Here is a 288,358-nt window from a genome sequence, read left to right as displayed (position 1 = left end):
GAAACATAGATAAAATGGGCTGTCTCCCCCATCTGCCTGAATAAGTGCAATTAAAAAGTAAAGCAGTGCTAATAAAACAGGAGAATAAAAAGGACAATTGAAAAGTGGAATAGAGAATAGCTTTGTTTTTTTAAGTCAGCAAGGGGCTTGCATGTTGAAAGTGTATAATGTCAAGTGAGCCAAATGAAATAAGTATTTATCATTGGCTAACACAGAGTGAATCCTGAATGGAAAGCAATTTTAAATTAACTGGTCATGCTGCACTTACCTGAGGTTATGTTGCATAATCAATCATGAAGAATTGTTATTTGCCTACTGTTTATGAGCCAAAGGTCCCAATACTTATTTTAAAAGTAAAATATTATTTTAAAAAGGAGGGGACTCAATTGCCAAATGTGACTTCCACTCCAAAAATTGAAAAAAAGAAGCCTGTCAATTATCTTAATGTAAAATTTCAAAATATTTTGAAGATAAAGATTAGAGATGTTGGCATCTAGAAGCAGAAAGAAACATGGTATTATCCTTCTGAACAAATTCCATGGTTACTTTTATAAAGAAAATTATTTCACTCTTGTTAATTGCTGAAGACTATGAAAGTCAAAAGAGGCCATTACAGTGGTATGTAAAGGGATGCATGTAGATGGTCTGTATTCCCTCTTTGTATGCTGAAAGATGATCAACAGTCCCCTAAACCAGCATTTATATTGCATCATCTGGTATCTTTTAGTGTGTGTCCTGAAGTGGTTTCTCCCCTAGGGGAACCAAAATTTCACTCCTCTGCTACATAGAACTCTTTTGCAATGCTGCTCTGAGGTTTTGTGTTGCCCAGCTCTCCATGACCTGAAATTTTATGGAAAAAAGGCATAAACTTGATAAAGGGTCTGGAGTGCAAGTCTGGTGAGGAGCAGTTGAGGGAGGTGTTTAACCTGGAGAAAAAGAGGTTCAGGAATGACCTTATCACTGTTCACAACTGCCTGATAGGAGGTTGGAGACAGGTGGAGGTCAAGTCTCTTCTCCCAGATAACAAGAATAAGACAGGAGCAAACACCATCAAGCTGTCCCAAGGCAAATTTATATTGGATATTATGAAAAGTTTCTTCAATTAAGGGTTAGTCAAGTATTTGAACAGGCTGTCCAGGGAAGCAGAGTCACCACCCCTGGGGATATTTAAAAGATGTGTAGATGTGGCACTTAGGGACATGGTTTAGTGGTGGACTTGGCAGTTTCAGGTTAACACCTGCACTTAAGGGTCTCAGAGGTCTTCTCCACCCTAAAGGATTCTGTGTTCTAAGATGGAAAGGCCCTCAGGGAGAGCCATACCTAAATTTGCTTTGCAGCAGCATAGACACAGTGCATGGCTGAGAGCAGCCATGGGTGCAGACACCACTGATGGAAGAGATGTCCTGGTACCACAGTGGGTACCCCACGCCCCACGAGGTGCTCTCACACAGAGGCAGATGTAGCTGCAGGCACAATATCACACATTCCTGTGCAACACAGACATAGTGTCCCTGCATCTCCTTCCACAGAGTCAAGCATGACAGAATCAAGATTTCTCAGAAGGTATCCATGATTTGGGGTTCCTCTTGAACATAAGATATAACTGTGCTAAGCTTGCTCCTTCCCAGATTTGAAGCATTTACAGTAGTAGGGTCAATGGCAATTTATCACTGAAGGTATGTATCAGACCTGATTCCTTTTCAGTCTTTTGAGCTTCTTTACTAGTCACCTTCAGATTTTCTGCCTTTTGCCTACTTTTCACTAGTTAAACAAACATATTCTGCACTCAGGAGTACAGAATGCAATTTATGCTGACTTTACCATTTCTTAGGGCAAAGAGGTTTTGTCTCCAAAAAAAGAACTCCCAAAACTTTTGTAATACAAACAAATATTAAAAATGCTCATGTCTTGGAGCAGTCTACACTTCCCATGCCAAAGTATTCAGTTAAAAATTGATATATGAATGAGGTAATGTGAGATGATGCTTATAATACTTTAAAGCATTCTTAAAATTTAGCTTGCTTCAAGTAATAAATATAATGGAAAATTGTATTATTTTGATTTAATAAATATATGTACAAGTGACTGTATTTGTAAAATATCAGAGAGGAATTTGGTTTTTCACAAACGTAAATATTCCAAATAAGTTGAGAGGAACTGTCCATGTACTTACTAGTAAGCATGTGCACAAAGATCTGAGGAATGATTGCATAGTTGGAGGCATTATTTCCAGAAAGCAGCAAAGATTTTTTTTTAAAATATAAACACCGAAACACCCTAGAATTTCAAGCATTTTATAAAAGCTAGTTAATTCTACTTCTTATTTACTGAACTCTTAATCAGAAAAGCTTAGCATCTTTTGCAGTAATTAATTAATTTTCTCTTCTGACACCACAGTGGGGTAGGAAAATGTTATGGTTCCCTCTTATAATTTGAGCAGTGCCTCTTTTCAGTGATGCTGCAGTCTGTACTGCCTCCAGCAGCTTTCTCGGCAGCACACTGAACACTGCCCGCTTGCCGTGTGCTTTCTGCAGGCGTTGGAACGTTTTTCAAGCAGTGATATGTAAGAAAGTCAGAAATAGCCCCTGACAGCGATGACTTTGAATGACTAAGCTAACCAGTAGGAGAACATTTTTGCTAAAGAATGTTAACTAACTTGTAAGGCACTTCTACGGTCTTTTTAGCAACATCTTTATTAAAGTCAGCTTCAGACACTTAGCAGTTGCTGTTAACCGAGTTCATTGACACCGAGGTGAAGAGAAGGGTGGTGCTAACAGAGACAAGATGTGTTACAAAGGGAACTGAGCCCTGTGAAATCGAGAAAGCAATTCCCCAGGAAGTGCTAATGGGTGAAAGACATGCCTGATCCCAGTATGTCCTGCGCTTGAAACCCTCCTGCCAACTAATGTTGTGCTAATTAAATAAGATGCAGTAAGTTTACTGGCATAGTTATTATGTATCAGATACCACTTATCTCAAAACTTATGCAAGAATTTCAAAGTGTAGTTGGCATTCAAGCAATATAGGAGGTACACAGGAAATGCAGTGTGCTGTGTTGGGCTTTTGTGATAGAACTGGAATAGACATTGTCCTCTTAACCCTGCCTGCACGTAGCCAAGGCATGAGCAGCACACCTCAGTGGTTTGGGTTACTGTGTGCTGTTCTTCAGCTGCTGGGAGTGGATTAGTGATGTGTCTGGTGTAACCTACAGGCACTGTGCCTGTGCATCCACTCACACCTGCTGGAACATCTTCAGGCAGGACTTAGGGGCTGCTTTACAGAAACCACCTTGATGACGCTGCTAATATGTTTCGTTCCCCATTTGTCCTTCTCTGCATTTTTCTACAACTACTACTAAGGAATGCCAGCAGAATTTGGGAGATGAAAGGAAAAGCAATCTCTACATTCCTGATATTCCTGAAAACACTAGTCAATCATTTGCTTATCTTCTGCTGTTAGCTGCCACCACAGCTGCCTAGACAACTTTGCAGGGAAAGGGCAGAAAATCTGACTTGTCTCACCTCATAAAATAGCAGTTCCTTGTCTTCTAACTTCTGTCCAAGGTCTGAGACAGGGAATATTTGATAAGAGTTAGTAATCCTCTCAGAGATAAGGATTCCCTCCTGCAACTGGATACTACAGGGGTTTCAGTGGCAGAAGAGGATCTCATCTGCTTTGTCTCCCCTATTTTTCCATCTTCCAAGAATGGAGCCATAAAAATAGCTCTGGATGCCTACAAAAATCCTTTGAACATTTCTGGGAGTCAATGGCTGATATGATCCAAGACTCTGTGAAGAAGAGAGAAAGTGTTTCCTGGGGTGATGTCAATCAAATACCTTTAGAAGTGGTGGCTTTGGCTCATGGCCAGCATGGGACAAAGTCTCTGTCGATGGCCCACTTAGATGGGGTCCATTGTTCAAGGTTGTCATTTACCTTTCTAAACTCTTTTATTAATCAAACCAACTCTGAACAATTGATACACTTTTCTTGCAAATACAGAATGGCATCTATTGAGGCATCATTGATGAATGTAAGGGACTTCTTTCTCTTCACATCCAAAAGTATATAAAGCCATGATCGAAAATATAATGCTATAGATATATATATAAAATAGAAAAAGAAGTTGGGGAAAAAAGATCTATAAGACTGTTTTGGAGCTTGACCCTCACCAAGTTCAGTCCTAGCTCTGCTGCAGAGTTTCTTTTAGGTCATGAAGAATTTTACAGTTCATACTGAATGAAGAAGTTTCTAAAAACTCTCTTCTATCAAGCCATTTACATTCATTTCAGAGAAATAATTTAAAAGGTTCTTAAGAGTAGAAGCTTATTCTATGTGCATTTACTAAGTCAATTAAATACACCACACTCATGCAAAAATAGATATATAAATGTTGCATATATGTATGTGTATATGTATAAGGATATGCAAATATATAATAGATATAATAAATAAAAATCACCTCTCTATTTCATGTATTCTAGTCAGAACACTCTAATACTCTGCTTTTCTTAAACTCTCCACTTTGAATTCAAAGAAGTGAAATGGAATTGCATTTCTTTTCAATTGTAAAGCTTATTCAGCACCTTTGGTTCCAGAGATAGGATTGGTACTTTGTCAGAGCAGTAATTTAATGCAGACCCACATGCAGAAGTTCAGACTAAAAATGCTTCATCAACAATGCACTCGTCCCTCCTCCCGCAGTGTAACTGCTCTTCAATTTACTGAAACCTGAAGGTGATTCACTGGGAAAAGAGAAAAAAATCATCTTGTCTTGACAGTTATTCATAACCCTAAAGATGGAGGTTATCTTAGGATAAAGATATAGGTAATCCAAAGAGATCTTAAGGACCTAAAACAGTCATTTGAAGGACTGAGCTACAAAGATACAAAAGTACTACACTGTAGTCACTTCAAGTGGAATTATCTACAACCCTTCTGTGGCAACAAGGACACCTAAGTGCATTGAAAGTCTGCAATAGGCCTAATTGTGTATTCTTTGAACTTGACTAACTATTAACTAATATTAAATATTCAGATCCACCTTCTATAATTCACCTGATAGTGTTGTAGAGAAAACTAGGTTGTGATTAAAAATAAAATAAATACTTAATACACAAAATCAATACTATTACTCTGCTACTTGTATTTAACCTGACAAGCTGTATGGTTTATTTTTCAGCCAGTAAGATTCATCTTTTAGCACAAAAAAATCTTTACAGAATTTACTGTTTCTACATATCTGAGCACCTTGCTCCACAATTCTTAGAGAAAAGTATGTACATGCATAGACATCAGCCTGTAATTAATTAATAAGTTTTTTTTTGGCAGGATGAATAAAAAAAAATGCAACGTAGGAGGAAGTATATATGGCTATTTCAGGGCCTTGATGAAGGAAAGGTCCTTTACTTTGTATTTGCTCACATGCATAGCAGAAGAGCTGCCCAAACAATTGTGAGAAACTCAGTTGTGAGAAACTTATATTTCTCTCACCACTCTCCTAATGTTCTCCTTGCCTGAACATATCTTTAGCTGGATATAAACTCTGTATTGTGACATAGCCTCTCAACAGATTTTCCAGAAGGAGACCTTGTTCCTGTGTTTAAATCCTCTCACTGGGTGTGCATGTTTAGGCTTAAGATTGTTAAATCCCTGGCTGAAGAGAATTTGTGTCTGGTTCACATCACTGCTCCTCAGGAGCCTTGAACTCATCAGTTAGTCAGCTCACCTTTTTTGCAGGCCTTTACAAGGTCCTTCCAGCCTGAGTCCCTCACCTGACTCTTCTGTCCATCAAAGATGATGCCCTCCAAGACACCTTTTGATGAGATTCCTCAGCATCCATACTGAAAACACCATGGAGGCACAAAGCAAATTTATTCTGTCACCACTCATTCTGTGAAGTGGCAGCACAGCATTTCGAAGACATGTTATCCACAACTTTATTCAGGGGCCAGAAACACATGGTTTTGGGAAGGAAAGGAGTTCTTCAACTCCTCCTGTGCCTGGATCACTGGGCTGGGAAGGCAGCCATCCTATCTGCAACAGGTTGGTACAGGCAGTGTTGTAGGCTGTGTCCAAGCCTTCTCTTCCCTCTACAGTGCATTGAATGCCTCTGGGGGAAGACTTAGCACTTTACAAAAATACTGATTTTCTGGAACAAGAACTCAATAGGAAAAGGCCCAAATTCATCACCCTGCTGGAAATGTGTTATCTATCAAGTAGAATCTAGTCACAAAAGTTAGTATTTTCCAAGGTTACATGGCACAGCAGATGCTTGTCTGCACCTTCAGTTGAAAAGACAGATTAAGGACGTATGAAAAGGAGAGTGACAGAACCATTCTGAAAGCTCCCAACAGAGGCAGTTCCTCTGTAAAGAGTACCCTAACAAAATCCACTTTGAGTCTCATTGAAATTTGGTCCTGTACTTTTAGTCTGGGTGCATTCAAAACACCTCATACAGCCTGTGTACCCACTTGACTCTGTGTGCAGCCATCAGCCAAATTAGTACCATAAAGTAGGTTTTTTTTTCGTGAGTTCTGGCTTTGAATCATAACAGAAATGTGTGTAATTCCAGAGCATCACTGAAGAGTATCAAGGAGGCCACTTTTGGCCAGATTGTTTTCAGAATGATCCTGTTGTTTGCTGAAAAAAGTGACAATGCTGTCGGAGCATCTGGTTTTCTTTCCAGGATCTTCAGGACACCTAAACTTCTATTACCACCAGTAATTAGAAAAGTGGTTTGCAGGACACTGGATGCAGTGGATTGCATAGAATTGGTTTGCAGTGGGAGGAGAGTGTGAACAGCAGATTGAGAGGCTACAACAAAACTTGGGACTGTAACAGGACTGTGGGCAAGCCAATAGAAATGGGTCAAGTGCTGGTCACCTTTGATACTCTCAAGCTGCCTACATGATCCTACTGCCCCACTGAAGCATCCTTTTTATTGTGGTTTTGTTTTTTTTGCTGCCTGTTGACAAATTTTCAAGAGAAAGATGAGTTTCAGGTGGGGGCTGGCCTGAGAGCTAATTTTTGAAACCACTGTGGCTAAAGCGAAAGTCAGACTTGGCTTTCCTGCTTCCTAAGGGAGCACTGGGAGCATCAGGCTATTAGTTACAATTAAATATTGCAGAAACTGCAGCCAGCATCCCCCATTTTTCTGTCTTATCCACAAAGCTGTGACTGAACTGACAGAAACACTCCAATACAGTTCACATATTTTCAAGGGGTTCTATTAACTGAACTTCAGGCTTTTGGGAAAGACAGGTAGGCCCATATTAGCTACAAGGTAGGCAATATGTGGCTGGATATGAAATCACTTTAAACCCCCTCACAACACACTTCAGTACACAGATACTACTGGAAGAAAGTATCAGGTGAAGTTCAGTATCCCAGGTACACACACTGGGAAAATTTAATCACCATTAAGCCTATGGCAGAAGACAGTTTTAATGGTTTAATTACAGTTAGTACAGCAGCTTTATTGATAAGCCACACACAGTTCACTAAACAAATTAAAGAAAAATGCTCTCTGAGTCACTGACCCTCCTGCAAATCCCACACTGTGATCCTTCATTTTTAGTAGTGTCTTTATGGTTTCTAATATAAATAGATTTGCTTTCATAAAGATTCCAGAATTTGGCCAGAATAACACTGTTGTAGGCTAAATAACAAGGTTGGATTTACCTCATCAGTGACATTAAAGATGGACAATTCACTAAAAAACACAGGGGAAAATACACAAAGTAAAGTCAACATTTTATTTGTGCTGAGGTAGCTTGCCTTATTGTGGAATAGTCAGCTGAGATAATTGCAGTTTGTATAGAGACATTTTTCAGTTTTATTGAGATTTTAAACAGTAGGAACAAGTAAATAGCAAGCAGCATCATTTACATGTCAGAGCACATCCAGATTACACCGAGGCAGCAGCAAATGGCAGCAGTTACAGTCTGAGCAGCTGCACAGAACCCAGAAGCTCCATCAGTCACACCAGCACTGCGAGTCGTGCAAGCACCAGGAAAGTGATGTGAGAAAGGTGCCTGGCAGGGGGGTTTTGGGATTTCATGTGAGCCCTCTCCTGACAAAGGGAAGGATGCTTGCCAGTAGTGAAAGGTGGATTATTAGATGGAGAAGTGGGTATTGGCAACATGTACCACTGGTTCTACTGGTGAATGGCTCATAGGTGCCACTGCTGCCCTCTCACAGAATCTGTGGATTGTGATTTTGGCCATCAAGGATGGGCTACGCAGCTCTGCTGGCTACTGGAGGGGGAAGGTGCTGCTGGGTCTCTTCAGGTGCTGAGGAAGATTTTGCCTCAGTTTATGGTCAAGACAGGTTCACTCACAGGTGGGCCCTAAAAGAGACTAAAGATGCTCTATGATGAAACAAACTCAAAACAAACACACTTTGAAAATGGACAGTTGAAACATCTAAAGAATTAAGAACCCAATGTGTCTTGCAGCTTCTATGGCTTACTGGAGGAGGAGAGAAATGAAATTAAAATATAACAAACAAAAAAGCACTATATTTTAACTCCTTGTTTAGTTTTATGCTTTGTGCAAAGGAAATGATGCAGTGTATATTAATTTAGTAGAATTAGAATCCACAGTGTCTAAACCATAGGACAAGAATATGCAATTACATCTGACTGCAGAATAAGAGCACACAATGATTTCTTCAGCTCTTCTTTATATTAAAGAAAGAGCTGTAATTTTAAGGGTTTTTGGGGGGTTTTTTTGTTGTTTTTTTTTTAGTTCTAGTGGATTTCTTCTGTTTGGAAAACAAAATAAATGGTTACAAATGAGCCATCATGTAATGTTTTTATCAGACTAAGCTAAATAGATAAATACTTAAATGTTCTTTAGCTTTCTGGTAGCAATTCTGGATAAGACAGATGGAGATGGTAAATTTGCTTTCAAAAATTTAGATGTAAGCATTGTTATGGGTCTAAAACCTCCTCTTTTCCTTCTATACTCTTTAAAAATATCTCTTCATTCAGGTGCATTACATAAACAAACTTGCTTATTCATGTAAATATGCATATCAAACAGCTCATAAGATGATTACTATAAAAACTACTAGGTTTTGTTTGCAAATTAGAGCTATAAATTAAGATGAATTCTTAAAAAGAGATATTGCAATTCCCTATGGCTAATTCTAAAATAAATAAAATAATATGGATCAATTTTTGAAAGGTTAAACAAGTCAAACAAGTTTGATCATACTTTCAAACAATTTGTGGATTGTTTGAAAATCCACACTTAGATTCCTGCTTAGGAAACTGATTTGGAAATTTCCCTAAACTTACAGCAATTGCTGATTGCTCTTAGACTACCACTAATATAGAAGTAGTACTTTTTGGTAATTTTGAACATATGCTTTTGATCCATATCTGAATGAAGGAATTCTTTGATGAGAAGCAGTGCAGCAAAGATGTAACATGGTCAGACTTGAAACCTCATCATTTATTCCTCTTATTAGTAACTTTTATCCTACAATATCCATTTCTCTGAAAGCAATGACACTTTGAGAACTCAGACATATTTTAAAGCTCTGGATGTAATCAGTGTGTTTTGCATGGAATTATCTGAAGATTCCAAAGGAAAGGGGATCTTCGTTGTGCTGGTGAGTGTAACAAAGTGCTGAGCAACTTGTCAACCTACCAAAAGTATCCAGTCCATCACCATCCCTGCAGGACAGGCCTTTGGGAATTATTAGTACCTCACTCTAGATTTCAAGATCAAAAGTACCATCAGTATCCTAACACACACATTGCAGCTGATGTTATCACATTGCACTCAATATTGGGAAAAAAAAAAAAAAAAACAAAAAAAAAACAAAAACAAGCTAGAAATTACATAAGTTGCCAAATTGGCAGAACACTACTTATAGGTGCACTGCCATCTTCTGGGAGACTTTATCCAATTTTTAGTCAGATGCATTTGCCACTTAGTCCTGTCTCTATCCAGTGAGTGAAGATGTTGATTTCCAGTTAGCCACCAGTACAGCTAAAAGCTTTGTATTTTGATTTTACAATCTCTTGCTTGAGTCAGCACCAAGAAATAATCACAGGCACAAACTAGAGTTATGAGCACTAATGCACCAGACCACTTAGAAAAATCTCTCTCATGCCCACAGAAGTCAAACAATCATTGTAAAACATTATTTTCAAACAAAGTGTTCAGAATTTTTAACTAGTGGCTCTCCTATCCAACAAACCAAAGGAAAACATAAGAAAGTATCTGGGTTTCACATTCAGTCAGAGATTCATTATGACTTTGAGACATATCAGCCAATCTTAAAATAATTGAAGTTATTTTTCTTGATGATGCACAGTGAACCTCTGGAGAAGGGTGTTGATGTACATTCTTGGACATATCAGTTGGAAATCAGCTTCATGAAGGGGTGTGTGCCTTTAAAAATATTTTCATTCTGCTAATAAAAAGTCGGCTTGTCTCAGATGAAAAGCAAACACTCCAGTCTTTTGAAACATTTTCTTTTCCTCAAAATAATTCTATTCCTTTTTTTAGAGAATGTAGAAAAACATTGCCCAAAATCTCTTGCAGAATTCACATTAATCTGTAAATTTTTAAAGAAAATATATACCAAGTCTCCACTTCCCTTTACTAGGCAGGCTACAGAAGGTCAATATGTCAGTCCTGCAGTGCAGATGTAAGGAAATAGAGAAAATAAAATTTTACTCCATCCTATCAGGTAAGTAAATGTTATTAAGTAAAACAACCTGTTTAACAAACTTAAAATATCCATTTTACTGAGCCTCAAAACACTTGAGTAACAATATATCTTGCTGCTTGTACTGATAAGCAATGAACACACCAGTTACTATCAGTAATACCAAAGGAAAACTAAAAATTTACAGCGGTCTAATTTGTTTACAATCACCAAGCTCACCAAGTTTCTTAACTCATATTCCTTCTATCTCCTTTAGTCACAGTGTGGGTGCAGGTCAGGTGAGTGAGAAGGAGTGCCACTAGCTCCTGCTGAATCCCACATCTGCTCTTCAGGCTAAGGAGCCATTCCCAGGGCAGGTCATCAGTCACTGCACTCAGAGTCTCGGCCACTCCAACAGGAATTGCACTCATCAAAACAGTTCTTAAAGGAAATGTCTTGTCTTGAAGTGAAATTAAATGTAGCAGCTAGTAGAGCTGATAAATGCTGGTAAGCTCAGGACAGGATGCAAAGATCCCAGAGAGGTCAGTGACTCCTCCTCTGCCACAGCTCAAGCTCTGACCAGGAACGAGGTTTCATTTGTTTAGTGGCTGTCTGCTACCAGCTGCTTTTTCCATGTCTCCACTAACTCTGACCTCCAGAGATGCTCAGCTGGGGTCTCTGCCCTGTGTTTTGAGGATAAAAGTAAATTACAACCCATTAGGGTACAATGATGGTGTCTAGTGAAAACATCCCAGTCAGGAACCTTCAGACTTTCTGTGACCAAGAATATCTGTGATGTTCAGAGATGTCAGCTAGAGGTCTGTTCCAACCACTGCTTAGTCAGCAACTTACTTTGACCATTTTGTTCCTAAAAATGGGAGTCTCTGGGAAGCTCACAAAAATATGTTAACTAATGGAAATCTGCCAGATCCAAATAGCAAACTCTTGTAAAATACCTTCTTATTCTCTGCTATTATCTACACAGTCAAAAGAACCTTGCAAAGAATGGCAGTCACTGGGCATAAAGAGAAGTTCACTGATAATATAAGGAATTAAATCCAACATCAATATTTCCAAGGAAAGCATATGCACACAAATAAGAATTCACTGAAGGAGGCATGTTTCCCTGAACAGTTATTCTGTGCCATAAATACCCTCCAGAAAATTTAGAACCAACAGCTACAGTTGAGAAGTACCAAAGTTTGTTTTGGAAATGGAAAAGGACTGGGATGAGTGGATTGGGATGCACAGACATGAAATTATGATCTAAGTGTCCATGGTCACTCATCCCAAATAAAAATGAGACAATTCAATTTGAAACTGGGACCAGATGAATTTCTGAGACCCAAGCAGGTTTCCAGGGCTGCAGATGAATGGAAATAATTTGCTGACCAGATAAAATAAATCCATTGTTTTGTCAAAGCCAGCTGTCGCAAAATAACAAAGTAAACAAAAATTGTATTTTTCTAATACTGATAGAGTGCTGCTATCTACAATCTCTCAGGAAAGAAGTTAAAAAAAAAAAAAAACTAGAAAAAAGAAAAGAGATTAAAAGGATTTAGAGACAAATTTCATTAAAAGAGGGATAGAGAAGAGTAGTAGATCTGGTTTTGTTTCCCAGACAGCATTACAGTAAGCCATAACACCCTTCCAGTGGAAAGGACAACATGTCCTGTGGAACAGCTTTAATATTCTCCTCTGCTGAAAGAAGATGTAGGAACCATGATGGCCGAGAACATAGGACCTTTCCAAAACAAAATTTACAAACACTTCCCATCCACAGGGATCAGAAACAGGACTGGAGTTGTCTGTAGTTTAGGGATTCTTAAAATGAGCAAAGCTATGACTACTTGGGCTCCTCACCCCTCTTGATTTCATCTGTAAATCTGTGATGGTCTTTGTACCAACAGTAACAGTTTTTCTACTGTAGATGGCAGCTACAAGAAAAGTTCTGAAAAGACTGCCGTTTATAAAATAATTACAAATTTATTTCCTTGTTCATGGATATATTAACTCCTGATATCACTCTATGGCTCCAGACTACTTGTGCCACTCTGAAGAGTTTACAGAGGAAGAAGTGCTTGAACAACTCCCTCCATCACCTCACTCCAGAACCTCTGCCCTTGCACCTTGCCCTCCTCTCAGCTTCAGCCTGCAGAGCTTTGTCCTGGGCTTCCCAAAGTTCCCCACCAGCTTTCAAGCGAGACCTCCTCTGGCTGGGCACTGCACAGCTGCCCTTGTTCACCAGTGACCTCCAGAGAACAAACACAGCTCGTTCCCAGCCTGGGAGGAGAAATCCTTCCCCCTCATCCTGCCAGAGGGCTCAGGCTGGGCTGTGGATTCTGTTTTTCTTTCAGCCCTAGTCCACTTGAAGCTCATAGACTTGTGTTGCTGAAAGAAGGACATCTGTCTGTCCTTCACAGCCACCACAGCTTCGGATTTCTAGTGTGCTAGAATATTTTTATGGATGGGTCAGTAAAAAATAAACATGTTTTGATACAAATTATTCTGAATTATTCTAATGCCTACGGTATTTATTAAAGATGCACATTCATTTGGCACACAATGAAAATTCTGGGGTTTAAAAATTATTTGAGCAATATCTACCCGAATATGTCAAAAGATGAAAATGAAGCATCAAAAATCATTGGATACTTAAACAAAAGAAGCTGCATTTTTGTTTTTTTGACATTATACTGTAAATGGCTTTCCAATATTCATGAAAGGAAAAGTTTTATGACTGAATAGGAATAGATGCTGGAAAAAAAACCCAGTTGTTTCTTTACACCTTCAGAAATTGGAAATGTCATTTTAAATGTTTACAAAGGCATGGACTGGAATGCAGTTTCACAGTTTCTAGTGAACTAATCTAGAACAAAAATGATTGCTCACTTTCCCACAGGAAGAAATCCTCATGTTTCACCCATGCTCCCTTTCCTGCATGATTAACGGATACTTCTGAACCAACAACAGATGACCTCCAGTAACCATTCACAAGGGGCTAAAGTCATAAATAGATACAGCCTTAAAAATATTTATCTAAAAGAAAAACAACTCTCAAATCAGCTGAGCAACATGATAGGTTTGCTTGGCACATATTAAGATATAAGGACTGGTTCTTCCCATAGCTTAGAGCCTAGGCTGTTTTCTCAGATAATCCATACAATAAAAGTAATAAAAGATCTAACAACTAAGAAAAACAAATCAGATATAGTTATAAATATCTATGCTGGTAATGAACACAAGCTGGTTATATTTCACTGAGAGCAAAAAATAAAATTACAGAGAAGTTTATCATGACTTTCAAACAGTAGTGCAGAGTGCATTATTAAGCTGAGGTCCCAACATTACCAGAAAACTCATTTGTATCAGAATCAACAAAGTCTATATAATATAAATATCTATTAATAACAAGCAACTACACCAAAGGCATGAATAAATATAGCAAAAGACTATAAATAAAAAAGACTGCATATAACTGCCCAAATAGGCAATGCTAGAAGTTAAATCTTATTAATGCTTTAATGAAATGAAAGTTACCTTCTATCACTACAACATTCTCTAAAAGTTAGGAAGCACCTGGAAGTGCCTATTTTGGGTACCAGCTGTCCTCTGAAGAGGCAATCTATCCCCAGAAGCTGCATTCCAAGCAGATCTGCTTTTTCAGTTTTTCCCTTAATAATATGATTAGGTGGCAAAGCAGAGTTCAAAGGTTTGCACTGCTCCATTAATCCACTCTAGGCTTTATCTTGTTGCCAGTAACTCACATGTCAGGGTTGCTGGCTCTTTTCTGCTTTATCAAAGCAAGGCAGGATGTAGATCTGCACAGGCAGGTGCTCTGAGTGCTGCCTTAATTTGGTTTGACAGAGAAGGGGAAAAGGGTAGGGAAAGGTTTGGGGACCTATTAGAAGTATCTTCCTCTCCAGTTAAGGAACCATGCATGTATCCCAGCTCAGCTGGAAATGAACTGAGCAAGAAAACTGGCCAGACTCCGAGAGGTACAACGGCATTTACAGCGTGATTCACAGATTAAATACTGGCTGGTGGGACACAGAGATGGAATTCACTGCAATGATGCTTGTAGAGGCAGCTAAACAGGCAGGCAAAGGACAGAAGAGTAAGACTGTCATGTCCCTGACTTTCTTCTATTCATTTTTCACATTTAAACTTTAGAGGTTGCTTGAATTTAAACCATGGATCTTGAAGCTTTCTAGTACTTAAGATAATTAGGTGGCACAGGTGACATCAGATGTTAAATACAATCATCATTTATACAGTGAATGATGAAGGTCTGCAAACCACAGATGTCTGGCAGCTATTCAGGAATTAATTGTAGTATTTTCTTGAAAATCACAGGAGACTCAGTGCAAAGTTTAATGATTATATAGCTGGCACTCTTCAAGCACACTCATGGTCTGGCTGATGAACATGATGATGTAAGATACATGAATTTATGCAAAAGATAACAAAGAAAGTTAGGTCCTGACTTTAAAATTAAAGTGGTTATATTCCACAACCTTGAAATTAGATTTGAAGTAAGTTCAGTGCTTAGAAATAATTTAAAAAGTAATAATTTCCTCTAAGGAAATAATTTAACTCCTAAGTATAAAATGTGGCTTATATTTGTGCTATCAGCACACTGAATCAAATGGTATCTAAAAAATAAAGAAAGTGTGGGAAAAAACCTGTCTGTCCTGGCTAAGGAAAAAGAGATTTCACAGAATTAAATGGAGTCAAGGGGTTAAGGACAGGGGTTCAAAACACTTGTGGGGGCAAAAATGTAAACTGACATATTAAAAGAGCCCAGGGAAATTAGAATTTTGTATTCAAACCCTGCCAGAAAACAAATTTTTCTGTTGCCATGGAAACTGAAACAAAACCAAGACCCATTCACGATCACAATGGGAGGACAGAATTTGGAAATTTCCTCTGGAAGAACGCTTCCAGGGGAAAACAATAAAAGATTAATTCAGAGCCCTAAAAATACATTGCTTCTGGTAGATAAAACATGTACAGGTAAGGCTCAGGATTTCCTTTCAGTAGTCCAGCTCACCTCTATTTATATAATTAAAATGTTAATAGCTATATGATAACAAATAAACCATAAAAAATTTCTCAGTACTACATGCAAATATGTGCATGAAAAATTGAACTGATCAAAAAGAAGGGGATTGCACTTTGACTTTAAAAATCAGAGAGGAAATAGGATTATTAGCAATTCCTTAAAACTGTGCTGAGGGCAAGACAAATCATGCCTGTGTAGTGCTCACATACCAAAAATCATCTATACCAAGAAACATTAGCAAATACATTGAAGACTACTAGTAGCTGTAGAATTCGCTCTCATGGCAGATTGCACAAGGCTGGTCCCATCATCCAGCTGTTTTATCCTTGGCACAACCCAAGTTCCAAGCCCAGGGACATCTCTGGACATGGGTAGGCAGCTCAGTAAAGTCCTTACTGAAGTTACTGAGTCAGAACCTCAGTGAAGCACATTTTCCTACCCACAACAGACTGAAAAATTATGCAAGTCATAGGTCAGACTCAAGGGTCCTGGTCAGAGTTTTTTTCCAACTTCACTGATTTTGATTCTGTAATTTGGACTGTTGCCAAAATATGGAGTCATTGAAAAAAGAGTTGGGTCTCTATCAAGAAGAGAGTGATCCAGGGCCTTTTCAACTGCTCCCTTCTCCCACTCAGCAAAGGATTATTATTGTTGTTCTAAACATGGATGATTGAAGCAATCTGCTCTACCTTTACACAGATTTGAATCAGCATGACTGAAGTAGTGAGCAGCTGGAGCTGGGGCTGAGCAAGGGGCCCCAGGCAAACAGGAGGAATTCTTGAGCCACTTCTACCACCAACCCTTCATCTTCATTCTCCTTGGCTTGAGCTCTGTGCCCTAAACAGTACAGGAAAAACCACAATCCTGTAGTTTTCTTGCAAAAGGCTTTCATATACAACAAGATGACTCTAACTGCCCAAGCCTTCTCTTCTCTAGACTAAACAGCATGAATATGAAGTAATAATATTATAACATTCCCTCTTGAGCTGGCACATCCATTTAAGAACACTACAGTTTACCAGCCATTAAGCAGTTACTGGTTGGTGCAAGTTTATTTTCTGAAAAGTACTCTATTCAAACATACTTGCTAATTATTGCAGAAGAACACACATACCCATTTGTAATTATTATTTAAAAGAAACAATGAATTTCTCTCTGATTCTCTCTCTGCCTTCAGTTAGATTCCCATCAAAGGAATCATATGAACAGATGGAGTCCAACAGGCTTTTCATGTGTTTCCTTTTTTTATGCTTTGTAATGAAGCTCTCCCTCATAAACTTGTTAAAATGGGCTCATTTCCTTCACCAGGATGTGATTTTCTGGTAACTGCTTTTCATTTTCTGTCTTGAACAAAGTAGATAATTAACTTTTCCTTTACCAATAACCTGAGTGATTGGTAAACTGTCACGCACATCAATAGATTCATGACAGCAATCATGGAAGTGACAAAGATTTTACTTTTTTTTCTCTGACTTCTCCGAAGAAAATAAGCATTTTCCAAAGAATACAGCTAAAACCAGATGAGAACAAATTTTTTTGTGAATAGAAAATTCATTGAAAAAAGCTGTGACAGAGAGAGAAACTTTATATCTGAATCCAGCCCACAGTTGGTGGGAATAGTCTACAAAACAAACTGAACAAAAACAAAACAAAAAAGGCAGGAGGGATTTTGGAACAGTGCATATTTCATTGTGAAATTTTCTGAGAGCTTCTTGTTTCCAATGATGCTGAAACCTTGAATTTCAACATATTCTAAAAAAAAATACTTTTTCATTGTGATTTTTTTTTAATGTCAAACCAGTCTAAGTTTAATTATGCAAAAGAATTAACTCCTCCAAATCAAATGAAACATTGAGTCAAATTAAAAAGCTCACAGGGTCTTAAATTACAGATTTTTTAAAATGAGTTGGTTCAGCAACCAAGTTTAAAAAATCTATTATTTGGTGTAATCAATTATATTATTTTTTATATAACTATGACAGGACAGCACGGGGGACAATTACTTTTCCTCCCCCTCAAACTAGTCGGTCTTCCTTTTTTTCATAGACACTTCATTAAAGTCAGTTCATGTTAAATAACATGCAAACAAAGCAAAAATCAGTTCTTCCAATAAGTGCTCAACGTTTTCCACTTCTCTACATTACCATTTTCCCAGTGATGAGGACTTCACCACCCCACTGTGGACCACCACACACACCCCTGCCACAGACAGAGCACACAGACTGAGATCACTGCCACCCTATGTAGCTCAAATGCCTCAGAAAGAGAGGCAAAAGATGTGACAGAGACCAGAAGTGCAGGATGACAAATGGCTGGCACAGGATCACATGGAATTTCAGGCAGGGCTGCAGTTTTGTAGCCCTGAGCTGTTTCACCACAGGAAGTGATCCTTGATCCAGCCCGGATCTGTCCCGATGCTCCGAGCCCGCTGTATTGCAATGCCCACTGTGGGCTCTTCCTGGTGGGAGTAGGATTGGCTGCTGATCCCTGCAGTACTCTTGTTCCCAAATGACCACAGCAAAATGCTTAGTGTCCACTTTCCAAGCAACTGAGCTGCCTTCACACTGCCAAAGATAATTTTAATTGAGGTGTAAACCTGACAAGATTGATCACAAAGGTGGTTTCCTCCATGCTGAGCTGTCTCAGGCTCCAAACTCCTCTTTCAACTACACCTTTCCACCACTTAATTAACAAGTGGTTCATCATCCGACTTGCTGAGTAAAATGAATATCAATCTCCACAAAAAGAGTCAGAGAGACAAAGGTCAGGAATTGTTTTTAATTTTCCTTATGTTTATGGTCAAATGTCTATATAGTTTCTTTTTTGATGAATTCACCAAATAATGATTACTTTGATAAATGTAACTACACAAATATTTTTGCTTGCCTTATTGCATCATGAAGAAGCCAAGAATTTTTCTTCTCTTTTTTACCTTCATCTGAAAATAAACAATCAATCAGCCCATGTAAGGCCTATTCCATTTTTTTTTTTTGGTATGGTGGACTAGATTTTTGATGGGAAAGTCATCTGCATTTTAAAGGAATGGAACACTGGAATTGTATGCAGAAAAGCAGGATTTTAGCAATACAAAGCATTTCTTCTGACCTTATTCCCTTCACCCTTTCTTTTAGTTTGCTGAATAGCTGGGAACATTGGATGGATTATAAAGCCTGGCACATGCTGCATGCATGGAAGAGAAGTGTTTGTTGCCAAAGCTCACTTGGATGCAAAGAACAGAATCAAAAGGAAAACAAAGACTACAAAGTAAGCTAGACTGTTCCCTTCCCAAGACAAATTTATCTCCCAGGTTACATTCCAGTGGTTTACCCATTCCATAATGACCACAAGAAGGGAGAAAGTGCTTTGCAAAAGCTATGCAGACACACAGTCCTTTTACTTCCAAGCACAAGTGCAGGCTGGGCAGAGACTGGATTTTGAATAACCCCAAGGGGAAGGACTTGGGGGTGTTGATGGATGAGAAGCTCAGCGTGACTCTGCAATGTCCAAAAAAAAAGAAAAAAAAAAAGCCAGTGGCATCTTGGGCTGCATCCAAAGCACTGTGGGCAGCAGAGAGGGAGGGGAGCTCTGCTTCACTCTCGTGAGACCCCACCAGCAGTGCTGCATCCAGCTCTGTGGTCCCCAGCAGAGGAAAGACGTGGACCTGCTGGAGCAAGTCCAGGAAAATCTACAAGGATCATCAGAGAGCTGGTGCACCTTCCCCTATGAAGACAAAGAGAGAGAGATGGGGTTATTCAGCCTGGAGCAAAGAAAGCTCAAAGGTGACCTTAATTGTGACCTTCAGTAGATAAAGGGGAATTATAAGAGAGCTGGAGAAGGACATTTTACCTGGGCATATAATAACAGAACCAGTGAGCATGACTGTAAACTGAGAGAAGGAAGGTTCAGATTGGATGTAAGAAAAAAACTCTTTACTATGAGGGTGATGAAACACTAGCACAATTTGCCCAGAAAACCTGTGGATGTCTCATCTCTGGAAATGTTCAAGGCCCGGTTTCATGGGGCTTTGAGAAACCTGATCTAATGGAAGTTTTCTCTGTCCATGGCAGGGAGTGAGAACTGGATGATATTTAAGGTCTCTTCCAACCTAAACCACTGTTTGATTCTCCACAGGAGTTGAAGAAAGGAAAAGCTTCAAGACATGGAAGATAAGATTTTCCAACAAAGCATCTTTTCAGCATGTTCTCTCTACAGATATGGCCCTTGCCATCAGCCCCTCTTTTCTACTTCATTACCTCCTTACAGTTGCCCTCATTACATCTCTTCTCTGTTTTCAGGTCTGAGGAAGCATTTTAACACTTGGAAAAATGGGTATTGGATTGAGAAGAACATTGTGGAGAGAGCACAGAAGCCTGCAGTCAGTGCCACCTCAGCAGCAGAAAGACACTGGTGCAGAGATGTCTTCTTCCCACTCATCACCCAGAGCACACCTGGAGCTGTGTGGCACATCCAGCACGCAGATCCCCTACCCCAGTCCCCAGATTCCTTCAAGGGTTATTTTTCATAAGGACTCTCAGTGGCCCTAAAGGCTCTTGGAACTCTGAAATGTGTTATGCCATTCCCATTCTTGCCCAGTCATTACTCCTATGACAAGGCACAAAAGCCAGGACAAGACACCCCTCTAGCCTCAGGTCAGTATTTGCTTTCAAGGAACACTTGTGTTTTATAAACCCTTTCTAGATAACAAAAATCTTCTTGGCATTAATTGACACGTTAAATGGAGATCACAGATGTTTTCAGCAGGTGACAAGACAATGAAAGCAGGACAACAAAACCCAGCAGCTCTGCTGCAAGTGCCTTTGGCAAAGCCCCACAGTCCCACTTGCCTGCTCTCCCTGCACACCTCTGGAATGCAGCAGCTCCTGAGCAGATTAGCAGAGGTTACCTTTGCTGACAGACAGCTAAAAGCCTGCTCAATATGCTCTGACAGCTGTCCTGTCAGTCTGTGTAAGACTAGATATAGGAAATTCCAGAAGCACTAGATTCCCAATTATAGAGGCAGCCTAAGAGCCAAGAGTACATTACTGTGCTAGAATATGCAACTACAACAGAACCAGATTAACACCTAAATTTTTATTAACCTTTCATTCACTGAACACTGCCAGGACTTCAGTTTTGTGGCTTGAGATACATTAAATGTGCCATATTTATGCATAAATTTGTATGTTGCTTAAGAATGCTTCTGGTGAATTTTTAAATTCACTGTCAAGACTGAAATGCTGAAATCTAACTTTTCCTTCACATTCAGTAGCCTAAATGAAATCTACAGATAAAGATTGTCTAGTATTTATTTTGATTCTTCATTCAATTAAAAAAATAAAGCCAATACAAAAGTGTGTGATGCCAAAGGCAAAAGCATAGAATGTAAATATAAATTATAAAAACTCCACACACACATACCCTCCCCTCCATCCTACCCATCAGCCAGTTCTCTTTCTACATCTCTAAATGGAGCTAATTTAATCTTTAAAATACCCAGCAAGGAAAACCAGTGCAATGGGCTTGGTGGCTGTGTTTTTGCCTTAAAAAAAAAAACTAGGAACAACATGAAAAATTACTGTCCCAAGGGAAGTGAGGTGTTTATGAAAAAGTTATGTTCCTGTTTAAACACCTTAAGTTCATTGTGCCCTTCATTTCATTCAATGTTCTCCATCACCACAGAACAGCAAGACTGTTATTCCATCCCCTCTGAAATATTTAGAGAAATAAGAATAAAAGAAGTCTTCCACAAAAGACTTATAAAGCCATATTGTCTGACACCAGGATCATTCTGGTTCATAAGGAATTCGCTCACTGAGCATTCAACCAGCTTTTTGGCACCTGGAATTATTTATTCAGCACTTTTTTCTCCAGAGATATAAAATCCAAATATATAAGATTGCAACTGTGTAAACTGAAGAAATGAATACTTAGTTGTGTACTTGAGGTTACACTGCCTGGAATAAAATTAAGTCTAAGCCACTCTTCAAATACTTTATTTTAAAAAATACCTGAATTCCTAAAGTACAAATTTCAGGAGCAGGGAAAATCTCTTTCCATGAAATCCATGTCACTTGATGCTGTCAAAAAATAATATTGAGCCAGGGAAACTACTTTGAACTCTTTCATGCTTATAGTTTCCAGGTTTCTAGGAAATGGGGTAGAAGCTGCAAGGACGATTTATGGCACGTGCAACGCTTCAGAAAATCCCAAATCCAATCAGCCTGAAAGGCAGCGACAGCATCACAACTAGAAACTGGCTCAGAGAAAAGCACATATTGTAGCTGTAACTCAAAGCCTGTGGGAAGACAATACATTATTCCACCCCATGGAATGGGTTCAAGGCTAAATACAAATTCTACCTGTGATTCAGTAAAAGCCCTTGGATTAACACACAAAGTAGCTTTCAAATGGCTGCTGTTAAATATCTGACCCTTCAACTTCCTCCTCATTTCTGCTTTCTCTCCCAGGTCTCATACAGGTATAGAAGGGTGGCAACACCAAATTCAGTGATACTATTTACCTCCCCAAAGGCTATTTCATACAGGTCTCATTATTTTCCTGCACAACCACATTCCTCTCTAGGGACAACTGGCTCCACATCATGCCCAGGAAGGGTCTGCTGAGCAGCCTTCGAGGCTACAGGGGTCCCTGAGCCTTTATGGTCAGTGTCAAATGGGCAAAGGAAGAAAGGGAAGCCTGCATACCACTGCTTGTGCATGGTCCCTTGCTCCTTCTCACCACTGATGCAGCTGCAACAATAAAACAGCAGTGGCAGCTAAACAGCATTTCTGCAATTTACCTGAGCCAAGAATTTTTTTTTCCATCTTTAATGCTGCAATTCCAGGCCTTGGCTCCATTATTCTCTTTGTATTAATGTACAGTGACAGATTTTACAACACATGGCAAAGTAAGAATATTTTATATGGCTTATAAGCCAAGAAATAATGCAAATTTGGTTTATAAAAGTACTGTCAGCATATTGTGCCTGCCTCTTTGCCAGCACCAGTTTGCTCCCTCTCATATTTTATTATGTGTTTTTTTGAAATTACTACAGGAGGCTGCAGTAATTTCCTACAGGAGGAAATTCCACTTGCAGGTCATTACTGACTCTTTACAGACAGCTAGCTTTTTGGGGGAGTCCAAATGAAATCACATAAAACTACATGGCATTGGTTCTCCCCCACTTAATGTTCCCCCACCACCACCAGCCCTCATCCTGGGAACCCAAATCCTTGGCTAAAAGTTCATGGATCTGTTGGGGACGCTGCAAAGTCTCTCCTTCCCAATGGCACATGTGATTTGGAGAAAACTGATGGGGGTGTGGATTAAAGAATCCTTGAGCCACAGCCCTTGACCTGATAAAAACACGAGCAAAGGCTTCTCTCTGCGATATATTAATTAAAAAGATATAAGATGTAGGTGCTTTCTCAGCAAATATCTAATCTGATATTATATACCTAAATGAACTCTGTCCAGAGGGCAGATACAATTACATATAAGTTACATCCATCCCCAAGGAGCCATCAGCCCATTCCACAGTGCATTACCACTCTGTGCACCACCTGAGTTGTGCCAGTGAGATGGGAGGGCATTGGCCTGAGTTAAAGTCAGTAAAATTTTGTAACTTGTCTAGAGACACACAGTGACCTTTTATTCTGCTAGACTGTGCTTAGAACATAGGTTCATCAAACAAATTAACTATAACCATGCGCAAAATTAAAAAGTCTCAGCAAGCTACGATATTTTGCTGTGTTTGGAAGAGATGCTGCAATTTTTGTGCAGCTGGAAAGTGCTGAGATGGTTTTAATGACATCTGCTGTCTCTTGATTGACAGAGCATAAACATTTCAGAAATACAGGCAAAAGCATTGCATCCACACAGCACCAGACAGCATTATTTACTGACTGCGACTGAGCAACTGCTATCAGTCACAAACTGCACATCCAACTCAGGGTTATTGTGATTTCATTTGAGAAATGTCCTCTTCTGGATGAAGTATTAGCAGCTTCACAAACACTGTCAGCTAATCAAAAAATATTAGAGAAGCTTGCCACAGCTTAGTGGTTTTTTGTCACTTGCTCTAGATGTTAGGAATATGGGGAAATGAATAAATGTATTAATACACAGCAGCCTGTCAGGAGCCCTTGGCATGCTGTAAGCCCCTGTACTGCATTTACCAGTCAAATTTGCCTGATACTCTCAGCAGTCCCCGACAGCAACCCATTCACATGGGAATCACCAAGAAGTCTGCTTTTAAATGATAATATCTGGCATTATCATAGAATCAGCTGAGTTGGAAGGGGTGCACAAAGATAATGAAGTCCAACTCCTGCCCCTGCACAGGACACTCCAGTTATCACACTCTGTGCCCAGAAGCATTGGCCAAGTGGTTCTTGAGCTCTGTCAGGATTGGTGCTGGGACCACTTCCCTGGGGAGCCTGTTCAGTGCCCAACCACCCTCTGGGTGAAAACCTTTTCCTGATACCCAACCTAAACCTGCCCTGACACGGCTTCAGGACATTCCCTCAGGTCCTGTCACTGTCACAGAGTAGAGATCAGTGCCTGCCCCTCCTCTTCCCTTCACAAGGAGGCTGTGGACTGTGAATTTCTACCTAAGCCGTAGGTGGTATTTCATTTACAGATCTGACACAAATGTGATGGTTATTTACCCCACACTTATGTTCCACAATCTGAGCAACACCGTGACTCTTACAAAAAGTGCTGCCTCTGGTTATTAACTACATCCCTGCTAAGTTCTGCTCGCTGATATCTGGGTGGGTGGAACATGCCTTTCTGGATTCACAAAGACCCTCATCTTTGAACATAAACACTGCTGGATTGCAGGCTGGTTGGGAAGGGGGGCCAGGATAGGAGCAGGAGGGGATGGAAGGAAGAAAGAAAGAAAGGGGAGAAAAGCAGTTGGTGAAAAAAAAAAAAAAAAAAAAAAAAAAACAAAAAAAACAGGAAATAAGTGAAAAAATATGAGGACTCTTTCTGTCAACTTCTTTTCCTTACTTCTGAGGTTCTCTCATGCTTCTCCATCACCCCTATTGACTGCTTGCTTCCTGCCTTCTCCCATTTCTCTTTTCTAATTCCTTTACACTGATTTTTTTTTTTCCTCTACTAACATACCCCAAAAATGAGTGCCAATGCCAGAGTCTGCCCCCAGCAAGGCAGGAGCTTTGGGCAGTGGAGTTATTCTCCTGCCAACTGGAAGCCTCTCAAAGAGAGCTGCAATGCAGTGCAGTGCTACCTTCCCTTTATACACCAGGGAAAGCCAGGCAAAGGTGGGTGCTCCTATGGAAATACGGAATATCAAAAGGGAAGAGTTTTGCATCAAAACAAAGAAAGCAAAAACATGTCAGTAAATTGTTTTGTATAAAAACAAACAAATCTTGCCTATACACAATGGGATGCATGTCTAAATGGAAATTTTCTCTGTGCTTTGGTGTCTGAAACAGAGCAGCCGGATGGTGAGAATATAGGAAGCATTTTTAAAGCAAAAAAAAATGTGGTTCAGACAAAAGAAAAACAATATCCAATATATTTCTGTTGACATTGATGTCACAAATCAACAATATGCTACTGTAGACCAAGGAAGAAGACAAATTCAATAAGAAACAGCTCCCTAGAATGTGCAGTATCCAGTCTTTGCTTTCTTCTGCTTCCTTCTGGCACTCGAGGCTTGTGACACTCTCTAGCAGCAGTGCAAGTCACAGCACTGCAGTTCTGCCCTGACAGGAGTATTTTTTGGCATGAAGCACAGCTCACATCTTGCTCACAGTCATGCCTCTGTGAAACCAAGGTGCTGGATTTATTCCAGCAAGGGGTAAGGATACAACAAAGCCATTTTTAAGATACAATTGATTTGAAAAAGGCCAAGATCTCATTACAGAAATCAAAACAGTGTACACTAAACGATATATGGGTATGTACTTCACCTTCTGATGTGTTCCAAAAGATATCTCACTCTGCTGCAAGCTGTATCAATGCATAAAGTCAGAGCACTTAAAAAGTGTAACAGCCTTAAGACTGATTCGTGAGATCAATCAAAAGCTTATCCATTTTAGGACATATTACCAGTCATAAAATTTAATCCATAAAGTTGTATAGTCTGTGATCCTTGAACAATGCCTGATGCAAAAAACTAAGTTTTTCAGTAGCACTTTTTCAATTATTTAATACAATTTCTTGCAGGTTTTGTTGCCTTACAGTATTTTCACTGCTTTTGATCTTCAGTGGCAATATAATATATATAAATACATGGACACCACCAAGAGATTTTCTTTGGACAGAGAGTAACTTTTTTCCTGTTATTCTGCTGGTTCCTTAGATTCATATGCACATGCATATTTAGTAATTTTTATCATTGCATCTTCTTAATGTTAATTGTTCATCAAGAACAAATCACATTTAGGCTAACTTTGCCTTTTGCTATTCCTACAAGAACTACTGGAAGAATTATATTTCATTGTCTGTGAAGCATCACATACCCTTACAACAAGTCAGCAAGTAACAAACCAAATTCTGAAGTTCCTCCAGAGCTCAAAATATTTTAAGTTCCACATCACTATATTGATGCACAGCAGTCCTGAGAGTCACATCTTTACAACCTATAGGTTGATCGTGTTCATTCTTGTTTCTCCATCTCAGAAAGAAGTTAGAGCACTGTGCCTTAGTAAATTTAAGTGCACCTCAGCTACTTACTTAATGCATTTTGCAATAGAAAATCTGGCAGATACATGAAAAATCAAGTTTCTGCAGTGGCTAGAGTCAATTGTCATTTTCTGGCATCTTACTCAGTTCTGAAGTCAATTCCTACAGAGTTTGATTTTCTCAAACAGAAACTCAGCACAGGCTGCTATTTGATCCAATAATATTAAAAATAATAAAACAGTCAAACCTCTCTTCAAAGCAAATATTGACATCACAGTGTCTTTGATTCTCCATTGCCCAGCATCTGATTTAGTCACTAGACAAATGAAAGAAAGTGATTGTTCAGAAACACTATGGACTACGTGGTCCACATAACACTCTAAGGTCCTTGAGCTTCTCCAGCAGTGCTTGAAACAGAGCAGAGCTAGCTGGCTGCTTCAGAAACCCCTGGAGAGGAGGGGAATGCACAGAGCTGCAGGACTCTGCCAAGCAATGAGCACTGCTCCAGCACACAGCACACACCAGGAAAGCTGCCACCACCAGCAGATGAACTTTAGAAAAATGAGCTGAAATAGTTCTGATACAGATGCCCAGGTGCAATTCCCACCCTACATCTCTGATGGGAACACGTGGCCGAGAAGGGGATGTGCTCCCATCTCCACTGCTTGGCACTTCAGCCCCGGACAGAGACCCAGCAGAGCAGCTGAGCTGCTGCTCCCACTGCTCCTGCCCCTGAGGCAGCAACCCCCAGCAAGAGCTGCGCTGGCGCTGGGGAGCAGCAACTCCTAGAGACCACCACAGATGTTTGCTTCAGTGCCCACAAATCCAAGCTCCTGGGGAAGCCACCGGGGTGGCCTTAATCACAGCAAGATCCCCTCCAGGCACCAGAATTGCTCAGGGTCACAATAGCAGGAGAGGTGGCTAAGTGGAACAAAAAGGTCCTATCCTGCTTACACCAGACACTTTATCCTGGGAATTATGACTAAAAACCTCTAGGACCTGATAGAGCTTAGCCATGGCTGGATCCTAGGAAAAATACAGGCACAATGGGAATAATTTATTTTAACAAACTAAAAATGTATTGTGCTTTTGGAAAGAAATTAATAAATATTATGCTTCCATGGAGTAAAAAACAGTATGTACCAATATATTCTCTGCCCCAACTTGGAAAATGGATTCCCAGCTCTAAAATTACATAAATGTGTTAGAGAGCACAGTTTTACATGTACATAATTCCTTCATTTATGTAATGTTTTTACAGGTGAAAACTTCACTAACTTGTGCAATAGTTCTTATACATTTTTAATACATCTCTACCTGAAAAGCAGAAAATTATAAAAGCAAATTCTGTGTAAGATATGAGACTGCTGCAGTGGAAAAAACAATGAACAAATCAAACAACAATACCCATGAAAAAAAAAACAAAAAAAAACAAACAAAAAAAAACCACTTATCTCACATGTAAAACTCTTTTCCCAATTTTTTGTCCCCAAAAATGCATAACACTAGTTGTGTAAAAAATAAACCACTATATGAGGCATATTTTAAAGCCTCATATAAACAATGAAGCTTTTATGGCATCCTCAGAGCAAAGAATGTCCAAATATGGCTGAGTTAAGAACCCTGAGAATTGACTGCTCTTAATGAATTCACTGAAGTTTGTCAGTCCACATTTACAAAGAATCAGAAGAGAAATAAAGAGAAGCAAATGTGATTCAACTCATTTTCCTGTACCATTCTCTAAAGATACTGTGTTATAAACATCCTCCATATCTTGGATACTGGAGGCATCTGTTGAATCTTGGTCACTGACTACAATTCCTACTGAAGAAAGGCTAGAAATGAAGGAGTGCATCTTTTTTGCATAAATATCCCTAATGTTAAAATAGGGTAGGTCATTGCTTTTCTCTTTGCGATCATTGTTGCACTGGTCTCTATCAATAGCTTTTTGCTTTTGGTAGTACTTAGAAAACTTATTGAAAATAATGGTGATTGGAAGTGCTACCACCAGTATCCCACAGATAATGCAGAGGGTGCCGAGCAGCTTTCCAGCAAGTGTGACCGGGTAAGTGTCCCCATAACCAACAGTGGTCATGCTGATGGTTGCCCACCACCAGCAAATAGGGATGCTCTGCAGCTCTGATGAGTCATCATCTTTCTCCACTGAGTAGACAAGCACTGAAAAGATAGAAATCCCAACTGACAAAAACAAAAGCAGAAGTCCAACTTCTTGGTAGCTGTGTCTCAAAGTGGCTCCCAAAGACCGCAGTCCTACGGAGTGCCTGGCCAGTTTCAGGATGCGAAATATCCTCATTAACCGTAGGATCTGAACCACTTTTCCCATGTTCTCAATATCTTCACTTTCTTCTTCCTTCGTGTCCACAGCCAGTGTGGCATAAAATGGGATAATAGAGACAAAATCGATGATGTTCAGTGGTTTCTTCCAGAACTTCTTTTGACTTGGAGCAGTGAAGAGCCTGATCACTAGCTCAGCAGTAAACCAGATGATGCACGTAATCTCCACAGCTTCCAGCACAGGGTCTCCAATCTCCCTGTCATTGGCATCCAGCCTTTGAAATTCTGGCATGCTATGAATGCACATGGCCACAATTGATGCCAGAACAACACTCAGGGATGACACGGCAATTAACTTGGCAGACAAGCAGTATGCAGGATTTTCCATCCTGACCCAGATCTTCTTTCTTATTTCACCAAAACACAGATTATCAAACTTTTCTAGCTCTTTATCAAATATGGATGACTCTTCATTGGAGGAGTCCATACTGTCGTTGCTCTTCTGATCCCAGTCTTTTTCAGGACCTTCCTCTTTCCGTTCTTGGTACCGATTGCTGCAGCAGGAATCAATAAACAGCTCGTTTATCCCCCAGTACTCTATTTCCTGGCAGAAGGAAAAGACACAAAGCTCTTCCATAACGTGAAGTTTGCCCGTATAGTAAAAGTTCAGAACATATCGGAACAAGGAAGGATTCCTGTCAAAGTAATATTCCTTGTCTGCCACACTATAATCATCACACAGCTCTAGAATAGCCTCTTCTGAATGGCACTTGAGAAGTTTTCCGAGTCTGGTATGGGGAAATCGGAGCAAGGTGCTTTGATCCACAGATTGCTTAAAGCCACCCACATTCAAATTGATAAGTTCTGCATCTTTGCCAGGTCTGCGGAAAAATTCACCATAAACCATTTTGGACAGACGAGTTCCACTGTTGTTGCCCAATGAGATTACATAGAACCTGAAAAGAACATAAGATATTGTTAGAGCATTTAATTCAGTTTTGCTCTTGTGACACATTCTTTTCTTCATCTCTGGTTACTGTGAAATGCTGTAACAAAACAAACAAACAAAAAAATTAAATTACAAATACCCTTATTCAGCAGTTCACAGGTGTAGTTTTAAATTAATTTGGTTTACAGCTTTAGCAAATTTGAAAGCAAGTTTGACCTGGTTTAGGTCTCCTTTTTACCAGGCTGAAGAAAGACTGCCAAATTCATCTGCAAATCAGTCTCTGTTTTACTACCACACTGAAATTAATAGTCACGAAATCCACTTCAATGATGCAAAAAATCTTTAAAGAGAAAACTTGTCAATCAGTCAAAACATTTAAGATAAAACTTTTGAGCAGGTTTCTCTCAATTACAGTTTCAGTTGAGTTGTATTAATTTATATGATGTTGCAATTTATAATCCACTAGTTCCAATGTTATTTGCTTGAATGTGGACTGCAATTACTTTTGCAGACATATCAATTCATTTACTTCTAGGGTAATTCACACAACAGTGTTCCATGCTCTTGAAAACATATCACAGCTGTATTTGAGGCTTTTCAATTCCTGACTTCAGAATGCTGTAGTATACATTTGGGTTTCTGCACTTCCTCAGGTATTTTCCTATCTGCCTTCCTACCCAACTGAAGTATCACAGCATCTTACAGCCTTGGTCAGTTCCAAAAGCAATTCCTATTCTGCCACAGCATAGCTACAACCACTACAGCAAAGCTGAGAAGTTGGAGTTGAAGTGTCATGTATGGAAACAGAGCTTTCAGAGATGGAACTTCCACAGTAATTTTTCCTCAACAACTAACTGTGGACACCTGCAGATGGACAGAAGGGCATTTAAATGTTTCCCTATTTTACTATAAATTCAGCTGAAACTGAATTCAAAAGGTAGTTATAATTACTAGTGAGTAAGTTAACTTTTACAGAACTGCTTTCTTGCTTTCCTTCCAAGGAGAAGCCACTGTAAAGCCAAAACTGGCAGCTCTTACACTTGCAATCAGAATATATGTTAACTTCAGATCATGAGGAGAGCAAATGTTTTTGACCTCTGACACTTAAACACTAATTGATGTACACTAAGCTAATTTATTTCAGTTTAGTATGGAAATCAATTAATTTTAAATGTGACAAGATAATAAAATTCTCCTGCCCGAAGAGATGACACCATATGGTGCCATGCTTAGCATGTAGAGCTGAGGGAAGAAGAGGGAAAGAGGAGCGACACTCAGAGTGAAGGTGTTTGTCTCCCCAAGTCACCATTAAATGGGATGGAGCCCTGCCTTCCCGGAGCTCTGCCTTCCTGGCTGGACACCTGCCTGCTCATGGGAAGGGGTCAAAGAATTCCTTGTTTTGCTTCACTTTTGCTTTACCTATTAAATACTTTTTATCTCAACACCCAAGTTTTCTCATTTTACCATCTGGTTCCCTGCCCCACCCCACAGAGAGTGGGTGAGCATGAGGTTGAGCTGCCAGTTGAGATTAAATCACGACATAGAAATGATTTTGCTCCTTTAAATTTAGTTTTAAGGCAGGTATTTGCTAGGTAATAAAGTGGTTGTAAGACACATTTGCTTCAGGCATTTCCCAAGGCTTCAGTTTTTAGGAATCATTAAGACATCAAATATGACCATTGATCTCTCCTAACAGAAGGGCAGCAAGACTCATCTGATAAACATCACCACACTTCTCTCACGATCTAGAGCCAAGCTCTGTTTTATAGCACTATAAATAAAAAAAAGCCATAAATCTGGACTGGAATGACTGGAAGTCAAAGTATATTCAGACCCAACAAACCTCTAGTTATTGATTCATTTTAGTCAATAAAATCTCCACTTCTAGCAACTCATTAACACGAGAACACTGGCAGTGTAAGTGAGCACTATAAAAACCAAGCAAGATCTCATGGAGTCATAGACCAGTAGAATAGTTAGGGTCAGTCTCATCCCCACCCTCTCTGACAGGGCCAGGGAACCTTCCACTAGACCATCTTGCTCAGAGGCCCATCCAACCCAACCTTGAACAATTCTGGATGGAGTAGGATGAAACATCCACAGCTTCTCTGGACAACCTGTGCCAGTGTCTCACCAACCTCACAGTAAAGAACTCCTTCCTAATATCCAATCTAAATCTACCCTCCTTCAGCTTAAAGCCATTACCTTCCTGTCTGGGGCACTTCTGGTCATGACAAATAATGACAAATACAAAGCAAGTTTTAGTCATAAATAACTAAAGCAAGAACTTAGTGCTCAGCAAATTCTTAGTACACTAGACTGACTTAGTGTTGAGACAGCAATATAAAACCATATCAATTATGCAAATGATATTCATAATGATGCCTCCATGAAATTACTCTGTATAATAAATTCAGTGGGCAATATTTTACTGCTTTATTTTGAGGGTACTGTAGTCATAATTTGTGCAAAATACAGAGAGAAAGTGGATTTTGCTTAGTAGACCATGGTCCAGAACCTGCTTAATGTATTACTACCATTAAGTGATTTTTAGACTACAGAAAGAATGTACATGAAAGATTCACAGTAACTGTATCAAGAGGAGCTTGATCATCTGAAGAATGTCATGTCTGACTTGCAGAGACCCTGACTCCTGAGCCATGGACCAGGACATTGTTCTGCCAGTTACTATCAGAATAATTTGCATCATTTTACCAAGTGACTCAAGCTACAGGGCAATGACCACAGATGAAAACTTCTGTCTCAGCACAACATTCCCTCTACTCAAGGAAACTCTTCACTCACTCAGGAAACTTTTTTCCTCAAGGGTAAAACTGTGCTCAGCTGGAAATGATATTTTCCTGGAGTGCCAAGGCCTGTGTCATGAACATTCTAAGAACCACAAGCTTTGCAAATCTCAACCTGAAGTGCAACATTAACCTCTTTGATCTTCTTCAAATACAGATAACATAATAAACTGATAACCATTCCAAATCACACAATTCTTGCCCTGGAGAGAGTATAAGAGAGCAAATAAACACATACCAGATGTTAGTTACTTGTTTGCTTTAATTGCTTCAGCTGTTTCAAGCAGCTACTGGCTAAGAATTAATACAAAATAGAAAATGAAACAAGACACAGAAGAAAGATGCTTACTGGAAGAATGAACATTATTTTTCAAGATAACCAAAAAATCCCAACAAATAGAAGCTCCAAATGTTAAGCTTCAGGCTAAATAGAAGCCAGCCATAAGGAAAGCTGTGTGAAAAGGATACAAACTTTAGAAAAAAGAACAGAATGACAGGATCTAACTCTTCCCAGTCCAATTTGGAGATGGGCTCTAGCCAGTGCTTCTGCAGTCACACATTGTTGGTGAGGCCACAGGCCCATTGTCTGGCTTGGAATGGGAGCTGCAAATTTCTGGGCTTTTAGCACTCTGTGAAATCCCTAAAACTCTCAAAAGGGGAGTCATGGAGACAGTTTGCAGATACAGTCCCTTTGAGACAGCTATGCCACAGATGTGCAACACATCCCAAAGCCCTGTGGTTTCCAACCTCTTCTGGAACAAACCACTAAGAGATTTTTAGTGACTATGTGGATCCCCATACTACACATTTATTTGTCAGCAAAGTTCCTCTTTCTCAGTTATGTCTTGCATAGTATTTACATAAAGTCACCATTCTCTGTGAGGTCCTACACCACAAGTTTCAGAACATTTTTTTTGACATGTTGAATTTTTGAGCATGACACCACCTTGGCCACCTGCAGCTCCAAACTGGGGCAGTTTCATCTTTTGTTAGCATTAATCTGTGATTATGCAGGCCCAATAGAAAGGAAGTTGAACTGCTTTACAACTGTTGTGCTCTGCTGCTTGAAATACTCAAAGAGAGCACATGCCTACAGATTTTCTACCAGTTTCCTTCATGGTTATGTTGTCTTAGCCTCACCTCCTGCTTCCTGCGCAGTTATACTCCATAAACCTCTCAAGATAAGGTTCACATTTTAGTATGGTTTCCTCTAAGTTGAAGGAACATAAAAGGGCCAAGTCCTGCTCACAGCGAAGTCACAAGGGATGTAAAACTGATGTGAACCTGAAAGGGCAAATCCCAGTAACTCTACAAAGTATTTCCAGAGCTCAAAGTCATTTTTTCCCAAGGAATCTGATGATCTTGATAGATTTCCATTTTAGGGTTCCAAACTCAGGAAATTCAGCTGTGAGTAAATTCCCTCTAAAGAATCTTACTTTGGCACTCAGCCATGCCCAGGAACCAGATTTTGTCTCCTAATGATGCAAACACCTGGGCTGTTACTTCTGCTAATTTCCTGACAGTTAAGAGCTTCTACCAATCATCCAAGCTACACACGTGCAGGTTCTGACACCAAAGTAATTCTAAAATGTTGTGGATAACAAACCATAATAACCTTCAGCTCAGGATCAACATTTCCCTGATTTTTTAAGTGTTTGAATTCCCACTCATCACAGGGCAAATACTTGTCTAATGCACCATCTAGAAGTACTGTCTACATTTCTGACTCACTGAGCAGAGAAAAACACTTAAATGCATGTATAATTTACTTGATCAATCACAATTAGGGATTTTGGACTGAAATCCAGTTAGCATGACTTAAGTTGTTGTCTGTCAGCTGGGCAGTAGTAACTGCTTTCGCACACCTAATTAAGCCTAGAAAAATGTAAGGTAATATTGGCACAGCCTCTTTCACTGTGATTTAAACTGCAACATTCAATTTGTTGCAATACTTGTCAGTTAAGTTAGTTGTAAAGTCATGCACAGTCTATGGAGGCAGAGGCTAACTTAAAAAGTCATCCAGCACAAATAGCAAGACCATCAGAAGAAACCACTCTGTGGTTATGGACACTCTGTGAAGCAAAGAGGACAAATTAATCAGCTAAATTGCTTTCTCAGCTGTAATTTATTTTTTGTATTCCACTGGCAGTATCATCCTCTATCCATAATATTGCATTAAAATGCCATGAAAATAATAGAATTATGCAACTACATTTCTTTTAAAATGGATTCAGTACAACCTCCCAGACCTCAGGTAAATAAAGTTTGAGTTGAATTTTGTTCTGATGCTACTCCCATGTACCCCAGTACAACTCTACTGTCACCAGGCCGTTTCAGAAACTGAGCTTGTGCCAAATGTTTGTGCAACTTTGCAATACAACAAAGATCAGAAAGAGATGATCATCACTTGTAAACAACTGTAGCTGTCAAAAGCACTACCAACATTCAAATGTAAAATTATTTAGATATTCTTACCATTTTATTTAAATATTCATACCTGTTGGGAAAACATCTCCTCCAAACGACTGATAAGGAAGAAATGAAGCTGTTACAACTGAGAGTAAAAGAACACAAGCAAGAATAGAAGAAGGAGCACCTCCAGCCCATGGCTCCCACCACTCAGCCAGGCACAGGTTTTCAGGGGTGAATCACCAGAAGTTGGGTCCATCTCTGCCATGACTAGATAAGCAGCCTATATGAGTAGTGCCCATAAGGTGTGTAACTTCCATGGGACTAATAAAATGTAAAACTAATCCTTCCAAAGTAAAATTCTGCTATTTTCACTATGAGGATACTTGTAAAGACAGAGGATATGCCAAGGGTTGGGTATGAGAAAGGGACAAGGGAAAACACACCAGCTGTAGCCTGCACGTGACAGAAGCTTCTTTGGGAATGCAGTGTGTGATCTGAACTCCTTTCTTATTTGCATAAGGAACAAGTAGCAACACCTAATACCACCCAGTTATCAGAATGTCACCTTGTAAAATGATTAAAGTGAAAAAAAAATTAAAGTTACTCTCTCTCTGACTTGAAAAGCCCCTGGAGATAACACACATTATGAGAGTTAACAAGGCTTGCACCTTGCAACATTCCCAATGGCTCTACAATTTATAGTCTGCTCATATAAATTAAAAGATCATTATCCGCAACTAAGTGGAAGTGACAGATTAAAATGTGCCTGCTTGAAAACCAACCTGTAAATCCCCAGACTTAAGCACAGTTAGAATGCTGCAGTTACCAAACCTGTTCCACAGCCAGCCCAGACAGACAGCTGACCACACTAAGCACTTCCTTGTGTTCTATTGTCCCAAGGGCTGAAGTTCGCAGAAATATTTGAAAAGACACCAAAGGCATTGTTACAAGCAGGTCAGCATTGCTGTGATTGATGGTAAAAGAAATTGTTTCTCTCCAGGTTATTTTGGCAAAAATCTTGTTTGACAGGTGGTATTAATGGCACCCATCAAGAGCACAGCTCCAAAAGACAAAGTACTATCTGAAGTGGACATTGCAACTTGTAGGTCTAGGTACTTCTGTAATGGGCATCATTTCTATGGATCCTTTCCCCAAATTATTTTTTGTACCCCATTTTCCACTGAGTTCCTCATTGTTTCCATTCAAGTACCTCTCTAGTGATTACAATTAACATAAAATCCTATTGTTACACTTATTGTGGGAATTTGTGGTACCACTAGTTGTCAAAAATATTTGATACATGACCCGCATGTCAAACACTTCCATATAGGAAAAAATTATGCAGAAGAAAAAGGTATCAATATACTTCCTAAAAATATTTCTGCATTCCCTATCATTGATTAATCTAGAATTTAAGAAGATCCTTGGTGAAGCTGTAATTCACTTATAAATGTTGCTTGATTTTGAAAGGTTACCTACCTAAGCAAGGAAAATAATGCAGATACCCAGACCCAGAGAGCAGTGTCCCTGAAGTTACACAGCAGATCAGCTGCCCACAAACAACCCCACATCCCTCTCACACCATTACCTCCTTCACAGTCTCCCCAAAAGCTATCAGACACAACTCCAGGTACTGGTACCCTGAGACGTGGGCCCAGAGCCAGCAGTCAAATGCATTCTGAGAGTTCAGCCCTATAGCAGCTAATAAAAATAACAACAACAAAATATTTATCTAGCATAGAAAAATCTAAATACCATTCCTGTGTTTACAGTGCAGTTTCAATGTCCATGGTTGTATCGAGGGGTTAGGATGGCAGAGGTGAGAAACTGCCCCACCTATCCCAGCACAACTCCTCCAGGTCTAACAAAAGGGGATGAACAATTAGACATGATCTATTTTATCTAATACACAGATCCATGAACCATTGAAGACCTTCCTCAGTTTTTAAGGAGGGTGCTAATGGTTCACAAGCACAGTGGCAAATCATAAAGAACCATAGCTATTCCATGTTTAGGAAAGAAATGCTGACCTTGGTGCAACTCAGAATACTCTTATCTCCTGTGGAAGGGGTACAGAGTGTTAAAACTAAGATTTAGCTCACTGCCAAGAAGACTGATCTGATACTCAAAAATTTTCTATTTGTTTGTCCATCCTACATTTTCTGACTGCAAAGTAAAATTAGTTATCCTCATTTCTCACTTTGGAGTCTGAGGACATGTCCTCCTATTTCTAGCACAGATGACAGAGCTGTTGATCATTTCTGCTCCCAGATTATCTCTTCCCACTCCTAATTTCTTTACTTTTTTTTCAATTAATTTTTTTCATTTTTGGAAGCAAGGTAATATTTTTAAAGTACACAAATCCAACCCCAACATCAGTTTCACTGGGTAAAAAAGTTGTTCTGAACAATCTAAAATTTATGCGCCAAATTAAGTAGGACTTTTCTTCCTTAAGCTGGGAAGAGATATGAACATAAACATCAGGATGTCGTAACACATTACAGCAGAAAAAAAATGTAAGGAGACCTGAAACCAGTCCTGTCTGCTACCAGCAACACTTTCACTATCAGCAGCCACAGGAGCAGCAGAGCTAAAAGGGAAATTCAGCTGCAGAGCACTCACCTGGCTACACATGACTTTTAAATCCATTATACCTTTATTTTGCAAAGTCCTGGCTTTGGGATAAGGTGCTTGAACAGAAAAAATTCTCTCCCCGCAATATTGTTCTGGGTGTACCTCAGCCCATTTGCTGGAGTTGTTTTAATTTATTTAGAAATAAGATGTAGTAATATACCACTGAACACAGACAACAGGCTTAGAATGAACCTTGAAGAGTAATATAATTCAGCTTCTCCCCCTCAAGGCACGATCTGCTACTTCTAGAAAAATTTTGGCAGAATGTTTATTTCACGTCCCATGATAAAGCCTCTCCAGATAGGTTGTGGAATCTGGTCCAGTGCTTGAATGCCCTTGTTCTCATGAAATTATTTTCCTAACATCTATTTAAGCATATGGTGCTGCAGTCTGGGCCCATGGATGTGTACATGTACAGCAGATTTGGAATGGGAGGGAGTCACTGAGGATGGACAGCAGAAACAGACTATCTACAAATTCTCCACAAGTAAGTTCTTTCCTTTGCTATATATTTAGTTTTACTTGACAGTCTGAGTAGATAAAGTTACATTGTATTTATTTTTTTATGTTTTGAAAAAATTCTATTATAAACAAAGGTTTTCTTTACCACAGTGAAGTTCTCCAAGATAGTCAGAGTCTCTTAGGCAACAACAACACAAGCAATTTTTATTGTGAATATTTTGAGTGAAACCTTCAACTGAAAAGCTGTAAAAACACTTGTGTTTGCAGCATATTAATCTCACTAAAGGAGTCAGTACTGCTCAATATAAATTCTCTTGACCCCAGACACTCTGAAGCAGAGCTCCAAATCTCACTTACGTATAAGTTCTGCAGTCATTCACTTTCAAAGCATCCAAGTAACTTTTACAATGTGCTAGTATGCGTGACTTGAGGCCACAGGCTAAGGAAGGATATGTAGAGGCAGCTGGAAAAAAATATCTGCAAGAGCCACAGTGCAAACCTTACCCACACTGAGGCCTCCAGAAGCCTCCATTTCCTGGAACACTCAGATTTTGGTACATGCTCACTGCTCCTACAGCAGACATCCTTTGGTTACACCACTCCTCTTGACTTTCCAGGTAGCACAACAAACTAATTTGTGATGAAAAGATCCTTTGGAGGTCATCTTGTCCCACCCAGTGTCAAAACTGGTTCAGTGAAAGAAGGCTGTTCAGGGCAAATTGGTTTTTTTAACATCTCCAAAGTTTCCCAAACTCTTTGGTAACCTGGCCCAGTCAGACCCCTCTTATGGGGAAAATATTTCTCCTGAAGCCCTGTTGACACTTTTCTGTCCCAGTCTGGGTTCAGTGACTCCTTCTGGGGACCTGCTGGCTACAGCCTTGCTGACAAAGCCCAGGATGCAGCTGGCCCCCAGTGAGGGCACAGTCTCACTTGTGTTCTGCACACCCATGTCCTTCTCTTCAGCTGCTTTCCATTCAATCAGCCCCCCAAACTGTTGCATGGGGCTACTTCCTCCCAGATGGATTTTCTCCAGATTGCTGACAGCCCTTTTAACAGCATCCCAACATTCAACCAGTGTATTGTTATCTCAGTCCTTAAAAAACAAAGGTGTTTTCCCTGTTTATTTCAACCTAGCTGTGCCCACAAATCATTCAGCAAGAAAGGACATTTGCTAGAAAATGTGTGAAGCGAGTATGTGACAGGCTAAGATATAGAATTGCATCACTGCATCACTGTTCAACTGAATATTCATAGAAGCTGAGGCATGTCATTGCACACACAAAGGAACAGCCAGCAAGTAAGTTCTTTTCACAAAATAAGTATCAGTCCTAACCAGTGCAATTCATTTCAGCACTTTTCAGCATTATTACGCATTGTTTTTTCAGGAAGTGTTGAGTAGACACCATCACCTGGATCTACATATGCACAGTAATATCACATATTGGCACAATTTGTAAGGTTCTGGGGTGTTACGTGTGTGGGCTGGATTCTGGCTAGTACATATGTTTGCACAGCCCATAACAATACAGCCAACTCAAAGTCAGACCTTATAAAATTACTCAGGTGCCATGTTTGCTATTGTCTTCCAATGACAGAAAGTTTGGAACAGATATAAAGCCCAACCAGATTAGAAGAAGTTTCAGAAGTCAGAATCCAGCCCTTTCTCTTCCTTACTTCTCCCACCTTTTTTTTTAAATTATATTGTTCTAACATTTAAGATGACCCACACAAATGTCCAGAGAAGGAAAAATGAAGGTGTGTAGCTGCATAAATCTTAATCCCACAAAATTAGCAAATGTTTTGTGGAAGACTTTAACAGGACAAGGGATTTCTTAGGTTTTTGCCTGGGCTAAACTTCAGCTAGATAGATTCATAAATTTCCATAACAAGCCCTCAGGATTTTGAAGACACCACATACTAAGAGGTCCAGAGGAATATCTGAGATCCTAGCTACATGTCTTCCAAGAAAGAAGAGTTAATTAAGTATATACAGTGCATTGGAAGAAACTAAGAGCAAAACAAATTTGGCTTGTTTTAGTAATTTCCCTTTATAAGCTGCTGCTTGAAGCAAAACAACACTGAACATCACTGTAAGCACAAACTTGTTTGGCCTTAAGGGCAATGCTAATCTTCAACTCTCTAGAAGAAAAAGAAGATACTTGAAATTATATATTTTATTTCTTTCTGTCTACTTTTGAATGAAGTACTTCAGCATGTGCTCAGTAAAACTCTGGAGAGAAAAATTACAATTTCTGCCTCTCACTTCATTTGTGAGGCAGTTTTACCACAGCCCTCAGACTTTTTCTCTGAATATATAAACCCTTGATATCATCTGAAATCTGTAATACTTATCTAAGAGAACATGTCTTGGGTCTTAGGCAATCAGACGTGTTCTCTTAGTCAGCTGAGACTCAGTCCAATTTTTTCAGAGAAGTTTTCAGATAGAGTTGAATACACACAAGCAAAAGGAGTCTTTTCAAGTCACCTTGGATTTCTTACAATCTAATGAATAAAACTGTGCTTGAATATTCCCTCAAACCAGGGCTTTGCTCAGCTCCAAGGCTAAGTGATAACTCAAGAAGGCTGAAACACATCCCCTGCCTCGAGCAGTTACAGAAGACCTCAGTAAAGACTGGCTTCACCACCAGGAAATGGATGGAGCATCCCAGAGAGACACAAACAAGTACTATGCCTAGCAGCTAGTGCTTGCAGATTAAGCTTTTCTCACTTTCAAAATTCACAGGTTTCCATGTGAATCCACAATAACTCTTATTTGAGAACCAAACATGTTATGAGCTAATTTTCCCTTTGTTTTGTTCTTTTCTGTCATCATATCAAATTAATCAATGTAAGTGGAAACACTTCTCTCTGCCTGGCCTAACATCCAGCAAACTGTAAAAGAGAATCACGACTCCCTAAAAAGAACAGCTTACAATGAGGACATAAACACCATGACTGTTTCCAGACTAACAGCATCGAGCTAAAATACCACCAAGAACTCATTCTATCCCCCTTGTCCAGCTCAAGCTTTTACCAATTTCATGGGTGAATTAAAAGAGCAGTATTGATCTATGCTGCCTGCCCTTTTCAGAGCAAACATTGCACTGGACAGGAAGACACACAGATCTTCTTAGCTTAAGAAGAATATACAAGGCAGCATCATTCTCAGCAGCTTATTCAAGGGAAAAGGTGTCTGCCCCTAAAATGTCATGCTGAAACCATCATTCAATGCCTGTCACTAGCTACAGCTAAACATGGAGGACTGACTTACATTTGTGCTGCAGTAATCAGTGAGCTGTTTTCAAAATGAAAACCTAACTTATGGCTCTATTTGCTCTTCTCTCAACGGGCAATAAATGCAGTTCATAAAATTACAAAGCAGCTTTGGAATCGTAACCTAATTAAGTCAGCAGTAACTGATTGAAATAACTGAAGAATTATATATATATATATAAATATATACACACATATATATATAAGATAAAGCCTTCAATAAAAAGAAGTCTCCTTTGGGATATACTCAGTCTTCCACCACCCCTGTTTTAAACATACTGAATGACAACAATTGTCCACAAAATTAATATTATACATTTATAACTGCATCTCATAAACTATGAGGTTGATTCTTTTCTCACTGAAGCCAGGAGTGAGAACCCCCTTGCTCCCTGGAACACATACCACCAGAAAGGTTTTACAGCTGAAGCCTCTACAGCAGTCAACACCACTGCAAGCAGCAGCAGCTCTTGTCTGCTGAAGGAGAGGAGGTAGAAGAGAAGCAAGGAGCATGGCAGAGCACTCAGAAGTGCTTCCAATTCTTATGAAACTACCCAGGCTGTGTTGTAACTCCTCCATACAAACCAAAGCTGTCATAGATTTTTCCTGAGATGATTATCTGCCTCCCACAGGTAACTGTCTGTACTTATATGAACATCAACAGTCAATTTGTTAGGCTCAAACGACAAAATAACAGAGAAATATGAAACTCTCTATGCCAAATTGCCAATACTAAGTTTTACAAGATTGATGTCCAAGACAGCTTTTGTCCATAAATCTCACAGCACTTTATTAAGTGCTCTGAGGCAGATACTTTGGAAGCTGGATCTGAGACTTGAGATGTGACCTTCTCAATGCCATGTAGCAGGTTAACATGCTTCAACATTCCCAAGTCCATGAATCTGCCTTTGCTCTGAGGAGAAGACAAGCAATCCTCTTCACAAGTAGAGCTCTGCACCTGTCATTAAGTGGCACTGGGCTAGAATGATTAAACATGTGGAAGAATCAACCAGTTTTTAAGGTATCATTTGGCATCTAAGCTGCTTGTCCAAGCTGATGAACAAAGGACAAAAATGTAAAAAAAAGGAAGAAAAAGGAAGAAGCAAAATTCTGCCTCAGATCATAAATAACCTGTCCCCCTTAAACCATCCACACTCCATTTTTGTCCATGTGACCTTTGCTGGTTTTTACTGGCAGGCTGGTAAAATTTTTAAAAGGGAAAACAGAAAAGTTCAGCTAATTTCTTAGCCTTTTCTTAGCTCCAGCTGCACAGGTGCACCTCCACAGCACAACACCTCACAGGGCAAGAAGGGACAACTGCATCTCTTGCTGCTGCTGGCACAGGTGAGGATGGTGCCAGGCTGCCTGTGGATTGATTCAGGATTCACCGCCCAGCAGCTCTCCCTGTCCAAGATCAACCTTTAAGATATAAACCTGCCTGAAGGAGATGGCAACAGACACTGAGCAAGCCAAAATCAGGCTGATGTCTGCAGCCAGGACAGGTGGCTGCTATGAACAAAAGGGAGTCTGAAGGGTTGAGCCATAGTGGCCTCTCTTGGAAAACCCTCCCAGAAATTCCTCAGCAGCTATCAGAGCTGGTACACCAAGACCTGCCACCTCAGTCCCCTCACCTGTCAGGGATGAGAAGGCAAAATGGGTAAGACACCTTAGTGTGAAAGGCAAGAAATGAGTTGGAGAGTTTATGGATAAAAGAAAGGAGAACAGAAATTCATGCTATGACTAGGGACATCAGGAATACCCAATAGACAGACAGCAGTGACATAAACAATTTAGAGAGGGAAAAATGAGTGAAACATTCTACATCTTTATATCAACATTACCAGCACACAGAGACCACCACGTTTATTCCAGACTTACCCAAACTCCTTGCTGAACAGTGCACAAAAATCGAGGTCTCAGGCTTTACTTGTAACATAGCAAATGGACCCAAAAGTGCAGCAAAGTAAGCAGAACAAAAACAGTGACCACAATGGGACCTTCTAATACAAATCATAAAGCTCATCTTGCCAGAAGACAGATGTCTCCTGAAAATCACTGTGGAAGGAGCTCCCTCAGAAACTAAGGACCAACACAGTCAATATCATCTCCCTCTGCAAGAGAGATAACTATTCTAGAAGTCATCTCCTTTAAAATAGAATGAAAAAAAAAAAAACAAAAGAAAACCATTACAAGCAACTGTCATATACGGAACACCCTTGCAAGAAAAACGAGCCAGTTATCCACAAATGACAGCTGACAGCAGCTTAACACAGTGCTGTTAGGATGTCAGGTACAATATGAATGAGACAAGATGAGCAGAACACATTCACAAAAAATGGAAAGTACAGTAATAAAGAAAGAAGCATCAGTAAAATATGGGAAAATGAAAAGGACCAGAAGGAAATGAGGTATAAAAAAGAAAAAAAGGTAAAGAATGGCGCAACATACTGAGATATTATCTTGAAGCAGACAATCCCCTGGCATTAACTGGTGCAGAACATTGTCTGGAACAGGTCAAGGACAGTTTCTGTCAGCTGAGGATTTGGTCCTCCACACAGAACCAGGCAATGGCAATGACAGCATCCTGCCTGGTTTCCTTGGGTTGCCTTCCCCCTCAGAAAGTGAAGAGGCAACGCAGGAAGACAATAAGATGATGCCATAAATTAAAAGGCAAGGCTTAACAGAAATCAAAAAATAGATTAAGAACAAGAAATAAAAACAAAGGGTTTGGGAAAGGCAAGATAAAAAGAAAATATCCACAGATTAGTGGAGTACATTTTATTTATTCATGATCTCTCTTTTATTATGTGTCCTTGGCAGATGTCCCACAACTGAAAATTTGCAAGGCAGATAGTGATGAGAGTTTAGAGACTTGAGCCTTGTTTCTGGTCATTAGCCTTGGGCAGAACTCTTCAATATATATGCCCCAACAGGAAGTAAACAAGTTCCTTAAATCAAGAGTCTTTGGACAGAAGACATGCTGCAAACAAATGGGCTTAGACGGGGATCCCAGGAGTTAAGACAAAAGCATGGTCTCGACCTGTTCTCAAGTAACCAAGCTGAAGGTCAGGCTGCTAGCAGGGATAATGCCCAGCAGGACACAGACTGCCTCTGACCAGCTCACAGCAGACTGCCTTGCACCCACCCTCCTTGTTAAGCAGCCTTTATTTCACCTGAGAGCATGCGGGCTCAGCCAGCCCAGCTGGCAGCACAGGGGTGCCACCAGCCATGGCAGCAGCCTCTGGAGCATCCCAGCACCGAGGCAGGACACGTCCAGCTCCGGCCTGGCCAGGGCTCAGCCAGAACAGCACACCTCTGGCAGATGCTGAGTGCTGAAAGCTCGGCTGCCTCACTCTCCAGGCAGGTTTAAGGTGCCTCTGCAGCTCGGCCCAGTCACTGCAGAACCTTGTTTTGCACTGGGGCTGAATGGTCTTGGCACTGAGTGCTAGAAGCTGATTTTATCCTGCCTGTGGCTGTAATTGCACAGCTAAGGTGGTACTGGTGGCTAAACACCGATTTGCCATCTTTTCAGGTTTGAGGTGGTTTTATTCTTCTTGCCCTGGGAAAGTTGCTAAGTCCTAGAGGGGGTGAGCAAAGAACTTCTCCTCCTTCAGGACCTCTCTGTTTCTACAAAGGACATTCTAGTAAAACATCTGACCTCACCTGTCCCAGGAACGATTCTAGAGGTCACACTGCAGTTTGCATCAGCTCAGCTGAAAGCTTATCATTGATTTTCTTTTGCCCACACTCGTCAATAGGAAGTTGAAGGGCTGCTACAAGGCTGTGGGTTGCCTTAGTGCTGAGACAGGTAACAAGACATAGACATTTACAGACAAGGAAGAAGGTCTCTTAAAAAGGAGCTTTTATGTCCTCTGCTACAAATACATATAGATGTATTCTTTTTATAATTTCAAGACCCGCTTAAATTTATCCAGACAGTATAAAGCAGATCTAACAGACAAGCAAAGAACTGTGATTTAGGAAATCTATATTATTTTGGACCTTCCCCATAGTTTAATTCCTGAAATTTTAAAAAAAATAATTATACTGTGCCCTCTTTTAAAAGAAAACTGTTCTGAAATCTACAGCTAAGAAGCACTGTTGTAAAAGCTAACAGACTAATGTCTGTTAAAGTTCTTTTATCATCATTTAGCTACCTAACTGTATTTAAATAATTTACACAATTTCAGAACATAAAATCATTTTTGTCTACCCACAGTGTTATCTCAGCAGAAGTTTAGATACAGAAACTAAAAGGTTTCTTCCTTATAAGCCTTATAATTGTCTTTCATTCCCCCAAATGACTACTGGTTTCAACACTGCTGCTATGGGCATCTTCCCCCCAGCAGCAGATATTAAATACATCATGCAATGTTAAAAATGGTTCATGGCTTAGGATATGAACTCAGATCAATTCCTACCAAAACTGTAGGTTATTTATTTAACCCTAACTGATTAGAGGAAAGATTTTGGGAAATGCTGCAATTTTGACTGAGGAAAATAAGAATGAGTGGTCCAGGACATGTTTCTGCAAAATGAGATCTGCCCCAGGTATCCCAAGTCAGACACCCAGAACTTGAGTCATACATCCCCTCTGAAACTCCTGGCTCCCGTACAAGCCTGCTCCCTCTGTCCCCTCAGGACGGTAGCTCGAGTGCCTTATGCCATCTATTGGCCTAGACCAGTGACAGGCGCTCGGAGGAGAACTTTAATTCTGGGAAAGCGACTGTGTTAAAAGGAATCTGTCGGTAGATCTGTAAATTCTGCTAATGGAATCAATACACTGCCACTGCTCATATCTTGAGGTCTACCTTGCCCAGCAGACACACGGAGTTCAGCTCCCAGAATAACCAGCAGCTGTGCTTTGCATTAGGCAAATATAAAATAGTACACAGCGATCTCGCAGGCAAGAAAATCCAGAAAATAAGCAGAGAAAACTTTCACTGTCCTGCAAATGAACATTTAAAAAGCCATTCATAAAAAGAGAAAGCTCCTTCAAAATCCACTTAGTTTTAAAGTCTCGTTAACTATCCCAAACTTAGTATAAGTCTACTTTAAACCGGACACGCATAGTGAAGAAACTTCTTCCACATTTCCTTAGCCACAAAGCCTACTGTAGCCATTCACAACTGCTTAAATCTAGTTTACTTTTTAACCTAAACGAGTTTCTAAAAGACGAGGAAGAGCTGTACAACGCAAAACGAGTCAGAGGCATCGCCACTAACCCTCTCCCGCTCAGGCCATTACAAAGCAGCCGCGGAGATCCCGGCAGGACGCGTCCCCTCCGAGGGCCAGAGCGGTGCCCGCGCCCGCTGCGGAGCCGCCTCCCGCACAGGGGCTGCGCTCCCGAGCCAAGACTTCGGCGGGGCAGCGATCGCGCCGAGGCTCCCCCTGCCCCGGGTGGCATCCTGGGCACCCCTCTTCCTCCTCCTCCCGCGGCTGTTTGCCCGCAAAAGGCAAAGAGAAGACATCGAACCTCCGGCACCGCGGGAGCCGCGCCGCACCCCGCGCTGTCCGCTCCGAGCCGCGGCCGCTGCCCCGGGGCCGGGGCGGCGCTGCCCACCTGGAGCCGCCGGCGGCCGCCCCGCCGCGCTCCCGGCCCCGCGGGGCCGCCCGAGGCGGGAGGGGAAGGCAGGCGGCTGCGGGCGGGCTCCGGCCATCCCCTCCCCGGCCCCGGGCATCCCCCGGCCCCGCGCCCCGCTCCCGTCCCGGCGCCCCGGAGGGTCCCGCAGCGCCCTCGGGGGACCCCGCTCCGCTCCCCGCGGTGCGCACCGAGCCCGAGCGGTGTCGCCTGGCCTCCGGGGGTCCCGGTCCGCTCGCTCCCGGGCGGTCGGTGTTCCCCAGAAGTCCCGCTCCACGCCCCGGGGATCCTGCTCTGCGGCGGAGTCCCGCCCCCACGGTTTCCTCTTCTCTCCGGAGCGTCCCCGCACTTTGCCTCTCGGTCCCGCACAGCATCCCCGGCGTCTCGCCCCGGGCCGGGGAGTCCCGCAGCCCCCGGATCCCGTGCGGACCTGGCAGCGCCGCTGCCCCGCGTAGGCACCTACCCGGCACGCCCAGGCAGTGCCGCCGTGCCGCGGCTCGGGAGCGGGGCCGCCCGTCCGGAGCGGCGATGCTGCCCCGGCGGAGCGGGCCGGGCCGGGCGCCTCCCGCCCGGGGCTGCGGCAGCGGCGCGGAGCGAGCGCCGGCCCTGCCGCCCGTGCGGCGCTCTGGGCTCGGGGCTCGCTGTCCCGCTGCTGTGCGGCTCGGGGCTCGCTGTCCCGCTGCTGTGCGGCTGCGGGTTCGCTGTCCCGCTGCTGTGCGGCTCGGGGCTCGCTGCGGGCTCGCTGTCCCGCTGCTGTGCGGCTCGGGGCTCGCTGTCCCGCTGCCGTGCGGCTGCGGGCTCTCTGTCCCGCTTTTGTGCGGCGGGGCCGGCGCGGCGCGCTCAGCTGTCAGCGCCCGGGGATGGATCTGCCATCGATCCCCAGCGCCGGTGCGCTGGAGTGGCGCATACGCGGCTTGATAAGCGGCGGTGCAGCCTGAGATGCGGAGATGCAGAGGGAAGTAATTTGGTTTCCGTGTTGTGCCCCAGAGGAGTTGTTTGCTTGTGTCAGGGCTCAGTTCTGCCCCAGCTAAAGTCAGAGGGCAACGGGAAGCCAGGCCAGCTCCCGGCGTAACTCGAAAGCACTATTGCGACAGCGTTCCGCGGTTAAACATTTTGTCTGTTTCAGTGGTGTCGTTTTGAAAATTACCGATAATGAACGGGGAGGGTTATTCCTTCATCACAAATTTTGACAGACTGTAAAGCATTTTCTGCACTTTTGCCAAACTTTTCAAAACTTTTCACTAACAAAAAGTACTCCAAAACATCATCATCATCATCATCATCATCATCATCATCATCATCATCAACATTGTTGTCGTCATCACTAACTGCAGAATTAAAGGGGGGAAATCTGTTTCATAACTATTTCTGCCAGTTATTTTCCTAATCAATTTTAGCTTGAAAAAAAAATTTTGCACAAATATTGCATAAAATTCTCCTCTGTTTTGAGCGGAGATTTCATTGTGGTGGATGTTTTCAGAATTCATTACATATTTTAAGGAGAATAATTCAACAACCTGTTTTTTAGAGGCAACACAAATTACTATGCTGATGTGTTCTTGTTGTGGTAATTATTTTTTAGTCTTGTAAGAGTCCTTAGTTGTGAAGACCGAGGAGAGGGGGGATCCTAAGAGAATACATTTCTCTCTATGTTTATTGTTATTCCCTTAAGATACTATTGCTCTGCAGAGAGGATTCATTTTATTACATGTTATGATGTATAATATAATTAATAAATTAAAAATTTTATCACATTTATCTTTCATTAATCACAAAAGTTTTAATCCCTGCAGAATATGTCTTGTCCAGATATTACATCAACCCTTCAATGTTGTGCACAGCAATATGCATTTATGATACACATCTTTTTCAAAACCCATAATTAACTAGGAGTACAGAATGACATTTAGTTACAGAAAGTTTGTGAGAAAGTCATGCCCTGAGTGCAAAGCGAGTTCCTCAGAACTGTTCAAATACAAGAATGTGAAGAATACTTCCTGAAGACAAATGAGGTCATCTTAGTGGGTCATTTGGAGATTTCAGCATAAAATTTGAAAGATCCTGCAGAAATATTGTTACTGACTTTTGGAAATGATACTGCAGCACTGCAGCCCATCAGATGGTTACACAACCTCAAGTCATCACAGGCAAGAATGTGAGATGCTGAAAATTGCCCAGGAAGGTGAGCTGCAGCTGGGCAGCAAGGACACACATGTTTCTAACCCACAGTGACATCTGCAGTGACAGAGGGGGAAAAGGTAATTTTATTGCCTGTGTGAACACTGCTGGTGACACTGGTGACTCTGTCCTCAGTGCCTGTTGTGGGCACTGGATGTGTCCCATGGTGCTGCTGTGCCTGGCAGGGAGAGCAGAAACATGCTGCCTTGGCTGCTCATCAAGCCTGTCGAGCTGCAATCTGCATTATCATAACTTGGAGCTCCTTACATCAGCATCATCCTGCACTGCTCTTTTCTAAACAACAGACCCAGTCCCCTGAGGGCAGCACATTTAGAAAAGCCAGTTCTTTCCTCCCAATGTTCTGCAGACCCAGGCATCTTCTCTGTTTTATCTGCATCAAGAAATACCACAAAACATAGGAATTTTATTTATTTTTGCACTTGATGCATCGTGGTTTCTTTTCACATAAGCAGTGTCTGAGAACCGAGATGTCTGAAGAAACATCTTTAAAAGCAGTTTTTCACGTGCTTCCTCCAAAACACAGCAACTCCCCTCCTGAGCTGTGATCATGCTTTTACATGGAGAGCTGACTTGTGGGTTTTGGGCAGGTTTTAGCAATTTCATTTTAAAATATGCCCTGGATTTTGCTTGAATCAGTCATCTGGAGAGATTTCTATCTTCCTGATGCAGAAAAACTTATTGGCAGCTGTTTATGGTGGGCATGAGCCTAGTTCCTGGCAGTGAGAAATAAAAAGGAAATCTAAGCTATAACACCATCATCTTCATTGCCCTGCAGTGGTTTATAATATTGCAAAATGGTATTAACTGTTGCTCACCAGCTTAAAAGGATCGTGAGACAAAGACTGTTAAGGAAAGTAGCATATATAAGACTGGCTCATAGTATCTTGTGCTGTAGCCAAGGGTCCATGAGAAATATTATTCAGGAACAAATAATTACAAAATGTCCAGATTAGTCTTTAAAATATTAACTCCTTAAAAGTTGCTGGTCATAAGTTAACTCAAGACAAAACTGTTGTTTTAAATTTCTCTTAAGAAGATTTTCACCAGTGGCATGAGGAGTGAACATATGGCTACATCAGAAGGGATTGTGACCCCCCATAAAATAGCTTGCATCCTTTTTATGGCTCTTTAAAGTATGCAGTGGGGCTATCCAAAGTCAAGCTGCCACTGGCTAATCTAAACTGGAAACAGCAGTGCCCTGAGCACTGTTGTGCATGTGTTTGTTGTGTTTGTGTAACATTTCCATCCCTAGGGACTGGCCATTATCCCCCCTCTATTTGTTTTCTTCCCTGAATTGCCTTCATCCAACCAAAATATGTCAGCAGTTACAGCAGGGGGACTCTATTAAAGACAAATGGACTCAGTGTTCTTCCCGAAGAAATACTCATAATTTAAGCTGCACAGCTGTGGGACAAATTTAGAGCAACTCTGCCTTAGGTACTTTCTTGGGGGAAAAGAAAAAAAAAAGTTATTTAGAATGGCAACCCTCCTGTCAGTGAGAGCTGAATCTGCTCTACTCTGCCTGCTGCAATCCCATCCTTTCCAGCCTGCCAGGGACACAAGGGACAGGGACTGAAACACCACCTGCAGCCCCTGCAGTGACCATCCACGGCCACCACAGCAGCCAGAACAGGGGTTTCCACTTGCTGCACAAAAACAGATACAAATCACAGCTTTTCACACTCCCATTGACTTACGTGTTCCTCAGTGCAGGACTCTGGGTTGATTTGCACCCTGTCTGGATGAAAACTGTCTCATTCAATTGACTTTTACATGGGGTTTGTACTACCTCCAAAAGCTCAGTCCTGCCTCTCATACAAATCAGAGGAACTACTCTTGCAATATTATGTTTTTGCATTGTCACGGGTAAACAGAAGTAAACTGAACCCTCTTGTATTTGCTTTTGTATTCCAGACCTGAGGACTGTCTTATGCTGTTTTGACTTAAGAAAGTCAGTGGGAGTTTTCAATTCATTCTATTCAGTTCAAGAAGATAAAATTTATCTGTGAATGGCAGGGCCTCTCCTTAATTATCCTGAAAAAATAACTTCATATAATGCAACCTAGTGCCTTCAATTCATTAAATAGAATATTTCTAATTATAAAAAAAGTATTACCAGAAGTTAGTCAAAGGGTTTTAAATGGTTTGTGAGGCAGCATGATCCATTAACTTGAGGAAAAACTGCATCTGCTGCAGAGCCAGGAACAGAACTTAGAGCTCTAGAGGTTTTTTTACTGTTTTTTAATGCTGAAATTGTTAGTAAAGTATGAATAGTCAGAGGAGAACACTGCATTTGAATTTAAAAGCATCTGCAAGTGTTGCTAGGAAAACGTGAACCATAACAGATCTTCAATTAAGCAGAAGGTAAGAAATTTATCAGTGTCAGCTCCCTGGTTACCAGACTATTGACAAAGTTCTTAGGAAGATAAGTCAAATGTACATTAAACATATTGCATTTCTGAAAATTATTTTTTCCATTAATTGTGAAAACATATTAACAGAGAACCTTGTTTAACAAAAGATAAACAGTAAATTACTGGATCACTAGTCAGCAAAGTAGGTAGGAAATTCCTGGTACATTTTCTAACTCAAAGCAATCTCAAATTGCAATGTGACGTGTAGCAGGATGTGTCTAACGTAGAACCTTGTGAGCACAATATATAAATGACAATTCCTGTGAATGTTGAATGCAGCAGCTGTCATTACACAGGCTACAAATACAGTAATTATACTTTGGATGTGTAACCTGGCTTGCCTGTCACAGCTGAATTTCTGTTTTCAACAAATACACTGGGGTTTACAGAGCTGAGCCTTTAAAAAAAATAATGGAAAACATTGTTCCTAAGGTAAAAGATGACAAGGTCTTTCAATGGGAAAAGAATGTCTGTAAAGAATGGTGAAAATGGTTTGTATGTAATCTTTTAATTTCTATTACAAGTTTATGGCAGGGGAAGGAGTGGGTGTCTGTGCTTAGGAAGCTGCAGGAGAAGGTGAGGCCTTCTTTTGTCAACCTTTTTTCTCTTATTTTTTCTTTTCTCCTTTGCTGTCTTTCTTCTCCATTTTCAAAACCATTACTATTCAGTATTACTAAGGTGGTCCCTTAGGAACCTCAGTCCAGGCACATAATTCCATTTGGATAGTTGGGATATAGTCAAGTACAAAGGAAGAAATTCTGAAGATTGAATAAGACAGGGCTATAGAAGAAACTGAAGATCAGGGTTTGGAAGGCAAGATAATACTAAAATGAGTAGAGTAATATAAAGCTACAGCAGAGTTTCAATTTTCCTTAATTATTTTCTTTTATTTCTCTTCAAATTTATAATACTTTTTCTTCTAGTTCTAGTTTCTTTTCATTCCTTTTGGGGATTTTTCATTATTTTGCATTTATGCTCAGCTCTGCAGTCCTTGACATGTCCATTTCTCTGACCTCCTGTCACCACCTCTGTGGGTGAAAAACAGGATTGCAAAGATTTTCTTTAGTACTTCAGAGAAAAATGGTCCAGGAATCAATATTGCTATACTGGCATAGTAAGGATATTTACATCTGGAGTCATTCTACCTTGCTCTTATCATGAATAATGAAAGAAATCATGTCATTCTTTTGGGGCTGGGGTAGCCAAAAAAAATCTTTGGAGAACATGAAGGGACTACTACATTTTAATTTCCATCTTTTGTTTACTTATTGTGTTCTGAAAAAAAAAATAGGGCACTAAAAGCTAAGAATTTCATCCCCATTTGGAATTTTGGAAAGTTTATATTCTGAAGAATCTGTGGATGCATACCACTGACACTTCTACTATAGAAGTTCCAAAGAGGTTAGATACAGAAGTTTTTCAGTTCTAGAGACACTGTATTTTAATAAAATGATAAGAAGTTCTCCTATTTGCATCTCTTCAAAGGCTAAGTCTTCAACCTAAGATAATCAGTGATAATTATTTTTATCAGCGCCAAATGGTTTGATGTATTCTATGTATCTTAAACATGCACCTGATAAGAAGAATTGGTTTTCTGGGGGGATGCTCATCTTCATGTGACTGAATACAGGACAAGCTTAAGCCTAATGGCTTGGGCTAGGAACTTAAAACCAAAGGATTGAAAGTAATGTAGAGGAAATCATGTTCTATGTGACTAAAGAACAGGTAAATCTATTTCTAATTAGGACAAAGGATATTTACTTGACATTTTTTTTTGTGATGAAACAGTTGCACAAGAAGCACTCCCCAAAAAAGGCAGCATCAACAAAATGCACAGCTCATTGCAGATGAGACAGTAAAGTGTTCTTGATGACAAAAGAAACACTGGCATTCAAGAAGGGATGCTTGTTCTGCCCTCAAAAGAATTGATAGTCCTCCTCATCCCTGTATCAACAAACAGAGTAAAAATGTAGATATTAAGTGGAGAAAATGGATTAAATGTCTTAATCTGCTTTGCCAAAGTCTTCTTTGGCTACTATCTAGTTTTCCATCAAACAGCAATATAATCTGTTGCATTATGCTTTACAGTCTCCCCAGAAATCTCCCTGAACCCAAGACATGAACATCTCTGAAACCCCAGCTTTAAACTTATGTCAGGTCAAATTCTCAGCAAAGAATGACTAAGCAGGACACAGGCTGGTGGTCAAAAGTAATTATGATTGGCTCACTTTTCATAGTGCACATGAATTTTTTGTGGAGCATCTCTGTCCCTTTTTGTGTAAACAAGCTACATTTCATATATCTTTATGTTTAGCACAGCATATAAAATATTTCTTACAGGTTTGTTCTGCTTGAAGGTGGGAACTATTTTACATGCAGCAGTTCAAATGCAATGAGTGGAAAGGCCTTTTAAGGAAACCCATCTGCTCAGAGTTTAGACTTGAAAGAGTAGAGAAAGGTGTCATTAAGGTAACTGGTCACCCCATGGCCATGAGCCATGTACAGAACATGACCTTAAAAATCCCAAGGTATCTTCAGCATAGATAAACTTTCCTGTCATTATGCACTGTTCTGGTAAAACCTCATCTGTGTTCTAGTCAACTCTATTACAGAGAAACATGCTACTAGGATGTTCAGATGAAGGGAGAATCAAGTGTAAAACAGGATGTGAAAAATTAGGGTACTTCAGTCCACAAAATGAAGAGTAGCAGTATGAGTTCTCCTTTTGGAAATGAGGCAAAAATCAGGAGGTGAATAAGAGTAAATTGGACTCACAACCTGTATTAGTACAACAAATCAATATAAACTGCTCCAGAACCCAGCCTAGATAAAAATTACAACATTTCCAAATGCCAATTAAATAAAGGTCTGGAACATTCTTTCATTAGAGAGTTCGGGGGAGGAAAAAACTTTAATGTTTTTTTTTGAGTGGTTTTTTGAACCTGGTGAAACTTATTGTCTAGAAGATTGCTTACAATATTGGGGTACTAAGTAGAGGGATTTATGGACTCATAAACTTCTGAGATTTTTAAAGATACCACTGCAAGTAAATGTGGAAAACCTCCAATTTAAAGTAGCACCATTTAGTATTTGCACAAAGGAAACTGATTTGTCAACATGATCAAAAATGCTTTTAATGCTATATCCAATTTCTTGTCCTGGTTAAAATCAGGTACTTTAAAAATTGCTTCCTTCAGCAACAAACATCTATTTATATTCCAGTTTGAGTGTGAAAGCACTAGATAAACATAGATGCAAGCAATACATCTGATGAGACTGGTCTTACCAAAGTCAAAACAGGCAGGCCAACAATAAATCAGCTATGGAGCAACCTGATTCCTTAATGGAAAGATAGATGAATTCCACAGTGAGCTTAGCTTTAATGGCACTGTAGCACCCTCCTGTACAAATGCAATAAATAGTACAGAACTCAGTAAAATATTTATCTGAATGAATTATGAAGGTTCTAACACGGTATCAAAACAGGAGCTTTCATACCCTACAAGTGTGTGAGAAATATTTTCCCTATAAAATTTGGATTTTTCCAGGTATCTGAGATGAAGAAGTTGCAGCAGAATCTGTTATTTTATTAATACTTACTTGAACACCAGCCACTGTTCATTGACTGCATGAGATTAAAAAAACCAAAACACTCATCACCTTAAGAGGATGAAGATATTCAAAGCACATTGAAAGAAAGTAAACATCAGTGCTGCTTCCCAATGCTGAGCTATAAAGAGACAGCAAAGGAATTTAAAACAAACTGCTTTCCAAACACAGGGTTCAGTTGCTACACACAGAAGCTCTAAAATCTGGGACATCATCTGGATTAACATGCAATATTATCAGGTTGATGGATAGTTACATCCTTACTCTGACACTGATGTCAGACTGCTGCTGTTTAATTTAACCATGGTATTGCATGGGGATTTCACCTTATGTAAAATTAAGTCATATCACTAACTGTAACATGATTTTGTTTTATTGCAGTAATCTTGTCTCTAATATGTATAAAATCTAGAATATAATATTTGTGTGTTGTTTAGGGCATGGCAATGGTACCATAAAAACATCAAGCCAGTACTCCCCAGCTGGAGCCCTCCCTGGCCAGGGCATTGCTGCTCTTCCAGCGCTGCTGAACTGGACAGGCTGGAACTGCAGTGGGAACTTGATCTGAAGGGACTGTGACATGAATGAGTCCTTGATGGAGTAGAGATCCACCAGATCTCTACTCCATGGAAAGTCCCCCACCAGAGCAGGTGGATGCCTGAAGAAGACTGTGACACTCAAAGGATGAAATGGGGATGTGTAATGAAGTTTTATTGAACAGTGTGGGACCTTGGGCATGATGCAAATGGTACTGAGGTGTGGAACATGCTGGTTTGGGCTGGAGTAGAGTTAATTTTCTTCACAGTGTCTGGTATGGGGTTGTGTTTTGGATTCATGCTGAACACAGGGCTGGTAATATAAAGATATTTTTGTTATTGCTGAGCAGGGCTTGCACAGACCCAAGGCCTTTCCTGCCTCTTGTACTGCCCTGCTGTCAAGGGGGTGAGGTGTACATGGGAGGGTGGGAGGAGTCACAGCCAGGACAGCTGACCCAAAATGACCAAAGGGATATTCCAGACCATATGGCATCATGTTCAGTGTATAAAGTGGGGTAAGAAGGAAGAAATGGAGGGATGTTTGAAGTGATGGAGTTTGTCTTCCCAAGTCACTGTTACCTTGATGTGGCCTTGCTCCCCTGGAGATGGCTGAACACTTGCCCACCATGGAAAGCACTGAATTAATTCCTTGTTTTGCTTTGTTTGTGGATGTGGTTTTTGCTTTGCCTATCAATCTGGTTTTATCTCAATCCACAAGTTTTCCAGCGTTACCCCACAGCTTCCCCCACCACATTTGCTCTGCCAGAAGGAGCCCCTTCTCCCAGGAAGAGAGTCCCTTTCCCTGCTCCCAGCAATGACGTGAGATGGTAGAATAACCTCCAAGTCCTCGCCATGCTCCCTCCTGGCTATTGGCCAGAGCCAGGACACTGCAAAACTACTAAGTGTCCATGGAATTCTGAAATTATTGGTATTGGTTTTCGCATTCTGTCATCACCTACCATGGTACCCTGTGGGAGCTGTGGTTCAGTTGCTGAATATCTTCAGTTTCTGTCCATTGAGAGGAGTCTCATGCCATGCAACAACTTCCAGGATGCAGGACAGACTGTTACTCATCCACACATCAGAGCCCATTGCAGCTGGTGAAGTCTGGCAAGGGAATTTGGCCTGCTATGGAGAGATGTGAGATCACAGAATCATAGTATTATTTAGATTGGAAAAGACCTTTACAATCAGAAAGTCCAATCCTAAAGACAGTTAGTCTATAATCTCTAAATATATATATATCCAGAAACTCAAGAGATTTTCATCCAACATCTAAGCAACCTGAAGAATAACTCCTAGATTATTCTAGATTTAATTTCTTCTGAATTCTTTTTCCCTCCAGACTGAAGTTCAGTTCTTTTGAACTTTCTCTTCTGCTAAGTATTTCATTATTTCTGCTCTCTATATCTGTTTTGGAGTAAAACAAATGTCAAACTTATTACCAGGACATAATGCCATTTTTTGACTGAAACTAATGAACATTCAATGACATTTATTGTGGAATCCATAGAGTATATGAAACACAGACCAGATGTGACCAGTATCTCATTAGGCCACAAACTTTCTCCTGTAAAATACATAACCTAGAGAACACTTCCCCTGTATTTGCCCAAATACAGTGTAAATCTAGATTGATTCAATTTAAAATAATTATGTTGCTGTAGATCATAAATGATCTTCTATTCTTACCTGGTCATTTTGGTGCATGTATTCTGTAGTGTAAAAGCAGTTCACAAACTCTTTTTGTATCTTACTTAGCAGTACTATGAACCATTACTACCCCTCTCTTATAAATGGAGAATGTAGGTACTGGTGTCTAATGAGACATCCAAGATCACTTAGAAAATCTGAAACAGACTGCCCAAACCTCAGTATAATGTTCTAGCTCAGCACAATGATTTCTGGTTTGTCTAACTGCTCAAGATAAAGAGGAAAAACTGGAAGAAGAGTTTGGAAAACCCAACAAGCTTTTGATTTGCACAGTATTTCACACATTCTGTGGAGTTCAGTTGGAAGTTAAGACCATTTTACCATTCTAGCCTTATTCATAAGGTGGTCTCCATATATGAGACTGGTTCCTTACATTTTCCATTGGACAAGATGGGGATATTCCCACACCTTATCCATGTGTTTCATAGTCCTGCATAAAGGTCATTCATAATTTGGCTTTTATTATTAGAGTCTCTTTCCACAGAAGAAGGAAAACTGAAAAAAAGACAGAACTGTTTCCTAACCATCATGAGAAAATGCAGTAAAATCTTTAACTTAACCCTGAACAGCTTCCAGTTCCAGGGAGAGGAGCTGCATCATCTGAATTTAGACTTCTGTTCTCCCCACAAGCAAAATGGAGCTCTATAAGCAATGCGATACAGATAAACACTGATGACATTGAAGACAGTTATTCAATTTATTCAAATTTTAAAAAGAAAACAACCATTAAATCCAAGTTTTTCACTGATTTCAGTGTGCTAGGAACATTTCTCCATATTTTAGGAGCTTAATCCAAAAGTCACCAAAATCAAAGAGGATCAGATTGTTTTCCACTCAAGATTGTAGTATCAAACATAAGACTTCAATAGATAAGCATAAAGGTGTATTTAAATAAATTACAGTTAGACTTAGAAGTTAAATTTTATGACAACATTTTGGGAGGATTACTCTTCACTTGCATATGTATGTTTTCATTTGAACTGCTAAGAAGAAATTGAATTACTGGAACAGATGGATCAAGTCTGTTTATTTGCAGGTGATTACACACATTACATGATTTTCACTTGCTATGTCTGTTGCTACAAAGTCTAATTAGTACTGGTGTATGGCTGCACACCAGAGAAAATTTCCTACCTTCTTACAGCACCAAAGACTTACTAGAGAAGTAAAAGATATTGCAAGGTCTCTTAGACTCTACATAAAGACAGGTTTCCAAATCAGTGAGATATGAGTATAAAGCCAGAGAAGTATTGATAGTCACCAAGAAAATCTGTCTGAAGAGGAGAAGGACTGAAGATGAGCTAAAAATACTAAAAGATTCTCTCTGTGTGACCCATCTGTATGACAGGAGCTACTTTATGTATCCATTACTTTGAGGGATATAAATGTGCAATAGCATTTTTAAATATGGACAGAGAGAGAATGGGAGGGAAGAGTAAAATGTGTTTGTCTATATTTGAAATAGAACTAGATCATAGATTGTATTTTCAATTTAAGAACGAGTCATTCTTTCCTTGTTTATTACACTCATCAAGTAACCATATATAACTACATATAGACAAAGAGAGGGCTGTATGGGGGCAGCAATTATTAATGGACATTACTGAATGATAAATAAAGAGCTCAGAACTGGTATTCATTGCACACAGATGTCTGGACCATGGGCAGATGTCTTAAATCGTCTACACAAAGCGCTTTTGTGCTATCACAGTAATCTAAATTGCTTTGCATTTGGTTCCAGGCATTTCCACACACTGCTCTCCACCACACATAAATTCCTATTCTCAAATCCCATCTAGGTTTCAAGGGCCAAATTACTTCCTGGTTTAACTCTTTGGCTTAATTTGCCTCGGTTTTATTGATGCAGACAAACGTTGAGAGGTGCTCTCAGTTACAGGAGATCTTGTACATAACTTAGGTTATGGTGCTGGTTCTGGGGAGGGCATCCCCTGCTCCATGTTGGAGGGGATGAAAGCATGAGCAGGAAGGAGGAGGGGTGATGCCATGGCTTCATCTGTGCTTTGTGTGAGCTATATGGCCATGACCAACACTCTTGAGGGGAGGTCCTGTTCAGAGAAGAAAGAACTGCCATAGCCTGCCTTCTAAAGCTTTAACTCAGGACCTCTGTCCTTTTAAATTCTGTCAATCGTCATACCTACTGCCCTGGGCTACAGGGGAGCTCTAAGAAAACCACTCATAACTCTGAGACAGGCACTTTCCTGACTCTCTGAGGTCTTAGAACTACTGCACACCCATGGCAGGACTGTGCTTCACTGCAAATCAAGTCAGTGATGATTTAGGAAATAATTTGTATCCCCAGAGGAGGCATATCTAAGAGCAGAGACAGCCCAGCATAAGTTGCTGAGTTTTAGTTAATGGCCTGAGTCTATCTAATGTGTCTGCTCTTAGAGATTTCACTTGCAGAAGAACTGTGTTTTTTATCTCCCCATTTGAATTAGGCTAGCACATAAACACACTGTCTAGGAACAGAATCGTGGAGGAGGAGTTAACAGAGAGAGACAGATGGAGTAGTAGTTTGAATATATTATTTTGCATTGCAACCCTATGAAAAAAATGAGTGATGAATTTCCTGATGGACATTTTACAAGGGTCACTTTACAAGGGTGAGATTGCAAAATCTCTCTCACTTTTACTATTCCTGTTAACACCAAATTATCTGTGATGTTAATTTAGAATACATTTTTGCATGCAGTCAGATTAACTTTCAAGGTATATTTAACAGCCATACTAGATTTTATGGACTGCCTTTTTTCCTTCTTGCTCACCTGCTTGCTGTGGGAGAGCTGTCAGTTATCAGCTGAAAGGCTGGTAATTTTAAGATACCTTGTACATAATTGTTAGCACTGAGAGTGTGCATAACACCACATCCTTTCTCCCTCCTCTTGTCCTGATACAGATTGAAAGGCCAAAAGGAATTATTTTCTGTTATACTGGACATTTTGACCATACAGGTTGAGTAAAGCCTTTTAGAATTCACTTAATCTTTAGCAATTAAAACTGAGACACAAGATTTCTTGCTTTCTTCCACAACTCACTAACATAGAAGTGTACAGAAATGTTAAAAAGTGTACAGAAACTGTAGATTTACAGTTGATGGTAAAAGAAAGTAAAATAAGGAAACTAAGAGTGACTGAGAGTGACTGTGTGGGTAAACTAGCTGTGTGATGTTTTCAGTAACACTGTGATAAGGCTGTGCTCTAGCACACCTACTGCAATTCTTCCATTCTGGTTGTTAGTTATTATGATACTGTTTAAACTGCAAGGAGTGAGTACGACACCTCTAGAATGCCATTTTGCCCTATAATCTCAGCCAACATCTGAATATTGGCAGATACAAGAATTAAGGGAAACATGGCTGGAATCTGGGGTGGAAAAGCATAAGCAACCTTGACACTGCCCTAAGCCAAGGTAACCATTACTTGTGATGTGCTTGTCAACAGTGTAGATCTTCAAATGTCCAGCGGAGTTCATGCAAACTAGATGAACTCTCAAGCACTTCCTTGGTGGTACCTAAAATCAAGTTAGAGAAAAATAGAATAACCCTTTTCTAATATTGTAAAAGCACACTGCACAGTGACATAAATCCATAACTCAAATGGTCTCAGCTCTAACATACTATTCAAGAGTCATACTATCCAATATTTAAACCCCGACTGCCTGATCATGGGCTTATTTATTATTAGAACCCATTATTGTATAATATCCTTGGTGGATAGTGCTTCTCAGGAAAATGCCTTCTACAGTTAAAAATCTATCGCATAGAGGATTTCAGAAGGAAAAACTGCAACACAAACCAGTTGGGAATAACACTGGAGTAAAAGCTAACATTTTGGAGCACGGCAAACTTTGGGTTTCACATTCAATTAATTTTTTTTTATACTCTTGAATATGTGGGAGAGGTTCAGTGAGGTTCCCCGCGACACAAATACACTTCAGTTTAAAGCGATCCTGTGCAATCTTTGTTAGGTTCAAGAACGAGCCCCGAGCAGCCCGGGCTGCGCCCCGGGAAGGCGCCGGGAGCGGAGGGAGCAGCCGGGCGATCCTCCGGCTCCCTCTCCAGGACTTCGGGCTTAACTACAAATAAATCCTCCAGCTCGGCGGCTCCTGCAGCCTTCTCAAGGGCAAATGGGGGAGCAAACCCCGAATGTCACAGGCATAAGCCTAGGACAGGAGTATCCCCAGTGTAAGGTTCATTTCGATGAGAAGCGCAGTGAGGGAGGGATGCAGGCAATTCTGAGCATCCCTGGGAAACACTGCCGAGCACCAGTAGTGCTCATCACTTACAGACAGTGTGAACAGACACCACATTAACCCTTTTGCTCACTGTGTGACCTGGCCACGCTCTGAGCATCAGCAGCTCAGCTCAGCAGCCCCAGGAGCATCCTGCTCACACACATCACTCACCTGCTCACATCAGCTCACCAGAGTGCACTCCTGCTCCATGGTGATACTGTCACTCACCCACTCGGGGCCCAAGGTGTAACTTCTCTGCTTTCAGCATGCAGCAAAGGCAGGGTCCTTTTCTCAGATCTGTTTCTGCTCAGATTCACTTCTCTGTTGGGTTAAATTTCTCCAAATTTGAGGATAATTCTGCTCCAGGTGTTCTACATATCCCCCAGTATGACAGTTTCTTCATTTAGTTTGTGACACCCATCAGTCTCTATCTATGTTCCCTTTTACTGTTGGTTTTGACCTCTTATATTAAAGATCAACAGTTTCTTCCTATTTTGTTAACACAATTGCCTTTAAACTGCATTTTATACATTTGCTTCTGGCAGACTTCAGCTGTCCAGGGAAAGCTATGCAAAATCCTCCACAGAGGAGACAGGATGAATTAGCTTTGGATAGTAACATTTTCACAGCAGGGGGACTACAGGGGTGGCTAAAATTGTGAGAAGATGCTAGAAGCTTCCTCATGTCCAACATCCAATTCCAGCCAGCCCCGGGAAAGATGTGTTGCTGACCAAGGCTGAGCCTATCAGGGATGATGACAGCATCTCCAGAATAACAGAGTTAGGAAGGGGAAAGAAAGCCCTATGCTACTGCAGCCAGGAAAGAGGAGTGAGCAACAGCCCTGCAGACCCAGGGTCAGTGCTGGAGGGGCAGGAGGTGCTCCAGGTGCTGGAGCAGAGATTCCCCTGCAGCCCCTGGTGCAGCCCATGGTGAGGCAGCTGTGACCCCAGAAGTCCTTGGGATCACAGAGATCCACCTGCAGGAGGATCCCACCAGAGCTGTGGGTGGCTGAAGGAGGCTGTGACCCTGTGGGAAGCCCCTGCTGGAGCAGGATCCTGGCAAGACCTGTGGCCTATGGAGAGAGGAGCCCATGCTGGAGCAGGTTTGCTGGCATCACTTGTGTCACTGTGAAGGACAGTCTCTTCCTGAAGGACTGCATCCCATGGGAGGGATCACATTGGAGCTGTTTGCAAAGAACTGCAGCCTGTGGGAAGGACTCACCTTGGAAAAGTTGAAGTAGGACAGTTTTCTGTGGGAGGGACACTGGAGCAGGGGAAGATTGTGAAGAGTCCAGTTTAGGAAGGACCTTGAGATGCTTGAGCATGTCCAGAGGAGGGCAACAAGGCTGGAGAGGGGCTGGGAACACAAACCCTGTGAGGAATGGCTGAGGGAGCTGGGGGTGTGTAACCTGGAGAAAAGGAGACTTAGGGGTGACCTTATCACTCTCTACACCCTCCTGAAAGGTGGCTGTGGTTGGGGGGGGGGAGGTGGGGGGGTGGTCTCTTTCACAAGGAAGTGACTGAATGAACCAGAGGACAGAGACTCAGGCTGTGCCAAGGGAAATATAGGTTGGATATTAGGAAAAAGTTTTTACAGAAAGGGGGATAAAGTACTGGAATGGTTTGCCCAGGGAGGTGGTGAAATCACCATGTCTGGATGTGTTTAAAAAAAGATTGGATATGGCACCCTGTGCCATGGTTTAGTTGAGGTGTTAGGGCATGGGTTGGATTTGATGATCTTGAAAGTCTCTTCCAACCTGGTGATTCTGAGTCTTCCTCTGAAGAGCAAGGAGTCACCATGAAGCCACCATTCTCTGTTGTCCTGTGCTGCTGGTGGAGAGGAGGGAGAAAAATTGGAAGTGGAGTGCAGAAAGAAGGAATGGATAGGGGGAAAGTACTTTTAAGATCTAGTTTTTATTTTTCATTATCCTACATTGATTTGATTGACAGCGAATTAGACTAATTTCCCCAAATTGAGGTTCTTTCCAACGATGGTCACTGATGACTGATCTCTCCCTGTCCTTATCTCAGCCCACGAGCCTTTCCTTACATTTTCTCTCCCCTGTCTAGCTGAGGAGGGCACTTGGCATCCAGCCAGGGTCACCCACCACACAAGAGCACAGGAGCTGCAAAACCATGGATGACCTCATGCTTTGTCAGAACAGCACCAACTTCACAGAATCACAGAATACTCTGAGTAGGAAGGGCACCACAGGGATCATCAAGCCCAGCTCTTAGGCAAATGGCCTATAGGGGGAATAAAACCCATAACTCTGGCATTATTAGCAACCTGCTCTAACCAAATTAGTCCTGAGAACCTGATAGTTAGGAGCTGACAAACATAAAAATAGAGAGCCCTAGGAACCAAGTAGGAGCAGATTTAATCTGTAAAGCAAATAAACAGGTGATGTGAATTACAGGTTCATAATTAGGAGGATAAACAGCTGAAAAAAAGGGTCTCATCAATATAAATATGGCAGTCTCTCCATTTAGCCCATGACTAAAAACCCAAAAAGGCTTACCTTTCTATGCAAAACTGAGAAAGGAGGCTTTTTTGAATTATTTTTTTTGGGGGTGTGTGTGGTGCTTTAAAGGAAAAAGCACCACACATAGAGGCTGAGCAAATGAACAATGGAGCTGTGCCTGGTACAGAGGTGAGAGCTCTATGGCTACTAAAGATAAATGATCTTACTTAAGGCATTAAATGTATTTACTTTTCTAGTTTATCTTCCCTAATTTTCTAGTGATGACTTAGGAAAATTCGTTTTTCCAATTGCCTAGTCTAGAACTGTTGGCCTAAACTTAAGGCTAATTTTTTATTCTGAGGAGAAATTTCTGAGCAAGAAATTTGTTATCAGTTTGTTACAGCTGAAGCTGCTGCTAATTCCTGTCTTCTCTTACAGGTTGTCACTAATAGTGATATTTTTCTCTGGGGTATGGACTCAAGAGACACCAGGTAATGCTGCTATAAACTGATTTCACATCAGTTTGCAGGCTTCTCTGTTGGTGTTATCTGGGCTTATGTGTGTCTCAGAAGAGTCTGAAGCTCTTGTGGCAGCCTTACTTGCACGTTTTTCTGTGAAATTTTAAACATACAAGGATTTTCTGGGAACTACATTCTTTAGTTTCATGTGTTACTAGATTAAGCAAATGTTTCTAGCTTTCCTCACTCTGGTAACAAGAACTGATTAATTAATAGGGCATTTATTCTCTTGAGTGTAGTTGTTGTTAGTCACCTGTCACCATACAACATGTAAGGTCTTTTATCATAGTTTAACCTAGCTAAGTACCAGACAGCTGTTTGCTCATTCTTTATGCCCTCCCATCCCAGCAGAATGGGGAGGAGACTCAGGAAAAGCCCCAAGGATTGAGAACAATATTTTAATAATTTGAACCAAGTAAAAGATGACAATGCTAATTATAATCGTAATTTTAATTTTTAATGTTATAAAACCTATGAAAGATTTGTGATGCACAATAAGTGCCCATTACAACTGGTGCCCAATCTGTCCCCAAGCAGTGATTGGTGCTTCCAGCCAACTCCCCCCAGTTTATACATAGGTCATGACAGTCTATTGTATAGAATAAACATTTGGCCAGTTCAGGACAGTTGTCCTGACAATGCTAACTCCTGGCTTCTTGTGCAGCTCCTCCCTGACACAGCATGAGCCACTTAACAATCTTTGGCTTGGTGCTAAGCACTGCTCAGCAGCAACCAAAACTTCAGTGTGTTATCAGCATAATTCTTGCACTAAATCCAAAGTACAGCTCTGTACCAGCTACTATGAAGAAAAATAACTCTATCCTGGCCAAAATCAGGACAAAATATTATAAAGAGAGCAGTGATTAGTCTCAGAGGAAACAGTTTTCTTAGTCAAAGTCTTTTCTTACAAAACAGAGCTGGTCCTGGAGCAGCAGATGCAGAGAACTGTTTCTAGGACTGTCTTCCCTACTCACTGTGGGTCCTGTATACAACACATTGGCTATCCCCAAAGATCAAAGTAAATATGTACTGGAGAAGGTTTGATCCAGCTTGGAGCAATTATCTATCTACACTGAATCCAATTGGTAGCTTGGAGTGTGGGTGGAATAGGGTCATGTTCACCAGCATCTGTCTGCTGCTCCTTAGTATGACCATCTCTGACATGGGAATTGCATCACCAGCAAACTTCAGCCTACAGTGCTGAACCCTATAGGAAAAAGAATCCTCTCAGCTCTTATAATGCACCATTATTGTAAAAGGTATAGCTGGTGTTAGCTCATGATGCCATAGAAACTCCTGTTTGAAGCAACAAATCCCCATTTATTAGATGTGCGTGTCAAATGAGAAACCTTCTGTGGTCTCTAGTCCTATACTTAGGACAGTGTGTACCTGCCTCCTGCCTGTAAGAGGTTTGGGAGCCATGGTCTGGTTTATGCTGTGGTGGTAGCTTGGGCCTGTGGCTTCTCAAGCCATTTTCTCTGTTCCTGTGTGGTCCTCTCCCAGTATGAGCCAGCTGGCTTCTGGTACTGGTACTTGGGCAAGTAACCCGGGTAGGTTGATGGACAGCTTATGTGGCTGCTCTCCATCCAGACCTGCTTTTGGCCCTTGTGAATAAAGGGGTACAGATGGAAGTTTATGGTTATTTTGTGGTTGGTTTTTTAGGGTTTTGTTGGTTGGGGGTTTTTTTTTGGTTTAGAGGTTGGGTTTTTTTCTCTTTCCAGGAGTGTTTGGGACCTTGACATTCTATTTTATTTCATCTAAGGTGTTCAGATTAGGGCAGCCAATGTAGTACCTTTTTGATCGTGTTCCAAAATCCTATTTCCATGACCAGCTGTTGCAGGTAGCATTGCCAAATCATCAGACGCCATTACTAATAGGATACTAATTTTGGAGCTAGCTTTTCTCCTGGAATTACTGCCAGTATAAGCACAACCTCTCACCTCTCGTCACCACAGATGTATGACTGTCACAACACTGACTTTATAAAGCAATCTGGGAAATAGCAGATTTGTTGCTATCGTATTTTGAATCCCCATCTTACCAGCTTTTCAATACAGGACCCATGAGTTCAAAGTGCTTGGGGAACCTCCTGAGGATAACACTGAATACAGACTACTTTGAAGACAAATACTTATCTTTTTTTGTTGTTGGTAAGTTGATGTAGAAGAACTCAATGAGAGAATTACACATGGTGAAATGTTTAAAATTATCTGAGATGCTTCTATGCTAGAATTGCCTGAATTATTCTACTATTATAGTGCTTAGTAAGTTGGATCTCATTGTAAGTGAACTGTTACCTTGATTTCTGTGTAACCACGACTTGTTTTTTGATAACTTAGCCATGACTTAGCAAACTTCACCAGACTTGATTTTGTTATCTTTGGGCTGAAATTGAAATGCACATGGTAGTTTCTAGGCGTGTTAAAGCTGGTGGATTCTCTTTGTGATAAGAATGTTTTTTAGTAATAGTACATACTGTTCTGAAAATTCACTAGCTGAAGATGGCACAACATTATTTTTGCACTAGTGGCTTCAGCTTGGTGGAGGCATATACTTAATGAAGTTTAAGAAAAAATAGCTGGGCCTTCTAGCTATGGACTCAGTAGTCAACAAGTGGTACATTTCTGTGAAAAGCATCACAGAATGTCCTGGAAGGGCGCAGTGATAATACTTTTGGCATATAAACACCTGCTTTAAGATTATATGTATAAATGTAAATTTGTCCTTGAAAAAGTTCTCCATGCCATCCATTTTTCTAGGAGTGGTTTTGTGTCAAAACCCACTTACAATGTGTTCTTTGCTCAAAGATCATCACTCAAACACTCTTATGCCAGAGCAGGTTTCTCGAGGAGCTAGCAGAGCAGGAGTTGTACTTGTTAGTAGAGTTCTTTGCTATCCATTTGCCTGCAGATCAGTCTGGCACAGCCTGGGAGCTGGAGGAGGCCATGGCAGCACAGTGTGGGTATATGGTAACTTACACCTCCTGGAGGAGCATTCAGCTCCGTGCTTCTGCACTGAGCTGCCACTCTCACTTAGAGGTAAGTCTGTTACAGGCACTTTGACTACAGTGCTCTTGTACACTGATTTTATGTGAGAAATTACTGAGTTATTAATGGACATTAACTAAGGTGTCATAATGTGTTGAGTATCTGTTAGCAGAGAATAATAATTTTCTTCAAATGTATCCAGAGGTCTGTGAATATTCCCTGGTACTGCCATTTGGAGGGCCTACAGATGAACACATGAAATGTACAACATGTGCCCTTAAAGGACAACTATTTTCTTGTGGATTACAATAGGGACTTGCATCTGGCAGCTGTGTTGCACTCTGCCCTAACAATATTAAGTGCCTTGAAACACATCAAAGTAAAAACTAAAACTTTGGTTGCTGGCTCACTGCTACTATGTCAAAAAAAAACCACAAAATCAGCTATCTCTTAGGTTTGTTTGCTTTCTTACTCCAATTCTGGGGCTATGTAAAAGGAACAAACCTGCTACCCAAAGTATTTATGTTGTTGTGTAGCTATACACCTATGTGCATATATCTTGTGCAGTTAATGAATTTGAAAGTGATAATACTTCAGTATGGAGTTGCTCTTCTGTGCAGAGTCTAGTGGGTGTATTTTGTAATTTAATTTAAGGTCACAAGGCTAGGTGGTGCCCAGCTAGGGAAAAGCAGTCTAACAGGCAAATACTCCATTTGCCCATGCAGAAAGATGTGTTCACAATAACTATACAAATCAAAGCATCTCATGCTCCTGATATGAGCAATGCTACAACTCATCTGGAAAGTGCAAGTTGCCACTATGGTCCATGGAGTCCCAGAGAGATAATATGTGAAAATAACTACATGGAGGTAAGTACTTATGGAAAGTGCTAGAAGTAAAATGTTAGGTACTGCAAGATGCTCTCTTAGATTGTGTTTCCAATTAATATTCCTAGAATTTTGTCCACTTCAGACTGCCCCATCATGAGCAGCTTGTTAGTGAGTGTGCAGTATGCATCTTAAGTGATACATTTGTATTGATTGTATAGCTTATGTTAGCAGTAATAGCTCATAAAGCTGTGAAATCATATTTAAAAGGCTAAGCTTGTAGCTTGAACTCACTGGATGTTGCCCCAATAAATCTTATTTGAGACAACAGGGAATGTATACCGCCTGAAGGAAGTTTCCCTGCTGGGGAAGAATGCAGAAGGGGAAATGGACTCCTCTTGGAAGAGAATGTTGGAGTCATTAACAATCTCTCACCTTAAGTGGAAATAGAAAGTGGAGGATAGGTGGAAAATAAAAAGAAACTGAAATCAAGCAGACTATAGGTGAATCGCCAGGCATGGTGGCATCTCCATCTAGGAAATGCTGGGTTCCCTTGCAAAAGGCTTGTGGGGTGTTGAAGATAAGGACATAAGTGCTATCAGCAAACCTCTTACAGATGGCTTGTCCCCTCAGGTTTCTGTCAGGAGGGAGGTTCCACAGACTATAAAAGACCTTCTTCAAGATGAACCTCGAGACTGGAGTCTTGCATTTCCAGAAGTAAAACTACAGGTTTTCTTTCTAGCAAAAGCTAGTGCTACCTCTGGCACGACCATCCTTCTTTTCTTTAACCATGCAATACTTTCATAAAGTACTTAAGCAGCAATAACAGAACTTCTGTATCAAGGGTTTTTAGCATATTTTTATAGATTAGACGTACAGACAACTGTAGGCTGTGTCTCCAAGGAAGAAATCAAGTCTCCCCCGGGCAAGAGGGGGAGACAAGTAAACAAAAAAAAATTCTCTAAAACCCCAAGGCCCAGAAAAAAGCTGTGAGGAGGCTTTTTTTCTTGGACTTTGTATGTGCAGAGTCTGCAACAGTGCAGTTAGTGCCATTAGTTATTATCTATTGCCCTTAATATGGAAAGTTTTCTCTATGTATGAGGTGTAGGAAGCTGGAGGGATTTCCCACTAGTAAAATTTAAAGTAAGACAACAAAACTGCTGGGCAACTCAACACAGTAAATCATTCAATGCAATAAGCCTGTTACTTTGAACATAATGTTTAACTATTGGTGAATTTCTCTGGGTAGGCAAAGGCAGAAGAAGCCTCAATATGGCAAATAGCATTTCATCAGCCAGAAGAAAAAAGGGCTCTGCTTGTGAGCAATGCTTGGAGTGCAGGCTATGGACTCAACACCACAGGCTCCAGGGTTCTGCTGCGAGTGCCATACACTGCTGCCCAAGTTCAGCTGGTTGAGGTTGGTGTGCTCCTTCTGGCCCAACAAGCTGCCAGGCTGTGCTGGTCTAACCAGATGCCTTCCTTACAGGATCAGGGGATTACCTTTTCTGTGCTGAGATCAAGTATCTTTTACAAATACCAATGGGTGATCCTGATGGTGGATACTGCTGTGGCATGTCCTGTAGGTAAGGAGTGTGGTACCATGATCTAATGCCAAAATGTACAGGGACAGACTCACAACTAGTGAGCTGACAGCTTTCATCTCTTGTCCCCAAGATGGTCTGGACTACACAAACAAAACAATCACCTGGACTGTTCCAAAGTATATTCCACCACTCTCTGCTGGAATGACTGGCTTTAAGGATGTGCTTGTAGAAGCTGGTGTGGATCTACAAAAACTCTCTGCCAAGAAAATGGCTTCCAGGAAATATGTGTTATTGAATGAGTTAAAAGCAATTACAATGAAGATTCCAATAGGTGCAGAAGGTGGTTATTACAAGGTTGGTGACTTCTGTTAGGTGCCATGCAAGCAATATTCTGGGATGTTTGTTTTCTGATGAGGAATAGTTCTTAATCTTGTGCCTTTTAAATGAAAGATGGGAGTGTGGGAGTGAGGGAGAACAAAGTATTTGTTAAAACCTCCAGAAGCCCTGACCGAAGATAGCATTTGTAATCGCCACTTTATGAAGAATTTCTTTTCTTGAAAGCGCAGGTAGACAGAATCCTACACAGAACTATTGGTTCATTATTTACTCGGGTTAACACAGAGCTTTCACCTATTAGTCCTTATGTTATACTCCTCAGAGATGGTTCTAACTGGATTGTAAAGCATGCATGGGTTCTGTTGTATTTTACACAGACCACTTAAGAGAATGGGAATAACCTATTAGTCCAGCAGACCATGTGCTCTTGGGATGTTGGGACTACACATCTAAATCTAACTGCTTGGGGTGAACTGAGTCCTGGAAAAATGTAGCAACTGAACTTCTGGTGAGGTTGCATAAGCAACCCTATTCACTGTGAAACAGTCCCCTGATGCTTTGAATCTTGGCTAGTGGGAGGTCACTTTCCAAAGGAAGTCTTCTGAATATTCTGAGATAATCTAAACAGGGATTCAAGAGTCCAGGATTCCTGAACAAAAAAGGCAATTGGTTGGGCTGTAGGTTTAGCTGACCTTGAGATGCTCCAACATAACTTTAATGCAAAATCAAGCCAAACTAAAGGGTACTGATTTGAATTCTAGACTTCTGTGAGCAATGGACAGCCTGGGGTAAAATACATCATCAACCTGTTCTTGGAACACCAGTGGGAAGACAACAAATGGGGACTAACCAAACATACTATCATCAAGGAAATAGAAACACCATTTGAACAAGTGGAAGTTGCTATAACCAGTAGTAAGTAGCTGAGTATTTAATTTACCAAAGGTTTTGGTACTGTTAAGAGCTTAATGATATTTTTTTCCTTTTCAGATTTACATCTGAGTGCAGGGCTAATGAATGTTACAGTGGGAACATTCCTCCCAGATGCTGAGCTTGTGAACTTAACCATTGAAGGGGTTGTTGTGGCTGTACCCGAAGCTGTTCAGCATGGCTACTTAATACACAGGACCAGATATGCTAATGAAAGCAAAGCATATGTAATTCAAGTTCCACTTGATGCAACAAGTGTTAAAAAAGAGGTGTGTACTAAACTGCAGCATCCCATGGTATAGAAATTGATATCACTTGGTGATTTTTCATGTCTAAATGTGACTTTTCTAGTACATGAGAGAGGACATGAGAGCATACACCCTGAATGTCACACTCACATTCATCACCTATCCATCAAGTGAGACCTTTGTTGTCCCAGTAACTGCACTGTTGGCTGTGAAAGATGCAGGTAAACTTTGTGGAACCTGAGTGAAAGGGCACCAACCTGGCTGTGAGCTGGGCTGATTTCAGCAGGGATCCTCCCAGTAATCCCAGGGAGCTGTTCAGCCAGGGATACTGCCAGTCCCAGGGAGCTGCACTAAACTGATGGCAGCTGGCTGACTCTTGGCTGTTTTGCAGTACTGCCCAGTGCAAGAGGGGTTTGTGATGGGAGGAACCTTCATCTCGTTATCACTCGTGGGAATGTGGACCAAAACTGGCTACCTTTCATCTCAGACTGGCACCTGACCCAAGAGGCTGCACAGAAGTACAACTACATTCTGAGGGACAATGGCACTCACCTGACAATCTCTGTCCCTTTCCTTTCTCCCCATGTGAGCTATGAGGTAAGGCTGCCAACATGTAGCAACTGAAAGACGTTCTAGCTATGAGATGCTGTATATTCTTGAATGCAAAATAGAACTTCTATTTGAGACAGTCTTCAAAGGTGTAATGGAGGATTATTTTATGCCCTTGTAAGAGAACTTTAATTCTTAGTTAATGTTGGCAGAAATAGGCAAGGAGAAAAAAAGAAACACATTCTGCATTTACTTTATGGCTGAGCATCTTTAAGGATAACTATATATGCAATGGAATTTGTATTGCATTATTTTGAAAAACAACTGAAAAAGCTTACTGTATGAGTTTCTGGATTAAAAACATCCTGTTTAAGCACATCCTGTGGATTTGACTTTGCTCAAGTACCATTATCTTTGGCTTGTGATAACCTGTCCCCTTAGTTTTTAAATGCTTTAGTTGAACAGTGTATCTTTATTCTCTTGTTTAATCTGTGATTGTCATCTCTAGGGCTTTCATACCTCTGAAATAAAGGCTACATTCTACTTAACCTTGAAGGATGACATCACCTTGGCTCGGAGGAGAGATTTCTCAGTTTCCTGCATATTTTCACCTTCAGAGCTAATACGTAATAGCATGTTGGGGATTACCTGTTAATGCTATTTGAGTTGCAAAACTAAGCCATGCAGTCTGAAATGTTTCTAGGTTTTAGAGTTGTGTGGAACTGTTTGCTTGTCAGATTTCCTACCAGTTAATATGCCACAAGGCAAGTCAAATTAAACATTGGAATGGCTATCCTGCCTAGTACAGGAACAGGGGACAGAAGTGGGAAAGTCCACTTCCCCAGACACCTCCAAAATCAATAAGCTTTTTTTAAAGGGTTTTTGTGGTTGTTTTGAGAGTTGAATGAGGTGGTGCATTTTGGTGGAATGTGGGGACAATCAGCATATAAAATAGTCATTCTAAAGGTGCTAGAACCCTAGCTACTAAGAGTTTTAACAACTCATCAGTATTAAATGTATTGAATATCTTGGCTAGAAAAATCCTTTTGAAGTGTGTGAGAGCTCCTTGTGAGCTGCTAAAAGAACTTGCCAGCAAATCCATTCAGAATATCTTTGTTAGGCTACAAAAGGAGGTTGAATCCTGATTTGTGTGAAAATGTATATTTCTCTTTCAGAGTGCCTGCCCAATGGCACCATGATTATTACTGCAATCAAACTGGTAGGTGGTGAAGACCTGGACATTTCTCTGCTTGTCTTGAGGGACAGACAGTGCAAACCCAGTCTAGTGACAGAGACGACTGCAACCTTCAAGTTCAATGTGAACACTTGTGGAACAAGTAGGAAGGTAAGGACTCAGTCACATCAAGTTTACTCTGCATTGGGGTAGGGTTATTTATTGCCAGACCTGGCAAAAGTTCAGCAGTGATCTCAAGCTGCGTGGACATCACAGCTGAAACCAGTACAGTAGTACATCTATACTCTTTCTAAGCTTACTTAATTCAGTTGAGCAGAATTTCTTATTGAGTAAAAGTGCTTTTTCAAGGTCAGAGGTACCTTCTGAAATTTGACTTCAGTTTAATACCTCTGAATTGTTTCATGGTGGGCTTGAATGGGAGTTTATGCTGGTCAGATATACTTGTACACCTTGCAGAAGCTCTTTGGGTATTGCTAATGACTACATGGCCAAAGACTAGAGTGGCTGCTATTCCTACCACCAAATACTGTACAAATAGAAAACAAACAAAATAACAAATAATCAGAACATGCCTAAATTCAGACCATCATAAATGCAGCTTGTTTCTGCATTCTTGCATTTCATTCTACCACTGATTCAGTAAATAAGTACAGCTGTTCTTGGGACCATGCACTTCCTTTCTAGGGTGTTCTGTCATATTCAAGCTAATAAGCTTTCTTCTTCACTATAGCATAGCTGTCACCTATGGTCAGCTTTAGTTCAGTGTGCATTGAGCTGTTGGCTGGTAATTTCTGCCTATTTCTGAATATACTCTGCTCAATGCAATCTGGCAGTCAAGCAGAGGGGTGCAGATACTGTGCCAGACACAAATCAGACTCTAATGTGACTGTCCTGTTTGTAATGATGTGCATCTTTCAGTTCAACAGCACAACTGTGGCATATGAGAACGAGGTACTCTATCTCAGACCTGGCAATGATATACCCATATACCAGTAAGTGTCATTCCCTAATGAAAGGTTGTATGTGTTATTTTGGCTGTAAAAAAAATCTAATTCTAAACCTTTTCTCTCAGACTGAAATTTCTCTGCTTTTATGCAGTCGAACAGACTGCTGATGTTCGATATGAATCTAAGAAGAACCCACCGCCCAGTATTCAGCCAGGGTCTGGCTGTCTCGCTCTCTCATTGAAGCTTTTCAAAGGTAACATCTAGGATTAGACTCTATAAAATCACTGAATGGCTGAGGCCACAAGGGACCTTATATTAATCTTACTCATCCACTCTGCTCAAGCAGGGCAGTTTAGAAAATGTTCCCCAACAAGGCCTCTAACAGGAGTTTTCTCTTCCAAAATGCAACATAAACTGTCAAATATCTGTAGTGGAACAGACTTAGGGTTGCTGACACATGTATGGTTTTCCTTCTTTATCTGGGCACGATGCAAGCTTTGTATAACAAATGTGATGCCAGCTTTTCTCTCCTGTGAACTCATGAATTGTTGCTAAACAGGTTCAGCAACTCACTGCAATGGTTGTAACCTGTGTCAAAGATGCAATACTGCTTTAAAGTGGTACCTATGCCAGCAGAAAGGGTTAAATGAAGTCTGAACCAAACATTCACAATGACTGGAATGACTATTATGATTTTTTTTTAATTGATTTTCCCTTCTCCCTACCTTTTGAGACAATTTTGAATAAAAATCTTAATGGCTTGTTACAGAAGGAGTGTTTAATTTCTGGATCCTCGGAGCCAGGGAATATATTTGAGATTTTTGCTTTCATTGCTGATCTTGCTTTCTTGCCAGTCTATCAATTCTTGGCATTTGTATGCTGTCCCAAGTTTTAGTATTATTGCTCCAGAGAAAAAGGTAAAAGAGTAGAAAAAAGAGTGAAGCAGAAAGTTTGTGAATACTTAATCCATAAAAAAGAAGCTCCTAATATCAATACTCTCTTGCAGAGAAATCCTATTCAGAGCCCTACCAGGAATCAGAATATCCTGTGGTAAAGCATTTGAGGGAGGCTCTGTATTTTGAAGTTGAACTGCTCCAGCCTAAAGATGCAAGACTGCACCTAAATTTGGGTGACTGTTGGGCTACCAACTCCCAAAGCCATGACAGCCTTCCCCAGTGGCACATCCTTGTACACGGGTGAGGAAGGCTTCCCTCCTCTGTTTGATAACTGCTCAGCACAAAGCGAGCTTTGGAAAAGAGGCAGAGGTGAAGTGGCAGAGATCATCTTGGAGGCAATTGCTGCTAATTTGTGGGGCATATGTTGGTGTCAGCAGAGTGGCTGTGCCTTCTGGGGGCAGCAGGCCATGTGAGTGGCCAGAAGTGCTTCTAGCCCACAGTTCTGTCTGGAAAGAAAGAGCAAGAAGTGACCCTGAATGTGGCCAAAAGCAGAGATCATGAATGGGGAGATACTATTCATTCCCCCATGGCCCAAGGAAAACAAAGGGAAGCTTGGCTGTATTTCATCTCTTTGCTGTGTTTGAAGATCTGGTTGAAAGTTTAAATCAAATATATTTTCTCTCACTTTCCCAAACAGGTGTGAAAACAACAAAGATTCCTACAGAACTGTTTTCCACAAAGTTAATTACAGCCTCAGAGTAAAATTTCCTCAGCACCTCAAGAGATTTGAAGTGAGGATGTTCACCTTTGTCCAGGGCACATCTCTGTTCCAAGAGCAGGTCAGACGTCTCTGTTCTGTCATGAGCTGTTGGCAGTGCCAACAGGTGAGCCCAGGATGCACCAGGGTGGGCATGCAGCCAATGCTGTGTAAGGGCTCAGCTGGCCAGTGCTGCCTGGGGCTACTGGACACCTCCTTGAAGGCATAATGCCCTGGGAGGAGTGAATAAAGGCCATCCACTTTTCTTCAGTTCACAGAACAAAATTAGTCTTATTCAGGTTGGAACAGACCCCCAAGATTCTCAAGTTCAGTCTTTGATGACCGTCATGCCCACTAAATAATACTGTGAAGTGCCACATCTACTCATTTTTTGAGCACTTCCAGGTATAGTGACTCCATCACTTTCCTTGGGAGGCTGTTACAATGCTTTGTCACTTTTTCAGTGAAAAAATCTTACTTAATACCCAACCTGAACTGCTCCTAGTGTAATTTGAGGCCATTTTCCCCTTGTCCTGTCACTAGCTGCCTGGGAGAGGAGGCCACCCCGCAACTTGACACCTTCCTATCCTTTGGGATTGGTATATATTGGATTCCAAATAAGACTTCCCTAAATAATCTAAATGTTCTTGTCTTATAGTTGTATTTCCACTGCAGTGTGGTGATCTGCAACACTAAGCAACACCCTTTAGATGCCTTTTGTCCAAGGAGATGCAATCCTGAGAAACACAGATTTGGTAAGAAAACAGGCATGGCTCAAGTCTCTCCTGTGTTTTTGCTCAGCAATTTGGTATGTGCTCTCACTAATCATGCCAGGTTGCAGACTTCTAGTCCTAGATTATGCTGTACAGGGAATTAAAAGCTGAAATGTCTTGCAGCCGACAGTGCACATCCACATGGGCAAGTGTCATCTGGACCAGTGCTTGTTAGGAAGAAAAACAATAAGTAGAGGTTGGTGTCAGTCTTAAATTACACTACTGGAACACCAAGTGTGCTGCTGCAAGGTAACAGATTTGTGTGTATGTCTCTTCTCTCTGCAGGTGAGTGCACCAAATTCTGACAGACTAAACAAGAACTACATTTTATGAAGTTGCAGTTAGGTGGACAGCACAGCCTGCTGTCCAGATTCACAAGTAAAATTGTTTCTGTGGTATCTGCTGGGAAAATCGATTATCAGAGTCTATGTTCCTCTACAGCATTAAACTCATAGTTTTTGTGCGTTCATCTGACCTAGTCTGCTCAGCTAACGTGTCTGAAACTTGTGTTGCTTTGCAGTTGGAAGCATCTGTTTTGGAGTAGGGGAGGAAGATGGCAACAAGTATGAACTTAATTGTAAATCACTTCAAGCTTTTTTTAAACTTCTCTATGAACAAAGAACGCAGAGAGCTGAATGTCAGTGAAAGAATGTGGGTTTTTTTGGAGTAAGATGGGATGAACATCCTTGATCGTGTAGTGGCTGTTGTCAGGAAGGCTGTAAACTGTGATTCTTGCAGGAGGTTGTGGCTCTGCAATGTCAAGTTGCCTTCCCTAGCTGGGTCAAATCACTCACAGGTAACATCAGTGACTGCTTAGCTGAGTATCCTCACTAAGGATTAGCTGAGGAAAAAAAAAATTAGCAAAGACTTGTGATAGTAATAATGACAGTCCATTGACTCTATCTGGAAAGTGTTAAGGATTTTTCCGTACTAGAGAATGTGATGCTTAGGGGCTCCTGTCAGATTTTCCTTTGTGTGTTTTGTTTTGGTTTTTTTAATGAGTAAAAAATTTCTTGGTTTCTTCTTTGCATCTGAACAGTGGTGTGAAGAGTTTGGATTCAATATTGCATTTTCCTGTTCCAATGAAAGCTACTGCTTAGCATGGATCTTGACCCCTTAGGGGTAAATACACAATAATGGATGTCTGCTTTTTAACTTTAGATTAAAGAGAATTATACAATAGAAATTTCTGGGAAAGCTAACTTGAGAAAGAACATGTTTTCTGACTCTATTAGCACTTTGTAGGACAGCATGGAGTAGAAAACAAATCTCTGTTGCTACCCGTACAGAGACCCCACTAAACAGTTTGTGCTGTAATTGCAGCTCATGTAAGTTTTGTTTGTTTTCTACTTGCCTGCTAAGCACATCTGTAGTAGATATCTTACTGTCATTCCTGGAAAAATCTGTGTGGGCTTTGTGATGAGAAATATATCAAGATTGTTTTCCAGTAGAGAAAGCTATTGTGATGGATTCATTTTGCTACCCTTGTTGTAGGTGAATACTAAAGCCATGGGGCTGTGATATGGAGGAATATCAACATGGGAATAGCAGGAAAATGCAGAACAGATAAGCCTGACAGCAGATTTGATGAGTCAGTGACTTGGTGCCCAGTGCTTTTTCCCTGTGTTAGCCCACTGGTCTGGGGAGTGAGTAATGCTCAATCTGCAGGCAAAATCCATTAAGAAATCAAGGGAGACACCTCTACTGTGCTGCCAGGGTTTTGCACCTAAGAGAACACAGCCACAGGAGCTTTATGTGGTGTGGTGACTTCCCCTGTGTCTTATATGGTGCTGATGGTCTCCCCAAGACATGAGACTGTTAAGCAGTATTTTCTCCAGCTGAGTGAGTGACAATCTTCATCTGCCTTCACCAGCACAGCACAGGCTGCCTTGAGGAGCCTGAGCCACCTTCTTTCTTATATTTGTGTGGGGGAAGAGTGCAACATTTAGAGACAGAGAAGAGAACGAAGCCTGCAGTTGGGCAGCCCATTTCAGTACTGTTAACTCTGTCTTGGTTATGGCTTCCTGGGTTTTCAGGTTTTGTTCTTCAAACCAAGACTCAAGGACATCATCAGGCATAGAAATCTAGTAATTACAATCTTGTATAAGACACATTCATTTATTTCCATAAGCTTAGCCAACACCTTGATATGCTTTATCTGTTGATGAGCTTTTAAGAGTTGTAGGAAAGCAGGCTTATGCCCAGGTACACTGTGGTGCTACTCTTCAGCTCTTCTAAAAGCATTGTTTAGTGCCATTTTGAAGGATGAGTGATGTAAAGAATCATCTTCTCTATTAACCTTTCTGATATGTGGGAAAATTCAAGGACATTTCCCTCCATGGCTGAACAAGGATTTATATAAAGCTTCTTGTCAGATGTTCCAACAGCCTGTGAGATATACAAAATCCATTTGAATATCAGTAAGATCATTTAAAGACATGACACTAGTACTCTCTACCTCAGAGGTGTCTGTTTATACTAAAATTCAGGAGCTGCCTTCCTGATTATATATATAAAAAAGAAAAAAAAAAAATCTTCAAGTGTTTTATCAACACCTCTTTGCCTTTTAAGTGGATATTTTATGACCACATGCTTTTCCCCTGGTATTTGGGGTGTTATTTTTATATCCCTGTTAACACAAGTTGAAAGCAGATCAATCTTCTTTGTTTATGCTTAACGTCTTCTGCAATTTCAACAGGTGAATGACAAAAGTGTAAGGGAAAAGAGAAGTCTGGTGTGATTTGTTTTTATAGGAAAATAGGAACAATAACAGAAATGTATTGCAGATAGCTATTTCCATTTCAAGTAAATGTTGATAAATCACTGCTAATAAGTAACCTCATATCTGGCCAATGTTAGGCAGAAATCTCATTTTCTATAATCTGTATACAATGACAGCCTGTATTTTAGAACTGTACTGTTTTGGTGACTGAAAGTAGCAAAAACTTATTAATATTGAAAAACTAAGAAAACTGACATCTACTTTTTGGCACAATTAATTTTCTCTCCCTGGCATATTCCTTTGCTTTTTTTTTTACATGCCAAACTCTTCAGTAAATGCTATGCACCTCTGTCCAGAGGAAAACATGTTCTGACAATGCTCTAATGATTTGGAAAGCTTAAGAAAGTCTAAGTCTTGGCTTCTGCCACAAATCTATTTGAGATTTTAGCCACTTCTATATAATTTCTTCTTTTATTTGTGCCTGTGAGCCTAGAAACACCTAAACACAGTATTAACTAGAATGCTGGAAGAGCATGTTCTTGGAGACAAATGCTTTAAAGCATAAATAAGGTGAGTCTTTCTCCTCATCGTGACATCAAGTACTGTAAGAGTGTAAGCCTAGGCTGGTGTTGGTGTATAAAGAACCAAAAAGTCAGGGAAGGGGCTCAGAAGAATCCAGATTCTATAGCTCATCAGAAACAGCTTTATTGGGATCTGTGAATTATCTTTCATGTTTCCTGCCTGTTCAAGGCAGTAAGATGATTTGTAGTTGCATGCCAGATAAGTTGGGAACAAAAGTGAGTCACTGGGCCCTTAGAAGCTAGGGGTGTATTTATGTTTCTGTGGAGTATTTTTTAGCTACTGCTAGGCAGAGCTAGAAGGGTAGCTCCTGGCTTCCCTAGTTGGAGGGGATATGGCAGTTCCCAGAGAAGCAGCTCTCCCGAGGAACTGGCTGAAGCCCATTTGCAGGAGGTTTTCTTTGTCCCAAGCACACCTATGTGCAGCCCAAATGTGTCACCATAAAACCTCTTGGCACCTACATGGTGCTCCTCAGCATAGAATTTCAAAGCCCTGTGTGTGTGCGGGCGGCCCCAGGCTTGCCTCTGCTTTGGGGGGTGGGGGGTGAGCTCTGTGGATTACAGAGCTGGGGTTTGCCTAGGGAGCTTCTTCCACATGTGAGTCTGTAACCACTGGGGAATATTCTCTCCAAGGTACTTTTTCTTGTCCTCAAGACGTGATTTGACCTCCTTGCCCCGCTCAGGGTCTATGTCTAGGTATTGCTGCTGCTGGCAGACAACACTGCTGCATCCCTGGTACCGAGTAGGTGGAGAAGCTCCTGGATTCAGGTGGAAAGCCTGCCCTGCTGAGTGAGGCTGTACAAGCCTCCTGAATCCTGGGCTAATGCCCTGCCTGCAAGGCCTCCTGCTTTGCATTGCTGTGCCTCCTGCTAAATAGAGCAGTTATGTTATCCTTCCAGGTGCCCCAGAAGGGTCCCTGAGGTAGAAAATGAACCCAGAGTATTTTGTCATATTGCTGGTACCAGCAACTGCTCCCTCCAGCAGCACCAAAGGAGTTAACTGGTATAAAATCCATTCTATGTAGCTGCCTGTTCTGCCCTGACTTTTTCTTGCCTGATAAAAGGTTTGGGATGGATGTGAGGCTCTTTTCCCTGGCTTCTGAAACTTTTAGCACTCTGTGGTTATACCTGGTCCCCCCCTCAGCAATTCCCAGAGAGGAGGCAGGGGCACAACTCCCAGCATGAAGAACAGCTCAGGACACAGCTGGTGGGCTCCAGTAGTCTCACCTGATTTGGTGCCTCTTGCTCATTTTTCTTGTCCTCAGCCTGCTTCTGCACTGTTTGCCTCTGGCTCAGTGAAAAGTGTGTCTTTTAAAGTATGGAAATACTTGTTTAAAATGCAGAAAAATGTATTTATGTGGTAATCTGTGATAATTTGATGGTAATCCCCTCATCAGTAAACTGAGAGTGAACAACTGATAGTTAAATCAAATTGCAAGGCCTTCTGTATCTCAAGGCTTCTCCTGAGGTTCTAAAATCAATTTCAACTAATTAATTTCTGTAGATGATCTTCTAATGTACTTTACCTGTTTTCTCTTTAGCATTTGAGGACTGTTCTACTGTCCTTTCATTTTTTATGGCTAAGATCACTTAAGAAGTATGATTTCATGTACCTGAGAAGATTGAATACAGTAAAAAATTATATTTTAGTGGTGATGGTTTCTTCTTTAGGATCCACATTCTGCTCTCCAAATTAGTAAGGAATTTCAACGACCTGCTACCCTGCAAAAGGGTGAGCTCTTGGGGACAGAAGAGTTAATTGTATAGGACTAACCCCAGTTCCCTCTCCTGTATGTTTTCAGCATGCTTAAATCTATCAGAGTATAATTAACTTCTTCAGTCATGGCCTTTCAGCTATTTTAGCTTTACTTCCATGTATATTTTTTAACATAGTGTGTTGAGAGAAGGTGCTTGTATGTGTGAGACATTCTCTACTTCTGTGACTTGTGCAACTTTTTCAGGCTGAGGTTCAAATTTTTTCCTTTCTACAGATTATTGTGGTGTTGTGTTAGAATTAAACAGTTTTATGGGCCTTACACTTCTGAAAGTTATAACCATAAGTGGGGAATCTCTTGATCTCTTTCATGTCACTTGGATATCCTAAACTCCTGGGCCTAAAGGAAAAAGATGAACCTGAACTGTATTCAATTTTATTGAGACTAAATTTTATTGAGTAAAATCCAACATTTAACAGCTGCAGGCCTCATGCCATATTGTACTGTGATTGTTTTCTCTGGATCAGTGAAATTTGTGTGTCAAGGGGAAGAATTACAAAAGATGGGGCTTATAGAGATGTTTCATGTTAGGCAGAGCAAGAATTTATTTCTTTCTGAAGGGGAGGAACAAATTTGACATATCCTGGGAAACCTCAGCCGTGGGCAGACACTACACCTACTTCTTCCTTCTATTCCACACCTAAGTTGGTCCCACCATCCCCACAGGTGAAAGGAGAGATCCCCTGAGAGGGGTCAAACAAATTAAATTGTGCATGAACAGAACCTATTCCAATAAACCATCTGCATTGTGGCTGTGGGCTTTGGCCCCACAGTGGCACAGGGTGTGATTTAGGGCAGCTCCTTCCCCAGGGTCAGCTTATGCAGCCCTGTCCTGCTGGAGCCTGGGGCACTGGGAGTACACACAGCCAAGGTCTGGCTCACTGATACAAAGGCAGTACCACGTTCTTCTGAGACTCACAGCCTTGCCTCATGGGTTACCTAGAGCTGTTGTTCCACCTTGGACTTGCAAGGAGAGGAACTCCTTGGGCATATAAAAAGTTGCAGTTCAGCTACTTCAGGCATTTACCTCCCCATTTCACTGGGCTGGTGGGAAATGCTGACTGAGCCACTTCTCCAAAGTGCAGGGTACCTCCTCCTGGGCCTTCCTCCATACAGCATCACCCAGCTTTGTGAGCAGCAGCTTTCTGAGGCCATTAGTTAGTCTTTGTTTGCAAATGGGTGAACTGAGGCAGCAATGCTAGATGAGCAGCCAAGGTCATGAATAAAATAACAATTAAAGCAGACCCTTTTAAGTCCTCTTTTCTCTGCTTTAACTGTGACCCTATAGGCTTCAATAGGTGGAGAACGTAGTCTCTACCTGTAGTTTCAGTTGTAGAACATTTAAAGGATGAGGTTAGAAGTCTTCCCACAAATAGGCCTTTGAGAAAGAATGTGGGATCAGGCTTTCAGTTATGGCTCTGTGCAAGGTCCCACTGGTATAATGCAGTTTCAATCCTTTGCAAAATATTCAGACTGACTTTCCCTATGTGGCAAATCTGTTGAAATCTGGATAAGCTGCACAGATTTATACTGAGGAATGCTCTCCTGACATCAGTGTTGCCACCTCATATTTCTAATTTGACAATTTTATAGGGCTTTAAAAAAATTACTTATACTCTTGCTGAAACATTAAAGCCTGTAACAAATCTAACATGGTTTAGTTACAAACTGAAGCATATGGGATATCTGAGTGGCAGTAGTACCTGCATAAATTTGAGGGTAGTTGCTTTTTTTGTGATAGTACTGCATGCTACTTGAGAAGAGCACTGAATCAGCTTAGGCTGATCCTTGGAGGAAAAATGTACAAAGATAATTGTAATTCCTTCTAAACAAACAGAGGGAAAGAAAAAAAATGGAATTAATTTTAGCTTTCTGGTTCTCTGCTACTGGATTTAGTCACAAATCTAAACCATCTGCCCCACAGAGACATGCTGATCTGTGGAGAGACAAACCTGTTACCTTCCAGCTGCTCTGCTCTCTATGCTTTACATCTCCCCCAGCAGAAAAAATTAATATGACTTCATTAGCTCCCTACAACTGGGGTTTGCCCCTCTCTGGCTTGTTTCATAGGCCAAGTCTTATAACTCAGTCAGGCAAGGAGATTTACAGAGCAGCACATACTTTCAGGGCTGTGGTGCCCATCAGTTGAAAGTCAAAGTTATTAAAGATTAAAACTACATCCCCAGTTTGTTTTTGTTTTATTTTTCCTCTTTTGTGTGTATGTGTTACAGGACTGTGGCTGTAGAAAACAGCTGATCTTTTATCAGCTTTTAATAAAATGACATGATTACCAGAGTCCTCCTAGCTCTCAGTACACCTTGAGACTAGAACTTCACATCTTTGTGACACTGGAAACAGTTTATTTCATGTCAGAGTAAGATATCTCAATCTAATCTTATTTGTTTAAGGAATTTGATGTAAAAGTCTTCCATCTTTTATTGGCATTGAATAAGGGATTTTTTACACATTAAATACAGAAAAAATATATACTTCTGTATATATTAATAAAGAAGTGAGGACTTAGCAGTTTATCTATACAAAATGTCAGTTTGCTTATATTTCATTTTCAATATTTAGCAGTCATCACTGGATTTTACTTATCTATCACCCAGATTTATAATACAGGATACAGACTATGGCAGATTGATTTGCTTACATGCAAAGATGTTCTCACTATTATTTAGTTACTTGATTTTTAGGTACAGTGGACAGGTGGATAAATGGACAATACATGAACTAAATACATGTTCTTCCTCATCCTATAATTAAAGTGCCTACAAATCAATAATACACTTAGTATTCTTATGAAGCTGTTGTCATTTTTAAAAATTCAGTTTAACACCTATGGATTTACTATTGTCCTAAAAAAAACAAGCTCAGTATGTAAATCCTAGGAAGATCAGCTGGCTTTTTTTTGTTTTACTTTTGTATCAGCCTAGATTTAATATTTCTCAAAAGCTTATTAAAACAAAACAAATAATAATAATAAAAAAAGGTAAATAGCAAGACTTCAGTCTCAGCAGGCTGCAGCTCAGGTTTTCAGGCAGTCCTACATCACCTTCCAGCACTGCCTTCCCGGTGGAGCGGCGGTTCCCGGCGGGGCAGAAACTTGGCTGTGTTGTTTGCGCAGACGCCGAGGGCCGGGGCGGGCGCTGCCGGGCCCTAGGCGCGCTTGCCGCTGTCGAGGAGCTCGGTCAGCTCGCCGATGTACTTGATGGTGTACTTGAGGGTCTGTATTTTGGTGAGGGGCTGGCCGCGCTGGCTGTAGACGGGGGGCAGGTAGTTGCGCAGCGTGTGCAGCGCGTCCGCCAGCGTCCTCATGCGCAGCTTCTCCCGCTCGCTGGCCTTCCTGCGGCGCTGCGCCGACATCCGCGCCTTGGGCCCGCGGGCCGGGCCGGGCCCGCGGCCGGCCGGCAGCTCGGCCAGCGCCAGCGCGCCGAGCGGCGCCTCGGCCGCCGGGCAGGGCGGCGAGCAGCACGGCTCCAGCGCCGGCGACAGCGGGCGCAGCTCGAGAGGCCCGGCGGAGCCCTTCCAGTCCCAGGGCGCCAAGCAGGCGGCGTGCTCCGAAGCCAGAGCGTCTTCCATGTGCATCAGCGCCTCGTGCAGCTTGTCCATGCCGGAGGAGCGCTCGGGAGGAGCGGTGCCCTCGGGCCAGCAGCAAAGGCTGGAGCCGCCGGCTGCCGAGGCCTTTTTATGATGGAGGGAGGAAAGTGACGGAGTGGGAACACGGGCCCGGTGCGAGGAGTTCAAAGGAGCGCCAGAAGTGCTAAGATGGAAAATGAACTCCTGATGTGCTAGTTTCTTCTCAGTGATAATTATCAACCTTCAGCTAAAAAGCCTTTAAGCTAACAGGCAACAGCAAGAAAGAGAGAAAAAAAGATTATCTTCTCGCAACTAAACCGATTAAGGCTGCGCATCATCCTGAGCATTGTGCTAGGGGGAAAAGTGCCGGGAGAGGAAAAAGAAAATTAACCATCTTACAAAACAATTTACAGATCTAGAATTTATTGGTTGCTAACACAGACCCTATATTTAAGCCATCGAGCCCTGGTTTATGGGTAACTGAAGCTGATGGCACTACAGCACTGAAGATGTGGCCCATGCTGGCTGCTGCTGGGCTAGTCTCTTTTCTGCATGTTAATTGTGAAAGTCAAAGATGGTTTGTTTGGATTTTTGTGTGTTACGGCTCTCTGGATTTTTCCTCTCATGAGATTGCAACTCACGAGAAACCAATCACTTCGGTTTTCAATATGAGAAAGGAGGAAAGAACTTCAATACATTCCCCTGCAGTTTGTAGCTTTATGTGCTATTTTAATACATGACTGGGAAATCAAAAAGGAAATCTGTAATTCTAAACAAGGCCAAAATCCCATTAAAAAATAGAAAAATGTAATTAAAAAGAAAGGTCTAAGAAGCAAAATATACAGTGTATAAACGTTGGGTCCAGACAAATATTTTCTATGGAAATTTAATTCAAAGTAATATACAGGTTATATATGTCCTAGAGGAGAGCAGAAGCTACTTCTGTAAAATTTTCTACCTCTAGGAATCTGTTTTTCTGGCAAAAAAAAAGCCCTTTTCCAGCCCCAGTTCAATGCAACAGTGGTTATATGTTACAAAGTTCAAGTGAAAATGTATAACTTATAAATTAATATCATTAATAACAAGCACTTTTCATCTCTAGGCTTCAGTAATGCTTACAGTGATGATTAATGTTCTCTATTACTCTGGGGAAATGGCTAAGTGGAGGCAAGGAGGAACTTTCCCTAAATCACACAGCAAAGCATTAAGAGAACCAGGAAAACTCCTGAGCTCTGCAGCTGTTGAGCAGTTTGGCTGCCAGCCATGACTTTGTGTTGGCACATAATGGAAGCAAAATGTAAGATATAATGAAAAGAAGGGGAGAAATAGCATCAACCTGGAGGAAAAATAAAAGTAGGATTTATTTTAGTTTCCTTCTGTGATGATCTCTGTGTGCTCCATAATCCACTCCAAACAAAGGCAGGGAATGCCTCAGAATTGCACACAGCCAAAGGATGCTGAGGTTTTCTGGAACATGCCACTTCTTTCTGTGAAATCCTCACTACAACCACACAGAAAAAACCCAAGCCAATACTCAGCATAGTCACTCAGAAGGCTTTTGTGAGTTTTTGTGACTTGGGTATCAAAACATTAGGAGGCATTTTATGGTTTAAGACTTACTGGGTTTATCCTGAGATGAATAAGAAAGTACCAAAAAGTGAAAGACTTTTGCATTTCAACCAAAGCTGCGAAAGTTTGACTATCATGACATCTACCCCATACAAGAGCTCAGGGCACTGCTCCCACAGACAGGATTGCTTTGTGTTTTATGGTTACCTTACCATATTCTGAGCTGTTCTCTGGTCCTTCTTTAAGGAAAATCAGATTAAACAGTCCTAAGAAGCACAGAGGTGCTAAAACTGCTAAAAACTAAAATTAAGACAAGATGACGTATTTTTTGTGACTTCAGTGATCTGAATGGTTTCATTAAGTACCCAGACAACGGCCACAATGTCACAAGTTAGACACAAAGTCTAATTCTGCATAATTAGGGAACTTGTTCTATCCCTCTCTTTTTCCTCCCTGTGTTTGTGTTTATAGTGTCTTTTCCGCTTGATAGGGCCCCTGCTCTTTTTTAATGTCTTTTTTTTTCCTCTAAACACAGCAATTAAAAGACTGCAAATACAGAAATATAAGGAGGGGGAGGTGAAAAAGGAGGTACTTTTGTCAGGATGTAAAAAGGAAAAGAAGCTTCCTAATATATGTATGTATACATGTCTACATGTACATAATATATACATATGGAATATATAAATATATTAAAAATACACATAGTATATATATAGGCTGTTCTGTACAGCAGTTTCATTTTGGAACCAAATAGCAATTTAATGCAGTCAAATTTAGAAGCAAAAACTTCAACTAAGTCACTTGTTTGCTGACTATAAATATTGTATTAATTTATGGGTAAATCACAGAAAGTGTCGCTCAGACACCAAGGGGGGGAAAGGATTTGTGAACATACAAGATTTTGTACAGATTTTTGCTGTGAATGAGAGATTAACACATTCTGATTTAATCTCTGTGTTCTTATTATATTGGGATTCAGAAGAGATTAGGCAGGGAAGAGGAATTCAAAGTATAGCAATAGCTATTTATTTTCTTATATTTTATGAGTAAATGTCTAGAGCAACCAAGGCAGGCTTATGAGAGTGTGGAGATGTTGCATGTGGTTGCATGAAAATCACTGGATCTTGTAAGCTTATGCTTTTGTGAACTGTTAACACAAGCAAGAAGAATGTACAGGCTTTTCTATATTAATAGATATTATGAGGCTAATGCCTTGCAGTTGTAGTGCATCCTTTTTTATGGCCATGGTGCTCCCTGACACTTTTATCTTGGGCATGCCTATTTATGTCCCAAAGGCTGCCTGGCTGTGGTCCAGCAGAGGCCACCGAGGGCACAGGGGTGAGCAAAGGGTTTCCCCAGCCTAAAGCAAGTGTTGCCTCAGCACGTCTTCAGAGCCAAAGAAGCGGCTGTGCCCTGTTTGCCCTGCTGGTGGAGATGCAGACAGAGGTTCTGTTTGGAAAACTAGCCACCCATATCTGGCCACAGCCCCCAGCTTCCCGAAAAAGACTCAAATGAAGCGTGCCTCAGTTTTGGCTGAATTGGGAAGCGTTGTAAACCTCTCCGTGATCCTGGTGTGACCCACAGCCTGCGCAAGTCAGCAGAGTCTCGTGGCATGTAGCTGCTCTTGGATTAATTCGTTTTGGACAGTGCTACATTTGCACCCACAAGAATGAGAATTCTCACTTAGGAGATTATCTTGCAAAATATTTAAGAAAATTATAACGTGCAAAAATCAATAGGAATGGTAGAACAGTTCTCAGTGTTATAAATAACGCTTTAAAAAGTATCATACAGAGGAAGGTAAGTCTACAGGCTGGATACCTGATTTATTTTTCTAAACCCTATGGCAACTGGATGGTCTCATTGAAGTACTAAGAAAGTCTAGTATTTCAGGTGGCCCCTTCCTAGACAGTAAATACACAGAAAAAGGAAAAGTTTTGCAATCTTTATTTTGTTCTGCCTCCTCCAAATTTTAAGAATTTCCTTTTTGTCCATTAATGTCAAAACATTGAAGGAAAGTGAGATACTAGGCTGACAACACCAATGAAATGTGAATTGACAAAAAATGATAAGGCATTTTCTTCTTGACTGGTAGTTTTCATTTCAATAATCTGTTCTGCAGTACAAAGGCTAATGTCTCAAACTTCATCTCCTTTAAAATGAAATGTTCCTTGCTCATATTTTTTAATTCATCACAGGAACATGGGTGCATGGAAGAGGCAAAAAAATTTTCTATTTAAAAAACCCAAACCACCCACAGTATAGAAAATTTCTAGAGCTTCAGGTTTTACATTTAAATTAAGAAGTCCAGATAATATGGCATGATTATGTATGGTATAAAAAAAAAAAGAATTTTTGTGTACAGCAATTTACAACTGATTTTTTTTTTTTTTTTTTTTTCTGTATTAGAGTGCATTTCCACCATGCTGTAATTTTGGTAGGAGAAACAGACAGTGAGTAAAAAACTCACTGGTACCAACGCACTGGTATAGTGGCTAGGAAGAAAGCAGGCTGAAACTGAGTAAACATGGATAAATGTGTTTAAATAACACTAATCTCATCACAGTCAGGACAGAAGTCTAGGCTTATTTTTCACAAGAAGCAGATCATACTAACGTCATTGTAGAGCACTTAGATGATACAGTCTTATCTTGCAGTTTGTGAGGTAAAAAAAAAAATACATCTCCCAAAAGCTTTTAAAGTTACTTCACCTCCTCTTTTACAAACAGTTCCCCAAGTATTGGCTGCAAGGCCGCCCGCTCGCTGTGGATGTGTCTGTGGCCTTCCTGCACAGGGAGTCAATCACCACATATAAAATGTGGGGCAAGCAGCTGCAGGTCTCACTAACTTCAGCAGACGCAGCAGGTGTTCAACACTTCTGAAAAACAGTGTTGAACACCTCTGTTTACATCCAAGCTGGCAATAAAGGAAGGAAAGGATCCACCACATTTGTTTTCCAGACTCATATTAGCCACCAGACAACGCTTCTCTCCTTTTTAAGGCTTTGCCTCATTTTGGATAGAATTCTTTTTTTTTTTTAGAACTTTTAGACCTTGAAGCTTCCTTCCTACTTGTAGAAGAAGGTTTAATCTGGGTCCAACCTCAACTGAAACAAATAAGGCTTCTGAATAAGCAAGCTGGTCAACAAATCCATATATTTGGGGGTTTTTTGAGGTCAGTATGCTGAAGAATGCAGATGCATAGTCACTTACAGTTTCTAGAGAGAAAAAAGGCAGTAAGAGAACAAGGACCAATTCTTAGTCCAGGCCTATAAGAGGGAGGTCAAAACCTTTATTATAGTCAATGAAAATAATGTGTAAATTAGATGTCTAATTGTTATTAGACAACTAAACCACCTTTGGTCAAGCAAATCTATGGCTAGCACAAAATAAACTGTTGTTATTAATTTGTAGTAAGATTGGAAATAGTCTAGTTCTAATGATGTTTAAAAAATCCTGCCATAAACATGTAGAATTTTTAATGTTCTCAAGGGTGCAACTCCAAAATACCCAAACTGAACCCTGCTCATGGAGAAGAAACAGTCAAATGAGTATCACTGATTTCTCCAGGGCTGGCAGGATCAGGACTTATCTATTTGCTTTACATCCTCAAATGTAAGTATTTGATCCTCCAAATAGTGTCAGTCCCCATCGACTGACAAGTGACATCAGCTCCGCAATTCATTTAAAACATCTGATCTCCAAGCAACTGGCTTCCCAGATGAAAAGCCCTACGTGTGGAATTTACACCTACCCACCTTTTAAGTAGAGAGTTTATTACCTAGTGGTTTTCAGCTGATATTTAGGAATGTCTTTTTAATACCCCTGTTAACAGAAGTTGAAAGGAGGTTCGACTATGTGGTTGGTCTTTAATGTCCACTGGCTACTTCAGCCACAAGCTGGGGGAGGAAGGAGAGACTAATAAGATTAATTTTGATCAGAAATGAGAAGTAACAGCTATTATCAAAATAACAGAAGCTGTTTCTGCAGGAAAACTCTGTTAGCACTTAGTGCAGCTAATTATGTCAGCTTTCACATTTAGTTTTAAAAACTGTTGTCTGCTGTGATGGAGTGGATATATCTCTGTTTTTCATGGGAGAGGTGGAGGGTGACCTGTTGCAAGTATTTCAAGATCAGCTATACCTCTTTTCCTACCCAAAATCATACATTAATATTTAATAAATTGTGAAGTACAATATATTTTGTCCCCAAGTGATTCTTCTACTGTCCCATGAACAGTGGGATGATTGCCTTTGCCATGTGTAACAGTGGTTTCACAGACCTTAATAAAAATATAGGTGCTGGAAGAGCACCTAAGGGTTTGTACTCCTGCTTTCCTGCTATTAAAATGGGCTTTCATGCATTCATTTTGCAACGTAATGAATTTTCCAAAAGAAGGTAAATATTACAAAAAATTCCAATAGCCAGGAAAATTGCTTTGGAAGCTCAGTTGTGATTGTCGTTGAGTGCAGAGCTGAAGCTGTGTGTTTATGAAGGGAGCTATTTTTCAATTTCTGTGATTACATTTCAGCTCAGGCTGTTTCTTTTTGTCCACTGAACCTCCTCATCAGTATCTGCTCATTTCTTCCTTCCCCACATCTTAGCAGTGATGTGCAGAATTGCTGTGTGCTGCTAACAGAAACCATGTTTCATCTCCATGCTAAATGAAGTTATGCTCTGGGCAAAGTCTCAGAGCAGTTAAATAATTATAAAATGGATCAATAGTCTGGATAAGAGACAACACACAAGTGTCAGATTACAGATTTTATTTAGCATTTACATATTTCACATTCTGAAGTAAAATGCTGTGTGTCTGAGCACCTTTCAGGACATGTGGTTAGCCTTGGGTAAGGACCATTGATTTCAAACTGCAATCATAGATTTCTTGGCAAGTTGCTAAATCTTAATTTTAGTCACATTCAATCCCACCAAAAAACCCCCAAGTCTGTCATTCAGGCTATTGATGAATCTGAATGGGATGTTAATTTGGGGATTTTTTTTTTTTTTTTTTTTTTTTGCATTTACTCAGATGCTTCCATGAATTTTGCCTACCAAATTAAACTCAGTCTCAGAAGAGTCCCATTAATACATTTGAGTAAAATTGTTCACATTTTTTGTAGGCAATGCTGCATATGCAGAAGTTTCCAAATGGAATTGAAGTGTGGGTAGTGTTTAATGTCTTGGAGAGGGACTGGAGAAAATTACCTGGGAGCAGCCTTGGGATGTGCAAAGAAAAGGCAAATCCCTGTGCTGGGATTTGCAGCACGAAATCCCATGCAGCAGCACAGGCTCATGGAGACAAGCCAGGAGGCACCTTCCTGGAGGACCTGGACAGCCCGGTGGGTGAACCACTGGAGCAAGTCCGGAGCAAGGTGAGCGAGCTGCCGGGGAGCGGGAATGCTGCGGGGAGCAGGAATGCTGCGGGATCAGGAATGCTGTGGGGAGCGGGAATGCTGCGGGGAGCGGGAATGCTGCGGGGAGCAGGATTGCTGTGGGGATCAGGAATGCTGCGGGAGCAGGAATGCTGCGGGATCAGGAATGCTGTGGGGAGCAGGAATGCTGCAGGGAGTGGGAATGCTGCGGGGAGTGGGAATGCTGCGGGATCAGGAATGCTGTGGGGAGCAGGAATGCTGCGGGGAGCGGGAATGCTGCGGGATTAGGAATGCTGCGGGGAGCAGGAATGCTGCGGGGAGTGGGAATGCTGCGGGGAGTGGGAATGCTGCGGGGAGCAGGGGAGCAGGAATGCTGCGGGATCAGGAATGCTGCGGGATCAGGAATGCTGCGGGAGCAGGAATGCTGCGGGATCAGGAATGCTGCGGGAGCAGGGGAGCAGGAATGCTGCGGGATCAGGAATGCTGCGGGAGCAGGAATGCTGCGGGATCAGGAATGCTGCGGGATCAGGAATGCTGCGGGGAGTGGGAATGCTGCGGGGAGCAGGGGAGCAGGAATGCTGCGGGATCAGGAATGCTGCGGGATCAGGAATGCTGCGGGATCAGGAATGCTGCATGTGGCAGAGGGCCGGGCGCTCCGGGCAGACCTTACCTCGCCGCAATTGCAGCGACCTGGTGCGAGGTGACAAGGAGAGCAGCCAAGCTCCTTGCAAACTGCAGGAAAGAGGCAACAAACACAATTTCCGAGTCTTAAAAGCCCTTGACCTTTCAGTGATGTATTATAGGTTTCCTGTTTGTGATAGAAGATACAGATATTTTTCCTACCTGATTATATTTTTGAGCTGTTGTGTTTTGGTTACAAGACCACAGGCAGAGTGTTCTCTACCACTGGAGACCCTGCTCATTTTCTTTACCTCATAACCAACTTTTATTTTCCACCCCTTCTCAATTTTTCTACTTATAGTTTGCTCCATCTATCACTACAGATTGTTCTTTTTCCTCTTTTCTTTGTAATTTAATTAATTTAATTTTTCTCTTTCTTTAAGGCTTCATCTACATGATTTTCTGTGTCTCACTCTTTTTGGTGCTTCTTGATACTGACAGTAGAAAATTATGCCTTTTCTTGACATCTGCTCATATAATCATACATCTCTCTTTACTCAGTTGCATGGATAAAGTTAACTTAGAAGCAGGACACATTTAATTATCCACTTGAAACAAGTTTTTTAGGCAGTCCTAAGCACAACCTATCAAATAGTTATATTGTTTTAGTATATAGTTACAGATAGGGACTCAGTTAAGGTTGTAAAGTTGAAAAAAAAATTACTTTAGGTCTCTGCTGTTTAGAAAACTATTTTTTCATTTCTGTTTTTAAACACAGAAGAGAGAAAAAAACCTAAACTCCAACCAAGAATACTTAAGTATAGACCAATAAGTCAAACTTATGAATCTATCATCAGGTCAAACAACGAGAAGGTAAAATGCAGAACTAGAGGGAAAAAAGGATTACCAGTCAAACCCTCAGCTTGCCTTCATTCTGCGAGCCCATTTAGCTGTGTGCTGCTGTCCCATCACTCTGAAGAGACACAGACATCTGCTTTGCACCCTGCCTGAGTTCCTGCTTAGTTCATGGTAATTGGGATGTGTAAAATGGTGCATGCATGAATAAGCAGGTAGGTCTCACAACAACAGGTATGCAAATCCGGGAGGCAGCTGGTCCTGGATCCCACTGCACTCCCTTGGCATCCACTGTGCTGCAGTCCAGAAAAATCAGTGAGGCCGGGTCTGTAGAGGTGGCACAGTCGGGTCACAGTCGGGACGGGAACTCAGGTCACCAGTGTCCCCTTCTCCGCCCTGCCACTGACCCGCATGATCACAAAAAGGCCCCGTTTTCTGCTCTTGCTCCCCAAATCTCTCCCTTCCTTGGGCAGAGGCTGTGCCAGGGGAGGCATTACCTCTCTGCAGGGATCTCTGTAGTGCCCACCACAGCTTAAAAGACTGTCTAAAATGGAGACGGAAATAGAAATCAATTACATCTAAATTCTCCGGTTGATACTGCTTTTAGCCACTTGAGCTTCCAGAGAAGTGATTTTCTGCAGTAAATATTGGCAAATGGGTTGTAGTAAAAATAAAAACAAAGGAAAAAAAAAAAAAAACAAAAAAAAAACCCAAAAAAAAAAAAAAAGAGGAAAACGTTGATTTCCCTGACATTGACCTGCCCTGTCAGGCTGGGATGCGCATTCATCAGTGTCTCGCTCTTATCTGGTATCTGACATTCTGTGATCAGTTGAAAGCAAAGTAACACAGATGGATGGCGCTCCCTTTTGAAGAACAAAGTGTACCCAGAACTGAATTTTCAAGTACATTTCAACGTGAAGTTAACTCTTAGCTTGAAGGAGCATCTTTTAAAGGAGAGGCTGGAAAAAAAAAACAAACCAAACCAAACCAAACCAAAACAAAACCAACCAGACAACCAGGAACTCAGAAGGGCTATTGGGAAGTTTCCCTCTTGATGTGCATCCAAAGTAAGCTAACATTTACATAGTCCCTGTTACCTTCAGTGTATTCCAGACAATGGTTAATCAGTACTCATTACACAGCTTTAAAAAGACCGAGTATTCTGGGGTGGTGACCTGCATCCTCCCAAATAAAGCATAGAGCCTGAGGCTATTTGGCCACACACCTCCATCCCTGGAGCTTTCCTGAGACCAGACTGGCTATCCTCTTCCAAGGAACCTACCAAGCCTTGTATTTCAGAGGAAAAGCTCAATTTGTAAAAATACCATTTGCTAATGGAACAGGAAGGAATTTCATCCAGGGAATTTTTTAATTAGTGAAAAGAGTACATTAGGAATCAAATCTGAGATGAGAATGAAATGGGGCACTGGCTCACATACCTGGAATTCATTTTTTTGTTTTCTTTTTTTTAGCAAAGCAAAAATTTAAATAATATTTAAGAAGTGACTCCATGGCTACCACAGCCTTTTCTTACTTGGTGTCAAAATGCTTCAAGTGTTCTGAAGCAAGAAGTTCTTTTCAATAATAAGTTCAGACTTATAGAAGAAACCAATCTTTATGGCTAGTGGACCATCAGACTGTATTCTTTAAAATTTTCCATAAGGACCTTCTCTAATTTAAAATAAACTCTAATAATAGAAGTCTCAATGTATTTTATTTCTTGTGTTATATAAAGGCCACTCAAATTCTACAATAAAATATTTTCTGGACACAAATAGTTTAATTATTTTTTTTCTAGTGTACATCTTTAGGGTGACTCTCAGAGCTGCTTTTGCTCCTAGATCTTCCACCTGGTAAAACATGCAGGTATGTGTCTGGCCAGGGGCACAAGCACTGAGGGGAAAAGATCAAAGGCCTATAAATGTGTCAAACTTTCAAATGCAAATCACCTGCCATAACGCTGCTGAGAACAAATCCTTCATTATCACCATTCTGTGAAAGGCTTAAATTAGCCTGAATTAGCTGAAAAGAACAAGAAAAAGAAAGCCATCTATCTTCCTGTGAGTTTTATTACCTTTAGATTTATTTGGCTAATGGTTTGATAGCCCACTAATCCGAATATCTGCATAACCAATTCTTCAAATAATCCATAAATAAAATATGTGATCACATAACGTTACTATTAAAGTGAGATCTGTGACAATAAATTAATAAAAGAGCACTTAAAATAAGCCACTCCTTTTCATTGCCAAACTATGAGCTATTGTGATTGATATAATAGCAATCATAAACTGGCTTCTTAGCTTGAATCACATTTAGAGCAATTTTTTAATGTGCACTTCCTATATTGTGTGTTCTCCAGAAAGATGCTGTACCCATCTTTACTACTGGCTGTCATTCTTCAGACATAGTTACTTTTCTAAGAGGCACTATGTGTTGGAGTTTTTTATTAATAGTTTTAGTGGTGTAATAGAATATTTGATCAATTTAATTGACTAGAAGAGCAAGAGTTATAACCCCCACAATTGCACTGTACTTTATTTATAAGGGGAAATCCTAGCAGTGTGTTTTGTTAAATGAAAAACTGCAGAGAGGTTTTGTTAAGTGAACTTTATTTGGAACTTGAAAGAGGATGGACTACAGTAAGAAAGCTCTTGGTTGAGCTGGACAAGACAAAGTCTGGGAGGAGTTGGCTGGGGACCCTGACCTTCACGAGGTGTCCTTGGCTGGATCTGGTGGGACTTCCCAGGATATCTTTGCTGGTAACTTCTGTCTCCACCATGGACACTTTGTACGTCAGTGGCTCTTCTGTTGGTCAGATTTTTAATATATTCCCTCTCTGAAACATTCATCCTGCCACAGTCACTTTCTTGGGTTGTATTCCAAGTTATATCACCAGTTAATCACAATATTCAAACTCGGGTCTTTTCCCCAGACACGAGTAGCAAGGTTGTAAGATTTCCATACAGGAGAGTCATACCAGGTCATGTGGATACCCACATGGATGAGGACCCCACAGTTTCAAAATCTCCCTGCTCACTGTCATGTCAGAGTAGCTCCAAGTCTTTGGCTTTTGTGGTGAGAGTGCCCTGGCTACTGGAAGTCACAATGATTGTTGATAGTGATTTTTTCTGAATCTGTAGCTTATTGGCTTCCTGGCACAGTTTGGTTTTGTAGTAGAAAAGGAAAAAAAACCTCACACTTAAATTACTGATATCTTACAAGGTAAATATACTATCACAAATAAGTTTTTGCAAGATAACACCACTATTATTGGAAGGAATATAATCTTGGTGGATTTGTTCAGTTCTCTGTAAAAATTCAAACATTTTCAATGCCAGAGCCACATATCCATTTTACACAGTTATTGTTCAGCTTATCAGTGTGGAGAGAGAAATATTCTGTTACACCTCATTGGAGAGCTGCTTAGAACAGAACAAACAAAGAATTACTGGCCTTTTAAATATTTTTTTATTAAATATGTTAAGTTGTTATGCAGAAATCAATAGATGATGACAGGATATTTTTCAGCCTGCTTTCCAAACCACTAGCGCCAGAGATTACAATGTGGAAGGTGCTGGATTAGAAGGTTCTGGATAAAGGTTTGTTTGGTGAATAGAAACCTGGCCTTTGAAGCAGATAAAGCCACCCTAACCCCAAATAGAAAATATCACTGTTCATCCTCCTTGCTTTCATTATTACATCTCAGAACCCCTTATCAATATGCTTATTTTAGCATTTTCTTCTGGTATTGCTAAAAGAAATATTCTTAAACCAGAACAGCAGAATAACATATTCTATAAGTTTTTACCATTAACATACTAAACACCATAGCAGTCAGCACTTGACTGCAATAGTCAGAAAAACAACAAAATGCCATCAACTGAAAACAGTATTTCTTTAGAAATCACAAACAAAAATCATGAGGCTACAACTTTTCACAAATATCTTTCCTGCAAATTTTAAGAAATCTGCAAGAAGAAAAGGGATTTTTAGAAGGGGAAAAAAAGGTGACATGTTCTTTGATGATGTCATTTCAGTAGATGCCAGAAAAATTGTGTATTTCTGCTTGGAGATGCATGAGCACAAACTCATCACCTTCCCTTGGACGTGACTGATAGGAAGAACATCTACAAATCCTACACATCTCATGATAAATAATAAACACAGCGAACACAAATCACTATCTGAAACCATGCTGTAAATCTTGTATTTTTCAGGTTAAAAGGTAATAGAAAAGCAGGAGTAGATGTTAGGCTGTGCATGACTCACTAAAAATCATTGTAGGAGCCATAGACAGGGAGGACAAGAGTTTGGCTGGGTTTGTACCAAGGCAGAGTTGCTGATCTGCATGCCTTGGGCTTTCCCAGGAGGCTATACCAAATCTGCCAACACAAGTGCTTGGGTATTCAGGATTCATATATGCCCTATGCCACCCCACTGTACTATTTCCTGCTATTCTGTTCTATTTCCTGAACTGCTCTGTAATATCAGCATCACCTTTCTGAGTTTTTTGGTAACTCCTCAAGGCCAAGCCTTTACATCCTCATGTACCACTCCTGCACCCTGGTATTCTTTGATGTGACTGACCGACAGAGACAGACCACATCACAGCTTAGGGCAGCTTGGGGCAGCACATGTGAGCTGGCTGCCCAGCAGACTGTCAGCAAACCACTGCTGATTTCTTTCCATCTGGAAGGCATGGCTGGCCCTAAATAGCAGAAATTAGACTCTATTCCACATTTCTAACTGGCAGGTCTGATTTGGTAAAAAAGTCATTCAATAATTAGAAAAAATAGCAACACATTAGTCTGGAGATGAAAGTCCTATGAAGCCCCTGTACATTAGGTATGCATGTGGCTGTCACTCTTTAAGCCCTTTGTTCCATTAAACTCCAGGTTTTGGGGATTCTGAGACCAAGTTCAGGGCTCTTTCCCACCCAGCTGTAGATGATGCAATGAATTTAACTCTCCAGTGCAAAAGGTTCAAAGAAAATGTTCACAACACACTGCAGTGGGCTGAGAGACAGGGATGCTTAAAGCCTAAGTGTTCTCTGGGATGTTGCATTCATGTTGGACTGAAAGACAGTCTGAATTCAACCTCAAAGGGGACCACAAATTTCACGGTTTTGAGGCAGTTAAAACTTGGACCTTTTCGAGGGTTGGCCATATCTTGTCTGTTGTTATGTTGTCACTGCCAGGGCAACACTGGGATTTTGGGATGGAGGACTAAGACAGCATGCAAGGGCTCATCTATTTGCCCCTGAAATTATCCAAAACAGATGACATTCACAGTTCCTTCTACCATGTGCCAAAGAATATCCAAAAATTACCACAGATACAACATTTGTGAAAAATATTTGGTGAGGCAACTAGCTGGGCTTCAAGTTTGGCTGCAGAGGTGCTCTAGCAAAGCAAATTGCATTTTAAAATATTAAAATAACAAATACTAATATAGAGCTACTTCTACACTATATTGGTAGTTAAAATACTCCTGATTAACTTATTTTCCTTAATTGTTTTTTATTCAGGCAGCTAATGAAAATTAAATATCCATCAGGAATTTTAGTAGGGCTAGCTGTTTTTTATGAACAAGAATTTGAAAGGTATAGCCCTTTCTCCAGTTGTGTTCAGTCTCTGACACAGCAAAACCTCTACAACTTGGTCAAGGGAAATTGGGGCAGGGGTGGAGACAAAGCTTGGGCTTAAAGAACTTTTAAAGTTTCCTGTGTGCTTAGATTAAATTCATTACTGATGGTAGCTATAATGCAGGATACATGAGCAGGAGAACTGTGCAGAGTGGTTCTGTCACCCCTTGTAATTTTGTTTTCTTGAAACAGTTAAAGTGTTTTGTTTCCTGAAGGAAAAAGCGCTAAATCTAGCGCCGAGTTTACGGTTTCGTCAGTAGCACTTGGGTTTACAACAACTCCCAGTAATATTCTAACTGCAGTTTCCTTTTATCTGCTCTTATAATATGGCAGGGCCTGACACCTTTTTAGACATGAAAAGACTATCTTGTCTCAAGTAACAGCTGCCATTAGTCTCTTTTGCCACTCCATTTCCAAGCATCTCCCTTGACAAAACAGCACAGAGCAAAGGCTGTGCAGGTTTCAAGTTAAATAAATCCCTTCTCATATTAGGAAATTTCTTGGCTAACTAACAATGGATTTATTATGTTCATCAAATTTTTGTGTTTGTTAGGCAGGTTCACACATGCATGAGTATTTCAGTAATCTCTACCAATAGAAAGATGACAATGGGATACAGAGACATTGAAAGGTGATGTTTTAAATTGTATTTTTTTCTAGCGCTCTATGTATACATTCCATGTGAACAGCATTTATTTTCCTTTCTTGTTGTTTGTGGACCTGAAATAGTGAGTTACAATCCTAAGGAATGCCAAGTAAATGTTTCCCTTTATCAAGCTATGCTGAAAAATGAGCTGTATTTAATGTTTAATACTGTTTATAAGTGGAAATAATATTTACCCTTCTAAGACAGAACCTATGACTCTGCTTTATATCTCTGTGAGCATCATTCAAGATAGAGGGATGCCAGCAAGAGTGACAGATCAGGTGAAGTACTCGGGTTGGGACAGCAGTTGTGCAGAAAACCTTTCAGAAAATTACTTGAAAAACCATGTGCCCCTTACCTGCCCCACCTCCGACGTAGCTACATTTTTATTACTTTGTATGAAGCACCCTGGTAGGGCCTATTCAGACAGATGAGGACAGATGATAAATGAAAATCTATTCAAGCTCATGAGGCTGATGCATCAACTGATTTATTCTTACAGGCAGTTTAACATAATCGTGGAGAAACATTCTCTGCAGAAGAAAGTTATGTTACACCCCCTCAATTTACTTAAACATCATTCTCACAGGTGTGAGAGGTTGCAAAGCAGTCAGCACAGTAAAAAGCTCCAAAGAAAAACCATCCCTAATCTTTAGACTGAGTAAATTACATAAAGACGAGAAACCAAAACAATTTAAAAACTGTAATTACCCTTCTGTAAGGAATCACAAGTTTAATTCAAGCAGTCACCCTCAATGATAAATGTTTTTATTTACTGCAATGAGCAGCTACAGCCTAAATAGGAGGGAGCATTCTACACAGTTGGGTTCCCCTCCCCCCCCCCTCTATTGCTGCTTCTAAAGTAGTGGCAGAAAATTGGCACAACATTTAGATGCATTATATATGAAAAAAATTGAGAATTTTCTGCTTTTCATGCTTGAACTGTACTTGTGAAACCAAATTAATTAGCAGGAAAAATCAGCAACATAATATTTTTTCCTCTGCAGTTCTTAATCTAATTTCTGACTTTTCATCATTAACAAAATCCTGACAGTATTTTCATCTACTCATCCATTATAGTAGCCATCTCAAACAGATTTGGAAAACCAAGAAAACTCCCTCCAAAATCCACTCCAGCCCCCCCAATTCTAAAGAAAGCTCTAAATCACAGACATCCACATAGTGTGGGTGAAACGGAATGACCCATCCAACAAAAGAGCACATTCCCACTCTGGGAGGGAACAAAAGCAAGTGTGTTCACATGATGTTGCCATTTTTATTAATGAAAATTTAAACACTTGATTTGAACTTTCAGTATTCAAAATCATCAGCAAGGGAAAAAAATCATACATAACCAAAACCAAAGTTTTTCCACAAAAAAAAGCCCACTCACATCCATTACTGACCACTGCATAAGGAATGGTTCCCTGCCCATAGCACACAGGGGTTGGAACTAGATGCTTCTAAGGTCCCCTCTGTCAGGCTATGAATCTCTCCCTTTAAAATTCCCAGGTGACTCTTATTCTCCTTTACAACACTCTTCTTCCAGCTACCTTCTCACATCAACTGGGTGCTTAAGAGGCTCCAGAAGACAAAGATCATCTTCAAAACTGAAAATAAGTTAATAAGTTCCCAATATTTTTTTTTTTCATTTCCAGACTACATCTCTCATTTGGAAAATGAATTACAAATAAAATGCTTCCATCATCCCACTTAGTTTATTAGAGTAAACTAAGAAATTACCATTTTGTCTAATTACAGACTGTATTAGCTACAGGCTACCTATGTCTTCCTTAAACACATCTGGAATTCAGCTTCCAAACTTGGTCCTTGACCATGATGAAGAACTGACATTTTCACTATGGCACAGATACTCTACATTTCTCTTGTTAACAATATGTCTTGGCAAGATTTGTCTTCCTTCTACCTGGTGCACAGAAAATGTTACAAACACTTAATACAGACAAGGAGGCATTCCTTCAATAGGCAACTGTTGAGGACAACTTTTTTGGTGAATGAACAGAGATTGCTTCTGCAATAAAGAGGTAGGATGAGCACTTCAAAGCAAACTGTAATTGTACTCAAGTTTCCCTTTTTTAAAAAGCCCAAACATTATATTATTCAAAAAACTCACAATATGATAATTAGATTTTCTGTAATTTAACTTTCACTCTATTATGAATTGAATTTTAGATGGGATTTCAACTTTCTTTAACAAAAATGCCCTAATTAAATTTAATTAAGTTAGTGATCAAATTTCATTAAATATTAGATATGACAGCTACAACACCAGAGTATTTTACATGGCTTATTGCACTCTTTGGAAGAGGCACACCCCCAAAGAACAGCTTATTATGGGGTATGGCAGATATAAATTTAGCTACCCTACGAGGTACATCAGCTGTGTGTCTATCTGGTCCTTCAGAGATAGTCAACACAACCAGAAACACAAGATTTCAAAACTTGCAAAATTAAATTAGTGGAGGAGAATGGAGAATTTCAGTTTAAAAATGCTGCATCATGTTGTCTAGGTGCTGTTCTAGTAAGTGTTTTTGTAAGCAAGACTAATAGCTGTACACAAAATCTGCACAACTGATTGGGAAAAATCCCTTTTTCTTAAATAAATCTCCCTCATCCTTGCACATTGTATCCTGATGCTTATGTATTATGTTCAGAATGTAAACATATGCAGAATGACTGGTACTTGCCTACAATTAACTGTTTAGTACTTTTATTATCATTTTAGTTTCAAACTTCAGCTCCAGTGCCAGAACTTCCTATTCATTAAAACTGTGTCCATTTAAGATTAATATAGCATACTGCAGAAACTTTGAGAAAGAACTCTTCATGAACGCAAGTTAACTGATAATTAATTGCTATCATAATCTATTTTATGGAGAGCCTAATTGATTTTGATTCTTCTTTTCAGTCTTTCAGTCAGGGGAAGGGGACTGTCTGCCCACGCATAAGTCAGAACAGCACTCTTCTCTTCCTGTGTGGGATCAGAACCCAATCTTTCAATTGGTTGCTCTGGACTTTGGGAACAATTAACTTCTAGAGAGGATGATTTTGGAGCTACTTGCACTGAGAAACTGTTAACAGCTTTCTTCAAGTTGGTCATTTTCTTCTTCCCTTCAATTGTAAGGGCTGAGTCACTCTTTGTCCTTTTGCTAGAAACAGTGCTACTCTTTTTCTTTGTAAAACATTTTTTAAATTGGCCAGGGTTCAGTTGCCTTTTCTGCTGCTCATAAACAAGGATTTTATCCATGTGCCCATCATCACTGTCTTCGCTAGAAGAGTATCTGTTCTGACAGACACTCTTTTTAAAAGAAGCCTTCCAAGTAGTTTCAACACAATCTTCTTTAATATGACAGCCAGTTGCATCTGCTGGCTTTTGAGACTCTGGAAGCATTTTACAGCCAGGATGAAGTGTCTCTGTTGTTTGCCCACCGAAAGCTAGAGATGCTGAAACATTTCTATAAGGGTGTTTTTGCACCATTTCAGCCAGGATGTCAACTTTTTTGTATGCAGCCTGATAGATATGTACACCGCCTTCACTCACAGAGTTTTCTGATAGAACATTTTTATTTTTCTGCACAATGTTATTTAACTGACATGAGGAAGAGACATGATTTCTATCAGGATTCAATGTTTCTTTTGTTTGTTTAAAACAATTCAAAGACTCCAGTTGCACTGCATTTTCAGACAAAGGCTGTGATGAAACGGGAGCCTTCTTAAGTATTCGCTCCCTTAAAGACCACTCCTGAAGTTGTCCCACAGCATCATTTGAGAACAAATCATCTTCACTATCAGAATGCGTATCAGACTGCGTAACATCAGAATACTCTGAGCTATTTCTTACTGTTTTATGATTTAGTGGATGTGAGTATTTTATGCATGTGGTTAAGTCAGCTGCTGGATCATAGTCATCACCTCTATGGGCTGATGAAGTGCTGTAGGAGATTTCTTTTCCATCAGTACTGCTCAGTTGCAGACCAGCTGGTACAAAGGAAGAGGATGATATCCCTGAATACTTATTGCATTGTGAGGGCACAGATGAATCAGCAAGAGCAGCTGCTGATGCTGACACATGAACTGTTGTTATACAGGATGATGAAGGTAATGCTACATCTTTTGATTCAGTACTTCTCTGCTGAGTCTGACCTTCTGGGGGAGCTTTTGTATCTGACATGGAGTGTTGCACAGGAAGAATTCTCTGTGTAGGCTTTAAATTAATTTGAGACAGAAGACCGGTAATTTCATCACAAGAATTTGGTAACTCCTTTTCTTCTGATCTGTCTTTCTTTTCTGAAAAGAAAAATAATAAAAAGTGCACTTTGAATGATATATAAATCACAGCTCATATTTTTTAGTGCAAAACTACAGAATTGTAAGATTAAAGCACAATCCCTGTGAGGTATCATGATGTCATCTTGCTTTGGCATTATATTGTTCAAAAGAGGGAGAAATGTTTTTTTTTTCTTTTTTGCATTCTGGCAAGACACATAAATTCATAAGAAATAAGCTTCTGGACTCACTTTTCTGTTTCTTCTGAAGAATGTTTGATTTTTCCACTTCATAGAGGGCAACAACATCAGGATAAGCAGCCTGAAACAAAGTCTCTTCTTCTACTGTGACTACAAACAACTCCACAGGCTCATCTTCTGGATCAACATAATGTTCTGAAAAAATAACGAATGCACTTTTGATATGAATGTCAAAGTATGGAATGGAAAACCAAACAGCAAAGACCTGAATACAAAGAAGGTACATAAAAATTCAAGAGTATGATATTTGAGATTTATCTGCAAGTGAAGTCTTTTTTTTGCTGCCAGTCTCCTGGCATAAACGGACACACTACAGGGAGGAGTCTGGCAGCACAGGAAATTTTCTAGCTAGTAAACAGTGACAGCTTCAGGTACATAGTGAAATAAGGTATGAAATACACAGTTCAGGTCTTATTTACAAGTACCAGAAAAAGTAGCTGAAGACTGAGTCCCTAGGTAAATTTGTTTTCTTTAAAGCATTGCTTTTTCTTTCAAGGTATGTGAAATTTGATGCACATTTCCTGTAATTTCCACAGAACAGTCTCCAATCTCGCCCAAATTCCATTGTCTTAGAGTGTTGCCAAACTCTTGTCCTCTTTAAAGCTTGATTTTATCTTTTTCTATGACTGTTTTGTTTCATAATGTACATAGAAACCAGACCCACCTGGTTTTTGCCATTCAATTTCAAAACAAGGAATTCCATTTTTAACACGTGTCTTAACAATCCTGTAAGAAGAGGAAGTCCATTAAATGACTTAAATCTAGATTAAATCTAAAAATATTTTAATATTCTAATTTGGAATGATTAAGAGAAAAAAAACAACCAGAACTTCTCATAAAATTGAAATTACTACATGTTTTAAAAAATACACTACTCTATCTACAGTAAAATTTGGAGTATAGATTTGACCACTGAAACATTTTTATTTGACACTCAGAAGAGCATTCACACAAAATAAAAAAGCCCTTCTGTAAGAGACAAATATAATGCAATCTCCTACAAACATCAGTTTGGTATCTTCAGCTGACCTGTCTGAAAGGCAGGTCCTGCTTGACCAACCTAATCTCCTTCTTTGACCGGGTGACAGGGGAAAGCTGTGGATATTGTCTGCCTTAGACTTCAGTAAAACCTTTGATGCCATCTCCCACAGCTTTCTCCTGGGGAAACTGGCTGCTCATGTCTGGGATAGGTGCACTGGGTAAAAAATGGTTTGTATGGTCAAGCCCAGAGGGAGTGGTGAGTGAAGTTAAATCTGGCAGGAGGTCAGTCACTGATGTGGCTCCCCAGGGCTCACTACTGTGGCCACTCTTGTTTAATGTATTTATCAGTGACCTACAGGAGAGGATCAAAAGCAGTTCAGTCAGTTCACAGACAACACCAAGTTGGGCAGGAGTGTTGACCTACTGGAGGGCAGGAAGGCTCTGCAGAGGGGTCTGGACAGGGTGTACTGATGCTGAGGCCAATTGTATGAGGTTCATCAAGGCCAAGTTCTGCCCTTGGGTCACAACACAACCCCTGCAGCACTACAGGCAGGGGAGGAGTAGCTGGGAAGTGGCCAAGAGCAAAAGGCTCTGGAGGTGTTGGTCAACAGCAGCTGAACATGAGTCAGAGTGTGCCCAGGTGGTCAAGAAGGCCAGTGTCATCCTGGCCTGGATCAGCAACAGAGTGGCCAGCAGGACCGGGGTAGTGATTGTCCACCTGCACTCAGCACTGGTGAAGCCACACCTCAAATCCTGTGTCTATTTCTGGGCCGCTTTACCACAAGGGGTGGTACTGGATGTGCTGAAGCATGTCCAGACAAGGGTAGTGCAGCTGATGAAGGAGCTGGAGCACAAGTGTGAAAGGAGCAGTTGAGGAAGCTGGGGGTGTTCAGCCCAGGGCGGACCTCATGGCCCCCTGCAACGGCCTGAAAGGAGGCTCCAGCCAGGTGGGGCTCGGTCTCTTCTCCCAAGTAACAAGTGATAAGAAAGAAAAGGAAATGCCTCAAGCTGTACCAGGGGAGGACAAGATTGGACATTAGAAACAATTTCTTCATGGAAAGGGTTGTCAAGCATTGGAACAAACTGCCAGAGAAGTGGTTGAGCCACCATCTCTGGAGATATTTAATTTAAAAGATGTGTAGATGTGGAACTGAGGGACATGGTTTAGTGGTGGACTTGTCAGTGTCAGGTTAATGGCTGGACTTCTCCAAACTAAATGATTCTATGATTTTAAGATACCAATGCCAGAGAAGACTGTTGCCCTGGACAGTAATTTTCTGAATGACCAGATAGGGTCATTTTTATCTTTTGCATGAGACCATGAGGAGAGACACAACTTGAACTGAGCAGGGCCAGTCAGTCACTGAGATTTTTCTAAAAAGACTATCTACAACCCAGTTTAGTAGCATCCTATGTGTGAAGAGTAGGATCATGCTGATCCTGCTGACCATTACTGTATTTCTAAACACTTGTTAACAAAAGAAATCTTCCAGAGCATGCACCATCTCTCTTAAACTCCTGAAATATCATAAAGTGCTATAAACAGAGAATGTAAATTAATTCATTCATCAAGGTAAATGCTGGTGATTTATCTTGCCAATCTATTTAAAAAGCATTCTCCAACCAGTCTCCCTAATCTTTTGAAAGATAACACTGAATAGATCAAGATATGACACATCTATCATGACACATATATGATACTAATTCAAGATATGACACATCGACCCAGAAGTGATACTATCACACTGCTCTTGACTGTGCTGCTGTGCCCCAAACTTAATGTCTAAAAACCTTGGCTAGCATGGAAAAATTACTAACCTTATTCCAATAAAAGAATTAGAGAGGCAGGGAGAATTTGGGTTTCATTTGGGAAACAAAATCATCAGATAAAATAAGTCACAATTCCCTTCACAAAATGAAGTTCAGATTTGCCAACAGACACTGTAGATTCTGGAAATTGACTTAAGTTTACAAAAATATTAGATCATTAAAAAAATTACATTGAAGGCTGACAGAATAAGAAAATGCTAATTCTGACTCAGTAAATTCCTAAGTAACAGAAATCTGGATGGTGGGAAATTATTCTGGGAAAAAGTAATTACATGCTTATCTTGCTTTTCCTTTCCTGAATGTCCGTTTTAATGACAGTATACTTGGCCATTTTTACATTAGCACTCCTGATTGAAAAGTAGTGTTGACACAATGACAGCTGGTAGGTCTGATAAGCAATCCGAGATTATGACTGAATTTGCAGTTGCTAATTTCTAAGCCTGAACTCTTACTTTGAGACACAGAATTCAATTAAATATCTGCTAAGAACCTGAGCATAGGACCAAGGCAGGTCCAAGGAAAAGGAACAAAAAGCAACCATAGGAGAACCCAAGCACTGCCATTTAGAATGAAACTGCTCTATGTATTACTTTGTGCAGCAGTAGTACAATTAGTGCACTGATCTGAATTTTTACCTCTATTCAAAACAAGCACAAAACTTGAAACAAAGATAGAAGAAAACCATATTTCCTTTTTTTCCAAAAAACCTTGTGGTTTTTATTTGCCAGCAGAAGTAAACATATTAAGTGCAAGGATCAAGCTACATTACCGTATTGCCTGCAGTTGTTTTGAGTCAATGTATCCAGATTTTCTCTGGATCATATCATAACGTGTCAAAAGTGCAAACAGCTTCTTACAAGCATAATGTTTGGCCCATTCCATCTTCTCTGAAGCAAACAGCTGTTTGTATAAAAGAAAATCCCATACTTTAAAACATTATTTCTTCTGTTAGATAGTTATGTAGTTGGGACACTGGGCTAAATACTTAAAATCTCTAGAGTGCATTTATACATTAGTGTAATGCCCAAAAACACCTCACTGCCAAGGGAGGGAATGGCCATCCCTAGCAGGACACATTCCTCAGCTGTCAGTGATGACTAGGGAGCAGTTGTGGTGGCAGTAGCAGAGATAAGGCAGTTGTTAAACATCTTGTCAGGTTCACATCAGCTCTACCAGGAGCTGTCAAAGTTACAGATTTCACATGTGAGACAATGAACATGGATTTTCATTAAAGCCACATTGTTTGACTGTGCTCTATTCTACCATCTGTAATTCTTACACTATCATCAAACCCAAAAAATGAAACATTGTAAGAGATCTGATTTTGCCAATAAAAAAAACAAGTAAAAAGCCTTCCTAGAAACCAATGCTAATGAGCATATATTAACACTCTCACCCTCATCTAGCAATATTGGACAATGAAAAACAAAACAATGACAAGTGATCTCTTTCTTTCACTTTTCTATCTACCTATTTACAACAACTGATTTTTTTCCAAAGTCTTCAATTTTAGGCTTTCAAAATAGTGAGGTATATTAAGATGTTGTAGCAAGATTCTTTAGTTCTTATTTCAAACAAAATTACCAACAAAGATCATCATTATCACAGATGCCTTCCTTAGTAATAAATAAAAGACTACAAAGCTGAATATTCATAATTTTGTTACATACCTGAAAGGACAATAAATTTGGCCTTTGACATTCTTTTATGTTGGTCAATTTATTCTTGTTTACAAGAAACTCTTGGATAACCTCGAGATAAAACAAAAATGAAGCAGTTTAAGAGAGGATAAAAAGCTGAAATTTAAACTAATTGATTAAAACAATTGATATTAAGTAGGCTTGTTTGTTACCTCAGAAAATGGAAAGCCCTCACAACTCATGGCTTTTCTGGAGGTAAAAGCAAATGCGTTAGGAACTGAGGACAAATGAGAAAAATGCAGCACCTAAATGTTTACCCTGCATATGAATGCAAGGAAAAGCAGTTAAATTCTCAGGCCATTCCTACTTTCTGATACTGTCCTCCACTGCATTTGCTTGTTTCAGTCGCTCCCACCGATGCCATTCACATGGGCAGCAGTGTTTGGAGTCATGGGGTTTGCAGCATCTCACACTTTCACAGAATTTACATCCATTATGCTCGTGGTCCTTGTAAGAACCTATAGCAACAGACACACAAAGTGAGGAGAAAAGAGGTTTCCAAAATCTCCAAACCTATAAAGGCAATATTGCAAATATAAAGCTCAGAACATGTATGAATGTGATGTGAATGGCAGCTGTAAGCAGATCTGAGTGCATTAGTTGCATTTATGAATCTATAGTAAAAACTGAAAAAGACATGCAGGCTTTCATTTTTCTGAAGACTTTTCCCTCAACAGTTTCAGATCATAAGCTGGAAGCTTTTTATCAGAAAACTACAGAAGAAATGTGTGATAACCTGGAAAAGCACATATAAGTAATATATTTGAATCAGGCTTTTCCTTCACCAAATGATGTATTAGAATGAGTTCACTAATCAAAGATGATACCAAAATCAGGCATCATACTTGGGATTAATTTCTTCTTGCAAAAACACTGCTACATACCTCATCAATAATGAGATTCAGCCCTCTTGATGCAGGACCAGTTCAAGCAACTAAATAAATAGTTACCAGGCAGTATAAAGTATAACATGCTGTCTTTATTGATCATGTTAAAAAGGCAAATATCTGGGATCCCACAAGAGCATTATGATAACATTCCATCTGCTGTCAACTAGGTTACACACTTGAAGAAAATCAGTCCCAAGCCTTAGAAGTGTTTATATAAGGGTACATATACACAATATTGAAAACATGAAGATGGAAGCTGAAAAGCGTTATAACTCTAGTAGAAAAAAACCCATAATCCAATAAAACAAAACTCATCACCCCATAATAAAAAGTAAACGATTAGGCTAAAAGTACGGCTCAGCACTTTTCACACTGACCTGGATGATGGCACTCTGAACAGTGAATTACCCTTTTAACAACCAAAAGTGGATTATCATCATAGTGAAATTGTTCCTTCCACTGCTCAAACCTAAAAGGATGATGTTAAAAGGATCAAGAAATATTTTTGGCTTTCACACTTAAACCACTGAAAAATAATTTCTTTATACTTGTCAAGCATTTATCCAATAAACAGTGTTCCAACTTATGAAACGGGGTTCTTTTACAGTACACATCATGTCAGATTTCTAGAATTCACACACATGATGATAACAAACATAGAAAGCACTTGGTATTGCAACTCCTATCTAAAAACGAGCAAGTCTCATCAGTGCCTACAACTTTCACTCCAATGTAACACTTGATACCTACTAGCTCAAGAGTTAGGAGCCAGCTAATGTTTAAAACAAGTAAGAGACTTGACTAGCAAAACACCCAATTCCTTTAGCAAACACAAGGTAAGGAATGTGGTAATATCCTCCCTAACTTAAAACAATTACAAACATTGTCTTGGAGTTGAAGTACATACTATTAAGTCTTTGAATAAAAAAGCAATAAATTCCATTTTACCTTTGCAATAAGTTTTCACCTTGCAGAGTCTCAATTAACTTTAAAGCTTGTTCCTTCCCAACTCCTGGAACCCCCTGTATAAAAATAAGAAATATTATTTAATTACAAACAAAATATTCATATTCTCACAAAAACATCTTTATTATATAGCATAGAGTAATGATAAAAAGTTATTCCAGATGTTGAGAATAAACTGCGAAAAATATTTTTGACCAAGTTTAAGGGCCAAGAGAAGGTGATAGATTACAGCTGCAGTGCCAGTGTAACACACAAGTTGTTCTTATGCTAAACAGCACCTGAGATAAAACAAAAGCAAAAAAGGAAGCAGGAAGCAATAATAAACTCAAAAGTTCGATTCAGAATAGAGAAGTTACAATGAAGTACAAAACACTGGCACAGGTTGCCCAGGCAGGTGATAGATGCTCCATTCTGGAAATATTCAAGGTAAGGTTGGAATGGGGCTCTGAGTGACCTGGTTTAATTGAAGATGTCCCTCACTCCAGGGGGGTTGGACAAAGTGAACTTCAGAGGTTCCTTCTGATCCAAACTACTGTATCAGACTACGATTTAGAACACACACATATTGCTTTCCAGTTCTTTACATCTTCACCCTATTTTGCCAAGAATCAATACACCTGACTAAGAAGATTGTATTGATTGCACTTTCTACAGCATCATAACAAATAAATCTATATATATTCAGTTGTAATGGCACAATTGAATACATACAACCATATAAAATAAATCTACATTTCAGACCAAGTTTTCATTGGACTAGAGTCAGACATTCAAGTAAAGTCAGATATTTAGCTTCTGCAAGGAAAGCATTATTTTGATGTGTTTTCAACAAAACAAGTGCAATTATAGTGTGGTATTCTCATTTATCTGTTCTGCCAATCTCCATTCCCAATGGACTCCCAAATTCAGCTCTCTTTACAAGTTTCTGTCTTAGATCCTTTGAGTTATTGCAGCTCAGCAAAGTAGATTATTTGTCATCACATAATTGTGACATTTTAACACTGTGTAAGAACTTGGCATTCCAGGAGTTATTGTGGTACAATAACCACTGATTATCCACTGTTTTTTTTACTCCCTCTCTTTACAGTGGTAACAAACTATTTACAGATTCCTATAACAGAAGCAAAATTAAAAAAAACCTCAAAAAACAAAAAACAAATCCCCCCCAAAAATAATGAAAGGTTTGCAGTATCAGTTGTTTAAAGGACAGTTTTATCTGACACATAATTATTTAAGAATAACTAGATATCTGCTTCAAGCCTGAATGAGAGCTATCATAACCTACATGAACTGCATGGAAATCAAGTTTCATCCCTTTTCTTTTCCCTTTCAAATAGCCATTACAACAGCTTCTGTTCAAAGTCTCAAAAAAGAAATCAAGAGTTTACAGGAAAGAAAAAAAATACAGAAGTGAAGTAGAAATGACTGAGATTCCTCAGAATTAATTAGGTGAACTTCCAAATTGATCACTTCTAATTCTTCATAAATTATATATTTACAAGCAATGGAACAGCAATACATCCAAACTGCATCCAGAACTGCCTTTACTAATAACTACAGCTCAAAACCACCACTACTAAGTCTTCCAAAAAGCACAGACAAAGCCATTTTTTCCCGTTTTGCACAGCTCCTCTGCCAGGGATGCACTTGTATGCGACTTGTTACAAAGCATCCTCATAAACAATCGAGTTCTCACACCTTGGCTCAATGCAATCAGCATCTAAACTTTTACCTTCACCTCCATTATAGAAAAGGTTTGGAACAACACAAAAGAGTCTTAGAAAGACTGATGTACATGAACCATTCTGAATATCTTTAACCTTTTACAAACAGAATTTACAGTGACTTCCTACACATCTTCTACTAGATCTCAGTAATCATGCATTGCATAAGCTTTCCCAGCATGCACATTCTCCCTCGATAGACTTTGTTGTTTTTCAAGACAGTGTAAGCGCCAAATAAAAATAATTATATTGCTTACCTTTGGAAGATAATCACAGCCCAGAAGAACTGCTAGTCCAATCAAAGACTCTCTGTCACAACCAAGTTTCTCTTTAATAGAGGATATTGTGTAACTGTCAAGATGTGGATCCTGCAAGAGAAATTTATTACATATTATTTCTGTTACAGGGAAGGAACTGCCCTGAATCATGTTCAATTTGGATTGGTTACTCACCTCTATTCACCCACACCCACAGGAAAATGGTCTACCCCATAAGAGGGGTCTAATAGAAAAAAAAAATTGCCATTAAAATTTATAATGTAATGCATGGACACCACATGAACAACTACAGTTCTGGAACTTCAAGTATGGGCATCAACTGTTGAAAGAAACTAAAATAAGCCAAGAGGTCCAGCACACAGCTGGATAACCATGTTACACAGCAGGTGAGCAACTGGCTCACAGGTCAGGCACAAAGAGTCACAGTGGATAGGGTTAAATCAAGCTGGCAGCCTCTCACAAGAGGAGTTCCACAGGTCTCCTATCCTCAGCCCACTGCTCAACATCTTCATTATTATCCCAAACTTGACGTCAAATTCAATGTCAGGACTGGAAGGAACACTAAGTAAGTTTACCAACAACACTAAATTGGGAGGAGTTGTTGGCTCCCTGAAGGGCAGCGAGAGAAACTAGAGAGATGACACCAACCACATGATGTTTCGCAAGGGGAAGTGCTGGATTCTGCACCTGGCCCGGGGCAGCCCTGGCTGTGTGCACAGACTGGGCAATGAGGCTGGAGAGCAGCGCCATGGGAAGGGACCTGGGGGTCCTGGCTGATACAAAGCTGAACATGGGCCAGCAGTGCCCTGGCAACCAGGAGGGCCATCCCTGTCCTGGGGACATCAGGGACAGCATCGCCAGCCGGGCAAAGGAGGGATTGTCCTGCTCTGCTCTGCACTGGGGCAACCTCACCTCCAGTGCTGGGGCAATTTTGGGGTGCTACAATATTAAAAATTCATTAAGCCATTAGAGAGCATCCAAAGGAAGTAACAAAGATGGTGAAAGGCCTTGAGGGGAAGCTGTACGAGGATTGGCTGAAGTCTTTTGGTCTCTTCAGCCTGGAGGAGACTGAGGAGAGACCTCACTGCAGCTTTCAATATCCCCACAAGGGGAACATGAGGGGCAGACACTGATCTCTGATCTTTTCACTCTGGTGACCAGTGACAGGACTTGAGGAAGCAGCATGAAACTGTGTTGGGGGGGGTTTGGGTTGAATATCAGGAAAATGTGTTTCACCCAAAAGGTGGTTGGTTACTGGAACAGGCTCCTCAGGGAAGTGGTCACAGCACGAAGACACACCCGACAGACTTCAAAAAGTGTTTGGACAAAGCTCTCAGGTACATAGTGACTCTGGGGATGTCCTGTGCAGGGCCAGGAGTTGGACTCAATGATCCTGATGGGTCACTTCCAAGTCAGTATATTCTATGACTTTAGTTGTTTTTATTGTTTACTACCTGTAGAAAAAAGTGTGGCAAAACGAACATTATCAAATCCTAGTGGCTGTGCCAAGTAATTTCAGGAAGTGAAGTTTTTAAAATGCATGTAAACATTTCAATGCACTACCTAAGTAAAATGAAAAAGAATAAAATTGTTATCTAACATATTAGGCATAAGATAAAGAAATATTTGAAAGGTAAAGGGACTCAAATACAAAATGGAATCAAGATTAACATGAATTAAAATATAGGCCACTGCCTTCTTCCTCAATCATGACAAAAAAAATCCCCCCCTAGAACAGCTGCCCCTGACAGAGTGCCCTCTGCACACTGACAAATTATTTTTTATGCTGACCTATGTATGTATCTAAGTACACCTGAAAGATTGAGCTTGCCTTCACTGTTGGTGATAAACAACAAGGAAGCTGAATGAAAGAAGCAGGCCAAGGAAGAACTCAAACATGATGTCACCAAAGCAAATAACCGTCCATCAATCCTAATTCTTTTTTAGAGTTAATTATTTGTAGTGCACTTCTTTTGTTCTATTGATTTTTTTCTTATCTCCAATGTATTTTTTCAACAAGACTTTCAGATGGACAGTATAAATTACAGAAATTTGGGGTAGCCTTTCACCATTTCTGGAAAATTGTATTCTTAACAAATGAACACTTCAGTTTAAGGCCATAAATGATTTGGTTTTCTGAATGATCACAAAAACTGATTGTGATAAAGATGGACAATCCCTACACTATTCATATTCAATTGGGAAGAACAGCATTAATTGCAAGTATATTCATAATAAAATGAACCTGTAAGTATGTGAACGTAAGTATGTGAACACTTATTAGCCCCAGAAGGCTGATCACTCTCGTATGACCTAAGGGGAAAATTTATAGGAAGCAATTACTTCATTCAACTTCTCCACAATAAAGGAGGAAATGGGAAAAAAAATTACTATTTAGCTTTATATGAGGCACCACAGGGTACTACAAACACAGGCAATATTAACCTGTTCTCAGTAGTTTTCCTCTCACAGCCAACACAAGAATTACCAGTGAATCAAATAGAATGTTCCTGTCTTAAACATACTATTTCAAACAAATCTAACTACAAGGTAAGTTTAATAACATGTAAGTATTTTTTCAGGTCCCTTCTTTCTATTTACATTTCTGTAAAGAGCCTATAGAAAGAGTGGGAACAGGGTGAGGTACATTACCTTAGCATTCATAGCAAAGTTCCTATAAACTGTTTGAGCTCCATATAAGAAAACATCTCCATCATTGGTAATGCAGCCATCAACAATTCCTTTTGCATTTAGGTAGGCACACATTGCCTCTGCTTCTCCAGCCGCTTGAACCCAAGGGACACCTAAGCACTCCAGCAGTTCAAGACACTAGAAGAAGGAACACAAAAGGGAAGAGGTTGAATGCTGGGCTATTAAATTCACTTATTAGCATGCATTTTCTCAGACACAAATGCATTTAAAAACTGCTACTCTTGTTCTGTCTATATAACACCTCATCAATGAAAGCACTACTTAAGCAAAAAATAATTTCCTGTAACAGTGAAAAGTAGATATCCACGAAAAGCTAAGTATTAATTACAGGACTTAAACACAGCATGATTAATGGCTAAACTCCTTCACAAAAATCTTTATACTTTAAATAGATATTTAGGATGTGTTCAGAAGAGTAGTAACAAAGGAGTATTTATCTTTGAGAAGTAATGCTGTCTACTCAAGCAGTAATGCTGAGCCAGAACAGACATCCTCCAACAGGTGCCAAACTCCAAGAGTATCAAGCAGAAAAGTACAATGCTGTCATCCTACCAAGACTGGACCACTGTACAAGACACACCAATATATACTTAAAAATTTCAGAGAAAATACTTTATTTTAGAATTTTAGAATAAAGGATTGTTGTATTGCGTTTTTATATTTATGTAACAGCTCTGTAATGGTTTGCCCCTCCACCCAATGGTTCTACCCCGAGTTTTCCTGCAGTTCCCTCAATGTCAATGTCTCTGTCAATGCTTAGTCACTCTCCTCTCCCCTCCCTGGTACCTTGTCCATCACTCAGCTCCCCATCCCATTCTTCCAGAATCTTTTACCTTGGGTGTCAAGGGATTGAATGAGGGCCCAGGGTCCCACCCTTAGGTTTTCCCCATTGGTTTTTGTATCTATCTATCTTTTCACCTTCCACTGCCCCAAATCCCCCCATTGGTCAATGGGTGTTCCCTTCTCCTTGTTACCACCCCAGTATTTAAGACGTTGCAAAAGCCTTAAGGCCACTTTTGGCTGCTGGACACTGTAATTCAGAGCTCTTTGGTGTGGAGTTGCATTTTTAGATTTTATTATATTTGCATTCTGTAATGGTTTGTTCTTATGTACCCCTGCATTCTATTCGGTTTCTCCCCGAGTTTTCCTGCCTTCCCTCCTGTGTCAGTCACCCATAAAACTGCTTAGTCGTTCCCCTGTCCCCTCCCAGGTGCCTTGTCCATCACTCGGGTGTCCCGTCCCTTACATCTGGAAGCTTCCATCCAGGGCGCCAGGTGATTGGATGAGGACCTGGGGTCCCTCCCCTGCTCCTCCCTCATTGGATCTCTCGTATGTCGGTCCCGGCAAGAGCCACTCCTTAATATCTTCCTATTGGAGAGTCGGTTCCCCTCCCTCCCAGTATATAAACTGGTGCAGGCGCCTCTCTGGTGCTCTTGCTGGTTGGCTGTATTCACTTGCTGTTGGGCCCCTCTGGGTCACAATAAAGCTTTGGAGTTTAGCCCCCAGCAAGAGTCTCTCCTTTACTTCACCATCAGGATCTGCAGCACTCACAGAACCCACAGAGGCACTCCCTAAAGCCCATCTGGGTCCAGCAGGGGCAGGGGGTGCTTCCTGCTGCCCTACTCGCCCCATCAGAGAGCTAGCCGGGGCTGAGGAATTTGGGACAAGGATTTGGGGTGAGGACGCAGCACTCTGGAGCCTGGATTAAAACTGAAACTGTTTCCCAGCCTTGAGTCAGCTCCCTCATTACCTCCTTGGACGCCGCCTCTCCCCCAAACAAGGCAGGCAGTGTGACTTTCTGCCGCTCCCCGAGTCCCCTCGAGATCCAGGGGAGTGACCCCCGCAGCTGACTGTACCTCTGCCGGGCAGGGGAAGCAGGGGGCTTCAGATTAGCAGAGTGGCAAAGGATGAATTGGTATGTAAAGTCTAGTGAAGCCCTGAGTACCCATAAATTTTACTTCATAAAATTTTGAATAGACAAAAACGGCTAATGGGGCTGGGAGGATATGAAGACGTATAGATACTAACACCATAAAAGAACGGCAAAGTTAAATTTTGCAATTAATGCTCAGTTACGTTTGTCAATCAAAACAGCACAACATGCACAGGAACATATCAATAAGAAAATTTTTCTGACATTGTTTCTCTTCTATAAACACTTAACAGATGCTGTAAGGCCTGACTTTGAAGGTGCACATTCCTTCAAACCTCATAAAATTGCTTACATTTGTTGTGCATAAAGCTTTGAGACACTGAAGTGTTAGAGGTTAATGACTCAACTGGCCACTTGAAAAAGCAGCAGGTGCTTTGCTGAGGCCAGGTCTGCACTCCCAGCCAAAGAGGAGGAGGTGTCTGTTGGTGAAACCTTGATCCAGTATGACACAGGAGATAGATACCCACCATGGGTATCTGTCTCCTTTAGCAACCCACCATGGGTATCTTGTAGGAGGGGACTTAGGAGACAGTCCCCCTGAACTACCTTGGGAGGTGACAAGTGTGTAGTTTCCCGCCTCCCCTGTTGTCAGTCTTTTGTTATACCTTCCCCCCTTTCTTGTCCATCATTATGTGAGCCATTCCCCAGTTCTGGAAAGTTCTTCATTCCCTGTATCCCCATTGGTTCCTTCCCTGAAACCACTCCTTCCCTTTACCCTCATTGGCTGTAGCCCTATCACCTGACCTTGACCCCACCTCTGAACCCTTCCCTCATTGGATGTTTCCTACCCAGACCCTCCTCCTATGTCACTGTTATAATCCTTACCCCACCCTCAGTTCGGGGCTCTCAGTGTGAGCTCCCATCCAGAGTGGTTGTCTCCCTTTCGCTCCCCAACCTGCCTTTTCCTATAAGAAACCCTCTTGGAAATCAAGCTGCCTGAGAGTCATCCCACCTGCTGAGAGGAAGCCATTATTAGGCTATCCCGCTCTTGTGGACCGGACTCTGTGGCGTGCCCAGAGGTCAGAGGACCCAGGTGCCTCAGTATCCATCTCCTTAGCCTTTGTTTAGCAACAAGCTGTTTTCTGAGTTGGGTGAGGCTAACAATAATCAGATCCTGTGAGGTGGGATAATGCTTTTTTTTATCTTGCCAATTTCCTCCTTTACAGAACTGGCTCAAGTGTAAAAGATGCACAAACGAGTCATTCAGTGTCATTCCACCCTAATGTGCCCCAAAGGAATCTCTTAAAAAGAACCTGTTACTTGGCCTTCAGGAGTGGGTTGCAGCAAAAGCTATGAATTATTTCAAATTCCTGTATTTAAGATTTCTTTCTATCACATTAAAAATACTTTAATACTCAGTTACTCACCTCTTTTAACATGGCTTTAAATAAAGATCTCCCTGTTCTTACAGCTCCAGCTTTCTTTGACGGCCCATAGCGCATCTCATTCCTCTTGCTCATGGTGTCTGCTTTCAGCCTGGGGGCCTCTCCCTCCATGACAAACACTAGTTTAATTCCCATTGATGTAAAGAAAGAGAACCGAAAAAACAGGTTTCTGCAATAAAGCAAAGTGTTTCATAAGCTGAACTATTTGTAAGACTGATTTCTTCAGACCTTTTCCGTATATCCCTTACATTTTCCTGACCATACCACTGGAAAGATCGTAGCATTGTCTTTACCTCTAGTGAATCTCTCACCCTCAGGCTAAACCAACCTCTGATCTATATTCCTGTCTTTGGCTGAAACTGTCATATTATGAAATTGTAGCAGCTTTACAAAATTCCCATGAAAATACCACATAAGGACAGAAAATATCTTTTTTGGGTGTAAAGATGTAGGTGAACTTAAAAGGCTTAATAAAAATATATTCAATATCCAAAATCTACCTCCAAACACATAATTACATTGATTCTTTTATATCAAATATTAACCTAAAATCTATCAATATAGGTATATATCAGGTGACTGAATGCTGTAGTATTGGACAGACTTCTAGATACCATTACTATGCCAATTTATTTCATATGCAAACCAGCACCACTGAGGGGTGGAGTTTTACAAGGCTGCAGTAATAAATATTTGGACTACTACAGTAAAATTAGCAGCAGTCATATCAAACAGCATATGCCTTTACCAGTAATTCCAGTATCAATCTTTCAAAAGGAGTAGATCAAACACTTATACCTCTTTGACAGACATGGAGAGACCATTACATTAGATTTAATTTTGTACAGTTATTACTAGCAAAAAACAGTAAGCTGGTCTTTGGAGGTTAGTTCTATTTTCACAAATTATGTAAAAAAAAATCAACAATTGTTGGTAACAACAATCACTGATGATAATTTGTATATGTTTTCGTTACTGTTAGCACTGTTTGCAGAGAACAGTGCTTTGAAATGATAGATGCTTAGAAATTCTCATTCCTTAGACAAGTCATTTAAATTAAAAATATATACATATTCCTCAAGTTTGTTCAAATACCTGAAGAATGATTTAAACATAATTAATGCAACAGGGGGGTCTACTTAGAACTAACTTCAAACCCTTTACAAATGTAGCATAAGTGATAACTGAATCAAAACACCAGTCATATGAATTTCAGAGATACTCTTAGAAGTCTATTGAATAAGTAACATATTTAAATTATACAGCTCCAAGACGTTTGCCTCGAATAATTGATATGGATACCTGAGATGTGGCTTGGTAACTACTCCAACCATCTTTTTAACAGTCTGTGCTTCACAAACCCACAAACTTAAATCAACAGCAAGTGTTTTCCCTCTGAGACTACTCATGTTGACAGGTTGTCTCACAGGTTCAAGGATTTGCCACAGGTAAGTCACTCCCATTGTTTTCACTTCCTTGTTATCAGAAGGTAGATTTTAACTGTGAAGAACAAACAAAATAAAACAGTTTCAGCATGTGACATTAAGTGAAGCATTATGACTGTGAGGTTCAGAAGATAAATATATTTGTCACTGTAAGTTCTACTTTTATGAGGCAAGAACACTTACAACCAACTCTTCTAAGCATAGTGACTCTAGTTCACAGATGGTTTATAATAAAATAAACCAAATACCTTCTTTGAACAGAACAATTGTATTTTTCATAAGCTCAACAATAAATCAGACTAGATGACCTACCAGTGCTCAGATATCTGCTTAAGACTTGTGAGGAGCTAAGCCACTGTGTGGTCTCACATTTAACACCAGAGTCTGTCAGAACACCAAGCCTGCCTTTGGAGGATGCATTCTTTTATACTCTAATTCCGTTTTTAAAGCAAGGCTTTTAAATTCCAGGTTTTCAAACCAACTTCTCATGTTAAGATTAACTTTCCACAGAAATTAGGTTTCTAATCCATTTCTTTAACTACTACAATGAGTCAACCTCATTTTAGGTGTATGCAGACAGAGTATTGACAGTGTCAAGCACATAAAAATTAGTTAAAAATACACATCAAGCATACAACTACATAGTACAGTTTCTTCAAGTCCAGGATAATCAGTTTCTTTCTTTTGGATGTTGCACAGGGGCAACATCCAAACCTTCCCAAAAGACAAACATAATAATTCATCTTCAGTGAGAGAGCACCTAACAAAGAAGGGAGATGTCTTTCTGGTGTTATAATTTGGTTTCTGCTAGCCTGCATCAATATAATTTCTTAAAAAAACAACTGTCAGTCAGTTTCTAAACATTGTTATGGAGTGTCGCATAGTAATTAATGGGAAATACAAATACACTACAAACACCCTATAACTGGTTAGATTACAAGTAGTAACAAAAAAGCATAAAAATTGAAATGTAAAAAAAAAAAGGTCGACTTTTCCACTTTAATAAAGTATAGCTATTTGAGGATTTAAGTTTTTCACATCACATTGAAGATATATCTAATGGTGAGTTATGAAAGCCTGCAAGACTAGTACGAGTATTTGGTTTCTTTGAGTGTATTTCATAAAATATTTAAATTTGAATTCAGTGTACAAATAGCTCAACTACTCTTAAAATGAATTATCTGTCTACTCGGATTTTATTTAACAGCTTCGTTCATCACAAGCCTCCAACCCTAAAGAGATAGCAACTTCCAAAGAAGCAAGACTAAACTTGATATATTTTCATATACTTAGAAATCACTAAAGATCGTTAACAGTAAACATAACCATCCCCAACAAAATCTTCTTAATGTCTCTTTAGGCCAGAATGTGCTAAACCTATAAAGCTTTCATGTCTTATTTAGTCTTTAAGACTACATTCTACTCTACTAAGTTTTTTTTACACCGCTAAATATGCCAGTTACTTAAAAATATCCACGGAAAGCATTTAACGCTGAAATTAAATTCATACAGAGATAGTTTCACATATGACCAAGGTAACTTGCAAAGACAGCTAAGCATTATTTTATGTCTCACCCAGGGGCCTTTAAAAAGGAGGAAAAAGACGGCAGAGGAAACACGAAAGCCCTGACGTTTTTAACAACTCACCCCTCTCTGAACCCGAGCACAGCTTTGCCCATAAACCTGCGCACCCGAAGGCCAGCAGCGGCGCTCCAGCATCTGCAGATCCCCCCTCAAGCGCCCACGGCTCCTCCCGCGGGATGCGCGCAGCCCGAGCCGCCCGAGCGCTCCGCGCGCGCAGCGTTTGAATCTCCCGCCTCGCTGCGCCGGCGCTCCCCGCGCACCGCGCCCACAGGAACGGGCGTGCCCGAGCTGCCTGGGCCGCTCCGCCTGGGCGCGGGCCGGGCCCGCCCCCGCGGGGAGCAGCGGGAGCGCCCGGCCCCGTGAGGGCCCCGCGGGAGCCCCGCCCGGCCCCGTGAGGGCCCCGCCCGGCCCCGTGAGGGCCCCGCCGCGCGCGCTCCGCGCGGCCCCCGCGCGGCGAGCGCCCCGCCCCCACACCCGAAAATGGCGCGCGCACGGAAACGGGCCCCGCGGGACGCGGAGCGCGCAGGCGCCGCACTCGCGGCGGCCGCTCTTCCGCCCGCTCCGGCCCGTCCCGCCCCGTCCGCCGCGCCGCGCCGGGATCGGGAGCTGTCCCAGGTAACGGGGCGCGGAGCGGCGAGGGGCGAAGGGAGCGGAGACAAGGGACGGGCGACCCGTGCCGGGCTAAGATCCTGGCGGGCGCTGTCCGGGCGCGTCGCGCTCTCTGGACAGCTGGGAGGGAGGGAGGGAGGGAAGGCAGGGCGGCCTGGCGGCCGCAGGGCGGGACAACGGCTGCCCCCGCTCCTCCCATGCTCCCCGCTCCTCCCGTGCTCCCGCTCCTCCCGGTGCCCCCGTGCCCCCGCTCCCCCCGCTCCTCCCGCTGCCCCCGTGCCCCCGGCTCCTCCCGTGCCCCGTGCCCCGGCCTGGCGCCGCGGTTCTGTCGCAGGTGGCTCAGCGAGGCCAGTTAGCGGCCGGAGCTGGCGTTTGTCACCCGCTGCCCCGTGGTGTGAGCGCTCCCTCGGGCGCCCGTCTCGCACGGCGGCCGCACGGGCGTTCCAGCCGCCAAGGGACCCGTGGCTCTTTGCCACGGTGAACGAGCCTTCCGGGCCGTTCGGTGTTGGGAAGAGCAACAGGTAGTGGTGGACTTGAGGGGATTTCTGCCCCGCTTTCCTTTTCGCTGTCTGTAGAAGAGGCAGAGCTGCCCTCGGTGCCGCAGTGCACTTCTGGGCTTCTCAGTACAAGAGAGATGGAGGTCCAGTGGAGGGCTGTAAAAGATGATTAATGGACGGAAGCATCTCTCTTATGAGGAGAAGGCTGACAGAGTTGGGCCTGTTCAACTTCGAGAAAAGATTGCTGAGAGGGGACCTCAATCTGTATAAATGTCTAAAGGGAGGGTGTCAAGAGGAAGGACCAGGCGCTCCTTGGGGGTACCGAACAATAAAACTGGTGGCAACAGGCAGAAACTGATGTGCAGGACGTGCCACTCGAACACGAGAAGGAATATCTTTACTGTGCAGGTGAACACGAACTGATCGCTCAGAGAGTCTGTGGAGTCTCCCTTACTGGAGATACTCAGAAACTGTCTGGACACAATCCTGTGCTATGTGCTCCAGGATGACCCTGCTTAAGCAGGGAGGTTGGACCAGATGACCCATTATGTCCCTTCAACCTTACCCATTCTGTGATTCTGTGAGTCAGGCAGTGCTTCCTTAGCATTTGATGGGATGGTATAGGCTTCTTATGCACTGGCTGCAAATGTATTAGGAGAGGAGTTGTCAACATCAGACATACAGTCTAACATGGAACATCTGCCTCAGATAGTCCCAAAAATGTAAAGCACTCCACTGCTGTGTCTTGAAGACTGGACTTCTGACTTCAGCCCTCTGAAATAATACCTCCTTTTAAGTACAACAGGTAGTGTTGTACTTCTTCATTATTATTAACTGTTAGTGTTAATTTGGAATTTTATTGCTGTTTTTGTGACTGTTAAATGTAGTGCGCTATACATCAGCTAAAGACCTCAAGTATTTTCTTCCTCTCCTTACCATATCTTGTGTTCATCCTGCCTTAGGTCTGCTCAGATGTCTTTGCTTTATCTCTGTTTTACCAGCTGGGTGAAAGGCAGGGTTATAGCTGAGCTGCGTCCAGAGTGTTTAAAGTGGATGTCCCACAAGACAGATGGGACACCTTCCTACCTTATGTGGATACCAGGCCAGTGGAGGCTGCTAGAAAGCCCATGATGTGGCCTTGGTGACAGCGGGTTGGTTGTGTCAGCCCTGTATGAGCCAAGCTGTGACCAGCCAGGCAGGGAAAAGGGAAACAGTTGTGGAACTCCATAGCAGTGTATACTGTGGAAAGACAGGCCATTGATTGAGTTGGAACATGGGTGATTATCAATGGATGCAGCCTCTGCCTTCCTATCCTTTGATGCATGCAGGGTAAGTACTTTCCTAACATATTGTTTTATACAGGACATTTGTGACTTGCATTTTTCTTTTATGCTCTCATTATATGCATAGCAATTGCTTGCTGTAATTTGTAGTGATCTGTTGATTGTTTTTATAATTGAATCTGTCTTGCCTGCTCCCAATTATAGATCCAGTTTTTATTCCTAACTGTATACTCTTAAAGTTCCATGATAGTGAAGTTTAAGTTTTATTAAATCACTATTCTTGATTTCTCTTCCTGAATGACTGTTGGATTCTTGTTTAAATTATTAACTTGACTTTGTCATCACAAGTTTCCATTAACATAATCTTACTTTATGTTGTAATATACTAAAGTATATTTTATACTTCAGATTTTAGGAACGATACCTGATCCATTAAAAAATCCTTTTGTTAACATTTATCAATAATGTCCTTTGTTGGCTTCTCAGTAGTCTGTTATATATTTTTAAATGTACTGATGTATTTTTTTGCCAGTTTAATTGTTTCCAGTATAGTATTGCATACTTTAATAAACTTCAGATAGCTTGGATCAGCTGCTTTTCCTTTGCCTTGAATAGTAATTCCCAAACTGTTGTTAAAGTTAGGGTAAGTAGTGCTGAGACTGAAACCAATAGTTTTTTCAATTAAAAACTTAATGTATAAAATTAGGGGTGCTTTGGTGCAAGAGTTTTGGGAGCAATTAATGTAAAAAAAAATCTTTTCCTGTCAAAAATATCAAGATGACATGGAGATAAAATTCAAACATGTCATCTTCTGTGTATTTATTTTTTAAAATGTTGGTTATTTCTTCCTGTGCCTTTTAAAACCTTGTTTCTTGTAAAATCTCAGTAATGCGTTCCTTGTGGTTGTGGTTGGTTTCTTGCTCCTTTTGGGTTTTTTGTACTCAGGGAAGGTTCTGCATCCACTGATAGTTGTCATAATTTTTGATGCTGAGTTTGCTTGTAGTTCCAGTTAAATTTTGTTTTCAGGACTAGCTCTTCAACAGTTTTGAGGTGCTGACAGTTCTGGGTTTTGCCTTCCTCATAGTTAGATTACATGAGAATATTTTGTTCTGTTAGACTCTCTTACACTCTCTTTTCCTTAAATGTTCAGATTGTATAACAATGGAACTCATAGCCCTCATCTTTAGTTTGGATCTTATTAATTACAACATTTAAAGCTTATGTTTCCCCTTCTTTTTAGAGGAAGATTTTAATAGAACAGCAGATTCCATGAATACTTGTCTTCATATTTGGATGATGGATGCAAAGAGCTTGCAAGTGACTGTTTCCTGGTCTGAGTAATTTGAGAATGAAGCCATGTTTTTGTAGTAAACCCAGAGTAGCATAGCAAAAGATATGTAAGCCAAATCATGAAGTGTATTTGCTCCTTGAGTTCCTTGTGTGTTGTATTAAAGTACATAACATAAAGTGGATATGGTAGTTTTGCTGTAAATACTTAATAGGAATCATCATTATAATAATAATAGTAATAAAAATGATCAGTAATAAGCATAATCATCCTTCTTCTTTTCCTTCTGTAATATTTGATAAAGAAATCCCTACCATACAAAGTTGTTGCTGGAGTGTCAGCTGGGAAGTTTATTGCATTTCTGCATTTTCTTTGAATTTTGTACATTCCACATGATGGAAAGGGATTAATACTGTTTTTTCTTTATCTTTTAGATGTTATGCCATTGAAAATTAATAAGGGGATTATAAGACACTGTATTTTTGTTTTGGTTTGACAAGACAGGAGTCTGTGAAGGAGGGCAAAAGCCTCCTGTGCAATGGAGAAGGTAAACCCCTCCCCTCCCTCCGAATTACCAGGATTTTTAAATTAAAAGGCTCTCAGGCAAAGATATGGGAAGTAACAATTCTTTACTAGGAGAAAACTAGATAACAATTTAAAAAGGCAAATGCAATTGGTACAAACAAAACTAGTGATAAAGTCCACAACCTGAGGATTCGGGGTGTTGGTAGCAGTCCGGTTGAAATGATAGCTGCTCCTCTTGCAGTGGCTGATGAGTTGCAGCTGCAGTGGTGATCTTTAGAAGGGTATAGTTTTCTCTGAAGATCTGGTGGCAGTTGGGCCGGTCTTTCTCTGCGCCGGGGCCGCCTCTGAGCTCCGCCACCGCCGCCTCACCGCGCTCCGGCCGCTTCTCTGGGAAATCCCGCCGAAGGAGCTGCTTCTCTGGGAATCCCGCAAAGAGAGCGAGAGCTGCTCTGTCCCCCAAAAGGTACCCCTTTATACAAAAAAAAAGAGTGCTTGGCTTCCCCCTCTGGGTGGGGCATCTCACAATGGGATGGTGTTATGTTACCAGCCCTGCAGTGAGTCAGTCAATGGCCCATTAACAAACCATTACCTCTTTGGAGCAAACCATTGTTCTTGGAAGAGATAATAAACCTGCCCAACCTCCAACAGATGGCAAATAGAATACAAGCTTATTTTACAAACCAGGACATTATCCACCCCTTATTCTATTTCCATCTGCACACCATGAAATCTTACACCCAGTTCTCACTTAAGTTTCCCTGTGGTACACAGCGGGTCTCCCCATCTTTCTGCATTACCCACCAAGTGTAACCAGGTCCTTGAGCAAAGACAATCCCATGAATGGGTTGGTCTTTGCCTGAGGTGGGATTAATCCAAACAGTTTTTCCTAAAATACCTTTCATATGTACTACAGGGACCTTATCTCCATCTACTGTGTGTAAGGGTTCTGACTGGGCAGGGCCAGCTCGATTGACAGACCCTCAGGTGTTGACCATCCAGGTTGCCTTTGCCAGGTTAATTTCCCAGTTTCTAAATGTTCCCCCACCAAGTGCCTTTAGGGTAGTCTTAAGGAGTCCGTTGCACCGTTCAACTTTGCCGGCAGCTGGAGCATGATAGGGAATATGATATATCCATTCGATACCATGTTCTCTGGCCCAGGTGTTGATAAGGCCGTTCTTGAAATGGGTGCCGTTGTCAGACTCAATTCTCTCAGGTGTGCCGTGTCTCCACAGGACTTGCTTTTCCAAGCCTAAGATGGTGTTCCGGGCAGTGGCATGAGGTACAGGGAAAGTCTCCAGCCATCCAGTGGTGGCTTCCACCATGGTCAGCACGTAGCGCTTGCCTTGGCGTGTCTGGGGCAGAGTGATGTAGTCAATCTGCCAGGCCTCCCCATACTTGTATTTGGACCACCGCCCACCATACCATAGGGGCTTCACTCTCTTGGCCTGTTTGATGGCAGCACACGTCTCACAGTCATGGATAACCTGGGAAACACTGTCCATGGTTAGATCCACCCCTCGGTCTCGTGCCCACTTGTAGGTGGCATCTCTGCCCTGATGACCTGAGGCATCATGAGCCCATCGAGCCAGGAACAACTCCCCCTTATGGTGCCAATCTAAGTCTATCTTTGACACCTCTATTTTTGCTGCCTGATCTACCTGCTCGTTGTTTCGGTGCTCCTCATTAGCCCGACCTTTGGGGACATGGGCATCTACATGACGGACTGTCACCGTTAGCTTTTCCACCCGAGAGGCAATGTCCTTCCATATATCAGCAGCCCAGATTGGCTTTCCTCTACGTTGCCAGTTGGCCTTCCTCCACCTTCCCAGCCAGCCCCACAGAGCATTGGCTACCATCCATGAATCAGTATAAAGGTAGAGCTTTGGCCACTTCTCCCTTTCAGCAATGTCCAGAGCCAGCTGAACGGCCTTGAGTTCAGCGGGTTGGCTTGATCCACCTTCTCCTTCGGTAGCTTGTGCAACTTGGCATGTGGGGCTCCATACGGCTGCTTTCCACTTCCGGTTCATCCCTACGATGCGACAGGAACCGTCAGTGAAAAGAGCGTAGCAGGTCTCCTCTGCTGGTAGTTGGTTGTATGGTGGAGCCTCTTCAGCCCTTGTCACTTGTACCTGCTCCTCATCATCAGTGAGACCAAAGTTTTCACCTTCTGGCCAGTTCGTAATTATCTCCAAAATCCCAGGGCTATTCAGGTTTCCAATACAGGCGCGCTGAGTGATGAGGGCGATCCATTTGCTCCATGTGGCGTCAGTGGCATGGTGGGTAGTAGGAACCTTTCCTTTAAACATCCACCCCAGCACCGGTAGTCGGGGTGCCAGGAGGAGTTGTGTTTCTGTGCCAATTACCTCCGAGGCGGCTTGAACTCCTTCAAAGGCAGCCAAGATTTCCTTCTCTGTGGGAGTGTAGTTGGCTTCAGACCCTCTGTAACTTCGGCTCCAGAATCCCAGTGGTCGGCCTCGAGTCTCCTCAGGCACTTTCTGCCAAAGGCTCCAAGACAACCCATGGTTCCCGGCTGCAGAGTAGAGCACATTCTTGACCTCTGGTCCCGTCCTGACCGGTCCAAGGGCTACAGCATGAGCGATCTCCTGCTTGATCTGGGTGAAGGCTTGTTGCTGCTCAGGGCCCCAGTGGAAATCATTCTTCTTTCGGGTAACCAGATAAAGAGGGCTCACAATCTGGCTATACTCGGGAATGTGCATTCTCCAGAAACCTATGGCACCTAGGAAAGCTTGTGTTTCCTTTTTGCTGGTTGGTGGGGACATAGCTGTGATCTTGTTGATGATCTCAGTGGGAATCTGGTGCCGTCCGTCTTGCCATTTCACTCCCAGGAACTGGATCTCTTGGGCAGGTCCTTTGACTTTGCTCTTCTTGATGGCGAAGCTTCTAGCAGTATCTGGATGATCTTCTCACCTTTCTCAAACAATTCTGCCGCTGTGCTCCCCCACACAATGATGTTATCAATGTATTGCAGGTGTTCTGGAGCCTCACCCTTTTCTAGTGCAGCCTGGATCAGTCCATGGCAGATGGTGGGGCTGTGTTTCCACCCCTGGGGCAGTCGGTTCCAGGTGTACTGCACGCCCCTCCAGGTGAAAGCGAACTGAGGCCTGCATTCTGCTGCCAGAGGAATGGAGAAAAATGCATTAGCAATATCAATGGTGGCATACCACTTTGCTGCCTTGGACTCCAGCTCGTACTGGAGTTCCAGCATGTCCGGCACAGCAGCGCTCAGCGGTGGAGTCACTTCATTTAAGCCACAATAGTCCACAGTCAATCTCCATTCTTTGTCAGATTTGCGCACAGGCCAGATGGGGCTGTTGAAGGGTGAGTGGGTTTTGCTGACCACCCCTTGGCTCTCCAGCTCCCGAATCATTTTGTGGATGGGGATCACGGCATCTCGATCCGTCCGATACTGCCGGCGGTGCACTGTCGAGGTCGCAATTGGCACTCGTTGCTCTTCCACCCTTAGGAGTCCTACTGCAGAGGGGTTTTCTGACAGTCCAGGCAAGGTGCTCAATTGCTTAACGTCCTCTGCCTCTACAGCGGCTATTCCAAAAGCCCACCTGAGTCCCTTTGGGTCTTTGTAATATCCGTTCCAGAGGAAGTCTATGCCTAGGATACACGGAGCATCTGGGCCAGTCACTATAGGATGTTTCTTCCACTCCTTCCCAGTCAAGCTCACCTTGGCTTCCACCAGAGTCAATTGTTGTGATCCCCCTGTCACACCAGCAATGGAAACAGGCTCTGCCCCCACATGTCCCGATGATATCAGAGTACACTGTGCACCAGTATCAACTAAAGCATCATATTTTTGTGGCTCTGATGTGCCAGGCCATCGGATCCACACTGTCCAGAAGATCCGGTTTTCCCGTGCCTCTCCCTGGCTAGAGACAGGGCCCCTCTAACACTGGTTATCATTCCTTTCCTGGGCATACATACTAGAGGTCCCTTCAAGGGGGTCTGACAGATCGTACCCACAAGCTTGGTCACGGGAGATTGAGGCTACCTTCACTTTGGTGGAACTCCCCCGGTTAGAGTTTCCCTCCTTAAGTTGACGGACCCGTGCTGCCAGGACAGAAGTGGGTTTCCCATCCCACCTCCCCATGTCTTCCCCATGGTCACGCAGGAAGAACCACAGATTAGCCCTTGGGGTGTATCCTCTCTCTCTAGCTGGGGATTGTTGGGCGCTGATTCTGGGGCCTGTGACTCTCACGGGTGCTGTATTAACCTTCCTTATCTCCTCCCTCATCTCCTCTTTAAACTCCTTAATCACAGCTGAGATATGAGCCTGCATTGGGCCATTAATCATACTCTCATAATTCCTAAGTTTGTTGGCAACAGAGCCCACTGTCTCTCGGTGAGCGTCAGCATTGATTGTTGCAATGAAAGTGGTGTATTGAGATGGCCCAAGATTTGCCAGACTCCACAGCATTTGTCCTGTACACCTGACCTTGTCAGGGTCATTATTGTGTCGTCCATCCCTCCCAAAGAGTACCTCCAATACTGCCACTTCTCTCAGCTGTTGGATCCCTTCCTCGAGGGTCTTCCAGCGCATTCTATGATGGTGCTCCTGCATTCTCTCCCTGTGGACAAACCACTCCCTGACACTCATTAAGAGCCACTCCCAGAGAGAAAAGGGACCCTGGTTCCCTTACAAAAATCTGATTTATACCCGAGTCCTGGGTCAAGGGTCCCAAGTTCCTTGCCTCACCACCGTCCAGCTGCATGCCTGTACCCATAAGATCCCAAACCCGGAGTAGCCAGGTAGCATAAGCCTCACGCCCTCGTCGCACAATGTCTTTATGCAGATTGCGAAGACTTTCGTATGTCAGGGACTCGGTGATGATAGCAATCTCTGGCTCCCCTGTGGGTTGTGAGGTTCCTCCATTCCTGTCCCTATCTGCAGGGTGCTCTGCTTTCACCTTAGACTTCCTTGTTTCTTCTGGGGCAACTGCTGCTGGCTGTGACTGCCTTTGTGGTTCAGCTGGAACCTGGACAGTTGTAACATCTGTGGGTTCCACAGCTGTACTATTAGACTGTCCCTCCTCAAGGCAAAGGGCCGGTTTCTCACCAGCTGGGGAAATGCACTCCTTCAGCATCTCTCGTATCTCCTTAACCAGAACCCTCACCCAATCTGGGCGGTTCATTTCTGAGGTGGGCTGTGGGGCAGGGTCAGGCTCTGGAGCAGCAGCATCTTGAGTCTCTGGGGCAGTGTCAGGTTCTGCAGGAGCATGCCTAGCCTCTGGTGTAGGTGTCAGGCTAGTTATGCAGGTTAATCTTCCCTTATCTCTGAGTGCTAAATATAACAGGCCTATCAGCAACACCACCCATTGTATGATATCATTAGCACTTAGAGAGGATCTTAACCCTTTGAGAGCTGGTGGAGCAGACCCAAAAAGATGGTTAAAAGGTTGGGAGAAAGTTTCCCCAGGTGCTATTTCCTCGCAGTAGGTACCATTATTAAAGTAACCCCAAAAACATACAGTTAGTGTGTGATAGCTATGAATCCATGTACCTGCCTTCCAGAGGAAATTAAAGATCCATGAATTCCTCACCCAATTAACCCAGAAGCCAAACTTGATAACAGACACAGTAGCCTTAGTTATAGGACCCATTTTTAGATAAGGGTCTGCTAATGGGAAAAGTATAGCTACGATCACATGCCACCCAAACCAAGGTAAACTAGACCACATGGTGATGCTTAAGATGTTTCTACACACAACAGAAAACCAAATTACTTAAGAACTATTAATCCTTTTTCCCTCTCAATGCCCTCGAGCCCCATGTTGATGCGCCAAAATCTGTCTTGGTTTGACAATACAGGAGTCTGTGAAGGAGGGCAAAAGCCTCCTGTGCAATGGAGAAGGTAAACCCACTCCCTCCAAATTACCAGGATTTTTAAATTAAAAGGCTCTCAGGCAAAGATATGGGAATGGGAGTAACAATTCTTTACTAGGAGAAAACTAGATAACAATTTAAAAAGGCAAATGCAATTGGTACAAACAAAACTAGTGATAAAGTCCACAACCTGAGGATTCGGGGTGTTGGTAGCAGTCCGGTTGAAATGATAGCTGCTCCTCTTGCAGTGGATGATGAATTGCAGCTGAAGTGGTGATCTTTAGAAGGGTATAGTTTTCTCTGAAGATCTGGTGGCAGTTGGGCAGGTCTTTGTCTGCGCCGGGGCTGCCTCCGAGCTCCGCCGTCGCCGCCTCAACGCGCTCCGGCCGCTTCTCTTGGGAGTCCCGCTGAAGGAGCTGCTTCTCTGGGAAATCCCGCAAAGAGAGAGCTGCTCTGTCCCCCAAAAGGTACCCCTTTATACAATAAAAGAGTGCTTGGCTTCCCCCTCTGGGTGGGGCATCTCACAATGGGATGGTGTTATGTTACCAGCCCTGCAGTGAGTCAGTCAATGGCCCATTAACAAACCATTACCTCTTTGGAGCAAACCATTGTTCTTGGAAGATATAACAAACCTGCCCAATCTCCAACAGATGGCAAATAGAATACAAGTTTATCTTACAAACCAGGACAATTTTATAAAGCAGTCAACAAATATATAGACTAGAAATTAGATATTCTTTGTAATGAGGTAGGAAATTTTGATGTCTTGTGTGTCTCTTATAATAAATGCTGTTCTCTGTGAGAGTTGGTAGTTTAAGCTGTCTGGCCTCTTGTCAGTTGAATTCAGGCAATAGTTTGACCAGAGCATTAGGCTGACAAAAGGAAACTGCTCAGAGAATCATCTCTTTCTCCACAGTGACCCATGCATACCGATCTGCATCATGAAGTGTTTAGGAGCTCACCTAACTGATGTTAAAAGAAAGAAGTTCTTTCCTGCATTACTTTTTCACAGAATCAAAGACTTGAGGTGATTTATTATTTTGTTGTGTAAAAAGCTGCTTGCAGTCAGAGGGATGAGACAGAATGAGAAGAGGGAAAAAAAGTCTGCTCCTCTCCATTGCAGCACAAGGTCTTGTGACTAAAGTTGTGCTTCAGCAGTCTTTATTTCATTGAGTTCTCTGTAGATTCTCAAAGTAACTAATGTTAAAACAGAGAGAATGTGGAGCAAGACCCACTGAGAAGCTCTGGGAGGGCTTTGCCAAGGGAGCCCCTGGGGTCCTGAGGCTGTGCACTGCACAGCTGGACCCGCTGTGCTGACCTGCCTGGCTTTCTCACAGAACGTGTCACCTCCCTTCAGGAGATCATGTTAGGAGCTGTTAGGCTGACCTGTATGACTTCTCTCCTGCATTATCCCATCTGTCCCAAGGGACAAGGAAGTGTTTGCTTGTTGTCATCACCTGTATCCATGACTAGGAGTCTTCTGGCCTCCAAGCCCCCACTGTGTTTAGACACGTGTTACAAACTTTGGGCATGCTATGTCTTTAATGTTGGTCATTCTTTCCTGCACCCTACACATTTTTTATTTTTTTTAAATAAATAAGCAGCCTATTCTTAGGCCATGTGTCATTCAGTGGTCTTTCTATAGGAGTGAATGTTAAAGTACGTTTATTGCCTCTGAATTTTCCTTGAACTGGTGCTGTACATTAAAGTTGGTTGTCATCTTTCTTACAGGGGAGCTGTAGATGAAATTCCAGCAAATGAAGCTGAGTAGGCAAACATAATCCATTTCAGAAAAGTTTTGATATCAGAAAACTATGCAACTGATACTAGTTTTAGCCTGTTTTAGATATTTAGCAGTAGCTGCCTTAACTGCTGACAAATAAAAGGATTGTGTATGGCATTTGTGTAAATAGCACCTTGCTTCTACTGAGGGCAAGCATGCCAACTTCTGTATTTTGTGTAGGTCTTTGGGTCTGTAGATATGAATAATATGTAATATGTACTTTTGAGCAAATTAAAAACCATACCATAAGCTTATGATTACAGAAAATACAAGATTTTTGTATTTTTTAGTAAAGCTTGTTATGTTTGCAAGATTCATTTCAGACCAGTCCTATTAGTGCTGGAAGACTGTGCTTTATTTATTGATTTGTAGAGAAAATTTATACATGTGTCCTCTATATAAAGAGAATAGTTATCCTTTATTAGGAGCATTTTGTTTACAGTGATAATTTTTTACTAATTTGTAATGTAAGAAACAGCTCAGGAACAGAGCTATGAATCTAAATTTCCCTTTATTCTACTTTTATATGTTCCACATATTAATTTTCTCAGCTTTTGTCAACCACAAATATTTAATGCGCTTCGGTTTTGGCCATACAGCTGACTTTAATCAAACCTGTATTGATGCTGCTGATTATACTATGTTAGTTATGTACTTCTTACCACTAATCTTCGACTCAATTTCTAACCAAAAAACAATTCTAGCAAGTATTCCAAAGTCTAATGTACCATGGAAAATAGAATCAAGGTTGATTTTAGTTATTCAGCTTGATTAGAATAATGAAGCTGTGTTTCCTTTGTTTTGATACAACTCCTTCATAGCAACCGTAGCCTTAAGTTACTAAGATTTCAGTTCTGGGAAAGTATTTGTTGCAATGTTTGCTATGAGTTTAATATTTGTTTTACCAAAGTAAATAATTTGGTATTTCTGTGCTATCACCTGTGGATGTGTGTCACCTAGATAACTGAAACCTATAATATTTCATTATTTTCATTTTTCAGTACTCATGGGTAAGAGAAAGGAAGAAAGTGTTTTAACTCCTGGGTCCCAGAAAAGGCAGAGAAAAGAAAACACAGATGTACATAATGATGAGTCTAATGAAGAAGAAACATTACAATTCTCACCTAATAGTAGTGCCCCTTCACAGCTGGTAAGTATAAAAAGTCATAGAGATGAAGATATAAGAAAAGTTTTGTGCCTATTGAAATAAATGTCTTGGATGTAGGCATCAGTAGAAGATAGTAAAAGAAACTAGGGATACTGTCTGTGGTAAGGACTTCTGCATGAGGTTATTATTTTTCTTTTGGGTCGTTTATAGTTATAATAGATGACAACCAATCATAAATGACAATATTCTGATTTAATAGAAGGAATACTACTGAAGATGCAAAGTAAATGAAGGAAATGGATTTTGATAGAACTGTGGTATGTTTAATTTATGGTTGTAGTAAAGGCAGACAAAATATTTGGAAAACTATTTTATTTACCAAAAGAAGTGCCAAATACTTGTTTATTTTGCATTGCTGACACTTTCAGATATCTGAAAAAAATCTAGTGTTTGAAATGCAAATTTTGATGGAAAAGAAACTTGCAAACAGGAATATTATTTTTTCTGCTTTTCTTTTAGTAGTTGAATTTTAGTTTGATAGAAGACCTTAAAAATTATTTTTGAGATTGCAAATACTGTCCTGTGTATTTAGACTGGACATTAGGAAACATTTCTTTACCAGTGGTAAGACATTAGACCAGGCTTCTCTAAGGGGTTGAACCTCTCTGGGTGCCAGGTGTACACCAAAACCACTCTGTCACTGCCCTCCTTTCCTAGACAGGGGAGAGAAAATACAACAAAATGCTTGTGGTTGAGATAAGGGCAGGGAGAGATCACTCCCCAGTGACTACTATGGGCAAAACAGACTCAGCCCGGGGAAATTAGCTGAATTTATTTATAATCAAATCAATATTTGAAAGATAATGAGAACCCAAATCTTAAAACACCTTCCCTCCACCTGTCCTTGGCTCCTCTTCACTCCCAATTTTCTTCTCTCCGCAACCCAGCAGCAAGGGGAATAGGGGCTTCAGTCAGTTCACTATATGTTGTCTCTGCCACTCATTCCCCTTCAGAGGGAGGAGGCACATTCGTTCTGTGCTCCAGTGTGGATACCTTCCACAGGATGCAGTCCCTCAGGAACAGCCTGTTCCAGTGTGGGTCCCCCATGGGCTCACAAGTCCTCCCAGCAAACTGCTCCAGTGTAGACTTTCAATAGAGTCACAGCCTCCTTTGGGAATCCACCTGCTCCAGCAGAGAGCTCTCCATGGGCTGCAGGTGTATCTCTGCTCTGATGCCTGGAGGACCTCCTGCCCCTCCTTGGTGTCTGCAGAGCTGCTTCTCTCACATACTCTCACTCCTCTCTTCTCTGGCTGCAGTTGCTGCAATTGCAATTTCCCTTTCCTGGCTCTTAGCCTGGAGACACTACTGCTGTTGCTGATGGGCTCAGCCTTGGCTGGCAGTGGGTCTGTCTAGGGGGTGCCTGGGGAATGGAAATGGCTGTGTCAGACATGGGAAAGGTTCTGGCAGGTTCTCACAGGAGCCACCCCTGTAGTTTCCTGCCCCTGCTACCACAACCCAAAGCCAGTACAGCTTCCTAGAGAGGTGATTGGTACCCCAAGCCTGTCAGTATTTACAAGACATTTGGACAATGCCCTTAATAACATGCTTTAACTTGGTCAGCCGACTGTGTGGATCTATTGTCTTAATATTTCACATTGTATTGATAGGAAGTTACTAATAGGGAGAACTGAAAGTTGCTGTGTGTAAGGGATCAGCTTTGGTAACTTTTTATTTTACTAAATAACTGTTCTATAGCAAGCGACTTTACGCAGTGCTGTGAAACCCTTCTGTTTCCTTGTGGCTTGCAACAACCAAGGTTTTATATCATGCACTTCTTATTATGTTTAAAATACATAAACTTAATCTAATTCAAATGCATATATAACTTGAGTTTAATTGTTCATTCTTCAGCCTGATGGTGAGGTTGGGATAATTGAAAGTATCCAGCTGAAGAACTTCATGTGCCATTCAAATCTGGGGCCTTTTCAGTTTGGATCAAATCTCAATTTTGTTATTGGAACTAATGGAAGTAAGTATTAATTCCATAGCATCTTTGTCAAAGAACGCTTCTGTTAATAACGTAGAAGATGTAGTTTTTTTATTTGAAAAAGAATTGCTGGCCATCTTTTAGGTGTGGACAAGGGTTCACATTTGAAATAAGGTACTACACTGGTCTATCCCAGTACTTCAAGGCTGAGCTAGGTCTTAAAATTGGAGATTTTTGCAAAAGATAATGTGAATATAAATATTTTAATTGCTAAATAATGCATAAATTTTTATTTGAATTGAATGTACTTATATGTTTATTATTAAATGCACTATAATTGTCTAAGTGCCTGCAGTGCCCATCACTGAGTTTGGAGAAACTACAGTCGTTTTAGTGGGGGGTTGAAGTATTGCTGATAGTTGCATAATGCTAAACTAGATCTGAAGCACATTCAGCAACAGTCTGCTTCCTGATGGTTTGAGCTTCCCGAGGACATCCAAAATTTTGAGAAGCTGTTGTAGTTATCCTGGAGAAGGAGGGGAAGGTGTGTCCTCTCTTGGTTGGTCTGGGAAGGGTGAAAGGTGTAATTGTGAACAATTGCTGCTAGATGGCTCCCGCAGCCCAGGGATGAGGGTGGTGCCGCGGGCCAGCAGAGTTTCACGGCCAGCGGATCCGTCATGTCATATCATGTCATTTATTGTATCATATCTTATCAGCCAGCATTGCAGAGTACTTCAAAATTACAGCCTTAGCCCAGGCCCCAGAGGTGATAAACACCAAAGTAGGGAGTGAATGCTATGAGGAAGGTGTTACATAATTCAGCTCTGAGAAACGGCACGACAGCTCTGAGAGAAAATAAATCAGCACTGTGATCAGCAACTATTAAGCTAATATCATGAATGCTTAGAGCAAATTTGTTTTAACATACTCTGGTCAGTTATATCAACCTGTTGAGCCCCACATTGGGTGCTTGAAAGGGCTGTTGTCATTTAATCCCTTTAGGCAAATAAATATCATACAGCCACTCACTCACTTCCCCGTGTCCCACAGTGGGATAGGAAGGATAATTTGAAAAAGGTAAAACCTGTGGTTTGGAGTAAGAACAGCCTTATAATTGAAATAAAATGAAATATAATAATTACTGTAATGAAAAACAGAAAGAAAGAGAGGAATAAAATGCAAGAGAAACAAGTTATACATAATTAAGTTGCTCACAACCAGCCCATCTGTGAGCAGCAATCAATGTCTCCTGCACAGCATCCCCCAGTTTATGCGCTGGGCATGGCGTTCTATTGTATGGAATACCCCTTTGGCCAATTTGGGTCAGTTCTCCGGGAAAGACTCCCTCCTGCCTCTTGTGCACCTCTCAGTGGCAGAGTATGAGACACTGAAGAGTCCTCAACTTTACTGCTTAGCAACAACCAAAGCATGAGCATGTTATCAGCATTATTGTCATGCTGAACCCAAAACACAGCACAAGCTACTAGGTAGAAAAGGACCTCTATCCCAGCTAAACCAGGACATAGAAACTAGTATAGGAAAAGGAAGTGATACCTATTTATACCATCTTGTTTCTTCTGGAGAAAGAATTTAAAAAATAAACATAAATTTTGAAAGAGAGCTCAAAGCCTTTCAGATAGTTAGATAAATGATAATGTGTGTTTGATTTCTTTTGTTGTATGCATGTTTTCAGTATGCTTTTAAGAAAGGGGAGATTCCTTCCTTCTGACCTATGACATTTTTTGCTAAATAGAAGTAAGAAGTTGGCTCAGCATGTTGTTTTTTTTTTAGGGAGAACCTTGAAAATGGCAGATACTTTACTAGCATTATTGTTATTTTATTTGTTCAATAAGGGCGGAATTTGGACTTCTAATGCATGAATTATATAGCAAGTCAAAAACTATAATATGGGTGGAGTAGAAATTACAATATCTTCTTTTTAAAACAAGTTCAATGCTTCAATTACAGGTGGAAAAAGTTCTGTATTAACAGCACTAATTGTTGGACTTGGTGGAAAAGCCACTGCAACTAACAGAGGTTCCTCGTTAAAAATGTTTATTCAGAAAGGAGAGACGTAAGTTAAACTTTAATCTAAAAGTTGCATTTGTAGTTGTGGTGGTTGTCATTGACATTAGCTTATGATTTTCTGTTTACACTAATTTTCTGCATCTTCTTATAAGATCCACCAGCCTTGAATGAAAAGCATAATGCTGAAGAGACCATATTTAAACAACACTCTCCCCTTGCAAAAAACCCGCAAACCCTGAAAACAAAAAACTTCAGAAGTTTTAACACTAGTATATCATTATTTCTGAATGTTGTATTTTGAAACCAACTGGAAATTAAGCTCCAAACAGCTGGTCTCTGTCCCCTTCAGTGAGAGAGAGATAAAGGTAGAGATTATGCATTGAAATAAAAATGTGCTGAAAAAAGCCATCAATGAGATAAGGAAAACAAATGCTAACAGCAACAATACTAATAACAAAAGTGTATAAAAGAGGGTGTTTGCAAGTAGAAATGCTCACTGAGTCTGACTCAAGACAACTGTACCACAGCCCGAGTCAGACTTCTTCTGAGACAAAGAAAATGGCAAATGGAAGTGTTCGTGCCCCTGTGGTGAAAAAAAGGGAACATTGGTGCACAAATCATCTGCACCCACATTCCCTCCCCAAGCCCAAGACGAGAAAAATAATGACACACCAACCCCAGCATAGGACTGGAGCCATCCCACTGCTTCACTTGCCATCCACATTCCCTGGAATAAAGGAACAAAATGGTGGCAGTTCCACTTCATGCTCTCCTTCTCTTCTAGCTGAAGCTGTGGCCCCATGGATGATGTGTGGGGCACAGAGTAACAGCACTCAAATGGCTCTGGGTTCTGCCCCTCACAGTAATGGCAAGAAGATAAGCTCTGCCCTACCTGAAACTTAGACACTGAACTAGTTCACATAGTCGTAGGTTCTCTATATTCCCTGCTCTTGTGTATTACTTCCACTCTGCAGTTGAATATCCTACAGAAAAATGAAGTCCACTAGAAGAATTCATAGCTGACTAGTTATCATTGTTTTACAAGCAGTGAGGTTAATTATTTTTCAATCTTTCTGGTGATGTGAATGAATATAAAGACCTTGACTTACACCTGGATATTTGAACATTCAAGATGTGGATTCATGTCTGCTCTGAGGGTGGAGATAACATGTTTAGGGAAACCAATAAAAAGATAGGAGGTTTGTGAGTTTATATTTACATGAAGCTGTTATTCAGAGTCCCATTCTTTTAATTTCAGAGATGCATAAGAGTAAAATTGTTATAGTACTTGCCTTATGAATATGAAGTTAATGTTTCAGCACTCACTGGAGAAACAAGAAATAGGAATTTGGAGCTGAAATCGCATCTCATCTTTTCTAGAAGAATGGCTTAAGTATTCTGCTATTGAATACTTTGGTTAAGCTGTAGAAGCCAGGCAACTGTTTTATACAGAAGCCAATTTGAAAAAAGAACTACCAAAAAGCAGCTTGATTCTGTGATGTAGAATGAGGGCACTCATATGAGAAGGGAAGATGGATGAAATCTCTCACAAATATTTGATTTTGGCTCATTATTTAGGTGAAGCATAGGAGGTGCAAGCAGTCAGTGTATGGCAGCAGTGTGTCTGTCATAGTTATGGAGACGAGGGCTGGAGTTTCTGACAGTATTTGATTCCATACCACCCACATCATGGCAGGGCTGTGGTGTCAGCATGAGGAAGATGGGGCCAAAATCAGTTTTTGCTTTTCCCAGGTTCAAGGGGAGGGGTGTGTAGGTTTCAGGGTCAGCCCAACAGACTTCGCCTGTCTCTGCCACTGGGAGTCTATCCTGGTTTAGAGACAGATTTAGGAGAAAACACTCTGGAATGAGTGTCTTCTCTGAAGGGAATGGCTTCAGTAATCCCTTTTGCCAATAAGAAAATGAATACCAGCGGGTGAAACTAAAAAAAACCCTGTTTATTAACTAACTAAGTGCCTGCATGGCATGAAAAAAATTGAATAAATGCTAGATATTGAACTTTCAGAACCTTACCCCCGCCCCCCACACCCACACTGCAACAAAAGACCTCGGAATTCTAGGGGGAGAAATAAACAGGCTGGCTGCATGACAGTGGCAGGACAGAATGGTGGCTGGCTTTTGTCTCAGGGAAGAGGAAAAAATTAATGCAGTGGCTTGGGCAAAACAGATGGGAACCTGCTGGTGTTGGTCCTCTCCTCACTGCAGATGAAGCTGGTGGATTTTGGTGTCCTTTTTCTTGTTGATTCATCTTTGCCCAAGGTTTTGGGCTGGCTGGAGTGACCACCACTGCCACTCTGAGTGGTTATCTGATCTTGGACCAAAACCAAGCTGAAACAATTCAACAAAACAAAACAAAACAAAATAAAACAAAACAAAACAAAACAAAAAAAAAAAAAAAAACAAAAAACCTGCAGAAGGATTGCTGCTGCTGTCCAGTAGAAAGGTGTGGTGGAGGGGAAAAAGGACTTCTTGCTTAAGCTACTAAGAATCGCATTAGCTAAGCAGCAAAGCAACTGCTGCTCTCCACAGCATCCGGCATGCTGGGGAGTGAGCCTTGAACACCAAGTGCACACAGGGGACCCAAAGGCTCGCACCCTCCTCTGGACCCACCTTAAAGCCACAGCAGCCATTTTTGGCCATAAAGCAGACAATCAGCAATAGAGCATCATCATGATCTCGCCCCAAGACACGGCCCCTTTCCCCTTCCTCCGAGCCACGGCTTTTCGGCTTGGTGCTGAAAGACAGCTCCGGCGAGCGCAAGGTGCCGCTGAGAGAAGAAAAGGGAGGGAGCAGCAGCGGCCGGAGCGGAGCCAGCCAAGCCGTGCGGAGCCCCGCCACCCGCGCCGCGGCCGCGGCAGCAGCCGTGCAGCACCGCCGCGGCAGCAGCCGTGCAGCACCGCCGCGGCAGCAGCCGTGCAGCACCGCCGCGGCAGCAGCCGTGCAGCACCGCCGCTGCAGCAGCCGTGCAGCACCGCCGCGGCAGCAGCCGTGCAGCACCGCAGCTGCAGCAGCCGTGCAGCACCGCCGCGGCAGCCGCCGTGCAGCACCGCAGCTGCAGCAGCCGTGCAGCACCGCCGCGGCAGCAGCCGTGCAGCACCGCCGCGGCAGCAGCCGTGCAGCACCGCCGCGGCAGCAGCCGTGCAGCACCGCCGCGGCAGCAGCCGTGCAGTACCGCAGCTGCAGCAGCCGTGCAGCACCGCCGCTGCCAGAGCTGCGAGCGCTCCCGTCCCCTCGTGTGCAGTCAGGCCCAGGAAAAGGGTCCCTGACCTGGCTCAGGGCCCTGTCAGGTCCCTCCAGGCTCTGTCTTGTCGCTGGTTTTCCGCTGTTTTCGGGCTGGGGAAGAGGAGAGTTAAGCCACGAGCATCCCTGACACGGTGCCTTTGGTTTCTCACGCACTTACATGGCCCAGCACGAGGCCAGTTGCATTTTGCCTTTGTCTGAGAAACCATGCCAGAGGCTGTCTTGGGGAAGTGTTTTTGTTTAGTGGTGAATACCCTTCTGTGGGTAAAACACTCTGTTTTGTACACTCCTACTAATATTGTGGTTTTGAGATTTTGCAGTAAATTGTGATTCCGTTTTGTAATCTCTACTGTTGTTTCCTCCACTGTGGGAAGGAGGTGGAGGAAAGGGGACAGCTTGAGTGGGTTTACTTTTCCTGCTGGGTTTTAAACCAGCGATGCATCTAATCCTGTTATGGCTCAAACCAAATGAATACATGTTTTTCTGATTCCTACTGTGACTTGCAGCTGTGACTTGTAGGACACAAGACAATTTATACAGAAAATTGAAATGTTCTGATTTTTTTGTTGTTATTTTTAGATTTGAAATTAATTTCAGGGGATTTTTTATTTATTGTATTTTATATTTTTTTAGTTCTGCAGATATTTCAATAACTTTGCGAAACCAAGGAAGAGATGCATTTAAACCAGAATTGTATGGTACCTCTATTACTGTGAATCAGCGCATTAATCAGGATGGAAGCAGAACTTGCAAACTGAAAAGCAAATCTGGTCGGTGGTAGTTTGCTTTGTTCTCAGTCTTAGAAGTTCTCTAAACTTGTTCATGGCTTTGAATGCCTTGATGTTAGTGAAAGATGAAGTTTCTCTTTTCATATAATCACTTAAGGATGATGAAAATGTCTGGTTTTTTGTTTTTATCCCAAACAAAGTATGTCAAAAGCAATTATGTATTTTTTGATATGTATTATTTAGTATGTCAGGTATTTGTTTTTACAAAAGTCTTCTTGCATGATGAGGCTGAACATAGTTTTTAGTCTTTTTTGAGGTTTCATTGAATTTGCTGATTTATCTAAATTCTGCACAGAGGGTTTATGAGGCAAAGAAGGACTTCAATTAGTTGAAGTCTTTCTGTGCAAATTAAAATATATTGAAAAAAATATAATTAAAACAACCCCCTAACCAATGTTTCTAGTTTAGGTCTAAGTCTGTGTTACAAAAATATGGATTTCATTTTTTACATTTTCTGCAATGAAGAAAATACTCTGGGACATTGTACCTGTTGATATTTTTCCTTTGTTTTTTTAATCACTAGGGACCATAATTTCTTCAAAGAAAGAAGAACTCATAGGAATGCTGGATCATTTTAATATACAGGTAGTTGTTGTAGTGTTTAAATTCTGTGCAATTTAAGAAGACATTGGTATATGATATTATAATTCTTCCATTAAAAAGAAATGTACCATTCCTTAAAGGAGAGAGTTGTACCTCTTCCATATCATTTAAAGATCAAATTCATCAGCAAAAAGAAAATTGAAATATATAACTCATGCAATGCAGAATAGGATTCTGTCCCAGACAGATAAGTATTTGTTGTCATCTTTGAGCTGTTGAGTCATGTGTCCTATTGATGAAAGTCTGGACATATGTAGGTTTCTTTTGTATCTGGAGAGTTTTTTTCTGCTGATTATTTCAGTTCTTGCTGTTTCAGAAATTTGAATATGATTTTTCTGCTAATTGATTAATAAAAGATGAGGTAGTGCTTATGAATTTTAAAATACTCAACTTACTTAGAATTTCAAATAATAGAAATTTCAGTTAGTATGTATTGATTTTATTTTGTGCCAACGTCTGTAAGAGTATATGAGTCAATTAATTGCATTTATTGCACTACATTGACACAACAAGAATTTCTATTGCTGATTTTGTTAAATAAATGGAACTTACAGGTATTGTTTTTATAGAAGTCACGTATCCTCTTGGAAGCAGTTCCTTGGTTGTCCTTGCTACAGTTCTATTTTGTATTTGATAATAGCTGAATTTTTAAATTTTCTCTTTGTTATTGGTTTTGTTTGTTATGTTTTTGTTTTTTTGAAGATGTGAGAAGATTCGCAAGCTTCATTTCACAACATTAGCTCAGTAATAAGTTGCAAGATTGAAACAGGGTGCTCACTTTCATGGATTTGCAGTTACTTGCAATTAAAATTAAAAAAAATTGTTTATTTTTGCAGGTAGATAATCCTGTGTCTGTTTTAACCCAAGAGATGAGTAAACAGTTTTTACAGACTAAAAATGAAGGGGACAAGTACAAGGTAAGGAAAATAATATAGCATAGTCATAAAACTTTAAAATACTGATTGCAAATTTTTAGAGCATTTGGGAAAAAAAATCAAATCCCTTAATTTTAATTCTCTTTTTTGGGCTATCTCAGGTAAGTAGCTAAATACCACACAACCACTTGCTCAGTTCCATTCTGTGCTGCCCCCAAGCTTGGGATGGGGGAATGGGAAATGGAGAGTAAAAGTAAAAAAAAAAATTAGAGAGATGAGATATAATTTGTGTAATAACTGAAAGCTGGAAGGAGAGAGAAATAAAGTGAAAGAGATGCAAAGAGAATCACTCACCGCCTCCTACTGGTAGTCTGAGGCCCAACCAGTGCCCAAGCAAAAGATGGCTAATCCCCCTAAACCCTCTCTTACTTCTTTTTATTGCTGAGCTTGACTTTGCTGGTTTGGGCTGGGTTAGAGTTAATTTTCTTCATGGCAGTTTGTATAGGGCTAATTTGTGGATTTGTGCTGAAAACAGTATTGATAATGAGGAGATGTTTTCCTTATTGCTGTTTTTGTAATTGCTGAGTAGAGCTTACACAGAGTCAAGGCTTTTTCTTCTTTTTCCACCCCACCAGCAAGGAAGCTGGGGGTGCACAAGGCTTTGGGAGGTGTCACATCCAGGACAGATGACCCCAGCTGACAAAAGGGATATCCCAGACCATATGGCATCATGCTCAGAGCTGGGGGAAGAAGATGGAATTGGGGGACGTTTTGAATGATGCATTTGTCTTCCCAAGTCACTGTTAGGCATGATGGAGCCCTGCTTTCCTGGGGATGGCTGAACACCTGCCTGCCCTGGGAAATGATGAATTAATTCCTTGTTTTGCTTGGCTTGCGTGTGCACTTCTGCTGTATTATACTATTTTTATTTCAACTCCTGTATTTTCTTGCCTTTACTTTTCTGATTCTCTTCCCTATCACACCCCAGGGGAAAGTGAGTAAGTGGCTGGGGCTAAACCATCACAATGACATTTTCTGAGGTGGCGTATCTCTTTGGCTGCTTGGGATCATCTGCTTGGTTGTATACCTCCCCAGCTTTTTGTACACCCAGCTGGTCTATTCACTGAGAGGACACAGAGTGAGAAACAGGAGGCCTCAGTGCAACAGCTAAAATAGGAGTGTATAGTCAGTATTTTTTTGATCACACATCTAAAATAAAAAACTGTAACAGTTGCTGTAAAGAAATTTAACTCCATCCCAACCAGAGCCAGTGCACTATCTGATTGCACCAATCATCCACTTGCACAAACAATATTTTTGAAGATTCTTCTCTCCAAAGAGATGGATAAATTTTAATTTTAGGGCTCTGCTGAGTTAGTTCATTATTCAGAAATACCCCTATCGGAAATGAGTGCTTTAATTTGCCCAAGAAACCACTGGCACTGCTATCAGCTAAAGCAGGTTTAATACTAAAGTGAAATTGTGGCTAAGTTGGTTGGCAAGGTTCACTCTCCTACTTATGCAGATGCACAAGAGGAAAACTGGACTAAAACCTGAAATTAATCTAAAACCAAAATCAGCCTAAAATGATCTATGTGTGTATTAGAATGAGAAAAATGTAAGGATGAAAAGGAGTAAGGGAGAGCTTCTCATTAAGTCCCATTAATGGACCTACTTGCCAAACTGAGCTGTGGACTTGACCACAGTTTAGGCCTGAAGGTTTTGACAGTGCATTAATTTAACAGTACTTAATTAGTAGCCTGCTTTCAACAATTTGACTGATGATTCTTAGAGAGTTTACAATAGCACAATGGTAACTCACTTGTAGGCCTAATTTTCTTACTAATCTAAGTACCTAAGAATCTTAAGAAACATTCATACTACAGTTGCTATACTATGTACACACTTGTATGTAAGAAGACCTTAAGATATGTACAAGTTGTGTACTGTAAAAATTTCCCTGCAGCTCAGAGAAGTACTCATGTCAAATGCCTTTGAATCTTCTCAGTGGGTGAAGGGTGAAGCCCTGAGGAGTTGGGGGTGTCAGCCCAGGCTCTGTCAGCTCCTGGCAGCAGTCCTCCAAGTAAACTTGAGAGTTCTCTGCCTCACAGTGGTGTCTCGCTCAGAGGGGGATGCTGTCACAGCCCACTGTGGTCCAGGAGAACTCAGTGGGTCTCACTTGGGACCAGTGTTCATAGGTCACAGAGGGTGGGCTTTAGTTTTGACCACAATTTGAGCCAGTAACTTTCTTTGAAAATTCAGTAACAAAAATGATGTTCCATTTGGGTTGTTAGTCAGGCAACAAAAAGAAATTTCAAAGGCTCTTCATTTAGAAAGAGGAGTTTGTCAGACAGTGTAAGTTCCTGGGAGTAGAGTGTTTCTGATAAACTGAAGAGGAGCTGAACCCAGCTTCTGTTCATCAAAGCTGGGGCTACCAAACATTTCAGATATCACACTGTGGCCCGAGGAGGGAGTGGAAGTTGTACTACCACAACCTGACAAGTTTTTTCACTTTGGATATCATTCAACATTAAGGATGTTGGGATGAATGGTCATTCTGTCATAATTATTGAAGGTCCACTTAAGTAAGGTGCTGATCTCACATCTACTTCTGTTTATTCCTTTCTAGTTTTTTTTGAAGGTAACTCAGCTGGAACAAATGAAAGAAGATTATTCATTTATTGGGAAAACAAAAACAAATACCCGTGTTCAGATAGAACAAGGGGAAGAGGTATGTAAAAGTTAAAGAAATTATTAGGACAGATCTGAGCAGTGAAGGAAGTACAGGAGTAAAAGTGCATAGTTTTGGTTTTATTAGATCTCAGTGACATTAAATTTCACAAACCCCAAATCTTTCCAAAATTTTATACAATATCACAGCTTTTTGCAACCCCTGTTTTTGAACCCCTGTTTTTTGAACCCCTGTTTTTGAACCCTTTTTTGAACCCCTGTTTTCTTTTTCAAGCGTCTTGAAGAACTTAAGCAGCTTTATTTGGAGAAGAAGGAAATTTTCAAAAGCATCGCATTTGTGAATGACATGCAAAATCGTCTCAAAGATCTGAAACATCAAATGGCGTGGGCAGTGGTAAATGTCTTCCTAAAATATGTTTGTTCATATGAAACATGCTTCATTCCCAGTCTGCTGTGCATATGCTAATACAGGCTTCTTTAGGTGAGTGAGATGGAAAAAGAAATAGAGCTGCTCAAAGAAGGTATCAAAGCTGAAGAAGAAAATACAGAACTCCTTCAGAAGGTAGAAGAATGTCAGGTATGTATATTGTCTAAACCATATATTACTCTAGCTGTAGTCACCTCCCAAGTCAGCAGCCTGTGCCATTGCCTCACCACCCCCACAGTAAATAATTCATTCCCTATATCTAACCTAAATTTCCCCTCTTTCAGTTTAAACTCATTATTCCTTGTCATATCAATACAGATAATGAAGAGTCCCCTCTCCAGCTTCCTTCGCCCCCCTTCAGCTACCCAAAGGCTGCTATGAGGTCTTCAGGCTGAACAGCCCCAAAGTTTTTCAGTCTATTAAAACTCCTCCAAACTTTCTTTGTTAGCCCTTATTTTCCTTTTTTAAAAATGTTTTTATGGGTTTTTTTCTTTCTTTTGAAAAGTATTTGTTTCATAATTGAGGCATTTTTTTCTTTATGGTCAGCATGTCTATGTAGCGATGAGGGAAAATTGTCTAGATGCTGATTTCGTTTCTTTGGATGTCATGATTCTTTACCTTATAGTATTAAAAATCCTGTGTTTGAATAAACCTTGAGATAGAAAAAAAGGTTGCTGTCTACATCACAGATTTGGTACTCTGTTGATTTCCCAAGAATGAACATTTATGAGTTTTCATCTTAGTATATCCATAGTGACAATATCTTGCTCTTTTTTTTTAAACCCAACAGAACACATTCAATTGTTAAAAATTGTAATGTGTCTGATGAATTCCTTTGAGAGATATTTGTCTTGTAACATTAAGAGGTTTTGAAGAAAATTTTGTTCCATTACTACTTGTTTTGTTGTTTTTTTTCACCAAAGGTAAAAGTGAATGAAGCAGAAAAAAAGTACAAAGCAATACAAGATAAATTGATAACAGTAAGTGAAGAAGCACAAGCCCTTCATCCTCAGTGTATTTCTTTGAAGGCTGAAGTGCAGGCGAAAAGAAAAACAGTCAATGAAACGGAGGTAGGCAAAAAAAACCCTTTCAAAATTCATACCAATTTAAAGCTATAAATGTGTCCGTGCTCTACCCATCTGTAATTCTACACCTATGTTGTTCTTGAGTCCATGGTGAGTTCAGAAAAGGTTCAATTTCCTGCCTGACTGGCAAGTAGTGTCTGTTCAGGAGCCCTGGTGTTTATGCCTTTACATAGTTACTAAAGAGTGTTAAGCTTAGGTCAAAATAAATAAATAGATGTAATTTTTGAAAATCAAGTTATGTTTGTCTGGTTTGATGCAGTTCAGTATTTACTCAAAACTGTAGTTCTTTAGGAAATTATTTCTTCTGTTTCTTAAACTTCTGTATCCTACTGCCTCAATAGATCGTTTATAATCGTTCCAAAACGGAGTTAAAACGTCTGGGAAAAGACAGTGAACAGCTACATAAACGAATTGAAGAACTGAAAAGCTGGTAAATACAGATACAGTGATTATGGTGTATGTTTATTAAGATCTAGGTGGAAAAGAAGTGAGCTTTTCTGATTAATGAGAAAACCTGCAGTGATAAAAAATATTATTTAATCTTTAGCAGGGTCCAGTTAAATACCTCAGTATTTCTGATCCTGCTTCTTTTCATACTAAGATTTTGACTAGAATGTCAAAAGAATAGGCCATTGTGTAACAAAAATGGGGGTTTTTTGTTTGTTTTTGGGTTGTTTTGTTTTATTTTGTTTTTTGTGATAATAGATATTCTCTAGCTTCCATGATAGTGCAAAACAAATATGTCTTAAACTAAATGCAATAGGAATATAACTGGGAGGAGTTACATATGATTAGAAAATTAAAAAAAAAATTCATTATTGCTATGTAAATCTTGCAACTTAACAGAATCTTAAATGTAACTGAATGAGTAAATCTTCTGTATGCTACAAGTAATGAAATTGATGTCATGTAAATAATCATTATGTTTTTTAAGATATGGATGTATGTTCTTTTTCTAGTGCTAATCAGGATTCAGAGCCTGAGAAATTGGAAAGACAAAGGAGAATTGCACACTTAAGGGAACAGTTAAAGGCATTCCACAATGAAGAAATAATGATTGGTCAGCAGTTGGATCAATTTCAGCAGGCTATATCTAAGTGTAGGGAAGAACATTCTAGACTCAGGTAAGTTATGCTTTTTTGTAATTGTTTAGCTCTGTTTCAAGTTAGAGAGAATCCTTTCTTTTCAGTATCCCTTCTAATGTACTTGTGATCCCTGAGGTGTTAGGCTCCAGTTTATTTTTCACATTATAAGAGAATAGATACACTTAGGAGTAATTACTGCTTGTATAGTTAAGGCAGCAGATTCACAGAGGTTTTGAGGCAAAGTGGTTCAAATACTAATTTAGGCCATACCTAAGATAGGGAAAACAAAGCACTCTGGCTTTGATTTGGAAACCTGAACTTGAACAATGATTAGTAAAGGGGATTATGGCAATGTCAGTTGTTGTATTAAAGGATTTGAGAATTGTTCCTTATTGCACCTGGTGTATTAATCTAAATACCTCTTATCAATTATTGTAACCAGTGTATACTGTGTGTTTTGTTGAAGATCTTTGAAGACAGTGAAATTGAAACATATAATTAGAAATAAAATAAATTTATTATAATTTGTTAGAAAGAAAAATGTCTTGTAGAACTGTTGCAAAGTAGTAATTTTCTCTCTTGCTTTTTTTTTCTCATGTTTCTTCAAACTATAAAATAATTATTGCATGTGTGCACCTAACTTTACATTGAACTACTGATATCTTGATACACAATGCTATTAGTAATTGCAAAACAAGGCTTTATAATTATTTTAGTGCACTTTAGGCTCTGTAAATACGGAAAAAAAAAATCTGTTATCTTAGGAGAGAAAGCAGTGAAGTGCAACAAGCACTGGATGCCCAGCAGAAACAGCTGAGAGACCTGAAAGATAGTAAAACAAATGCTTTGAAAAGATTTGGACCACATGTACCAGCATTTCTTGAAGCAGTTGAAGTAGCCCATAAACGAGGACAATTTAGAAAGAAGCCTCTTGGACCTTTAGGTAAGAATAATTTCTGAAACATATTTTTTCATGGGATATTTTTGTACTGCTAATGTAAATAGTGGTCTTTTAGAAAACTTTGTTCTTTGAGGAACTTCAGATATATCTTTTTCTGCTGTACTTCCTGGACTAAAGGTTTTACCTGGGTAGGTTATCTTTTGCTTCAGTTATGCACTCACTAACAGCTACTGGCTTTCCTCATTTTCCAGTTGTTTTTGTTTAGGTATTTTACAATGGTAAACTTTTGGTGCATCCCTCCAACTTCCCCACATCCTCAAGGCATCAGAGAACTGTGCTTTGACTGCTTGTTCCTCAGTGGTTAGCACTGTCCAGGTCTTAGACAGATTTTGTTCAAAATGCCCAGTGGCTGACTTGTGGGTTTTTCAAACTTGAGATGTTTTGCATGGAACTGGTCAGACAGACCCAACTGAGATTTTCTTGGGAATCTGGCTGCTAGTTGTCTTCTGTCCAGCTCTGATAATGGTTGTTATTTTCAGTTTGTGAATGGGAGGAAAGGTTTCAGCATATTCTGGATGTAAAGTACATGGCATATACCGCAGGGTAAAAATATGTGCTACGGAAGACAGTTGATATAATGGAAATCTTCATGTTTGTTTAATTTGCAGTATAGTTGTTCCAAAGCCTTCATCCTTAAAGCATTAAATTGTTGACAAGCTATCTTTGCCTTGATACATTTCTGCTAAGCTACCATAAAATTGGTACCCTAATGGAAGAAAATATAGACCTGCAACTATGTGTAGGTGTCTCTAGGCAGAGAAATTATATGTTTGTGTTCTCAGGTCTGTTGTAGAGTCTTTTAACTTTTAGTCAACCTCTTAATTTTTTTTTTCTACCTATAAGAAGGATTTCTTTTAGACTCTTAAAAAAGCCTGCAATACAATGAAACAAGAACCTTGAGTGGTAAAAATGCTCTACTGAATGTTTTGTCGTGGAACACAGCACCTAAAGCCTTGCTTCTTATGTTTATTTAGGTGCTTTGATTCATCCAAAAGATCCTGAACTGATCTTGGCTATAGAATCCTGTTTAAAAGGCCTCCTTCAGGCATTTTGCTGTGATAATCATAGCGATGAAAGAACTCTCCAGTTACTGATGTCAAAATATTATAAACGTGGACATAGACCTCAAATAATTGTAAATAAATTTCAGAATAGAGTTTATGATACTAGTCAGAGGTAAGTATGTTTTCAATTTTGTTGCTTAGCCTTGATGGTTTAAAAGAACTATTTGTAATTTTTTTTTTAAGAATCTCATGTGAGTTTTATGAATGGTTAGTTTTTTCTTTTTTTCAGAGGTGTTTATCATCCAGAATTCCCATCAGTTCTGACAGCATTGGAAATAGACAATCCAGTGGTTGCCAATTGTTTGATTGATATGAGGGGTATAGAAAGAGTCCTGCTAATTAAAGTAAGGCTTTATGCTTCCTATTATCTAAGTAATGTGTAGAGCATTTATGATATCTTCACTAGTAGTGTCTGTAATGGATAAAAGAGGTAGAGGAAGTTTTGCTCTCCTTTCTGCCTGATGTGTTTCAGGACCTTCCCTGTTTGTTTCTGGGTTGCCACTACCTTTCTGGACCTCTAAGTGGTGTAGTTTCCCAGTCTAAATAGTCCATGTTAGGAGACAGAGCCTCCTAACTGCTGGCTCTGTCTCATGTCTCTGTTAATTGGTGGGTTCAGGATGTGCTGCTTTTAGGTAGTCCAGAAGTTACCAAAATTTCCAACTACTCCTACTAGTTGTACCTAGCAGCTGGTAGCTAAGTTTTCTGACACTATCTGATTTCTGCTCTTAATTGATTTTTGATTTTCTGTTAATACTGAAGATACCAACTCCTGCAGATAAGATTACAGGCAAAATATTGTATATATTTTTATTTAGAGAAGGCAAGGTGTTCTCTAAATAAGCAGAACTAATGATCCTTACTTTTTGTGAATTTTACTTTTCTCCAAAATCTCTTGTCCCAGTTTATCCTCTGACATTCTTACTTGAAAGAGGCAGTTTGTGTTTTATCTAAAGCAGAGCTGACTGTTTATCAAGCATGGCTGTCACTGAGTGGGTTACTTGACAGCTGAACTTTGTAGGCTTTTCTCATGGCAGGAATGTTGGGATTGTTCTTCTCCTTCTGCCTGAACTAACCAGTGATTTTCATAACATTATTATCTTTGAGCCCTAACTGAACAATTTCAACTAAATCTCAAAGAAGTATTCTGTGGAAAAATGGATACATTGGAATAGATAATACAATTGCCTTGGACAATGGCACTTGTGACCACTTAGTCTGGCACTGTCAATGTTGGGTTTTTTTGCCAACATGTTTCCCTGAACTTTAGTTTAATATTGTTTGATATCTTTCATACTTCGCTTTGGAAGCTTGTTTCCTCTATGTTTATTTTGCTTTTGACAGTTGAATATATCTGTGCATAGTGACCTTCTGGTTAGTGATTTTTTTTTCCCCAAGGCAAATTCTAAGGGACTGATTAGACTACAGAATGACCAGTTAAACTTAGTGGGTTCTTGAGAACATAAATGTCCTACTCAGCTAAGAAAAGTAGATTCTTGACATTACAGGTAATTTTCACATTCATCTTTTCATTAGGAATTGTAATTATTTCTGGGTGAAAACATCTAGACAGCTTTTAAATTCTTATCTTAAATTAGGGTTGCATTTCTGCTGGTATTATAAGGCCATTTTGTTTTTCAGAATAACCGGAGGGCTCGTGAGGTAATGCAGCACAATCGGCCCCCAAGAAACTGTAGAGAAGCTTTCACTGCTGAAGGTGATCAAGTATTTGAACGACGCTATTACTCTTCCAATTCTGCCAGACCCCAGCTCCTAAGTCAAGATGTTGAAGCAGAAATCAGGTTAGCATCTTGTAACGTGTTTGTAAAAAGTGTGCTTGTTGGCATGAATAGTGGAATATATTTGTCTATTTGCACATACACTACTCTCTAGCCTCTTCATTTTCTTTCTGAGATTTACACTTCCTTTCTGAGAATTCTAGAAAACCTTTTAATTTCAGTGCCTTTTTGTGATAGGAAAAAAACTTGTGTTGTATTTAGTTATCTTTCAGCTTGTGGCATGTAGATCTTACCCACCAAACAGGGATTTTCTGTGCTCAATACTCCAGGAAATCTAGCTACCTTCTTTTTTATGCTTGGTCAAAAAGTGTATGGGGTCAAGGCTGTTTCTTTAAAAATATAATACTTGAACAGCGATGTTCAGCCAAAGTTGTTAGCACACATCCTCCTGTTGGTTTCAAACTTTGCATCTGTGTTTCCTCAGGCTTTTGACTTCATTCATGGTGGGTGGCTTTGAGAATTCCATCACTTTTTATGTTTTTAGGGTTTTTTTTTCTCTCATTGCTTTCAAAATGGTAGTTGAAAAAGCAAAATGTACTTCAAAGATTACAAACTTGAGCTGTCACCAAGGAAATTTGTGACAATAGAATACTTCCATTTTGAGGCTCAGATTGTATTAGAGACATATTAGGCAATTTTAGTATTAATAGTTGATAGTATAAACTGAATTGAATGTTAAAATTTATTTCTAGAAACTCAAAAGTTTTAAATGTGTCAGTTAATTGTAGTTTGTTCATGTCAGTATATAATAAATTTCACTCAAAGAGTATCTTAACTTTCGAAGTGTTACAGGCATTCCATTACCAATTTTGCTATGGGGGAATGATGTAGGCTAGTTAAAAAGGAGTGCATTTTTACCCTTTGTCTTGTCATGCATGTAATTTTTTTTTGTGTATTTCTGCATGTGTTTGTCACAAATAATATATGTGTAGTATGTAACATCTCAATATCCCTTTGTTTATAAAGTCACTTGGATAGTGAAATTGAAAACAAAAGGGCACAGTTGACAGCCTCTCAACAGCGCTTACGTTCCATTGAAAATGAGATTAGGCAGAATGAAGATCATCTCTATGGTCATCAGCGACACCAAAAACAACTACAGGTAAAAATAGGTACAGTGTTAGTTTTTAGGAACTGCTCAGTCTTTCCCTATTTCATTTTGACTTCTGCAATCTATCTGGAGTGCCTGATAGTTTTTAAGTTTTATCCTTACTTTTGTTGTTTGCTTTTATGATTGTTTGTTTGTTTGTTTGTTTTTTGTAGTGGGCTCTTATAATTAAGGACGGAATTATAGAGGCCAAATCAATCCTTACATATGCTGTTATTTCTGTTTGGTATCTTTCCCCACCGTGTGCTAAATCTTACAAATTTCTACTGCTTTTTAACTGATCTTGATACACTGAATATTTCTTCTTTAAGTTCTCTTAATTTTAATTTGTTTATAAACCATTTTACAGCTGTTAGCTTCCTTTCTGTGGTCTCTGGTACTTCTGGGTAGGATATATATTTGTGGTGGCCAGTGGTGCTCTAGGTAGGCAGTGTAAGCTAGTACATACTTGTCACGATCCGCTAGTGCAAGCGGGAGTCGTGATGGTTCGTTTTACTGATCTCTGAGTGCAAAAACAACACAGAAGGGATTTTTAATATTAATCAAAGCAAATGCACCTTTTACTGAGTGTACACAGCAAATGTGATAGAAGGATTAGAAAGGAGATAAGGGATAGAGAGAGAAAGAGAAAGAGGGGAAGGGAAATAGCTAGCAACAGAGAGATGAAATCCTCATGGTCCGGTCAATAGATCCATCTTGTCACGTCAGGGAGAGTCTCGAAGTCTTTGGTTGACTCTGAGGTCTTTATAGTCTTGAGGTGGGGGAGGGAACAGGATAGGATGGTTCCAGAGAGAGAGCAGGTACAGGACAGTGGACAGACAGTCCAGTTCCAAAAAGGACAAACCAGTCCCAGCAGTGAGCAGGACCCATTGTTTCTTGGTCCAGCAAAAACACCTGCAGGCAACACTTGGCAGACATCCCGTTTCAGTCAGGCAAGTGCCCCTGTGTTAGAATTTTAAGGGTCTCAGTCTCAGTCCTTGGTGAGGGGCTTTAGACTCCATCCTTGATGGTAGTCATGAGGCAGATGAGGGATCTTCCGTGGAGGATCATCTGGCCAAGAGGTGGGGAAATTCATGGGGTATTGTGATGAGCAAGGATCGTGATGCAGGTGGAAGTGTACAGAGCAAGCTGCTAATTGCCAGTCCCTACTCAAAGCAGTGTAGTGTGGCAGCACAGCAAGCACATCTGCAAACAATCACTTGGCAAGTGTTCACCTCAACCAGGCCAGAACTCCAGTCAGGGTCTTCAGGGTCTTAGTCTCTGTCCTTGTGACGATTGTGAGGCAGATGAGGGATACTTTGACTGTCTCTTACGATACTGTATAAGGTTATATTCAGTAAATAATAAGTAAGAAGCAGAAAAAAAACCCCTAGCATGTAGTCTGAAATGGTGAAGATAAATACTTGGAGAAAAAATAAAGTGTATTTTGTTAAATTGTCATATTGAATGGAAATAGGATAACTTAATGAATTAAAGCACACGACTTTTAGAACAAGTTATATCTCATGAAAATTAATTCCACGGGTGGGTGTGAAGAGTTGTGTCTCTTGTTAGTCACTAACGAAGCTGAAAAATACAAGTATCTTCTTTCCTGTGATTACTTAAATGAACAAATGTGAACTTTTCTCCTTAGGTAAGCTTCAGAACATGTATTTTCTTTTTCTTCCCAGGTAAAAGTAAGAACAGCAAATGCGGAGATAGCAGATCTTGAAAATATGGAAGAGCACCAGTCAGCAGACATCCATATATTAGTAAGAATAATGCAATTATGTCTAACCTGTGTATGGATAATATATTTTAATGATGGCAATGTTTTGAAACAAGCTAAGATGGATAGTGAAGATTTGAACATGTGCCATAATTCTAAACACTTCTGTAAATTGAGTGATTTTATTTATTTTTGATGATTTAAATTTTTTTCCCAGGTTTTGCAATATTTGTCTTTTTGAATCAGAAAGTATTTATGATGATAATTCATTAGGAATGATGTTATTTTCTAGGAGACAACAACAATCCACTTACTCTTCCTGCATTGCATTGTATATTGGATGTATATTGGCCACAGATCCAGAGGGAAGTTGCCTTGTTCTTTTCAGTCTTTCATCACAACTCCAAAATAAAATCCTCTTAATTTTCAGTCACATAAGTATGAAGTTCCACTTTTACTTTGCAGTTTGATTTAGTGGTCTCCTACAAGAGCCATCATTCTATTCCTTTGGACTTTAGTGACAATTACATTGAACTGCTCCTATACTAGAGTTATAGAGTACTTCATGTAATACTGTACCCTAATACTGATAGTAAAAAAATCTGTAGTAGTTTACAAATGTATCTCCTTTTATTGTTCTTAACTTTAATACGTTTTGACAGCAAGAAGAAGCTGAAGAAAATAAGGCTAGAATGGAATCTGTAAAACAAGACATGCAGCTACAAAGCAGAAAAGTGGAAGAACTGAAAAATACTCTCCAAGCAGCTGAAAAAAAATTAGAAGAAGTGAAAGAAAAAATTCATCAAGTAGAAGAAATTGCTGGCCCAATTAAGGTAACAGTAATTTTATATTGTATTTTTGATTTGTTCCATTTGTGTGTCAAGGTGAATGAGGTTAAGAAGAGGTGAGGCAGGAGAAGAGAACTTCTTGTTGCCTGATATACTTAATGTCTATCTAGAGAATGGAAATGGAGCATTCCATCCAGAACATGTTGGAAAATATGCTTGGCAATATTTTGAAGGTGATGTTGATTGTTACAAGTACTCACTGTAGTGTTTTATGTTTAAAGAGAGTTCATTTTGAGGTATCTTTAGTCATGAAGTGAAAAGGCAGAAAAAACGGTTTCCTTGACTTTCCTTTCTCATGCATCACATTTGTTGTTTTTACTTGTTTGTTTCTAAGAAACCTTGGCTAAGAATGTTCATAACTGTTCATTTCTCTAAATATCATTTGAAATTCTAGATGAATTGGTTGTTATTTTATGAAGTTACATAATCACAGAAGGTACAAGCATATAGTTTTAATTATTCAAGACTACAGAAGGCACCTGGAAATGGCAAAGAAATAGCAAGACTTAAGATAAATACCAGAATGGTGACATGCAAAATTTGATATTGGCAAATAGAAGGCAATCTCACTTTGGCAAGAAGAGCTTATGGTTTGAAAATAGAAAACAGAAATAAGAGTTCAGGACATTTGTAGTACTTTAAACTTGTAGAAGGATGAAATAATGAAAACTTAAAAGATCACTATGGGGATCTCTTACACGTCTCACTTAAACTGTAAATTGCTGCATAGTTAGCCCAAATTAAAAGAGCAAACAAAAAGAGAAAGGAAACAAGGCAGCAAAGCAACAGATAAATGTGTTAGTTCTAATGTATCTAATATGGAAGTTCTAAAAACATGATCTGTTTTAAAAGAACCACTCTGTATGGTAAGAGATTTATTCAGAATATGAAAACATTATTGCTATTGTTATTTAGAGTACTGAACACAGTTGAAGGAAGCACTGAAATTCCTGAAGAGGTTTTAAATCGAATGTGTTGTTAAGTGTCCTACAGTTGTTTAAGTAACTCTTGACATATAGCATGTTGAGGTTTTAAGATAGGATTGGAAAAAAGTAAGAGCATATGTTACTGTTGGTGATGGTTGGTTTTTGTGTTTGTTGTTCTGGGGTTTTTGAGTTGTTTCTTGGTATTTTTCTGTTTGGTTTGGTGTTTTTTTATTTTTATTAAGACAAGCCATCTAGTTTACTGGGATGAAGAAGAAAATAGCCCTAATTTATGTAATTCTTTATACCTCTTTTGCTTCTCTAGAAAGATATACCACTTCAACAGTATCAAAACTGAATAGAGGTTGCTGGGGAAGGGTCTGGAGCACAATTCCTGTGAGGAGCAGCTGAGGGAGCTGTGCCTGTTTAGCCTGGAGAAAAGGAGGCTCGAGGGGGACCTTACCAGTCTCTAAAACCACCTGAAAGGAGGCTGTAGTGGGGTGGGGCTCAGTTTCTTTCCCTGGGTAACAAGTGACAGAAGAAGAGGAAATGGCTTCAAATTGTACCAGGAGAGGTTTAGTTTAGATATGAGAATAAAAATTTTCATGGAAAGGGTTGTAAATCATTGAATCAAACTGCCCAGGCAAGTGGTGGAATCACTATCTCTGGAAGCATTCAAAAATGTATGGCTGTTGTACTGGAGGATGTGGTTTAGTGGTGTGTATGGTGGTGGTTTTGGGTTGATGGTTGTGCTTAATGTTATTAAAGGTTTATTCCAACCTTCACTATGCTATGATTCCATGATTTTATATTACAGGTATAGCAGGACACTGAATTTTCATACAGAAATGCAGTTCTGGCTGATACCACAGAGGCATTAGAAGTTCCAGATAGAATGTAGTGTAAAAAATAAATGCAGTTTTTTGAGCTTTAGGAGAAAGTATAGCTTTTCTTAAAGATTAAAACATCACCTCAACATATAATTGCTAAAATCATTGCATGTATGTGTTCCTTTTTGGAATTAAGCATAGACTTCCTCATAAGCTGCTCATAAGAAGTAGTGTTCCTGAAAGCAAAATAAGGTAGAACAAACTGTGAGAAGTCGGTAAACACTAGAGAGATTCACAGGAATCTACCCCAAACAGCTCACATCATGATTTGTCCCAAACAGGCTGAATTAAACCAGGCTGAGTCAGAAGTGGAAAACAGTAAACGCCATTTGCAGCACTATGAAGACAAACAGAGAGAACACGTGGCTTGCATAAATAAGCACAAAGATTTACTTGTTTCCAAAGAAAAGGAATTAGAGGTATGTGTGGTGGGTTTTTTTTAGCCATTGAAGTCAGATGGTCATGATTCTTCTAATATTTAATAATAAATCATTCCACTTGTATAATATACAGACCATATTCACATACTCAGCTGCACTGAGTATTCTCTCAGCTATGTCCTACACTGACTGTGTAATGCAAGTAAAGTAATTTTGTGTAAGTGAATTGAGGCCTCTTTTTTCTATAGGACACCAGTTCTCTTTTGACAGCTAAATTAGGGTTTATCCATCTAGGACCATTTCTTCTGTCTTTTGCAATGAGAAGATTAAAATTACTTAAAATTTGTGGCTTAAGTTAAATTGAATAATATTGTTTTGGTTTCTTGGATGGTAGGGCTTTCCTTGTACAGGCCCCATATCTGGTCTTCTACCCTATTTAAATATGGTGATTTTGGATCCTTATTTATCTGCATTAACTAAATAACTATGACTGCATTAAAAATCTTGGATACAATTTTTGGCACTGAAATAACAACCCATGTATAAATGTTGTTGATAAAATTAACTGGGTTTGCTGTAATGAAAACAGAAAGAACAGAAAAATATTGTTCTTGCTTGGAGTTTGTAGCACATAATACTTGTTGTGAAGACTAAACAGATTTTTGAAAAATGTGACAATTATTTGAGTTTCAAACATTCCTTTAGGAAAAAATGGCAAAAGCAAGGCAAATCTTCCCAGAGCCCATCAAGGTCAGCAGAACTGTTAAAAGTCTTGATGCAGAAATGAATCGTTTGAGAGAGAAGATAAATTTAGAAAGCAGTCACCGTGGAAACAGAGAAGAAATAATACAGTAAGTCATCTTTACTGTCTAAAACACTTCAGGTAGGGTGGAAAAGAGGGGAAAGAAGTTTTCTTACTGCCTCACTGTGTGTTTATGTGTGTTTTTACTACTTAAGCTATCTATAAAGCTGTAGAAATGTTTTGTACTTATTCTCCCAGTACTGAACAGGCTTAAGAGTCCTGAAATACCTTCCAGTGATTTTAAGCAGCATCTGTGCTATATATATGATGTTACCAAAAATCAGATATGCTCTTAGTGTTTTGAAGTATCCCAGTTACAACAATGCAAATTTAACTCACCATTGTTTTGTGATGCATTGAGGATTAAGCATAATTCTAGTTTGACTAACTATTGCACAAGCTGGAAGCTCCTGGAGTGTATTTCAGGGAAGCACTCCCCTCAGATATTCTTGAGCATGGAGAAACTGGTCATTTATTCTTCTTGGAGAAAGAGTTTATTTTCAAAAGAATTAAAAATAGAATTAAGTCTTAATTTTTGTCTGCATTTCATTGTGAACAGAATCTTACTTATCAAATGCTTTTAGCTTTCACTTTCAAGAAAGTTTTCATTTGAATATTTTGGTTATCAAAATGATTTTCAGCATTTACAGCAATAGCTAAGTTTTAATGCAATCCTAACCTTTCTGTCAATTAAAACAGGCAATTTCATTATGCAAAGGAAAGATACGAGGATGCAAGCAATAAAGTGAAGAACTTAAGGAGATTTATTGCAGTACTGGACGAAGTAATGACAGAGAGGCTCAAAGTGTATCGGCAATTCCTAAGGTGAGCTTAAGACAGTGTTCACAACAATCTTTTTAACCTAAGCTTGCTCTCAGTTTCAATCTTATGATTCCTGAGAGTTTAGAGGCAGCCTGGATTGACAGCTGGAAAAGCAGTGAGGTAGTGGAGCCTGTATTTTGGTTCATCCCAAAGATCTCAACTGTGTTGACTTCATCCAAGGCAGTTCTGTTTGAATTCTGGTGTTGGTCAGTAAAATGTCAGCAGCATATGAGGATTTGAAATAATCTGGGCTGTCATTAATTTTTATTGATTATAATCAGTGGTCCTGAGCTCCTATAATTTCATTTTCGGCCAAACAATTCTCCCCTGCTGTGTGCTGAAAAATTTTAAGGTGCTGATTCAGAGTCTATAATTTAACAGCTTCTTCTCCATTACTGTGTACATCCCTAATTTCTTGCTTCAGTCTCTTAATATCTTATACCTATCCATGAAGATTTTGTTGTTGCCTTCATTCAAAAGGATTCTCTCCAGTATGTCTAATGTTGTCTACTTGAGAGTGCAGTTGATTTTGGGGGAATGTTGTTATTGGGGGAGGGCTTAACACTTAATGATGTGGAACTGTTGATGAAAATCTGTTGTCACTTTTTCATGTATTTAAAAGCTTGCTCCCCTAATGTTTGTTTGCTTGATTTAAGGAAACTTTCTATGCACTGCAAACTCCACTTTGAGCAGTTATTACGTCTTCGAGGTTACTCTGGACATATAATGTTTGACCACAAGAATGAGACAATTTCCATAACAGTAAGTTGTTTTATATTACTTCAATTACTATAATACATAATGAATTATTATCTGTTTTAGTCTCAGATACTAGAAATACATTGCAAATAATAGAATAAATTGTTTTTCCTTCTGCAAAATGTGATACACTAAGTTGTAGTGTTATAAATATTCTGATCAGGTAATCAATTTAATCATATAAAAGAGTTAGTTATGATTACAAGTAGAAAATTATGAAGTATAAGGTATAGAAATGGTAGGAGTGTTATGCTTGAAATACGCAGCCATGAGAACCTCACCAAGAAATTGCTGGACTTCTGTGTTTTGGTTAAGGAACTCTGAAGACTGTCATGCCCACCAGTTATGCTGCTTGGTTTTAATATCAACTATTGGTCTTAATATCAACTATTCCAATCAGTAGATCTCAGCAGAGATGAGCAGTGATTGTTTTAGGATAAGAATACTGATAGAGTTCTATAACTAGCAAAACCAGTCATTGCAAAGGTTAAATTTAAGAGTGAGCGTATTATGTATGCACAGTATGTAAAAGAAATTATGTAACAATGATTCAGCAGCAAAAGTATGTAAAAATGGCTAGATTTTGTCTGTTAAGCAGGACACATTGAAAGAGTTTCCAAAAACCTCAGTGAAGAAATGTCTGCTTAATCACCTCAAACTTATTCAACACTCATCCAGAGTGTTGGATAAGTTTCTTTTGTCCCATTTGGTGACAGTAGGATGTTGTTGAAAACAAGCAAGGACAGAAAACATTGCCATTTTAAATGGTTGCTGGATTACAAGGAGTAAATGTGAATTTGTTATCCAGTCTTTCAAAATAACTTATTCCTGGATCATTGATAGGAAGTTCAGCAGTATTTGTGTGATTCTATAATGGCTCTAGTTGTTATTTAAACAATTTAATACAGGAAAGCTTTGGTAGGTTTTTTCTGTGTATCTTTTAACATACATCCTAAAAAGTTTTATCATGGATTTATTTACTTTTGTTTCTGTGGCAGTCTTTAGTTTTAGGAATTAAGGGGAAAAATGTGCAGTAAGTAGTAACATAAATACATGTCACAGTCCTAATTAGACAGGTCAAGCAAGTGTATCTGAAGAACAAAACTCAGTCCATAAAATATCAAGTTATTACTTGGCTTTATCAGAATATGTATTTTTAATAGCTGATGTCTCACATATCTCACAAAAGAGATCTTATTTAGTCAAGGAATGTAAGTTGCAAAAAGAAAACAATTCCCTGCAAAAAAAATATTTTACTTCAAAATAATCTTTACTTGCCTGCTTAACTCATTAAAGGCAGTGCAATTAGCAGGGCAAGGAAATGCCCGAGTTTCATCTTACAGAATGAGTGCCACAAGATGTCGTCATAATCAATGTAACCAAATGGCTGTTCACAATGTTTCATGTATTCCATGTGAAGAATCCCTTCCTCATTTAAAATTCTTCTGTAAACCAATTACCTGCTTTTCTATTGTGGCTGGTAACCATGGGATTTTACTGTCTTGTAAACATTTATGTTGACATTTATTAAACACTGTGTAACAGCTACTAGAAATAGACATTTGAATAACAAAACTCTAGCAGAGTCATTCAGTCTGTTCAGTGTGTATGACTGTGAGAGAAGAAATTGCAGTGATCCTAGAAATGTGTTACTGAATGGTTAGGAGCCATCCCATTCCAGAATGGCAGTTGCAGTGAAATGCAGAGAAGTGTTTTCAAGTGATCTGTTCATGTATAATGTGTTTGCTGTTAAAATTATGATTCTATTAGTATATCTTCATTTCAGATTTAAAAATTGCTCCAATATTTTTATTTCAAGGTTCAGCCTCGAGAGGACGAAAAAACTGGACGTAGTGATCTGAAATCCTTATCAGGAGGTGAACGTTCCTTCTCCACAGTTTGTTTCATTCTTTCTCTGTGGAACATTTCTGAATCTCCTTTCAGATGCATGGATGAATTTGATGTCTACATGGTATAGTTTAAACTTAAACTATATCTCCCATTCTGATTTGTATAAATAGGGAAATAGTTGTGTTGTTACTTATTTGATTAGATTGTATACTGTATATGATTAGATTTAAAACCACTATGGTTAACTGTAAATTATAAAAAGCCCCAAACCAAAATCAAAATCCCTCCAAAGCAAAATTTGTTAGTGATCTTGTTCACTTTGTTGGGTGACTTTTGAATCTTAATGTGTTTCTGAAGTTGGTGTCCAGTAACATGAGCTTTTCTGTTAATTTATGTGTTCAAACCATTCTTCAGCACAAAAATAATAAATCAGCTGGCTCTGTATTTGTCAGAGGTTGACTCTCCATATTGCTGGAACATTCTGGACTTGGCATGTGCTTTGATTTATTCCAATTTTGGGATCAGTGTGGGTTTCTTTCGGAGCAAATGTAGCAATTGGGTTCACTGTTGCTACTCATTTTATAGAAACTCATACTTCAGCTAGGAACATGTTTCCAAGATGTTGGAATGCAGAATAATGAACAATAGATACTAATGTTAGCTAAAACTGATAAATCATATTTTTGTGTACAGATTCCCTGGACAGGCCACTAAGCCAATTTGAAATTTATTTTCTTTTTTTTTAAGATTTGTTTCCTACTTATTAAATATACAGGGTGGTATGAGTTTGAGAAAATATTTAGTTCTGTGAGATAAAGATTTGATGCTGGCTTATTTTATTTTGCCTCAGTGTCCCTTTCTCATCAATAATTTATTTACTAGAAATCACTTAGAGGGAACAAAGATAATATAGTTTCTATTAAAGAATTTGAAGAACAGTATGCATCTAAGGTAGTGAAGCAGTTGTTTTCCAGCTACCTTTCAAATCTTAGATCCTCTTTGTGCAGAAGTTTATCCATCTTTCTGGAAAAAGATGGCTACTCAGAAGTGGAGTCCTTGCAAAGAGCTTGCATGTCATCTGTTCCATAAATTATTCCACACAATCTGTCTTTCCACCGCCGTGCCAGTAATGCACCTTACTGTCCACACGTTCTGTAGTTAGTCTTGGTGAATCACAGGGCCCCACCACATGAGGACTCCACGGTGTGTTTTTGTGGGAGATCTCTGCTTTCCTGAGGATCAGTGCACAGCAGTAGAGCTTTGTTGGTCCCCCCTAGTAACAGCTTTCTATTGCACATCTTTTTCAGTGAGCCTAATGTGTAAGGTTCCATTCCAAATATTAATAATAATATTAACAATAATAATAATAATGAAAACAAGCTCCGTAATATCATAGGTTTCATGGAGCCCTTAAATCCTTTCAGGTGATCTTTCAGGAAGGATTTTACAGGAAATATTATTCTGCTAAAGTACAGTTCATCTCAGCATGCCAATGAAGTAAAAAGTACTATATGCACATCAAAGATGATAGAAAAACACTATAAGTAGATTAATGTGTGATTTTTCTGACAGAAGCTTTCCATTGCCCATGTATGCTGAAAAGTACAGTCTAAGAATTTCCCAGGCTATAATTTGTAGCTTTAGATTTTTACCCTAATGTTTCTCCAGGTTTTCATAGTTTTTATTAGTCTTATTTAGATATTTTCTTTAGCCAGCCTTGACTGTATAGCAGTTAATTCTGATAGGCTTTCTAGAATCATGCTTTCTAATGTATTTATTACTGTCAGTACCACTTCCTGACAAATATTTTGTCTTTAGGATATGGTTAACAGAAGAATTGCCGTTGACATGATTCTGGAGAGGGCTGATTTTCAGCGGCATCGACAGTTCATTTTGTTCACCCCCCTGAGCATGAGGTAATACTGCTGTGGTTTAGTTCAAGACAAGAATTGCAAGGGAGTTCTCTTGTAAGAAGTGTAAGATGAAAAAGTTGAGTGTCACAATAGAACATAAAAAATGAAGCACTTCTGTGAATTTAAAGGGGCTTTTTAGTAAGTTTTTTCTACTTTTCCTTCCATAATGGTAATTCAGTTGGACTTGAATAAGTTTATCTGAAATAAAACAATTTCTGGAAATACTTCATTTGTCAAGCAGGCTCTTCTTAGCTTTGTATGTCACTCTTGTCTCCCAAAAATAACAAAAGACATGCGATTTTTTTCTGTACTACTCTCAAGGGGTTTGTCATTTGATTTTATTTTCCGGGTTGTAATGTTGCTGCTCTAGAGACTCATAGCTTACACCATGTTTTAAATTTCTCATCTAGTGGTTCAAAATTATTTCAAAACCTTTAGATAAAATTCTGGTAGAGACATGCCCAGTTTAAGGGGACAGTCATGTCTTTAACCTTGTGCAACCAACTCCTCTCTATTAACCCAGTGTAACTAGTAAAGCCTGAGAGGGTTATTCAAGCAGTCTTCAAAAAGAAGTTGATTTATTCCTAATTGACTTCCCTCACTAAAGTATATAAAAAGTAAAGTAGTGATATCTCTTGCTATTTCAGTGGAAATGCTTTTGTGGAGATTTTCTGAATCTAGTAAACACACAGGATTTTTTTGTATGGTTAGTGTTAAAAAAATTAGTATTTCAAGTTCAGATTGAATTTGTTATATTTGTTCCATGTGTTATATTGTTCCATGTTTCAGCAGACATTAAATTTAAGAAAAATATGGGGGCAACTTCAGGAAAAATCCATTTCAGATAATCATTGGAGAAGCCTGTGTAAATTTGTGTTCAATAACTTTGCTCGTTCTTAGTATGTTGTGATTGATTACATATGTGTATAGTGTGTGCTACTTCAGTATCTGTAAGTCAAATCCTTACTTGTATTCCATCATTCGTTCATTTGGAGGTTTTCGTAAAATAACCTTTTCTGTAGTTAAGACAGTCTAATTGTTAGAAATCACATGATTGAAATGAGTGCTTGTCTTTACTTCAAGCTTCTATTCAAATCAGGCCTGTGAAGCCCAAACTTCACCTCATGCTACTGTTTTTTAAAAACTGTCAAAGAAAAAAGGTGGAGTTATTTAAAGGAAAATATATAATGTAATGAATCAAATGGAAGTACTAAAATTCTTGGAGAAGAAACACTGTTTAAATGATGCATCCTTTATTTTTAGTTCTCTGCCTACGAGTCCCCATATTCGAATCCTCCGCATGCCAGACCCTCCAAAAGACCAAAGAACACTGAATTTCCAAAATAGGAATGACGGAGATGAAGATCAATAAGCATCTCTGTATGACTACGGTATTATATTGAAGACAAATGTGTAATAATATATGTAAAATTACTGCTTCCTGATACTGAAAAAGATGATTAATTGTTAGATACTCTCAGGAAGATATTTCTGTATTATTATTAATTATTTTTTAAAGGATTACTGTGTGTGCACAGAAGAATAAGCACAGTTTGGATGAGGAGAAAATTTTGAATGTTCTGTTGATATTTTTAGCTACCAACTCTAGAATTTTTTTATCTGTTGTTCTGATTTTTCTTCTGAAAAATTTGAAATATATTTTGTATAACTATGAAATAATATTTTAATAAACCGTTTGAACTGATACTTGTGGTAATGTTTTAGTGTCTCTACACACTTGAAATTAGGATTAAGTTACAAATACTGTTTTCTTCCTAGCTATACTTTATTTCTTAAATATGTGGTAATTAATACATGCAGTAAAATGTGTTTCTTTTGTTTTCCAGTGAAATCGCAGTAGCTGAACATGAGAAACTATTAGAACTTATACTTTCATAATTAGAAAAGGGATACATTTATATGTAGTATATTATCTTGGCAGGAAAATAGTTCTTTCTTTCCTTTCCTAATGAGTTTGAGTGTCTTTGGACATGAGCTTACAAAACCTAGCAAGCTGTGTCTTTATAAACCTAGATTCTTAATTCCGGTGAACTGGTTCTTACACATTCTTGAGTTTCCAGGTACAGAATAAGTCTCTAAATATTAATTTTATTATCATAACCTAAAGAGACACAAGTCTTTACAATATATAGGAATTAAGTAGAATTAGAACTTTGAGAAATAATATATTAACTTTTCTACAGCATTGTAGACATGTGTTTTATTTGGTCTCCCTGCCCTCTCTCCCCTCCCATGTTTCTGTGGGACTAGAGCACTTGAACTTGATTTGTTTCAATATTGCAAGCATTTACTGGGGATAGGAGGGAGAAAGAAGAAACAGATTTTTTAAACTCACTTAAATTAACCTTCTGTTCTTCTTATGTTCTTTTTTTTCTCCAGGAACTTGAAATTTTTGGCAGCTCTTCAGAAAAAAAACACTTTTTAGAGTTCAGCTGCATTTCTTTTCTGTTGTTTTAGGGGATGTTTTGTTGTTGTTTGATGTTATGTGGCTACAAGAGCCATTGAGACTGCTCGGAGAACAACATTCAGCAGTTTCTGCACTTTTTTACTGAATAGCAGTTCGTCAATAAAACCTTTCTACAGTGTAAGTTTTAACTTGACTTTGTAGCGTAATTTGTTTTCAGTTGCAGCACAGTGTTAAACTTGTAGGTTTCTTTAAAATACGGAAGCTAGGTAAGACTTGAAGGAAATACACCTTATATAATCATGGGACCATAAAAAATGCTGAGTTGGAAAGGACCCATCAGCTGTGTTATGTTCCTAGTTGACTGGCAAGTGGAAGTCCCACATAAGGAGAAGGGCAGTTGAGCTGGAAGAGTCCCTTAGTTCCTCAGTGTCATCGTCCTGGCCGGGAGGTCTGTAGTAGATTGCCAAAATGACATTGCATTATTTGTATGTTGATTCTTAGAGGCTTGCAACTGTGCCATTGCCAGCTGTAGGCTCCATGCATTACACCCCTGCCATGACTTACAATGCCACCTCGCCCATTTCTGCCCTGCCCATCCCTCCTGAACAGCCTGTAACCATCCAGCAGGGCACTCCAATCACAGGACTAAGCCCATAGTTTCACTTACACCAGTGATACCAAATCTCTGGGATTGGGCCAAAGGCTTGTGACAGTCTTGTTCCTCATGCTGTGTGCCTTACTATAGAAACATTTCAGCCATGGTGCTTTGCAGCCAACCAACCTGAAAGACATGGAGGGATCCCATTCATTTTCTCAAGTCCTTGCACACCATGCCATCACTCCTCACTGGCAAGCCTGGTTTTGTCCCTTTCCTCCTTCCAAGCTAGTTTAAATTTCTGTCAATGAGCCCTGCTGGCTCCTGTGCTAGAGCTCTTTTCCCCCTCTGAGATAGATGCATTTCATGAGGTGTCAATAGAGCAGGTGTTCAATAGATCATCTCATGGTAAAAAAACTGAAATTTTCTTGCTTATACCAGCCTTGGAGCCATGTGTTGGCCTGGTGGATCTGCCTATTCCTGTCAATATTACTCCTTGTTACCAAAAGGATTATGGAAATCACTGTCTGCTTCTGATCCTTCAGCCTTCAACTCAAGGCCCGGCAGTCTGTTTTGATTGTCCTTGGAATTCTCTTTGATTTTTCATCACTGCTGGCTTGAACAACCAATAGTGGATAGTAATCAGAGGCCCTTACTAGATTGAGCAGTAATTTCTCTTATTCATGCCCCTGGGAGCCAGCAGAATGCCGCATGAGTTGGATCTGGTCTGCATATCAAGGCCTCCCTCATCTCCCTCCCCTTAGAGGGAGTCTTCTATTACTGCTACCCTTCTTTTCCTGTTAACAGAGGAGGTCTTCATGCAGGATACAGGAGGTGTTGCTTTAGGAGGCCCCTCTGTCCCAGTAGGACCTTCTCCCACCTCATCGTCTGACCTTGTTCCAGCACCTCATACCTGTTGTAGAAGGTTCAGTCTTACTTTTTTTCAGAAGGAGGAGGAACCTCCTCCCAGGATGTGGAGTGACCTGCTTCCAGCCTTCATCTTGAGCAGACCCTTGACTAAAAGACCCTTGACACTACAATGGAGGTGTGAGACTCCTGAGAGTCTTGATACTGTGGCATCTCTGTAAATAACCTCTCTTGTGCTTGTTCACTTCAATACCACATAGCCTCTTCACTTCCTCCTGAAGCCCATTCACCTGGCAACAGCTCCTCAACCACAGCACACCTGCAAAAGCACTGCCTTGCAGGGAGGCATCAGGCACTCTGTGACCTGCACAGCTGCCTCTGCCCTCAGCACCGTCCAGAGGCTTCTGGCACAGCCGGTGCAGTGATGCAGCAGCTGCAGGGGAGTGAGCTCCACGCCGTGTCCTCCATGACTGGGGAAGCTTCCACTCGTACACAGGTACAGCTGGGACTGAAGGGATCTTTTTGTGCTCTTCTTCACCAGGCATGGAGGCTGCTTGCCTCTGCTGGCAGACCTCGGACAGCCCAGGGTAATGGGCAGACTCCCATCACGTGTGAGGAGGTTGCTGACAAAGAGGACTGGGCTTTTTGTTAATGTGCATGCTGCACGAGACAGACAGTGGTCATTGATTGAAGTGGGGAGGTTCTGGCTGAGTAAACCAGGATTGTTGATGATGAAGGTAAGAGGTATTTGAGCATGTTATGCAAAAAGGCTGTAAAATCTGTCCTTGGAAGTTTCTGGAATCTACTGAATAGACTCCTACTCCTGCATCTCCATCAAGCAGGGAGCTGGGGAAGAGATCTATGAAGGTCCTCACCCATCTGAACAGTTCTATAATTCCATAATTCAAGGTATTTACATGTTTAGTATTATGTGAAGATACTGGGGGGCACCTTACAAAGTTCATGCTTGGCAAAATTTGTCTGGAGCCAGCAGTCGAGGGAGGTGATTCTACTGCTCTACTCTGCTGTGAGATCCTGCCTGGAGTACTGCCCCCAGGTCTGTGGCCCTCAGCATCGGAAGAGCATGGACCTGTTGGAGCAGGATCAGAGGAGGCCACAAAGATGCTCAGAGGGCTGGAGAGCCTCTGCTGTGGAGACAAACTGAGAGTTGCGTCTGTTGAGTCCAGAGAAGGCTCCAGAAAGACCTCGGGACACCGTCCAGTACTTAAAGGGGCTACAAGAGAACTGGAGAGGGACTTTTTACAAGGGCCTGCAGTGACAGCACAAGGGACAGTGGCTTTAAACTGACAAATAGTAGATTTAGATTAGATATTAGGAATAAATTATTTATTTTGCGGGTGATAATGCACTGGAATAGGTTGCCCAAAGAAGTGCTTTGGAAGTGCTCAAGATCAGGCTGGATGGGGCCCTGGGCATCCTGTTTTAATGCAAGATATGCCTGCAGGGGGTTGGAACTGAATCATCTTTAAAGTCCCTTTCAACCCAAACCATTCTTTGGTTCCCTAGGACATGATCATGAGCCACCTGCCAAGCTTGACTCTATTTTATGGTGAAATCAAAGTAGGTTTTAGAAGTAGGGTTTTTTTTTTTTACAGTATGACATAAAATGATATTGCATTATTTCCTCCTGATTCTCTTCAGTATCCAAAACAAAAAAAAGTGGCAAGAGTGCAGAGGCAGGAAAGAGTAAAGCATTTATCTTCATTAGTCTTCTATAATGAGTTGTGTGGAGAAAAGAGATTAAGGAAAATTAATGCTTTCCTACTGAGTTTAACACTTCAGCTTTCTCCCAAGCTTTTATAGACTCATTTGAAATACTGGAGGAGATGGCAACAATTCTGGTCTTTCGTTCAAATCAGTACTTAGTATTTATTCTAATCTACCCCTAATCTATCTTCATCAAGTACAATGAAGATGTGTTCCTGACTGTATAATTATTATAAGCATATTTGCATGGTGGAGAATTAATTCTGAATAAACAATTACTGAAGCCCTTGTATGGATGCACTTATTTTTGCAGTGATCCTACTAAGGTCTCAAAACTATCATATTCTTTGTTCTTTAAATACAGAGTTTACTGTAGTGGCTACCTGTAGAGAAGATTGCAGTGCTGATGTTACATTTTTGAGTTTGACTGCTTGAGTTGCTGGCCATTTTGGTCTGCAGTGCATTGCATAATGCTGCATTAAAGTAAATGCAACCTGTCTAGCTACATAAATTCAAGCTGCAGGGAAACACAGAATGAGAAATTGCTTCTCATATATGTAAACCAGAGGCATAAAATCTGAGAAGTATTCAATGTGGGTATATCATTCTCAGAAGTATGTAGTTTCTAGAATGTGCATTTTAAGTTACAGCCAAACACATGAAGCATACTTCTCCCTCATTTGCTAAGGCTATTATATGTGTAGTGTAATTAAAATTCTGATGTAGAAAATGTGGTTGACATTTCTGCTTTTGCTGTTTGGAATAGAAAGCAACTAAAAAATGATAGTATGGCTGTGGTTCTGGCAGCAAGGGATTCTGTGATTCCCCTCCACAACAAATCTTAGCAAGCTGTGTAAAACTGCTTTTTGTTGCTTGGTTTTATTTTTTTTTCCCTTTAATTTTAAGATGAGCTTTGCTTTTTAAATTTGAAAATACAGAGAATTATTTGATTTATGTCATGTTTTATTGTTTGATTTTTAGCTATTAAAAGTACGGTCTTGTTTTTTCATAAGGTAAGGAAGAAATATCAAGCATGCAATTGTAAGGTGTTCAGATTGCTTTTTTTTTCCTTTTAATCCAGCAAGCAACTGACTGTTTAAAGCATCAGGGAAATGGGGCATAGGAAGGTTTTTCATCTGCAGTTTCTGCAGTCTAATAGTTCTTCATTCTTTCCAAGGCTGTGCAGAATTTGTAACAGGATAGAGAAAAACTTGATTTGTGCACATAGAATTGAAGAGGAAGTTGGTTCTCCTCACTATCCCTCCTTTATCATCATACTTCATAGTTAATTTATCAGTAGTGATTTTTAACATAATGTCTGTTTACATTAAACACAGAATAGTTTAGTGTCAGATGGTAAGAGGGAAATCTCTTACTTCAGGAGGGAAAAAACATTAAGAACCAGGTTTAGGCCAAGCAAATAAACTGTATTTCACTTACACATCTTAAAAATCAGCACAGGTTTAGTATCTGTGCTGGTAAAATTAGCAGTAGCATCTTAGAGTACCAAAAGCTGCTCCAGCCTTAAATACAAGAACTGCAACTTTTGGTTTTGTATAATATGACTCTTCTAGCAAGTGAGTGGAAAGTAGTTTTCTTCATGCTTCAGTAATGAAATACATATTTCCCAGTGTGCAGTGACAGATAATTAAAGAGATTGATTTTTTTCTTTTTTTATTACCATGCTGAAGACATTAAATAAGAATTAGGGGAAAAGGTCAAATGTTATAAATTTATTTTGGGACATATATATTGCAACCTCTGTGGAAGCTTTTGAAAATTCTGGCAAAGATCAATACACTTCCAATAAAACCTTTAAACTTGCATAAAACAATATTTTAAACATTATATATATATATTTATATATATTCTTAATTAAAGGGTTAATTTTAGCAGGATTTTCTTTTTTTTTTTTTTTAATATACTGCATTCCTCTGACATAGCTCTTTCCAGATTGAAGGGATGCAAATGAGGTAAGAATTAAGGCAAACCTAAAAGGCATGCAAATGAAGTACATTTATATCCACTGACAATACAAGCACGTGTGGATCAGACTTGGGAGCCAAGATGCTCTTCCTTTCTGTCTGTCCAGTACTACTTTACAGCAGAATGGTGACATGATTTATAATAAACAGTTAACATTACCATGGGAATTCAGTGTCACTAACATTACTCAGTCTAGGAGACACAGAGCTAGCATCAGTAAAACATGAACAATAAATAATATAATTCACTGCAGCACAGGCCTGCTGCACAGGATTCAGAGGAAGAGGGTTGTTATGAAATGACATTGCACACATCACGTTGTGGCAGTTTATTTTTATAATATATACTTTTAAAATTCTTTAGCAAATGACATTCTCATGCACACAAGTGTTTCAAACACAAGAAGCAAGTCCATTTATAGGTAGTCCAAGCAAATTTTTGTGTGTGTGGAAATAGCTGCAAACTGAATGGAACATTAAACTTCTGTGCAGTCTATGACGCATCGTACACAAGCTCATTTTTGAATGTCACACTGCAGGAGTAATACAATGGACGGATCACTCTTTGCAGCTTCTTTGAACTCATCCAGTGTGATCTGATCGTCTTTGTTCTTATCCATCTTACTGAAGATCTTGTCTACCCGTTGCTCAGGCGTCAGACCATCCTCATTCATTTTCATCATTATCACAGTGCCCACCATTTTGTAGATGGCCTTTGGAAAGAAACCAAATGGAAAATTCAACATGAAATTCAATCTAATTTTTTGATGTAATCAAATTCTGGAAATATGTTCTAACAATAAAATGATTGCAAGTTTCTCTAAAGATTGTTTTTGTTTTTTTTTTTTTGCTTTTCTTTCTTAGTATCCAAAGTCCAGAGACTTAAAACAGGGTAGAATATATTTTACTTTCTTTAGATGTAGATTTATTTTGATGGTTACATTTTGCATCCCAGAATGAATTTCTTTAGGTTCCTGTTTCACAATGTAAAATTCTTGTAACTAACTCTCTGGACCAATTGTTTAGTTGAAATATTTCACATAAATTCTGAATAATTAGTTTTGGAAGTCAACACCCTTAAATAGGTTTTTGTATGTACTTGTGGGCACAATCTGGTATTAACTGCTGTGGCAAGTTGCCAGCAGATGATGAAGGTGGTAAACTTTATCCTTCCTCTTAAAAGTTGTGGTCATCTTAGAGCCCATCTGTGAGAGCTCACTTAAAATAGTGTGTTGTTATCCCTGTAAATTTTTGCAATCATCTGAAGTTAATCTATAGTCAGGCTTCAGCTACTTGAGCTACAGTTCAGTAATTTCATGGGTGTCAAGTGACTGAGATGAGCTTTGTAAATCCTGTGCTGTTCTTGTGATTAATCCATTCATGAGGGAAGTAAAATCTCAGGATATTTAAAAGCTTATATGCACATATGTACTCTCTGTAATTTTCCAAGATTACATCTATTAACAAACATGTTGGTGTGCTTGTACTACTTGGGCACCAGTCAGTGCAGGATTAATGTGTGTAATGAGCATTTAATGTACCATACAGCCTCTGGCGAGCCTAAAATCTAAAGTCTGTGTGAACAGGGAGTCAAATTTTATTAATGCTGTGACATTTTTGAGTGTCATATTGATCTCACCTCTATAATTTCCAGCATTTCCACTCTTGTAATTTTACCATCACCATCCAAGTCGTACATGTTGAAGGCCCAGTTCAGCTTTTGCTCAAAACTGCCTCTTGAGGTGATGGACAGGGCACAAATGAACTCTCTGAAGTCGATGGTCCCATCTCCGTTTTTATCAAAGGTTCGGAAGGCATGCTGGGCAAACTTAGAAGCATCTCCATATGGAAAGAACTGCAAAATAAAATAATATATAGACCTGTGTTAACATAAAGGAGAGAGCTGTATACGTGACTGCAAAACATCAAAGTGAGGCATTTATGAAGAGAGGCTGGTGAGCTTTGTGGGAAACTGAGGATCTGCAGTGTAAGGTTCCCTAACAGTTACACTGGAATGATTATTAAAATCTTATATCGACAAAAATCACTCAGGTTTCCACAAGCTAAATACAAATATATATAATGCTACTTTAAAGCTAAATTAACTAGATGAATCTTAAAATGAAGTTGAGTGTAATTGGCAGATTTGTGTAGTATTCTCTGACTATGAAATAAAGAAGCCAGGGTGCATTCTAAGAGAATTTTAACCAGCCCTTGACATGTTGCAACCAAGTATATGTGTGGGATTGTTGTTATATAACTTCATCCACATGTAACATAAAAAACCCACATGAACATATGTTCCTTTCTGCAAACCAGCATTCAAGTACACAAGATGAAAACAGATTCAAACAATACAGTGCAATGCTTTTTATGTTTAATATCCTAATATACTTCAGTGAACACTGTAATTGACTGTAGCTTAACAGAATATTTTAAATTACCATAACATGTAGGCTTTCAGCTGATATATTTGCCCCTCAGGAAGTGTCTGGTTTAAGACATTTGAGCAGGTAGTTGTTTTTTCTGTGAGCCCAACTCAAGAAAACACACCACTAAAGAAAGGGAGTTTTAAACCAATGCTGAAGTCCTATTGCAGTGCACAGACCATACAAAAACAATGCTTGTTATTATATTCCCAGCACAATTTCAAGGAGGTGTTCCTGCTCCTAAAATATAAACATGCATTACTCCCCATATGAGAGTCATCTTATTTTCTTCTTTTTAAAATTCCAGTTATTATTAAGTACTGCATTCATAATGTAAGCTTGAAGGAAAGTCTTCAGCGGCAGCTGAAGTGGAATTGCATTTTACAATTTTCCATTTCCCCATCCAGAGCTGTGTCTTGCCTTAAAAATCCAAAACTCAGAGCTCAGCCAGCTGCTTGCACTATGTGGCCATGTGGATCATGTCAGGAGCCACTGCTGTGTTGCCACATGGGTCCCAACCTGAAAGTTTCCTTTCAACTTTCTGTTTTCCCTCCTGAAAAACTGCCTGTACTCAACCCAAGCCCTATTTCTGTTTTGATCATCAAACTGATGGAGGGGTCAAGGTGCTGCTGCAGATCCTTCTGTACTTTCTGCTTTCTGGCCATTAAAAATTATCAAGATTGGGCTCACCAACAGATACAAAGATATTTGGGTTCTCTGATACAACTTAGGATTTCAGTGGCTGCAGTTACCAGACTTGGCTCAATTGCATTCCTAGTGACAACCTCAACCTTGTGTCAAAGCAAGGAGTGCTCCCTCCATGGGAAGGCTCCTTGGGCTCACAGCCTGGCATTCAGGGTCAAAACAAAATTTGCAAATGTTACCCAAAACAGGTTCCTCACTGCTTCCTCTCATCCATGACCCAGTTCCCCTCCAATTCCTGTTCCAGCTCTGGATGCTAACATAGGTGACATTTAATTTTATGTGTATGCGTAGAATGTGCACTTCTCCAGTCCTCTGCTGAGAGGTTAAGAAATGGCTCTCATGGCCTGTGTTCCACCATGAATTCCACGTCCCCCATCTTTTTTTGAGTGTCTGCTGGCTGTTCAAAGCTGAAAGGACAAATCTTTTGCTTTTTAAATCTGTGCTGATGAGTATCCTGTGACATATACAGAACAAACAAAACACTTCAAAATTTTACAGTCTTTCTAAGTATTTTTGCTCTGAGCTGACTGCTGCTGAGGATGCTGCCTAATCTCTGTTCCTGTGACTGTCACTCTACAGTCTCAATAAAAGAAAGGTAACTACATGGAGGGAACTGAGACTGTTCTTGTCACTACCCAGAAAACCAAAATACAGAAATGATGCAAACATACTGGTGAGACCAAAGAACGAAAGTACAATGAAAAAGCATGCCTACACAAAAGGTGAAGAACTGTCAGACACCCAAAAATATGTAAGATCCAAGAAAAAAGAGGGGAATTAGGTTGGGTCAGTGGCTGGAGATCCTGAAAACCATTTTTAAGTTGTTCTGGAACATATTTTTCAGTCTCCACTGGAGAAGAATCAGGAAGCTGTGCCTACCTCTTTGCTGGTCAAACCATTAGCCTCATGTAGCAGATAGAAAAATATCCTTCTAATTTTTTATCACGGACAAGACCATGCTTTTTTTCTTTTTTGAGGTGAAGAAGACAGTGGCACTGCTCAGCTAAGTCTTGGCCTTTACAGCATCATATGGAACTGTTACTTTTTTAAAATTCCTTTTCCTATTTATCTTCCTGTAGGGAGTAAATGCAGTAAAATGTCCTTTAGGGACTTAAGGCACTTTTCTCCAGTCTGTACCTGCTGGTTTGTATTATTTTTAGCTCAGAACAACCCAAAAACATTGTCAAAACTTGTTTAAAAACCTACTTGAAGATTTCCATTGGCCTGTTTTGAAACTATTCATAAATAAGACATGAAGTAAAGAAAACTAAAACAATTACAGAGCAAAAGATGCCAGCTCTGGTAAAACATTTTTTTTTTTACTATTAAAATACAGTGGGGCCTTTAGCAAAGTACAAAGGCAGAGGCTTTAACTACTCTCAGAGCAGCCTGAGCCAAGTGGCAGGAGACAAGGATCTCTGAAAGACAAACACCAAATTTTTGTCAGAGGGAATATGAGGAAGGCGGTTTAGTCTGCCTCTCACATGAGCTCAGTGAATACTTCAGAACAAAAGTAAAGAAACACAACTGGGATTTTCAGATACAGCTTCAGCTCTCAGTGTTCCATGCAATGCCTTGATCAATCTCCACATGAAAGCAACGAGTTCCCTTCTACTGCAATTGCCACTGCAAAGGGCACTCCATGCACCAGCATTGTCTCCTGATTTACCCTTTTTGTCCAAAAATCAAGACAAACTCCACCACCCAGTTCCATGGGTGACCCAACACTGTTCAGTCCTTTGTTTCTACTTCTCTAGACTCATCTAGAGAAACGCCTCCCTCCTCTAGAGAAAGATGTTCCTGCCCATCCCAGGAGATTGGAACTAGATGATCTTTCAACCCAAACCATTCCAGGATTCATCTCTTGCTTCATCTGTGTACTTTTTAACCAGTTAGATCAACATGCTGGGGTGTGAACAAAGTGTTATCTCTACAGTCAACTGCCAATTAAGAAAAGTAAAAGGAAAATTTAAAAAATTCCCTTAATCTGCTTTGGAATTTTGAGGATGTTCTTGCAGATTCTTAGCTCCCACTGTGTTTCTAGATACCTTTCTGGTGTGTAGGGGCATTCAATCAGTCCTGGAATCAGAATATCTAGCAAATAGCACCTACAAATTGTACATAACTCTTGGGGAAACTGATCAAATATCAGGAAATATTTATCTGCTTGGCTGCAAGTGCTTTAGCCTCTTTGAAGTGATGCTGTTCACAGGTAACCCAGTGATCAATTATTCAGACCATCTTTGTGAGGGAATTATTGCAAAAGCATGAAGCATATGCTAAAGCATATGACTAAAATTTTAGCATGTGGCTGAAAAAAAATTTTAGCATGGCTAAAGAAAAAAAAAAACCAACAAAATCGACTTCTCCAAATTTCACAGTTATAGGGAGGGGTTAGGAAAAAAAGGTCTCTCCATCCTAGAGTAGAGTGAATCTATAGACTGGCCTGAGTAGTATTTTGTCTTTTTCCACATGATGTTTTATCATGGGATATTGGGATGCATTTCTATTAAAAGGGAAATTCTGCTATAATATAGAGAAAACTAGAATTACAGTAGTGTACAGAAAGCAGGGCACTCTGCCTACACATGCCCTGGTGACAGCTCTGTCACTGATGTAAGGTCACAGCTTCCAGAGCTGGTGGGAGCTGCAGCACAGAACAGGAGGTGGGAAAGCAGGACATGGCACAGAGCTGCTGTATCCCAGGCTTGGAGAGGATGGAAGAAGCAGCTGCTGATTCCCCTGTCAGAGGAGATGGGGCTCATCATGGGGCAGATCTGGGGCTCAGCACTAGCAGCTCTGCTGAGAGCTGAAGCAGAGTAGGGGAATGAGGGGGCACAGCCAGTGCCAGGAGCAGAACAAGCATTGTCAAGGGCCAGTATGTAAAAACAAGTGAAGCTGTTGGCTCTCATGGGAAAAACCTTAAATATTGGATCCTGTAGGAAGGAGAAACCTACCCTTCTTATCTACTTTATTAGTGTTTTATTTTGTAAGTCTGCTAGGCATCCACGTTAACTTTGTAAGTGAAGAACATGAGCACTTTGAGAATCAGAAAGTTTGGCTGCTTTTGGAAGCTCAGATATGTGTTTTTTAATAGCAAACCTCTTAAAGTTGAACCCAGATGCTGATAGCTGCTGGTCTAGCCTGGTCTGACAGATCCTCAGAACAGAGGTCATTGGGGAGGATGCCTGTCATGATGGGGAGCAGGTTTCTCCTCACTAATTTTCCAAGAAGATGAAGTTCTGGATTTCTGCCAGCAGCACAACATGGGAGTTGATAAGAAAAAAGAATTCGCCTTAGCTGTCTCCTTTAGGGAAAAAAAATAAATTGAAATTTACTACAATGCACTGTACTTTTGCACTTCTGTTAAGACACCTGAAGGGGAAGAGGTATCCAGGACCTGTTGGGAAGGCTGTGCCACGCTGGTATCAGGGTGACCTGCAGGGCTGCAGCCTGTCCCCGCCACCACCTCTTTTTAAAATGAAAACTGATGCAACAAGGACAGAACTAGGCCAGCACAAAAAGACACAGCCACACATCTGTCCTTGTTCTGGAAGAGATCTGACTGCTGCACTCTCCAGCACATCTGTAGTGTAAGGTAGAAATATCCCACCTAAGGCAGAAATATCCTATACATCTGGCTTCAGCCTGCCAGAGGATCCCAAAGAGAAGGGACCATCCACAGCTGTGGGTCTGTAGTTCTAGCAGCAGCTAAACCATGGCACTGAGCCTCTGGAGAAGATAATCTTGTGGACCACCAAAGAATCTAAATCTAAATTTAACTGTCTCTTTAGATCCAGGACTCAGTTCTCCATGTGTAAATCGGTGAGCTGTCCCCACCTCAGAGGTGCACTGGGAGGATAAATACAAAAAAAGATTTGTGATGATTTCAGATGCTGCAGCAGTGGAAGTCACAGAGCTGGCAAGAACTGGGGAGAGCTGCCAAACCTCATGGATGTTTGCTCCTGTCTCTGCTCAGTAGCTTTAGTGCTGTGAGCACGTGTACACGCAGACACATGGGGAGGTTTGTAAACAGCTTTTAGTTCTTTACATAAGGAAGAAGTATTTAGATACTTCTTAGCATGAGTATTAGATAGTATTAGTATTTAATATTTAGAGACAAAACATGTAACTTTTTCTGTTGGTTCACCTGCAAAATTCCCAACTTGTACCGGCTGAAGTGGGATCAGCAAAGAGTTTGTGTCTCACCTAGACCTCAAAGATTGTGCCTAGCCCTTGCATTATGGTTAAGGACTAAGCTGCTCTGTCTTGCAGGTCTTTTAAACACCATAGAAATGCTCATTTGAAGAATACAAAGAAATATTTGAGAATTTAGGAGCTGACCATGAATTACCAATAGCAGTTCCTTTCAGTTGTGTAAGACATGAGTTAAGAGACCAGAGAATAAGCACAAACCACAGGCTAAGATAAAACTCTAAATAGCTGGAATATAGCAAGAGATTGGAGGAAGATGGATGGAAAAAGAGGAGCCATGCTTCTTCTTCACAAACACTCATCTGGCAGGGTCTACCTCCATAAAAACATTAAACACGAAAAGTTAATCTTTATATTCACATTTGTGGGGAATTAGTCATTAACTAGCAGGAAATGAATCGATTTTCAATCCCAAATTTCTCTGATTAAATTTGGACAATAAGGAACTTAATTGAGCTGTGGTAGTGCTATAGGTCAATACACTAGCAGCTCAGCTATTACTCAGTGCTAATAAAAAAAAATCTTCAGGGAGAATTCTCATCAAAACAATTAGTATTGCTAGTGCTTAACACCACAACTACCACTGATTAAATGTTATTTCTCTTTGATCTTCCTTAACTGAGCATCAGCACTGAAACACTATTTATTTTAAGTTTGGCACAGTCTTCCACTACCCCAAGGTCAGAGACAGAACAGGGTTATCAGGATCCTGCTGTATTGTGGTTCTCTCCTGGCCTAATTACAGCTTCAGTTTTCTTGACACCATGTTATCTCTCCAGGAATCTGGGAACATACCAAATGGAGGATACACTGAGACATAGCCTTTTTTTCCCTCCTTTTATTTCTTCCCCAGTAAAGATCATCTGACTTCATTTCTGAAAGAGACTTTTTTTCCCCAGTGAATTTTAGTTCCCAAGGTTCAGAGTATTAACTTGAATGCTATGCCTGCTGTGTTGTGAAGTCCTTAGTGCAAATTTCCCAAAAGAACAGGGCTATAGAAGCACAAGTAAGTGCCACTTCCAGCCAAAAAGGGATTTGAAACACGAGTCACTGAAGTCTGAGACAACCATCTCATGAATATACAGATGGAACTACAGAAAAAAATACGTGTGCCTGAAATATCTGACTGTCTCATATACTTATGTAATGTGTCCTCCTAAAATTCCTCTACATATGGAGTTGTTATAGCCTTGTGTTGCAGAAAGGAAACTGCAGAGAGAGAAGGAAAATGGCTGTAGCTGGGCCTATCAGAGAACTGATACTTCCCAAAAGGGAGAAGAGGTAAGGGAATGGAATGGACCCCAAAAGGGGAGAGTTGGATGGCAGCAAAAGCAGCAATAGTTGACATAATACAGAAGAGACAGGCGGGGAACAACTTGGTGTGATCATTTTTTTCCCTGTTGTGCCTAAGCACATCTTATTGACTTTTATTTTCAGTATGGAGTTTGAAAGCAATCCAGCAATTCACAGAGGAGCTGTACTGAAATGAAGTTTTGAATCATTTAAAATCAGGCCTGCATTTTTAACTACTGCAAGGTCTGTTTCAAAGCTTTTCTTCTGCAACGAAGTTGAGAGCAGATAGGTTTTCAGGTAGCCATGCAAAAATTCTGTACAACATGACCTATGAGATTCATCCTTCTGTAACCCTTCCAATTCTGTTCTTATGAAGACTAATAATAATAAAAAAAGACTCTTTTACCACAGGGAAGTTTTAAGAAGACAACTTTCCAAGATAATGTATTTTTGTCTATATCTATCCTTCTCAAATAGCATAAACACTTTCAAAGGTCAAGGCCAAGACTTATAAGCCCAACAGGATATAAAAACCTTGAACAAGGAATCATGCATCTATACCTATATATATACCTAGAGAATCTATATGTGTATATCTATAGAAACATACATCAAGGAGATGGACTAAATCAGTTTTTGTTTAGAAATTGGACAATACTGTTGAATTCACTGATGTTTAAGAAAACCCACTTTTATTTACATGAAGTGCTGTGCACATGTGCAGTTCCACAGGGATAACTGTTATTATTGCTGTTATTGACAGTCACAGTATCTAGGAATCTTGGTTGAGCAGCATTTGGAAAACATCTAAAGCTCAACATGCAAGAAAGAGGAAAATACAGTGCAAGGAGGCTGGAAGCTATTTATTTGTGACTTGAAAGGATTGTCACAAGGGTGGGAAAGCAGACAGGAATGGTACAGCCCATTGTGTAACCTCCTGGTAATTAAGAAGCTGCACAGGCAGGCCTGGAATAAACCACAGGTATTCAAGCCATGACAGCTCTCAGGTACACTTGGCTTTAGCCTCCCAGACCAGCTGCCCTGAGGGGAAGATGTTTTGAACAAAGACTTTCAAAGGATGTCAGGAATCATAAAAAGGAGCATCACATTCTTTTTTCCTTGTCTAAAATGGTGCAAGAAGGGAAAATCTTCATAATATACAGTTTATTTTTTCTATCATATGTGTTCTTTTCTTTCTGTAGAAAGAGATGTAGAACACCTCTCTGTGGGCCATACAGGTAACTGCTTTCACATAGAGATGCCACCTCCCTGAACATGCTGTTGCTGTGCAGGTCCTGGCTGTGCTCAGCCAATGGAGACAACATGTAGGTATGGATACCAGTGATGCTCAGTACTAGATGATCCCCAAAAGTGTCTCTTTTTTAGGGAACAGTCTGGCTAAAGAAGACAGTGTCATGCCACAGAGTAGAGTTCCTCCCAGATTTCATCCCAATCAACTCCAATCAGCTCTTGGGGGTTGCAGATTTTTGTGATATTCCATGAACTGGATCTTCAGAGAGGGAAAATTACCCACAGATTCTGTTTCCTCAATAACTTTGTACCAGGGTAACTTTGCATTATCAGCTTCCAATGGGTTTCTATGGGTTTATGCACTCTTCCAGGTATCAGACATGTTCACAGGGGCTTCTTTTGGGGATATCCATAAACCTATTACTATGAACTAGAACAAGATGCTTGTTGACTTAGAGCATGGCAAATGAGAGGCAAGATTGCCTCCTCTCCTGCATTTGCCTGCTGATGTAACCTTAAATCCTTCAGTGCATGGTAACTTTGAATTTCAGTTCCTTTTTCCCATTATTAAATTAACACTGATGCAAAAAAAAATATGAATAGAGTAACCTTCTCTATTATAGAAAAGTCAACCAGCTACCTGCCACTTGGTTCCTTAAAGATCTTATTTATACACTTAGTCTACAAAAAATGAGCACTAGAATGCAGTAAGACCATAAAAATTATCCTTTTCTAAAAAGTGAGAAGGACTATACTCACAAAAAAGGCATCAATATGCATGCTTAAAAGAAAGCTACTATCTATTCTTCCAACACCAGGATATCTCATTGCATGCACTATTTGACATCATTACAGTGCCCAAAGTTTCAATACCATAACTGGGAGTCATCTGTAAGGAAAACACAACAAAAAGCACTTAAGCAATACACTTCCCCAGTGTTGATTCTTTGCTGCTTTATTTATTACAGAAGCTTAGTGTAGCTACGAGTTTTCCTCTGGATTAAGCTTCGGTCTGTGCACCAGACCAGCTGAAGGTTTCTGCATCTCTTCAGTTGTGCATAAAATTCTAAGCCTAACAAATGTAAAACCAGCATCTTCACTGGAGTGATGAATGAAATTTCTTTTCAAAATTAGATCTATATGAATTTTCCCCATCTTTTCACAAAAAATATCTAAAAACCTGGAAGTCCAACTAAATAAAATTGCAAGTAGCAAAATACAAAATCTATTTATAAACATGGCAAAGCATAACTAGAGGATGTATCATAATCAATGTTTCCCATTAACAAACATTACCTCAAAAATGCTCAAAAAGGTAGAATGATGGAATTTGAACTGCCCAGCACTATAATTATAGTAACTATCTCACACTGGGGAATAACTTTTACTTTTCCATGCTGATTAATGAATATGAGTAATAGATTTGTGCTCCTCCGCCCCCTCCAACTATTCTGGTAAACATATTAAATAAATCAGATTTTAGCATTTCATGAATACACAACAACAGCTACTCAGTCCTTAGCAAGCACACAAGAGCACAATAACAACAATAATGGCAAAAAAAGAGTTTGGTATGGGGGTGAGAACTCAAAGGAAGTTTGATTAGTCATATGTGCCTTCAGAGGAGTTCATTCTCCTATCTTGTGAGGGCAGCACACTGTATTATCCTTAATATTCTCACACCCCAGAGTCAATGAAGATGACTAAAAAGCTGTATAGACATTAATGGTTGAACAATAAACAGTGTAATCACGGCCAACCTATTATGCTACCAACTGCTTTCCAAAAGGATTCTGGTTTATGCTTGCCAGAGGGAGCCTCCCAGGAACACTGTTCCTGGTGAAGCCAGTTCCCAAAGCATCCTTTCAAAGTTCACAGCTGGGGGATGCAGCCCAGCTCCTGACATCCACGAGTTCTTTCATATCTCCTCTGAGAGCTGACTGCATATGGAGCTCTCTAGAGACAAGCTGTTTCTAGAGGCACAGTAGCAATGTATATTTTACACTTACGGACTCCCATTTCATACCAGATGTAATTAAGGATAAAATATAATGAGTTTATTCTAGAAAGGTGTTAAATTCTCAAACAAATGAAAAATATCAAAACCAAAGTCACAAGAAGATGAGAATAAAGTGAAAAAGCATTCTCACAATTCACAGAGGTAAGAGGTAGGCCTTTTGTTCAGCAGGGACAAAATTTCCTCCTCTATTGCATTTCCTCAAAACATTCCTATCTTAGAATCTTCTTGATGATCAAAGGATTTTAGAGGTCAAAGACTCTAAACATTTAATAACCCATTTGTAAGAGGCATTCAATGAACAACCACTCTCTTATGGCAGCTGTCTCTAGATTGCAATGAGTTTCACAGAGGCACCATGTGACATCTTATTTAAAAATATATGACAGAGCTGGCATTTGAACTGCTCTAGAGTTCATGTTCTTACAAAACCTGGGCAACCTCCTCCTTCTTACAGCATGAGATCTTTATGAAGAGGTGGCAACATCTTTATAACTAAAGTTACAATCAGATTTCCTCAAAAAGAAATCTCAAAATTCTTTGCATCTTTCCTCAGTGACATCCAAACACCTAAAGGTGAAATATGCCCAGGAAATGACCTTCTACAAAGCAGCCAGTCTCTGAGGAAGTAACAAATACTGTCTGAACAAGAAACATAGGAGAATTTAGTCTAGTTCCTGTTAAAAAATAAGAGAGAAGAAATTTGAAATATGGACAGGACACGTCTAAAGAAAACAATAGCCTACCAAGATAATGGGTGACAATTCTTTTCAGTGCTGTCAAAAAACAGACTAATGTGCCAGGCTGGGGTCTAGGGTCCAGCTAGAAATCACAACCCTGTCATTTCTTGCTGCACCTGGGATGGAGCCCAGAGAATACCTAAATCTGGCAGGACAGATTTAGCAGCATCATCTGCTATGACCCTGGGAACAGACACTGCATGAGAAAAAAGGCAAAATCCTAAACCACAGCTCCAGAGCTCTCAAATTCAACATTTTAAGCACTCACCCAAGAAGACACCATTAGCAGTTAGGAACAGTATTTTAATTCTATGAAATCTATGAATGTCAGAGACTGCTTTCTGAGGTAGCTCTGCTCTTCCTTTCATACAGGAGCCTGCAGCACCTCCAACAGCTCAGTCTCTCCTGTTAGAATGTCAGCACGCTGCCAGCTCTTTGGAAGCTCCCAGAGCTGAATATTTTCACAGAAGTCTGCCAGCTGGAAAATCCTTGTGTCAAGGTTTTGGCTCTCATCATTTGGGAAACAGTGAGCATATACTCAAAGCAAGCACTGAAAAAGGTAGCTTTCTTACAGCTGTCCAGATTATTCATGAAGAAAATTGTCTAAATTCAATCTAAATAAAGCCCCGATGGCAGAGAGAGAACGTCTCAAATTTAATCACTTCTACCTGCAGTCAGCATCAATACTTTATCCAGTCCTACCCTAAAAAATGTTTATATTTGGCTTCTCATTCAGTACATTTTGGACACCCTCTCAGCTGTGGAAAAGTCCTGGTATCCAACTAGTGCCACAGGACCTACACATCTTATCTAGGAATATACCCTCTTTTATTCCAGTAGCACTGCTCACCAAAAAAATATTTTTGTGAGCTGATGTGTTTAAGTGGTTTGTTGGCCCATTTAGCCCAACAAACACCAGTTCAATGCTCATTGCTCAATGGAGAGAGACGCTGCCTCTTAGTGGGGTGATAAATCCCAAGGTGGGTTATAAACCCCAACGTAGGCATGACCCAGATCCCATTCCAGGTGAGAACTTTGTGATTTCTTAGGGTTATGAAGATTTGCATGACCATAGGCTTAACACATCTCAGTGAAGAGTAAGATTTTAATTCTCAACTGAAATATAAAGTGGTGTTTCCTCATTCTGTCCTAAACTGATGATGTACCTATAGTTCTTCCAGATTTACCAATGAACAAGACAGTTCTGTTGCACATCCAGTAACATGCATAAATATCAGCAATCTACAACCAGCTATTTCATGTGCTGATCTGAAATTGCAGGGAGAGAGAGGGATGGTGTGGTGCTGAAGCTTGAGTACAATGCAAATTTGAGGCCACAGCATCATGCATTTGAGACCTGTCAAGAAGCTGAAATACAAGTGAAGCTGTCACAGCGATACAATGACAGCACAGCTCAGCATGCTCATGAAGGGAATAAAATCCAGGATGACTGCAGAGTCAAGGGGGGAAAAAAAGCTGTTTTTTTCCTACTCTGTGTACATAAATAGGAAGGATCTGGTTGTGCTGTCCTGTGAGCACACCGAGATGTCAATCTAAAGCAACAACTAACCTGAGCTATAATTATAGAGTGGCAGAATATGTTGACTTTTCAACTGAAATGTATCCTTGGCTGTTTCTCTTGCAGCAGAGCTGTATTTTCACAAGAGGGCAATGTACATTTTCTAGTCACAGCAAACCAGTTTGTGCTTTTCCCCTGACAGATATCAACATTCCCATTGTCTCCAGAGAGACAACAATCTGTAGATGTAGCCAGCGATACCAATTTGTGAGATGTGTACTTAATAACAGGTTTTCAATTTAAAAAAAGAACTGTTTTCACACCTACAGAACTCTGAGTGATCCCAAAGTGCTTTGCTGGCATCAATCTAATCCCACTACATATGCACATGGGTGGACACCAGAGAACCTGCAAAGCCAAGCAACAAAACAAATGAGCTCATGGGATCACACATAAATAAGCCATCTACCAGCTTTTATACCTGACCTGTCACTTTACTATTTTTTGGATCCATCTGCTTGGACTATCAGGTGAAAACAGCATGGAATTTAAGCAGGCTTTGTGAAAACTCAAATTCCCAGATAAAGGCTCATCCTGCAGTTGCAGACTGAGTCCCCAGTGAGGCACAGCCTGTGTGACATGTACCAGGAGCACCAGGGAGGCTGCCCGAGCACTGCAGTCAAACAGCACATCAACAATATGCCCAGGACTGATGCCAGAAGGTGCAAAGCTCCTGGTTTCAGTGCAAATCAGTTACACAACATTCAGACATCAGTTACACAACTTCCAGACATCGGGAGGAGCCACCTGCCATTCACACTGCATGCTGTGGAAGCACGTAACTCTCCCCAGGAAGATTACTGAGGAGTCCAGACAAAACTACAAGAAACAGCATTTTTTTGAATCTGGATATTGGAAACAATTATCACATCTGAATCATCTAGAGCTCTCAAGCCACAAAAGCAAATAGCACTCTACTGAGAGGGAAGGCAAATTTCTGGCTGCTCTAAAAAGCCCAGGAATTACAGTTTCCATGTAAAGCAGGTGAGGTCTTGGTTTTCAAATACATTGGATCATGAATCTGATCTTCTTCCAAATTCTCAGTGGAAGGTTGGTTTTTGCTTTTAGGCATAACAAATGCCAAGGCCAACTGATGAGCTAAGATGAGGCATTTATGTCTGTGTTGTGCTTCTGGACAAGTCTCAACCACTTACTTAGTCATTTACATTTGAATACGGTGCCATTCATTGCTTTCCATTGCACTGTTTGATGCCAGGTTTTCAGCCTTACTTAAAGACTGTCTGAAGGTGAGGGAGAGTACGAAGTGTGAAGGACCTTCCAGGAGCTCCCACACTGGGAGTCAATTCCATACTGTCTCAGCATGTGATGCTGCTCAACACTTGTGGGCTGCTAAAAGCTAGGCAGCATCCCAAGAAGCTTCAGGGAATTGGCAGAGCTCTGGGGCCCTGCAAATAGCGACCATTTTCACTGGAAACATTAATGACACTGGAAGGAAGGTGTTTGTTTCCATGATGTTTCTTGCATCAAAATCCTGTGAGCATGTCCTTTCTCGCCTGAAGGCGGATGCAAGGAGGCTGCAGCACTGCTGTACTTTCAAAAGCCCCTGCCACCATCATCTCTTTTCAGTTTAACTTGAAAAGATAAAAGCAATTTAATCTTTCCTGCCTTCAACTTGAAGGTTTTGTTCTAAATATATTTTGACAGCAAAAATAAAGACAAAGTTTTAATAGAACTAACTGAACCACAAACTGAATTATGTATTTCCATTTCAGGAGACAATCTTGCTGCTAATAACATCACTCTCCTTCCAAAAGCATGCATGACAAAATTCAAAGCATTTCTCTGCTCCTTCACGGCGTCTGGTGTCTGGCAGCAGCTATCAGCACAGAGGGCTGCCTGTCACACACGTGTGTGTCCTGTGTCACACGCATGTGTGTCATGTGCCACACGCGTGTGTGTCATGTGTCACACGCTTTGTCCAAGAGCTGGAACCACCTCAACTGCTCAACCAGTCTGTCTGGAAAATGTGTGTGCTAGAGGATTGAAACGCAGGCTGAACCCTGGCAACATCCCTGCTTGGATCTCTGCCTAGAACCTTTATTTCTTCAGCATTCTCTGGAAACGTAGCAGCTGCAGGCTTTCTGCAGGACCCCACACCAGCAATCTTCCCCCTGAATGGAAGCACATGGCAAGGCAGGTCTAAACTATACTGACAGCCTGCAGCATTTTAATTTTTCAACAGTGGATTCTTTATTTGGTTCTCATCTCACAGAAACAATAGCAGTCAAGCAGCGTACTAAACTAGGGTCAAATCCTGAATAGATGCCTTGCTCATAGATTTGTTCTTAATTAGCCAAACTCCCTCTGAAGTCAACAAAAGTGCCAATCAAACAAAGACACATTTTATTTTGTGACCACAAGGAAAGGGATTGAAAGAATTTACATCGGCTGCTAAGCATATGCTCTAATGACCACCACTGGATTATTAGAAGTGACCTAGATCTAGAAAGCTTTGATCTTCTTACTCCTGCTGTATTATCCAGTTTCTGGATCTCTTAAGGCCAACCAGAATGAATAAAAATTAGGATGGATAGAAACTCTCTGATCCAAGAAACAGGACCATGAAATATCGATCCCAGACATTTCACTGACTAAAGCAGGCAGACACCAGTAAATGTGATTAATAAGAGCAAGCCAGGAAACAGCATTACATTTCAAAGAAGTCTAGGGGTGAATAGCTTGAGGAAATGAGATACAAAGTCTTTCAGATGTAGGTCACCCGTTTTAATCCAGCTCTGCTCATAGCAAGCTCCAGTCATTAATATCTGACTGCTGCCTGGCAGCCACATGGAATGAGATGGTGGTCTTTGTTTAATTGCTAGTGGTATCTGCAAAATATAACATATCAACAGAACTGCAATGCTGTAAAAAGTCTAAGCAGGGAGGTCAAGGACTGATTGGGCTTTGACAGAGGATCTCTACCCCCTTACCAAAAAGCTTCATTTCTGATTAGTGTCAACCTGATATATCTCAAGGCTAATAAATATTTGTGGGTGAACAGAAGATAAAGAGAGCAAAAAACAGTTCAAAGAGAGCTGTGGTAATTCTGCTGCCTTGAGCTCAGACCAGGGGCCAGCTCCCCAGCTGGTGGTTCCACTGAAGTGCCACCACAAGTAAACAAATAAATTATGTAGAAATGTATTGAGGTAGAATAGCCCCAGGTGAGAACTTTCCCAGTTTCCAGGATAATTCTACACAGTACTCTCCAGACTGCTACCCATCAGGCTGGAAGGTAACCACCACTAGATGGTGGTGGTGGATGCCACACACAGGGCACCTGGCACTTCTTGGTTGGCTTTCTCACAAGAAAACTTGGCCACACTGTGGAAACCTCCACTGTGCTGTAAGTCAAACATTATCCTCGATCCCACTCCAAGCAAGAACCAAGTGCTTTAACTTGCTACAGGCTGTTGTATCACTGTCAAAAGCTCCATAATGGAAAGTAAAAACTTTGGAAAAATGTCATACCAGTGTGAAACAACAAAACACTGCAGAACATTGACAAAAGCAAAAATGAGAATTTGGGAGTTTCTCTAGATTTCATTTTAGATAATCACACTCTGCCCCATCATGGGTCAGCTGGCTTCATCAAATTTAGCTCCATAATTGGCAGTGGAAACCTTTTTGCTTCCTCTCTTATGGAATTTACATGTTCTGCTGCTCTTCCTTCAAGCAATGTAATTAAAAAGCCTACTTAGCATAATTAATTTGCAAACAGGTTGGATGAAATGGGACTGTATCCCAAAGGCTTTTTCAGCATTAAGTAGAGCTACTTCTTCAAGTACACTTTAATCTAGAGTCTCCTGTACATAAATTTCTTGCATTTTGCATTTTAAAAGCTCTTCATTTTAAAAGGTGCTACAACTGGCACTCAGTTCTGACCTGTGCTGCTGATATGGACCCAGATTATTACAGAGCTCACCCTGCAAACCACGTCCCCACAGCATCCAGGCCCTGAGCAGAGGGAGGGAGGCTGTGCTGCCAAGAGCTCCTCCATGGTGAAGAGGTTTTTTTTCTCAAAACAACTTATCTTCCTCAAAAATCCCCTCTCCAACCTGATATGAAACAGCAATATGACATTTTAGATGTTAATGGGAATATTAAAATCAGTCCTGCACAGGCAACCAGAGGAATACTGAGGGAACAGGGAGGGAGGAAAACCTTCCCAGAGGGAGCAGTTGAGACCTCTGCTCCTGTGCCACTGCTCTGAGCAGCAGCCCTCATTCCCAACCCAGAGCTGATCTGCTGCCTGCACCAAGACTTGGTATTGCTCCTCCTTCATCTCTAGACTTTATTTTAGGTTGGGGTTTTTGTTTTGGTTTGTTTTTGTTGTTGTTTTTTTTGTTGTTTTCTTTTGGGTTTTATTTTGTTGTTTTTTAACTGAGAACCTGTCCCCTTCACTCTACAACAGAGAGGTTTCAGCTCCCTCCCATGATAAACTCATTTCCAAAGAGTGATAATAAATCAATAATTTATGGCATTAACAGCTTAACTCTAGAGACTTTTAATTCCAATACAATTGCCAGTAGCTGGTAACAGAAGGCAAATGGAAAGCCCTAACCCCCCAAACCTCATTTAAAGCTTCTCATCCCAGATTAAAAACAAAGAAGATTATTTCAGTGATCTAACCTGAGAAAAGATCATTTGGGTAGTTTGACAAAGAGGCAAATACACTTGTGATGTAATGGACAAATAATGTGACAGTAATGGACAAGTGATGCAGTAAACAGTCCAGTCTCCTTCATCACAATCTTTCAACCACTTGAACTTACATGGATACTAACAGAGCTGGTCTGTCAGTGCAAAGAATAAACATTATTCTCTGCTAATAAAAACCGAGGTTGTAGTGAACCTATTAAACTCAGCTGTCACACAACAAAAGTCATTTAGCAAGCTCATGGTTTCTAGTGATTATTGATATTACTGACCAATATTTATGCCCTAATTGTATGGCTTTTATAAGCAGTTATTTTCTAATACAAGCTATACAGTTCATCAAGTAGTGATGAGTGATGCTGCTCAAGATATCACCAATGGAGAACACGGGGAGAGAAGTCACTGGACTTCATCTGTTGCTTCATGTCTGGAAGCAATGAACAAGCATGATGCTGTCTGAGGCACTGAATTGGTCATTCCTCAGATATCAGACATGAATCCCAAGTAAATGTCAATCTAAGGATGCTTATAAAACATGCAGACATTTGAGCAAAAGCAGTTATATTAAAAGAGCTACTGCCTTTATTAATGAAGACCTCTTTCAGACATAATCACTGTATCACAGCACTGCAGAGTTACAGGATACAACTGAAAAGCCATGAAAATAGTTTGCAGGGCATACCTGAAGCCTTGAATTACAAACTTATAATAGACATGAAGGTTTAGCAAGATCTGTATGTAAGGCTACTAACCATAACCTATTATGGTTTAAGCAATAAATTTTAAATCATAATGATAAGACAAAAATAATGTAATACTTTTTATCTTGTTTTAAATTATTAATAGAATGGGAGAGAAACAAGTACTTGATTGCTTCCATAAGATTCATAATCTTAATTGGTTAATATCAAATTCTTTATTGAAATCGTTAATAATTTAGTTTCATTATTAAATACGATATTGAACAAGTTATTAAGCTTGCTAACAGGGGAAAGATAACCTCTTGAGCACCAGGCTCAGAGAAACTCATCATTGCATCTCACAACTGAGTGCCCATGTGAATTATCTGATACATCAGAAGGTTGCAAGCATGCACACACAGCTCAGTCACATCGTCTTCATTTTCTTAAGAAAGGAGACAGCAAATATGGCCCAGGCTGATTTGACAGACCAACTCCAGGCCCAGCCAGTGCCCTTGGCCAGCAGCTCTGACCTAGCACGGCCCAGCACGGCTGCCTTTGCCCAGCAGAACAGGGAAGAGGCCGAGGGCCAAAATCACACTAATACCAAGTGTCAAGGGGACCTTAATGGAGCGTAGAAAACCACGTTGAAGCAATACTTTCCAGTGGTGCTAAGATTGCATCTCAGCCCCCAGGATGCTTCAAGGCACTACTTTATGTGCTCTAGAGGCAACAGAGACACCCCTTTTGTGGAAGGGTTTGATTTTGCTGTGGTGCCCTGCTCCAGGAAGAGCTCTCCACCCTAAGAATCAAAAACTGAAAGCACAGCCATCTTCAGCACAGGTCATAGGATGCCATGATTCCTGGGAGTGCTCTTAGATGTAACCCTCCTGCTCCCCGCACATTTTTCATTGGAAAATCAGCTCCTTCCTGAAAATTTTGGCTCAGGTGACTAAGCTGACCCCCTCTCATTGAGTAGGCATCTAGAAACACACCTTGTTTGATGAAAAAATGAAAATATATTTCCCCTTGAATTTGTCCAGTTAGGTTAATTGTACAGTTTTTATTTCTTTAACATCTCCATTGTACTGGTACACCCAGGATCTCCTGTGGACATGCTGTTTGCACAAATTTTTCCTGAAAGTGCTCTTCATCTATACAGGCTGTTTATGCCCCTTTTCCCAAATGAGCCCACTAGAGCAATTCACAGCTCTTGCTGTGGAAGTGCTTCATTACTGTGAGACAGACTGTCAGCACCTGGATTTCACTTCTGAATTCTGAGTATAACAGAGGGATGCTTAACTCATAGACCTTCTTATCTTATCATCCACCCTGGGTCCCTTTATCTTGGCAAAGGCAGACAAAGAATGATCTTCTCTCATGCTGGCACAGAGAGAAAAAGATCAAACCAAATCACAGATGCTGTAACAAACTGGACTCTGATTTGTAAAAAATAAGGCTTACCATGCAAAATAACCACTGCTCACACAATTTATTGATTACACACAATGTGTTGAGCCCACCACTAGCAGTGTAAGGGAAAATAACAAGTACATGTTCTTGGCTGCACATAGCTCACCGACATCAGTAAGCCTTCTTGCCAGAAAGATTCTCTTATATGCAAGAGGAAGGTATCTTAAAGACTAAGCCAATGAGAGGAGGACAGCCTTTAAGAGTTAAAAAAACTGTCTCACAAGACCAGACAATTATTTATTTCTTCTTAATTTAGTGATGGTTGGTTCTCCAGAGGAATTCAAGACTGTTTTGGCAGCTTAAACCACCTCAGCTTTTGGACTCTTTCCCCAAACCTGTCTGTTACCAGAACTCTGACTTCTCCTTGTAGCTGTAGATGGCTCCCATTTTACCAGTGGACTATTTTAGCAGGAGGCTGCTTCTGTTTTCTCTGTAGGTGAAATAGCATTGCCAGATTCACAGCACTGTTCATCACTCCTTCAACAAAGAAGAGTAATTTGCAAGGACACTTTTGTGTATCAGCTTGAAGAGGATAGGAATAAAGGCTACCTGTCCTTTCTGGATCTGCCCTATATTCCCAGCTTCAAAAGCTGCTCAGAGAGAAAACATAACCCCTGTGCCCCAAGGAGTCCCAGATGGGGGTGATGGCCAGCATAGCCAGTGGCAAACACAACTTCCCCCTGTCAGAACAGGTGCAATAGAGGCTCTGCTCTCATCCAGAATCAGGGGGATCAATGGATTCATTCTCTTGGATAGGTAACCTAAGGACACAGTTCCTCCATTCCAACAGTACTCCTGGAAAGAATGATTAGTTGTTGCCTTGATTGATGTCATCCAGATGTGTTTTTTAGGGAATCATAGAATCGTTTAGGTTGGGAGAAACCTTTAAGATCGTCAAGTCCAACTATAAACTTCACAAGACCATGACTAAGTCACTTCTCTAAGCACCATGTCTACATGACCTTTTTTGGTTCTTTTGTTTTGGTGGTTTATTTTAAATTTAATTTGCTTATAAGTATTTTATTTATGGCCCATGATCCTATTTCAACTTGTATTTCGACTTCTCCCTGGGTACATTAGCTCAGATTCCTTCAGTTAAGTTTAAACATGTGAGTGCAGGTGAGAGCATTCATTGGAAGTGCTAGCATGAGGAATAATCAAAATACTTAGAGGTTTATTTTTTTTTCCCATGGTTTTTCTCCACTCGTGCTGATGACACAATCTCTTTATTCCAAGCCCTTGAGGTTGGCACCCTCAGGTGCTGGCATTCAAGAAGTAATATGATCCTCCTCTATGAATCATAATACAGATGAGAAAATAAAAAGGTAGCCATGCTCTATGAGATAGCAATTACTGCTCTGAGAACAGCAGTAAGATTTTCAAATGGGATAGCCATTGCCTCTCCTAAAGCTTTAAACATATCCTTAGAGAAAAAAAAAAAAAGTTAAGGCTAAGAATACATTGCCTTTCAAAACAGCATTAACATAACACAGTTAAAAAAAAAAAAAAAAAAAAAAAAGTATTGTGAGGTACAGAAACCCAGAAAATCCAGTCAAAGACCCCGTATGGATGTTAAAGTGAGCAGTTGAAAGTGTGAGGTTATCTGAGGTGTACTTGTTTCTCAAAGTTCCTGTGCATTCAGTAGAAATATTCTTCTTGGTGATTCTAGGGAGAATTTTTAACTCTTTTCAATAACTTTTCTATAAGACATCCAGGAGACACTAATTTCAGTCTCGTGAAAGTCTTTGAGAGATTCTTTTGAAAATCAAGGAAATGATATTAACCAGATTATCTTCACATAGCTGTTCACCTGCTCCATCAGACACCTCTAAGAGGTAAGGAGAGAATACCCAGTGTTGACTTTTTCCCAGCACACTGTAAAAACAGAAATAGCAATAGATACATTTCAGACACCATACTAGTGATACTAGACAGGGGTAGATAGCTAAATTGGACAGAGTTACCTGAGTGCTAAAGAAAAAAAATTTATTCAGTCAGACTGAACTATTGATATAATCTTAATTTTTGTATGGCAATTTTCCATGCCATTTGCCATTTTCCCCTAAAAATACAATGTGGTTTTATTATAAAAAGATAAAATAATCTTATTTTTTTTGGAATTATGTTAAAAATCCAGTTGTTCTCTTCTTATTGTGCACAGCTATAGATGTGTATCTTTTTTTATTTCTGCATAGAATTTTGTTTCAATGTTTTTCACATTGAAACATTTTGCCCCATATATCACAGCAATTTTGTCACCTCATTTCAATAGTTTTGTTAGTAAAGCAGTGTGCACCAAAGTACTAACAATATATGTGAAAATTATTTGTCTCTTACAACAAGTATTCCTAAGGGATTGCATGTATATAAGTTGGTTTCTAGACAACCAAGGGAATTAAAGTGTAAGGAATTTATTGCATAAACTGCCTGGTTAAAATGACATTTTATGATGTCATATTGTCATCAGACTCTGTCTTGAAGTGCAGGAAAGTGTAAGCATTTTTTAGGAAACTTCCCTTAAATGCTTTAATAAAGATTAATAAAATTAAAAAAGTTAAATGGCATATAGTGTTATTCTAGAGGGAATGCCTCAAGGAATTATAAAATGCCTTCAAAATTAGGGAAGCATATGAACAAATTTTAGAGGAGAATAAAGAACCTGTGCTTCTGTTGAACATAATGAAAATCTGTCACTTTTGCTGTCCAAACAGTCTGAACTTGATCACTGAAAATTTTCTCTGTCCTACAGAATTTGTCTTCCCACTGTTAACACCATGCCAACAGTGCTGCAGGATTCTTTAGCTGTCCTGTCAGTGGAGCTGCAGCCTTCATGGCATCTCTTTCTTCACTCTGCCAAAGCACAAATGCAGGCTGGGTCCTCCCTTCAGGCAGTGGATGTTGCCTGTTAAAATTACAGCTCCGTAGTGAGCAGCATTTCCACTGCAGGATGGTTCCTCCTTTTCAGAGGTCTCCTTGCAGTCTGTCTGTTGTTCCCCTGGGCTTGGCAATCAGGCAGCTGGCATTTGGGTTGTGACTTCTGGAGCTCTTGGTGTTGTTTCACTTCACATTTATTCTCATGGTCCCTTCCCCTCTGTGCACTGCCTCTTCCCCAGTGCAGGGTAAAGACCATCGTTATGCCTTGGGCTGGTACAGCATTATTGATCATGCACCCTTAGACAGAGATGCTAATGCCATTAACTGCAACAGCATTTCTAACATCCAAACCATTTCTCAGAAACAGCCCCACCCAGCTGAGCCCAAGCTGACACCAAAAAGACAGATGGAAAAGAAAGCCCATCAAGCCTTTGAAAAGTGCTTGATAATGACTAATTTCTTATCCAAATATAAATACATTTGTCTCTAAAAGAAGCAAAATCACTATGCAAAATACTATGAATCAAACTTGGTTGGAACTAGATGATCTTTAAGATCCCTTTCAACCCAGGCTATTATATGATTTTATGATTTAGAAATACTATATGTATTAAATTAAATTAAATTGAATTTTCTTGGTGATGTTCTCCCTATTCCTTACTTCTCATTATCCAACACTGCATATACACCTAACGTTTCTTGGTAAGGTTTGGCAAAGTGAAACCAATCTGACTAAAAAGTGTTTTCAAGAACAAATCATCAAAATACAATAAATTGATTGATTTTCTTAACTTTCTCTAACACATTATATAACCCTTATTCACATGTTTCTAGAATGGAATTGTATTCTTCTTATGCCTCTATATTTCTACATATTTCCAAAATCACATTCCTCACTTGTTATTTTAAGTATATTATACATCTGTGTTTCTATCCATCCTCTTTACAGATCTGGGATTTAACTCCAGGCTTTGGCAGGTAACAGCCCTGTTGCTTAGCAGCAGCTGAGGCACATGTAAATGCAATAATGGAAATTCTCATGGTTTCAAAAGTGGAAAGCCTTTGCCTGCTAAAAGCAGATGTTTATAAATTGTCTGGGAGTGGAGTAAGTGGCACCATTTCTTTCCAGCAAAGCACAGTTTTGAATACATATCCAACTGGCCTGACACAAGTAATAGAGACTAAAACTAAAAAATTAAGAGTCAATATTTAATTATGATTGCTTTTACATATTGATTATTTCAGCATTTTAACCATCATATGATTACCAGTAAAATAGGCCACTCTTCATTTCATTTAATGGGTGAAATAATAGATTCTCAAACGTCAACCACAAAACTTTCAGCACCTTTATAGAACTGGGATTTCTTATTTTCTAAATCTGTTTTCATTAAGTCTTGTTTTAAAAAGCATTGATCCAAATGTTAATGTGGATCCAAAGCCAACTGCTTAGCACTCCCTCTTTGCTTAAAAAAATACCTGTTTTAATCTGCATTTGACAGATCCATGTGCTCACAGAAACATGCAGATTACAACCTAAGCTTCTTAATTCTACAGAAGAATTAAGAATCAGAAGGGAACCTAACATGGTCTCCAACCTAGAACAAATTGACTTGAGAATGACCCCTATCAATGATGAGAACTGTCCCTTTCTACCCCTATGTCAGTATTTTCTGCATTGCTGGCATGTAACACGTTTAGGGGTGAGTCCACACTCATGCAATTTATCTGATTTGCATCCATGTTGTCTAAGTCTAAAAGACAGATTCAAAACATGAAAATCCCTCTATAGTGAAAGGAGAATGCTGCTTCCATACCATCATTAATTTCTTTCAAAAATAAAGGTTTATGATCAGATTAATTCCTTTGAGAACTCTCCTTTGGTCCAGCAGCTATTAAAGAAACAAAGATGGTTCTGCATAAGGCAGACAAAACAAACAATCCCATGGAACTACCTCTGTCTGTCCATTGACTCTAGTGCAGCTCAAAAAAAGCAAACTAACCTTCAGATGGCAAAATTCATCCCAAACCTTGATTCTGTGCTGAAGCTCAATAGTAGAGATGAGGGTGACTAAATAACCAATAATCTACTGCAGAATGCCCTGGATTTTAGATGACAGACTCTGCATATCATTCCCAGAGGTTAAAGAAATTGCCTGAAAATCCATTTATGTCTATTTCCACCTCCAACTCAGACTGACTCTTACAGTGTGCAAAGCAGTTTTTTTGAAACACAGATCTTGATCAGGACTTCTTAGGCCTAAAGATAATAAAAACTTCATATTTTGCTCTACAGTGCCATATTCTCTGAGTTCTAGCTCCATTTGTTGTTTATACATTGCATATTTATATATGGCACAATATTGTTTTTCTTCACTGAACTCTGTACAGGGAAAGAATGAAATAACAGATTTTCCTACTCTAAATATTTGACAAAAGATTTTATTTATTTCAACAAAATGCTATTTATTCATTATTTTTTCCCCCTTCTAAATATGATGGTTTGTCAGCTTGTGACACTCCTTTTCTATTTATTTTCATCAGCTGTGTCTCTGGCTCCCATGAGAACACTTTAATTTTGTTGCATGGCCCAGAAATATGATAATCAACAAATATTTCTAGGCCAAATCCATTGTCACAGTGTCAGCAGGTTCATGTGAAATACTGATGCAATTAAACACTGATTTGCCACTCCATCTCCCAGCAAGACAGATATAAAATACAGTTTGGTTTACATAGATCTTTTTAAATTATCTCCTTTAAAAACCTTATGAAATATAATTGGTTATACTGAAGAACTGAAACAGGAAAAATGCTTAATACTTTTACGGTGTTTTGCATTTTACTGCTGTACAAACATTAACTAATTAAGCCTCACAATACCCAAGTGAGGAATGGAAGGAAGCATTATTATGGTTATATATTATAATTATACTGTCTCATTTAGAATTTCCTGGGTTTTGACTTTTAAAGTAATTATTGTAATTATCACAAAACTAATAAAAACTCAGAAACAATCTTTTTTGCCCAGCATGAATATGCTCTAAGCTAAGCAAATAAATAGTTTACAAATACCTAAAAGCACAACTTTTTCCATGAACCTCAGCTTTTGCTTTCCCTTTTTCCATCTGAGTCCACAGAATTTGATTTTGTTTCCACCAAAGGGGAAGAAATTCTTTCCAATGATCACAGTGGATACTTGAATTTTACAACAACAAAAATATAAAGAATGTGTGAAGTAGGACTATCTCTGGGATTTTTACCATTTGCTAAGAAAGTATTATGAGATCTTGATATAAAACATGCTTGCATGTTCTAAACAACATCATAAAATCTATATTATAGTTTGCAAATTGGGAAAAATTTTAATTATTATTGTTATTATGCAAAATTGCTTTTCTCTCAAATACCTTTTACAAAGGTCTGGGTTCCTCTTCCCAGTTCTAGACATCTAACAGCTCACTGGCATCCTTTAGATACAGGTAGTTAGATTCTTTTCAAGAATGATTTCTGCCATGTCCCTCATACATCTATCCTGCAATGAGATAATTTCCCGTTGAAATGCCTTTGTTCTCCATTGGTAGCTAAGTCCCATGCATTTCTCCTATAATACTGGAATTTTCAAGGTCTATAAGGACAAAATCCACATTATTAGCTATATTAAATTGTCATACAATATTGAAATGTTCAGTTGGCTCCATCACAAATAGCTAGTCACTGCAAATTCTTAGAAGTCAACCACAGCTTGATTATCCTCTGGGATAATCTTCTTTTTAAGGCCATAATGAACCAAATGATAATTTGGAAAAGGATCTCAAATAATTTCTGTACAGTTGGAAAGATAATTTCCTTCCTTTTTTTAAATTATGTAGGATACACCTAATAATAATACTAATGTCTGTAGAGTGGATTGAGCAGAAGAGAAGAAAAAGAAGTCTAATGAACCCAAAATACACACAATACTCTTTTGTTGACAAGTGCTGGAAAAATAAAAAATAAAAAACCAAAAAATCAAGATCTGATTTCATATCAAGCAGGTCAGGCTGAGACTAATAGAAGACAGAAGAATGGGATAACATCCAGAGGGACCTGGACAAACTTGAGAAATGGGCCCAAAAGAACCTCATGAAGTTTCTTAAGGTCAAGTGCAAGGGGCTGGAAGCATCAAAGGTGCTGGAGCGAATTGGAGACAGAGAGAATTGGAGTTGTTCAGCCTGGAGAAGAGAAGGAGCTGGAGAGACCTTGTAGCAGCCTTTCAGCACCTTAAAGGAAGCTTATAAAAAAGAGGCAGAAGGACTTTTTATATGGGCAAGAATTGTAACAGGACAGGGACAATGGTTTTAAACTGAAAAAGGACAGATTTAGATTAGATGTTAGGAAGAAATTCTTTACCATGAGGGTGGTGAGGCACAGGCACACGTTGCCCAGAGAAGCTGTGGATGTCTCATGTCTGGAACTGTTCAAAGCTAGGTTGGATGAGGCTTTGAGCAAGCTGATGTAGTGAAAGACATCCCTGCCCATGGCAGGAAGGTTGGAACTGGATGATCTTTAAGATTCCTTCCAATCCAGCCAATACTATGATTCTATGATTCTAATATATTAATATTGTATTAATTAGATTAATTAGTGTTTCCATCCTGCAGTCTAGAAACCAGCTGTAGCTCTACTCAGCATGATGGCTTCCACCTACCCAAACCATGGCTGGAGATGGTGCTCAGCTCATTTGCCTGTTAGAAAAGGAAACTGTCATCAAATACCATTAAGAGGGGTTTACTGTAATGTAAGTCCTTTTCTGCATCAAGTTGCCAATACAATCCTTGTGCTAGTTATAGATAGTATTTTGACTGCACTTTCCTCATGACACTAGAAAGGCCATCTGGCTAAACAGATGTGGCAATCTGATTTGTTTGGCCAATGAACTGAAAAAAAACCCACAATGGCTTGACTGGGAGTTCCCAGGAGTGCCCAATCCAGCATCTTCTCTGTGCTCCCAGATATTTATAATTTCAGGAACAGCTTGGCAATGGCATATTTGCTTGTAGGAGTTACCAAGAGAGAAGGAATTTCCATACAAGAGACAAAAAGTGACCATATATTCATCACAAAAAAAAATCAGCCAAAGGGCCATCTGTCATTCTTTTGCAGTGTTTCATATGTTATAAAACAAGAAGCTGGAAAAATGCAAGCTAAACCTTGGTCCCTCAGAAGGTGTCAAATCTTCCATGGATTTGAACATCACCATTAGCTATGATTCTGTTTATTTACATCTGTTTATTTACAACCTTATCTAAAGCCTGCAAGTGCAAGTCTTCTCACTACCATGTGTTTTATTATAGATGCACAACAATAAATAGGGAATGGCTTGTCTAGATAATGTCCCCCTGTCAACATAACCTTCATCATCTGTCTTAATTTTTAAACCACTTAGGTTTATAAAAATAAATGTAATTTTAAATCTTCCAATCTCAATTTCTTCTCTTTTAAATTTACCTTCGTTTTTCAAGCCTATACTGTTTGATAGCATCATGTATATAACTTTCATTACTGCCAAATAAGATAAAAAAATTTTAAAATTACAAAGAATGACTCCCACCCAATCTCTGGTTTTATAAATTAGAAATGCATATGTTTAAAGACGAAAAGGAAGGCATTTCAAAAATCTTTCTGGATGCATTTCATTTTAGTTCAGGTAATAGAATCTGGATTGTTGCTTTTCTCAAGTGTTTCTCTGCACTGTTAACAATGAATAACAAACATTTAATTATGCCCATTCATTATACTTTGCTATGCAGCATCTTGCCAGACAGAGCTTGTAGACTTTTGTTTCAGAGAAATTTCCAGATATAAGGTTCTTTGCATAAAGGACTGTGCTGGCTTTCTGATATTGGACTGCCCTTGTCTTGAGGTAAGGAGAGAGACAAATGAAAATAAAATCACCTAGCCCCAGTCATAGGCTGTATGAGCACGACTAACAGCAACCTCTTTGTGCTGAAGTGACAAAGCTGAGTTTGTAAAAATTCAAAAGCTGGAGAAGAAAAGGAAGAGGAACCGACATCCCATCAGGCTTCACCACTCATCTAGCTACTGCCCTAGGGAGGAAGGATATGAGCTAGCTGAGAAGAAAAGAAGTGCACATTACAGTTAAGAAGAAGCTGGGGATGTATCTAAAGATTCCACATGCCTGACAGCCAGGATTGTACAGGCGTTTGTAGATGCCAAGGCTGCATCTTCTGGTGTACTCCAAGAAGAAGGAGGGTGCTTTGTTTCTTTAGGAAGAAAACATTTATTTTTTCATTATATTGCATTTTGTCAATTTAGGATAGCAAGATAACAAGAATTGAGGCCTTAATGCAATAAATGAGTTCTGGCAATTTAAAAGAGCACATTTTAAATCCATCATGGGTTATATTAATGGAACTATCCTCACTTTGGGCAAACTCTTACCCTCCACCATAATGCTCCCACTCCATTGCAGATGTGAGTTGCACTGTTACCACTCCCTTTGGTTATACAGGAGGTCATCTAGACAGTAGCTAGGGACTGCATTTCTTGTAGAGAGTTTCTTTCTCCCTTTGTTTTCCTTTGGGCTCCAAGACATCCTGTCTGCATAGCAACACAACTTCAGCTGTCCCTTGACCCAGCAATTGCACCAACGTGCTGGCAATAAAACCTGTGAGGCTTCTTCAGCCAGGGAGCTGCGTGAACTCGCTCACAGCACCCAGACACAGAACTAGCAGGGGATCTTCACATCGTGTCTGCACAAGAGGGAAGGAGAAAAGGTACAAGGTACTCTGGCCCACTGATGTACTTTGCAGTGACATGGGCCATCCCACAGAAATCAGTGGTCCTTTTAGGACTGTGTACTGCCTTTCACAGCGTTATATGTAGAACGATATTTCTATGGATCTGGAAACATAAATACAGCCCAAAGTATTCTGGCAGCACGTAAGATGCACACGCACGAGCCCAGAATAGATGAGAGCAAAGAAAATGATTGAGATGAACAGTCACGTGCAAATAAAAACACTGGGTACGTGTATAGAAAATGGAAACAAATAACTGAAAACTGCCTGAAGGCAAGTACTACTGGTGATAATCCAGGGATAATGTTTTTGTAGGGATTAACTGTTCTGGAGCACTTTTCCCATGTGTAAAGCACAAGGCACTTTTTATTCAGATAGGTTGATTTGGCAGTCTCTTTATTTCTATCAAAAACTATTTATTGTGCCTGTGCAGAAAAAAATTGCAGCCTTGGACAGCAAGAATACAGGGTTTTTTTCTCTCCCACTGACAATTGCCTTCTGGATAGAGCTCAAGAGCTAATTTCCCACAGCTAGTCCACTTCTATAGAATTATTAGAAGCTTGTGTGCCAAACTAATAATTTTGAATCTTGTATTTTTAATAAATTTGGCTACAAGTTAATGCAATTTTTATACTGAATGTGTTCAATTCATTCTATGGAAACAGATTTTGTTTCTTTGGCAAAATGCCATTATTCTTACAGAGAAGTAACAAAGAGGTACATCACTTCAAAGGAAACTGCTGGGTACAAAGACCAGCAAAAGGTAAATACCTTTTGTAAGCAGTATTTTTTTACTCAATTTTATTTCTGTCGACCTGCTGGTGATTTTCTGTTTGAGAAACTAAATTTTCCGAGAATGAAAATATACTTTCCTTTCAGGTTGTTCCAGAGCATGTGCTCTTTCTCATGATTTTTCGTGTTTCAAAGATACCCCAGGGTAGTAGATACAGGAAGCAGAAATATCCTTATTCCTACAGTCCTTGCCTGTACATTAGAATAACCACAGAACTTATGTCTCTGTGAAAATAACCTCAGGTCCATTAAACATCATTTCTGTGCTATACAGAAAAGCTCCTGGGGAAAAGAATCTTAAAAATAAATGAGTGGATAGACTAACACACCACAGGGGCTAATTTGTGGCACTGAGCAAGCAATTTTAACACAAGGTCACTAATTTTTTGGGTTTCCTTTGTCATACACTGTGTGTTTAATTGTGTCAAGAGCTAATCAACAGATAAATAACTGCTTATTCAAGCCAGGACTCATATAGCACCTTTATAATAACCATGATTATTACTATTATAAACTACAATTTTCAGCATTGTTTTCTAGACTTTAGCCACAGTTTTCTTGCTGAGCATTTAAAAACCACAATATAGAACTCAGAAAGTGTATCTTTCTCAGCCTAGGTGTTATCTGAAGTATTACTTTGTTTTAAAAAAACACAATGAAGCAAAAAAAACATCATGTATGGAAATTATATTTTAAAATAAATAAATATCTAAAATATTTAAATATAAATTATCGTGAAGTTTGACTTCTAAGAGAAATAAATAGAGTTTTACGATATCCCTTGCTCTGTACAAATATGCAACAGAAGAGATGAGATGAAAAACAATTGTGCATGAGATAAAAACTAATGATGTTCAGCTGTATCCTTCTACAGCTCTAGATGTACTACAACTGTCTCCCTGCAAGAAAACTGTGGGATTGGGTCATCATTAAGCAACTGTGAGCTCAGAAGTGATTGCCACCTAAATCACTTGTCCTAATCAAGAAGCTTAATGTGTGTCTATAATGTTTGTACTAAGTGTACCAATGCACATGTGATATATGACTCAATGTGCTGAAGATGCTTTGTATGGAAATATAGAAATTGGATCCTGAGGAAAGATGCATTTTCCTTCTAAATGAAATTAGCATTGTTAATTGAGCACAGGGGACAACACCTGACCAGCCAAGGTGTGGGTGAGAGGGTAAGTGGGAAGCAGAAGGTAGGTGGGAAGCAGTGATTTCACAACTCCGTCCTTTCCTGCCGGGGCTGGGGCATATATGTGAGGATAGAAAGGCTCAGGAAGGAAGCTAAGGACATCTGCATTTCACCAGGACAGCATCCAAGGAGCATCACCTTCCAGAGACCAGCATTTAGCAGCTGGATGAAAAGCAGCTGCGTGGAGTTTATTCTGGTGGAAACAGATCCATGCTAGGAGGAAGTACATCACCTAAATTCATCTGTGTGCCTCTGATGTCCGGCGAGGCTTTCACAAGACAATTTCTTGGTTTAGCTGATCCATTCTTAAACAACTCCATCATTTCAGTTAAATGTTTTAAGCTACAATTATATCACCAAAACATAAAATCAGGACACAATAATTGCTATATTAATAAACACCAACAGAATTAAAGTTTTTCAGAACCAAAAAGGTATTTAGAAGAGGGACACAGGTACAGCCAACATGGAAATTAGCAGTACAAGCTGGAGCCGGCGAACACAAAAGCAAACTCAAGGACTGTTCCTCTGGATCAATCCCTGTGTATCTGGTATTAGCACCAGGGATAGGAACCACATTACCAAAATTCATGTGTCTAGGAATAGGGCTTCATGCATCTCCTACCCTGATGGGTTTGACAGGGAGGAGCAAATTTGAGGATAACTGTCAATGAAAGATGTAGAGTCCTAAGTATGCTTAGAGGTGTGTAATATCCTAATATCCTAAAATCCTAGGGTATATTCTACCAAATTAAAGAGAACCTCTAGAGGCATCTAGAAATAACTTCATAATTGAATATACTTCTGAAAGCTGCTGACAAGGTCTACATACAATTTTATTTCAATTAATGATGTAGGAATTTTTAATTCCTTTTTTTGTTAACACAGAAATAATCCCCAATTGATATTCACTTTGAGGTGAACTGCAGTATTGATTTACCCTTTTGTATATACTGCTCTTTCTCTGGACTAGAGGAGGATTTTATTTAAAGCTGCATGTTCAATTCTGAGCCATTCATGCAATTAGAGAGCCAGCCTTCACATCTTCTTAACCTAGTGGATTTCACACCACGTTTCCCTGAGAATGTTTCATATCTATTTTAGTAAAATGGAAAATTCTCCTTCTAATTTTCCTTCTGTTGATTACTTTATCATCCAAAGTGTATGTTTTTCGCATTTTGTTTTGTTTGTGATTGAATATAAAATTAAGATAGTTACCTAATTCTCATGCCAGGTAGCAGTCAGTCATCTCAATTTGGCAATCATTAGCTTTGTCAGTGCAAATAGTCTATTCCTATGAGCCTTAATTAAACATGAAAAGATGGAAATTTACTCTCATTGAAGAATAAAAAGTTGATATCCCATGGTACTAGAAGTGTTCAAACTATGAGTAGTAGAAATCTGACTGGAATGTCAACTAATGTCTACATGATAATAATAACTGTGTTTGACTTTATAACTATCCAAGCTCCCAAATGCTTTTCCATTCCACAGTACTCTGAAAAAGCCCTTGTTTAATTACCTGCATATCTGTAGCTTCCCACAGCAGCAGGTGTTGCAGTGGTAGCAGCGATTTTCCATCTCAGCACACCACAGGCAGATGGAGCGGGCTGGCACAGGCAATGCTTGGCTCTGAGTGCCAGGGTTCACTCTAACGAGCCCCCTTTAAGTTTTGAGGTTTTCACACCCAGCTACAGTGACTCACTCCATCAAGTATGTATTAGTATGGTAAATTAACTTTCTGCAGGACTGATGAGTTTCCTGGGACGAGAGAGGGAGGAGAAGGTGAGGAAGGGAGTCAGAGACAATGCAGAGAGGTTCAGAGTACCAAGTTCCTGTCCATACCTTTTGAAATAAAAATGTTGTTTTCAGCTCCAGGCTTTGTGCACAAGCAAGATATTGAATGCACACTTTAATACTAGAGGAAAGCACTTTAATGTTTAAAAGTAAAAAAATTTAAATGACAGTAATTCACTCCAGTGCTGAAATGAAGTACCCTGGTTTAATGCTTCCTTCAGGAACCCTGTAATACTAAACAGCTTTTTTATATATATTAAACAAACAGCTTAAGAAATGTGACAAGAAGAAGTCACTGAAAGACCCTATTCACTTTGTCTCAAGTAACAAAAAGACATGCTTACTAGGCTTCAGAATAAGGCTAGAATCATCCTAAAAGGATGATCTGCATTTCAAAATCCAGGTCACTGAAGACCTAAAATACAGGTTTCCACTAAGACATGGTCACACTTTAACTACAAGGCCCAGAAACCAGTGTAGATCTCAACTAGATATTTGATTAACATCTGGCCAGAAGTGCCATACTGTTATGTGCATGTATAAATCCAGGAAGGCATTGTTAAGCCATTCTGTAGGAAAAAAACCCTCAGTCCAAAGAAATGAAGTAAAGGATATTTATACTTTGACCTGTGAAGTAATTGCAACCCTGACTTTGCTAAAAACATCAAGCAAATGATTTAACATTTTAGTATTTCAACTGTTCATACGTAATAAAGAGAATTTATGTGCTTCATTTATGACAATTTTATTTGATTGCAAGAGAAGGGAAGATCTCTGAAGAAGTAGAATCAATATTACCTCTCTCTCTTTCTCTCTCCTGCACACACTCAAGGATTTTCACTGGTTTTGTGAATACTCTTCCTTGTGATGACAAGGAAAGCACTGAGGTGAGATGAAGGGAGGTCGAAAACAGAAGTTTCAGGATGACAAAAGTCTGAAACACTTGACTTTTGCAACAGATTGTGCCGAGGCTGTGAACCACTGATCAGTCTTGTTAGCTGTTGTGAGGACTATGCAACAATGGTAAAATAAGCATTGCTACAGCAACTAATAGATCTGAACATGATAACAGCTATGGGATATGATGCTGACAGTTCACTGGGTTTTTTTCTTTGAGCTCTCTCATTCTTAGTGCAAGCAATGGCTCTTTCTGTCCAAGCTGCAGGACTCCTTTATTACCCTTCAGATAGCCTTATTAATGAATTCAGTATTTTGCTTCAGAAATAATCACAGTATCCCAAATTCATTGTTTTGATTTCTCAGAGGAATAAAACATAGATCAAAGGTGAGCTGCAAAGGAAGAAGGTCTCTTATAAAAATGCATGACGGTTTTGGGAACTGGTGAACTTCCTTCAAAATAAAAGACAAAGTGAAAGTAATTTGCATGTTATTGTTGGAAAATTTACCCAGCCCACATTCTTTTATCAGGCTACGGTGGAAACTGGGGCATGCATGCAAATGGTGATATTTTTAAGCATTCCAGGCTGGATCATCTTGTCCTGTCTCAATGTACTCTCTTCAATGCATTGGGAGGCAGTTTTAAATGCCTCCAAGAACCACATATAGCCACAGAATTACAGATATATTAAATACTTGGTAATAATCAGAGGTTTGGACTAAATCTTTGCATTCCCACACTTCTGCTGACTCTGTAAGACCTGAAGATGCCTTTTTACAGTTGGACTGCTTTTTGGATTCATGCAACCATGATTCCTGCCTCTTCCAGACAGTGTCAGCATATGTTACTGATTTGTTCAAGCATTAGGAAGATTCATTACATTAGCCTGGATACTCCACAAGCTACTGTTCAAAGAAATTAAGATTTAGCTGTTTAGATTTCATCTCAGAATTGTCTGACTTCCTCATTTCCCAGATTTAGAGTCTCCAGAGGAGATTGTCTAGAGGATATGAGCCATTAGATGCTCTGCAACAGAAGCAAAAAATAAAAATTAAAAAACAAAAAAAAGAATTTTAGCCTTTAAAATTAGCCACTAGCCATAAGCAAGGAGAAAAGAACTTGTCCTTTTTTGCCTATGAAACTTTTTTACCAGCTTTAGGACCCTTACTTTCATCCCTTTCCTCCCAGATTTAGGTTTTAAGCTGTTGCTGCCTTTAAATGACAGCTCCCAGTGTGCACATCTTCACATGTGATGAGAGGAACTCTCCAGACTCTACATCCAGCTTGCAGGACTGGACACTAATGGTTAATGGAGCTTGCAGCAGACTTCACAGCACTTGGGTCTCACAAAGATAAACAATTTTGGGAGCTCAGTGCAGTGCTAAGCGCTTAAGTAAGGATCAGGAATGAAAATTCCTATTAGCTTCACAGAGATTAGTGTTTCAATCTAAACTGACTCCATTCCACATTGTTAAAGGCTCTTAGTATCCAGTGTTGAGATTTACAGTCATATTTTCAGAACTGTTTTCTACCCAGCATGCTGGTCCTCTTCTGCAAATTACTGTTTTCAATTTGCTTTGCAGCTTAAAAGAGAATCCGTGGTTTTTAACTGTGTTTTGTTTTTCAACAGGGTTGCTGATCTTTAAAGCTCTCTTTACTAAAGATAGATTTTAAAATCTGTTCCGTAAAATGATATTAAGCCCAGACATTATTTTTCCTGGGATAAGCACAGAGACAGAAATGCATCAGAAAGGCACGTTACCAGTGTCCTCCCCTTCCCAGAATTGCTCAAAGTCAGCTTCAAAGTTAACACTGACTTCAGGCTTTGTTTGATTTCGGTTTTATAAGTGAGACGCATTCCGGCCCTTTGTTTTAAAATGCATGGAGCACAATCTCAGCTTCTGCTTGAAATATAAATAAGCCTTTTATGTGGTTTAGAAGTAGACCTGCATTTTGGCACAGGACCTGCTTATTCATGTCTATAAGGAGAAGAAAAAGAACAATGGCAAAAGCAGTTTAGTATGGAGAACATCCAAACAACAATACCATGCCTTTTTTTTTGGCCAAGTCCTGTTTGAAAAGCAGTTGCAATCACTTTTGGTTTTAAAGTTATCAGAACTCAGTTTTAATACAGTTTTGGAGCACCAAGAAGATTGCTCATCCTGAAAAGCACTCCCCAGTGATAGTGCTGGGCCACAAGCCCAGTTGCTTTTCAGCACACTGCATTTAGATTCTGCTATATTAATTTTCTTTTCATAGCAACTTCACTGAACCTCTGGTGAAAAAGAGATTTTTTTTCCCTAATGATTTATAATAATTGTCTCAGATGTGCAGATTTGTATTAAGTGCTTAAGGAATGCATTAAGAATCTCTACCTCATCAACAGTTTTACTACCCCCCCACAAGCAAAGCTTCTACTGAAGCAAATAATATTACTGCCATGCCTTTCCAGACTTTATCTGCCCATATAAATATGCACTCCTCCTTATAGAGCCATACTGTGATGTCCCCAAACCAGTGCTATTTCTTGTTCTATTTGTTTGCATCACAGATTTCTAAAATAACAGCATTAGTTTTATTATTCCATATCAGTTTGAAAAATTCAGTAACACAGCAGTAATATTAATAAGTTTAAAGAGTTTTTTTGAGTAATCTTTATAAATACATATGATGCTTTCTGTGTTGCAGTTAAATTTAGGTGCTTCATGCAAGCAAATATCCTGTCATACTCTCCAGGAATACTGCTGGCACACTAGATGTAATCTTCTGGAAGGTAGCAACAAGGCTAAAATCATTGTGTGGGTAGATAAATCAACATTTTTTATAATATACATTATTTCAAGACATGCTGCAGTTCTACAGCAACACAGGGTTGGTATAATATGCTACATATATCAATTATATTTGGTATAATATACTTAACATTAGTATAATATACCTTAAAGGTATTCCTGTTATAGGGAGAGCTTAAGTGCCCAAGCACATTCATAAAGCCAGCACAGCTCTACCAGTTAAGAGATGATCCCAGGAAACATCAGTTTCTGCCAGTACAATTGCATCTATGTTTGGGACATCTGTAAACACAGCTGTGCCATTCTGGAATCCTACTTTTTTACAGCCACTGAAAGCCTGAAATCCAGCTCTAACCTGATATTTTGAGGAGCTCTGTGCCATCTTTAGAAAGATGTTAGTCTGTCTTGAAAGAGGCTGCAAATACACCCACTTAAATCTCAATACATTTTTGAGATTCTTTTGTTCTACGCATATTAAAATGACGGACTAAAAATCAATTCCCTTCAAGGCTGGAAATGTGAGATAGAAGCCAAAAATATGACAAACTATTTGATTCCAATTAACAAAATAGCATTCTTTTCTTCTTTTTTTCCCCCTTCATTTAAAAGTTATCTATAAAACTCCAAAACATATCTAACTAATACAGGGGCACTAAATTCACAAAGTAAATTACTTTATTAGTGTTAGCATTATATCATGAACATTCCTAACTCTACTCTTTCCACTAAAGGACCATTGTGCTTGTTTCTCTTAGAGCAGAGATATGCTTCTCATGTTCAGTGACCCAGTTCCAAGAAGTATCACAATATAGAAGCCTATTTTCCACTTAATAAACATGCATAATTCCTGTGAATATTAGCAGTGATTATGCACACTTACACACTCTAGGGCATATTCATCTAAACCCAGTGAATTCAAAAGATCTGAAGGAAAATGTATTTGGCCCTCTAGACAGCAAGAAACCCTAAAGAATGATAGGAACACTCAAGAGTTTTTTATTGGTAGCTTTTATTTTAATGACAGTTTTGTATATTAATTTCTTAGCTCTCTGCCTGCAATGATAATGAAGTTTTCTGCAAGATAAAAGAATTAAAGACTTTTTAAGAGAGAAAAAGAAAAATCAAGGCAGCTAGTAAGGATTAAGCTTAACAGTTAGGGTATTTTCTTTGAAGAAGGAAATTTTAGGTTTCAGCTTGTCTGATGCTATTTCCTACAGAAAAAGAGGTTAATTGTGATATTGCCAGCAGCCCAGAAGGTCGCATCTCATCACAGGTAGAAAAATGAGAGGTCAAGAAGTGCAGATTGAAACAGAGACATGATAATTGTCTCTGATAAATGAGTAAAGTTGGAAGACACCACAGCAGATCATCTGGTCCAACCTCTCTACTCAAGCAGAGTTATCCCAGAGCACATGGCACAGGACTGCATTCAGAGGGTTCTGGAATATCTTTGGTGAGGGAGACTCCCCTGACTCTCTGGGCACCCTTTTCCAGTGTGTGGTCACTGCACAGTAAGGAATTTCTTCCTCATATTTGGGAGAAACTTCCCTGTGCATCCCTTTCTGCCTCTTGACCTATTTCTGGGTACTACAGGGCCGAACCTGGTCCATCCTCTTGACACCTTCCCCTCAAATACTAATAAACATTGATGAGATCCCCTCTCGATTATTTCTTCTTGAATAGGCTCAGCTCCCTCAGCTTTTTTCCATAGCAGAGATGCTCCAGTCCCTTCATTATTTTTGTCACCCTCTGCTGGACTCGCTTCAGGATCTCCATCTCTTGTTCTGAGGAGCCCAGAAATGGACACAGCTCTCCAAGTGCATCTCACCAGGGCTGAGTAGAGGAGCAGGATGACCTCCCTTGATCTGCTGGCAATGCTGTTCCTCTAATTGACTCAGTTTTCTACAGCATATGTAGTACATAACCACTGTGATAAAGGTAAGGCGATTATATTATTTTTGTCATTTAAGAGAGAAAGCAAAAGGATTCCGTTGATTTTGCTTTTTCTCCTGTTCTAGACAGTTCTCTGAAGTAGGAAGATGTAACTCCCATACCCTGGAGGAACTTAGAATTTAGCACCAGCTCCTGTCCTGAGCAATGCCTTGTGGTTTTGCATGATTATTTACAAAATGTTGGCTTGAGTTTTAGTTTCCTCAGAATGCTATCCACAGATTTCTCCTCCTCCCATGCTCTGTGCAGACTGTCAGGACAGATATCTGAGTTTCAGTATTTAGGATTCTTTGTGGCTCTGGGCTTCCAGTATATAACCAACTCTTCAATAAACTACTTAAAAAACTGCAGAAGCCTTCACTTCATTCAGCACCATGGAGGGAAACATGAGCCCTAACAGTTTGCCACAGATTTTGTATCCCAAGAAGAATCCATCTACCCAAAAATGGACTAATCTTTTCAATTAACCTATTATATTGTAGAAAATATTCAATATGCAACAATATGAAGTATATTTCTGCCTATTAGCTGCTTATTTAAAAGAGGTATTCTTGACTAAATATTTTTATAGACACTTACATTAAAAATGCTGCAAATAATTTTTCTTCAGAGTCCATTGATGTAACTGCTATTTATTTTAAGCACTGGATGATTTGTATTCATAATGGAAACTTCAATAGCAAATGTTCCCAAGCCAAACTAGAGTAATTTCCCCCTTTAGTCAATACAGTCTTCATCTGCATCAGTAAACAGCACAGAACAATTGATGCAAATATGTAGAGTTTGAAGGGTTCATGTTGAGGAACTGACATCCACATCACACCTGTTCTGGAGGTTCCCTTTCAGACCAGCTCGAGCTTATTAGCAACAATTAGATACAGCAACACATTAGCTGTGATTCCAGGACACAACTAGTTATGTTTCATGAAAAAAACAAAAACCCAAACAGTTTCTATGCCCTAATATTGTGCACCCCACTTTGTAATTCCGATGGAAGAGAAGTGCAGACAATCAGGAAATTCACTTCAAAGTATTGCTAATATAAAATGTTTTGTCTGTTTAAGCTGAGGATATTTTCTATTGTGTATGAGTAAAAAAAAAAAGGAGTTTGCTTTGCACCTAAGTTAGATGATCAACATCTTTTTATCAACACACAAGAAAATGCACTCCACAGCTCTCACAAATGAAGAAACAATGTCACCTTAAGTCAGCATGAATTGGAAGGGGAGGAAAGTCTTGTATTTCTTTTCAAAATATATTGATCTATGGAAATCTTCCTCAATAAAATCCAGTTCAGACAAACAGATAAATGTCATCCCTCCCAACCAGAAGTTTATGCAGAGGAATTACAAATCAATACACATGTTTTCACCCCGAATATATTTTAAGAGATTTCAGATGCTATAAATGTAATCATAATGATTCAGGTCTCCTGCTTGTGGCTCCTCCTGGAAAGATCAAATTTGACATCTAGGGGTTTATCTGCAGTCAGAAGATAACACATTCTGGGGTATACAGAGTGTCCTACACAGAAGAAGCTCCTCAGAACATTATTTGACAAGCATTTCTGTGACACAGAGAGAAGTAAACCTCTGGATTTACTACAGCTAATCGTATTTCTCCTCACAAGATTAGTATTTTGCCCTGTATAGACATTAAATAAAGGATAATAATAAACTGGATTAGATATATGGCAGTGTCATTACATAGCCAAAAATCAAACCCCACAACTACCAAAGCAAGGGAGAGAATCACATTTGATGCCCATGTCTAAAAATACATGAGACCATAAAACTAAAAGCAGGATATTGCAGCTTAGTAAGATTACAAAGCTGTCTTCAAATTTAAAGAGCAAAATACTTCTTGTGCTCTTCATGTAATTTTTTGCACTACCATCTCTGCAAACATGATACTGAATTTGCTCTCTGATGTGTCTTCACAAGTAAAGTATCTTGTGAAATATCTATGAATGCTTCAAATACCTGTTTGAAGGAGTCCTGGGAGTCCTGAGTTATTTACAGATGTTTTTCTTCACAGCATACAAAATCATAAAAAAAACCCCAAACCACCAACCCACCAAAAACAAACAAACAAACAAACAAACCTAAAGAAACCCCAAAAACAAACCCACATCAACAACAAAGCCAAAAAAAGCCACAAACAAACAAACAACAACAAAACAAAACAAATCCCCAGAAACCACCTTTACTGTGATTTTCCAAAATGAAAAAAATAATATCTGACGAGCAGACATACTTTATTAAGAATTTTTTAAAGACTGTTTACTTTTCCCAGAAACAGATATGCGAAATGACTGGATGTCTGCTCCTGTTGGATGTGCAGTGATTACTGTTTAAAGTGGAACTTACAAATTATCAGCCAATAATAAGCACAACACCTGAGGCTGTACAGATTCTTTCATCTGAAAATATAATTCATTACAAACTCATTCATTACAAACTCCTATTCTTAAGAATAGGATTGTGAGGCAACATCTTCTTCAGCCATGAATATTAAAATATGAAGACAGAAGCTTATTTGTGTAAGGTGAATTAGAAGTTTATGCTAGAACCATTTATTAGAAAGAAAAAGGGTCTAGGTAATACTTTTCAGAGGGATCTGGTTCAATGCTGAAGAAATTTAGGAAAGAGCTGCAGCGTGCATTTGAGGAAAACAACAGTCCTGCTTGTCTGCAAAAATTGCCAGTGTGCTCAATCTTAACTACTTATTAACTACATTTGAAAGGTTGCTTTATTTTTTTTCAGCCTCACTTTGTATTTATGAGCTTTTCTGATCCTACAGTTCATCACTGCCATTCAATATTTGTCCTAATTAACATTACTTTGAAGTGTCTGACCTTTAGGTCGGCACTCAATTCTGAATTAAAATATAATTATCTTTGTAACATGAATACACTTTTTATGCTACCCCCATGTTTTTCTTGTTACAGAATAACTACATAATAAATGTAAAAGGAAAGACTGCATTGAGCATGACAAAGTGATGAAAAATAAGAAGAAAATAAACAGATCAGCCTGCTTTCCCTTCCCAATAAAATGAGGAAAGTGACAGCAGGGAAAAAATAACGGCAACACCTAAAATTTATGGAATGCTTTGTGCACAGTGCATAATTTATCTGCAGGTCTTACTGTCATAAAACTTCACCACTTTTATATAAATATGTCCAGCAATCATATGGCTTATATTGAACAGGACCATGGCTATCCTTTAATCCTTATGAACAACATCGCCTTTAAAATTTGAAATTCACGTACTGAATTTCACAGCACAGAGAATGTATTACATTTCTTGTGAATAAATCAAAGCTTTTTTCCTAAATTTTTTGGTTCTTGTCACTATAGTTACACAAATCACTGGTGTGAAGAGGGTAACACTTCCCACTCATTGCCTCATTTCACCATTGCTTCTCCAAGAAAAGTTATTCCTCAGTCTAAATGACCAGCAGCTCTGGACCATGTGTTTGCTTTACATTACTTTATTTTTTTACAGTTAAATAACTTACTTTTAAGTTAACAAATAACTTAGTAAATAACTTACTTTTACGTAGAGCTGCTGAAACTCCTCAAGGTTCAGTCTACCACTTGGACAGTCCTTTAGAAATCCTTTGTACCACTGTTTTAGCTCGTGTTCATTGAACTCCGTGCTCTTCACCAGATCCTCCATCACCTCAGGGGCCAGCTTACTATTTTGTTTCCCCATTTTGCCTTAGGAAGAAATAAATGAGTAAAATTAGTCAAATGTGAATATTTTAAATTGGAACTAGCCACATAACTTGAACAATTGCTTTGTATTCACTGCTGCTTTCGGTCAAACACAACTTCACTGATTTGCTATGATGATGATGATTTTGCTGATGAATCTATGTTATGCTTGATTATTGGAGGCTGAAAATAGTGAAAAATGCAACATTCTTCTTTCATTTAGGAATCTTAAGGCCTGGACACAGACTACTCTCTTTTGCCTTAAAATTAGGCAATTTACAGCTTTTCTTTACAGTAAGATTGAAAAAGATTACTTTTTTTTATCTTTGAATGTAACAAAAAAAAATTCACAGATTCAGGGATGTCCACAGAATTCCTCTTTATCTTTGACTTGAAAATATCTTCTGATATGACAACTACATTAGCAGCTACTCCTCACATGTCCAAGGCTGTGGACAGACAGGCTTGTAACATACAGCATTAGGTATTCCACAGGGAGGAAGCAATGCAAGAGTCCATAAACTTCATCTCAAAAAATTATGAAACCAAACTGGAAAAATAAATTTAATTCTTATGCATTTGTACATACACATATGTATAAATAGATGTATATTTAAATATTTAATGCATAATAATAAACATTGGATGGTTTACATTTCATCACTGTTTACATTTCATCACCATTAACTCTGAAGATATTCACTTCATTTGTCAAACACATTTTGTATACACTTAAAATATTAAACAGAAATACTAAATTTGCACGTGTGTATAGATAAATACAGTAATTTCAGTACTACCCATGTTGGCCCTTTGAGACACTTTCAGGTGCTTTGACATTTGACCAAAGATGTCCTTTGAGAGAACTTTAGAGAAAATCTCATCTTTAGCATTTTCCTATTTTGCTACAGTTTTTTTCATTACAGATATCTTTCTGTTACTTTTTAATCAGATGACAGACAGCACTTAACTTGTCCTGTAGAGAACTGCAAAGCAATGAAAAATTTCTTTCCAGAGACCAGCTTTGCATTTCCATTTTTATCTTCAGTTCAGCATCTGTGTCTAATGACTGCACCACACTGAATACATTGATTTCTAGTCCATATCACCACCCATTCCCAATTTTAATTTGGCATCTTCCCCTATTTGAAAGCAGAAGTTTCTTTCTCCTCAGAAGGACATATATTTTTCTGTTCCAACAAATCAATATATTTATATAATTTCCTTTATGAGAACATTCCTTGAACAAGTGCAAAGTTAATAATTCTTCCTGGTCTGTGTGTGTGTTGAACATATCCCCTGGTGCCATAGCAGCACCAACTCTGTTCCTGAAAGACCTCATGGCCCCTCTCCCTTGTGGCCATGGTCCTCCTCCCTGGTCTAAACTTGCTCCATGCTCTAAACTTACTTGGAGGTTCTTCTGTTCACAGGTTTTGGCAAACTTAGCACAAATATGTGGGAGTTCAATCTTCCAGTTAATTGCCACAGGTAAAACTATACATGCAGATGTCCAGAAATCAGCTGTTTTGACTAAATGATGGGTTGGCAATTTACAGTACTTAGAGCAACTGCCCCAGCCTTATTTTGGAAGTCCCCACATTCTCATGTATGACAGTGACCCAGTTTGGCACATTCTGAATTTAAATCCCATGGAGACTAAAGAATAATAATACAGTTATTTCTCTAGCTCCCACTCAGATTTTACAAGAAACAATGACTTTCTAAAGTTTGTTTTATTCTTTATGGGGCATGTTTACTTTCTTTTTCTTTTTTATTTACACTCTGTTACCTTTTGAAGTCATAAGGTGCTTTGCTTAGGATCCAGAAAACCCCTAAAGATATTCAGTAGCTATAGTAACTATCCTAGGTAGATTCAAAAAGCGTTTTTTTTCTCTCTCTTAATTTAGCCAATTGTGCTTTTGCTTGACTCTTCACCTGGATTCATATCCCCAGAACTATTTAACTTAACACTATTTACAGATGAAAAAAAGCATCCTCAATGGGCAAAAATCAAGTGGTTTTGACTGACCACTTTTCTGTTACAGCAGCTTTTTTATCTTCATCCATGTAAGCTTTACAGCCCTTGGACCTGGCACTCCAGAGAGGTGGAACAGAACAGATGTGGTGAATCTCAGCCACATCTGCCAAAGCTGCCTTTGCTGTTCTCAGTGGTGGGAACGTAATCCACTGCAGAACATCACAGAGCATGGAGTGGGTCTGCATGTGTGGAAGAACACATGAGTAAACATATCCACACATAACCTATCATCAGAGTCAGAGAAACAAGTCACCAGCTTTTTGCCTCTGTGATCCAGGTCCCTTGTTTTCTGCAGCTGCCTGTCTGTCACAGGTTGTTCAGTAAGTACTAAACACCTTTCAGCCATTTCTGATGTACCTCACTATGGAATATCTCCTAGTAAAGGCAATCACAGCTGACATTTTAATAAACAGTCTCAAAAAATATTTTTTCCACAGAACCAAACCAGTATTTGAGAAAGGTATAATTTATGATTTCTGGGCTCTGTACTCTTATTTGCTGCTCCAGCACAGCATGGTGCATAATCTGCTGGGTTCTGTTTGGGACAGAGTAAGCAAACTGACCAAGCTGGTCACAATGCTTCCTGGAATTAGAAGCACTCATTCTTTCTTCAAGTTTTAAAGCTCTTTTCTTAGAGTAATTGAATTACAATCTGCAAGAAAGCTCAAGAGTCTCATATAATTATCAAATATAAACTCAGACTTCTGGCTCTGTGAGATCCATCTTATTTGGGAATAAAACTCAAATACATAGATTATCTAGTTAATCATATCCTAACATCTTCTAGAGCTTCATTGAATCTCTTATTATTATTGAAAAAGTACAATCACCCATTAGCAATGAGTATGCTACTGCCAACACATTTAGTTTTCTAAAATGAAAACTGTTTTTAATTAACTTACAATCACAATTTTCCAAACAAGTTTTTCCTTGTGAAAACCTACAAAATATGCCTTAGGAAAAGACAGGAGAGAACAGCTGCACAATCACTAAGATTCCAAGAGGAGGAAAGATCACTCTGCAAGCATTTTTTTGTTTAGTAAATTTTATCATTTTCAACTATAAATTTGTTTCTAAGTGCCATATTTCCAACCATGCAATGTGACAATCCAAGCACTGCTATTCATAATCAGTTGCATTTTCTGGCAAAAAAATCATTAAAGGAAAAAAGACAAGGCTTAATGTGGAGGAAATTTCTGATAACCAAGGAGCCAGGTACGTGGGTGCCTCATAGCATCGATACCATGTCAGGTCTGTTCCCAGTGAGATTGCTCTGGCAGGAGAATGCTTAACACTAGCAAGGGCAGCACAATCAAAATTAGAGATCAAGAAAAATATTGAAATTCTACTGTTGTGCAACAAGTAGCAAGAGCAATGAAGGTTGAGTTTAAAAACATATCACTTTTCTGAAACACTTGAAAAGGCCATCAACCATCCAGAGAAAATTACTTTTCAGAAATACTTAGTAAGCTACTCCAGTATTTCATTAACACCTTAATTGCTGCTTTTACAGGTCCATAGAAAAGTCAGATTGTAAAGATGGAATGTTATTGAACAGCCAATCCCCAACTTAAGGCGGCAGCCCAGGCTGTGCCAGCAGCAGGTCGGGCACTCTGGGGATGGATTTGCCTGCTCTTTGCAGTGCTGGACCTCAGGGGGCCCACAGACAGATCCTCCAGCTTTAAAGTCTGATATTGTTTGTTTGATATATTACCTGCAATGCTATCATATCCCACACATGCTCATGTTGTTTCAAAAGCTCTTCACTTGATCATCATCCAAACCTCCCGGCCAATGGCAAGGCTTTTTCCCTAGAATATTTCACAGCAAGTCCTGCACAGGTTTTTCAGGTCTGCCTCTCCCATTTGGCTTGCCAGCAGTAAACCATCAGTGTGAGTAGTTTCACAAAACAAAATTTAAAATACACACCTAAGAAATAAGAAAATTTAATATGAATAGCAAAACATGACTTACATAATCTTTTTTTGCTCTTTAATGATCTCAAAAGACCCCCTCAACTGTTGCTTCTTTCCCCTCCTCTCATTCCCCTCAGCCTCCTTGGCATGTGCTCAGTGTTCAAAGGGACCAAGAGCAAACAAATTGAATTCTCTGTGTTCCTAAGGAAAAGTAAACTGAGTGCTGCCAAACATATCCTATTTGTGCTGAAAAAGGACCCAGATTCCACTGAGAAGGCAGCACCAACAATGTTCAACAATGTCCCTATAACCCAGCTCTGTGTTGTTTTGCTTGCTTTCCTTAGACGTATTTACATAAACCCATTCTCTTTCCAAGTTGCTTTAGGAAAAGCGTTGACAGCAGTTTGAAGGAGGTGGTTCTTCCCCTCTGCCCAGCTCTGATGGGACAGCTCTCACCACTCCCCAGGTCACTGTGTCCAGTGCTGGCTGGGTTCCCTACACTGGACAGACATGGACTTACTGGAACCCAGCAAAGGCCACAAAGGTGATGAGCACTGGTTACAGAAATAAAGTCTGAGAGGACTGGGGCTGTTCAGCCTGCAGGAGAGAAGGCTCAGGGGGTCTTATCAGTGTGGGTCTAAATACCCAATGAGGGGAACAAAGACAGCAGTCAGCCTCCTCTCAGAGGTGCCCAGTGAGACAAGAGGCAATGGGCACAAATTCAAATTCAGGAAATTCTCTCTTGATGTAAGAGAACATTTCTTTACTGAGCAGGTCATCCAACACATCCAGAAAGGTTGTGAAGTCTCCGTTCTTGAGGATATTTAAAATCCAGCTGAACACAACTCTGAGCAATCCTCTATAGTTGACCATGCTTGAGCAGTGGCTTGGACTTGAGCATCTCTGGAAGCCCCCTCCAATCCTAGTGAGTCTGTCATTCTGTGAAACACAGGGAAATGTGTTTCACACACAAATGGGTCAGTCACACCACCTATTTTTGATATCCACAGTAGCTGCCCAATTTCACTGAGTTCCCACATGGGTAGCTGAGAGAAAAAGTTCTCTTCCAAGGCAACCTTTGGAGAAGAGGTACTGGTCACTCAAGCCACTTTTCCCCCCTCCACTGATTCCAGCAGTGCAGAAAGATTCACCTCATAACCCTGGGCAAAATCACCAAAGTTATTTAGGACATTCCAACTTATTCCCATGTACTCTGGCTGCTTTGACACCTGCCCATGTTCACAGGCTCATTTTCCCAGCTCCCACAGGAGCTGAAGTAGCTGGTAGTCAACCAATACCTCTGCAGCTCCTGAGGTCTGTGCATTAAATGAATTCCCTTGTATGGTGCATGTGTTTCTTGCTCTTCCCTGGCTTTGGGAAATGGGAATGAGTCGTGTGGACTATGCCAGAGGCAAATGACAACGCTCACTTTGCCAGCTCAGCTGTGCTGGCAGGCACTCATTAGGCTGGAAGGAAAACTGTGGTTCATCCCCACCCCTCTGCCCACTCCCAGCCCACAAGCTCCCACAGGAACGTGCTGACTCCTGGGCATGACATGTGAAATCCAGGCACTGAGCAAGCAAAAGTGGTGGGTGTCTCTGCAGTCTTTCACCCCATGCAAACCTATAAACAGCACATCAGTGTATAGACTCCAACATACACACATATAGAGGGGTAACAAACTCCCAAACAATTAATGCTGGGGAAAGTAAAGACCTATGTCTATAACCTACAGTAGCAGAATAATTTTCACATGATTTTTAAGTAGACTGTTTATCAAATTTCCAGCCTTGTGCTGATAACTCCTAGCAACTCCCAGCATTGTCCCTTTCTCTTCAGGCTGTGTCAGATACTGCCTTTTCTCTACTAATGCCAGAATGAAGGATAGATAGGCTATCAAGCCACACAGATGCCTCATTCCTTCAAATACATTTATTATTTCACAGGAGAAATTTGGAGCTAAATTCTGTCTTTCACACACAAAACAAACAACAGCCTCATACGCAAAGTCCCATGGAAATAAATATCCAATATTTGGAAAATAAGAGGAATTTTGCCATGGAGAGAAATTCTTTATTAGGAGCTGTAATGACTAGACAAGGGACACTGGTTTTCAGCTGAAAGAAGGTAGATTTACCCTGCATATAAGGAAGACATATTTTACAGTAAGGGTGGTGAGGCACTGGAACAGGTTGTTCAGAGAAGTTGTGGATGTCCCATCCCTGAAAGTGTTCAAAGCCAGGTTGGATGGGGCTATAGGCAACCTATTCTAGGGAAGGTTCCTTGTCCGTGACTGGGGGGCTGGAACTAGATGATATTTAAGTTGTCTTCCATCCCAAATTAATATACAATTATATTTTCCGTAAGCAATTAGTGAAGCACCTCTTCACATAAGTCGTCAACAAAATTTTTAAGTCAACTTGCATGTCACAGTGATGATGCTGAGCCCTGTCCTATACCCTGCATAGTAGAACCACTCAGGAAAGCCTTTTTTTCTCCCAACACATGCAAAAGATGAAGATATTTTAGAGGAGGCTCTGGCACTGTGGCACGATACCAGCTCTTAAGATCCTGACATAAGTCCTATGCTATAGTTAAACCTTCTGAACAAGGGGTCAGTCAGTGTAGAAGGGACTTTCTCCTTTCACTATCTCTTCTTGAAGTGGCCTTTACTTCATGATGTCATGGCATCTGCAGTTCTCCAAACTCCTACAGGACAAGACCTGTCTCACTCAGCTCAGTCCTGTCTTCCTACTCTTTTCTCAGAACCCCTGGATCCAAACACAGAGCAGCCCCACACCTGCACTTTGCCCATGAGAAAGAAGAGCTGCAACAACCTGTAGGAGTGGAAGAGGAAAGCAATCCAGCTCCAGGTGTTTGCTGCCAGGACAGAAAAGGCAGGCAAGGAGCAGCATGCCAGACACTGGCAGAGGTAGTGGAGCAGAAGGTACCCACCACAGGGACAGCAAACGGGGCTGGGCAATGCCAAGCACAGTGACCCTGCTCCAGTGGGGCTGAGCACTACACAGTCTTCAGAAGTCCCTGCCAACCTCCACAGTTCTAAGATTCCAGAACTGCAGACATCCTTTCAGTAGCTGTTGTGGGAGAAAACTGATTATCAGGTATAGGTAAATATATATACTTTCATATTTTTATATTGCCCGTAGTGACCTCAGGACCAAATCTTCCCCTTTACCCAGAAACAAAACTGACCCTGAACTACCAGCTCTCTCCTTCATACAAAACTTAGGGCTCTATTTTACTGCCATGACCAAAAAATAATAATTGACATATGTGTATGAGAATTAAATTCTTTATTGTGCAGATGACCAAGCAGTGGAACAGACTGCCCAGAGGTTGTGGAGTCTCCCTCACTGGAGATATTCAAGAACCATCTGGACACAATCCTGTGCCATGAGCTCTGGGATGACCCTGCTTGAGCAGGCGCAGATGATCCACTGCAGTCCCTTCCAACTTGACCCATTCTGTAATTCTGTGTTTGTGTAACACCATAGTGAAATTAGAAGCAGTCATGATTTACTGCTGATAACATAAACCTCAAACTATGCATGAAAAAATAGGCTAAGTTCTGATTCATGTGGCACTACAGCAAAAACTGGAATAAATCCAGGGATTTCAAATTACTTTACTGGCTTTACCAAATATCAGATTCAGGCATGTAAGCTCTCTCTGTAAAAGAAATGGGGGAAAATAGAGAGTAATGGCATTAAGGAATGCAATTATCCAACCAAATTGAATAATAAATGCAGAAAAGAGGTCTAAGCAAAAGAAGAGAGATATATTTTTAAATTTTATTTGAAATGAGATGGATATTCAATTAGATTCAAGCAATAAAGAAAGCATTTGAAAGGGTAAAACATGTTCAGGGAGATACTCTACCATAACAATGACTGATATGTAGGGTTTTTCTCTCTAGGTGACTAGAAAGCTAACATTGAACTTATTTCATTAAAAGTATGTATTTGTGTTCTGTTAATTCTGGAATAAAGCAAAAGGGCATTCTCTACATTTTCAACATGAGAACCAAGGGCCATTCCAGACCCACCAGCAGCTCCACTGCTGATGCAGCCCTGTGAGTCCCAGCAGGGCTCCATTCAAAGCCCGAGGCTGAAGCCAGCAGCTTGGGTAGAAACAAACCTGCAGACACATGGTCTGAACAACGTGGCAGGGTCTCATTTCTGCCCCCTTTCTCATTTGGATTGGGAAATTGCTTACAAAAAGCCATAGCCGGCTTTCCTCCTTTACAAGTGGACATAGATGACAGGACAAAGTGTAAATTACTTCTGTTGTCTAACAAGACACAAGTGTTCAGAAGAGTTTCCAGGCTCTACCAGTTAATTTTAGATTTGGAAAGACAGGAACAAAATAATTTTACTTGTTCTTTCTCTTGGGCTCTTTTAGACCACGTGGAGGAGCATCCACATTTCTGGAGAAAGCTTAGGGTCTGAATGCTCAGTTCTCTTTAAGAAAATTTTTGCTTCCCCCTTACTTCCATTATTTGGCTTTGATACGTCATACCTCAGACTTGTTTTTTTGTGGTTTATTTTATTCCAAGTCCTCTTTTCTCCAATACTTCAATAAAATTCAGTGATTTATATGTTCTACAGAATTTAGTGATTAATTGCTGATGAGAACAATGAGCTTTGTTAATGCTGAGTGTCAGATACATACATGAGTAAATCTGTTGCCATAGTTTCATTTTGCTATTGGTCCAGTGTCTGTAGACAGTGGTGATAGTAGTTAAAAAAGATGTGTGATTTGAGGAGGAAGACTGACTTTTCAGCAATGGAATGAGCATTTTCTTCACTGGATTGTTGTCCCGTAAATTCCGTCCTTGTAAATAATAATCTTAAAATGCCTGCAGAACATTTACCTTTAATACTTCATATGATGAAAATGCAGCATTGCAGTCACCTAATTATTCACAGTGCTCCAGCATCAGAGCCTTGCTGTGACAAATTTGTTTTGTACCTGATATGAAATATAAGAGTTTTTGATTCCTTTCTCTGAGGTTTTATTCTAGAATATGGTTTCCAATAGTCTTTTCCTCATGAGATGAGAAATCTGTGACCTCCTGGACATTACAACTTCAAAGAGGCCACTGGAGAAAATTACACAGCAGCATTACATAAAGGTCACTTTCTGAGCCTTGCATTTCGAGAGTGGTTTATACAATTTTAGATACATCAGAGATCTGTCCAATATTCAGTACCGGACATTTTCTGGGATAGTTGCTGTAAACATCTCTTTTTTTGGGGGAAGATTGACAGGGCATGACTGAACATTATAGTTTCCCTGAGCATGTTCCAGTGTTCTGGAACCAGTCTACATTTGTGTAGACTCTAAACACTTATTTTGTTTTGTTATGCCAAAGTGAATCAACATTTCCTCTGCCTGAGACACAGATTTTTTTTTTTTTTTGTCAATTTGTAGAGACTAGTGTCAATTCTAGCATTAATTAAAATGCTGCTTTTCTTTGAGATAAAGATTATTGAAGGTTCATGTTTGGGGATAAGGTTTTTTAGACTGTAGCCACTGCCTTAATTTACATATATATACAATTCTTTTTCTTAGTTTTCATTTGTTTGTAAATAAATATTCATCTATTCTGTCACAATGCCATAAAAAAAGTAAAATCATCCTATAAAAAAGTTAACATGTGCTTTCTTTCCACTTAAATTACAGGACGCCTTATTTGCTATCATTTTACTCTTCTGTTTGATATGTGCAAAGCCAAACTCCCTACGGTGATATGCTTATCAAAAAGTACTTTTACTGTTCACCTCCCAGCCTCATTTTGAGTTTGACTCCATCAGGTGTCTTTTTAGGACTGCACCTCTGACTCGTAAGTCATTGCCTTTACTTAATAATACACACTTCAGTCTTCACTTATATCCATATTCCTCATCACAATAACTGCCCTGCCTTCTGCAAAGGTGGAGTAATAAAATCTTTGCTGTTTAAAATGTTAGTTGTCTTTGGTCCCTTTGCAGTCAATGGAGAGTGCCATAAATTTCAGTGATTCACCCCGTACAGAGAGACTTCTGAAAAGAGGCAGGATGAATATATCCATGTGTATTTTAAGACAGAATGACTCAGCAAACATCTCTTTCTGCCACTTGTAGAGACAGCCCTCTAAACCTTCTTGGATCTGAAACTGGATTTCTAAATGCTTAAAGTGACGCAAGAAAAATCCCCCCTTGCTCATTGGCAGCGGATAACCTAATGCTGTTCCTGATCTCCCCAGGAAAAACATACATTTGCCAAAGTCGATTGTTATTTCTATGCATCACAACACTTACTCAGGTGTGATTAATGTCATTACAATGCAACATGCTGGTGTACCAAATGCAGTCCTTCCCACAATGCTATTTACGTCCATCATAGCAGGGGAAAAACTCTCTTCCGCTCTTTTCCAGGCCCCCACAAACCAAAATAGTTTTAAATAGCTGAACTGCAGAGATCAAATTGTTCAGGATTGTTTAATTATGCCCTTGTCATTTCCTGCTTTTTCCTCAATACAGTTCTTAACCAAGTAAAGTACTGGCCTCTAAGAAAAATCTTTTCTATTATTTTAAATACAATTTTTGCAAAAAATGTCACTATGACCATCTAAATGCTATAGTAATTTCTCCAACTTATCTCTAATGTCCACCTCTCTTTTTACCCAACAGAGTTCCTTTAGCAGCCATGTCCAGTGGTGCAAGGCCCTGTCTCACTGCTCTGGATTCTCAGGGAGAAGAGGCATGGTGAGCACTGTGTGACCCTCCTCCAGTCTGCTGGGAATAACAGATCTGTGCTCAGACTGGTTTCTCTCTGTTCCCAACTCACACAGTAGTGAGAAGATCTCTTTTTCATCTAGTTCATGCTCCTGTGTCCTGTGATGACAACTGTGATTTGCAAAGGGTGGAGTAAAACTGAGCAGTGGTATCAGCACATGGTCTATAAATAGTGCTGTGATAACTGAAACAAATATAAGCTAACACATACAGACACACTTCAAACCTTTATTTCCATTCCATTTCTGCATGAAAAGGAGTACCCCAGACCCTGTTGCTGGCTGCTTTTGCACACCCGTGACTGCTGTGCATGAGCTGATTTCAACAGATCATTTTGAACTATGCATTTGAACACTGCATTACTAAAAGCCACATGGCCGTGTTACAGCCAATGTTAACAGGAGTGGTTAGCAGGAAAGCAGATTACAGCTTTTTATTTTACTAAAAACCTTTCAAATTAAAAATAAAATGTTTGTATCCTTGTGGCTAGTGATCCATTGACGCAACACTCACCCCAAATTCATTATAAATGAATCGCCAGAACTATCCCTTGTGACTGCTTCAGATGGAGCCTGATTAAATGCAGAGGAAATATATTACTGAGGAGATGAATCATAATTCTGCAGAATGAAATCAATGGCTTTACACCTTTGAGTTGGACACAGGGTTGATCAAAAATGTTACTCATACAAATGAGTGAACAGATGAATCACGTACACAGCTTGGACAGCAAAAAGGTATCTAAAATTCGATCAGAAGTAGCCTTGACTATGACAGAAAGCCAGAAGAAAAACTGAAAATGCTTTCCCTAAGGTAGAACTTTCAAATAAAAATTCATATTCTTTCTTTCCACTACTATGACAGGCGTGGTTTTTTCATCACTTCTGATATTATGGTTTGGAATAAATGTAAAAAGTTTACTTATATGATGGCTCATTTGAAATAACATTTTAGTTGCTTCAATCTAGCTCTAATCTGACAGGTTGTTAACAAGGATGAGACACCCTAACAAGTACCCACTGGTATGACTTAAGCCACTCAGATGACTTAAGTCATCTCAGCTGCTGAGACTCAGGGTGTCCCACGTGGATGTCTCAGACACCTTAGGTCCTTTCAGGTGGCACTAGACACCTCTGCTTAAACAGATGAATCAGCCAAATGAGATCTTCCCCTCCAGACTTAGGCAGCTAACTTAGAGACATAGACTCTTTAGCTTGGAAAAAATATCTAAGATCAATTCCAACCATTACCCCAGCAGCACTTTGTTCACCACTAAACCATATTCCCAAGTGACACATCCGTGTGCCTCTAGAACACTAAAAGGAATGGTGACACCCCTATTTCCCTGGGCAGCCTATTCCAATATCTGACCACCCCTGAGTGAATAAATTTTTCTTCATATCCAATCTAAACTTTTCCTAATGCAACTTGAGGCCATTTCTCTCACCCTGTCACTTGTTACCTGAGCAAAGAGACCGCCCCCCACCACCCGCTTGAACCTAATGGAGCAATGCTCTGTTTCTATAGCAGAGAAAAGTAATTGCAGAGAAACCTTGCTCACTGAAATTCATTAATCAAGATTATATCTAAAGGCTCTCCCTCTGGAGTCCATGAAAAATGTTTGCATTCCCTTAATCCCCATTTTTGCTATGCAGGCAGCATCTGAAAGCTGGGAGGAAAATAAGATGTTTCTGATGTTGCTTAACACACTGACTCCACTGTGCAGTGCTGTGCTGGGCATCAAGCTGCGAGTCTTCCTGCCCACTCCAGCAAGAACACACCCAACCAGCAAAGAGGGAATGTGCAGCCAGTGCTGTGCCAGCAGTGCCCAAAGCAGAGCTGCCAACTCACCTGCTCTCTGTGCCTGCATAGAGCCACCCACAGAACCATGGAATCCTTCAGGTTGGAAAAGATCTTTAGGAACATCGAGTCCAACCATTAACCCAGCATCACCAAATCCCCTCTGCTACTTCCTAGAATAATGCACAAGAGGTCCAAATCACTGTTGATCTCATTTTTCAACCTTGACTACTATCCTTACTGGAGCAAAAAGGTCAAAGCTGGGAATGTGTGAAACTGAACTAGTCCCACCAGGACTGAATTTAGAAGTATTCACTGACAACTGTGCTTCTTCCTCTAGGACATTCTCTTTCCAGAGTTGCCAATTTCTGCCATAAAGCACAAAACTGATTCAAATTTTAATATGGCTTTAATGCAGACTGACTCTATTACATCAGAAAACCCAGCATCGAAAAGCAATAATGCATATAACTATTAGTAGGTGTTTCCTCATTAATTAACACATGTTAGTAACTCTTTGAAATCACTCATAGATAATATAGATGAGCCTCAATAAACTCTTCTTCCTGGAAAAATGTACGTATTTTTACAGATGATAGAGCTACTAGCAATATATAAATATTGAGAGGGGAAAAAAGTATTCATTCTGACATTAATATTGATAGAAAATGCAAAATGAGCAAAAAGGACAAAGGAAAAGGAATGCTGGCTGTCTCAGAGGAGACTCTTCGTCCCCAGTACAGGAACCTCATTATTATTTAATAACCTTAATGGCAAGACCCTGAGCCTCGTGTACGTCCTTCATAACTAAAGACTAATTACAAATACAACCCAGTAAATCTCAGCCATGAAGCATTTGAAAGCTGTTAGCTATTTCTTCTAGTTTTGACTTAATTTATACAGTACAATAGTTCTGCAAGACAACATGGTAAAACATACAACATTCCATGGGTCCCAAATATGAAGCACAGTATATGGTCTCTCTGTTAAAAGATGCCAGAGGGAGACAGGGAGGGAGAGAGAAATCCTCTTGTGCTAAAGGACAGCACAATTTCATCATTTCATACACTAAAAGTAATTAGAACTATTTCTTCCAACTGTTTTTCAATGAGAGCTCTACTGGAATAAATTTTTATAAAAACTGGCTACTATTGCTGTGCTAATAAAAAAGATAAATTGCTCAGCTGAATCCATGTGTGTGCAAACATGCTTTTTTTTGGGGGTGAAATATGAAAAGGTATACAAAAAGAAAAAACAGAGAGAGGTACAGTCTAAATTCCAGTAGCATTTACCACTGCAAGAATAATAAAATCTATACCAAAGAAAGAGGAGAAGACAGAACAAACCAATACAATACAATACACATTTGCAATACCACATCATCCATCTTCATCCAACTTCTGTGACTCATCCTGCAAAGGACAACCAGTTTGTTGTGTTTTGGGCTTTTTTAGTTTAAAGAGGTGCCTACTTTTCAGATCACTTTTTAAAATGCTTGTTTTTCTAGGACACAGAGTTCAGGAATTATATTTTTGGTGATGACATCAAAAGGTAAGCAACATTTTTGATTGGGGTAGATACCAGTGCATGCAGAACTCCTTCAGCAAAGTATGTGGAAAGCTGCTACAAAGGAACAGCTCTGGGACAGGCCATAGAAATACACTCAACAAAACAGAAAAAAAGCAATGGTGAGGCAGATAAAAATATGGAGGAAAACAAACGAAAGCTATATAAACACTTAAATTATTATGAAATTCACAAAAACTGTTGTCTGAATTCCTTCAGCTTAACAGCCACCAGGATAAAGCAATTGATGGAGGTTGCTAAGCACAGACAAGCTGACTCAGAAATCTTTCCAAAGGTCTCAAAATTTCAAATCTAAAATAGCAGCCTACAGTTCTATTAATTTTTCTAGGAAAATATAATTTTGTTCTGATTCACTGTCCACCTTTGGTAGATAAGAACCCAGTGAGGAAACTATTTTAGAAAAACAAGCAAGAAAAAGACATTATTTTAGGCTATGAATCCTGGAAAGCACAATATATAACTCTAATTCTTAAGGGGAAGGATGTTTTTTCCCAATTTAGGGCTGTCTGTCACTGAATTTTCCATGGGAATAGTTGAGGTCTGTGGAACAGAACTACAAAGGTGCTGGATAAAAAAAGGAAAAGTAACCATAAAAAGACATTTTTATTTTCTAGCAGACCTGCATTTGCAGAGACAACCTCGAGGCTTTTGCCAAAGCTGATCAAGGAGGATCTCTCCAAATTGAGGGGCAATTGTTGGAGGTAACAGGCAAGGACAAAGAGCCTGGAGAGCCTTTGCATGGCTGTGCCTTTCACAGCAACTGCTACTCCCAGGTGACAGGAGAAAGAAGGGGGTGAAATATTTTTATTCCCAACCATGATGCTAAGCAGGAACTGCACTGGCAGCTACCCTGGACTATTTAAGTCTGTAGAATCTGGAAAGCTAGAAATATCAAACAGTGCCTTCCTTGGCATTACCTCATGATTACTTCACTCATCACTAGAGAATGTGGAGGCAAAAAGGTTTAATATAAAAATGGTTGTTGCTATCTGTAATGATTCCAGAGGCTGGGAATGATATAATCTCTTTGGGGATGATATAATCTCTTTCATATTTATTATACTTCTGCTATAAAGCATACAATTTAAACTGATTGCAAGAAAGAAAAAAAAAACATATCTTGATTGACAAATAGGAAAATATCCTTTCTTTCTAATAAAACACCCTCTTCACCACTGAATTGCACCCACAGCTTTTATAACTGCAAAAAGGTCCCACATCTTTAGTATAGGAAAATAACATCTATGGTGGGATTTAAATCAGCTTGCTTTAATGCTCTCAAATTTTGGTGTCTGTACTAAGTTAGTAATTTAGACCAACAGAGACACAGTAATTTCCAGTGGAGACTCAGCAAGTTGATCTAAGTTCTCCTAGGATGGGATGAGTCATACATTGGAGGTGCTGTCCTCTCTCCATTGATTCTCCAGACTATTCATGTCTAATAATCACTGATTAAATTAGCTTTCCTGAATTTGTCTGATCCCTTTTTGGCCACATTTATATCTTGGTCTCCACAACATCCTGTGGAAATCAGTTTTGTAATTTAATTAAACGTTATACAATAATTTCATTGGTGACCCTCTTTCTGGCACTGTGAGAAAGAGTGACTATTTCTTACTCACCTGCTCCTCTTCAGACATCAAATAGCCAGACTCTGTCCAGCCTATGTGCCACATTTCTAAACAACTTTACTCCCTTTTTCTAGGCTTTTTACAAATTTGCTAATTCTTTATCATAAAAGTGACTATAATTACAGATTAAATGCTCCACCTGCTTATAAAATAGAATACATTTCTAATGTAATACTAGTTCCTAGATATTTTAGCTGCTATTTGATATGAGTTGGCAATTTCAGAAATCTATCTGCATTGATTTCCATTTCTTCTCCCAATTTGTACTTGGTATCGCCAATAATTTTTTTTTCCCCCCACTGGAATTGTCTTCCTCTTATTACCAATAAATCCACCTGACATTTTATATTCCTGATATTCAGTATTTTATAATCATGTTGCAGCAATTTATAGACAGATTTAAATCCAATTTTTATGAGTAATCTCAGATCATACACAAAATTTCTCACTTCACTAGTCAATTCCACAAGTCATTTATGAATACTTTTCATTTTTTCTCCCATTCTCCATTAATTGCAAAAATGTGTGATAACAGTTTTTATGTCTACTACTTTTTACCATAATATGTGTATAAAAATACTACATAAAACTTGGAAAATCTAAAACTAGATAGAAAATGCCTTAAACATATTGTTACATTAAAGGCTAAAAACTTGATAAAATATCTCATTGAGTCCTGTATTTTAACAACCTAGGAAAAAGTGCTGCAATCACTTAGGGCTGAAAAAGTATGATTTCACACCCAAATTCCTGGTTCATCTCCAATATTTGTCATCGAACAAGAATACAGTTTTTGGATAGACACCTGGTCTTGATTCAAAGTTTGAAAGCCACAGATAATCTACAGGTCTGCAGCTGGATCAGGCCCTGCTTACGTTCAATGCTGTGCTGGTAGAAATGGTAATTCTCTCTGGTGCGACAACACAGAAGAAAAGTTAAAATAAATTAAGGTTGCAGTTCTGCAGTTTAGCAATAAGATAAACAGTGGAATAGAATATAATAATAACAAAAAAAAAAAATCCCGAAATACTCAGAATCCAGCATCACAAAACACAGTAATATAAAAATCTATAGTGGCACTTTCCAGGAGTTTGGACCATGTACTAAATCAAATCAGAGGACATAATATCAGAAGAGTTCCCTGCCAGAAGCAGAACTGTTTGAGCTAGTTATACCTGTAGCAGGGTTTGGGGATTTTTTCCTTTTCTTTCCTTTTTTATTTATTTATTTATTTTTTTTTTATTTCCCTCAACTATTCCCAAAAGATTCAGTATAAAAAGAACCTGTTACAGAATGGCCCCTGGAAATGAACAAGGCTCCAAATTATGGGCTTCTGGTAGTGAGATTTTTTGATCTCCAAGACAAAAGAGAGTATAGAACAAATGGTATTCAGGAAACCTTCTTTTTCCTAGTGAAAAACAATCCCTTTATCTTTCCTGATCAGAGTAGCCCTGTTACTATGACCAAGCAAGAAGAGAGGGGAGCGAGTGTGTGTTGAAATAGATTCAAGAAAAAGGATCAAAAATCTCTTTTCTTGCTTATAAAAATCTGCATCAAAAATATATTTTCTTGCTTATAAAAATCTGTTTTTGGTTTTTTTTTTTTTTTTTTTTTTTTTCTTTTTTTTTTTTTTTGTGGGAAATGTGCATATCTTGGAAAGGAAAAATGCAGACTTCCAGACAAGTGATATAAGGCCAGCTTTACAAAAAACATGTAAGTGCTTCTGTGGGTCTGGACTACTGGCTAATGTAGGTACTGTTGCCTAATTGCATTGGTTCATTTCTATTCAAGTAAATCAAGGTGGTGTTCAGTACAAATCTATCAAGCATCCCTCCAGCAGCTTGAGTGCTCTTCAGAAATCTCACCAGGTACCTAAATAGCTATGCAAATCTCATCTCAAGTATTTAGTTGCTGCATTCCCAGCTCAAAATGCAACTTCTCTGTCACCTCTACTTTCTAAGAATACAACACCAGCATACAAAGCAGGCCAGACACTGAACTTCACAAGGCTGTGAACCTATGCCTTGGTACCTCACCTGGTACCACTTAACATTCTGAAGGTTCCAGTTTCTCACACACTGCCACTGCAAAGCTGTGAAAATTCAGGTTGGCATTTGATCCTTCATGAAAATTGCCAGGCCTGTGAATAATCCTGTATTATATCAGTGTTAGCCCTGGGTAGCTGTGAGTGCACAATAACAGAGTGTTGTACAGCACGTGCCTGAGAAGCCTGGTGAAAGGACAGGCTATAAGTGTTGCTGAAAAACAACAGCACATTTAGAGATGTATACACACAATAAATATAGGCTAAGCTGGTTTTATTATAGAGATGTGCTTAACATTAAGGATGCCTGCACAGCATTACCATGGCTCTGCTGTAAGACAGACACATGGTAAGAGCAAATTGATTGTAAAACTCAGGCCCAGGTTGTCCCTCTTCTTCTTCCTTGTCCAATCTTTACCCTGTACTTTTGGCTCCCTGATTTGCCAAGCCAATCCCACTAAATCTGTACCAGCTCATTCTGACTCTTTCTCCTACTTTCCTTCCCTCCTTCCTTCCTATCTGGTTCTTACTCCCAAGCCAATGCCAAATCTCATCACCCCTGGTGTTTTATCTGTACTTTATTTTTTCCTTCCATCAGCAAAAGCAGTGAGAGCAGTGATGTTCATAGCATTCAATATGGATGCACAAGGGCAAAAACCCAGGTATGCTTGTTTAAGCTACAGTGAAATTCATCTGGGCAACATTTTGTTGACATTTAAAGAGTCTTGGCATCTTCAGGCACAAAGATAACAGAACCACCCCCAAAGAGCAGAGAGGGATGCATGATGCATGCCCAGGCTGCCAGCAGGGCTGTCAGCATCATTCAGAGAGGCAGAGGCTGAATGGGAGGCATGGCAGCAGGATGCAGCATGTTTAAATGATGCTGAAAACTCTAAAATATTGGAGAGCATTTTATGTTCAAAAATAGATTGTAAAGCTTCGTGATTTATGTTGTGTAAAGCCTAAGAAACCCAAGCCAGCCATAAAAGAAACACCATGGCTTACAGGTTGGGGATGGGGGTGCAGATGAAGCTGGGAGGATGAGACTGATAGCAAATGTTTTCCTCACATCTGGGCAAACAATCTCCAAGTACCCTAAAACACCACAGACTGGTCAGAGGAGAAGACACGGAAGAAGAGAGCTGAGATTTCTCAGTAGAGGCTTAAACTGGTTGTGGTTGTTTTCCCCAAAACAATGCAGAAATAAAACTGACTATTGCTGATGCCAGTCTGCCCCTGATCAAAGGATATAATGAAAATGGAAAAGGCAATGAGGCTATAGATGTCATGTCACTAGCATTTGTACTTTCTCTTTTAAAAATTAACTATACTTCTCAAAACAAACAAACAAACAAAAAAACATTTCAGAACACCTCAGAAAAAAATCTTTTTTAGGATTAAGAGGAGCATTCCATTTACTCCTCTGCTCTGCTTGTCATATAGGTCGGTTTCAAAAAAAAAAAAAGGGGGAAAAATCTTAGCTCTGACATGCATGGGAAAGCCCTGAGGAGCTACAATCTCCAGAATATCCACATAATTACTATATTGAAGTTTAATGCCTGCCTCCAAATAAAGCCATTTAACAGTTGGCTTATTCTTCACTAATGTCATGTTCCCACCCTATTTCAGTATCTGTGCTCCAAACTTTATTAGAAACATTTTTTTTCTTTAACTTGAAAAGAATCACACTGATTTATGCTCCAAGAAGCTGGCCAGAATCCAGAAAGCCATCCAACAACAAGCCTTTAACTTAATCTGTTCCATCATGAAATGAGTTAGTGTTTTTTAAAATATTATCAATAATTACAGTCAATAACAAAAATAATACAATTTTTAAAACTTTCATATGACCAGGAACAACAGAGAATTGAGCAACTGTACTATTAATGACAAACCATTTGAAATTACTGAAAAACAAGAGAAGACTCTACTCCTCTAACACAGGAGTAGAGTCTCATAACACATAAATCATACACAGAATAATAACAGGGAAGTTATTATAGTCAGTAGCACAGAACTTGATTAATCCAGGTTATTTCTACCTGGGTGATAACCACTAGAAGTTGGGTATCTAATCTAAACTAGTCATCAAGGCTCCAGTGTGCAATGGAGAGAAACAGGCACCCATTTCAGCAAGAAGCAATTAATTCCATGCTGAAAGTATATATAAAAGGTGACTGGCATTAATTGCTCTCTGGAAATACTTACTCTTGTCTACACAATTAGTTTAGACTAAACATTTAACTCCAGGACAGCTAGAAAGGCATGAAAAAATATTCTACCCCCTGAGTTCAGACTGAGATAATTCTCCCAGTGTGGGGACAACTGCAGAGCCTTCAGCCAAACTGCTTCACACCTTGTGCCCCAAAACTTGGCACTGCCTCGTGGTGAAACTCAGTGAAGGCAGTGACCCTTTGCTGAGCCTGTGGGACAAAATACCAGCTCAACGTGATTGTAAATGCAGGCAAACCCAGTGGGAAGAAATGATGATGTCCAACTCCAGTTCAGAAGGCTGACTGAGTTCTTTATTATAACTATGCTATATAATATATATAAATAATATATATATTAATATATGATATATAATATATATATAATATAATATATATATATTATATAATATATATTAATATACTATACAAAGGAAAATACTAAAACTACATACCTACTTTTCTAACTACCATATTTAACTCACTCACAACTCATGACCCTGTTCTCAAGAGTCCAGACACAGGTGGATTGAATTTGCCATCAGGCTCAAACAATCCTCACCAGAATCCAATCAAGCAATCACCCCAGGTAAACAATTCTCCAAACACATTCCACGTGAGAAAAACAAGGAGCAGAAATAGGAATAGTTTTCTCTTTCTTTCTCTCTGTGCACCTCTATGAGGAATCCTGAGAGAGGATGAAATGTGCTTACCACAAACACTACAGTAGCCCCTGCACAGACTCTTCCCAAGAAACTCTTTCTGCCAATACAGCCAGTTACTAACAAGCTTCAAACAGCAGAAGTACTAAAAAAATCACACAGATTAATGTTCTCTGATTTTTCTGAACCATGTCATATATTCCTGCAGATAATAAGCTTCTCTTTGATGACAAATGGGGACTACATTAATGATTTTTAAAGGTGTTTTTGACAGATTAATAACATTGCTGACACTTCCATGGGGCATGACTTAGTATCAACTGGTTCCAGTCCTTGGTAATTAATCTACAGGAAACAATATAACAATTTTACAGTATTATGTTTCTATTATTCTATAAAATATTTTTTATTAATGCATCAGTAAAAGTTAACTTCAGAAAACAGCATCTATCTGGTGTTACATAAAGAATTAGTTGTGACATCCTCACTGCATTTACAATGCTTAGTTTGGAGCACCATGAGTTAGGTAAGTATCCTGAAAATCCTACTTTTCCAAACAGCACAGGTCATTTTGACATTTTAAGAGGACTAACTTACTAGGCATCTGAGCACAGTGTAAATTAACTGTGTTGAAGTACATCCAGTCACAGCCAAGGGTGCCAGTTCAGACACCATGTAACTCTACTTCCAGTTTTGTGACATGTTTCTCAAGATTCTTGTTTTTCTTAAAGAATTGTCCTCTGAATACAGAGGCATGCAACCATCACTAACTTCAGCCTTACTTAAGCTTCTTTGATTTGCTTTCAACCATGACATATACTCACTTTGTCCTTGCTTTTGTTCTCTAAAGCAGTTTATAAAACTTGAAAAGAAAAGGAGTGCTTTGTATCATATGGAAAATAACTGTGCTGTAAGGAACAATACCAAGGCTGAAAAGCCTAAAATTAGACCTGCAAGCTTTGCTTTCATTGGCAGCGATGTGTGAACATTCATATTGTCCCAATCCCACATTCTACATCTTTATTCTTGCTAAACACACTACTTTCTGTAAAACACTGAAATTTAAAATTAGCAAACCTGTCTGATTCAAGGGTATACTGACCTTGGTGATGGGCTATTTTGATCACCTTTAGACCTTAATAGTGAATTACAATATCAGCTATTTTCAAAAGAAGCAAAGAAAAAGCACTTGCAGAACAAAAAGCTGAACATTTCTGAAATGGTGGCTGGAATAATACTGCTAGTTTTTTTTGTTGGTTTTTTTTTTTTCCTCCTAAGAAAACTCAAAAGCAAATGTAATAGCTGTATTTTTGCTGAAAGCAAGCTAGGCACTGTATAAAGTTCCTGGGGCTGGGCAACGTGGGACTAACAGGGATAATTTAGTCATAACAGGTTAGCATCTATGATATACCCATTCCCTTCTCAGCTGTGCTCATTCAGTTCCCACTGCAGTCAACAGGGGAGACAAATAAGAGCAAAGTGTATTCAGAAGGTCAAACTTTGTGGATTTTCAAAAAAGCCACAGAGAGGCTAAAGTGAAACCAATGCTCACTACTGCTTTAAGTATAATTCAAGCAATTGCTAGTGCAGTGTTTATTTTGAGTGTCTCCTTGTGGAATTTCAGGATAAAATATGAGACTGGCAGTGAGCCTGAAGGGGGTATAGTCAGAGCAGTCCAATTTCAACAGACTATCAAGATGAACTGTGGGGAGTTGTTTTACAGGTTTATGGCTATAGCTCACTCTGAAGCAGAGTGTTATTAATATTTGTAGAGCACTATGATATAAATAGAAACACTACATCCACCACCTAGATACCTGTGGTATGCTCTGACAGAGCACTTTTTAGATAACCAAATACCATTAAATGTGCCCCAAATGCTATACTTGAGAAAGGATATTAGATAGAGACATAATGCAACAGTTATTTATGCATCAAAAATGCTGATGCTAAAATGCAGCACTAACATTAGCAGCCTTAGGCACTAACTCCAGGGTGATTTTCTGTCAGAAACCAGAATTAATTCTAACACTGTTACAGCACAAGGCACCAAATAGTTTCATGGAGTTAGGACCAGTGGAAGCCTAGATAAAGATGGTCCTGAACTGCATTCAGCGTTTCCCACTGGAAAATCTGTGGCCATAAAAAGTAATGTTTTCAAAGTAAGACAAAGAGCAGCTGGAGAATACTATTTACTTCATCACACTGATCTTGTCAGTATTTCCCAATGTTTCCTACACCCTGGAAACAGTGTAGGCTGTCTGTCAAGCTTTGCTTACCAGCAGCAAGCTCCACGGGTCACATGGTGGCATCTCAGACGAAGCTGAGCTTTTGGAAAAAGAACGGAGGCTGACTGTGGCACTGAGACAAAATGGAGATGTTAGCCACCAATTAACCACCAATTGCCTCAGGAGCAGCAAGGAAACCCTGAGAAAGGTAAATACACCTTTCTCAGGATCAGGGAGTTTTGTCTTAGGTCCAACCTCAAGATGAGGTAATTTCTTCCTGGGACAACCCTTCTTTTGTGCCTAATAAAGCCAGGTAATTGCATCCTGGATTTTGTGGGTAGGAACATGATGTGCAGCAAGACCATTTATGGAGCTGTGGCTTTAGTCTCAGGCTTAGCTTTCTATTCTCACATACAGAGAACTAATTTTATTCCCTTGGTAACTGGCATTTTTCAAGTTTCTGCAATTCCTTCAAACACTTATAATGATTCAATCATCATGAACATGCCTATACTTGAACAATAGTTCAAATTAAAACTGGTAGTGGATATGAAATACACAAGGCATTTTTGAGAAATTCAACGTGACAATAGTCTCATTTCTTCCTTATTCTTCAGAAAAACATCTTGTTAATACAGTTATGTTTTCAATGAATAATAGTCCCCTAGAGTAAGAGTACTTATACATGGAACCATCTTGGAATAGCATTTCCCAAAGAACATCTGGAACAGGAGAACTTCTCTTTGCTACTCACTTTACTAAAAAAATGTGGGCTCTCATTTTTCATAGAACCATATAATTTGGCTTGGAAGAGACCTTAAAGATCATCCAGTTCCACCACCCCTGCAATGGCCAGGGACAACTTTCACTAGATCCAGCTGCTGAAAGCCCCATCCAGTCTGGCCTTGAACATTTCCTGGGCTGTGGCACCTAAAACTTCTCTGGGCAAATTATTACATTGTCTCACCATGCTCATAGTGAAAAATCTGATGTGGGCACAGCCAGCCAGCATGAGGTGTGAAAAATTAGTGGAAAATTTCTTGCTAACATCTAATCTAAACCTGTCCTCTTTCAGTTTAAAGCCATTACCCCTTGTCCTATGACCCCATGCCCTTGTAAAAACTCCTGCAGCTTTACCCCTTTTGGTACTAGAAGGCTGCTATAAAGCCTCCCTTAGAGAAGGTATAAGATACACAGACCTAGATTCCAACAGTAATAAATTTCATATTATTTATTAATTGTTATAATGGATTATCAATAGTAGGATTCTTTATGGTGAGGGTGGTGCAGCACTGAAACAGGTTGCTCAGAGAAGTTGTGGATGACCAGGCTGTTCAAGACCAGGCTGTATGGGGCTTTGAGCAACCTGGTCTAATGGAAAGGTTTGTTCCACTCCAAACCATTCCACACTGGGAGGAAAATTACCAAATAAAAATATTCAAAAGAGTTAAAGATTCTGCACTGAGCTATAGAATCCTTTTTTAAATATTTAAATAAAATTAAATTAAATCTACTTTAAAAGAATCCCCACAGATCCTTAAGTTCCTACACAAGCTATGCAGACTGGTGCTGAATATTTTATAAATTTATGTACTCTATACTATACCATATGGTAGATTTGCAAATTCCTCCATGAATAGTGTAGGTAAATGTAATTTAGGCTCTCCCAGAGCCTACTTACAGAGCAGAGGTAATTAATGGCACAATATCCTGAGTCTGTGTGTGACCCAGACAAGCACAAAGCTTTTTCTCCGAGGTTCACACAGACCTCAGGAAAATGCAATGTTAAACATGTGACCTGGGAATAACTGATGTGGGATGTTTATATCTTAGGGAAGAACAGGTCATTATTCAATCTGTCTGTGCAGTCTTCAGGTTTGCACTGTCTTGGAGGCTCTTCATGGGAGGTGCCAGCTGTCACTAACAGGCACAGAGGTGACCTGCACTGGATTTCAGAACTGCCCCAGCTCCTGGGCTTGTCCCCAGCACAGCTCTCCCCAGCCTGCCCAAGGCAGACACCTGGTACTGGCTGGCTGTGCCCACACCAGATGCAGAAACAGGACCTCAGCAGCATCCTCTGTGCTTCACTCCACACCACCTACTTCCCAGCCAAGAAAATATGTATTCCAGTCAAAAGCAGTCTAGACATAAGGTAATATATGCAATACAGATGCGAGATTATTTCTGACACAAAACTCAGAGAAATAATCTGATAAATTTAGGAGAAAAAATTGAGACAGGTTGAGTAAGCTAGTGACTACATTTCTATCATAATCTTTAAAAGCTACTTCATCTGCTCACCACAGGAAGAGCTGCTTGCCACTTCTCACCAGCCTATTCTGTTTTTCCACTACTAGCAGCTTGTTTTGATTTTGGCTGAGTGGAAGACAGATATGGAAAGTCCTTGCAGGAATGCCAGAGTGCAGGGAGCAACCTTGCCTCCTAATTGATGCAAGCTGCCCAGGAAGAGAGGCAGGATGATCATTTCCTCCCTGCTTGTTCATCAATTCCCCTGGGAACAAGTTATACTGCAGCGACACATTAGGGCATGTGCTGTCAAAGTGCTTCTGGCAGAAAAATAAGTGAAGTTATCAAGTGACTGAGCCCTTTCAGCTAGCCATGGGATGCAGAGCTGTTAGCAAAGTCCCACTACAGCTGAAACATACATTTAAATTTTTCAGAGTGATAAAAAGTCCCATTCAATAATATACTGCAGGAGCAGAGTAAAGCTGGCAAGTTTGTTTGTTAAAAAACAACCCGACTGTGTAGTTCTACTTTCAGAATACACACCTAAGCTGGAAAGTTTGTTGTCTGAGCTCCTGAGTCTGGATGTGCTGAAAAAAAAATGTATAACCAACTCTTACACATGGCAAATCTTTTATCTTCCATAATGTGGACTTGGAGAGCACTTAATAACAACTTGATGGAGCCTGATGGAGTTGAATTGGCTTATATCCAGGATGACTGGTGCTCAAATGACTCCATTTTTAAAAATACTTTGCCATAATAATAAATGGGAAGTAATGATCACCCATGGCTGGCCAAAGAAGTAAGGGATTTTTTAAAGGAAAACCAGAAAGAACACAACTTATGAACCATTCCACATAAAATACATACTTTTCATGTTCTTCTGCTGTAGTACTTTTAAAAACACTATTTTTACCAGGTATTGGACTTTACATTGTCACACCCATGCCCCTCTGAAACAAGGAAGAGTGGATAATAGCCACTCCTGCCAAGGTTTACTGCAGTGACAAATCTCAGGCACAACCTGTGGATTAGCAGAATGTTACTGGTTATTCCTGTTCTCTGCATTGTTCTGAGAAATCCTCACATTTCTCTTCATTCACAGTCAAACTGAGTTCCAGGTAATGCTAACGTCCAAGGGGGAAAGCTACAAAGCCTGTCTAAAATGGAATTTGTCTGTATATTATAGAGCTTTACAATTTAGCTGTATGGTAAAAAGCACAGGGGTCAGTCTCATGCTTCTTTCTAAAGGATAACTTCAAATGCAAACGAGAAACTGGTCTGACCTTATTTTTTCATAGTACTTTGACAACATTGCATGTATATCCAGTGAGCATGTTGACACCTGTATTTTATGCAAAAGCCTAAAAAGGAAAAATATGTCAAGTATTATGGCTTAACTAATAATTAAAACTGACATAAGAATTGCATGTAAATACAATATAATGATGTCATTAATCCAGTGTAATTGAAACCCAGAGATAACAGAGGTGCACCTCCTCACTATCAACTTAAAGAGCCCAGTCTATGCTCTGCAGTTCACTCCTCATCAGAGTTAGTCCAAGTGGATCATCATTATCACACCACCCAACAGATCTCACCAGCAAAAGCACAGGAAACTGGGAGACGTGTAAATACCTCCTTGTTTCCACTTCATAAACATTCCAAAATTAGACTGCTGCTCATATTAATGATTGAAATGTAAGGTATACAGTATTTATTATTTTTATTACTTGTTACTTACTATTATTATTTAATAATTTTGTTAAATCTTTAGTTCATCAACTACACACAAGCTCCTGTAACAATTTATAAGGTTTTCCGATATTACTAAACTGTAATGTTCAGCTTCCTACCAAATACCTCAGAGAGGCAAGAGGAAAGACAAGGCCCAGGAACAGGTCACAAGCAGATCTCAGCTCTGCATTGCTCCCATTGCACCATGGGATGATTACACAACAATTTCAATCTGACACAATCCAGTTCTCCTGCCAAAAAGGGTTTATACTCTCCAAAGAACCATATTCACTTTTGGAAAGAACTCCTTACCCAATGTCTTGTGTATATCCCAGGATTTCTGTGGTCACGTGCAAGCTAGGTAAGAAAAAACTGGTCACAATTTTTTACACAGAAAAGGAAAAAAATGGGTCATTTGGGTGAGATAAACCACAAAAAAATAGGCCATAAAGCCCTGCCAGGAAAGGCTGGGTTGGGCTGGCAGGAGAGCTCAGCTCAAGCTGGTGCCATGTTCCAGAACAGACCGCCTGGGCTGCGGCAGTCAGACACAGCCCAGACAGCCTGGGGCACACCAGTGTCACACCAGCAGTCCAACAGGACACTGCTTTCATCCAAATTTCTAGTCCTGCACCTTCCTTCTTTGAAAACCCCAGATGTGATCACTCCCCCTGCAAATCTTGTACTGCTTGTCTCTGCTAGAAGACAATCATGGATACGGGAATGACATCAGAACTGTGGCAACAATGCTTTTGAGGCAGAGACTGGCCTTGACTGATGGATGCCTTTGATATACTTAGAGGTGAAAAATTTACACAAGTTGCCAAATGTTTTTCCACCTTGACTATTAAGAACTAGAAAATGTTTGAGGTTTTGTACAGTCTCTTGAAATTTATCAGTGCTGAGCTCCTCCCATGACAGGAATTTCAGTTATAGCACTGTGGTCAAGCACCTGTGTGAAACAGGTTCTACAGTTTTCTGAGAATAAGCATTTGGGATCCCATCCTCTGCTTTGCCATCAATTCCCTAAAAGTTCTTGGACAAGGCGTTTCTGCCTTCTACATCATCATCACGTAATATTAAGTGAATGAAATAATGTTAAATTTTACAAATTTGCCAATACTGTAGTTGCCATATCCCATTCAAAACTGACATCAGTCAAAAATTACATGGCACATCAATACAAATGCAAAACAATAAGCAACTTATCACATAAATTCTTCAAAATCAGCTCTCCAAACAGGTTTTTACTTCAGAAAAGAAGAATTTTTAAGAGCAGCTGTTCAGTCATAAGATCAATGAATCATATGAGAAAACATATAATGTCTTATGCAAATACTTCACATTTTATTTTCCAATCCTTCTCCCCACTTAGTTTCACGTCCCAAATGCCTTTAGATGAGCAAATTCCCCTGCACCCACACACAGCTTACTGCCAGAGAGAGCCTGCACTGGGGGTGTTTCTTGTGGTCATTTTTAGGACTTATATGTGACTTAAAACCATCTCAATTCTCCTTCCTTTTCTCCAACAGCTGCATCTATCACTCATCTGACGCACAGTATAAGAGAAGTTGTCACAGCTCAGGTAGTCACTGGCATTTCAGTAGGAGTTTCCTCTGAGCACCTAACTCAGGTGCTTCTGCCCTAGCAGAGTTCTGACACAGCTTGTCTGTCATTACATCAGAAGCAGTTCAGCGAAAAGCAGCCAGAAGCAGATGGATTTATCATCAAATTCAATATTTCCTGCAAATTCAAATTTTCCCTGTGGAGATTTCTCACAACACCTAAAAAATCACAAAAAGTAGTGCATCTGTTAGTACTTTTCATATTAATCACCCTTTTTGTGAGAGACTCTACTCAGTGTTTCCTAGATGTTGATACCTTTGCCTTCTGCTATCTTCAAATGTTTTCCTGCTCCTTTTCCTTGCTCCCCTCTTCCTTTTTGATTCATTTAAAATGAATCTCCCTAGCACTGAAATCCTCACAGATCCGATCCTGCCTACGTCTCTGACATGATTCATGATCACACCTTCTCCTTTTCCCTGAGTCTCGTCTCTAGACTAAGAGCTTGCTGAACACTTACACCTACCTTTCCAGTCAGCTCTGTGTGTTCAAAGCAACAGAGTCTCCCATGTATTTAAATCTAGTCACTCACAGATGTTGTGGTGGTTTAGCATGTACTCTGCAGTATTCAAATCCATTCCTTGATCAAATTTTTTCCAGTAGGGATCAGATAGATCAGCTCAGAGAATGAGTCCTTACATTAGTATGGCCTTGGACTTTGGTCCAGTTACTTCAGGAAGAGATTATTCCAGAAATCTCCATTTCACATTTAACTCTATGGTAATTTTTTATAATGACCATCAAGCCGTCTTTTCATGTGTTCCTAAGGATTTCCTTATGTCAGTATTTGCCAGTAGTGCTGCTAATGCCACTGCCCACTGATGGCACACATTTCTTTTCATTGTACAACCACATGTAACTCACTTTTACTGTAATTTGAATTTTTAAAGCATGGCAAAGTAGCATAGCACAGTTGTGAGAAGGTGACTTTGCTTTTATAACTTGTGTGAATTTGCTACCTTTTTAGTTTGTTTCTTTCTCCCAGACTCAATGTTTATGCAAGAGTACCTCATTAGTCAAGTGCCCAGAGTGATACCACAACTTTGCCCATTCAGAACAAACCAAAAATGCTAATTTCTTCAAACTTCTTGAAGGTATTTTCAAAGGAAAACAGAAGCACAGGACTGAAGTGGCTGCAAGCTGCTGTGTAGGTCTTCGTAAACTTGAGAAACTCAAGTTAAAGTGACAAAATGCAGAGTCGGAAAAACAAGGGAATGTGTTAGGTGCCTCACACAGCTTCAGATGTTGAAGACCTTCTGAATATATCAATACTGTCAACAGTAAATGGATGGGTTTACTGGGCAATACAAAAACTACCATCTCCAGCTATCTCTGTTACATACAACACCAGAACAACCTTGAACATTTCATGAACTCTTTCTTTTATCTGGAGATGAACTGACATTGATATATTGTTATTGGTCTTCACTAATACACTCCTGTTGGCAACAGAGATGCTAGCAGCTGAAATGAGTCACATACTGCAAGACCTTGCAATCTATATGGAAAGAAAGTGCAATTTAAAAAATATCTGTCTCTTCCTCAGCTGACTGTGCAATGCAAGACACCCACTAAAACTCAAGTCATAGTCAGACAGTTATTTTTCATGTTTTTGTAGCACAGAAATTGCAGTGTTATTTTTTTTTTATTTTAAATTAACTAGCTTTAATTCACAACATTAAAAAAGCAACAAAGTAATGATAGGACCATTTGATACTGAAATAAAAATTACTCTTGTATTTTGTATATACCATGGATTTCTCAAGCAACAATTCAGATCTTACACTGTTTTCATTTATTTACTGGTTGCACATTATGAAAAAATCTACAGTTGGCTACAAATATTTGAAGAAGGTGATAATCTAAAATAATGTAACTCACAAACAATAGAAGTAACTAGCCAACAGTTCTCTAGCTCATTTTCATCTAAAGAAAGCAAATTGACAACAACTCTGTTAGATGATAGGTATATACAATAGAACTATTTATAGCATTATGCAGGAATAAAATCCACAGGGAATGTTATGATAAATTACTGTAAGATTTTCAGTCTCTACTGAATCTTCTTACCCCAAAATTCCACATCCCAGGAAAAAAAAAACAAAAACAAAACAAAACAGAAAAAGAAGTACATAGGCTGTGCATTTACAAGAACAGCTTGGGTCTTGCACTGTGATAGAGTTAAGGCACTGAAAAGAGCAACTCAACAGAAAAAGCAGAGACACACAGAAAGAACACAGATGTACTCAACATCTGTTTACATTGTACTGTGACTTCTTACAGACTTCTCTTTGGAAGTGCCAGATACCTTGTACATATCTAGAGATATCTATATACAAACCCAGCTGTTTAGGACATATTCTAGGGTATATCTACAGTGCAGCCCAAGAGCTGGAGAACAGAGCGTGCCTCAGCCAGCTTTCCACTCTGGCTTTGCCACTGTGACCAGCCCCATGGGGGGAAGCAGAACAAGTGTGATTGTACCTAATTAGCTCTGCAGGAGGCAAACCCAGTCACTGCTACCAAGCATGGATTGGCTCAGTCACTCCATTCAATCTCTGTACGTGCACCCTATCTTTCTGCACAGGTCATAGGCACAGTGTGCATCTTTTATGTTAGAATTTTAATACAAGTATTTACCCTTATAGCACTCTACATACAGCTGCACTTTCTAGAATATATGCAACAGCCAGATCCTTGTTTTATAAAGCCCATTGTTTAAAAAACAAACACAAAACCATAGCTAAAATGCAAGAAAAAGGAGGCATCCGCCATGGTTAAACAAGCACAGCCAGTATTGTCAAGGAGAGGGAGGCTCTTAGGCAACAGGAGATTTTGGAGCAGAATCAAAGACAGGAAGCAGAGCCAGAGAGGGAGGAAAAAAGGGATCAGTAAAAGCTAAGGATAAGATAAGACATGAGGCAGTTTAGAACCTGTTGACACTTCATGATTACATTCTCATACAACAGAGTGGGAAGCCTGACTGTGATGTTCTCCTCTTAAACAATGTAGAAACAAGTGTTACTTACTGATCTGTGTTCCAGTAGCACCTCTTTGTGGCAGACACGTGAGAAAAATGTAAAAACATCACAGCCCCTTCTAACCCTCCTATTTTCCCAAAGAGGAATTAAAATGAATAAACAATAGCCATTTAACTAAATAGCTAAGAACTCACCCAGTGTGGAGGACAACTCTTGCAATCAAAACCTATTTATGAGGAATGATCAAGACTACTTTGTGGTTTTCTCACCACACCTGAGGAGGAAAAGGAGTCTTAAAAACTACTTCTGTTAAACACTTTGGCAATTCAGCAACAGTGGTGTATTGTTAGGATACCACTGACAGAAGGAGGCAAGAATATTTATGCATATGGAAAAAACAGTTTGTGATTATTTGACTCTCTTTATTTAAGGATACATGATATAAAGTTTTAACAAGGTTAAACATGTAACATACTGATTTCATACTATTATTCTAAATTTTCTCATCGCACAGATGGCAGGGACCAGATTCCGAGTCAACTGGAGCTCTTTGTTGAGCATTGTTCAACCTTACAATGTGGTTGATGTGACATATCCAAGCCAGATTAAAAAAACAAACAAATAAAAATACCCCAACTAAACAACAATATTTTTAAAAAATCAACAAAAAACAACACCAAAAAAAAAACCAGATGAAATGTTGTTAGACATTTGAAGATGCAGTCCTTCTGTACAAGTCAGTCTGGTTGACAAAAATCATCAGTATCATCAAATGTTTCATGCATCAAACTAAAACCACTTTTCAGGCTATCAATTTTCCAAATTAAAAGCCTTTTATGCCATTTAAAACACAAATTTCAAGAATATTCACAGATTGTTACTCATTTGTATGCTTTTAAAAATGTATATTTAAAAGGAAAAATTACTGCTTAAAAATAGTATATGTTCTGGTGTAATGTTAGATCATTGTAATGAAATTGACTGGATATGTGCTGGATGTTAACAATAACTGCACAAATAACTTTTTGCAGCATTTCCATTATATAAGCTGATTTTATTTTCAGTGCTAAAAACTTTTTAAAATGTTCACTTTCACTATCTTTAGAAAATCTTAACTTTTTCCTCTATATAAAACAACTTCTACTAAAAAAAAACATTTTAATTCTAACTACTAACTAATATCTCATATTTCATTCTCTAAGCGTCTTCGGTTACTTTGTATTTCTAAATATAGCAGATAAGAGTACAGAGAAATATGCTGTATTGTAAGATCTTTTATAAATAGTTTCTAATTTTAGACTACTCCTTTGACTAAAGTCTAATTAAACCACAAATATATTCTCAAATGCAGTTCACAAAACAGATCATATTCATGTCTCCTCACTGCTATTTGATTCCATCTTACAGTGAATGATTTAATATCTACTTCTGTGTAAAAATGTTTTCCAAAAAGTGGAACACTAAACTTTCATTTAAAAAAATAAAGTTTCAGTAATTTATTACCGTTGTGAAATTATTTTCAGATATTAAAATCAAGTCATAGGTACTCTACACATACCAGGCTCAACAGTTGATCTATTTAAGATTTTTTTAAAATGCTTTGGGGATTGATTATTCAAGAACTCGCAATTAAGTCCAGAATCATCACATTTTAACACTTAGGATAATTAATTACTAAAAAAGCTTAGTGAGAACAGAGGTACATTTTCCATTCTCTATGATCTTTAAACCAAGACTGATTTTTTCCCCTCCCCCAAATTTGCATGTAAAAGGAGAGTAAAGGCATCACTGAGTCAAATGCTATGGCCTCTGCTAGGCATGGTTAAAATGTTCATTAATCGCCCTTGTAGATTCAAACATTTATGAACCTAAGAGCTTTCTTTTCTAACATACAACTTTCTATTTAGCTATTAGTTAAAACTAATAAAAGTAATTTTCATCAAAAGTTTTGGGCCCTTATATTTATTAGTCTAAAAACTCTGTAAATTACTGTCACAACTTGTTTTCTTTTTGAGTATAAAGTTTGACTTGTACGAAGCTTGAGTGACCATAGTAATCCCATTGGTTGATCTTGTATTGGTTGATTCAACTCATTAGAAGTTAAAACAAAATATACTACTTTTTTATGCCTAACTACTGTATGAAAATACCTTGACAGGACCAAAAAAAAATTTCAATACCACTTGTCTTATCATTATGGCTCTCCATTTTTAGATATTTTCATAAAGGAACTTTGAGAAAGTCTAAGTTAGTAAACAAGAAATAAGTAAAATTGCTATTTTCTGTTATTTAATAGTGCTGCATGATGCTTCTCTGAAATCATCAATTACTTAAGATTAAATCTGCTTTAAGCCAAAAATGGTTAAATGTCATTTTAACCAAAAAGTTTAGTATCTCATATTTATATTAGTGTAGAAACTATAGGAATCACCATTATATCTTTTTTCCTGCACATCAATTCAGACTCTTTTAATACAGACTGTGTAGATAATCTTCCACAAAAGGCTTTGTGATGGTAAAGTGATTTTAAATTTTTTTATCTTACTATTAAGAAATTATTTTATTATAATTATCTTAAAATATCTACTTGGGAATCTCAAATTATCATTTCTCATTATTTCAAAGCTTGTAGGTTCTGACAAACTCAAAAATGTAGCAAACTCCTGATTTTTCAAAACAGTGAAACTGAGAAAGTTATAATACATTCCACTAATTTTTACAGTCTGGGATTATATATATGACTTTTTAGGGTTTATTTCAGGGAGAAAATCTTAAAAAATATCTGTAATGTGTATTCCTTTGTCCTTGATATCATAATTTCAGAACACATCAAGCTTAGTTCAAAAAAAGAAGCAGTTGTCCTTTCACTCCCAAGGAGCACAATTTATTTCAATTAGCTGTGGTTTTACAAGTTATTTTACTAAACACATTCTATTCCTTACTTTGCTCATGGGAATAATCACAAAGAAAAACAGCTTGATATTTTTATAAACAAATCAGTGATTTTGACTATCAAGTGGCTTTTATCTTTTTCTCCTCAGCTCTCTCCTTGAAACTACTTGCTTTTTTCAACTTTCATCAATGAGACCATCTCTAATAATCTGCCTTGATTTCCTACAAGTGTATTATTGTCCTTTCAGTCACATTCACATCCAAAATGTGGAAAAGCTCTTGAAAGCAGAGACCCTGTGGATAACATTGACATAGTTAAAAAAAGAAAAAATACATATATATTTTAGCACTTTATAACATAAGAAGCAATAAAAATTTGTAGCACTACTCCAAGATTTTGCATTCTGTGAGCAAATATCCTTCTTATCATCTGTTTAATTTTCCTTGAAAAGGTTTATAGCTATTACTCTCAGACCAATAGCATAAAAGTCAAAATATAAAATAATCTCTCTGTGAATAAAGACAAGTAGTTGGAGCTGAGGTAAGAAAGCGCCGCCCTGTGATGGGAGCCCATCTGGATCCTTACATCCTCCAGCACAGCAAAGGCTCACAACCTTCCCTGTAGGTGCTGTATTCCTGTACCACACAGAGCTTTCAGCAATGCTATGGGGAGAAGCCGTGGGGTAAAGCATGGTCTTCCCCAAGAAAGAAATAAACAGCAAAGAAAATTCATTACAGAGTAGTCTGAATCAAAATTAGGCATGAGATATAATGCAGGAAGATCACACAGTGCTTTTCTCTGTTAATGTAAGACAAAATTAAAGCAATTGATAAAGAAAGCAATTTGATTGCCCAGGTGGGCAATCAAACCCACCTGGAAACAAGCTTCTTTACAGACCACTCAAAAGTCAAAGGGTATTTAGCCCTAATGCATACTGCTAAAACAGTATCTATTAAAAACAAAAGGATGAAGATGGGTGCTGACAATGTTTAACATCATGACGAGGAGCAGAGCTGCTCAGGGTAAGTGCTGCATGTGTCACTTCCTAGGTCTTTAAAACCAAATCTGTCTACCATACTTTAAATTTTTTAACTCCTTCTTCAATTAGTATACATTGCTGTTTGATTCACAATTACAGGATGAGCCAGCACTTTTTGGCCAAGTGACACAAATTTCTGGAAATCTATGGGAATCTGCAAAGGTCGACAGAACTGAATACCTAAAATGGGAGCATGAGGCACAGATAAAATACAAAAAAACTTAGGAATCCATTGTGCACACAGACATAACATTACAATGCCAAAACCGAAAAACAGAACCAGGATAACATCTTGAAATGTAAACAATTATGGAATCACCCACAACAAAGTTCACCACGTTCGTGTGTTTGTTAAGGGAACCTGTAGCCTTAGATTTAGATCCTTCCTGCAGCTATACTGAACGTATAGACAGAAAGCAAAGTCAAGAGGCCTGCAGCAGCACAATGGTGCTGCAGCTCTCTAGGAGGACCCTGCTGGAAGGAACGTCAGGATCCCCCCAGACATGCTGCAGTCAGCAGGATGTCACACGTGGAGCCTTTTCCAAACAGCACCAAAGTCAGAGGCATTGCACTGCTTCCATCCAGCACAGCCAGCCTCATTTCCTCTGCTCTGCTCTGCCCCATCACATCCCAGGTAGGCTTGGCCTCATCATTCTGGCCAGAGCAGAGTTTCCTTTCTGGCTGGTGCTGTGGGGTGGTATCAGCTCTGACTCTTCAGGTACAATACAGCAGGGGAAGGCACACAGGGAACCGCACAACCACACCGACAGCGGTGGAGACATCTCTGGCGTTTGCTCTGTGCTGTGAGTTACATAACGCTGTGATACTCCGGAGTAGATGCCGCTTGATGACACAACTGATCTGTTGGCAATAGCTGGATGTTCCAGAACAAGCAGCACGTTGAAAAATCAGTGGTGTGCAGGTATACTTTTGTATCAGTCAAGAAGACAGGGCAACCTAGAAACCTGGTTAAATATTGCAGCCTGATGTCATAAAAGTTTGTGGATAAATAACTAGATTAAAGATTAAGTCCTTAATTAAAAGGCAGGGATAACACATAACCAAGATGAAGAACATGTTTCCTTACTTTTCCTTGAAAGCAACATCAGCCCAGACTACTTCATGCTTTGTTTGAACGGAGAAAAACATAATTAAAGTTTTAATTAGAATTGATTGCAGTCCACAAACCTGAAATGGATTGTGCTGTATGAACACTGTAAAAGATCTTTCAAGCAAACTGATGTTCTTAAATGAACTATGTTCTTTAAAAAGGAAAGGCATTCTCTCAAGTAATAGGGTAGTAGTGAAAACTAATGACTCTGAAAATGTGTGACAGAAACAACTACAAGGAAGCACACGTTCTGAAAGGGACAGTGATTATGCAGTCTACACAGGAGCTTCCACATACACTTATTTTTCTGTGTGATTAATCTGTTGCATATCATATTCTGGTTATAAAATATGTCCATCTTTTTATTCTTCATAAAGAATACCTCTGAGATCTGAACTTTCCAATACATGAAGGAAGAGAATGTGTATCCACTAATAACAAAACATTGCTAAAAATATATCACCACGAGAATTGTTGGGAGAAGTACCTGTATCTCTTAAACCCATCTGTTACACTAACCATCTTCTGTACAAGAACACGGAATTTATTAATGTACGTAGCCTTTTGATAATTGGCTATGGGTTTAATACCCAAGCAATCACCCTTCAATTTTAATGAAAAGGGCGGGTGTTTTCACCACCCTGTAATCTGCAGGTTTGCTTGTCAGCCGAAAAGGCTGGCGGTGCAGGTGAACCCCCTCCCCGCCTTGCTGCACTGCTCCGGGTCGCGCAGGATTCGGGAGCGCGGTACCTGCGCGGCAGCGGGAGCTCTGCCCGCTCCGGCTCCAGCTGCCCTTCGTCCGAGGAAGGCGGAGAGCCCCGTCCCACCTCCCCAAAGCCCCCGAACGGGCTCCTCCAGGGCCGGGGAAGCGGAGGGTCTGCAATTGCGTAACATCAACCCCCCTTCCCCTTTCCCTCCCAATCCCCGACGGTTTCTCCGCACGCCAGAGGCCGGAGCAGCCAGCCCAGGACGGGGCAAGCCAGGAGGAACACCCAGCCGAGGAAAGGCTCCTGGCACTGGGGACGGGATGCGAAGTTGGGGTGGGGGGAACCTTGCAAGTGGCTTCATGCAGGAAGGGGATCGCCTGGCTGGGGTGGGAGGAGGGAGGCGTTCCCTTGGGGGGGCAGTGGGAGAGCGGGGGACTCCGGGGGGTGGGGACACCTCTGGGCAGGCGGGAAAAGCCTCGCACCGGGGGAGCCGGCGGCACGGGCAGCGCTGCGGAGGGCAGCGAGCGGCGCGGACCGCGCAGCTCGCCGTGCCCGGGGACCGAGCTGTGCCGAGGGCGGCAGTGCTGGGGTCCCTTCTGGCGGCGCCCGCACAGCGCTGAGCCCCCGTGTCCCGGCGCTGAGCACCGCGCTCCCCCCGCACCCCGCGGCCAGGACCCCGTCCTTCCCGGCGGGGGATGGAAGAGGAGGGCGAAGAAGCCCTCGGAGTACCGGCAGGCGTCCCTCCCCTCGCCCCACAGATGCAGCACGTCCCTCCGGGTGCGAGCCGCCTATTTCCAAGCGATGCTGGCGCGCAAAGTTGCGCCGGTCGGACAACCCCCGCCCGCGCTCCCTCCCTCCGCAGCCGCGCACATCCCGGCCCCCGCACTCCGCTCCGCTCGGGTCGGCGCGGAAATCGCCTCCCTCGCTTTCCGCCCGGCTGCTCACGATCCGCCTCAACCTGCTCCACCTTTTGTTTTGATCTTTGGAAATGAAATTCTCTCTTCTGCCGTCTCCTTTCCCTCCTCCTTCTCACGCCTTCGTGTGGGAGATGCCCAGGATCGCACACCAGCTTTTGTTATCTCCTCCCACCTCCATCTTCACTCCGATTGATGCCCTAGTAAATAGCAGGAGCGCGGCACCTCCGCCCCGCACCTACCCCGCTACCACCTGCAAGCACGTCGCCTGTTAAATAAATTAAGGATAAAAACATTCCTTACAGGCAGTATGAAAAGCGATAGAGCGATCGCATGGATCGGGAGCACTTTTGCCTCCCTCGTGGTGTGATGACCTTGTGAGGGCTGCTCTGGTGCTTGGTTTCGTACGGTCTTTTTTTTTTTTTTCTTTCTTTCTTCTTTTTTTTTTTTTTTCCCTTTCCCTACTGGAAAAAAAAAAATCACAGCCTTTTCGCTATCCCTTTTCAAACGAACACGAACGCCAGACTCCCTCTTCCACCAAAGCGTTTCCAAGCGCAAATTGTTACGCGACAGCTCAGCTCTTCTTTGGATGCTGTCGGTGCTCACATCCGGATCGGTGGGGGTTTCGGTCCCATCTCTCCACAGTTAACGGCAAATCGCCGCGGGTACGATTTCCCTCCATCTCGCCAGCGGAACAACTCCCGCACACCGACCGCGCACACCAACTTTCCCGGCGAGGATGATCCGACCGCTGAGCGCCGAGGCCCCGCATCCCCCGCCTCAGCCCCGCCGCCTTCCCGGGAGGAAAAGCCCCGCGCGGGGCAGCCCGGCAGCCGGTTTCCCGCCCGCACCTCGCGGGTGCGGAGCCCGGATCCCCCCCCTTTCCCCCGGCGGTGCCTCCCCGCACTTACTGCGGGCGGGGGTCTGTCCGCGGTGCGGAGGAGGGCGCAGGGCCCGGGGTCCCGCGCGGTGCTGGGGCCGGAGGGACACGCGGCGCCGCCTCGGTGCGCGCCCGCCGCCGCTCGCGCCGCAGCTCCTGTGCGCGCCCCCGCTCCGCCCCGCGCGCCGCCCGCCGCCGCCCCGCACTGCAGGACCGCCGCCCCGCGCGCCGCCCCGCGCTCCGAGCATGCGCGCGGCGCCGGCGGGCGGGCGGCAGCGGGGGAAGCCCCGGGGCGGGCGGCGGCTGAGGGGCACAGCCCGGCGGGGCCCGGCCGGGCGGCCTCGGCGTCACCCGCGGCCGAGCGCAGGCTCCCTGTGCCCGGCGTCGTCCGTGCCTTGCCCGCTTTGCTCGGCGGCTCCTTCGCTCCACGCGTGCAACCGTGCCGCGCCCGGCGTGCGGGGACAGCGCCGCCAGCGCGGGCGGCGCGGGGTGATCGCGGAACCACAGAATCAATTAGGTCGGAAAAGACTTCTGAGATCACCGAGTGCAACCTGTGACCAAACATCATCTTGTCAACCAGGCCGTGGCACCGAGTGGCACGTCCTGTGTTTTAACACCTCCAGGGGTGGTGACCTCCTTGGGCAGGCCATTCTGTTATGTAATAACGCTTTCTGTGAAGATTTTCTTCCTGATGTCCGACCTAAACATCCCCTGGCACAGCTCAGCACTGTGTCCTCACACAGCCAGTTGCCTGGGAGAAGAGGCCGATCCCCACCGGGCTCCTTTCACGTGCGCGGTGAGGGCAGCGGCGACCGCGCACGGAGCCGCCTGGAGCTGCCACAGGTGCGGCGGCGTCATCTTCCATTGCACCCTTACACCTTGGCTCTTCACAGGCTTCTTACACTACCATGGAAGTTGATGTTATACAGCTTAGCTTTAAAACATCATTCAACCCCTGAAATGTGAAATTCAACTGGTCTTGCCCTTCAATATAAAACCCAGCTGAGGCTGCCTTGCCCTCGCTTTTGTCACCGTCACTGTAGCAGCTGCTTGTGCGGCAGGAGTAAAGGATCAGGGCTCCTTCACAAGACACTGCACAGCGTGTAACTAACTCCAGGTCCTTTTTAAGGCAGAGACATACATCAGTGTTTACTTTCATGCATGACAAGCTCTGTCACTGACTGTTTACATAAATTAAGCATATTTAGCATGTCCTAAGCACAACAGTGCAGAAAGCAGATGGATACATCAAGGAGGTGAAAGGGAGGCAAAATAATTACATATAAAAAAGAGTGAATTACACCAAGCCTGTTTTTAACTATCTGCTCATTATTTCAGAAAGAGAAGAGCATGAAGACTGTGTAGTAAGTGAAGGAGGAAATAGTTTTTTAGTTACTGTTGAAATTCTTGAAGAATTAAATTGTAACAAGCTGATGTGTACAAATGTACAGGAAGTGACAGTATGTTCAGTTTGCGAATGTAGACAATTGAATTCATAAGTTATCTTTTTGTGGTTGGCACCTCTTTTGCTCTCAGAATTACTTTTTTTGTGGAAGGCAGCAATTTTATGATTTTATACTTTTCTTTTTTTTTTTTTTTTTGTAACTTCCCAGTGCACCACTCAATTCAGTTCATGTTTTGATTTTCTAGATGTGTAAAAATACCGCCTGAAAATGCTAAAAATTCAGTTCCATTCCAGGCTTTGCAGAAAGAAACAGGATTTTATACACTTGACTGGGTATCTCTGAAATTCATGTTTTATTTGTTCAGATTAATTTAAATTATTTTCTGTCATCTTCATATTGTGCTACCTCATTGCTTTCTTGGCCTGGCAGATCATTAATAATCATCTCTACCATAATGAATGTTAGAGTGCTGTAACATCTGCTTCTAAGTTTTAACCACATCGTTCCCTCGTATTTTCTGTCTCTTGCTCAGTTCTTTATAAGTTTGTCTTGTACCACCACAGTGCAACATTTATTCTGTGTGACCTATTTTGATTTTGTCCATATTGCAGTTACTGCATGACTTCGTCTCATCTTCGTAACTTTTCTAGTGGCAGCAGCGTAGCTATGGAAGTGCAGAGCTCTGGGGTGACTCTAAGCTCAGGTATTTACATGGTGTCTCAGCTGGGTTTTGCTGTGTTCTTCCACAACTGCCAAGGTAGCAGTATTTCAGGCAGCTGGTAGAAAGCTGCCTTAGGCTTGATTGTCTGTTGTGTGACTGGGACTTAGAGATGATGCCCATTTTTCCATCGGTTGGGGTCATCTTTTGCAAATGCCTGAACATTTGCTTGCCCTCAAAAAGCAGAAATAATAGGTTGAATTAAAAAAAAAAGTGCATAAACCACATTTAAATATTACTTTTTTTACGTCATAGTATTTTCAAAATCTAATTCAATGGCAGAATTCAGCTACAAAAAAGGTGTAGATTAAGCAGAAGATACTATGTAGTGTGTTTTCATATAAAACTTTCCCTGTCTAAATTTAGGTAATTCCATATAAAATCAGTTTACTTAGACTGCATTTTCAAATGCATTTGAAAACAAGATTCTCATCCAAAAAAAGAGGTACTCAACAGTATTATTCTAGAAAACTGGCTTATTTTTACATGTACTACATCACAGAAACAACGCAGTACAAAACAATGCTGCACTGAAAAGTGTAAATACATATAAAACCTTTCCACTTGCATTATTAGTGCTTAGTCCAAAATTCTCATGGAAAAGCTTCATTTTAGTGTAGATCAACACAAAACAAGTTACCTCTATTAATAAGTTACCTCTATTCTATTCAAGATGTTATCACTAGAAAGGTAATAATGACATTACCAGTGTGTGCTATTATGACACTTCTTACATGGTGCTGTCCTACACTGCATGCAGCTCCTGAAGGTTTTTCTAAGTTGTCTGTAAAAGTTTGCCAGTTCAGATCATTGGCATTTTCAGCCACTTAGCAGTTATTTTTTTATTTGTGCAAACAAAATTGTGTTTTAGACTGTGGAGAATTACATTCACTACACTTGCTTCTCCAGATCGATAATTGTAGAATTTTTTATTTTCTGGCTGTACAGTTCTTTGGATCTTGCAAATGCTACTTATTGTTGCCAACTCATTGTTGCAACTTTAGATGATTTTTTTAACCTAAATAACATGATGCTCATAATGGAGCTACAGCAATTTAAAAGAAGTCACAGTCTGACCTAAAGTTTTCTATTGAAAGTGTATATTTTTTATTTTACCCTCAGTATGAACAGTGTAAATATAAGGGTTCTTAGCTTATGAAGGAATAGCATAGCAATGTGGGTACCTGCTCTTTTACAGTCTTCCATGCCTTACATGGGTCTTCTTTAGGCTTTCAATCTCCTGAACTTGCTGCTTATACCTTTGAAAGAAGCGAAGTGAGGCCCTAAGTCTCTGATCTTGTCAAGGGAGATAGATATGCACCTTCAGAGGGAAACTCAAAACCTAATGAGATCGAGGATCCTCCTCTCCTTATTTTCTCTCCCTCCTTTGCACTCCAGAGTAGACAATTCAATATTAAAAGTCACAGTAGTCTCTGAGAGGACTCACTATCTCAGCAGGTGGCTTACTGGTAATGAGACTTTTTTTTTAATTTAGCATGATCTCCCATTTTGCAGATATCAATTTAAATGCAGACTACCATTTTGGGGTTTGCATTTTCCCCTCTCTCTTTTATGTTCAATAGTTACTAAGAATATATTTGCATATATATTTTACGAGAATCAACAGCAGAAAAAATATAATTAGAAGGAGTTTGAGTCTGTATCTACATCTCTAGCTGTATGCTTTATGTTCTGCCAGGCCGTTTGAAGGGATGATTTTCTTTCTTCTTTCTGTGTTCCCTTGATGCAGTTTTTGCACGCTGAGATGTACTCGTCTGTTAGATGGGGAGCTGAAAGCAGCAATGCGGCTGCAAGGGTTGGCAGAAGGGAGCTGCTGCAAGGCTCTGTGATTAAGCGAAGCTGCTGCAACACACTGCAGTCGGAAAAGGGTGAGATTCTTGATGCTCAGCAGCAAACAATGAGCATGGCTGCTTTTATCACTTTCAAAGTGACTATAATTTGTCTTGCTTCTTTAATGTGCTGTATATATCATTACATGAAAATGACATTTTTATCTGTGTATTATCTTTCATTTTTATCTCTCATTTTAAAATACATTTATAATGCCCCTAAGAATATAGATAAAACAAAATGAACTTACTTTACTAATAAATGCAATTTTTCTTCTTTATGAAATGTAGTGATTTCTTGTGTGCAGATCACCTTTGTTTGTGTCAAATGAAATAAATTATAATTCAGTCTTTTTATTAATGAGACCAGTTATTAGTCTTCAATTTCTTAGGTTCATGGAATAAAATGCAAAGAAAATACCATTTATGTTATATAATCTCTGATGTTGTATAATACAATCACAACTGGGGAGTGTGTGCAATGCCTAACTTTAGAGCCTACATTTGATAGGCTAAATACTTATCTATTTGCTTGCATTTTCTTTCATGTCAATGAAAATACAGAGAAACTGTAATAAGGTGATTCAGGCTGGGAACCTGGCTAGCAAGAGGCAAGAAAAGAAATATTTAAGTTCAGGCACCTAAATGAAATGTCTAGCGCTAAATGGCGTGAGCCCAGGTTTCACTCCAGTAGGCTGCTTCCCACAGAAGCTGTTCCAGTTGTTCTTCTTAAGTGAGGCATTTGCTCAAGCAGAAAGAAAAGGTTGACATTCTGGACCTGAGAAGTGTAAGCTTCAAGTAAATAATGGGTGTTTAGAAGGATAGGAATGACAAAACTGAGACACATTTCATTTTCTACAAATGTCCTAAACATAGCTTTCCTCTGCCATTTAGCTCAAGGCAGAACTTTTACATACACAGAATAATTCCTGTGAAGTCAGGCTGGTCACATGGCCTTGAGATGTTCCAACAGGACTTTGCTTATTTGATCTATGATTGTTCTTAGCTAAAATATTATAATGATGACATGGAAAAATTGGAACTCAACTGTAGATGTAATAGCAAATAATGAGATTAAAAATAGAGGAAAAGGCCACAAATTGCAGCTAGTTTAAAAGATTTATTACTAATGGAATTCTTACTTTAACCAGCACACATCAAAGCAAACAACCTTTTTTGACACCAGATTATCTTACTCAGCTTTTCATTTTTGTCATTATTTTTATTATAAATTTTTGTCATACAGATTTGTATGATTAATAACACACTTCAATGCTGTGACATGAGTGTATATTCTACTAAAAATGGTGGGAGGGGTAGATAGAGAATAAGAAGACTGTTTACTTGCTTTTGGACAAAATGTACTCACAACTTGGTGGATACATATAGGTAGTTACCTTTGTGTAATTAAACTGCACTATGAAACATGATGACTTCATATAATAGTCTTTATTTGAGAGGTAATACTTTTTAATATGATTTGGTTTGAGAGAACAGCAGTGAATCAGCACTCTTGGACCATAATCACTAGAGCAGGATGTACTGCTAAGAGCAGAGATGCATCTCAGAAAGTGGGCCACTGGACATAAAATCAGAAGCAACAGAAAAGAAACATCAAAGAAAAGATATATTAAACAAAACATTGAAAACTTATTTCATAATTCCATTTGCAATGAAATCTCTCATTTTCTAATGCTAAGTCATCTTTTCCTTCATCTGCTAACCCCTAACGTAAGTGCAGTCATCTGCCCACACGTTTCTAATTGCCAACATCCCTATTTGTCAAAATCCTGCTACTGCTTCTCTCCCCAAAATACATCACACAGCATCTGGTCTTGTGCCTGATATCAGAGAGATAGCTTGAGAAAGTCATATCAAAAGCAAAGCAGTTAAACAAGGTTTCTTTTACAAGAACCCCTCTCTTTGTAGTAGTTTCAAGTTTAGGAACACACTTTTAGATCAGACACCTTAAGAGGTAACTATAAACTACTTAGTAATGAGTTTGTCATTATTAAGGAATTTATGTCTGTGATTTCTGTAACTTCCTGTTGCAATGAGTTTTACATTTAACTAAGTTTTAGATACGTGGAAAAAGATATTTACCCTTACGATTAATCTAGAACCCATTTTTCACATTCAGTGGTGAAAAATGTACTGCCACACTGAAAAACAGCTGCGCAATATCAGCATATTAATTTGAAGTCATGCCGAAAATGCTAATTTATAAATATTTATTAAAATACATAATATAAAAATAATATATTAATACTGAACTAACTATATTGATTCTTTTTTATCTGATTAAAAAAAAATAAGCTTCAAAACAAGTGTTCTGTAGCATATCCTGTCACCATGTGTACTTGCTACAAAATTCATGAGCCTTTCCCCAGTCAGGCCTCAAGGAGCTCCTGGGGACTGATTTATTTGTTTGCTGTGGGAAGATGAGGAGTGTTGGTATTCTCAGAACCTACCTCCTAAAACACTATCCACTTGAAAATAATTTATCTGTGAGAACCATCCTAGGTGGTTTAGCCAAACATCAGACTCTGTTTTGAAGTGTTTCTTCTTCCCTGGGCCTCCCTGAATACCTTCCTCTCCATTTTGAAGCCCTGTGGGTACCTCTGTTTGATAAATTTCCATTCATTGTGACTTTTGCCTCAAGTCCCTGTCTGGCCATCCTGCATCAGCTGTTTATTCCTTCATCCCTGGAACATCCTGTGCTCTCTGCTGCACTGAGCAACCACTTTCCATTCCCTCTTCCAGAACAGCTGCTTCCTCCCAGAGGATGGTCCTATCAAAAAGTGAGAAAGGGTGACTGTGCATTTATTATATTTTAAATTTAAGATATAGTTTATTATCTTATGTCTGTATCTTGAGATGCAAGAAAAGGACAATTTTAATATTTTCACTTGCTCTTGTGAATTTTTCAACATTGATGGAAAAGTCAGCAAAACTTAAGAGAGAACAGTCAGGTGTGGGTGTCATAAACAAATAAATATGTAGCAAGCCAGAACACTTAAAACAAATGCAGCAGATACTTTGCAAAACTGTTGTCACAAATAAGCATTCTAAACTTCTCTAGTTATATTTATTGGTCTGTGGCTGCCTGAGATATCTATGTCTTTGGAGACTATTGAAAAATATTCACATACTTGCCAGCTTACCCAATTTAGGAATAATATAGAAATAATAAAAGTTTTCTGTGTGCATATTTTTTTTTTAATTTTCAACCTAGCTATTTACTTTTTTTTTTTTTTTTTTTTAATTTGGTAGTTTATTTCATGTTTTACAGCGCTGTACTGTATTAATAATTTTCCTCCAATTTTCAGACCATTTTCATATGATCATGATTTTTGTCCCCATAATTATTTTTTATGTGATGTGTAACGTTCTGGTCAGCATATTTCAAGTCATTCTCAGGTGCTGTTTAGTTCAATAATGAAGCCATCAGTGTCTGCAATTTGGGACGTGAACCAAAAATCATGGAGTTAGCTGCATTAGTTTAAAATCAACTCACTGTGAAAATAAGATTGCCCCTAGTTCTTTATTATACGACTGCAGGCTGCTGCTAACTGGGCAGTGCATTGTAGCACAACACTATCACAGCAGGAACAGCAAAGAATTGAAAGCAATATTGAGTTGGATGAATTTAATTTTAATCTAGATCATTCTTACCAGAATGATTCCTTTCAGAGGCAGTGTTATATGAAAGCAGTGGTTAGGTTTTAATGTCATATGGTGTTCTAGATTATTTGTCTTTACAAAAGAGATGCATTCATCTTCCTTAACTCTGATGCCATCTCAAACTACTGAAAGTTCAAGTGTTTTGTCCCAATTAATTTAATATGAGCAGTAGTGTAACTGAGATTCTGTTGCTTCTCTTGAGAAATTTATCTCATGGTCCACATGAGTTCAGAGAATCTCCAAATCACAAAATATGCCAGGCTGTTTAAATGTGATTAGTGTATATATATGTTTTGTGTGTGTATATGCAAGTACATACACACACACACACACACGCACACACACATACACACAGAGTTAAAGCTGTATCATTTACTGCCAAATTTCATGTGTTAAATGATTTATTATCTTCTTTACAAGATTTGTTTAGAAATTTTTAATTGATTGCTTACCTCCCTCTTAGTTGTTCATTAGGCAGCTGAGTTATTTGAAACATGCCTTCCTATAGGAATTATCTTTTCTATGGATTGATCTTTTACCAATTTGTTGATGTTTAACAAAATATCAGATGTTTACAGGAGCTGTTTCATAGCTATTTAATCAGATTTCTTTCCTCCTGTTGAGTCTATTTCTATCCACAGCTGAAACAGGGGTTGAACATAGGAGTTTTGTCAAGACTTAATGGAGTGTAATTTTTAATGTATATGTCTGTTTACACATAAGAATGCCTCACAAAAATTTGAATGAGTTTACATAACTGTTATATACAAAAATATCTATGATGATTTCATACAGGTATAAAGCCAGCATACATATAATTAGTCAATATTTTATGTGAGACCAGATGATCATTTTACAAGATGCTTTCGAATAAATGCCTACAGACTTTCTCTTGTTGGTAGTTGACCATGTTTAAGAGTGAGCCAAGCAGGAGCCAAAATCTATCTTATTTTGCAGTAGTTCTGCATGAACCCCAATAAAAGGTTCCATGTTCTTAAGGAAGTTTACCCCTAAGGTTTTGATTCAACACAAATTTCTGATTCATATTCTTGAAAAATGGACATTAAGTTCTTTCTGTGTTTCTTTCACCAATATTTTTCCTAAGACCTAAATGTGTAAAACCTTTGAAAGGGTGATTCTGTTTTAAATAATTAACTGATCCCTATTCATACCATGAGTATTAATGAAATTCTGTGTCTCTTTCAAACTAGCAGCACCTGAATAGACTAAAATAGATTAGAAAGAATAATTGCTGAATTTTAAAGTGAACTGCTTATTAAATCAAAGTAGTCTATGAGTTGTTTTAGCAGGCAGTCAGTGTGGAAACCATTTACCAGTTGCTAGGATGTCTCATTTCTAGTGTTGACCTTCAGCTGTATCAAGTCAGTGCCTGCTGTGAAAGAGTGGAGAGGAGCAGGCAGCCTAGCTGTGTGCTCTGCCGGATTGCTGGGGCTTGCTGAGCACAGGCACAACGCTCAGCAGTTTACAGCAGTGCCAGGAATGCCTGGGATCACAGGAAAACCTGCTCCCACTGCAAACTGCCCTCCCATCCAGCCCACTCGAGAGATGAGCGGAACTGAGTGGTGATGATGAGTGTTTGACCTCTGTGTTTGTCTACTTCAGCAACTTTTCCTGTCTTCCAGGGGTTTTCTGTGCCTGTGGAGAAGATTTTTGTAAATAAAAGATGTGTTTAAATTAACACTGTAGCTACACTGTGATTTCATGGTATATATCAGAGAGTATCATCTACTACATGAAAGTACATGAACAAAGAGCTGCTATTTTTTCAAGATAATGAGACAAAGGCTGTGATTTTTTTTAATATATGTATAATAACCTATTGTCTGGCTGTTGAAAAGATTGCTTTAAAGAATTAAAACCACAAAATCATGTAATTTTTAAACGTTGTATAACCAGTATTTTACACTATTTATGTCCTAAAAATGAATATAGATTTTATTTCTTTTGATTTATTTTGTATTTGTTTTTGATGGGTGAAGGATTGCTTATATGGACACATAGCAATTTTTATCATCATTCCCATCCCTTAATGTATCATGTTATTACTTTTTTTTAGACTTTTTAGTCTTTCACAATAAGAAATTAAAATATCCATTTTGATCTAAAATTGTTGTTGTTATAATTAGAAATTGTTGTTATAATTAGACTATCTTATTAATATGAAGATAACTTTAAAAGATTCTAAGAGACATCCACTATGCTTGGAACTGATCTGGACAAAACATTTTAAACTCATTTGGTTTCACCTTACTAATACTACACAAGAGGTCAAAGTCTTATTATTGACAGATTATTTTGAATTGTGTTTTCACAGGGAAAAATATTTAGATTTTAATTATAAGCCATTTAGAATATTTCATCATTATAACTTATGTTTTCCTCAAATACTGTCAACAATGTTCCTGTTTAAGGAAGTTAAGGGAGTTTCAGCTTTGCCAGTCTCATTTGCATCATTCATCTTTTAGTCATATTTTTATATATAGAAGATTTTTTATTCACAGTAAGCCACAATATCCTTCCAGTGGTTTCCTATTAAATTAATGAAAAGGTGTATATTATTGAATGTGTTTTATGTTCACACTTTATGCTCAGCTCACAACTAATACTCTGTGTTAGATCAGGAAGGTGAGGGAGAATAAAAAAGAAAAATAATGCATCTATTGTTTAAAATATGCCTGTTCCCTTACAGTGTAAGCACTGAATTAAAGAATTCAGAAAATATTTATCATTGCTAATATATAGGAACAGAGGAACATGTGTTTAGCCATGGATTGCACATGTGAATAATTTGGAATAGAGACTTTGGTAAAAAATAGATTTATTCAATTGTAATCCCATTACAGGAAACAGTTTCTGAAGTTCAAATAAGAGATTTTAATTTTTAAGAATTTATGGGATGTTAATATGTAGTGAAATCTCTCTCTGAAACATTTGCTGGGGAGTAGTGTGCTCTTCAAATTCCAGTCAATTGTTCTCAAAGTCAAACCTGTCTATCATGGGAACAAAATGTACTATTATGCTGTTCTGTCTGCTGAAAGATCAACATATCTTCTTTTTGTCACTAAAGAGGTACATTTTTCAGGAAATTTCAAACAGGAATGATTAAAAAAAAAAAAAGGAAGAACTCATTCAAAATTATTTAACAGATTTAAAAAGGGATGGATATTCAACCTGCATAATGGGCATTGAGTTTTTAAGTCATGTCATTTATTATTTCATAAATATTTAGGCTTGATTAGCTTTCATTAGCACATTTCATCATATAGTATCTTCTGAAAATGTAAAAATACAGTACAATTTTTAAACATAGATAACAATCTGAAATATGTATCCAATTAAAAGAAAAAGTAAAAATGGCCGTAGTGGATCAGTTGTTTGTTTTTGCTCTGGTTACACATGGCACAGTATATTGCCTCCAACACTGACCAGTAGCCAGTGTTTAGAGGAAGTGTGACAGAAATGATCCAAATATACAGTAATACTTCACTTAGTACCTTGTAGCTTCTGATGATTTTGCAATTTTTTTTAATCTCAGTTGCAGTCAAGTCATTGTTCTTAATATATTATGAAGGTCTCTTTCCTGAATTTATTTTAATTGTTTTCTAAATCTTTCATATCTTTGATCCTCATAATTGCATGCTACCATGGGTTCCACAATTTAATTATATATGAAAAGTATATTTTGTTTGTACTAAGCTTCTGAAGCAGTAATTTTTGTGATATATCCCAGTTCTTTTCCTGCAAGGAATACCTTATTTGATTCATCCAGAAATGATCTGGAAAGGGGAATGCATAAAAAGCTGACCAAGTTTGCTGATGATATTGACCAGTTTAGAATAGCAAAAAGGAGACCCACAAGTGAAAAACTGAAGAAAACCTTGTGAGGTGGGGCAAGAAATTGTGAGTTGAAATTTTGTTTAAAGTAATGTGAAATGCAGCAGAGAGGAAAAAAATTTAGCTTCACATTTAAAATGATGGGCTCTGAAATGACCCTTACTTCAGAGGAACCAACTCTTCAAGTTATGATGGATGGTTCAGCTAAAATGTCTGTGATCAACAGTCAAGAAATCAAGTTAAAAGTTGAAAATTATTGGGAAAAGAATAAACCTCAAAATGAAATAATGTTAATATGCAGATGCTTAAATACGTGAAGCACCTCCAATTTTATCATTATCTATACTTCTGATCCCTCATCTTACAGACAATATGGTAGAATTTTAAAGGGCTCAGAGAAGGGCACCATGGATTATCAAAGGTGTGTAATTTTTCTTGTAGTGGGATCAACCAAATAAGGCTCTACTTCAATCTATAAAGAGATTCCTCATCATGATGTGATAGAGGTCTAAGAAACATGAATAGCATGTCAGGGTTTTGTAGGGACTGAGTGTTCACTGTGTATTTCCAATGCAAGACAGCAAGGTGGTAAAGCAGAGCACTGGTTCCACATGAACAGAAAAGGAACTGTTCATAAAATTGTTGAGGTTAACCTGGAAAAATCATTCTTTGATCCTAAATGTTGTGGGTGCTAAAGGTTTATGTGGAATTAAAGGGAAATTGGAAAGAAATCATAGAGTCCTAGAATGGTTTGGATTGGAAGGGAGTAAAGATCATCTAAATCCACCCAACCTGCCAAAGGCAGGGACACCTTCCACTAGACCAGGTTGCTCAAAGCTCCATCCATCCTGGACCTTCAACACTTTCAGGAATGGGGCATCCACAATTTATATGGGCAACCTATTCCTGTACCTCACCATCCTCATAGTAAAAATTTTCTTCCTAATATCTAACTCAAACCTACTCTCTTCCAGCTTAAAGCCATTGCCCCTTCTCCTATCACCACATGCCCTTGTGGAAAGTCCTCTCCAGCTCTCTTCTAGGCTCCCTTCAGGTACTGCAATGCCACAATATGGTCAGCCCAGACCCTTCTTTCCTCCAGCCTGAATAACCACAACTCTCTATATCTCTCTCTTGAATATAGAAAAGAAATCCATTGAAATCCTGATTATGTAGACAGTAACTAAACTAGAAATGGTTGCAGATTGAGACCTCCTAGAAGATATATGTGCTGAACCCAATCTTACCCTGTCTACATGAGCCTGAGTTTTTTTGTTGCTGTCAGGATGCTGGGCCTCTCTTCAGCTCTATGAATACTCCTTTTCTTGTTCCCTGTTTTATACTATCAAAGATTTTATGGACCCATATCTTGGATCCCTACTAATGATCTCACTTCTTCAGTTAAAGGTTATATATTCAGTTAAAGTATATATTTTTTTTTCCATAGGAAACTTCTTTTACACTGATTATCACTTACTTTTACTACATTTTCCAATTCAATTCACTTAGGTTTTTTAAAGGTGGGATGACTGGAGTGAAATTCACTATTAAAGATTTGTGGATTTCAGAAATATAATTTTCCCAAAAATTTCTTACTTTTTCTCTTCTTTATTTTTTGACTGCTTGTGAATGTTGAATTGCAGTTTTCAGAAATTTTCTGTAGAATGCCATATATCTTTTTTTCAGAGTAGAAAGTATCTAATAAATACATACTAAATGTACCCATAAATACAGAATTGTATTTTTTTATATATTAACCCTCATTTATCAATTTATCAATTATCAATTTATCAATTGATCTACCTTATTATTTTGCTGTTTTTAGTATTGGAGGATGATTCTGGGATTCTTTCCAACCACCTATATGTTTGAGCACCTCCAATACCTGTGATCTTTCTTACATAGTAAGTAATTTATGAGTATGTCAAACAGCATAGTTCTCAGCACAGATTTTTCAGAAATAAAAAGAGAACAAATAAAAGCTTTGTCAGGCTCATCAGTTTGTTTTCATATGAAGTTTGATGCTCAAAGGTAAACTAAATATGCACTCCTCAAGAGTGCACTTCAGTTTTTTTTATATTCTCCTTCAAAAGGCACTTTCATCTTGCACACTTAATTTTCATCTGCTCTTGCCAACAAAGCAGATATTATAATCTGGATAATTTAAAGAAGTTAGATGGGAAGTGGCAGAACAAGACTTCAGAATTCCCCTGATAAGAGAACTAGAAGAGTTTATTTTCCTTTTTCTGATACAGTCCCAAACTATGAAACAATGCATAATACACTTTGGCCAAATACCTTTGTGTGAAGAGTTCAGGGACCCAAGCCATTAACCTGCAATGTTTTTATTGCCTTAAGGCAGTAGAGCATCTATGTTAGTTGTCCATTTTTTTATACAGGAACTGAGGTTCAATGGATGTAGGGAAAGTACCTTGTGAAACTCTTCCACTGCCCCATGGATATTTTGCACTGTGATTATACACCTTGGAGGAGCATTTTGTGGGTGCAGATCAAGCTTAACTTTTACACTGCAGACCTCCCAACATAAATTGTACTTCCCAAGAGTTTCTGCATTATTTTATCACCTTTTGAATGGCTCTACTTGTCTGAGAAGCTGCTTGAGCAGCTAAGCCCTCCAACTTCTACAATAGAGCTTCCCAGTAATGGCAGAAATGGCACCAGGTTTATTGTTAACCAGGCTCATTTCCAAAGGGATAGAGAACTACTGACAAGCAGTTATGGCTAATACTAAACATTAGTATTTGATTCTGAAACGTAACTTATTAGCTGTTAAGACTATTCAAGAGCAAAATAAGAAGTCCAGATATTTTACATCTTCATGATGTGTTTAAAGAAAAATAGTTGCTTTTTAAAGGTAATCTGTTATCCTTAAAAAACTTTTGATTAGAAATATTTAATCCTGTAAGGCTGAGAGAACTATGTGTATTTCTCATGTATTACACATGGTTTAGTTAATCCGTATGTGATCAGCATAGAGGAAAAGAAGAGAACTACAGTAGAAAAGAGAATATGGATTACTTAAAATTTAGCACTATAACCAGCTTTTAGCAGCAAGCACTCCAGAGGCATTAGGGAATATTGTAAATGCAGGCAAACCCAATGGGAAGAAATGACGATGTCTGACTCAGTTCAGAAGGCTGAATTATTTCTTTATTATAACTATGCTAAAATACATTAATATACTATATAAAAGGAGGATACTAAAACTACATACTACTTTCTCTAACTCCAACACAACTCGTGACCCTCTTATGAGAGTCCAGACACAGGTGGATCGGATTGGCCATCAGGCTCAAACAATCCTCACCAGAATCCAATCAAGCACTCACTCCAGGCAAACAATTCTCCAAACACATTCCACATAGGAAAAACAAGGAGCAGAAATAGAAATTGTTTTCTCTTTCATTTCACTCTCTGCACCTCTATGAAAAATCCTGAGAGGGAGAGAAATGTGCTTGCCACAAGGGAATCTCTAACCCTAGCAATAGTCAGATCTTGACTAGAAAAGCCCCAAGCAGCCTGATGATAAAGGACTGAAGTTATATGCAACTTGAAAGCTGGCTATGCTCTGAGCAGAGTGGTCCAGATGATCTCCAGAGATCCCTTCCAAATGAAATTTTCTGTGGTTCTGTGAACTAGCCTGTACATTCTATGCAGTATCTAGAGCAAAATTAAAATAGGATTAGGGATCACATAGACTGAGTTAATTGTCCCACTAGCATGAAAGAAAGAATACTGCATCTCAGTGCCTCTAGATGTGTGTGACCTGAATTCAGCAGCTCTGCAGACTTCGAACAAACAGGTTTTGAACTGTCTGGCAGGCAGAACTATTTTCACTGACCTTTATGAAGAAGATGGATAGTAACAAATAAAATTTGATGCAGAACTTTAGTATCTCTGTGTTTAGTGTTCTGTATACAAAGGGCCTTTTTTTGCTGTTTTGAAATTAAACTACAAACAAGGTATTTCAGCTGGAAAATGAAAACATCTTTGAGATGTGCAGGGTCTCATATAAGAGAGAATGATATGGTGACAGCAATGGAGCAGTATGATCAAGCAGTGTATCAGGTGAAAGATAATGTGTCCAAAATATCAAGTCAAATAAACAGCAGTTTTTATTCAACTTGACAGCTGTCAAATGAGTAGGATGAAGCAGTCAAGCAGCAACTTCATTGCAGTGGACAAAATAAAGAGGTCATGGATGGGTGTGATTCACCCTCCAGTTCAATAGAACTGGTTCAAGTTCCTAAACACCTTTTAGCGAGTTCATTTCATTTCCCTCAAGATATAAAAGAACTCCCTTTGAAAGCAACACTAAAGCCTATTCCCACTGGAAATCAGAGCTGGTCATTGTGGTAGTCAGGCAACAGTGAAGGCCAGTGCAGGGAGAAGGTGGTGTGGGCCCTTTACCCAAAAGTTAAAGAGGGGCTTTGTCTTGTAATTCCCTGTTAGTCTTGGCTTTAGACACAATGCCTTCTGAGTCTTGTAACACCCTTTGTTTCATAATCCAATTATATATAGCAAAAGTACTGTACTTAGGTTGTGTCAAGCTTCTGGAACAGCGCTTTTTCTTATATGTCCCAGTTCTAGTTCAGAAAGGAATTATACACATCCACAAATTCTTTGGAAAGGGGAATGCTTAGCAAAGTAAAAAAGTTTCCTGATGATATGGACTTAGAGGAGTAAAAATGAGGACTACATATGAATAATTTTAGAAAGAGCTTGTGAGATGGGGCAATAAACTGGGAGTTGAAAATCAACTGGAATAATGTAAAATGCCACATAGGGGAAAATCTAGTCCTATCTTCACCTTTAATCTCATATTTTACAAAATTTAAAATGCCTTTGCTTGACAGCATATTTTTCTTTTAATTTAGCTTTGTATGGAGCTACAAAAAAAAAAAAGATTTATGGAACATCTTCCTTCTTTTATGAAAGCTACTTTTGTGTTGGTCATAAAAGGGTTTATAAAGACAAAAAAATGAAAATGGGAGGAAATATTAAAATAATAGCATCTCCAGAAATGTTACTGAGCTATTTACTTTAGTACCAGTAAACTTGTACTAAATAACTTTCCAGGGAGTCTGTGATTTTCAGTGCAGTTTTATTCCAGACCCAGCTTGGAAGACGTAACATATTACTGAATCACTGCAGGACTGTTTCTCGCATACACATGGAAGCTGATCATAACACCAAGTATCTTCCACGTGATGATTTTTCTTTCTTAATCAATATGGATACTCTCTTAGGAGTATGGAATTAATACCTGCAATGCCTACAGGAAAAAAAGTATTAGCTTCCTTATGATTTAAAGTACCTTGGGTAAAGATGAGGTTCTACCTCTATTATAGCAAATAAAAGATTTATTACCAATAAAAAAGTGTGTCAGTATTAGTTACTGGGGACAATATGAAATACTCTGGCACAAAAGAAAGGACTAAAATTTTTATTTAACCTATTTCAAAATTACATGGATACATAGGATACATGGGTGCAGATAGAGCAGCTGTGACAGAAAAGGCTGGAAGTATTTTCACACCCCAGTTTTTTAATTAATATTTTTAATAATTAATTAATAATTGTCTTAGTTTAGGGCAAATTTGGGGAAAACCCTCTGGAAGGAGCCCCCAGAAAACAGACCCTCATGGCCCCTCCCCACCCACCTGGTTCGGGAAAAACAAATTTCTCTGAGAGAAGTGGAAAAGAACCTGTTTATTTAACAAACAAAGCACTCCTCAGCACCAAAGAAATAACACCAGATGACAACAAAACTCTTTCACCACTCTGAAGAGATGAACAAATCAGAAAGTCTTTCCTGGGAGTGGTCGCCCGGGTCTGGATGCTGGGGATTGCTCTGGGCACTGGGGATGGCTGCTGCAGATCACAAAATGCAGGCTCCTGGTGTTCCTTGGTGTTTCCAGGTCCCAGTCCGGAGCAGGTTAGATGGTATTCAGGAAAAGAAGAAAAGGAAAAGGAAAAGGAAAAGGAAAAGGAAAAGGAAAAGGAAAAGGAAAAGGAAAAGGAAAAGGAAAAGGAAAAGGAAAAGGAAAAGGAAAAGGAAAAGGAAAAGGAAACAGTCCAGGGAAAGAATTGGACTGCTTAGCTAAACTAACTAGAAAGCAAAGGCAAAAGCAGAAGCAAGCAAAGCAAGCAAGCCAAGCAAGCACCAGCCTTTTCTAGACAGCAGACCATGGGGGGAGGTGAGCCGGCTGATAACAAGGCAAAACAAACCTTCACTTTCAGAGTCAGTTCTGAAAGCACAGAACACAATATCAAACATAAACAGAACACATGATTGGAGATACAAACACCATAACGTCACCCTAGGACAATAATAATGGTAGTTGTGTAAACTGTCAGTAAGATGACCAAAAAGTTAATTTATAAAATGCAACTTCATATAGTTGATGACCAATATCCTCTTCATAAAACTAGTATCAAATTGAACCTTTTCCTAGTCAAACAAGAAATTCCCTTTGGAATATTAATTATGACCTTTGATGAATCAGTGTTACAAGGTGAACTGCTTTCAGGGTGGAAATATTAGCATTACAGTGCATGATACAAACATGATGAATTACAACAATCCTTCAGCCTTGAAATTTCAGGTTCTGAAAAGGCAGTTTGCTCACAATGACTTCTAAGCACAAGGCTGCAGCTATTAAGCCAGCACAGCTAAATTGAGACAAAGGACTTGAGCCAAATTGCACTGTTTCACTTGATGAATCAAGATTGTCAGAATTTAGTGTCTTACAGATCACATTGAACAGCATAATTGGCTTTGGCGCTGTCTTTGTGGATATTTAACTTAATTTTAAAAAAATTTATTCCTGACCTTTCTTTTAAATCTTTTGCAATGCATTTCTTTGCTAGTTTTCAATAAAAAGAAAAAATATAAAAGAGAATGAGAGCTGCAAAACCTTTCGTAAGAGTTTTAAATAATGGTTTGAAGGGAAGGAGTTGGCTGCTGCATCAGTACCCAAAACTTCTTTGATAACTTTGTCAAGAGACTGCTCTACAACCCACTTTAGAAACTTGCAAACACAGTATAAGAGTTGAAAGAAAGTAACAGTTGGAAAATAGCAAAATTCTACAATGAAAGCATGGTGTTTACATCCTACTAAAATGCTATTGAGCCAAGTAATGGGGAAAGCAATTATGTCTTTTTTTCTACTCCATTACAAAAAATATGCTATACCAAATTTGTACTAGAAGTAAACAAGCATTATAAATAAATTCTTCTTTATGAGTTGCCAATTATAAAGTGCAGAGCATGCAAGATATGCTCTACTGTAAGTCTGTCAGTTTATGCTGGTTATCCAAGTTATATGCAGCAAAGTGAGCCATGGATGTGGAACAGCTGGATGGAGTTTCATAAACAATTTTGATTTATAGCTGTGTAGATGAAAAAAAAAAAAAAACAAAACAAACCCAAAAAACAATAAAAACCCAAAAAAAACCCCACCAAACAAAAAAGCAGTTTTCTTTATTTTTCATGTAATTCTGGTTGGTTTAACTGGCCAAACACCTGTATAATTTTAAACTGGCTCCTATTTACTTGCAACTCACCAAACACAATAAGGGGCTGTAGGCAGGTGGGAGAGGAGGGTAATATTCTGTTCAGAATATGTTAGAAAGACTGGTGAAACTTCCAGCATTCCTGTTCAGAGAAAAACAATACTTTGCTTCCAGAAAATAGATGCTATTCCAACACACAGGAGTAGAAAACATAAGCAGCATGGTGAATCTCTCTTGCACACCTTAAAATCTTGTTTCTAGTTTCTATGATGACCTTCATTCCATATGGTATTTTAAGTATTTTAAGATTTGTATGTAATCTTGATTTAATATGATTTCTCTATCTTGTTAAATAAAGATTGATTAATTAATTATATTTTTAACTATTAGAAGCAGATATTTGACTGGCTTTGCTTATAAAAGCAGCACTGTTAAAGAGAAAGCTATTTTAAGGCTAAGTTCTATATAATTCCTGTGATTAACATTCACTACCAGGAACAATGGATCTGTTTGGCTTCAGTGGATTTGTTCACTGTAGTTTGGATGACAAACCTTAAGAAAACATATTTGCAGCAACAGGCCGTCAGGATGTTTCTATTTTTATTGCCCATCTGTAATGGTATTACAGTGACCTGCTAGTTTAGTGCAAACTTTGAAAAATAACTCTTCGGACATTCCAGTGTTTGGAGAGGAAATGTCTGTTTCAGAAGCCCGGAGCTATATGGATACTGCTTATTTTGGGAATAAAGTCCTTGGTGGATCAGTGCTCGAAACGGCGAGAAGATCAGGGATGCGATGCCTGCTCTGGAAAGGAACATGGACATAACCTTTTGCTCACGTAGGACCTCATACTTTTGGAATCAGGGAATTTGGCGAAACACATCTCGCTTGCGGGGATAATCGGCGTCGGGATGCTCCGCTCTGCCCCGTGGCACGCCTTGCTTAGGTAACAAATAAAGGACTTTCCAGCCCAGCCGCAGCCCCTCGCCGCCGGGCGCCTGGACCCGCAGCGTTTGGCGCATGAGCCCCAAGCGGCCGCCCGGCGCCCGGGGGCGGGGAAGCCGCCGGCCTTTCCCCGGGCCGGGGCTCGGGGCTGGGCCGGGGCTCGGGGCTGGGCCGGGGCTCGGGGCTGGGCCGGGGCTCGGGGCTGGGCCGGCCCTCACGGCGGGCGGCGGGCGGCGGGCGGGGCTGGCCCCCTCTGAGGCTGTTCCCGCCCCGGCCGGCGGCAGCGGCGGCAGCGCCCTGAGGGCGGCGGGAGGAGCCCGGCCCGCGCCTCCCGCTTTCCAGGCGGGCAGTCCCTCCAGCCCCTGGCCCCGAGCTCTGAGGGCAGGGGAGCCGGGCACTCCGAGCCCCGGCAGGAGGCGGGGGAGGCAGCTTGGCTGCGGGGAGCCCCTCGCCCCTGAGGGATGCTCTGCCGCCGAGTGCCTCTCGGATAAGCGCTGCGAAGGCTGTAAAGGGAAGCTTACAAGCGCTTATACACACCGAGAGCGAGACGGCTGCCTTCACACGTAATTGCCAGGGGAGGGAGGAGGTGGGTGGCTGCCAAGAGGGAAACCACCTCGGCACAGGACAGGAGGGAGGGAGCGAGGAGCCCCTCAGCGAGAGTCAGAGCAGCCTGAAGGCAGGCGGAAAAGCCCCGAACGCGAGGATTCATTTTACACTATACCCCTCAGTCACCGTGCTCCTTGCCAAAGTGGAGTTTCCTGTGCCATTAAGAAAAGTTTATCTACCAAGTTAGGAAGGGTACGTGATTACCGAAACTTGCAGTCCTGGTTAAGAAAATTAGTTATCTTAATGATGTAGTTAATGAAAGGTTTTGAACGTGTTCCTGTCGCCTCAGGTATCAGCTCTGCGCTGTGACTGGGTTCTTCAGAGACATTGACGAGGCAGGCTGATACAAGTGTGATAAATCCTCTCAATAACTATAGAGAATTTAATTCAAATTATGGTCTTCACACAAGGGAGGTCGCTATTTAAATTAAGTTGATGAGTACATTTACCTTAAAGAAACACGTGCTAAACATGACCAGTACCAGGACATTTAACAACCCAGACTTGTGCCTGCAACAGCAGTGCCTCTTTACATATGAGAATAAAACCTGATACAGTGTTTTGGAATACCCAAGAGCTTTTGGTAAACTTTCCTACAGTTGCACTTTACAACTTGGCACACACTGAAGACAAGAGGGGAAATTTCTTTTAGCAATTAAAATTTTAAGAGTTTGAAAAGGTCTACTCTCAGATTTAGAGGATTTCATCAGTGGTTATTACTTTCTTTGTATTTGTTTTTAGTATCCAGGATTTTTTTGGCAAAAATACTGTGCAACAAATGCATTAGAAAAGGCAATTCATCTTAGCTTGTCATCATATCAAAATATCCATTTTATTTGTGCAAAAATCCACAACTTTAGTAAACCATTTTTTTTTTAAAGTTCTAGATCATGGTTTTAAATGTTATTCAGTGATCCTGCCTTTATCTCAGGTCTGTAATGTATATATAGCAAATATAAATGTTGCAATAGATTCTATAGATTATAGAATTACTGATTTTTTTTTTTCTTACAGACTATGCAAGTCATTAAGATACAATTTATGCCTAAAACTTTAATATTTTTAGCTTTCAGGACTGTCTCTGCAAATATAGTACTTATTTCTGTGAGCATGAAAAGTATGTATTCCAAAAGATCTTTATCTGCGTCACCAAATGAAACTGAATGTTACCTTTATGCAAAGAGAAATAAAGCAGAAAGTGATCAAGAAATCAGAGAGAAAGAGGATCAACAAAAGCTAGAACAAAGCAGACATTGTGGGAGCAAGGACCAAACATCACCACATGAACTCCTCTATTTGTCAGAAAGACAAAACAACTGGGCATTAGAAAAACAGAGCTGTGATATAGCAAGAAAAATGTGTATGAGAGAGTTTTTCAGTTCTAAGGCTTGTTGTAATGAATCAGCAGGTAAAGTATCAGAAAATGAAGTGTTCACCAATAAATGGAGTCCTGAAAATGAAGACCAAAGTCCTATAGAAGATGACATTTCCATGGATGTAGGTGGACAGCCCTTTGAAACAGAGCTGCTCAATGTGTTGAGCACTGCTGACACATGTCAAAATCTACCGGTACTAAACCCACCCCAAGCGCAGCAGAACAACAGTTTAGAACAAAATAATAAAAGAAATGAGGATAACGAGCTCAAACAAAATTCTTCAGTTACATCATTAAACAGACACATGTTTCAGACAGAATTGTTAAGTCAAAAGTCTGTCTCCAATAAAAAGTGGCAGCAATACCAGCTTTTTCAAATTCCATTTTTGAGTGGAACAAGTTCTTTGTTTTCATGCATAGAAAATAAAAAAAGTAAATTTCTGAAAAATATATGTTCTTCAGAAGATAAAAATTATTCCAATTGTGATAAGGAAGCTACTGCAGAAGAAGATAATAAAGAGAAAAATAATTCAATGTCTGTAATTCGAACATTGAAACCTCTTAAGAGTATACAACCACTGGAAATCCCTAATTTTCAATTTCCTAGGATTTCAAATAAAAGAAATTGCAAACAATCATTGACTAACTTTAGGGAAACAGACTGGAAGAATTTTGAAGGTGAACCATCTTTAATGGACTCTAAACAGACAGACTGTGTGCAAAAAATATCAGAGATAAGGAAAGAAAAAATCCAAAATGATAAAATCAGTATAAAAGCTTCAACTGTTGGTTTTGAATTTAAAGAAAATAATTGCCCATCAATTAACAAACAGGAGCACAGCACTTTGGCAGAAGGAGAAGTATCTGGAATTTATTTCAGATGCAACAGCACTGACACTGAATATAATAAAATATTTGCTGAAAATTACTTCAAAGATAAAAGAATGGAGAATTCAGAGAGTGATGATGACCAGAAGTCAAAGATTCACATTTACATTAGTCCTAAAAATGTTCAGCATGAGAAAAGTGTCAGCTCTAATGATCTTTTGCAGATAAGGAGGAGGAAGAGCACTAATGAGAATGCAGGAATATTTCGTATGCAAATGAGTATTCCAGTAACAACAGAAGCATTAGAGAAAAATAAGTTAAACTTACACTGTGGTGTGCATGATTCCAACAGGGCTATTTGCTTGTACAAAGCAGAATCAAAACTGTCCACAAAGGAAATACTTGATTTCCAAAGTTATGTAACAAAAATTATTACATTTAAAAGTAATTGTCCTTGCATTATTGTGCAGGATTTTCCAGATAAGAGAGCAAGTTGCAATGCATTGATGGGGAAGGAAATGCTCAAATTAAAGTTTTCATTTCAAAACATGTTTGGATGGGTCAGGATGTGGATGGAGTCTTTCCATGAAGATATGCCCACGTGTCAGGATGACAGTGTTACACCTTGGTCTCATTGCTGTGGCACATTAAAAGAGCAGTGTGATGCTCAAGAGTCAGTAAAAAGCACTATAAATAGGAACCACAATGATAAAATATTCATGTGTTTGCTGGCTGTTGTTTCAAAGCATCTGAAGGTGGACGTACTAAAGAAAATGCTTGCTTCCTTTGTCAGTAGCACAAATACTATATTGACAACTGAGGGGAAGTCTATGCGAGGAGAGAAACAGTCCTTATGTGGCAGAAAGCAAAATCAGTTAAACTCATGCACAGGTAATTCTTGGAGGCAATCTATGGGATTTCTTAATGAAAATGAAACTTATCCAGGATTTTTCAGTTCTAAGGTTGTGGAAAGCATTGATTTTGAGTTGCATAATGGTTGGCAGAGAAGATGCTTTTATAGAACTTCAGGTGAAGGAGAGTACACTTTCCTTCAAAGAGGTGCCTCCTTTCATAACCAAAAAAGCAGATTATGTAAGGGAAGACATGTCAGGAAACATCACCTCTTATCCAGAGAGAGTGAAGGGTTTACCACTGATTTGAGATCAGTCAGTCGCAAAAACTGTATGAAAAAGCAAATTTTACCTGCTAAATACCTTATCTTGCTGCAGAGCTCTTCTGATAGTTCTTCACTACACAGGATCTATTGCTGCAATATCACAAAAGTACAGTATCTGATAGGAGCCAATCTTAGATACCAGAGTTACTTTCCTGCTCATTCACAGCCAAAATTTGAAAAATTGCATAAGAAAAGTACAGATCAGGAAATATCAGTAAATACCTTAAAGCAGGAGAAGAACAAACCAAGCATAAAGCTTAATAGTTTTTTTAATGTAGAATTATTTAAAACTATCCCTTTTGTTTTATATGAAAATAAGAAACACAAAACAACTGGATATAGAAATGTCATAACTTCTACAAATGAAGTCACTAATGAAATAGCATATACCATGAAAAAATATTTGGGTAACTCTAGTTATATAAATGCTGATGAAAAAGAATGTGTTAATCCAAAAGAGTTGCAAATGAATTGTCACGATTTTCTTTATAAAAAATCTTTTTCTATTTTTGACACATATGAAAAAATTCCCCTAGCCACTGATTCTGAAGACTTTGACCAGATCCCACTTGTAAAGCAAGACAGTTCTATGCAAAAAAAGTTTTGTGAAGAACTTGCAGTCACTGGGTCAAAAGAAATTCAGTGTTTACCTGTTGAATCAAACAATGTCTTAATTCTATCTGAGCAGCCAAAAGCAACCACAGAAGAATATACTTATCTCCTGTTGCTAGATAGACAAATAAACAAACATGAAAATTGCAAAGACTTAAGTACTTGTAGCCCACATCCAGCAAATAAAAAAGTAGATGACCAAAATACTTATTTATTTTCTGAAAATTTCCTTCCTAGTTCCTCAAATGTTTATCAATCTGTCACTTTGCCACTGGATAGCAACTCATTTGTCAACAGAGAAATAAGTGAAGATGGGTCCTGCAGGAATTCCTCAAGTGCAGACAAACAAAAGGCAAGTGAAACAATTCCTGCCATGGCACAGTATCTATCCACGGGCAGTCCTGCCGTGACAGATACATACTTGCAATTAGCGGCCAAAGAAACGGCACCGTTTGCTTTACAAGGCCACGAACGGATGAATAAGACAGGCAGTTCAGAGCCAGCAACTTTGAAACAACATCTTGGATATGTAAAAGAACAGGAAGAGAGGACTTATGAACAAATGCATGGAACTAATGAAAGTCAATGTGAGACTGTAATGAATTACTTGATTATGTCATATTCAGAAGATAAATCTAAAACATTCATTGCTGCAGATGAGGAATTAAAAATGCCTTTATCCCTAATGAACAATGGATGTCTTGAAGATGTGAAAGATAAGTATTTACCCCTAGAAAATAAAATCACACACGAATTTGAACTGAAGAGAAAATTTGATTTAGTGCTAGAAGAGCTATGTATGTTTCATGAAATTAGCAAAGAAAATGTAAACACTTTATCTAGTTTGGAAACAAACTTGCCCAACACTTACTGCAAATTAAATAATGATGAGGGAATAGATGAAAACATGGCAAGGGATTCTCAAAGGAAAATACATATTTCTTCTCCAATCTGTGGTACCACAAAAGAAAAACACATGACTGACATTAATGAAAGTTCATTGCATGAAAGGATATTAAATGAAAATGAAGATCAGCAAGTATCTAAGGAATATTCTATTTCAAGGATGTCAAGCGAAGAATTGCTGCATTATCCTGCAGAAGGTAAGCACATGGAATTACTTTTTTATGTAATTAAGGAAATTTAAATTTTAGGCAATATTTGATTTGCTTTAAAGGTATATTTCTCAACTCAAATAATTTCATGTTTTCATGGCATTCAGAGTTTGGTGGACAAATGTACTTGCTTATGAATAGCCAAAACCAAAAACTCCCACACTACTGCACACTGTGCTGTAACAGGAGCAGCTCAGAATTCAGCCGGTCAGCTCCAGGCTTGCTGAAACCTCCATTAATGCACATTCTGTTTCAGATTATTCATTTTGTCTGATTTCATCACAATGAGTCCTAAATTCCCTAAAAGAGTCAAAACCACATTGAGATGCGCACTCAAAGAGAGAAAAAATCTCAACTAAAACATGATACAATGTTTACAAAGGAGAAAACTGTTTCACTGCTAACATGGACTCACTCATGGAATAGTTTGGGTTGGAAGAGATACTTGTAGGTCATCACGTTCAGCCCCCTGCAACAAACAGGGTCATCTGCAAGTAGATCAGATAGCTCAGAGCCCTGTCCAACCTGATCTTGAATATAATATATAACTCATACAACTTATATAAACATAGTTATCTTTGTTCAAAATTTAGATGCTGCTAGTTTTATCACTTTCAATTTTTTTTCCCTAGAGAAGCTCAATCCCCGTTACAAATAGGATGTGGGGAAATATGATTCATAAGATTTCTTAGATTCATAAGACTCTAAGGCTCCTACCCCTTTTGCTAGGTAATCAAGAGGTATTTAATGAGTTGAGGCAGGACACTGGGAAGAAAACCCGGTGAATGCTCTATCTTCTTGTATAAATAACTGAAAAGTGATAAGTAAATTATTAAAAAAAACAAACAACAACTCTTCAAACTTTATATATGTCAGATTTTGGACCTGAAATTCAGTTTGAAGAAGTGATGAGTTCTCATAGGTGCAAACAAAGTTTCTGAGGTTTATGCTTTGGTCATATTTGGTAAATTACCTGATGAAAGTGCAACTATCTCAAAATTGTCATCAGAGCTAAATTTCTCAGTGGTTTGGCTCTAAATTTAAAAAGTGAACATTTCAGAGGGATTATGAAAGTAAATAGTGTCTGGGAAGAAATTGTTAAAGTGTCACAGAAAAGCCCCAGAAGGAATTCTGTTCAGTAGAGCTTTAACAACATAATGTGCTGCAAGTTACACCTGAATGCCTTGCAGAGCATGAAAACTTAACAGATACTGGGAAAATGGCTCAGCAAGTGATCACTTTTCTGCCTAAGCCTGGAATAAAAAGATCCAAGTGGAACTTCATGAGGTGTAAAAGCAACTTTTTGCAAGCCTCTGAGAATGACTTTGTGGCTTCGATAACATTACCTATAGTGTCCTCATACATGTTTTAATCAAATCAACAGAACCACAAAATAATTACTATATGAAACAAATGACATAATTTGTTTCTAGTAATCAAATAAAAAAAAACTTAAATGTATTTATTTTTTTGTTTTAACACTATTTAGGTGCAGCCTATAGAAATCCATACACATGGAATCCAGCTTTTTTACCTGCCACACTATTTAAGGAACAAAGCTATACTTTACAGAAAGAAGGAGGTAATAGTTACATTATTCTGCAATTTATATTACAAATCCCAGTGCTAATAGACTTACTTCTCAAACATTTGTATTTTTTTATTCCCTTTTTATTTCTATCTCTATAGAAATAACATTTGGTTTAGTTGTAGGTTACTAGAAAAGTGTCCTGTGTTCAGCTTGGTTCACAGAACGAGCCATACTGATGAGTATTTTTGTTCATTGGAGAGAAGAAAAGAATTTTAACAATGTGGGGTTTCCTTTGCTGCTTATTTTGGAGCCATTTAGAACAAACATCTTTGGGCCTTCAATCATTGTAATGTAGCCAAGATATACTACATGATTCATTATATTTTTTTTGAAGATCTGCAGTTTTGTACCCATCATGGAAGGAAATCCAGAAGGATATATTGTAAAGTGATCTTTTAGGATTTCACAAAGCATGTTTTGGCAGTTTTCCAACATATGGAAACATTTGGTTTATTCTGAAATGAAATTCTAAAACTTTGTCAAGGAAAGGCTATAAATAAACTTCTGCTTTACTTAGTGAAATCTTCTACTGCTATTTTGACTTTTATTCCCCATTACATCTCTTAAAACTGTTGAACAACTTTCTGGTTTGAGAATTTAGAACCTTTTTCCTTTACTCAGGACATTATGGGAAGTAAAGAGACTGAAAAACATTTACAGATGAACTCTGGTGTTCTTTTCATCTATATTTTATTGAAGTTATGTCATCTTGCAAAAATATTTCACACACCTGATGCAAAATGTTACAGAAAATTCTGCTTTACTTCTTTCCTCTTTGTCACTATTCTCTAAGATTTTATATTTTTTGTGATGTGGATTCTAGTTTCTGACTTACACAATAGGTATTGTTATGGCTTAGGGAAATTCAGGTTCCAGAATGCTGTATTGTACGTAAGACACCAAGGGGGTTGATATGAACATCTTCTTGGAAGTCTTGTTTAGATGAGATTGAGGCTTGCTAAGTGAAACATTGTTCCTCCCTGGATGTTTTTTCCTTTTCTCCTTTCCCTGCTGTTTTGTGCTGCAGGGTCAAGGACAAAGGAAATTGGATGTTTTCTCCATTGCTGTTATGTCTATTTCCTTTATATTGCTTCATCGTGTTCTCTAAATTCCCATCTGAGCTTTCCCAGAAATGTTTGGGAAGAGACCTTAGCAATGAGTATTTTCTTTTTTCATCCATGGTTGCTGACAAATTGTGCAAGTTGTTAGGGCAGTGGCATGTTTCTAGGGCATTTTATACCTTTTTTTTCCCCAGTGTTTTGTCAGAATCAACAGGAATCTTGAATTCTTCCAGTAGAAGAACCTGAAAAAATTGAATGTTCCCCTCATCATCCTTCTCAGTTGATGGCAAATAGGAAACTGTTGAGTATCGTCTTTCCTTGTGGAATTACATTGGCAGATGGTTCTCTTCCATTTACACTGAAAGTTGCCTTGGAGGTTATTCTGAAATCAGGTTTTGTCAGGGGAAATACTATACTTACTGTACTGATAGGAGTTAATGTCAGAAGCTGTGCTGATGTATGACTGTCTCCCTCTATTTTTCAGTAGGATTCTGAGCCATCACATCTTGTCACAGAACCTGTGACTGCTTTGGAAAGGAGATACTTGGTGGGACAAAAAGATTCATACCCCAGTAGCTTTACAGTTTACTGTGACTATCAGCCATGCTTTCCTGGCTACTTATAAACCCACAACACTTGATCAACTTTCAGTGCATGCCTTTCCTCTTCTAGCTGGCTCTTAAAAGTCTTAGAAAAGACTTAGCAGCACTGCTGCCTCATCATTGACTTAAGAATGGGACTTTGGGATTTTTTTCTCATCCCACCATTAAAAATTCTTGTAAAAGGCTAAGGAAAATTTTTCTCTCCCTTTACTAGGATACCAGCTGAATACCTAAAACTCTTATACACACAATTTGATGTTCTAGCTAACTGCTCAGTACTTTATCATTTTATAGAATGATGAAGAACAGAACTGGAAAAGATCTTGAGAAATTTGACCCCATCTTTTTCCAGATTAATTATTGTGCTAATCTCTAGTTAACAAGGTCATGGGTATTCTATTCTGCCCCAGTATTATTTTATGCAAAACTGAACTTCTAAAGGATGACTGATACTACACTGATCAGTGCTAGAGATCACTTCATGGTGCATACCTTACCTAATAGAATGTGGAACAGAAAATAGACATCCTCCTATCCTGCTTTATGTAAAATGAGAGGCACAGGGCAAGACATCAGACTAATTGTGAGTATTAAAGTGTATCCACATCAGCTTGTCCACTCTGTCCTGAAATGTTAATTTGTATCAAATTGTGAGCCTTTGCAGTCTGTTAGGAAAGTTATGTAATGTTGGGCTGAGGATTATTCTAATCAGAAGGGATCTGCACATGACCCAGACACAAGCATTTCCTTCTCAGCCCAAAAGAATCCATTAGATGCTCTGCAGCAGAGTGGGGGTGGGATAAGATGAAGTAAAAGATTGCTTAATTAATATTGGTCTAATTTTATATATTGTCAGGACGTCATTCTTGTCTATATCCTACAGAATTCTGAGTCTGCTTTCATTTTTTATTCTTTCTTTTAAATATAGGATATTTTTTGTCTCAAGATGTCATAAGAGTACAGCCTCTTAAAACATGCAAGGGCCCCATCAGAATTGGGTTGTCAAGAAAGGCTCGGCCAAAGAAGCTTCATCCTTATCTGAAGTGACTTCCTGGATTCTTTTACCAAACTTCACATCTGGGATCACTCTGCTTGAAAACCGTTGAAATGTTTTAATGTTAATTTTTTTGGTACTTTGATCTTTGTAGTTTAAGGGGGTTTTAGATATTAACATTTCAGTATTTGCTAGTAATTTATTTAGGAATACTCCTGTGAATACTTGATAGCAAAGGGATTTATAATGAATGTTTACTAGTAGAAGTTTTAATGGAAGGGTGAATTCCTTTTAAAGTTTATGTAATATTAATAAAATCTGTCATGAATTTTTCATCTATTAAAATATACAGTTGAAATTTTCTGTCACATCCACACAGCCTTAGAATCCTCAGTGTGTTTATGTAGTTTTAAAAACTCAGTATTTTTAAGGATATTTGTTACAAATGTTTAGAGTGATGTAGAAGAGCATTTCAGGAAGTTAAGTTTAGATTGCTAAAAGGAAGATTATGTTTTAGGCTTCAGTGGCAGTTTCCTCCAAGGTACTTCCAGTTCCATGTACTTGTCCTATTAGACAAAGAATTGGAATAAATTTATAAATGCTACAGACATATTGTCTCATTCTGAGGGTACTGATTCCATTGCATATGTGATGGAGACAAAATAACAGTGCATAAATTCTGGAGATTATGTATCTTGAAAAATGGGGACACTTGGAATTCTCTGAAGCATGAAGATTTTGGTTAGGGACATCTAATTATTATTATATTGATATTTTTGTTATAAAGAATAGAGGCAGTTTTAACTGAATAAAAGCACAAAAAGAAACAAACCTGAGTGAAGTCTGAAAAAAATTCCTGAAGTGTCAGAACAAGAGTAATCTAATAACAGGCATTCAGAAAAAAGCTTTAGGCCATCTGTGATTGCACAGAGTTTTTTAGACAGAGAATATTTCACCCTGCAGTGGATAAGACAGTATTCCAGGATAAAAAATGTTACAGAACAGTGATTGAATGATGATAAACCCCAACAAAAATAATAATATGTGGTTGCAGCTGACACAAGGAAACTGAGCAAGCTGAATTGATACGGAATTTATCTGCAGATAAAATTTTTATAGAATTTTAATAGAATCTCTAGCACCAGTGCAAAGACTAAGTAACTTTAAATTTTAATTTCTTTAGCAGCAACATTCAGACTATATCATATGTAACAGTAAGCATATCAGTATGTTTATGTTCTAAGGATCTCAGTAAGAAAAAAAGTTCAGTCCACAATATTGAGAGAAATCAATGAACCAACAAAATCTAGAAAAAGAGTTATAATTTGGTTCATAGTTCCTTTTGTATGAAATATTAAGAATCTCAGATGAAAATTTGTTTCTAGGAACAGCTGGTTCTAAAATAAGAGTTTCTAAACTGATCTGTTGACCACAGATTGTCCAAAATGTACAGTAAATGGTGTGCACCTGGTTTAAATTTTTATTTAAATTTTAATGTAATTTTAAACAACAAAAGTTGCTAACTTTCCAGCTAAAAATTTGGTGATGCAAATGTAAAACTGTACATACTGATTGAAAGCATAGTTCAGGACAATACATTATCCTTCATCAGTGTAACTAATTTATGGAGAAATTTAAAAGGGCTAAACAAATGGACAAATGGGACACATGTTCAGAAGCAGCTCCTAGAAGGGCAGGGGCATTAGACAACTCCCTTGGGAGTATGCAAATGAGGCAGCAACTGGACAGGAATGGATGGATGGATGGATGGATGGATGGATGGATGGATGGATGGATGACTTCACCTTCACCATCAGCAGCAGACATCTCTGTCTCAGAGAGGGTAACTTGGCAGGGTGACACTGTGGAGCTGTTTGAGGGCCTGTGGTGGGTAGCAAACTCTAAGTATCAGCTGAGGGTTGGTAGAGGCATTCTGGTTTCTCAGTGCTTTGCAAGAAGTATCAACTTAAGTTTCTCTGGATCCCAGCAAGAAGAAGCTGATCATAAATCTTTAGCTGAGTGGTGTTTATTGTGTGCTGGCACAGAGCAAGGGGAGCTGGTCTAAAGGCATTGGAATGTCCCCCTGGAGTTTTGTCTTCACACATGGGCAAACAGTTCTTGAGTGCTGCTAGATATGAACTGGTTGCCAGGCACAGTGTCTTATCAATAGCTCTTTTAGGTCATATTTCTAACAGTTGATGTTTAAAGTAGGAGGATTTCTTAAGATTTCAGAGATATACTTCTGCATTTACAACCCAAGAAAATGGCCTTTGTAATTCTGAAATCAGTAACTTCAATACAAAATCATGTATGGAGATGATGTGACCCCACTAAAGTGTACTTGTAATGAACATTCAAATAGGTAGTTCTGAAACTGAAGGATAACCTGTTCCTTGAAATATTTAGGCAATTTTTTCTGCCTTATAGTAAAATT

The 288,358-nt window shown here is 39.7% G+C and overlaps 6 protein-coding genes across 15 annotated transcripts; 2 read left to right on the top strand and 4 right to left on the bottom strand.

Moving 5' to 3' along the window:
- Window positions 1–27,806: 27,806 nt before the first annotated feature.
- Window positions 27,807–47,353, bottom strand: KCNS3 (potassium voltage-gated channel modifier subfamily S member 3). 5 transcript variants are annotated; one of them, XM_021525363.3, is made up of 2 exons: window positions 47,263–47,353; window positions 27,807–29,637 (listed from the first exon to the last, which is right to left on the bottom strand). In XM_021525363.3, exon 2 carries the CDS (start codon window positions 29,586–29,588, stop codon window positions 28,107–28,109), a length of 1,482 nt encoding a protein of 493 aa, XP_021381038.2. In that variant the 5' UTR covers window positions 29,589–29,637; window positions 47,263–47,353; the 3' UTR covers window positions 27,807–28,106. The 5 variants fall into 5 exon arrangements, with proteins under 5 accessions (XP_021381038.2, XP_021381039.2, XP_077638569.1 ...); XM_021525364.3 differs by lacking the exon at window positions 47,263–47,353 and adding an exon at window positions 46,782–46,818; XM_077782443.1 differs by lacking the exon at window positions 47,263–47,353 and adding an exon at window positions 46,695–46,748.
- Window positions 47,354–66,568: 19,215 nt separating this feature from the next.
- Window positions 66,569–79,201, top strand: LOC110467988 (uncharacterized). The gene is made up of 19 exons (XM_077781770.1): window positions 66,569–66,656; window positions 67,417–67,544; window positions 68,219–68,362; window positions 68,954–69,037; window positions 69,570–69,737; window positions 69,807–69,903; window positions 69,995–70,218; window positions 70,962–71,115; window positions 71,191–71,399; window positions 71,482–71,599; window positions 71,770–71,975; window positions 72,436–72,553; window positions 73,103–73,272; window positions 74,041–74,114; window positions 74,195–74,322; window positions 75,076–75,265; window positions 75,663–75,804; window positions 76,381–76,477; window positions 79,194–79,201. Exons 1-19 carry the CDS (start codon window positions 66,569–66,571, stop codon window positions 79,199–79,201), a joined length of 2,547 nt encoding a protein of 848 aa, XP_077637896.1.
- A 5,530-nt stretch (window positions 79,202–84,731) lies between these two features.
- On the bottom strand, window positions 84,732–85,184 carry MSGN1 (mesogenin 1). The gene has a single exon (XM_021525453.3). The coding sequence runs from the start codon at window positions 85,182–85,184 to the stop codon at window positions 84,732–84,734; it is 453 nt and encodes a 150-aa protein (XP_021381128.1).
- A 15,144-nt stretch (window positions 85,185–100,328) lies between these two features.
- On the bottom strand, window positions 100,329–122,208 carry GEN1 (GEN1 structure-specific endonuclease). Of its 2 annotated transcripts, none has more exons than XM_021525367.2 (14): window positions 121,899–122,208; window positions 120,109–120,306; window positions 118,789–118,975; window positions 115,429–115,605; window positions 112,756–112,866; window positions 110,757–110,830; window positions 110,186–110,277; window positions 109,226–109,376; window positions 109,071–109,107; window positions 108,889–108,969; window positions 107,988–108,118; window positions 105,072–105,133; window positions 104,399–104,542; window positions 100,329–104,168 (listed from the first exon to the last, which is right to left on the bottom strand). In XM_021525367.2, exons 2-14 carry the CDS (start codon window positions 120,267–120,269, stop codon window positions 102,763–102,765), a joined length of 2,814 nt encoding a protein of 937 aa, XP_021381042.2. In that variant the 5' UTR covers window positions 120,270–120,306; window positions 121,899–122,208; the 3' UTR covers window positions 100,329–102,762. The 2 variants fall into 2 exon arrangements, with proteins under 2 accessions (XP_021381042.2, XP_021381041.2); XM_021525366.2 differs by having other exon boundaries at window positions 121,943–122,208.
- Window positions 122,209–122,371: 163 nt separating this feature from the next.
- SMC6 (structural maintenance of chromosomes 6) lies at window positions 122,372–167,138 on the top strand. Of its 3 annotated transcripts, XM_077782441.1 has the most exons (28): window positions 122,387–122,450; window positions 125,947–126,059; window positions 134,675–134,823; window positions 136,693–136,810; window positions 138,737–138,842; window positions 142,688–142,824; window positions 143,366–143,427; window positions 144,282–144,362; window positions 146,950–147,051; window positions 147,286–147,405; window positions 147,493–147,588; window positions 148,362–148,508; window positions 148,865–148,953; window positions 149,483–149,647; window positions 150,373–150,551; window positions 151,544–151,745; window positions 151,863–151,977; window positions 153,272–153,432; window positions 154,396–154,531; window positions 156,208–156,288; window positions 156,908–157,078; window positions 159,188–159,325; window positions 159,992–160,137; window positions 160,788–160,913; window positions 161,567–161,672; window positions 163,489–163,641; window positions 165,339–165,436; window positions 166,697–167,138. In XM_077782441.1, the coding sequence occupies exons 3-28, from the start codon at window positions 134,680–134,682 to the stop codon at window positions 166,803–166,805; spliced, it is 3,288 nt and encodes a 1,095-aa protein (XP_077638567.1). In that variant the 5' UTR covers window positions 122,387–122,450; window positions 125,947–126,059; window positions 134,675–134,679; the 3' UTR covers window positions 166,806–167,138. The 3 variants fall into 3 exon arrangements, with proteins under 3 accessions (XP_021381043.2, XP_077638567.1, XP_077638568.1); XM_021525368.2 differs by lacking the exon at window positions 125,947–126,059 and having other exon boundaries at window positions 122,372–122,450; XM_077782442.1 differs by lacking the exons at window positions 122,387–122,450; window positions 125,947–126,059 and adding an exon at window positions 131,888–131,918.
- A 5,570-nt stretch (window positions 167,139–172,708) lies between these two features.
- On the bottom strand, window positions 172,709–256,130 carry VSNL1 (visinin like 1). Of its 3 annotated transcripts, none has more exons than XM_021525370.3 (4): window positions 255,998–256,130; window positions 216,758–216,924; window positions 174,676–174,891; window positions 172,709–173,749 (listed from the first exon to the last, which is right to left on the bottom strand). In XM_021525370.3, exons 2-4 carry the CDS (start codon window positions 216,917–216,919, stop codon window positions 173,552–173,554), a joined length of 576 nt encoding a protein of 191 aa, XP_021381045.1. In that variant the 5' UTR covers window positions 216,920–216,924; window positions 255,998–256,130; the 3' UTR covers window positions 172,709–173,551. The 3 variants fall into 3 exon arrangements, with proteins under 3 accessions (XP_021381045.1, XP_021381047.1, XP_021381046.1); XM_021525372.3 differs by lacking the exon at window positions 255,998–256,130 and adding an exon at window positions 255,390–255,513; XM_021525371.3 differs by lacking the exon at window positions 255,998–256,130 and adding an exon at window positions 255,140–255,272.
- Window positions 256,131–288,358: the final 32,228 nt, after the last annotated feature.

This window comes from Lonchura striata, chromosome 3 (genome assembly GCF_046129695.1).
Source record: "Lonchura striata isolate bLonStr1 chromosome 3, bLonStr1.mat, whole genome shotgun sequence".
NCBI lineage: Eukaryota > Metazoa > Chordata > Aves > Passeriformes > Estrildidae > Lonchura > Lonchura striata.
This window is presented reverse-complemented; position numbering and strand designations above follow the sequence as displayed.

Bases quoted from the DNA above. Each gene is read 5' to 3' on its own strand.
- KCNS3 (XM_021525363.3), bottom strand. From the start codon at position 29,588: ATGGTTTATGGTGAATTTTTCCGCAGACCTGGCAAAGATGCAGAACTT.
- LOC110467988 (XM_077781770.1), top strand. From the start codon at position 66,569: ATGAGTTCAAAGTGCTTGGGGAACCTCCTGAGGATAACACTGAATACA. The intron at 69,038-69,569 runs GTAAAACTACAG...TTCTCTGGGTAG, and splicing joins GGAGTCTTGCATTTCCAGAA to GCAAAGGCAGAAGAAGCCTC. The intron at 71,600-71,769 runs GTAAACTTTGTG...GCTGTTTTGCAG, and splicing joins GTTGGCTGTGAAAGATGCAG to TACTGCCCAGTGCAAGAGGG.
- MSGN1 (XM_021525453.3), bottom strand. From the start codon at position 85,184: ATGGACAAGCTGCACGAGGCGCTGATGCACATGGAAGACGCTCTGGCT.
- GEN1 (XM_021525367.2), bottom strand. From the start codon at position 120,269: ATGGGAGTGACTTACCTGTGGCAAATCCTTGAACCTGTGAGACAACCT. The intron at 108,970-109,070 runs GTAACAAACAAG...TTTTATCTCGAG, and splicing joins AGGGCTTTCCATTTTCTGAG to GTTATCCAAGAGTTTCTTGT. The intron at 108,119-108,888 runs GTATGTAACAAA...TTATACAAACAG, and splicing joins CAAATTTATTGTCCTTTCAG to CTGTTTGCTTCAGAGAAGAT.
- SMC6 (XM_021525368.2), top strand. From the start codon at position 134,680: ATGGGTAAGAGAAAGGAAGAAAGTGTTTTAACTCCTGGGTCCCAGAAA. The intron at 136,811-138,736 runs GTAAGTATTAAT...CTTCAATTACAG, and splicing joins TGTTATTGGAACTAATGGAA to GTGGAAAAAGTTCTGTATTA. The intron at 161,673-163,488 runs GTAAGTTGTTTT...TTTTATTTCAAG, and splicing joins ATGAGACAATTTCCATAACA to GTTCAGCCTCGAGAGGACGA.
- VSNL1 (XM_021525370.3), bottom strand. From the start codon at position 216,919: ATGGGGAAACAAAATAGTAAGCTGGCCCCTGAGGTGATGGAGGATCTG. The intron at 174,892-216,757 runs GTAAGTTATTTA...TTTATTTTGCAG, and splicing joins TTCAGCAGCTCTACGTAAAA to TTCTTTCCATATGGAGATGC. The intron at 173,750-174,675 runs GTGAGATCAATA...TTCTTTCCAAAG, and splicing joins AAATGCTGGAAATTATAGAG to GCCATCTACAAAATGGTGGG.